This window comes from Rhinoraja longicauda, chromosome 23, assembly GCF_053455715.1.
Source record: "Rhinoraja longicauda isolate Sanriku21f chromosome 23, sRhiLon1.1, whole genome shotgun sequence".
NCBI lineage: Eukaryota > Metazoa > Chordata > Chondrichthyes > Rajiformes > Arhynchobatidae > Rhinoraja > Rhinoraja longicauda.
Window position 1 is genome coordinate 36,987,749 of NC_135975.1, and position 286,472 is coordinate 37,274,220.

Genomic DNA, 286,472 nt, shown 5'->3' on the forward strand with positions numbered 1-286,472 from the left:
ACCTCTGCGCCACCGTGCCGCCGTCTTGAAGAGAGTGGAGTGCGAGGTGGTGCAGGAATGAGGGTAGGGGAAATGGCATGGTTAGTATTAGAGGAGGAGCAGCAGGACCCAGTGCTGTCAGTGTTCAGGGCCCGGTGACCCCAGCCTGCGGGCGTGTGGTGAAGAGGGAGCCGACCTGGCAAAGTCAACCTGCTGCTTGTCGGGAACAAGATGGGCACAGTCAGCAGCTCCTCAATGGGGCCATAGGGCAGGCAGTGAAGACCAGGAGTGGCACTAGCCCCGCCTGTCCTGCAGTTATGCTTTCACTCTGCTTCACCCTAGACAGAACAAGACGAGCTCACCTGGTCCTTACCTATCACCCCACTAACCTCCAACTGTAAGACATCTTTCTCTGACATTTCCATTACCTTCAATGTGCTCCTGTTGCCAACTCTTCCCTCTAAAACTCCTTGGTTCACTCATCCCTTCCAACAAATGCACTCCCTCCCCAGGTACTTTATCTCAGTAAAGAGCATTTTATTTTTGGTTTAGTTCAGAGATAGTGTGGAATCAGGCCCTTCAGCCCTCCGAGTCCGCACCGACCAGCAATCCCCGCACATTAACACTATCGTACACACTAGGGACAATTTACATTCATACCAAGCCAATTAACCTACAAACATGTATGTCTTTGGAGTGTGGGAGGAAACCGAAGATCTTGGAGAAAACCCACAGAGGGAGCATGCTGTCTTCCTACAGACAGTATCTGTAGTCAGGATCAAACCTGGGTCTCAGGTACTGTATGGCAGCAACTCCATCGCTGCGCCACCGTGCCGTCCACAATTGTTGTTATATGTCCCAAACAGAACAATAAAATTCTTACTTGCAGCAGCACAACAGAATATGTAAAGATAGTACCCTGTAAACAATGTAATAAATTGCACACACACTCATATGTATGTACGTATATACATACATACATACTATCACAGGAGATATAACTCCTGTTCTTGCACCTCTTCCTTCACCTCCATCCAAGGACTCCAGTACCCTTTTCAGGTGAGATAGAGGTTCACGTGCACTTCCTCCAACCTTGTCTATTGCCCTTGGGGCTTCCCTTGTGTCCTTTAATCATGAGAGACCAAGCGTAGACGAGGTGACCGTTTTGCTGAACACGGACACTGTCCCCTGAGACCTGCTGGAGTTTCTGGTTGTGAACCATTTTAACTCCCCTTCCCATTCACATGCCAACTGTTCTGTCCTTGGCTTCCTCCATTGCCAGAGTAACTCCCCTTCCCATTCACATGCCAACTGTTCTGTCCTTGGCTTCCTCCATTGCCAGAGTAACTCCCCTTCCCATTCACATGCCAACTGTTCTGTCCTTGGCTTCCTCCATTGCCAGAGTAACTCCCCTTCCCATTCACATGCCAACTGTTCTGTCCTTGGCTTCCTCCATTGCCAGAGTAACTCCCCTTCCCATTCACATGCCAACTGTTCTGTCCTTGGCTTCCTCCATTGCCAGAGTAACTCCCCTTCCCATTCACATGCCAACTGTTCTGTCCTTGGCTTCCTCCATTGCCAGAGTAACTCCCCTTCCCATTCACATGCCAACTGTTCTGTCCTTGGCTTCCTCCATTGCCAGAGTGAGGCCACACACAAACCGGAAGAACTTTGGTAGTTTACAAACCAATTGTAAGAACATTAAATTCTCCAATTTCAAATAATTCCTCACATCTCTTTCTCCTCTCCCTGCTCCCCTCCATTTCTCCCACCATCCCAGTCACTCTGTTCCTTCCCACTCACTCTCCTTTCCTCCAGCTTTCCATTTCACTTCACCTTTTTCCTTCTCTGTTACTATCTCCACCTATCTACCAATCACACCACTACCAATCTGAAACAATTAATCACTTGCCAGGCTATGTACCATTAATACCACCCAGCTTTCACACCCGACTCCACCAGTCTAAAGAAGAGCCCCAGCTCGAAACGTCATCTGTCCATCCCATCCACAGATGCTGCCTGACCCACAGTTCCTCCAGCATATTATGTTTTGCTGAAGATTCCAGCATCTTTAATCCCTTGTTTCTTTTATCTCCATTGGAAAAACTAAAGTCATTTGGATCATAGAACAATGAACAGAACAGCACCAAAAGATGCTTTTTAGTTCACGATGTCTGCACGTATATATCCAAATTAAACTAATCCCTTCTACCTGCACATGTTCCATATCTCTCCATTCTCTGCTCAGTCACATGTCTGTCCAAAAGCTTCAACACCACGATCATACGTCCTTCCACCACAATCCCTGGCAGCACGATCCAGGCACTTTCCACTCTCTGTGATTAAAAGAATTCCCTGCACATTAGTTTAGTTTAGAGATGCAGCATAGCAAAAGCTTCAGCCCATTGAGTCCATTGTTCACACTAGTTGTATGTTATCTCACTTTCTCAACCACTCTCTACACATTAGGGACAAGTTTTGTATAAAGGCCAATTAACCTTCAAAACCTGTACATCTTTGGGATGTAGGAGTAAACCGGAGCGCCAGGAGGAAACCCACACGCTCACAGGGAGAACGAACAAACACGACCCATTTTTGTAACTAATCTATATCCTCCTGGCAACCTTCATATATATATATATATATATATATATATATACATACACACACACACATCACAAACAACACGGATCCCAGTGCTGATCTTTCACCTTTGAGTGGCTCTACCCTGATCACAAAGCTCCAGCTGCATTATTGTACCCCAACTACCCTCCATGGTGAATACTGATGCACATTCTTGTTTGGTACTTTACCTACATCCTCTGGCCTCCTTTAACTTTGAATGATTCTTGTCACTCTTGCTTTCAATGTGTATATAAAATGCCGTGTCAACGGAGTGCACAGATCATAGAAGAATACGAAAAAGGAACAGACCCTTTGGCCCACAATGTTTGTGCTGAACATGATGCCAAGTTAAAATGATCTCATCTGCATGTACATAATCTATGTCCCTCCATTCCCTGCACTTCTATGTGCCCATTCCAAAAGCCTCTTGAACTCCACTATCGTATCTGCCTCCACCATCACCCCCAGCAAAGCGTCCCAGGCCCTCACTACTCTATGTGTAAAAAAAACTTGCTCGACACATCTCCATTAAAGATTCCCTCTCTCGCATTATAGCTGTGCCCTCAGGTGCTGGACATTTCCACCCTGGACAAGAAGGTTCTGACTGTCCACCCTATCAATGCCCTTCATAATTTTATATACTTCTATCAAATCTCCCCTCAACCTCCGACATTCCAAAGACAACAATCCAAGTCTGTCCAACTACTCCCTGTAGTGGAAACCCTCTAATCCAGGCAGCATTCTGGTAAACCTCCTCTGCACCCTCTCCAAAGCCTTCAAGGTTATAAATCCTCTCGGAAAGAGTGGGTGGGGAAGCTCTGTTGGTAAGGAATTAAATTTGGTCCTTCTAGACATAGTGACATAGGATCAGAAGATATTGTCATTGGGGATAGAGCTGAGAAATTGTAAGGATAAAAAGACTCTAATGGAAGTTCTTTACAGGCCCCCAAACAGTAGCCAGGCTTTAGGGTACAAGTTACATCAGGAGATACAATCGGCATCTGGGAAAGGCAATGCTACGGTGGTCATGGGAGATTTCACTGTGCATGTAGACTGGGAAAATCAGGTTGGTACTGGACCCCAAGAAAGGGAAGTGCCTCCGAGATGAATTCTTAGAGCAGCTTGTTGTGGAGCCAACCAGGGAAAAGGAAATCCTGGATTTAGTGTTGTGTAATGAACCGGATTTGATAAGGGAACTCAAGATAAAGGAACCATTAGGAGAAAGCGACCACAATATGATAATATTTAACCTGAAATGTGAGAGGGAGAAGGTGAAATTGGATGTTTCGGTATTACCGTTTGGCAAAGTGGATCACAGAGGCATGAGGAAGGAGCTGGCCAAAGTTGACTGGAAAGGGACCCTAGCAGGAATGATGGTGGAACAGCAATGGCAGGAATTTCTGGGAATAATTTGGAAGATACAGGATCTTTTCATTCCAAAGAGGAAGAAAGATTTTAGGGAGACGGATGAGGCGATCGTGGCTGGCAAGGGAAGTCAAGGACAGCATAAAACTAAAAGATAAGGCGTATTAACATTGCAAGGATTAATGGGGGGCCAGAGGATTGGGAAGCTTTTAAAGAACAACAGAAGGTAACTAAAAAGGCAATACGGGGAGAAAAGATAAAATACGAAGTTCATCTAGCTAATAATATAAAAGAGGAAAGCAAGATTTTCTTCAGTTATATAAAGAGTAAGAAAGAGGCAAGAGTGGACATTGGACCGCTGGAGAATGATGCAGGAGAAGTGATAATGTGGAATAAAGAAATGGCAGAGGAGTTGAATAACTTTTTTGCATCAGTCTTCACAATGGAAGACACCAGCAACGTGCCTGAAATTCAACTGAGTCGGGGTGGAAGTTAGTGGAGTGGCTGTTATTGGCGAGAAGGTGCTTGAGAAGCTGAAAGGGCTGAAGGTGGATAAGTCACCATAAGGTTCTGAAAGAGGTGGCTTAGAGATTGTGGAGGCATTGATAGTGATAGTTCAAGAATCACTAGAGTGAGGAATGGTCCCAGATGATTAGAAAATTGCCAATATTACCCCGCTGCACAAGAAGGGAGTAAAGCAGAATCGTGGGAACTATAGGCCGGTTAGTCTGACTTTGGTGATTGGTAAGATTTTAGACTCCATTGTAAAGATAAAATGTTCGGAAGTCAGCGTGATCTTGTGAAGGGGAGGTCTTGCCTGATGAATTGGCTGGAATTCTCTAAAGAGGTAAATAGCAGGACAGACCACGGAGAGCCAGTGGACATTCTTTACCTTTCAGAAAGCCTTTGAAACGGTGCCACACGTGAGACTGCTAAGGAGAGTGGTCGGCGTGGACTGGTAGGGCCGAACGGGCCTGTTTCCGTGCTGTAGTTGTTATATGGTTATAAGATGAGAGCTCATGGTATCAAAGGGCAGATACTGGCATGGAAAGCAGGTTGGCTGGATGGCAGAAGGCAAAGGGTGGCAATTAAGGGTCTTTTTCTGGTTGGCTGCCAGTGACCAGTGGAGACCTCAGCAAAGGTCAGTGTTGGGCCCTCTTCACGTTGTGTATTAATGATTTGGATGAGGGGATTGAAGGCTTTGTGGCCAAGTTTGCGGAAGATACGAAAATAGATGGGTTGGCAGGTAGTGCAGAGAAAGCAGGAACTCTGCAGAAGGACTTGGACAGGTTGGGAGCATGGGCAGAGAAGTGGCAGATGAAAAAGAGTGTAGCAAAGTGTGGAGGTAGAGCAGCCAGAGGAGGTAGTTGAGGGAGGGACTACCACGTTTAAGAAACAGTTAGACAAGTACATGGATAGGACAGGTTTGGAAGGATATGGATCAAACGCAGGGAGGTGGGACTAGGGTAGGTGGGGCATCTTGGTCGGCGTGGGCAGCTTGGGCCTAAGGGCCTGTTTGCTGTGCTGCATTACTCTATGGCTTTACTCTCCCGTACAAATTTCATTGATAATATTTTACCTGCTGCTTCTAGCAATCTTTGTTTAACATGTTAGACACCTGGTTCAGGTCACGTTCAGGTAACGTGTATTCAGGCAGCACAGTGGTGCAGCGGTAGTGTTGCTGCCTTACATCGCCAGAGGCCCAGGTTCGATCTTGACCACGGGTGCTGTCTGTACGGAGTTTTGTACGTTCTCCCCGTAACCAGCTTGGGTTTTTCCCCAGGATCTTCGGTTTCCTCCCACACTCCAAAGATGTACAGGTTTGTAGGTTAATTGGCTTCAGTAAAATTGTCAATTGTTCCTGGTGTGTGTACGATAGGGTTAGTGTGCGGGGATCGCTGGTCGGTGTGGACGGTGCACCCAAGGGCCTGTTTCTGCACTATCTCTAAACAAAACTAAATGTTTGAGATGTTGTTTCGTTCAAGGATAAGTTCCTTAGGATTGCAATTCTCTGTGTAAAAGTGGACGTTATGTAGTGCTAGGGGAAAAAAAATGTGTAGGGGAAAAAAAACCTGCAGGTGCTGGTTTAAATTGAAGGTAGACACAAAATGCGCAGGTAACTCAGCGGGTCAGGCAGCATCTTGGGAGAGAAGGAATGGATGACGTTTCGGGTTGAGACCCTTCTTCAGACTGATGTCAGGGGAGGGGGCCATTGATGTCAATGTCCCGAGATGCTGCCTGACCCGTTGAGTTACTCCAGCATTTTGTGCCTACCTATTACTTAGTGCTAGCTGTGTGTTTTGTGTGTATTATAGAGTTGAGAGTGATGGTGCTGAAGCTGCCAAGAGTGAGCAGAGTTTGACTGAAGTCCCAGAATCAGCAGAGCCACTCGTAACTCCTGGAACTCCCATACATTTTGACTTGTGTCCAGCAAGTGAAGATAGTGAACAGAAGTCCAGCAGCGGGTATGTGGAAACAGGCACAAAACAATTACAGCTCTTCTTCATCCAAGGACATGTATAGTTTAATTGGTTAACTGTCTTTCAGCCGCACAAACCCGTTTGGAGAATCGTGCCCGGAGAAAGATACTACTTCGGAAGGTAGGGTCTGCATGAGGAAATAACAACACGAAAGCTGGGAGCGGAGTGTTGGTAATCAGAGCTTTGTGTATGCCACTGAAGTATCTGCTTGAGATGTTCAGAGTGAAAGGCTCATTGATATTTCCCCACACAGCTCAGACTGCCTCTCACTACTCCCACCCGTGTACATATGAAACAATAGGCCTTTGACTTGCAATGTGAGAATGTTCGCAGCATGGGAACCGGCCCTTCGGCCCACGATGTTTTGATCAAACATGATGCCAAACAGAGTGGCACGGTGGCGCAGCAGTAGAGTTGCTGCAGGAGACCCGGGTTTGATCCTGACTACGGGTGCTGTCTGTACACAGTTTGTACATTCTGTGACCACGTGGATTTTCTCCGGGAGCTCCGGTTTCCACACACACTACAAAAACATGCAGGTTTTGTAGGTTAATTGGCTTTGGTTAAATTTTGGAATTATCTATAGTGTGTTGGTTAGTACTAGTGTATGGGGATCGCTGGTCAGCGCAGACTCGGTGGGCTGAAGGGCCTGTTTTCATGCTGTATATCTAAAACTATCTCTTCTGATCCTTATCCTTCTTTTTTCTGCCTATTTAAATGCCATATAAACACCACAGAGACACAGCACGGAAACAGGCTCTCTGTGACGACCAGTGATCCCCGTTCATAGAAACATCGGTGCAGGAGTAGGCCATTCGGCCCTTCGAGCCTGCACCGCCATTCAATATGATCATGGCTGATCATCCAGCTCAGTATCCTGTACCTGCCTTCTCTCCATACCCCCTGATCCCTTTAGCCACAAGGGCCACATCTAACTCCCTCTTAAAAAAAGCCAATGAACTGGCCTCAACTACCTTCTGTGGCAGAGAATTTCACAGACTCACTACTCTCTGTGTGAAGAAATGTTTTCTCATCTCGGTCCTAAAAGACTTCCCCCCTTATCCTTAAGCTGTGACCCCTGGTTCTGGACTTCCCCAACATCGGGAACAATCTTCCCGCATCTAGCCTCTCCAACTCCTTAAGAATTTTATATGTTTCTATAAGATCCCCCCTCAGTCTTCTAAATTCCAGCGAGTATAAGCCTAGTCTATCCAGTCTTTCTTCATATGAAAGTCCTGCCATCCCAGGGATCAATCTGGTGAACCTTCTCTGTACTCCCTCTAAGGCTAGAATGTCTTTCCTCAGATTAGGAGACCAAAACTGTACACAATACTCCAGGTGCGGTCTCACCAATGCCCTGTACACCTGCAGCAGAACCTCCCTGCTCCTGTACTCAAATCCTCTTGCTATGAATGCCAACATCGCATTCGCTTTCTTCACTGCCTGCTGCACCTGCACGCTTGCTTTCAATGACTGGTGCACCATGACACCCAGGTCACGTTGCACCTCCCCTTTTCCTAATTGGCCACCATTCAGGTAATACTCTGCTTTCCTGTTCTTGCCGCCAAAGTGGATAACCTCACATTTATCCACATTATATTGCATCTGCCATGCATTTGCCCACTCTCCTAATCTATCCAAGTCACTCTGCAGCCTCCTAGCATCCACCTCACAGCTAACACTGCCACCCAGCTTCGTGTCATCCGCAAACTTAGAGATATTGCATTCAATTCCCTCGTCCAAATCATTAATATACACTGTAAATAACTGGGGTCCCAGCACTGAGCCTTGTGGTACCCCACTAGTCACTGCCTGCCTTTCCGAAAAGGACCCGTTTATTCCTACTCTTTGCTTCCTGTCCGCCAACCAATTCTCTATCCACCTCAACACTGAACCCCCAATACCGTGTGCTTTAAGTTTGTACCCCAATCTCCTATGTGGGACCTTGTCGAAGGCCTTCTGAAAGTCCAGATATAACACATCGACTGGTTCTCCCTTATCCACTCTACTAGTTACATCCTCGAAAAATTCTATAAGATTCGTCAGGCATGATTTGCCTTTCATAAATCCATGCTGACTTTGTCCGATGATTTCACCACTTTCCAAATGTGATGCTATCACATCTTTAATAACTGACTCTAGCATTTTCCCCACTACCGATGTTAGGCTAACTGGTCTATAATTCCCCGTTTTCTCTCTCCCTCCCTTTTTAAAAAGTGGGGTTACATTAGCTACCCTCCAATCCTCAGGAACTACTCCAGAATCTAAAGAGTTTTGAAAAATTATCACTAATGCATCCACTATTTCTGAGGCTACTTCCTTAAGCACTCTGGGATGCAGCCTATCTGGCCCTGGGGATTTATCGGCCTTTAATCCATTTAATTTACCTAACACCACTTCCCGACTAACCTGGATTACCCTCAGTTCCTCCATCTCGTTAGACCCCCGGTCCCCTGCTATTTCCGGCAGATTGTTTATGTCTTCCCTAGTGAAGACAGAACCAAAGTAGTTGTTCAATTGGTCTGCCATCTCCTTGTTCCCCATGATCAATTCACCTGTTTCCGACTGCAAGGGACCTACATTTGTCTTAACTAGTCTTTTTCTCTTCACATATCTATAAAAGCTTTTGCAGTCAGTTTTTATGTTCCCTGCCAGTTTTCTCTCATAATCTATTTTCCCTTTCCTAATTAAGCCCTTTGTACTCCTCTGCTGGACTCTGAATTTCTCCCAGTCCTCTGGTATGATACTTTTTCTGGCTAATTTATATGCTTCATCTTTTGTTTTAATACTATCCATGATTTCCCTTGTTAGCCACGGATGCACTACCTTTCCTGGTTTGTTCTTTTGCCAAACTGGGATGAACAATTGTTGTAGTTCATCCATGCAATCTTTAAATGCCTTCCATTGCATGTCCACCGTCAACCCTTTAAGTATAAATTGCCAGTCTATCTTGGACAATTCACGTCTCATACCCTCAAAGTTACCTTTCTTTAAGTTCAGAACACTTGTTTCTGAATTGACTTTGTCACTCTCCATCCTAATGAAGAACTCCACCATATTATGGTCACTCTTGCCCAAGGGGCCTCGCACAACAAGACTGCTAACTAACCCTTCCTCATTACTCAATACACAGTCTAGAATGGCCTGCTCTCTCGTTGGTTCCTCGACATGTTGGTTTAGAAAACCATCTTGCAAACATTCCAAGAAATCCTCTTCCTCAGCACCCCTGCCAATTTGGTTCACCCAATCTATATGTAGATTGAAGTCACCCATTATAACTGCTGCACCTTTAGTGCACACACTCCTAATTTCCTGTTTGATGCCATCCCCAACCTCACTACTACTGTTAGGTGGCCTGTACACAACTCCCACTAGCGTTTTCTGCCCCTTAGTGTTTCGCAGCTCTACCCATATCGATTCCACATCCTCCGAGCTAATGTCCTTCCTTTCCACTGCGTTAATCTCCTCTCTAACCAGCAACGCTACCCCACCTCCTTTTCCTTTCTGTCTATCCCGCCTGAATATAGAATATCCCTGGATGTTGAGCTCCCAGCCTTGGTCACCCTGGAGCCATGTCTCCGTAATCCCAACTATATCATAATCATTAATAACTATCTCCACATTTAATTCATCCACCTTATTACGTATACTCCTTGCATTGAGACACAAAGCCTTCAGGCTTGTTTTTACAACACTCTTACCCCTTATACAATTATGTTGAAAAGTGGCCCTTTTTGATTTTTGCCCTGGATTTGTCTGCCTGCCACTTTTACTTTTCACCTTGCTACCTATTGTTTCTACCTTCACTTTACACCCCTCTGTCTCTCTGCTCATGCTCCCATCCCCCTGCCACATTAGTTTAAATCCTCCCCGACAGCACTAGCAAACACTCCCCCAAGGACATTGGTTCCATTCCAGCTCAGGTGCAGACCGTCCTGTTTGTACTGGTCCCACCTCTCCCAGAACTGGTTCCAATGTCCTAGAAATTTGAATCCCTCCCCCTTGCACCATTTTTCAAGCCACGTATTCATCTGAAATATCCTCCTATTTCTACTCTGACTAGCACGTAGCACTGGTAATAATCCAGAGATTATTACCTTTGAGGTCCTACTTTTAAGTTTATCTCCTAGTTCCCTAAATTCACCTTGTAGGACCTCATCCTGTTTTTTACCTATATCATTGGTGCCAATGTGCACCACGACAACTGGCTGTTCACCCTCCCCCTCCAGAATGTTCACTAGCACTATCTCGCGCACCCGGGACAATTTACAATCTTTACCAAAACCAATTAACCTACAAACCTGTACGTCTAGGAGTGCGTGAAGAAACCGGAGCACCTGAACGTACAAATTCCACACAGTCCGGGGTGGATGGGAAACATGAACTCATTCGGCTGATGCTGAACTATTGGAATTTACTCTATTGCAGATGCCTGAAATATAAAAGTAAAGCAAAATATGCAGGAAATGTGATCCCGAGAGTAAAGCAGAAAGCTTCTCAGGTGCAGGAAGTAACTGCAAATGCTGGTTGGCACCAAAGATGGGCACAAAATGCTGGAGTAACTCAGCGGGTCAGGCAGCATCTCTGGATAAAAAGGAATAGATGTTTTAGTTCAGACAATCTCAGAAGAAGGTTTTCTGAAGAATGGTCTCGACCAAAATGTCACCTGTTCCTTTTCTCCAGAGATGCTGCCTGTCCCACTGAGTTACTCCAGCATTTTGTGTCTATCGAACCTTCTCAGATACCTGTTGTTGGATTGGAGTATGGTGGAAGATCACAGATTGGCAACATTTCTTCTGCTGGATCTGCTGAGTGTTTCTGGCATTCTCTCATTATAATCCATGTTTGGTTTAGGTATAGGTTTAGTTAAGTACAGTTTGGTTTTGTGTAATGATCCACACAGGTATGTGGGAGTTAGATTGTGGAGCTTGGTAGCAACCACATTCTTTACACTTTTTCCACAGATTCGCTGCTGCACCAAGTGTTTACCGTGAGATTTTTGGGCTCCATAGAAACGAGAACTGACCAGGGGGATGAAGTGATTTACGAGACCATGCAGCAGGTTCTGGCTGCACGGGCCATCCATAACGTCTTCCGTATGACCGAGTACCAAATGGCGGTCAGCTCCAGGAGGCTGAGGTAAGGAGAGGCTGGTGGGCCTGCTTTTCACCCGGTTAGAAATTGGCTGAGAAAATCTGCTAACAGATTTAGACTTTTTAAACTTTACAGATAAAGTGTGGAAACAGTCCTTTGGCCCACTGCATCCTACACAAAGGAACAACATTGGCTTCTCGAGCCATAGAGTCATACAACGTGGAAATAGGCCTTCGGCCCGGCGCCAAAAACCGACCAACATGTCCCAGCTACCCCAGTCCCACCTGCCTGCCTTTGGCCCATGTCCTTCTACACCTATCCTTTTCTTGTATCTGTTTAAATGTTTCCTAAACGTTGTCTAAATGTTTCCTAAACCCTGCCTCATCTACCTCCTCCGGCAGCTCGTTCCAAACACCCACCACCTTTTGTGTGAAAAAGCTACCCCTCAGGTTTCTATTCAATCTTTACCCCCCTCACTTTAAACCTCTGGACGTAGTTGTACTCTCCATAACTACTTTAAATTAAGTACAACTGTGGTTGCTTGTCCTAACGTGCTACCCTAGTGACCCATCAGTCCCCTGCCCTGCCCTAATTTCAGAGATCAGGTCAAGCTTTGCCCTCTCTCTACATTTTGCTGGAGGAAACGTTCCTGAACACATTTGACAAATTCCACCCATCTCCAGACACCCTTCCTATAACAACCCTATATGGTCCAGCAGTTGTCTGCAATCTCCATTGAATGTTTAGGGGCTGACACTGCAATATGAACAAGGTGATCATCCCCTTTTTATTCTTCAGCTCCATTCTAAAGCCTCACCCAATGCTCCTTGGGCAACGTCATCTTGTGCTACTATTGTGATGTTCCCCCTCAAACAGTAAAACAACTCCCCCTCCTCTTTTACCCACCCTGGAACATTAAGCTGCCAACCCTGCCCCTCCCTTAGCCAGATTTCCATAATGACTATCACGGAGGGCACTGTGGCGCAACGGTAGAGTTGCTGCCTCACAGCGCCAGAGACCCGGGTTCCATCCTGACTACGGGTGCTGACTGTACGGAGTTTTACATTCTCCCCGTGACCGCGTGGGTTTTTAACGGGATAATAGACAATAGACAATAGGTGCAGGAGTAGGCCATTCAGCCCTTCGAGCCAGCACCGCCATTCAATGCGATCATGGCTGATCACTCTCAATCATTACCCCGTTCCTGCCTTCTCCCCATACCCCCTCACTCCGCTATCCTTAAGAGCTCTATCCAGCTCTCTCTTGAAAGCATCCAATGAACTGGCCTCCACTGCCTTCTGAGGCAGAGAATTCCACACCTTCACCACTCTCTGACTGAAAAAGTTCTTCCTCATCTCCGTTCTAAATGACCTACCCCTTATTCCCGGATTTCCGGTTTCCTCCCACACTCCAAAGACATAGAAAAATAGGTGCAGGAGTAGGCCATTCAGCCCTTCGAGGTAGCACCGCTATCCGATATGATCATGGCAGATCATCCAAAAGCAGTACCCCGTTCCAACTCTTTCCCCCATATCCCTGATTCCTTTAGTCCTAAAAGCTAAATCTAACTCTCTCTTGAAAACATCCAGTGAATTGGCCTCTGCTGCCTTCTGTGGCAGATAATTCCATAGATTCACAACTCTCTGGGTGAAAACGTTTTTCCTCATCTCAGTCCAGAATGAGGTTATTCTTAATTATTCTTAAATTGTGACCCCTGGTTCTGGACTCCCCCAACATCGGGAACATTTTTACTGCATCTAGCCTGTCTGATCCTTTAAGAATTGTATATGTTTCTATAAGATCCCCTCTCATTCTAAATTCCAGTGAATACAAGCCCAGTTGACCCCTTCTTTCATCATATGACAGTCCCGCCAACCCAGAATTAACCTGGTGAACCTACGCTGCACTCCCTCGATAGCAATAATGTCCTTCCTTAAATTAGGAGACCAAAATTGCACACAATACTCCAGGTGCGGTCTCTCCAGGGCCCTGTACAACTGCAGTTGGACCTCCTTGCTCCTAAACTCAAGTCCTCTTGCAATGAAGGCCAACATGCCATTAGCTTTCTTTACTGCCTGCTGTACCTGCATGCTTACTTTATTATATTATACCTCAACTGCCATGCATCTGCCCACTCACACAACCTGTCCAAGTCACCCTGCAGCCTCATAGCATCCTCCTCGCAGCTCACACTGCCACCCAGCTTTGTGTCATCCACAAACTTTGAGATGTCACATTTAATTCCCTCTAAATCGTTAGTATATATTGTAATTAGCTGGAGTCCCAGCACTGAGTCTTGCGGCACTCCATTAGTCACTGCCTGCCATTCTGAAAAGGACCCGTTAATTCCTACTCTTTGCTTCCTGTCTGCCAACCAGTTCTCTATCCATGTCAATACCTTACCCCCAATACCATGTGCTCTAATTTTGCTCACTAATCTCCTGTGTACAGGTATAGGTAGTACAGACATATAGATGTATAGGTTTGTATGCTAATTTGTTTGGTATAAATGTAAATCGTCCCTAGTGTGTGTAGGATAGTGCAAGTGTGCGGGGATCGCTGGTCAGCACGGACTTGGTGGGCCAAAGGGCCTGTTTCGGCGCTGTATTTCTAAACTAAACTAAACTAAGTAATGTCCTAGTCACATATATCTGTGCACATCCTGAGTTCATTCGCCATACCTGTCAAGCATCCAGCATTGAAATAAATGCAATTTAATCCTCAATGACTTCCACTTTCCGAGCCCCCACTCCCTCATCTTTACTATGGATGTCCAGTCACTCTGCACCTCCATCCCCCACCAGGAAGTCCTTGAAGCCCTCCATTTCTTCCTCGACCGCAGAACCAGCCAATTTCCATCTACTAACACTCTCCTCCGCCTAGCAGAGCTGGTCCTCACCCTCAATAACTTCTCCTTCAACTCCTCCCACGTCCTCCACATCCAAGGTGTAGCTATGGGTACCCGCATGGGCCCTAACTATGCCTGCCTCTTTATAGGGTACGTTGAACGATCCCTGTTCCAGGCGTACACTGGCACTATTCCCGAACTCTATCTCCGTTACATTGATGACTGCATCGGTGCTATCTCCTGCGCCCATGCAGAACTCATGGACTTCATCAACTTCACCACCAATTTTCATCCTGCACTCAAATCCACTTGGACCATCTCCGACACCTCCCACCCCTTTCTTCACCTCACATTCTCCATCACAAGAAATAGACTATTGACTGATGTCTATTACAAACCCACTGACTCCCACAACTATCTCGACTACACTTTTTCCCACCCTGTTTCCTGCAAAAACTCTATCCCCTACTCCCAATTCCTCCATCTACGCTGCATCTGCGCCCACGATCCATACTAGGACATCCGAGATGTCATTCTTTAGGGAACAGGGGTTCCCCTCTCCCATCATAGATGAGGCCCTCACTCGTGTCTCCTCGGTACCCCGCGGCTCCGCCCTTGCTCCCCCTCTCCCAAGTCACAACAGAGACAGGTCACTAGTCGTGACCTTCCCCCTATTAGCCGTCGCATACAACACATAATCCTTCAACATTTCCGCCACCTCCAACTAGCCAAATTTTCCCATCTCCACCATTTCCACTTTCCGCAGAGACCGTTCCCTCGGCAACTCCCTAGTTAACTCATTCCTTCCCACCCAAGCCACACCCTCCCCAGGTACCTTCCCCTGCAACCACAGGAGATGCAACACCTGTCCCTTTACCTCCCCCCTCGACTCCATCCAAGGACCCAAACAGTCTTTCCAGGTGAGGCAGAGGTTCACCTGCACCTCCTCCAACCTCATCTATTGTATCTACTGTTCCAGAGTATCACAAAATGCTGAAGTAACTCAGCAGGTCAGGCAGCATCTAGGAGAGAGGGAATGGGTGATGTTTCGGGTCGAGACCCTTCTTCAGACTGATGCTGTTCCAGATGCCAACTTCTCTACATCGGCGAGACCAGGCGCAGGCTCGGCGATCGTTTCGCTCAACACCTCCACTCAGTCCGCCTTAACCAACCTGATCTCCCAGTTGCTCAGCACTTCAACTCCCCCTCCCATTCCCAATCTGACCTTTCTGTCCTGGGCCACCTCCATTGTCATAGTGAGTGAGGCCCAGCGCAAATTGGAGGAACAGCATCTCATATTTCACTTGGGCAGCTTACACCCCAGCGGTATGAACATTGACTAGTCTTCCTGTCTTTGTCCCACCCCCTCCCCTGACATCAGTCTGAAGAAGGTTCTCGACCCGAAACATCACCTATTCCTTCTCTCCAGAGATGCTGCTGCCTGACCCGCTGAGTTACTCCAGCATTTTGCATCTACCTTCGATTTAAACCAGCATCTGCAGTTTTCTTTCCTTAAACCTATGCTCGATAGTTACAGACGCCTCTGCTCAGCGGCACGTCTCTGACTATCTAATCCCTGCCTCATAACTTGCCTTATTCCTGGCAGCTCTCGTCTACCATGCTCCATGGGAAACAAACCCAGCCTCATAACTCATCACTCATAACCAGGCAACATCCCCGGTGAACATCCTTTGCCCACGTTCCAGAGCAGTCCTGTCCTTTCCAGAGTGATGACCAGAACTAGATGCAGTATTCCAGCTGTAGCCTAGTGATGTTTCACATGGTTGAACCATGAATTTAATTGAATTGAGTAGAATGCTTTATTGTCACATGTGACAAGCACAGTGAAATTCTTTGCTTGCATACCTTGCCAAGGAATGCAAATAGTTGCTCATAAAGGGTGTTTACAAAGTTACAAACCCCCCCCCTCCCTCGGCGCCAGTTTCCCCTTTGTTCTCCCCCCACCCCCCCACGCTGGCTCCCCCTTTGCTCATTGTTCCGCCCATGCCCATTGCTCTGTTCTTGCATTCTTTGCCACAACTAACAAAAGCAAGTATCCTGTCTGCCTTCTTCACCACCTTGTTACTTCTGCAGCTTCCTTCAGGGATCCTTATACCCCAGGGTCCCTCTGTTCCTCACTACCATTCATTGCATGTAACAGCCTCACTATGCACCTGTACCTCTCCCTCTCTCTGTTCCATAACAATTTGCAGGAATGTACCATTTATTGTGCAAGTTCTGACCTGACGTTGATATACCAAAAGTGCAATTTTCCCATTTTATCAACTTCTTGTGAGGCCGAAAAATGCTGCCCTCAATATCAACACCAGCTTGTAACTTTTGAAAGGATGGGTGACTCTTTCAGTGAATGCTCCTGGTTGTTTCGCCTTTTGCACTGAACCCTTCTCCACCTGCTGGTGAAAGCTGCCTTCACGTAACATGGAAGGAAATACAATGGATCATTTCAATCTATTTGAGAAATATATAAATTAAAAACTTCAATTGAACTTTTTTTGTTGGCATTCATTGAGTCCATGTCTGCCAAAACATATGGGATTTGTTCATGCACAAATTGCTGGTTGAAGTTCTCATTAACACACTTCTCAAAGAATAGTTATTGAAAAGGCCTGGATAGAGTGGATGCGGAGAAGATGTTTCCACTAGTGGCAGAGTCTAGGACCAGAGGCCATAGCCTCTGAATTATAAGGACCTACCTTTGGAAAGGAAATGAGGAGGAATTTCTTTAGTCAGAGGGTGGTGAATCTGTGGAATTCTTTGCCACAGACAGCTGTGGAGGCCAAGTCAGTGGATATTTTTAAGGCGGAGATTGATAGATTCTTGATTAGTACGGGTGTCAGAGATTATGGGAAGAAGGCAGGAGAATGTGGTTGAGAGGGAAAGATAAATCAGCCATGATTGAATGGCAGAGTAGACTTAATGGGCCGAATGGCCTCGTTCTGCTAGAACATGAGAATCTGTGGACAATATTTGCTGGATTTAACATTTTTCTTCTGATCTTCAATATTTTTCTCAGATTTGTCATTCGTGAAAGACATGTAGTAGAAAGAAATTAAAATTTGGTATTTTGTGCAGAAGCTAATGTTAATTTTATACAAAAGGTTTCAATTGACAACAGATAAAAACACTTGGTATAATGAATGTCAAATATAATTTCCTGTCACTAAATAAACTGTTCTATTTATTACAGGTTCATTGATCCACAAACTCAGAATACAAAAATAAGTGTGAGTGACAATATTTTAATTTGTTTTCTGTGGTAATTGTGTTTCAACTTGAATGAGTTTGGGATGATTTACGGAGCATCCTGTATAGTTTCCAAATCATGGATTTTTACAGCATTTCAGTGCAAGTCAGACATAATAATTGTTAGTGGAGTTCGATGATACAAAGTTCCATGTCTAGAAAGGATGGTATGGAGTATTTGTATTTGATATTTGCATCTGTGTTTCAGTTTCCCCTCAGTGATGTGCCTCTATCTGCCACCCATCAAGATAACAAGAGGTTGATTGGCTTTGTAGCACGAGCTCCTGACCCTCACAAGGAGAACAGAGCATCACTCAACTGCAGCATCTTTGAAACAAATGATGACGGCAACGAGGTAACGCTGCTTCTCAGACCAAATGACCTGTGAAACCAGCTCATCAGTCAGAGTATAGAAGTTGGGAGATCATGTTGCAGTTGTATAAGACGTTGGTGAGACCGCATTTAGAGTATTGTGTTCAGTTCTGGACACCATATTATAGGAAAGATGTTGTCAAGCTAGAAAGGGCGCAGAGATGTTTTACGAGGATGTTGCCAGGACTAGAGGGCCTGAGCTCTCGGGAGAGGTTGAGTTGGCTGGGACTATTCCTTGGAGCGCAGGAGGATGAGGGATGATCTTATGGAGGTGTACAAAATCACGAGAGGAATAGATCGAGTAGATGCACAGAGTCTCTTGCCCAGAGTAGGTAAATCAAGGACAGAAGTTTAAGGTGAAGGGAGAAAGATTTAATAGGAATCTGAGGGGTACGTTTTTCACACACAGGGTGGTGGGTGTATGGAACAAGCTGCCAGAGGAGGTAGAGAACAAGCTGCCAGAGAACTATCGCAATGTTTAAGAAACATTTAGACAGGTACATGGATAGGACAGGTTTGTGTAGATGGGACATGTCGGTCGGTGTGGGCAAGTTGGGCCAAAGGGCCTGTTTCCACGCTACATCACTCTATGACTCTAAGCACTTCTTCCCACATTCCTCCAAGCCTGCTGTGTCACTCGTGTCCCCTGATTGCTGACCTGCCTAAAGTCTACCAACTTCAGAATTTACTGTCCCCATCCCACGTTTTATAGTCCCGAATGCAATGACATTCCTCTACATCACAGCCCAGCCCCACCTGCTGAATTTCAAGTCACCTTCGCAGTCCGTCCCTCCCCCACCCTAGTTGTCCTGCCAGTTTCACTGTTCATATCCCGTCCATATCACCTCTTCCACAGCCAACATTTTGGGCTTCACCTTTCTTTGGTCATCGCTGCCGGCTGTGATTTGTTCTGTACCTTTTCATACCTCTAGTCTCCCCCTCCCCCTGACTCTCAGTCTGAAGAAGGACCTCGACCCAAAACATCACCCTTTTCTTCAGATACTGTCTAAAGTCATACGATCATAAGTAGAATTAGGCCATTCGGCCCATCAAGTCTACTCCGCCATTCAATCATGGCTGATCTATCTCTCCCTCGCAACCCCATTCTCCTGCCTTCTCCCCATAACCTCTGGCAACCGTACTAATCAAGAATCTATCTCTGCCTTAAAAATATCCACTGACTTGGCCTCCACAGCCTTCTGTGGCAAAGAATTCTACAGATTCACCACCCTCTGACTAAAGAAATTCCTCCTCATCTCTCTCTCCTTTAATTCTGATCTGCGGTCTGACTCGCTGAGTTACTCCAGCTTTTTGGGTCTATCTGTGAATCCATCCTCCTAGTTCATTTCTTCAGTGGAAGAAGCCTCAGCATCTATCCTGCTACTTCCCGTCGATTCATGTGGCCTCAATCAAATCTCCTCTCATTTTTCTGTGCTCTGGTGACGGGACTAATTATCCTCAATATCTGCTCAAAGTCCCAACCCTTCATCTGATAAATCTCTTCTGCAAGGCCACAAAAACATTGAATTCTTCAATTTCAGGTCACCTCCCCCTCTTATTTACCTAGCCTTGACGCCTCTCGCACACACCTTCCTATACTCCCCCCCACCCCTCCTCCATCTCCCCCATACTCCGTGCCTTCTCATTTTCTCTACCCTACCCCATTCACAACGATTCACCGTCCCTCCCTCTGGTTCTACATTTCACTCTCCACCCTTCTTATCAGTTTCCCTATTTGCTGCTTTTTGTTTAGACAACTACTTACCCAATCAATTCCACGGTTGTGATCTTAGCCAACTTACATATCCCTCGGGCCATGGACAGTTTAGTTTAGTTTAGAGATGCAGCGTGGGAACAGGGCCTTTGGCCAACCGAGTCGGCGCCGACCAGCGATCCCCGCACACTAACACTATCCTACACACACTAGGGACAATGTACAATTTTACAGAAGCCAATTAGCCTGTACGTCTTTGGGGTGTGGGAGGAAACTGGAGCACCTGGAGAAAACCCACACAGGTCGTGGGGAGAACGTACAAACTCCATACAGACAGTTCCCGTGGTCAGGATTGAATCTGGGTCTCTGGTGCTGTAAGGCAGCAACTCTACCGCTGCATCACCGCACCACCCTTTTGTCTTCCCCACGTTTCACTTCTGGTCCTGACTTATTTTCCAATCAATACCCCCTTACCACTGACAACTTTCCAGCTCTTGTCGCACTCTTTTTACTGACTATATGCCCTCTTCTCCATGTGTCTGAAGAAGGTTCCCAACTGAAACGTCATTGATTCATCTCCTTCCATTGCTGCCTGACACACTGCTTCCTCCCGCACTTTGTTTTTCTCCTCAAGGCCAGTTGATCCTGCGTTTGACACTGAGACCACAGCTGCATATGGTCCTGCCAGGGGAAACTCACCACAGCCCCGTACCGTTGCTGTCGGATCTCATTCTGCTTTACTCCAGATAACTTTTCTTGTTTCATGTGGTCCCAGCATGTTTACCTCCCAGACACGGGAGCCAGCAGGTACGGGCAAGTACTACAGGCCCACCACCGGTACCCTTCATTCCAGAGCCTTGCCGATCCACAAAGGTCACGGCCTAGGGGGGGTGGGAGATCCCAGCCCGCAGAGACGGCTATGGGAGCCGGCTCTGGCAGCGGATCTGCTGGCTCTGGCTGGGCCGGAGTTCCAGAGCTCCGGCCACAGGCAGCAGATTCGTCCCGCCGATCGGCCACGGAAGTCCCAATGAGATTGAGATCGGTCGCCTCGCCCGGCCTTGGCACCATATTTTCAGGGGGACTTCCGGAGGGGGATATTGAAGATGGGGCCAGACCACCAGTTGATGGAAAATCAGTGGTAGACGTACCTGAGATGGGTCATACCTGCGTTGTACGTGTGTGCCTGCCCACACTCTGCTGCCATCTACCTGCTGCTCTGTTGCTGGCACACGCTACTGAGAGTAGGAGCAGGATAAAGAGGCCCAATGTTGGGGAATTGGGGCCAGTGGCTGAAACAATGAAATACCGTCAATTATATTCATTTCAAGAACCAGTTAAAACCCTTTTCAGATGAGTTGGCCAGCGTTAAGATGTGTGTATATGAGGTGATCTGGTCAGTAATACATCATTTGCCTCTTGTTCTCCAGATATGTTCCGTTATAGACTTCGGAAGGAAGATTACTCAGGCCGAGAAGGTGAGTGTTAAACTGGCTTTCAGAAATATGTAGTAGGTGATAAATGTATGCATGTTTAAAGATGTGAAGTTTATTGTCAAACATTCAATCTGATGGTAGAGTCCGCGCAGACCAGCGATCCCTGTTCTATCCGAGAGACTAGGGACAATTTACAGAAGATAAATAACCTACAAACCAGAACGTCTTTAGAATGTGGGAGGAAACCGGAGCACCCGGAGAAAACCCACAAGGTCACGGGGAGAACGTACAAACTCCGTACAGACAGCACCCGTAGTCAGTATTGAACCCGGGTCTCTGGCGCTGTGAGGCAGCAACTCTACTGCTGCGCCACCGTGCCACCTTGAGATCTTGTGCACTTGTGGTGAACTGCATCGTGTCCAGTACTAATTGTCACATTACAGACTGGATGTGAGCAAGTGTGAGGTGTTGCACTTTGGGAGGTTGAATGTAATGGGAAGGAAAATAGTTAATGGGAAGATCCTGCATTGATGTGCAGAGGAATCTTGGAGTCCAAGGTCATAGCTCACTGTAGATGGCAGCACAAGTGGATAGGGTGGTAAAGAAGGCGTGTAGTGTGCTTGCCTTCATTGCTCAGGGCATTGAGTATAAGTGTCAGGAAGTCATAATGCAGCTCTACAGGACTTTGGTCAGGCTGCATTGGAGTGTTGCGTGCAGTTCTGGTCAACCCATTACAGGAAAGATATGGAGGCTTTGGCTAGGGTGCAGAGGTTTACTACAGCATTCTGTGAAACATCAGCTATCCGTGTTCTCCAGAGATGCTGCCTGACCCACTGAGTTACTCCAGCACTCTGTGAAACATCAGCGATCCATGTTCTCCACAGATGCTGCCTGACCTGCTGAGTTACTCCAGCACTCTGTCCATGTTCTCCAGAGGTGCCTGACCCGCTGAGTTACTCCAGCACTCTGTGTCCATGTTCTCCAGAGGTGCTCTCTGACCCGCTGAGTTACTCCAGCATTTTGTCTACAGTTAGAAAGAAATGAGTGTTACGATGTAGCAGGAAGTGCCACTGTTCCCATCTCCTGGTCATTGGATCAGAGCTGAATCGGACTCGGTGTGGAGAACACCCCCTTGCAGCAAGACAGTAGAGCTGTTCCCCTCCTTGTGAGGGCAGACCTGTATCTTCAGGATATTTATTCACAAAATGCTGGAGTAACTCAGCAGGTCAGGCAGCATCTCAGGAGAGAAGGAATGGGTGACGTTTCGGGTCGAGACCCTTCTTCAGACTGATGTCAGGTGGGCGGGACAAAGGAAGGATATAGGTGGAGACAGGAAGATAGAAGGTATCTTCAGGATAATTGCTTTCAGATTTTTAACAGTGAATTCTGTCGTAGGATCCAGAGGCTTTGGCTGCTCTCATGAAGGCAAGAGAACTGAGTGCCGATGGCAGATTCTTTCTACTGGGTCAAACGGATAAAGATGAAACAGACGCTTGTTTAGAGTCGGAAGCCTAGATCGACGTGAAGTGCTGCAGTCTCGGCTAAAAACATCTGCACTCCCTAACTACCTTTCCTTCTCCGATCTGACTTTGCTTCAACTTTCCAGGAGTGAAGCTGTGGGCAAACTCTGTGGAGGCCTTTCTTTTCAGCAGGGGATAAAGAATCACGTTATCATTGTACCTGTAATTGGGTGAATCAGAGCTGATCTACACATTCAAACTGAAACTAAAAGGCTTCCCTCACGCACTTGCATTAATATTTTAAAAGCCTTAGACCAGTTACACTACAGAACTTTGAGGAACCCCAGTATTTTACAGTAAAATACAAAGATTTGCATTAATGACATCGTTCAAAACCTCATATTCCCATAGTGCTTTTTACTTATTTACATTGCAGTGTTGGCTAGATGTGGTGCTATGATTACAAATCTTGCAGTAGGTAAATTAGCCAAGTTAACCCCAAAAAAGTATATTGCAACCGGCTGCATATTTAACCGTATATTTCACCTGTGTGTGTATAATTGTGTGTGTGTAACAGGTTTTTGCAGGATAGCAGTCTGTGATCAAGCTGGAAGACTAACCCTGGAGTATTATGTTCAGTTAAGTTAAATACATCAATATTTGTGCTTAGATGCATCCTTGAATTTTAAACATTGGCATGTTCTCTTGAGTAAGGAGTGTGATTTTCACATCTGCACAGGACAATGTTCTCATTTACTCACTTATATGCTATGGGTTAGAGACTTTAGTCACACAATGGGGAAGGGTGAGATTTGACTTTGCTGGGACTAGATTCAGAATACTCAGAGCACTGTTAGTCTCCAAGGAGCTGGGAACATTGAAGAAAGGATTTCTCAACTAGGCAGGTGATACAGACCTTGTATCAGTGGGTGCATGAGCGAGAAGAATGAATACTGGCATATTTATTCCATATTTATAATTCTGAGGGGTGTTGAAAATGTGGATGTGGAGGGGTGGCAAGCTAGGACTTTATTCCATGGAGGACAGGAGGTTGAGGAGCAACGTTAGATGTGTGTGTAAAACCATGACAGGAAAAGATAGGGTGAAAGCATAGTCTTTTACCTGGGGTAGGGGAATCAGTGGGTGAGAGGGTAAAGTTTTAATAGGATCATGGGGGGAGCTTTTTCATTCGGAGGGTGTGGGGTATATGGAGCAAACTGCCACATGAAGTAGTTGAGGTAGTGCAATAACAGGCTTTAAAAGACTGTTAATAGTAAGTAGATAGGAAGCCCAGAGACAGGCCAAACGGGACCAGTTTAGGGGGTGTCTTGGTGGGCATGGATGAGTTGATCAGAAGGGCCTGTTTCCACATTGTACGATGCAAGTCCTCATGTCCAGCTGCATCCCTCCTCTAAGAGTAACACCATTTCAATCCTGCCCCAGTCCCTTCACACATGACAGGAATGGAACAGATTGCTTGAATGCACTTACACACAGAAGACTTTTTTTGAATGATGATAAACCAAAAACATGCAGATGAGTTCATGACATGCACATACTCAGAACAAGTGCTCTCCAACTCACAGAACTGCCAGGCTTTGGATATTATTCAAGGACTAATCTTCATAAAACTGGTAGCAACGCTTCCCAACCCAGGAGAACAAGGGCAGGATTACTGCACCCAGACCACAGCAGGGCTCAGAGTCTGCCAGGAAGGTGGAGGAGGCAGAGGTTCTCCCCCTCCCACCTCTATTTAAACTACAGGTGGCTGTGTGGGGGGCAGTAGTCAGAATAGGGCTGATGTTTTCTGAGCTTTCCACAAACATTGCAACTCCAGACAGATGTGACATTGCACAGCAGCTTGAAATAACTGAGCTGCCGGCTGAGGCTCTCCCTCGTATCGCGGCTTCATGTCTTGTAATATCCACCAATGAACCCTCAAATTGCTGCTAATGCAACCTCTGAAACATTGCAAATAAAGTTGATATTTTGCTTTTTGTGGATAATAAACACTATTGTCTAGAAATTAAACAGTAGCACACAAATTATTACTCTAACAATATCAGCTTTGTTTAAATGATATAAAAGCCCTTGTAATTCTAATTAATTCAATCCATGGTCCAATGACATGATGGTGAGCAAACCAGAACAATTGACTGTAAACCATATCAGCAAGACCAAGCGCAGACTGGCCGAACCTGTCACTGAACACCTTCGCTCAGTCTGCCTTGGCCTACGTGATCTCCCAGTTGCCAAACACTTTAACTCCCCCTCCCATTCCCACACTGACCTTTCTGTCCTGGGCCTCCTCCACTGTCAGAGTGAGGCCAAACACAAAAGTCCTCACCATTCTTCCTGTTGGGGTGGTTCAGAAATGGATGCATTTCCACAAGATTGCAGGGCACTCTCTGCACTCCAGAGAACATTGGCATTCTACGTGCTCTCCTTGTACCATCAGCACATTCCAGATGAGAGATGATGGCAGTGTAGCACATGGAGCTGCTGCCTTACTTCAACAACCCAAGTTTGATCCAGACCTCGCTCGGGTGCTGTGGAGTTTTCACATTCTCTCAGACTGGATGGGTTTTCTTACAAGATGCTCCGGTTTCCACCCACATCTCAAAGATATACGAGTTCATAACTTGTAAGAGCGGAATAAGGCCATTCGGCCCATCAGGTCTCCTTCAGACTGTGGGACCAATGTTTTATTAGCGGGTTATCTTGGAAACTAGTATTGTAGGGTTATGGGAAGTGGGACTGGCATGTGTACTACAACAAGGGTGAAATGGCTGAGCAGGTTTTCAGTGTGCAGTGACAGTGGTGGGAAGTATGGTGACGGACCACTGGGTTCATAAGTTCTCGGAGCAGAATTGGCCCATCAGGTCAACTCCACTATTCAATCATAGTTGATCCATCTTTTCCACTCAACCCCATTCTCCTACCTTCACCCCATAACCTCTGACACCCGGACTGATCAATAGCATTGACTGCTGTAAATTGTTACCAGTGTGCAGCCACATGGTAGGAATAGAGTGAGGGAGGGATATTGATGAGAATGGAGGGAATAAATGGGATCACGTTAAAACATGCTTGATTGTTGGCGTAGAATCAGTGGCTTGTTTCTCTACTACACGACCACTGGTCAAAACTCCCAAAGCTGCATCCAGTGTTCTGGCAACTCCTGTGGGCTCATGTACAGGTCTGTACAAAATATAGAGTCATAGAGTGATACAGTGTGGAAACAGGCCTTTCGGCCCAACTTGCCCACACCACCGGCCAACATGTCCCAGCTACACGACTCCAGCTTGCCTGCGCTTGGTCCATATCCCTCCAAACCTGTCCTATCCATGTGCCTGTCTAACTGTTTCTTAAACGATGGGATAGTCCCAGCCTCAACTACCTCCTCTGGCAGCTTGTTCCATACACCCACGGATTGTGAAAAAGTTACCCCTCAGATTCCTATGAAATCATTTTCCCTTCACCTTGAACGAACGTTATCTGGTCCTCGATTCCCCTACTCTGAGCAAGAGACTCTGTGCAACTACCCAATCTATTCCTCTCATGATTTTGTACACCTTGAGAAGATCTTGCGGGGTCTGTTTTACAGCAGCACACCTCTCTACCACTGATCGCGACTCAGCCCATCAGTGAACCCATTAGTACATGAACTAACTTCTGGCGCCTGCCTTTATACAGGAATCAGTTGTTGAAATAACTGCCGGTAAGTCTGGGCCAATAGCGCTGCTCCCAAATTCAAACTATAACCAATGGCAGGGGACGGCATCCGAGCAAGGTCCCCCCCGTCCCCGTCATCCCCCGTCCCCCCTTCCACTTTGGGAACAAAATGCTATCAGCCACTGACTGGTGCGTAAAGCAATACACAGCACTACAGACTTGGCTGCAAATCAATACACAGCGCTACAGACTTGGCGCGTAAACCAATACACAGCGCTACAGACTTGGCACGGTAGCGCAGCGGTAGAGTTGCTGCTTTACAGCGAATGCAGCGCCGGAGACTCAGGTTCGATCCTGACTACGGGTGCTGCACTGTAAGGAGTTTGTACGTTCTCCCCGTGACCTGCGTGGGTTTTCTCCGAGATCTTCGGTTTCCTCCCACACTCCAAAGACGTACAGGTATGTAGGTTAATTGGCTGGGTAAATGTAAAAATTGTCCCTAGTGGGTGTAGGATAGTGTTAATGTACGGGGATCGTTGGGCGGCACGGACTTGGTGGGCCGAAAAGGCCTGTTTCCGCGCTGTATATATATGATATGATATATGGTATGATATGATAAAGCAATACACACAGCACTACAGACTTGGCTCGTAAAGCAATACACAGCGCTGCCGGTTTGGCGCGCAAAGGTTTAAACAGAACTGTCGGCTTAGCGCATGGGAACTTAAACAAAGAGCTGTCAGCTGCAGCGCTATTGGCTTTAAACATACCACGATGGCCACAGCGCTATGGATCACAGACTGTTTGGGCAAAATTCTTGTATAACACCACCCACATTTGTATCATCAGCAATGTAGGAGCCATTTTGCGTTTATTTGTTATTTTTGCTTATTATTATTACCTTGTATCCTGCTGTAGTTTGGACACTATAGAGTTAATGCAATGCTTATGTAGGGGCTGGGCGGAGCTAGAGTGCGGGCAGTTGGGTATGTGCTGATAGAGGTTCGGCCAAAGGCTCCGCCTAAAGATTCATTAGCCAAGATGTAATCGGTTGTAGATCTTATTGACAAGAAGATTAATACAGATTCCGCCAAAGTTATATCGGGCAGTTCGTATCGATCAAATGTGGTAAGATATGGAATTTTATCTAGCAAATTAATAACCAGTCGATATGTCAATATCAATATGTCAATGTCAATAAGCCAATGTGCACCTTCAAAATAAAGACAATTAACTATTCAAACATCGAGGAGGGTCTCTTATTGATTATTTGCTCGAGTCATTAAGCTTATCGTTCCAAGTAGCAAGTAGCAGCTTGGGAGCTAATTGATAGACGAGAAGCTGGCCGCTACATCGCGTAAAATTCCATCTTAAGCTGAAGCGATCAGCTTGAATCCATTCCTTCGGAAAGTTCAGTTACAACTTGCCTTCGCAAGAGACGAAGTGTGAGATCTTATCTGAACTGGAGTGATTCATCGTGAAATCTGCCTAAGCTGGAACCATTTATTGGAATTTACTCTTTGGAAAGTTCAGAAAGCTTGTCTTCGCAAGAGACGAAGGCTACGAAAGTTTACTGACCAGGGAGAGATTTATTACCAAAAGCTGAAGCATTATATCTGTCTCTTAGAGTTATTTGAAGAGAATTGGCTCTTGGATAGAGACTGGGAAAAACAGCAGAAATCATAGTCTGCTTTAATTTGTTTTTTTCTATATGTGAGATGACAAAAGCTGTTTTCGAATGATCGAGCGCTTGGAATGCACACAGCGTAGCAACGACCTTGGGAGTCCCTGGTTACCAAGTCTTGTTTAAAAATACCAGATAAATGAAAAAGAAAGCATATCTGGCTTATGTTAACAAGCTCAGAATGTCTGAAATTAAATCTGATGTTCAGTCACAAGGTGGCGATAGTGGAACACGGCCTAACATGGAAAAAAGAGCCATTAAGCTTACTCAAATTGGCAAAGACATGGCTTATGAAAGTAATGAGAAGCTGAAGAAACGTAAATATAAGATGGCTGTGAAGACCATGGAAAACATCAAAGAGCTAATAAAATCTGGAAAGAAGGCAGAGGTGGAACTCAATCTGGATCAACTTAACCACCTCAAGGACAAAATCTACAGCATCTATGAAACATTGAGTCTGCTACACTTAGCACCAGAAGACCAGGATAAGCAAGAGAAATGGATGCGGCAGGTGGTCAAAAATCTTGATGGATTTAACCAAGATGTTGTTGAATGGCTAAGCCAAGTAGGTCATGAGGCCGCACCCTCCAATGTTGAGGGCACCTTATGCCAGGGTGGCGATGACGCAGACTCCATCGGACCTGAAGATAGTGCTTCAAATATTTCGACCTCTAAGTTGAGCATCAAATCTCGTGCATCTTCGACGCTTTCTGTTCATAAGGAGGCTGAGTTGGAACTGGCTGTTCTCGCAGGGCAAGCTGCGTTCATGGCACAGAAGCACGAGATTGAGAAGCTAGAAGGCCAAGTGGATGAAGAACGGAAAGAAGAAGAAGACAAAGAAGGGAGGAGAAGACAACTGCTAGAAGAAGAACAGAAGAGAAGACAAGTAGATTACAAGAAGAGGAGTGGAAAAGAGAGAAAGAACAATTGGAGCTGGAGTCTAAAAATGGCAGCAGCCAAGACATAACTCAGTGTACTTAGCGCTCCAAGATCAAGAAGCAGCTCGATAGTATCTGATAGGATGAGTTCTTATCCAGGACGAGGAACTGCCCTAAGTCAGATGCCAGTTGGACGGGAACCATCCACGACTGAACCCTGGCATGAATGGGAGCCACAGGTTGTTAGACCAAAGCAAACAACCTGGAGACCATTGGTTAAAGCTAGTGGGTCGGCACACTTTACCCCACATCCTCTTCAAGGACGGACGGCAGGGTTTCATGAACCAAGGGATGAGCAGGGGCGTGCTGGCACCAAATCCCCGGAACGTCATGATGGAGACCAACGTAATAAATGTGAGCTATTACGGAAGCAAAATCAAATGATCGAACTTCTGGCTAAACAAAATCTTTCCTCTACCTATCCGGCAAGAGACATTCCTGTGTATGATGGTGATCCCTTGCAATATCAACCTTTTATCAAGGCATTTGAGAGAGGAGTAGAAAGGAAGACTGACGATAAAAGTAATCGCTATCATTTTCTGGAACAATATACTAAAGGACTAGCCAGAGTTCGTAGCTGTCAACATTTGCATCCCGACCAGAGCTATAAAGAGGCAAGAAGATTGCTTAAAGAGCATTGTGGCCATGAGCAGAAGATTGCCGCTGCTTATCTATCCAGAGCATTCACCTGGCCAACCATCAAGCCAGGTGAGATAAAGGCTTTACAAGCGTTCTCATTATTCCTTAAAGGTTGTTGCAATGTGATGCAGCAGCTTAAATACATGGATGAAATGAACGTTCACTCCAATATGATGACCATTCTTCGAAAGCTGCCTTACAAGCTCAGAGAAAGGTGGAGAGATCGGTCATATGAAATCCGAAAAACCGAGAAACGTTCGCCTGCGTTTCCCGACTTGGAAAACTTCATAAAGATACAAGTGGAGATATTAGATATTATGGGAATATTGATGAGGCCAAAACACCAGCAGCTGCTAAAGGCCCTACCTCCGGTAAGTCAAGAGAGAAGCCGAGGACAACCAAAAGCTGTTTTGCTATGGCTGCTGAACCCATGGAAGAACAGGCCCAAGGGAACCTGACAACTAAAGGAGAGAAAGCTGACTCACCTATCGGCAAGCAGCAAGATCCTTGTCTGTTCTGCAACATGAGGGGTCACACACTGGAGAAGTGTTGGCAGATCAAAAAGAAGGAACTAAACGAGAGGAGAATTTATAAAAGAGAATAGAATTTGTTTTGGATGTCTGAAAGAAGGTCATATGAGCAGAAATTGCAGGAATCGTTTGACGTGCTGTCTGCAAAGGAGAGCATCCTGAGATACTTCATTATGAACAGAAGGACAAAGAAAGGAAACCCGACCAGCCAGCCAAGGAGAAGGCGAGCCAGAGTGATGCCACTCCTCTTTCTCCGATGTGTGGACATATCGGGGCCGGTGAAGAAACTTGCATCTTCTCGATCGTATCAGTGCAAGTGAAGAGCTACAATGGGAGCACGGTGTTGCAAATGTACGCTTTCTTGGATGGTGGAAGTTCAGTTACTTTCTGCACCGAAAGCCTGGTAAGAAGGCTGAAAATCTCCGGACAAAAGAAGACGTTTACCCTACATACCATGAATCAAGAGAAGCCTATAACCAGTTGTGTTATTTCAGGTTTGGAAATATCTGGTCTGGACAGCAATGATTTTGTTCAACTACCAGACGTGCTTACCAGTAAGACCATTCCTGTCTCGCGGTCAAACATTCCTAGACAGGAAGACCTGGAGCAATGGCCTTATTTGAAGAATATCAAGATAACTGAAATAGACTCTGGTATTGACTTACTCATCGGAACTAATGCTTCCAAGGTATTGGAACCCTGGGAAGTGGTCCACAGCAAAGAGGATGGACCATTTGCCATGAAAACCTTGTTGGGATGGGTTGTTTGTGGTCCACTGAGAGAAGACCATGACAACAGCGTTGGAAAAGGCTTTCCTACAGCGGTTGTTAATCGAATATCTGTTGTTAATCCGGAGGAACATCTGATCAAACAATACAACCATGACTTAATGAAGAATCCAGCAAGAACAAGGAAGAAATGTCGAGAGAAGAGGTAAAGTTCATGGATATTATGAATCGTTCGGCAAGGATGACAGATAGACATTATTGGTTGGACTTACCTTTCAAGCAGGAGAATACCAGCATGCCTAACAATCGGTGCATTGCAGAACAGCGTATCCAGAGCTTGAAACGCAAGTTTAATAAGGATGGAAAGTTTTCCAGTGAATACACATCTTTCCTCACGAAATGATCAATAGTGGTTATGCTGAAAGGGTACCAATGGACCAGCTGAACCACAATGATGGGAAACTCTGGTACATCACTCATCACGGGGTGTATCACTCGAAGAAAGGGACCATAAGAGTGGTCTTTGACTGTGCAGCAGTCTTTAAGGGGACATCACTTAACTGCCAGCTGCTACAAGGTCCAAACCTAACTAACTCACTCATTGGAGTTCTCATCAGATTCAGACAAGAGCCGGTTGTTTTGATAGCGGATATTAAAGCAAAGTTTCATCAGGTCAAGGTATCGGAGAAGCATGTTGACTATCCAAGATGGATTCAACAATGGCTGAATGGGAGATACCAGAGGGTAATGGTTGACAACTGTATGTCAGGTTGGAGGCCAGTGTCTAGTGGAGTGCCCCAGGGATCTGTGTTGGGTCCGCTGTTGTTTGTCATTTACATTAATGATCTGGATAAAGGTGTGGCAAATTGGATTAGTAAGTATGCAGATGATACTAAGATAGGTGGTGTAGTTAATAATGAAGTAGATTTTCAAAGTCTGCAGAGAGACTTGGGCCTTTTGGAAGGGTGGGCTGAAAGATGGCAGATGGAGTTTAATGCTGATAAGTGTGAGGTGCTGCATTTTGGTAGGACAAATCAAAATAGGACGTACAGGGTAAATGGTAGGGAATTGAGGAATGCAGTGGAACAGAGGGATCTGGGAATAACTGTGCATTGTTCCCTGAAGGTGGAATCTCATGTGGATAGGGTGGTGAAGAAGGTGTTTGGTATGCTTGCCTTTATAAATCAGAGCATCGAATATAGAAGTTGGGACGTAATGTTAAAATTGTACAAGGCATTGGTGAGGCCGAATCTGGAATATGGTGTGCAGTTCTGGTCGCCAAATTATAGGAAGGATGTCAACAAAATAGAGAGAGTACAGAGGAGATTTACTAGAATGTTGCCTGGGTTTCAGCACTTAAGCTACAGAGAGATTGAACAGGTTGGGTCTTCATTCTTTGGAGCGCAGAAGGTTAAGGGGGGACTTGATAGAGGTTTTTAAAATTTTAAGAGGGACGGACAGAGTTGACGTGGGTAAGCTTTTCCCTTTGAGAGTGGGGAAGATTCAAACAAGGGGACATAACTTCAGAATTAAGGGACAAAAGTTTAGGGGTAACATGAGGGGTAACTTTTTTACTCAGAGGGTGGTGGCTGTATGGAATGAGCTTCCGGTGGAAGTGGTGGAGGCTGGCTCGATTTTATTATTTAAGAGTAAATTAGATAGGTATATGGATAGGAAGGGATTGGAGGGTTATGGTCTGAGAGCAGGTAGATGGGACTAGGTCGGATAAAGTGTTCGGCGTGGACTAGAAGGGCCAAACTGGCCTGTTTCCGTGCTGTAATTGTTATATGGTTATATGGTTATATCTGCGATTTCTGTGGTTGCCCGATGGTGATGTGCAGCAAGATCTTGTGGAATACTGAATGAAGGTACATATTTTCGGAGCCATGTCATCACCAAGTTGTGCAAACCTTGCATTGAGAAAGACTGCTGAGGTCAATGGAGCACACTTTTCGGAAGAGGTGGTAGACACGGTGAAGAGCAACTTCTATGTAGATGACTGTTTGAAGTCCATGCCTTCGGAACTAGAAGTAGTCCGGATGGTAAAAGACCTGACTGACATCTGCCAAATGGGAGGATTTACACCATCGAAGTGGATCAGTAATAGCCGTGCTGTACTAGCATCCATTCCTCAAGCAAGTAGGGCTAAAGAGATCAAGGAGTTGGACTTGGACCAGGACCATCTGCTGATGGAGAGAGCACGAGGATTGTACTGGTGCGTGGAAACCGATGGGTTCAAGTTCAAAATTGCTGTACAGGAAGGACCATGCAACAGACGTGGCATCCTGTCAGTAGTTGGCTCTATTTACGATCCTCTAGGATTTCTGGCACCATTTACTCTGCCTGTTGATTATGCAGGAACTCTGCAAGGAGAAGCTTGGTTGGGATGACGATATACCCCAAACTTTACATCAGAAGTGGACAGGATGGCAAACGGATCTTAACAAGATTGCGGAGTTTGAGGTGGACCGGTGCATGAAGCCTACCGACTTTGGTCAAATCAGAATTGTACAGCTGCACCACTTCTCAGACGCAAGTGAGAATGGTAACGGCACTGTTTCATATCTGAGACTGGAAAATCACAGTAAGAAAGTGCATGTTGCATTTGTAATGGGTAAGGCTAGAATGGCACCATTAAAACAGATGACGATTCCCAGAATGAAGCTTACAGCTGCGGTCTTAGCTGTTAAAGTTAACGTAATGCTGCGAAAAGAATTACAGCTTCAGCTAGACAAATCCGATAGCACAACAGTGCTTAAATACATCAACAATGAAAATAAACGCTAACAGAATCACTTTCGTGAGGAATGTTACTGATGTATTGCAATGGAGATATGTTTGTACAAAAGAAAATCCCGCTGATGCAGCATCAAGAGGATTAACGGCAGACTGATTTTTAAGCTGCGAGAGATGGATTCAAGGGCCAGAATTTCTCCGTAAACTAGAGAGGGAATGGCCAAAGCATCACTTGGAAGCCACAATTTCTGCTGACGATCCAGAAATTAAACCAGACATTATCATGAACGCCATCAAGGAACATGTAACCCCACGAATACTCTAATTACTTATTTTTCTTCATGGATAAAGTTGAAGATTGCAGTAGGTTGGTATCTTAAGGCCAAGACCATACTCTTACAGCGATCCCGGAAGATGGCAGCGCGTGCAGACGCAGCGGCCCCACACTCTCCCGATTTTTCGAGTGTTTTTAATGTTTTATCAAGTTCGTCATGTTTGTCACTTCAACAACTCTGGACAGTCAGCAGTAGACAGTATAGTCGTGAGTTCTTGCTGGACAAGAAAACAACATCATCAACACTGGACGCTATGCTTGCAGAGGAACTTAGCGGCCTCAGAATACTCTGCCTGACCTCGACCTCGGCCTCGAGTGCTGCCCCCCGGCTGGAAAGGAGACACCGCAGGCGGTGTGAGAGGAAGCAGAAGAGGGGTAAGCGCGGAGGCATCCGGGCTAGGCTAGCGGCTAGCCCACACAGACCGGCTATTCCGAGCATGCTAATGGCTAATGTACGCTCACTGGACAATAAAATGGACACTATAAGACTTCTCCGGTCGACCCAGCGTGAGGTGAGGGAATGCTGTGTTTACGTTTTTACAGAAACATGGCTTAATGACAACATCCCGGACTCCGCTGTTCAGCTCGACCGGCTAACATGCTACCGATCGGACAGAGCTACGGTTAGCGGGGGGAAGACTCGCGGCGGCGGCGGTGTGATTGTTTACATCAGTGATGCTTGGTGTCGGGACGCTGTGTTGGTCTACAAACACTGTTCACCGCTGGCGGAGTTTATGGTTGTGAAGTGCCGACCTTTCTACCTCCCGAGGGAGCTAACAGCTATCCTGTTAGTCGCTGTTTACATCCCTCCCAGTTCCAACAACAAGGACAGAGAGGAGGCACTCTGCGAACTGTACCGGGCCATCTCTGAGCAGCAGACAGCACACCCAGATGGCTTTCTCATCGTAGCTGGGGACTTCAACCATGCTAACCTAAAAACTGTCATGCCCAAAGTATACCAGCATGTTGATTTCCCAACACAAGAAAACAACACCTTGGACCTTGTCTACACGACCATCAAAGGAGCATACAAGGCTTCCCCCCTCCCCCACATCGGCCTCTCTGATCACCTCACCGTTCTGCTGAAACCGGCATACAGACCCCGGGTGAAAGTCACCAAACCGGTTTCAAAAGAGGTACGTGTGTGGTCAGAGGACAGCACAGCTGCATTCCAAAACTGCTTTGAGACTACAGACTGGAACATGTTCAAGCAGGCAGCAACATACAACAACACAACCAACATTCAGGAATACACAGAGACAGTTACAGGCTACATCACCAAATGCATTGACGATGTGACCCACACCAGAGCCATCACCATCCGGGCTAACCAGAAGCCATGGCTGACAGGGGAGGTCCATGGGCTGCTGAGGGTCCGCAACGCTGCCTTCAGAGAGGGCAATCCAGCCGGTCTCAGAGCAGCCAGGGCCAACCTTTCCAGTGGCATCAGGAAAGCCAAACAACACTACACCCGGCGCATCACAGCCCACTTCAGTGACAGCAGAGACACACGGAGCCTGTGGAAGGGTATTAGGACTATCACGGACTACAAACCCTTACCACAGACCTGTGACAGTGACACCTCTCTCTTGAACGACCTCAACGGCTTCTTCGCACGCTTTGAAGCACAGAGCAACACACCTGCGCAGAAAACAACTCCCCCCCCCAACGACCAGGCTATTTGTCTGTCTCCAGGCAGTGTGAGGAGCACACTGTTAAGGATTAACACCCGGAAAGCTTCTGGACCTGACAACATTCCTGGTCGTGTGCTAAAAGACTGCGCAGCTGAGCTCACAGATGTCCTCACAGACATCTTCAACATCTCCCTGAGCCAGGCTGTTGTTCCCTTGTGCTTCAAAGAAACCACCATCATACCTGTGCCCAAGAAGTCTTCTCCATCCTGCTTCAACGACTACCGCCCTGTAGCGCTGACTTCAACCATCATGAAGTGCTTCGAGAGGCTGGTCATGAAGCAGATCAGATCCAACCTCCCCCCCTCCCTGGACCCGTTTCAGTTTGCATATCGAGCTAAGCGGTCCACTGAGGATGCCATCTCCTCTGCTCTACACCCAGCCCTCACCCACTTGGACACTAAAAACTCATATGTTAGGATGCTGTTCATAGACTTTAGCTCAGCATTTAACACCATCATCCCCCAGCAGCTGGTTTGTAAACTAACAAATCTGGGCCTCAGCCCCCTTCTCTGCAACTGGCTGCTGGACTTCCTCACTGCCAGACCCCAGTCTGTACGGGTCAGCAGCAACACATCGGACACCATCACGCTGAGTACGGGTGCCCCACAAGGATGTGTGCTAAGCCCCCTGCTCTTCACCTTGCTGACCCACGACTGCACACCCACCTACAGCTCCAACCACTTCGTCAAGTTTGCGGATGACACAACAGTGGTGGGTCTCATCAGCAACAACGACGAGACCCACTACAGGAAGGAGGTGGACCAGCTGGCCGCGTGGTGCACAGACAACAATCTCTTCCTGAATGTGGAGAAAACAAAGGAGATTGTTGTCGACTTCAGGAGAACGCACACCCAACACCCCCACCCACTGACCATCAATGGTGCTGCTGTGGAGCAGGTGAGCAGCACCAAATTTCTGGGGGTGAACATCACCGAGGATCTCTCCTAGAGCAACAACATCACGTCCATCGCCAAGAAAGCCCAGCAGCGCCTCTACTTCCTCCGCAAACTGAAGAGAGCGGGAGCCCCCACACCCATCATGTACACTTTTTACCGAGGTGCCATCGAGAGCATCCTCAGCAGCTGCATCACTGTGTGGTTCGGAAGCTGCACAGCCTCCAGCCGTAAGACCCTGCAGCGCATAGTGAACACTGCTGAGAGGATCACTGGCGCCTCACTCCCAACACTCCTGGTCCTTTACACCACCCGCCTCACCCGCAAAGCATTGAGCATTGTGGGTGACCCCTCCCACCCCTCCAACAGCCTCTTCACCCTCCTGCCTTCAGGGAGAAGGTTTCGCAGCCTGAGGTCAAGCACCACCCGACTAAAGAACAGTTTTTTCCACCAGGCTGTCAGGATGCTGAACTCTCTCCCCTCCCTTCCTCCTCTCTCCCCTGCCCCTATGGGACCTGGACTTTAACACCCCACACACACGCACATCCAGCACCAGACACTTTTTTTAAAAAAAATTTGAAGTGACTATATTTTATATTTTATATTTTATGTTGATTGTTGTTTGCTGTGCCTTTTGTTTTATGCACTTTGTTCCTCGGGATTGTGGGAAACGGTATTTCGATTTTCTGTCTGTGTAAACTGGCTGAGGATTGACAATAAAATTGACTTTGACTTTGACTTGACTTTGAGAAAGGAAATTCAGGCTGCTGTGAGTAGCCTTGAAAAGGATCCTAACAAGTTGAAGGAAAGAGTTGAAAAGGAAATGCAAGCCTTTAAAGCAACACTACCTAGACAATGCTTATCTTTAGAGGATCTTTTTCCATCTGAAAGTACAATTATCTCTTTGTCAAAGACAGAGGTTCGAACCAGAGCTGTTAGCACTGAAAGGTGGTAATCCGGTCAAAAGAAAGCAGTCAATGACTTGCAGCAGGATAGGATTCAGAAGGCCATGCTTGAGAAGGGAATAAAATGGTATTTTAACCCTCCGGCAGGATCTCATCACGGTGATGTTTGGGAACGACTAATCCACATGGTTGGCGATGTGCTGCGTTCTGTTTTTAAACAACAGATTTTGGATGATGAAGGGCTGCAAACTTTAATGTGTGAAATAGAAGCAATCCTAAATGATCGACCCATTACCAAGAGTTCAGATGATGCGATGGACTTGGAAGCACTTACACCAAAGCAACTTCTTCAACTAAAAGGCAAGCCAATATTGTCACCTGGTCTGTTTGTCAAGGAAGATTTGTACATCAGACGTAGATGGAGATAAATACAATACATGGTGGATCTTTTTTGGAAACGGTGGTTACGAGAATAAATGCCTTTGATCCATTACGGCAAAGGTGGTCTAAGGTGAAAAGAAGCTTCGTCGCAGGTGATATTGTTCTGGTGGTAGATAATACTGCTCCACGTAACTCCTGGCTGATGGGCAAAATATTGGAGACCATACCGGACGCACGCGGGCACGTGTGCACCGTTCGGCTGCAGACTAAGAACAATATCTCAGAAAGACCGATAACCAAGATATGTCTGCTACTGGAAGCTGATACTTGATTTAACATGGACTGATGATTTTGTTGATTGAATAAATACTGTCATAGATTAGATGCCAATGTATAGTGCATGCCTTTTGATTATGTATGGAGTTTTTTCTTTGGCTCCTCTAATTTTTTGTATTAGTAATTGTTGCGCTTATAACAATTATACACTTATAAGAATTAGGGGCCGGTGTGGAGGAGCCATTTTGCGTTTATGTTATTTTTGCTTATTATCATTACCTTGTATCCTGCTGTAGTTTAGACACTATAGAGTTAATGCAATGCTTATGTAGGGGCTGGGCGGAGCTAGAGTGCGGGCAGTTGGGTACGTGCTGCCAGAAGGTGCTGACAGAGGTTCAGCCAAAGGCTCCGCCAAAAGATTCATTAGCCAAGATGTAATCGGTTGTAGATCTTATTGACAAGAAGATTAATACAGATTCCGCCAAAGTTATATCTGGCAGTTCGTATCAATCACATAGACTGTGGTAAGATATGGAATTTTATCTAGCAAATCAATAACTAGTCGATGACAAGATATATGCCAATATGTTTATTGCACCTTCTAAATAAAGACGACTAACTCTTCAAACGTCGAGGAGGGTCTCTGTTATTGATTATTTGCTTGAGTCATTAAGCTTATCGTTTCACCTGGTCTATGCAAGTGGCAGCTTGGGAGCTAATTGATAGACGAGAAGCTGGCCGCTACAAGCAAACTTGTTAATCTTGCCCTGTGTGTCCTCATCCAAATCATTATGTAGATGACAAACAGTAACGGGCCCAGCACCGAACCCTGAGGCACACCACTAGTCACAGGCATCCAGTCTGAGAAACAACCTTCCACCATCACCCTGTTTCCTTCCATGGAGCCAATTTGCTATCCATTCAGCTAACTCTCCTTGGATCCCATGCGATCTAACCTTCCAGTGCAGCCTACTATGCGGAACCTTGTCAAATGCCTGACTGAAATCCATGTATACAACATCTACAGCTCTGCCCTCATCGACCCTATTTGGTCACGTCTTCAAAAAACTCAGATTTGTGAGACACGACCTCCCACGTACAAAACCATGCTGACTATCCCATATCAGCCTTTGCCCATCCAAATGCCTGTATAACCTATCCCTCAGAATATTCTCTGGTAACTTTTCAACGACAGATGTTAAGCTCACCAGCCTATAGTTCCCAGCATTTTCCAGCAGCCCTTCTTGAAAAGAGGCACAACATTTGCCATCCTCCAGTCTTCCGACACCTCTCCTGTATTTAAGGACGACTCGTAAATTTCAACCAGGGCTCCCGCAATTTCCTCTCTAGTTTCCCACAATGCTCTCGGATATATCTGATTAGTCCCCAGAGATTTGTCTACCTTCATACACGACAGTACCTTCAGTACTTCTTCGACTGTAACAGTGACTGCTCTCAATTAACTGCCCCAAGTTTCTCAGTCCTATTGTCTTTCTCCTCGGTAAATACAGCGAAGAAATACTCATTGAGGACCTTGCCCATCTCCTGTGGCTCCACACAGAGGTGACCACTTTGATTCCTGAGAGGTCCCCACTTTTCTTCGTTATGTATTTATAAAATCTTTTGGGATTGTCCTTAATGTTACCCGCCAGAGCTATCTCCTGGCCCCGTTTTGCCCTTCTGATCACCTTTTTCAGTTTACTTCTTAGTTCCCAAACTCCTCCAGGGCTGCACTTGATCCCAGCTGCCTTTACCTGTCCCATGCATCCTTCTTGTTTTTAACCAATGCCTCAATTTCCCTCGTCAGCCAAGCTTCCTTACGTTTGCCTGCTTTGCCCTTCACTCTAATGGGGATGTACGTATCCTGAGCTTTAAAAACATCCCACTTGGTCGATGTTCCTTTCCCCTCAAACAACCTGCTCCAGTCAACTTGAGCGAGACCTTATCTCATACCCTCAAAGTTGGCCTTACCCCAGTTGAGCATTTTAACAGGAGGGCCCTCTCTGTCCCGATCCATAATTATCCTAAACCGAATCGAGCAGCGGTCACTGGTCCCAAAAGGCTCCTCCACACACATTTCATTAACTTGCCCTTCCCAATTTCCCAATACTAGATCCAGCGTTGCCCTCTCACGTGTGGGGGCCACTACATACTGCTTGAGAAAATTCTCCTGAACACTTTTGAGGAATTGTAACCCGTTTAAACCCTTCACATTTTACCAGTCAATATTGGGAAGTTAAAATCCCCAACAACAACCTTATTTGACCTGCAGCTGTTTGCATCTCCCGGCATATTTGCTCTTCTAATTCCCATTGATTATTGGGGGGTCTGCAGTACCTCCCCAACAAGGTGATCATCCCTTTCTTGTTCCTCAGCTTCTATATAGCCTCACTAGACAAACCGTCTGTAATGTCACCAGTTTAATTTGGAGATACAGCGCGGAAACAGGCCCTTCAGCCCACCGAGTCCGCACCGACCAGCGATCCCTGCATACTAGCACTATCCTACACACACTCGGGGCAATTTACAATTTCACCAAACAGACCAGGTGAAGGTGATGGGTTGCTATTCTATTGTGCTTTGCACATGTAGGTTCGAATCACAACCTCGCCGATAGCAATTGGTTTAGATAGTGAATGGGGTGTCATCATCGATTGGGGCGGCACAGTAGTGCAGTGGTAGAGCTACTCCATTATAGCGCCAGAGATTTGATCCTGACCACTGGTACTTGTCTGCACAGTTTGTATGTTCACCCCGTGACCTGCGTGGGTTTGCTTTGAGATCTTCGGTTTCCAACCCCCACTCAAGGACGTACAGGTATGTAGGTTAATTGGCTTGGTATAAATGTTAAATTGTCCTTAGTGTGTGGGGATCACTGGTCGGCACGGACTTGGAGGGCCATAGGGCCTGTTTCCAAGCTGTATCTCTAAAGTAAACGAACGTATCCCTCAGGTTCCCAGGAACGGACCCCTCACGTACCTCATGTGGCGTCTCTACTGTTCAAATTATGACAAGTGGGGACAAGTTCTATGGTGCACCATCTGTCAGTGCCAGGGTGTTGGACTGGAGAGTTTCAACCTGTATAAATCATATGCACTTTTACACCAGCATCATGAAACCCCTAAGGACACAATGTTGTGTACACTGAAAAATGCACCAGCGGTCATTTTTAACACTTTATTTTGAAAGGAGCAAAACATGTTTGAAGCTGATCAAAGAGTTTTGTTTGGTCCAGTATTCCTGAGGTTTACATGGTGCTCCCAACTAGCAAGTGGGGAGCTGGGAACTGCGACAGGCTACATTCAGCATGTTTCACGTACGGGGAGACTATCAAAGACCAAGGAACTAATCAAAAGAGAAATCCTTCAACACAAGTTGATTTTGTTCAACTTGCCAGGACTAGAGGGTGTGAGCTTTTGGGAGAGGTTGAGCGGGCTGAGACTATTCCTAGGAGCACAGGAGGATGAGGGGTGATCTCAAAGAGGGGTGATCTGAATGAGATGTATAAAATCATGAGTGGAATAGATTGGGTAGATGCAGAGAATCGAGGACAAGAGGACATAGGTTATGGTGAAGGGGAAAAGATTTAATAGGAATTCAGAGGGGTAACTTTTCCACACAAAGGGTGGTGGGTGTTGGAATGAGCTGCCAAAGGAGGTAGTCGAGGCAGAGACCATCCCAACATCTAAGGAACAGTTATAGACAGGTACATGGACAGGACAGTTTTGGAGGCATATGGGCCAAATGCGGGCAGGTGGGACTAGTGTAGTTGGGACATGTTGGTTGGTGTGGGCAAGTTAGGCTGACGGACTTGTTTCCACGCGATTCGTATTTCTGGAGTCTTCTGCAAAATGTGGTCCCTGTGGGATGAAGTTCACTTCATGGCCAGGACTAGAGGGTGTGAGCTTTTGGGAGAGGTTGAGCGGGCTGAGACTATTCCTAGGAGCACAGGAGGATGAGGGGTGATCTCAAAGAGGGCTGTTGCATCCCTTCAATGGTATAAGATGAAACAGAGCGATTTAAAGCAACTGATTCCACTGACAACTGCACCATTTGTAGCAAAGCAAATTCTGGAGCTTTAATGAACACAAGGTTGAAACAAAACAGTCACTGTTTGATCAGCAGCCAACCCTGCTGACTTGTGCATTCCCAAACTGGACCAAACATTGATGGATAACAAGTGCTCCTTTTAATAAAACAATTTGCTCAAGGTGGCATGATTTGCAGCCTCAACATTCTTTATTTTGTAAGGCACAATTCTACAAAACAATATGCAAACAGGCAAAACCTGGCACAATCCTTGCATGGAGCCACAGCTCAATCTCACCACATGAACACATTGCCACTCTGTTCAATCCTGACCCTGGTATTACTTTCCACAGGACCAGCGTCAGGCAGAACCAAACAGGCTGCACTTGTCAAGGAACAATCCACGAGGGAAGTGGATTGGAGATGAACAATGGTTTTTGTGAGCAATGGTTCCCCTGTCTCACCCTGAATGGAGCCCTTCACACCACATGAGGCACTAGTGACCAGAGTCTAACTGCAGGCAGACACTCTGATGGCAGTAACCCAGGCAAAGTTTCAAGGACAGCAAACCACCCACATGAAAGTGTCAGGTGTGTTACAAAAGCAGCCAAAATAAACAATGTGAGGCACGAAGGGGGTGAAAGGAACACAGGAAGATGCAGTGAGGAGATTGGGTTCACTTTGATCACGGTGCCCAACTTCATTTCATGACGGACTCTGGAGACAAATTATTTGCATTGCCGATGCCTGGTTTCGTTGTTTCGTCTGAAGAAAGCAAATAACAAATTTTGGTGAGGATTAGAAAACAATTTCTATTCCAATATTACACAATAATAATAATAATAATAATGCTTTACATTTATATAGCGCTTTTCAAACACTCAAAGACGCTTTACAGGGATTACTAGAACATAGAGAAGAAAATAAATAGATAAATAAGTAAACGAACAGAAAAAGGAGACAGAAGGTGAGGTGACGGTATCAATGACGGTATCAATACACTGATACTTTCCAATACCCAGTGTGCTTCACTACTAACAGTTATAATCGAGGTCTGGACAGTTTAGTTTGGAGATACAGCACAGAAAATGGCCCTTTGGCCTACCGAGTCCGCAATGACCTGCGATCCCCACACACTGACATTAGCCTACACACACTAGGGACGATGTACAATTTTTCCAAACCAATTAACCTACAAACCAACGTGTATGTCTTTGGAGTGTGGGTGGAAACCGGAGCACCCAGAGAAATGCAAATGTAAACAAAGATGTAAAACCCACGCAGATCATGGGGAGAAGGCACAGACTCTGTACAGATAGCACCTGTAGTCAGGATCTCCTTAATCTGGTCATCTGTTACCTGGAGAGCCCTGTATACTGCAGCTTATCTCTCCTTTGGTGTTGGTTTGCCGACTGAGAAGTATTAAATACCGAACTTTCCTTATTGCTGTGATACTGCCATGACCCACTATCACATCATTTCACGGCACCACACTGTAAGTGTACAAGTTTGACAACCCAGTTCAATACCCACAGGTCATGAGACATTAATGCATTCACGATGAACACTTGCCTTCTTTCTCTTTCTGCTCCTGACTTTCTTCAGCTGCTGTCTGATCTCCTCGGAAGAAAATCCTGGCACTACTTAGTGAGAAATACAGCAGCTCGAACTCCTGGACACAGAAACCAGTGGAATCAACATCATCACCAAGAAGCCTTTCTCGTGACTCCCACTATTCAGACCAGTTCAACCAATTTCACAAACAACAAGGCTTTACCCTAAAGCACGAGGAACCCTTTACCCATCTGCCACGAACAAGCCCACTGTTCTATCACGTTACCACAACTATTTGGAGGTTATGGGAGATTACTTTCATCTTCGTTGTCACCATATCAATGACTTGGATGAGAACATACATGGCAGGGTTAGCAAGTTTGCAGATCACACGAATTGTGGTATTGTAGATAGTGAAGATGGTTGTCAAAAGTTGCAGCAGGTGGGTTGAGGAATGGTTGGGCAGGTGGGCTGGGGAATGGTTGGGCAGGTGGGCTGGGGAATGGTTGGGCAGGTGGGCTGAGGAATGGTTGGGCAGGTGGGCTGGGGAATGGTTGGGCAGGTGGGCTGGGGAATGGTTGGGCAGGTGGGCTGGGGAATGGTTGGGCAGGTGGGCTGGGGAATGGTTGGGCAGGTGGGCTGGGGAATGGTTGGGCAGGTGGGCTGGGGAATGGTTGGGCAGGTGGGCTGGGGAATGGTTGGGCAGGTGGGCTGGGGAATGGTTGGGCAGGTGGGCTGGGGAATGGTTGGGCAGGTGGGCTGGGGAATGGTTGGCGAAATTTAATACAGAGAAATGCGAGGTGCTGCATTTTGGAAAGTCTAACATGGCACATTGGCCTTCATCAGTCAGAGCAAGGAGTATAGAAGTTGAGAGGTCATGTTGCTGTCGTATAAGACGTTGGTGAGGCCACATTGAGAGTATTGTGTTCAGTTCTGGGCACCGTGTTATAGGAAAGATGTTGTCATGCTGGAAAGGGTGCAGAGAGGATTTACGAGAATGTTGCCAGAACACGAGGGCCTGAGCAGGCTAGGACTTTATTCCTTGGAGTGCACAAGGATGAGGGGTGATCTTATAGAGGTGTACAAAATCATGAGAGGAATTGATCGGGTAGACACATAGAGTCCCTTGCCCAGAGTAGGGGACTCAAGAACCAGAGGACATAGGTTTAAGTGAGGGGGGGAAAGGTTTAATAGGAACCCAAGGGGAATTTTTTTTTTTACACAAAGGGTAGCAGATATATGGAACGAGCTGCCAGAGGAGGTAGTTGTGGGAACATTTAAGAAACACTCAGACAGGTACATGGGTAGGACAGGTTTAGAGGGATATGAGGCAAATGCACATAGGTGAAACTCGTATGCAGCTGGCCAGTGTGGGCAAGTTGGGCTAAAGGACCCGTTTCCAAGCTGTATAACTAAATATACTCATACGTTACTTTAAGGGGAGCTGTTCAATACCTGTAAATAGATTTCCAAACGTTTTTGGGTTAGATTCATTGTTTGCATGAGCTTTTCATCCTGATTAGTTGACTGGACATTTTGCTGTTTGACAACTGCATGCTTTTCTTTCAAGTACTTCTCTCTCACAGACTGAAACCAGTGCAACGAGTCAAACTCCTGATACTGATCCAGCAGTTTGAGAATGTAGGCAATACCTGGAACAATGAAAAGAACCATTAGTGATTCACACAGAGAGGGGGCCATGAATACATGACAGCAGGGCAATGATTTCAATGGCCTCAACACGTCATATGATGGGACCTCTGAAGCAATTGAGCGCTGGAGAAGTCTGAACACCCAAGGGGGCCTCACCTGGAAAAACTACTGGTAATGCACACCAGCCCGTGACAAAGAAAATGGTGCCCCTCTCCAATCGGTGCTGCAACTAAACATTTAAATTAACCCCCACAACTTTCCCAACAAATGCAGAAGAAAGCGTTAATGAGATGAGGTGGGCTGTTTAGAGAGTAGCAGTCGGCACTGTAGGTGGTTTAGGGAAGGACAACCGGCTCTGTACAATAGTTGCAGCTTGGAGAGGTTGTGTCACTCTCCATGTAGCTTAAACCTGCCGAAGGTGCAAGTTCATAAAGATTACTGGTAGCATCCTGGGTCCAGTCTAGACTGGAGTAAGGATAGGTCCAATTCCACACAAGACTCATTTAAACCTCCAGTTGCAATCTGTACAGAAGTATGAACACACATTGCCATTTTCATTAATCTAGCACCTTCGAATATCTGGATACAGAGTTTAGAATGGAGACTGAGAGGCATCTTTACTTTAGTTTATTTTAGAAATACAGTGCAGAAACAGACCCTTCGGCCCATCGAGTCCGTGCCGCCAGCAATCCCCGCACATTAGCATGATCCTATACACTGGGGACAATTTACAATTTTTTACTAAAGCCAATTAAGATACAAAATTGTAGGTTCTTGTTCCAGCAGCAAAACTATCTGCAACAATGACTGCGTTAGTTGAATGGGTTTGGTTCCTGAGCTCTAAATTGCTGTTCCTTTTTGTTAATCATGGGTCTTTCTTGTTAATCAATACAACACCCTCGACTTGACCTTGACAATCCTTCAGTCGTTAGCAAAAGGGAGTACCAGGAAAATGTCAATGCGAAATCAGTTATTACAAACAAACGTCAAAGGGTAGATTCTGACCAACCCATTGCAAACCCGTCATCGGTGAATGCAGCTCCAAATTTATTCTTCTTATTCAATTTCTCCTTGCAGCTTATCGAGTGATCGACAAAATTCAAAGTCTGGAAAGAACCAGGTACAATCATTAATGTATAGAGAACTGAAAATAAAATTAACAACTGTTACATTTAATCTATTACCTACAATGACTTGTGTTTTCCAAGAAAGATTTAGGGTCATTATCTTATTAAACTCTTTGCAATTTTTGGGAAAGTCCTCCTCTGCACTGCAACAGTGGCATTTGTCCTTAAGTTACAGAACAAACGTAAATCAGAGACAGCATCTCAAGGCTTGCAAATTTAACTTTAATTAACAAAAGTCTGGATTTCAGTAAAGGTGCTGATCTAGCATGGATGACCAGGCTGCAGTAAAACACCAACTGGTCAACATTCAGCAAGGAAATCTGCTGTTCCCTTTTGATTTGTTCTATTGACATCCCCCGGTGCGGCTCGGCCGCTGGACTTTACATCCCGGTGCGGCTTGGCCGCTGGACTTTACATCCCGGTGCGGCTTGGCCGCTGGACTTACATCGCCCGGTGCAGCTCGGCTGCGGGGCTTAACATCGCCCGGTGCAGCTCGGCTGTGGGGCTTAACACCGCCCGGTGCAACTCGGCTGCGGGGCTTAACACCGCCCGGTGCAGCTCGGCTGCGGGGCTTAACACCGCCCGGTGCAGCTCGGCTGCGGGGCTTAACACCGCCCGGTGCAACTCGGCTGCGGGACTTAACACCGCCCGGTGCGGCTCGGCTGCGGGACTTTTCACTGCTGGTGCGGCTCGGCTGCGGGACTTAACACCGCCCGGTGCGGCTCGGCTGCGGGACTTTTCACCGCTGGTGCGGCTCGGCTGCGGGACTTAGCTGCGCAAGGCTTGGTCGCGGGCCTTTCATCGCCCGGTTCGGCCGCGAGACGTTTCAGCGCCCGGTGCGGGGACTGTGCGGGTCGGTCGGGGACGAGCTGTCTGTCCGTGGGCGTGGGGAAGAGAGTGGAAGTTTTGTTGCCTCCATCACAGTGAGGGGGTGTTTGGAGTCACTGTGATGGACGTTTGTGTTGGGGTCATGTGTCTTGTGTTCTTTTTTTTTTTCTATGACTGCTATGTAGTTTCGTTCGGTACTTCGGTACCGAACGACAAATAAAGCTCTGTTATACCTGTTATACCTGTTATAAGGACAGCATCTCCTGTCCACATGGTATTCACTGTCAGTAGTGGAGGGAATGAATATACAGCAAAGCAGACTTTTTTCTGAATAGCGTTGAGCTACGGGTGTTTAATTTAATTGAGATACAACGCAAAACAGGCCCTTCGGCCCACTGAGTCTGCACCGACCAGCGATCCCTGTTCACTAACACTATCCTATGTACCCACAAGGAACAATTTACAATGATATCAAGCCATTTGATCGACAAACTTGTATGTCTTTGGAGGTGGGAAGAAACAGGAGCACCTGGGAAAACCCACGCTGTCATGGGTAGAACATACAAATCCCATACAGACAGTGCCCATAGCACCCAGGACAGCACCACAGCAGCTAGGATGGAATTCAGGTTTCTGGCGCTGAGGCAGCACTCTACTGTTGTGCCACCGTGCTGCCTTGTTACATAGTAACATAGAAAATAGGTGCAGGAGGAGGCCATTCGGCCCTTTGAGCCAGCATCGCCATTCATTGTGATCATGGCTGATCGTCCACAATCAATAACCCGTGCCTGACTTCTCCCCATATCCCTTGATTCCACTAGCCTCCACTAGCCTCTAGAGCTCTATCTAACTCTCTCTTAAATCCATCCAGTGATTTGGCTTCCACTGCCCTCTGTGGCAGAGAATTCCACAAATTCACAACTCTCTGGGTTGTTGGAACTAAACTCATCCATTCAAATGGAAGGTCCCATGAGCTTGAGTATTTTTTGTCAAGACACCTGGGATCCAAACACCTTTAGGAGAGGAGTGTCTTCTTGCCTGACTGATTGACACAAAGAGCTTGCAGAGATTGTAGACTGATGGATTGAGCCGGCAAGTAGTTGGCATATGGTTATAATAGGGGATAGTGAGGTTTAGAACTAATTTTATTATTATTAACTTGATTGCTATTAGACAATAGACAATAGGTGTAGGAGTAGGCCATTCGGCCCTTCGAGCCAGCACCACATTCAAACAAAGAAAACGAGAAAGGTGGCTCACCACTGCCTGGGCATGGATAACTAATGCTGAGCTTGCCACTGATGCCCACATCCTATAAATGAATAATAATACCTCTTGGTAACTATCTATGTAAAGATCACGTGTACACATCTTGGAACAGATGATCCCCACATTAAGTTTTACTTTAGAGATACGGAAATAGGCCCCTCGGCCCACCGAGTCCGAGCTGACCATCCGTGCACTAATCTTCAGTTATCCCACTTTCGTGTTCTACATCCGAGGGACAATTTACCAAAATAACCTACAAACCTGCACGGGTTTGGGCGGCACGGTGGCGCAGCGGTAGAGTTGCTGCCTTACAGCGAATGCAGCGCCGGAGACTCAGGTTCGATCCTGACTACGGGCGCCGTCTGTATGGAGTTTGTACGTTCTCCCCGTGACCTGCGTGGGTTTTCTCCGAGATCTTCGGTTTCCTCCCACACTCCAAAAACGTGCAGGTTTATAGGTTAATTGACCGGGTAAAATGTAAAAATTGTCCCTGGTATGTGTAGGATAGTGTTAAATGTGCGGGGATCACTGGGCGGCGCGGACTTGGTGGGCCGAAAGGGCCTGTTTCCGCGCTGTAGAATCTAAATCTAAAAAAATCTAAAAATCTTTGGAGTGTGAGAAGAAACTGGAGTACCTGGAGAAAACCCGCATGGTCACAGGGAGAACATAGAAACTTCTTGGACAGCACCCATAATCAATATTAAACCAGAACCTCTGCCACTGTGAGGTAGCAGCTCTATCGCTGCGCTACTGTGACGCATCAAGGCCATTCAGGTTATGGAAATTCACCCTTACAGAATTTACAGATCATTACCCAAAATTTGAGCTATAGTATAAAATTCACACTCTCGCAATTTGTGTGAAAAAGGGTAAATGGATCAACACAAAATTTACTTTTTTTTCCCCCAACTTATTTCTTGATGCATACATGCGACATGGCATTGGCTTATTGAAAATCACAACACAGCCCATTTTCTCGGCACACAACCCCCTTCAACACCCGTCGCCGGTAGCCACCACGTTTTGTGCTCAATGTGGCATTTTGGTCTCACAATTTCCAGTGTCCTTAAAATGCAGAGAAACCCCAGAGTTTCAACCAATTCCTTACTGTGCATTTTGCAAATGAACCGTACATACAATTCAAATGTATCACGAAGTGTGGATGTGACAAGTATACGTCCTGTTCTAATGATCCTTCTGCAGCTTCATGCTATTGCAGATGGAGTTGTATCAGAATGTGCAAAGGTGTAAAAGCAGATGAACAAACACACGTACCAGCGGTGGAACAATGATGTAGAAGTTACGTAGGTGCATATTTTTAGAGCTGCGAAATTCAGGGGAAAATACATCCACCAGCATCTTGAAATATTCAGTGCCTTCTGCAGAGTTTCTGGTGAGATCAGTGAGCACAGAGTCCAGCTGTCTAATATGAAAAAACAAAATGTAAACCCTCACAAAACATTTAATTGTGAGCAATTACAAATTAATCAGGTCTAGAAATTCAAACCAATCACAAAACAAACTATGAGAAAAACAGGTCCAGATCAGCTGAATTATGTACATTAAGAGCAAAAAAAGATAAGAGAGCTTAGTAACAGTGTCAGGACAACAACCTCTCCTTCAAAGTCAACGAGACAAAGTAGTTAGTTATTGACTTGTGGAAGTGGTGGAGTCTACGCCGCAATCAGCTTCAATGGTGCCAGAGTGGAAATGATTGCGAGCTTCCATTTCCTTGACATTAATATGACCAATGATCTAACATTGACCAACCACATTGATGTGACAGCCAAGAAGGTCATCCAATACTTCCTGAGGAGACTGAGGAAATTCGGCATGTCTCCAATGACTCTTACAAACTTCAACCAAAAGTATATTGTCAGGTTGCATCGCAGATTTGTATGGGAACAGCTCTGCCCAAGTCCGTAAGAATTTGCAGAGTTGTAGATGTCGCCCAGTCCATCACACTGACCAGACTCCCCAGTCCATCTACACCTCACACTGCCTCAACAATTAAAGATTTGGCTCACTGCTTCTCCCTTCATTCCTCCTCCTTCCTGCTCCCATCGGACAAGAAATGCAAAGCTTGAAAGCATGCACCTGCAGACTCAGGAAAAGCTTCTTCCCGTTATCAGGCTTCTGAACTTCCATGAGCTCGGATACTGTCGATTCACGTCCACCTCATTGCGGACATTGGACTTTGCCTAAGGAACTCTGCACTTTGTCTTCTTCCCCTTTGCTCTACCTAGAGATCTCCACTTGAGATTGACATGATTATATTTACGTCTGATACATGATCTGATTGATGCAAAACAAGGCTTTTCACTGGTGAACAAAAACCTGAACCTAGGAAGAGAATATGATGGTAATAAAAATTCAAAAATTTACATAGCAGTTTCTGGTTTCTATCGGACAAGGTAGGAATTTAAAAATCACACCCAGAGCCCGTTGACATTACCTGGCAGCTGTCTGAGTTTCCTCAGAAAGTCCTTCTTCTTTCACCAGCTCCTCGAAGTTCACAATATCCTCCAAATCTGGAACAAACCTAAAACATAACTGAGTCATTACAAACTTCTTGCAGCTTCCAGCATGTGTGGGACAATTGTACATTGCTTCCTAATTGAAACTTTCAAATTGTCCCACTTTCAAAATTTGGGGTGGCATGGCGGTGCAGCGGCAGAGATCTTGACTATGGGTGCTGTCTGTACGGAGTTTGTGTGCTTTCCCTGTGACTTGCGTGAGTTTTCTCCGGGTGCTCCAGTTTCCTCTCACACTCCAAAGATGCACAGGTTTGTAAGTTAACTGGCTTCGGTAAAATTGTAAATTGTCCCTTTTGTGTGTAGGATAGTGTTAGTGTGCAGGGATGGTCAGTGCTGACTCGGTGGGCCGAAGGGCCTGTTTCCACGCTGTATCGCTAAACTAAACTAACCTTATAGCATTACTGCAACAATGTAGTCCACCGGATCGTATCATCCGAACGTAGCCCATGGCATTCCCTGGAAAACAATAGATGAACATCCTCGTCATCGTGTGCTCTCACAACCAGGAGGATGAACTTGCACTGGCTGCATTTATCTCAACACTCATTTATAGGGTATAGTGTTTAATTTCCATACATGAATAGTATTGAAAGATCAAATTAACCCTCTGAAAACATGTTACGTGAAATACACTGCACTGAAAGAGACCACTTTCTATCCTTGGTCGACCAGAATTGCTTACAATACAATGTCTCACCAATGACTTGATTGCCGAAAACCCACCAACAGGCCCCAATGCCGCCTCCCATCACTACATTGTTTCTGTAAAACTAGAAAAGTGTAATTTGCATCGACAAACAAGAGAGGAAACCAGAAATAGGATCAGCTCAAACTTTCAGCCTCTTACCTATCTGGCTAATAAGCTGTCTGAACTGATCAAGGTAGCTCTGTCCCTCCGGAGTTAGACCAAGTTTCCTGATGCCACGATTGAATTTGTCTGCACGATCAAAAGGATACTGTGAACAAGAGGAGGTTTGTTTAATGTCACACAGTGGAGAAGTCAGCCATAAAATGAAATCGCACTGATACTTGCACGCAATTTTCAGTGATAGCACTGGAAAATCCATGCAATTTTCCATGGAAATCACAAATTAGATACTGTTCAATAACTCTGCTTATATTTCTTCCTTTGCAACTATTTGCAAACAAGGGCAGGACCTACACAGTAAATGGTAGGCCTCTGGGGAGTGGTGTAGTGCAGAAGGATCTAGGAGTACGGTGCATGGCTCCTTGAAGGTCGAGACACAGGTAGATAAAGTGGTATTGAGTATAGAAATTGGGAGGTCATGTTGCAGGTGTTTCAGATGTTGGTGAGACTGCATTTAGAATTTTGTGCTCAGTTCTGGGCATCATGTTATAGGAAAGATATTGCCAAGCTTGAAAGGGTTCAGAAAAGGTTTACAAGGATGTTGCCAGGACTAGTGAGTGTGAGCTATAGGGAGAGATTGAGTCGGTTGGGTCTCTATTCCATGGAGCTCAGGAGGATGAGGGGAGATCTTATAGAGATGTACAAAATCATGAGTGGAATAGATCAGGTAGATGCACAGAGTCTCTTGCCCAGAGTAGGGGAAATCGAGGACCAGTGGACATAGGTTCAAGGTGAAGGGGAAGATTTAATAGGAATCTGAGGGGTATCTTTGTCACACAAAGATTGGTGGGTGTATGGAACAAGCTGCCAGAGGAGGTAGTTGAGGCTGGGACTATCCCATCGTTTAAGAAACAGTTAGACAGGTACATGAATGGGACAGGTTTGGAGGGATATGGACCAAGTGCAGGCAAGTGGGACTAGTGTAGCTGGGACATTGTTGGCTGGTGTGGTCAAGTTGGGCCGAAGTGCCTGTTTCCACTCCATGACTCTTCTTCCTCCCATAAAAAGATTTGAGTCTTAAAGTACAGAAAAGAGATGGAAAACTTAGCAGCATGTTGTCAAAGCAACAACTCTCCCTCAACATCAGGAAACTAAGGAGCAAGTGATCAACTTCAGCAAGTACAGTACATTGCCCTGATCTGCATCAATCATGCTGATGTGTATGAGTCAAATCTCTAGGTGTAAACATCAACAATTTGTCTTGGATAGTGCTAGTGTACAGGGTGATCGCTGATCGGCGAAGGACCTGTTTCCATGCCGTGTCTAAAAAAGTCTAAAGGAAGTTGAAAGCCAGGCTGGTTAATGTTACTGAGATGCTGCCATGAGGCCAAGAGCTGACATACCCAGCATTAGTGGAGAGATCCAGGAATCCAGCCTCACTATAAACCCACCACCACTCATTAGGGACGGTTCTAGAGCAGTCTGAACTTACAGAATATCTGCCTGTGCTTGCTTTAAGAACGCAGCTCATTCACCTCAGTCCTGAATGGAGACTACATTCCAGACCAGCTTTTGTGGCTTTCATGTCCTGTGGCTGCCTGAATGGAGCAAAGGTCTCCATCTTGGGCAATGAGTCCTATGGCTAGATACTAGCCCACCCCCTAACCAATTGAAACAGTCTCATCACTGTACCTGACACAAACTGCTGAACAGAGATCTAAAATACTATCTTGAAGTTCTGCTGATACCTTCTGATCATTTTGGTCCTTTGTCTCCTTAAAGAACCGAATGTCTTTGATTAGTCGAGACTTGATATGCTCATCGTACATGAATTGGCTGAAAATATAGAACTTTTTCCTCAGAAACTGGTAGGTGAAATTGACCTAGAAAACAAATTGCAATGATAGTTTGAGTAACATTGTAACGTTTACAGCCAAGGTTCAGATCCAGTATCTAATGGAATACATTACACAGTGAAAACCCCAAAATTGTAGATGCTGTAAATCTGTAAAAGCAAAAAGGTGTAAACACACAGCATCTGTGGAGGGAGAAACAGAAGTAACGTTTCAAGTTGCAGTCTGCTCATTAGAATTGGGAAGAGAGTAGAGGCTAGCTTCAAGATCCAGAGGATGCAAGAGTGATGGATAGGGTAAAGAGGATATTCTTTGACCTGCAACATTAACTCAATTTCCCTTTTTACAAATTAGGTCTGACTGACTGACTCTTCCAAGAATATGTTAATTGTGATTGCCACACTTTGGAAGTACGAGGGATTCAGAGAAAACAGAATGGTTCCAAAGATGAGGGTTTTCAGCTTCAAGGTCAGACTGGAGGACCTGTTGCAGCTCTCTGAGTGGAATGCTTAGGAGGTTTCGTCCAGGAGTAGATGGTCATGATTGGTTTAGATAAATAAAGGGAAGCTGCTTAGTTTAGTTTATTGCCACTTGTACCGAGGTACAGTGCCCTTAACTGTCCGCCATTGTCCCTGGATGGCACAGTGGCACAGCAGTAGAGTTGCAGCCGTACAGTGCCAGAGACCTGGGTTGGATCCCAACTATGGGTACTGTCTGTATAGAGTTTGTAATGTCCTCCCTGTGACCGTGTGGGCTGTCTCCAGGTACTCCGGTTTCTTCCCACATACCAAACTTATGCAGGTTTGTAGGTTAATTGACTTCTGTACAGTCTGCAGGATAGAACCAATGTACAGGTGATCAATGGTTGGCGCTAAAGTGCTGGAGTAACTCAGCGGGTCAGGCAGCTTCTTTGGAGAAAATAGATAGGCACCATTTTGGGTCGACTGTCTCAAGGGTCACGACCCAAAACATCACCTACCCATATTCTCCAGAGATGTTGCCTGACCCACTGAATTACTCCAGCACTGTCTTTTAAAATATATAAATTCTTGGATCAATTTTCTCACAGGGAGAACAAGCAACATCTACTGCTTTGAGCAAATGGTTCCAAAGTTTCTTTTTGAAAATCTCATCTCTCTCTCCGCATGAAATTATTAGATTTAAACACACAGTACTAATGAAAGATTGATCTAAAATGTTAACTGTATTTTCCCTCACAGATGCTGCCAGACTTAACTATCTACAGTATTCCTTTGAATGTTTTTGAAGCTTTAACTTTTTGATGGATATATAGAATGAGGTTTTGACAATTCCTCCCGGCTAGTTAGCCAAATGTGCCAGACATGCTCTAAACTCATACTTACAGTTGTGTTCATGATGCCTGTTCCATGGGTACGGATTGAGTTTGCAACATGCCGAATGTTGATTGTATTCAGATGGTTACTATTACTTGTGCGCTCAATGAAGATCTGTAATACGTAATAAAATCATGTTTCAAACTCGGGAGAAACTTCTCAAAATCATCTGACCACAATTTCTTGTTTTAAAAAAACGTACCTGGTTGTTGAGGTTGTAAAGGTACCTCGAAACAAATACATGGATATTTCGCATAATCTCCAGAACATCTAATCCCTGTAAATTAGTAAAGAATGTTACAACTGGTACTGACTTTTCCCCCAAAGAAGGTATGAAAAGGAACAAATTCCCTCAAACCGGTTCTGCTTTCAGCATCATAGTAGAATCTAAAAGCTAGTCTCACCTCCTCTTTCCAGACCTATTCACATAAACCTCCTAGAAATGTCACCTAGTCATGCCATGAAGAAGGGTCCCAACCCAAAACGTTGCCAATCCATCCTCCAAAGATGCTGCCTGACCCACTTAATTACTCCAGCACTGTGTGTTTTACTCTCAGGATTCCAGCATCTGCTGTTCCTTGTCTCACTAATAATTCCTCTCTGGTCCAAAAATCTAACTCTGCATTCCTAATTCTCTGTGTAAAGACATGGAAAGCCTTAGAAGCCTCAAGAAATACAGCTGGTTAGGATTAAATGGGTGATCCTGCACCCCGAGACTGTCACTTGGTTCTAGATAAATTGGTAAAATAAAATAAAAAATTAATGTAGATGAAACAAAAACAAGAATTTAACTCTTGGTTTACCCCAGGAGAATCAGAATGGTTTTGTTCTATGTAAAACTCTCCAATATCACCAAATATCACCAAAATTCCCATCATTGTAAAATAATCATGGTAAATACTGACAACGAGCCCCTCAGTTGTTACCTGCTCCAAGGTCTGGCTTGGAAGGTGTGCTTCAGTCATCGAGAGGCTGTAGCGCTGGGTTGCTAAGTTTCTCATTTCACTGTAGGTGGCCCAGTCATGGATAGCCACTGTTGTCAGGTTATAAAAATTCTTGTCCAGATAGTGAGTTACATATGCTGTTAAATAGTTGCAAATTTGTTTTATTAAATTGTATAAATGACGACAAGATAACAAACAATAAGGCTTACCAAAATCTAATAAAGGAACAAACCTTTGACATCAATGAATCGGTTCAAAAAGCGGATTGGTTTGATTGAAAAGAAATCTGTCAAGTCTTTGATGCCGAATCGGAATGGATTTCGATCGTCTAATTTTAAGTGAGTGTGCACAGACAGTCTCAAGTCGTTTTCAATCTCTTTACACAGCTTATCCAAAAGGTGCTGTTGGGAAAGGAAGAGGGACATAGGGGAGGTTCACAATAAAAGGAAGTAAAAATTAATCTTCGTGTTCACAAACAAAAGTTTTAATCTGGCGTTCGTGAATGAGTTTTAATTCGAGAACATGAGGAAACATGAATTGATCCCTGCCTTTCAAATTATAAAACATCGCAGAACCAGAATTTCAATTGAACAGGTACAACTCTCAACAAGAGCTCTGATCTTGCAATGCTTTATAATTGCAGCTTCAAATCATCTCAAGAACTCCACTACAATGAGAATCATGTCTTGGGTGCCTAGACTCCATATCACCAAGCCTTGCAAGTCATCAGGTCCAATTGGAGATTGAGATCTGCCATGCTTGCCCACCAAAGCCACCCTCCCCCACAAAAACACACACACCCTACTCTACCCCCTCAAAACACACACACCAGGCCCCCACCACCACCAAAACAGACACGCTATTCTGTGCTCCATCATGGGAGATTACCAGGTGGACAGACAAAAAAGGTTTCCTTGTATTGCAACTTCCCCATTAAATCCCAAGATCCTAGTTATTATCACAACGTTCAAGAAACATTTTGACAGGTACATGGATAAGACAGGTTCAGAGGGATATGGGCCACATGTAGGCAGGTGGAACTAGTGTAGATGGGACATGTTAGTTGGTGTTGGGCCGAAGAGCCTGTTTCCACGCTGTATGACTCGATGACTATCCTCAAATCCACTACTATTCAAAAGGGAGAAGAACATTTAGAATGGTTTTCAGAACATGAGACCAGGCATTGGAGCGTTTGAAGAAGCCCCTTGTATACAGTTGACAGATTACCCACCTGCCCTTCTCAGCCATCTCCTGCCCCATCTGCATAAGAACCTGCGTGCTCCCAACACTGCCTTTGTCAGTCACCTCAAAACCCAGGCAGCCAAAGTGAAAACAAGTCAGCTTCAATACAGAGGAAACACTTCTCCAGCATATCCATGAGAAACCGCAAGCAGGATGCTTAATCATCACACTAATAAAAGCATTATGAAATTACAACTAAATCTAATACTTCACCAATGTCACATTGATACCTCGCCAATTTATACCTCATGTAGGGTAGTGTAAATGTGCGGGGATCACTGGGCGGTGCGGACTCAGTGGGCTGTAGGGCCTGTTTCCTCGAAACTAAACTAAATTATGGTACCTAAATGTAGAATTCCTAAGGAGTTGCAGAGATGATACCACCCTTAAGCCCGATAACTCATTTTAATTTCAAAGCCTTCCACTCACTCTGAGGAACCCCGACATGATAATCAAACCCGCCGACAAGGGAGGTGCCGTGGTAGTCTGGCCAGAGGCCTGACCTCTGGCGCGCTGAGGCCAGGCGACAACTCTCAGACACCTCCTCCTACTTATCCTTGGACCATGACCCCACCGACGAGCACCAGACCTTAATAATATATTCCTTTATTCGTCCCACACCGGGGAAATTTACAATCTCACACACCATTACTGATCTCTGCCCTCTAAAGCCTCCAACCTTATCGTTCCCCAGCCCCGCACGGTCCGATTTTATCTTTTCCCCAAAATCCACAAACAGAACTGCCCTGACAGACCCATTGTTTCTGCTTGTTCATGTCCCACTGAATTAATTTCAACATACCTCGACTCCATCCTATCCCCCCGGTCCAATCCCTCCCCACCTATGTCCAAGACACCTCACACGCCCTTCGTCTCCTCAATGACTTCCGTTTTCCAGGCCCGCACTTCCTCATCTTTACTATGGATGTCCAGTCACTCCAGACCTCCATCCCCCACCACGAGGGTCTTAAAGCCCTCTGTTTCTTCCTCGACCGTAGAACCAGTCAATTTCCATCTACTGACACTCTCCTCCGCCTAGCAGAGCTGGGCCTTACCCTTAACAACTCCTCCCACTTCCTCCACATCCAAGGCATTGCTTTGGGCACCTGCATGGGCCCCAGTTATGCCTGCCTCTTTGTAGTGTACGTTGAACAATCACTGGTCGAGGAGTACACTGGCCCTATCCACGAACTCTACACCCGCTACATTGACGACTGCATCGGTGCTACCTCCTGCACCCATGCAGAACTCACTGACTTCATCAACTTCACCACTAATTTCCATCCTGCACTCTAATTCATTTGGACCATCTCTAACATCTCCCTACGGTTTCTAGATCTCACCGTCTCCATCACAGGAGACAGACTATCGACTGACATCTATTACAAACCCACTGACTCCCATAGCTATCTAGACTACACTTCTTCCCACCCTGCTTCCTGTAAAGACTCTATCCCCTATTCCCAATTCCTCCGTCTACGCCGCATCTGTGCCCAGGATGAGGTGTTCCATACCCGGGCATCGGAGATGTCCTCATTCTTTAGGGAACAGGGGGTCCCTTCTTACATTATAGATGAGGTTTGCACTACGGTCTCTTCGATATCCCACAGCTCTGCTCTTGCTCCCCATCCCCCCCTTCGCAACAAGGACAGAGTTCCCCTTGTCCTCACCTTCTACCCCACCAGCCGTCGCATACAACATATAATTCTCCAACATTTTCGCCACCTCCAAAGGGATCCCACTACTGGCCACATCTTCCCATCTCCACCCCTTTCTACAGAGACCATTCCCTCCGCAACTCCCTGGTCCACTCGTCCCTTCCTACCCAAACCACCCCCTCCCCAGGCAGTTTCCCTTGCAACCGCAATTGCTGTCCCTTTACCTCCCCCCTCGACTCTGTCCAAGGACCCCGACAGTCTTTTCACGTGAGGCAGAGGTTCACCTGCACCCGTGCCAACCTGATCTACTGTATCTGCTGTTGCAGGTGTGGACTCCTGTATATCGCCGAGACCAAGCGCAGGCTCAGCGATCGTTTCACTGAACATCTCCGCTCGGTCCGTCTAAACCTACCTGATCTCCCGGTTGCTCAACACGAACTCCCCTTCCCATTTCCACGCTGATCTCTGTCCTGGGCCTCCTCCATTGTCAGATTGAGGTCCAGCGCAAATTGGAGGATCATCACCTAATATTTCGCTTGGATAGCTTACACCCCAGCGGTATGAACATTGACTTCTCTAACTTTAAGTTGCTTTTCCTCACCCCATCCCCTCCTCCTTCCCAGTTCCCCTCCTAGTCTTACTGTCTCCAACTACATTTTATCTCCGTACCGCCCACTCCCGACATCAGTCTGAAGAAGGGTCTTGACCCGAAATGCCACCCGTTCTCTCTCTCCCGAGATGCTGCCAGTCCTGCTGAGTTACTCCAGCCTTTTGTGTCTACCTTTATTTTCAAAGCCATGTTGTTTATGAAAACCTAGCAACTCGCAAGCTGCAAGATTAAAATTGAAGTAACAACTCATGTTATTTTGTTTTAAAACCCAAGTGATTTTAAATATATCCTTTAACGATTAAAAATAACAATGGTGATTTTTGGTTGTTGTCCATTACCTCATTCAGCATAGCCATGATTTCTTTATCGAAAGCTTCCAGCAATATGTGTGTGGTTTCCAGGTGTCTGGCATGCATCATGGGTGGAACACAATCTCTCAAAGCACTAAACATGTACTGTTAAATGAAATATAAAATGACAAAATCAACAGGAACATTTCACCACCAACCACCACTAAACAAATGCTCCAAATTACATGAATGTTTTCACGTTGTATCTCTAAATGTTTCCCTGCTGTATATCTAAACTAAACTAAACAGTCCTTGTTACTCTGGGTGCTCCGGTTTCCTCCCACACTCCAAAGACGTGCAGGTTTGTAGGTTAATTGGCTTCGGTAGAAATTGTCAATTGTCCCTAGTGTGTAGGATCGTGCTAAGTGCGGTGTGATTGCTGGCCAGAACAGTGCACCGAAGAGCCTGTTTCCACACTGCATCTCTAAACTAAAGGTTTGCGACGTATAATCTATTCCACTCAAAATAATTGCACCATTACTTTCTACTTTTTATTGCCCCTTGAGAAAGATCCATTCAGCCAAGGCCACGAGTGAACAACCCAGATATTATCAAACCTTGGGCATCAAATTAGGGTCTTGACTGTTTATCATCTGCCTTTGAGCATAAGTTTAATGCAGAAAATAAAAGACTTTAACCACTTTTCTTCAAAACTAATTTTTCTGCACAAGTATTTAAAATCATATGACTTTAACATTCAGGAGGAAATAAATTAAAGCATTTCAACATAATTCAGTGTTACGGCAAATATGATACCAAAAAGTGGTCAATTACAGGCAGCTTGCATGGTAATATTTACTGATACCAAACTATATTTTTTAATAAAACATAAACTTAAACATAAACTCAAGCCATCCAATTACAAGAAAAAATATGCACTCAGGGTCTGGATTACTAGCTCAGTAACAAACCCAACCTTTTAAACCAAGGTGCCTCTATTTCTCAATAGGGAGGGACAATGAGATCTTGGTGCACGTCCAAGGATCCCTGAAGGTGACAGCACAGGTACGGATGGAACAGTGGCGCAACAGGTGGAGTCATGCCCTCAAAGCTCCAGAGACCCTGGTTCAATCCCAACCTCAGGTGCTGTCTGTATGCAGTTTGCATGTTCTCCCTGTGACTGCATGGGTTTTCTCCTGGTACTTCGGTTTCCTCCCACATCCCAAAGACATGCAGATCAGTGCATTAATCAGCCACTTTAAATTGCTCAGGGTATAGATGGGTGCTACAACCTGGGAGAAGTTAATAGGAATCGGAGGACAAAGCAGGATGCGTGTAAATGGGTGGTTGATGGTCAGTATGGACTTGGTGAACTGGTGTCTGTTGGTGTCTGTGCCAGATGTCTGTGCAAGGAAGACATGATGATGAAAGCAGCATTCAAGATATCTACCAAGAACCATTAACCGAGGCATAGACTATAACAGCAGGGAGGTTATGGTACAACTATATAAGACAATGATTTGGCTGGAGTATTGACACTAACAATATCGGAAGGTCATGATTTCACTGGAAAGAGTGCAGAGGATATTCAGCAGAATGTTGCCAGGGAGAGCGCATTTCAGTTGTGAGGAATTAGATAGGCTGGGTTCAGTTTCCTTCGAGTAGAGGTTGAGAAGGTTCCTGATAGGAGAGGCATAGATAGTACACGTAGCAGGAAAATTCTGCAGAGTCGAGCTATCTAAAACACGAGCCCATAGGTTTAGTGCAAGAGGTTTGGGGAGAGGTTTAAGGGGATTAAAGGAAACACTTTTTCAACCAGAGAATGCTTGAGTGAGTGTTTGAAGCATAACACTTACAATTTTACATGGCCACCCTGCTACAGGAAAGATGCCATTAAATTCGAAATGAAGAGAAGAATTGAATTGAATAAATTTTATTAGTGAAGTACGTGTACATAGAAGGAATTTGCCTTGGTGCTTTGCTCGCGAGGATAACAACACGATATTCAGTTACAAGGATGTTGCCAGGACTCAAGAACCTGAGCTGCTGGGAAGGCTGGGACTTTATTCCTCGGAGAGCAGGAGACTGACAGGGGGATGATTTTAAAGAGATGAATAAAATCATGAAGGGAATCCACATTTTTTTTTCTTCGGTGTAGGGAAATCAAGGCAAGAGGGGAAAGTTTTAATAGTAACCCGAGGGGCAGTTTTTTCACACAGAAGGTGGTGGGTATAAGGAAGTACTTGAGGCAGGTACAATAACATTTAAAAGATATTTGGTCAGTGCACGGATAGGAAAGGTTGGAAGCAAAATGGAGCAGATGTAGGTAAATGGGACTGGCCTGATCGGCATGGGCTTTGCGGGCGGTTTTCATGCCATATGACTATGACTGGGTGGCACGATGGCGCAGCGGTAGAGTTGCTGCCTTACCAGCACCAGAGACCCGGGTACGATCCTGACTACGGATGCTATCTGTACGGAGTTTCTCCCCGTGACCTGCGTGGGTTTTCTCTGAGATCTTCGGTTCCTCCCACACTCCAAAGACGTGCAGGTTTGCAGGTTAATTAGCTTGGTATAAATGTAAATTGTCCCTAGTGTGTGCAGGATAGTGTAAATGTGTGGGGATCGCTGGTCTGTGTGGACTTGGTGGGCTGTTTCTGTGTTGTGTCTCTAAACTAAACTCAAGTCTCTACACAAGTACTTTAATTGCCAAGGCATTGAAGGTCAAGTTCCAACTGCTGGGGAATGGGATTAGTACAATTAATTACCCAATAGTCCACATGGAGCAGATGATGCTGTGTGTTTAATTGTATGTATCACACAAGAAAACAAAAGATAAAATATCTGTCCTGTAATTGCCTAGTCATCAATAAATCTGCAATTCTTACGTGTATTCTTGCAGAATCAACAGCACTGTCATAAATATCGTCCAGGTAGATGGGGAATATGGTGCGATGCCAGTACAAGAAGTTACAATTGCACAAAACTTGAATCCTGCAAAATGCAACAACAAGGTCAAGTCTGCTGCTTGGTCCCACTAGGATCGTAATACAAATGTCTTCTGTGGGCGACTCACCGCTCCTTCAGCTCACTGATCAGGTCCAACTTCTTCAGCACCACAAGCAAAACCAGCAACTCTTCATCTCGGAACGTTTTCTTCACAGGACAAATACATGCAAAAACAGCATGCAACAGGTCAGACACATTTACACAGCAAAACGTGCATGGCTGTGATATTCAGAACTTTAAACATAACCCAGCAACTCTGGCACGTTGAGCATAATGAATACATTTCACAGCAAAATTCAACCGCAAAAGACACCTCACATGCACTTCAGCAGTTCAATACCTTTCACTTCCTAGGTCCCCATTGCCTCATCCTTACCATGGGCATCCAGTCCCTTTCCACGCTCATTCCCCACCAGGAAGGCCTGAACACAGTTGCTGCCTCACAGCAGTAGAGTTGCTGCCTCACAGCGCCAGAGACCCAGGTCCCATCCTGACTCTGGGTGCTTGTCTGTACGGAGTTTGTACGTTCTCCCCGTGACCTGCCTAGGTGTTCTTCAGGTGCTTCATTTTCTTTCCACACTCCAAAGACGTACAGGTTTGTAGGCTAATTTGCTTGGTATAATTGTAAACTGTTCCTAGTCTGCGTACGATAGTGTCTATGTGCGGGGATCGTTGGTCGGCGTGGACTCGGTGGGCCAAAGGGCCTGTTTCCGCACTGTATCTCTAAACTAAACTAATGCTTTTCTTCACCCTGGCAGAACTTGACACCACATTACAACTTGTCTTTGGACTCCACACACTTTCTTCAGATATTCATGGGCACACATCAGCCCCAGCAATGCCCACCTTTTAGCTGGTAACGTTGAACATTCCTTGTTCCAAACATGCCCGAGTACCATTCCCCACCTCTTTTTCTGTTACATTGCCAACTGCATCAGGGCTGCCTCCAGCACACGTGCCCTGCTCCTTGATTTCATCAAATTTCCACTCTGCCCACAAATGCACTCGGACCAACTCTAACACCCCTCATCCTATTCTTAATCTCTGTCTCCATCACAGGAGATAGACTATGTACAGATATCTACTAGAAAACCCATTGACTCCTACAGCTACCTTGACTACAACTCCTCCTTCTCTGCCACTTGCAAGGAAGCCATCCCTTACTCTTTGCCTCTGCCACATTTTCTTTCAAAATGAGGCTTTCCACTCTAGGACATTGAGATGTCCCTTTTTTTCAGTAAATGTAGATTCCCTTCCCCCCTTCCCCCCACTATTGTGGATGGACCCGTCACCCATGTCTCTTCTATGTCTCGCAGTTCTGCTCCTCTTGCTCCCCCTTATCCCAGATTGAGTGAGGATAGAGTTCCCCATTCCTCATCTTTCATCCCACCACATGCAACACATCATCCTCCAGCATTTCCTGCCATCTTCCACGTGATCTCACTTCCAGTCACATCTTCCCACCCCCATCCCTCTCCAGTTTCCATAAAGTCCACTCGCTCCACAACTTCTTGGTGTGCCCATCCCTATCCATCCACTGACCCCTCCCCATACATTCCCCAACAACCGCAGGAGATGTAACAACTGTCCCAACCAACGCCTACCCTCTCACTTCCATCCCAGGACCCGAGCAGCCCATTCAGACGAGACAGAGATTCATTGCATTCTTCCAACTTCATCTATTGCATTTAGTGCTCCCAATGTGGCCTCTCTTACATTGAAGACACCAAGCATTGACCAGGCAACTGTTTCATTCAACACTTGCACTCCGCTCACCAAGGCACGCTGAAGCTTCCGGTCGCTAACCATTTTAACTTCCCTTCTCATCCCTGTACTGAACTCATGTCCTTTTTCTCCTGTGACCCCTTCCGTCCATATCCTTCCCTCCAGCTTTATATTTCATCAGACACCCTTTTGTCTCCCTTTAACCTCGAGTCTTTGACACTGACTCCACCCATCTGCCATTCTCATACACCATTCTCCCTCACTTGTATCTACTTGCCAGGTTCATCCCCACTTCCATACTTCTCCTCCCCCCCCCCCCCCCCAACCGACTCCAATCAATACGAAGGGTCCCGACTCAAAACATTCCTCCAGTACTTCATGGTTTGCTTAAGATTCCGGCAGCTGCAGTTTTGTGTCTCCATTCAACTGCAATATTTGGCATGCAAATTATTACTATTTAAATTAGAAAATTAAGATGTTAATATACAGGACATTATGCTTACCATTTGAGTCCCCACACTTAATGCTAAGGCAACAACCAGTCTACGCTCCTTGGTACTGGGTCCATTGAGAGCATTTTCAGCCAAAACAAGGGCCGAGAGCACATCCAAGCGTCGCTCACTGTACTTCTTGTCAGATATCACTCTTTTCTGAAGAAAAATAATCAGGTTTTAAAAAAAAGATGTTTCAGATGTCTAAATCTACAAGACTCAGAAACTAGTATTGGCAAAAATTAGAGGTGACCAGCTCAATTTATGCGTTTGCACATTGAGGCCAAAGCACAATTTTCAAAACATTATTATATCATCCATTTTCACTCCAATGTTTGTTATGATAACTCAATGCAACTCATTGTTGAAGCCACTATATTAATAAAGTTTACATTGTTTGAAGCTTTTGAGGAATTTTCCTTCAAGTTGCTCCACCATTTCACCTCAAAAATGTAAACTAAGTGATGTCCTTTGCAATGACTATCTCAGACAGAAGTAAACAACTTGCCAAAAAGAACAATTAAGAGTGTCGATAGAGTAACTCAGCAGGACAAGCAGCATCTCTGGAGAGAAGGAAAGGGTCACGTTTCAGGTCGAGACCCTTCTTCTGACTAGTCAGGGGAAAAGGAAATGAGAGATATAGACAATGACGTAGAGAGATATAGAACAAATGAATGAAAGATACGCAAAAAATAATAATAAAGGAAACAGGCCATTGTTAGCTGTTTGCTAAGTGACTTGGGCAGGTTGAGTGTGGGCAGATGCAGTATAATGTGGATAAATGTGAGGTTATCCACTTTGGTGGCAGAAATAAGGAGACAGATTATTATCTGAATGGTGTCAGATTAGGTAAAGGGGAAGCGCAACGAGACCTTGGTGTCCTCGTACACCAGTCACTGAAAGTAAGCGTGCAGGTACAGCACGCAGTGAAAAAAGCTAATGGCATGTTGGCCTTCATAACGAGAGGGTTTGAGTACAGGAGCAAAAAAGTCCTTCTGCAGCCCTGGTGAGACCACATCTGAAGTATTGTGTGCAGTTTTGGTCTCCTAATTTGAGGAAGGACGTCCTTGCTATTGAAGCTGTGCAGCATAGGTTCATGAGGTTAATCCCTGGGATGGAGGGACTGTCATATGAGGAAAGATTGGAATGGCTAGGCTTGTATTCACTGGCGTTTAGAAGGATGAGTGGGGATCTTACAGAGGCATATAAAATCATAAAAAGACAAGCTAGATACAGGAAAAATGTTCCCAATGGTGGGGGAGTTCAGAACCAGGGGACACAGTCTAAGAATAAAGGGGAAGCCATTTAAAATTGAGGTGAAAAGAAACTATTTCACCCAGAGTTGTGAATTTGTGGAATTCTCTGCCACAGAAGGCAGTGGAAGCAAATTCACTGGATGAATTTAAAAGAGAATTAGATCGAGCACTAGGGGCTAGTGGAATCAAGGGATATGGGGAAAAGGCAGGCACAGGTTACTGATTTTTGATGATCAGCCATGATCACAATGAATGGCGGTGCAGGCTCGAAGAACCAAATGGTCTCCTCCAGCACCTATTTTCTATGTTTTTATGTGAGAACGAGCACATGGTGCGACTTGGGTGGGGGAGGGATGGAGAGAGAGGGGTTACTTGAAGTTAGAGTAATCAATATTCATTGTTTGTAAGCTGCCCAAGTGAAATATGAGAAGCTATTCCACCAATTTGCATTTAGCCTCACTCTGACAATGGAGGAGGCCTAGGACAGAAAGGTCAGGGTGGGAATGTGAAGGAGAATTAAAGTGTTTAGCAACCGGGAGATCAGGTAGGTCCATGCACCGTTCCAACCTGCTTCAAGCATGCGGTGGTCCAGCCCCTCCTGAAAAAACCTAACCTAGACCCCACCTTGCCTAACAACCACAGACCTATTTCTAAACTGCCATTCCTGTCAAAAGTCCTTGAAAAGGTAATCCTAAATCAACTACTGCCTTACCTACACCAAAATACCATCCTGGAAAGTTTCCAGTCAGGTTTTAGGGCCCACCTTAGCACAGAGTCTGCCTTGTTGAAGGTACACAACGACCTGCTTCTCGCCATCGACACCGGCGACTGTGCAATCATGCTCCTTCTCGACCTCAGCGCAGCCTTCGATACAGTGGACCACAGCATCCTAATTGACCGTCGCCGGTACGAGGTTGGCGTTGATGGCACTGCCCTGAGCTGGTTCGTTTACTACCTCAAAAATAGGAGTTGCTCCAACAATATAGGCAATTTCTCTTCCCCAGCTAGCCTCTCCTGCGGGGTTCCACAAGGCTCCATCCTAGGCCCCATTCTCTTCTCTCTGCACATGCTCCCCTCAGCCAAATCATTCAAAGGCACAGCATTTCTTTCCACTGCCATGCGGATGACACACAGCTTTATCTCCCCCTAAAACCCAACAACTGGTCAAATTTAATCAGTCTCATGCACTGCCTTGAGGACATACAATGTTGGATGGCACAGAACTTCCTTCAGTTAAACGAGAACAAGTCTGAGGTCATCCTTTTCGCCCCCCACCCCCACCCCGACTCCATCAAAACGATAACAGGCAGCCTTGGAAGCCTATCCCCCCCCTAGTCAAACCGCATGTCAAAAACCTGGGCGTGATATTTGACTCCGCTTTTAAGTTTGACAAGCAAGTCAACTCTGTGGTAAAAGCCAGTTTCTTCCAGCTTCGTACCATAGCTAAAATCAAACCATTCCTCCAATTTGACGACCTAGAAAAAAATCATCCACGCATTCATTTCCTCCCGCCTGAACTACTGCAACTCCCTATACTCTGGGATCAGCCAATCATCCCTGTCCCGCCTGCAATTGGTCCAAAACGCCGCAGCGAGACTCCTGATGGGTACCTGTAAAAGGGACCACATCAACCCGATTCTGGCCTCTCTCCACTGGCTCCCAGTACAGTACAGAATCAACTTCAAGCTCCACCTATTCGCATACAAAGCCCTAAACGGGCTTACCCCCCCCCCCCCCACCATATCAAAGATCTTCTAACCCACCACTCAATCTCCAGGTCCCTCAGGTCGGCTGACTTGGGGCTACTGACTGTCTAGGCCTAAGCTCAGGTGACTGCGCTTTTGCGGTTGCAGCTCCTAGACTGTGGAACAGCATCCCTCTCCCCATCAGAACTGCCCCCTCCATCGACACCTTTAAGTCCAGGCTCAAAACGGACTTCTATTCCCTCACGTTTGAGGCCCTCTGAGGGGGCCCTGTAAACTGTTTATATATGTGTTATTAGGTTTGCGTGCTATTGTATGTTCTTTTTTAGTACCTGCACTGATGTACAGCACTTTGGTCAACGTGGGTTGTGTTTAAATGTGCTATACAAATAAAATTGACTTGACTTGACATGCGAACTGAGCAAAGGTGTTCAGCGAAACGATCGCAGTCTACGTTTGGTCTCGCCGATGTACAAGAGTCCACATCTTGAACAACAGATACAGTAGATTTAGATTTTTAGATTTAGAGATACAGTAGATGAGGTTAGAGGAGGGGCAAATGAACCTCTGCCTAACCTGAAAGGACTGTCGCGGTCCTTGGATAGAATTGAGGTTGGATGTATGGGGACGGGTGTTGCATTAGCTGCGGCTGCAGGGTAAGGAACCTGGGGGTGGTTTGAGTGGGAAGGGATGGGTTAACCTGGGAGTTACGGAGGGAACGGTCTCTGCAGAAGGCGGATAGGGGTGGAGATGGAAAGATGTCTCGTGGTGGGATCTCGTTGGAGGTGTCAAAAATGTCAGAGGATTAAGTACTGACAACACAGAACAATTAAATTCTTACTTGCAGCTGCTCAACAGGTTTATAAAACAAAATACACACAGATAAAACATAATTTAAAAAAATTAAACACATTAATCATCACAATACTAGTACAAAAATAACCCTGAAGTCCTCTGTGCAACCAAAGACAATCCAGAGAAGTTCATAGTTAAGGTTAAGGTGTAGTTCAAGAGCCTAATTATTGTTGGAAAGAAGCTATTCAACCTGATACTCTCAATTTTCAGACTCCCACACCATGTTCTGATCGTAGCACAGAAATGAGTGCTTTGCCAGGGTGATGTACATCTTTGATATATTGGCTGCCGTTTTGCTCTTCAATGGTGGGGGAGGTCAGTAACCGTGGTGGACACGGCAATGTCAACCACTCTCTGCAATCTCCTTTGTTCCTGGGCGTTTGAGATGGCAAACCAGGGCATGGTGTACCTAGCCAGTATTCTCTCTACTGTTCACCTGTAGATGTTCAAGAGACTATTCATTAGCATACCAATCTCCTCAATCTTCCAAGGAAGTATCCAAGAGGCTGATCTACGCCTCTTCCAAGAGGCATAGATCAGCTTTCTTTGTGATTGCATCCATGTGCTGGGCCCAGGACAGATCTCTAGCGATATGCAAGCCCAGGAAGTTGAAACTGTCAACTCTCACTACCACCAACCCCTCAATGAAGACACGTTTGTGAATCCTCTACCTTCCTCTTCCAAAGTCAACAATCAGCTCCTCGGCTTTGCTGGGTTTGAGAACAAGATTCTTGTTCTGGCACCATTCAATCAGATTCAATATATCACACTATTATGTGTTATGAGAGCATAGAACAATACAGCACAAGAACAGGCCCTTCGGCCCACTGAACATCATGCCAAGTTAAATTGATCCCATCTGCCTGTACATGATCCATATCACTCTATTCCTTGTACTTCCATGTGCCTATCTAAAAACCTCCTAAACGCCACAATCATATCTGCCTCCACCACTACCCCTGGCAATGTGCTCCAAGCCCCCACAACACTGAAATCATATCCCAAAGAATATTATCCAACAGGTTCCCATGCACTGTCGCGAGGTTTACTGGTCTATAATTTCCTGGATGATCTTGACTTCCCTTATAGAGCTGCATCATGACTTCCTGACCGAAACATTGAAACATAGAAAATAGGTGCAGGAGGAGGCCATTTGGCCCTTCGAGCCAGCACCACCATTCATTGTGATCATGGCTGATCGTCACCAATCAATAACCTGTGCCTGCCTTCTCCCCATATCCCTCGATTCCACTAGCCCCTAGAGCTCTATCTAATTCTCTCTAAAATCCATCCAGTGATTTGGCTTCCACTGCCCTTTGTGGCAGAGTATTCCACAAATTCACAACTCTCTGGGTGAAAAGTTTTTTCTCACCTCAGTTCCCTCTCATCCTTCCAAACTCCAGTGAATACAAGCCTAGTCTTTTCAATCTTTCCTCATATGACAGTCCCGCCATCCCAGGGATCAATCACGTGAACCTACGCTGCACTGCCTCAATTACAAGAATGTCCTTCCTCAAATTAGGAGACCAAAACTGTACACAATACTCCAGATGTGGTCTTACCAGGGCCCTATACAACTGCAGAAGAACCTCTTTACTCCTATACTGAAATCCTCTTGTTATGAAGGCTACTCTTGTTCTCTTAACATATCTAAAGAAGCTTTTACTGTCCTTCTTTATATTCTTGGCTAGCTTCCCCTCGTACTTCATCTTTTCAGCCCATATTGCCCGTTTTGTTACCTTCTAGATTTAGAGATACAGCGCAGAAACAGGCCCTTCGGCCCACCCGCGCCGCCCAGCGATCCCCGCACATTAACACTATCCACTAGGATAATTGTCCACTAGGGACAATTTTTACATTTGCCCAGCCAATTAACCTACATACCTGTACGTCTTTGGAGTGTGGGAGGAAACCGAAGATCTCGGAGAAAACCCACGCAGATCACGGGGAGAACGTACAAACTCCGTACAGACGGCGCCCGTAGTCAGGATCGATCCTGGGTCTCCGGCGCTGCATTTGCTGTAAGGCAGCAACTCTACCGCTGCGTTACCGTTCTGTTGTCCTATGAAAGTTTCCCAATCCTCTGGCTTCCGGCTACTCTTTGCTGTGTTATACAACTTTTCTTTTGGTTTTATTCCATCCCTAACTTCCCTTGTCAGCCACGGTTGCCTCCTTCTCCCTTTCGAATCTTTTTTCCTTTTTGGAATGAAATGATCCTGCGTCTTCCGGATTATGCCCAGAAATTCCTGCCATTGCTGTTCCAAAGTCATTCCTGCTCGGATCCTTTTCCAGTCTACCTTGGCCAGCTCCTCTCTCATGCCTTCATAGTCCCCTTTGTTCAACTGCAACACTGACACTTCCGATTTAACCTTCTCCTTCTCAAATTGCAGTTTAAAACCAATCATATTATGATCACTACCTCCAAGCGGTTCCTTTACCTTGAGTTCACTTATCAAATCTGGATCATTGGACAACAGTAAATCCAGAATTGCCTTTTCTCTGGTAGGCTCCATTTCAAGCTGCTGTAAGAATCCATCTCGGAGGCACTCTACAAACTCTCTTTCTTGGGGTCCTGAACCAACCTGATTTTCCCAGTCTACCTGCATATTGAAATCCCCCATCACCACAGTGGCATTACCTGTCTTACATGCCAGTTTTAACTCCTGCTGCATCTTACACCCTACATCCGGGCTACTATTTGGGGGTCTGTAGATGACACCAATTAGTGTCTTCTTGCCTTTACAATTCCTCAACTCAATCCACAGTGCCTCTACCTCGTCAGTCCCTATGTCTTCCCTCGCAAGAGACTGAATTTCATCCCTCACCAGCAGAGCTACCCCACCGTCTCTGCCCACCTACCTGTCCTTTCTATAGGATGTCTACAGTCAGAACTTTAACCCCTGGGTGGAAATATCCAACACTAGAGGGTGCAGCTATAAGGTGTGTAGGGTGTTTTTTCCCCCACAGTAGGGGCATGGATGGCATTGCCAGGGGTGGTGGTGGAGGAAGATGTGAAAGCGGCATTGAAGAAACTTTTAGATAAGCACATAGAAATGTGGAGAATAACGAGGTAGGTATCATGTACGGGCAAATGAAATCAGTTTCAATTGGTTTCATGTTCAGCACAAACACTGTGGGTGTTCTGTGTTCTATGTTCCAGTCTCCAGTATTCGTTCAGCAATGGTGGTATCAAAGGAAGGAACTGCAGATGCTGGTTTACATCGAAGATGGACACAAAAAGCTGGAGTAACTCTGCAGGTCATGCAGCATCTTTGGAGAAAAGAAGATACATTTTGGGTGGAGACCCATCTTCAGACTGAGAGTCAGTGGAGAGGGAAAGTAGAAGTATGAAAACGTTCAGAACAAATCAGAGCCAGCACCGATGAGCAAGGAAAGGTACAGCCCACAAAATAGTGCATTGTTGGCTGTTGAAGAGATGATGGCTTACTCCTGCACCTATTTTCTATAACGACGGGATATTTGGATACAAACATTGGAACTAGCAGAATGACTAGCTTGGGGGTAGGGTAGGTCCACGCCGAGAACAACGGATACAGTAGACGAGATTGAGGAGGTGCAAGTGTAAGATTTGAGAAGTTTTCCCTCATTTGGAAAGCAACACAATACCAAAGAGCTGCAGTTTGGACATTTTAAACAAGAGACTGGGGCTGATAGCGGAGAAAGGCTGCGGTCAGATTAACAAAGGATGTCACAATCCGTGGGTCCTAAAATGGCCGCAGGACCTCGTGACCAGCCACAAAAGGTAAAAACCTTACATCCCAGTCTCTAGGTTTTCTGCAAAGCCATGGCCAGAACAAAGGATGGGTATTGGCCATGCAGAAACCTACGAAACCAGGTCGGAGTCCAGACACTGGGGCGCTGACATCAGCATACTCACAATGCCCCAAGCCGACCTAAACAGTTCATCTCAGTGAGGGGGCACAATAGCCCATAGAAAACTACCTGGTAGGTGATGGGAAACCAGTTAACACCCATCACCTCACAATGAAATCCCAATTTACACCGTCTGGCCATCCCCGGTATCCCCGAACATAAGCGCAGATCAGAAGAAAACCTCATACATATCTTTTTGAACAAAGAGATTCCAAGATCTGGCGGGAGATAGGACGGGTCAGAAACAGTATAACTGGCCACTACTTTTGGGTGAAAAAGTTAAGACGGACACAGTCAACTCGTGAAGAAAACCTGCAGGGAACGCAAGCAGGCAAGTCAAGAAGTAAAGTCAACTCGAGAAGAAAACCTGCAGGGAACGCAAGCAGGCAAGTAAAGTGAAGTCGGAGGGGAGTCGGAAGTTAAGTCAACTCGAGAAGAAAACCTGCAGGGAACGCAAGCAGGCAAGTCAAGAAGTTAAGACGGACAGAGGCAAGAAGCGCAGAGAAAACCGGGTTCGAAGTCAACTGAAGTCAAAAAGAAAGTCGGAAAGAAGAACGGATGCAAGAGAGAGGAACAGGCACGCAACTCGAGAAGAAATACTGCAAAACGAACAGCCAGTAACCCCAGTAATAGCCCCATGGTGAGCATGCACTCCAAATCCTACATATCCTGGACATAGTTTAGTGTAGAGGGGAGGGTGGTTGTGAATAAACGTTGGGTGTGTATTAAAATATGTGTTGGTCAAGGTTGCGATGCGTCGTACGTTCCCCATCTTACAGTCGTGTATGTGTCTTGCAGAACTGTGTTTAAGAATTCATAAGTAAAAGGGTATTCGTGTATATGTTTTGTGGAACTGTGTGTTTCAAGAATTCAGCAAAGAAGGTATTCGGATATATGTCTCGTGGAACTGTGTGTTTTTAAGTTTTCAGCGAAAAGGGTATTCGGGTATATGTCTTGTGAACTGTGCGTTTTGTGATTAATAAATCAAAGGTATTCATGCATTCGGTATGTGTATTATAGTTACGTCTTATAGAACTGTATAAATATATTCATGGACAATAGTCCCAAGTGCTGAATAAAAGCCTTTTCATTTAAACCCTGGTTTTGAAATCTGGTCTGGTTGAATTTTTTCTGCACTATAAGAGCTCCTGCATCTAAGCCCAGTGTCTAGAACCGTAAGGGGTGAGTGGGTCGAACCACTCACGGGGAACCAGTGTGCACGGCCTGGTCAAGGGATCAGAGCAAGGCACGGGGACCTTAGGTCGGGCGAAAGCTCGGCGCAGAAACCCCTTACACAAGTGAACCTGTGTTGGAACCATGTCAGGTTACACAATCATGCGTAGAGAGTAGAGCAGGGGACTGATCATACAGGCCTGAGGTGCTCCTGTGTGGATGGTTATCCAGGAGGAAATTTTGTTAACAATTCATACTGATTTTCGCATTCCGACGAGGAAGTCAAGAATCGAGTTGCAGAGGGATGAGTGAAAGCTCAGTTCTGATTTTCATAACAAATTTGGTGGGGATGGTATTGGTCTGTGCAAGCTTTGAGAACACAGCCGGGTACAATATCGGGGCTGGACATTTTCCGAGGGTTAACCCTCATGAAGGATGGTCTGATGTCAGCTTTGGTGACATTACAATGCTGTTGGAGGCTATGGAGGCATATCAGTGCTCACCCTTTCAAAGCAAATGTAAAAAGCATTGATGTGTAGGAAAAGAAACTGCAGATGCTGGTTTAAATCGAAGTAGACACAAAATGCTGGAGTAACTCAGCGGGTCAGGCAACATCTCAGGAGAGAAGTTTCGGTTCGAGACCCTTCTTCAGACTGATGTCATGGGAGGGGGCAGGACAAAGATAGGATGTAGACGGAGACAGGAAGACTAGGAGAACTGGGAAGGGGGAGGGGTTAGAGAAGGGAAGCAGGGAAGTGGGAGAAGACAATGTTCAAACCGTTGGGGTATAAAGTGAAATATGAGGTGCTGTTCCTACAATTTGTGCTGGGCCTCTCTCTGACAATGGAGGAGGCCTAGGACAGAAAAGTCAGGTTGGGAATGGGAGGGGGAATTGAAGTGCTGAGCCACGGGAAGATGAGGTTGGTTGAGACGAACTGAGTGGAGGTGTTCAGCGAAACGATCGCCTAGCCTGCGCTTGGTCTCGCCGATGTAGACAAGTTGACATCTGGAGGAGGAGGTGCAGGTGAACCTCTGCCTCACCAGGAAAGACTGTTTGGGTCCTTGGATGGACTCGAGGGGGGAAGGTAAAGGAACAGGTGTTGCATCTCCTGGAGTTGCAGGGAAAGTGCCCGGGGATGGGGTGGTTTTGGTGGGAAGGGAAGAGTGGACCAGGAAGTTTCAGAGGGAATGGTTCTCTGCGGAAAGTAGAAAGGGGTGGAGATGGGAAGATGTGGCCAGTTGTGGGATCCCATTGGAGGTGCGGAAATGTTGGAGGATAATTTGTCGTATGCGACAGCTGATGGGGACTCTATCCTTGTTACGAGTAGGGGAAGAGGGAGCAAGAGCGGAGCTGTGGGATATTGAGGAGATCCTTGTGAGAGCATCATCTATAATGGAAGAGGGGAACCCCCGTTTCCTAAAGAATGAGGACATATCTCATGCCCTAGTATGGGAAACCTCATCCTGGGTGCAGATGCGGCGTTGACTGAGGAATTGGGAGTAGGGGATAGAGTTTTTGCAGGAAACAACGTGAGAAGAAGCGTAGTCAAGATAGCTATAGGAGTCAGTAGGTTTGTAGTAGATGTTGGTCAATAGTCTGTCTCCTGTGATGGAGATGGTGAGATCCAGAAATGGTAGGGAGATGTCGGAGATGGTCCAAGTATATTTAAGAGCAGGATGGAAATTAGTGGTGAAGTTGATGAAGTCAGTGAATTCTGCATGGGTACAAGAGGTAGCACCAATGCAGTCGTCAATGTAGCGGAGGTAGAGTTCGGGGATGGGGCCAGTGTACGTCTGGAACAGGGATTGTTCAACGTACCCTACAAAGAGGCAGGCATAGTTAGGGCCCATGCGAGTGCCCATAGCTACGCCTCGGGTTTGGAGGAAATGGGAGGAGTCAAACGAGAAGTTAAAAAGCATTGAGTTCCTCCAGCTGTCACTCGAGCTGCCACTTGGTTTTGCCTTGAAGAAAGTGTTGGCATGCAAGCCTAGCCACAGCCACCAGACATCCGTCTCATCCTCCAGTTTACAGTGAAAATGTCTCTGCCTTTCTGATGGAGTTCATAGAAACATAGAAAATAGGTGCAGGAGGAGGCCATTTGGCCCTTCGAGCCAGCACCGCCATTCATTGTGATCATGGCTGATCATCCACAGTCTGTAAACCTGAGCCTACATTCTCCCCAGATCCCATGATTCCACTAGCCCCTAGAGCTCTATCTAACTCTCTTTTAAATTTGTATGAATTGCATAAATCTTTTATGAATTTGCATCGCCAGACTTGAATGCCCGAGATTTGGTCCTCAGAAGATTGTGGACCTCCCAGGTTCACCCAATGCTTCTGGTGAGAGAATATTCAGATGATTTTGGTGGAGACACACTCCGACACACAGCTCCTTATCAAGTCGTTAACTATGTGGTGTATTCGTTCAGGTTTGTTGCCGAGCCCTTGATCATCGCAGTCTACAAACCCCAGGCAATCGTAGAGTCGTTCCTCTGCCTCCCCTGACCAGTTCTGTGCAATTCTCACTGCTGAAGCTGTACTCTTCACTCACTGCCTAAATGCAGGAAAAAGCACAGCCAAGTGGTCTGGTTTCCCCAAAGTGAGGGCATGGGATGGAGCAATGGCCATCTTTGGGAAATGTGTCAGGGTTCAATAGACAATAGACAATAGACAATAGGTGCAGGAGTAGGCCATTCAGCCCTTCGAGCCAGCACCGCCATTCAATGCGATCATGGCTGATCACTATCAATCAGTACCCCGTTCCTGCCTTCTCCCCATACCCCCTCACTCCGCTATCCTTAAGAGCTCTATCCAGCTCTCTCTTGAAAGCATCCAACGAACTGGCCTCCACTGCCTTCTGAGGCAGAGAATTCCACACCTTCACCACCCTCTGACTGAAAAAGTTCTTCCTCATCTCCGTTCTAAATGGCCTACCCCTTATTCTCAAACTGTGGCCCCTTGTTCTGGACTCCCCCAACATTGGGAACATGTTATCTGCCTCTAATGTGTCCAATCCCCTAATTATCTTATATGTTTCAATAAGATCCCCCTCATCCTTCTAAATTCCAGTGTATACAAGCCCAATCGCTCCAGCCTTTCAACATACGACAGTCCCGCCATTCCGGGAATTAATCTAGTGAACCTACGCTGCACGCCCTCCATAGCAAGAATATCCTTCCTCAAATTTGGAGACCAAAACTGCACACAGTACTCCAGGTGCGGTCTCACCAGGGCCCGGTACAACTGCAGAAGGACCTCTTTGCTCCTATACTCAACTCCTCTTGTTACGAAGGCCAACATTCCATTGGCTTTCTTCACTGCCTGCTGAACCTGCATGCTTCCTTTCATTGACTGATGCACTAGGACACCCAGATCTCGTTGAACTCCCCCTCCTCCTAACTTGACACCATTCAGATAATAATCTGCCTTTCTATTCTTACTTCCAAAGTGAATAACCTCACACTTATCTACATTAAACTGCATCTGCCATGTATCCGCCCACTCACACAACCTGTCCAGGTCACCCTGCAGCCTTATTGCATCTTCCTCACAATTCACACTACCCCCCAACTTAGTATCATCTGCAAATTTGCTAATGGTACTTTTAATCCCTTCGTCTAAGTCATTAATGTATATCGTAAATAGCTGGGGTCCCAGCACCGAACCTTGCGGTACCCCACTGGTCACTGCCTGCCATTCCGAAAGGGACCCATTTATCCCCACTCTTTGCTTTCTGTCTGTTAACCAATTTTCTATCCATGTCAGTACCCTACCCCCAATACCATGTGCCCTAATTTTGCCCACTAATCTCCTATGTGGGACCTTGTCGAAGGCTTTCTGAAAGTCGAGGTACACCACATCCACTGACTCTCCCTTGTCAATTTTCCTAGTTACATCCTCAAAAAATTCCAGTAGATTTGTCAAGCATGATTTCCCCTTCGTAAATCCATGCTGACTCGGAACGATCCCGTTACTGCTATCCAAATGCTCAGCAATTTCGTCTTTTATAATTGACTCCAGCATTTTCCCCACCACTGATGTCAGACTAACTGGTCTATAATTACCCGTTTTCTCTCTCCCTCCTTTCTTAAAAAGTGGGATAACATTTGCTATTCTCCAATCCACAGGAACTGATCCTGAATCTATAGAACATTGAAAAATGATCTCCAATGCTTCCACTATTTCTAGAGCCACCTCCTTAAGTACTCTGGGATGCAGACCATCAGGCCCTGGGGATTTATCAGCCTTCAGTCCCATCAGTCTACCCAAAACCATTTCCTGCCTAATGTGGATTTCCTTCAGTTCCTCCATCACCCTAGGTTCTCCAGCCCCTAGAACATTTGGGAGATTGTGTGTATCTTCCTCAGTGAAGACAGATCCAAAGTAACGGTTTAACTCGTCTGCCATTTCTTTGTTCCCCATAATAAATTCCCCTGCTTCTGTCTTCAAGGGACCCACATTTGCCTTGACTATTTTTTTCCTCTTCACGTACCTAAAAAAACTTTTGCTATCCTCCTTTATATTATTGGCTAGTTTACCCTCGTACCTCATCTTTTCTCCTCGTATTGCCTTTTTAGTTAACTTTTGTTGCTCTTTAAAAGAGTCCCAATCCTCTGTCTTCCCACTCTTCTTTGCTATGTTATACTTCCTCTCCTTAATTTTTATGCTGTCCCTGACTTCCCTTGTCAGCCACAGGTGTCTCTTACTCCCCTTAGAGTCTTTCCACCTCTTTGGAATAAATTGATCCTGCAACCTCTGCATTATTCCCAGGAATACCTGCCATTGCTGTTCTACCGTCTTCCCTGCTAGGGCCTCCTTCCAATCAATTTTGGCCAGCTCCCGCCTCATGCCTCTGTAATCCCCTTTGCTATACTGTAATACCGACACTTCCGATTTTCCCTTCTGCCTTTCCATTTGCAGAGTAAAACTTATCATGTTGTGATCACTGCCTCCTAATGGCTCTTTTACCTCTAGTCCCCTTATCAGATCAGGATCATTACACAACACTAAATCCAGAATTGCCTTCTCCCTGGTAGGCTCCAGTACAAGCTGTTCTAAGAATCCATCTCGAAGGCACTCTACAAACTCTCTTTCCTGGGGTCCATTTCCAACCTGATTTTCCCAGTCTACCTGCATGTTGAAATCTCCCATAACCACCGTAGCATTACATTTTTGACACGCCAATTTTATCTCCTGATTTAACTTGCACCCTAAGTCGAGGCTACTGTTTGGGGGCCTATAGATAACTCCCATTAGGGTCTTTTTACCCTTACAATTTCTCATTTCTATCCATACTGATTCAACATCTCCTGATTCTATGTCACCCCTTGCAAGGGAATGAATATCATTCCTTACCATCAGAGCAACCCCACCCCCTCTGCCCACCTGTCTGTCTTTTCTATACGTTGTGTACCCCTGAATATTCGCCAGCATGGAGTGGAAGGAGACCACAGTAATGACGATGGAGGTATTCTCTTGGCAGGACGGCACTTTACTGCTGAATGCCCCAGGTGTGGAAAGCAGGAGTTGGACAGGACCACCAAGTCTGAGCACCATGAGGTAAACACCACTGCCACTCCTTTGCCTGATGCTGCAATCTTATCCACGCGATCGATGGAGAAACCTTTGGGCTGAATGGCTGAGTCTGGAGTGTTGGGGGTGAGTCATGTTTGGTTTAGTTTTAGTTTAGCTTAGAGATACAGCACAGAAACAGGCCCATCGGCCCGCGCCGACCAGCGATCCAGGCATATTAGCACTATCCTACACATCCTAGGGACAATTTGTTTTTACCCAGACACCAAGCCAATTAACCTACATACCTGTACATCTTTGGAGTGTGGGCAGAAACTGAAGATCTCGGAAAAAAAACCTACATGGTCATGGGGAGAACGTACAAACTCCATACAGACACCACCCGTAGTCGGGATCGAACCCTGCTCTCTGGGGCTGCAAGCGCTTTAAGGCAGCAATCTACCACGGCGCCATCATGCCACCCCCTGTGAAACAGCACAACCATTCCCTCATGTCCCTTTGTTAAAGCAGCCTTGTTTATTACAACCAATATGAACCACATTTAAATTTTAAAAAACAGGGCATGTCAGTAAGGAACCCAAACACAGGAGATTTGGAAACCTGATATCATCAGGAAAAGGTATGGAATTTACACAGGCACAACATGGTGCTTTCAGTTTAAGGAAAATATATGCATGCAGCAACTAAATGTACAAACCTTTGCAATTGATATAGAATTAAGCGCCTGATGCTGAAGATATTGAGCAATGTGACAGACAGAATCAGCTATAACCATGGTCCTTCTGTGCACTGTATGTTCAATTGCCTAGGAAAGAAAATAATCTCAGTCATTTATTGTGCTGGGCATAGATCCTATAAAATATGTATTTACAAAAATTGCATTAAGAACAAATGAATTATGGAGCAAGGGTTAAAAAAAGACAATATTCCAAAGGTCAGGACTAACAAGCCAGAGACCAGACTTCAAATCCCACCAATGTAATTGATGGAGTCAGGGCGGTGCAGTGGTGCAGCGGTAGAGTTGCTGCCTTATAGCGCCAGAGACCCGGGTTCAATCCTGACTACAGGTGTTTGTTTGTATGAAGTTTGTACGTTCTCCCCGTGACCTGCCTGGGTTTTCTCCGGGTGCGCCAATTTCCTCCCACACGCAGACCTCCCAACATTTGATTTTAAAAATTCAGAATTTTGATGTCCAAAATTCAGAATTTTACATTAAAATTCATAATATGGCACGTAATGCAACTTTTCAGCAAAAAAAAGTATGCATGCCAAATGTGCGAACGCGTTGCGCTACATTCATGTGTGAAAAATGACTATTATTTCCAACAGTCTAGTTCTTGGACTACATGTACAATGTCAGGCCTATCATGAGTATATTCTGCTATTTATAGAAAGGTTATTGAACAGAAATACTTTTTACAACGAAAAAATTATTTTGTATTGTTTTCTCTATATTGCTTTTTCCTTACCCAAAATGTATGACTAAGTTATGAAGAGTTTAATTTAAAAATGCACATACCTAATTTCATTGAAGACATACTTGCTCCAGTGGTCTTCAACAGCAAATCACAACAGTCCACGTCCCCCCCACTCCTCCCCGCCCCCCTCCCCCCCACTCCAACTCTACCCCCACTCCCGACTCCCCCCCTACTCCCCTCACCCCTTCCCCCCCGACTCCCGCTCCTCCCCACTCCTCCCCTCCCCCCCCACTCCCGCCTACTCCCCACTCCCGCCTACCCTATTCCCCACTCCCGCCTACCCCCGTACTCCTGCCCTCCCCACCTATTCCCCCCACCTCCACTCCCCCTCCCTCCCCACCCCCCTCCCACCACCTCCCTTCCTCCACCCCCCCGACCCCCACTCCCCCCTCCCCCTCCCCCGCACCCCATCCTCACTCAACATTAATGGGCCTCGCCCCGAGTCGGGGCCAGCGGCGAGGCGATGCGAGTCGGGGCTAGCAGCGAGGCGAGGCGAGTCGGGGCCAGCGGCGGGGCCAGCGGCAAAGTGAGGACAAATTCGGAAGGGTTGGGAGGTCTGCATACGTACAGGTTAGTAGGTTAATTGGCCTGGTTTAATTGTAAATTGTTCCGAGTGTGTAGGATAGCTTTAGTGTGTGGGGATTGCTGGTCGGTGCTAACTCTCTCTTAAATCCATCCAGTGATTTGGCTTTCACTGCCCTCTGTGGCAGAGAATTCCACAAATTCACAATTCTCTGGGTGAAAAAGTTCCTTCTCACCTCAGTTTTACATGGCCTCCCCTTTATTCTAAGACTGTGGCCCCTGGTTCTGGCCTCGCCCAACATTTGGGAAAATTCTTCCTGCATCTAGCTTGTCCAGTCCTAATATCATTTTTTATGTTGCTATAAGATCCCCTCTCATCCTTCTAAACTCCAGTGAATACAAGCCTCGTCTTTTCAATCTTTCCTCATATGACAGTCCCGCCATCCCAGAGATCAATCTCGGACAAAAGGAAATAGAATTTGAACTCAACTCCCATAGTTCTCAACAACAGAGAACTCATTTTGAAGGGGCTTACCTTTAGGAGTTCCACAAGCCTGCACAATGCTTTCACAGATGTTTTGGTCATGGGTTTCTGCATTGACACGTATAGATTCATTGTGGTTCGGACAATGTTACTGAGACTGTTTGCATACAGTACACCCTAAAGACAAAAGTACTTCAGTCAAATTAGGTTACCACAAGACAACTGAGCACTTCACTTTTACTTTCAATTGAAGACTACATCAATTGGAACATAGATCACCGCAGCACAAGAACTGGGCCTTCAGCCCATACTGTCTGTGCCAAACATGATGTTTAGCCCATCTCTTATCTTCCTGCACATAACCCACATCCAGGGGAAAGTACCTGGGGAGGGGGTGGTTTGGGTGGGATGGGATGAGGTGAGTTTGCTTTAACACCACTATCCTATCTGCCTCAACAACCACAAGGCAGTTCCAGGCACTCACCACCCTCTTTGTAAAACAAAATTTGCCCGACACATCTCTTTTAAATTGATCAGGACACCTCCATCCTCTGGTGTTCCAGAGAAAACAATTCATCTGTCCAACCTCTCCCTGCAGCTAATTCCCCATAATCCCCCATGGGTGACATAGTTTCTGCCTTACAGCGCCAGAGACCCAGATTCGATCCTGACTAAGGGTGCTGTCTGTACAGAGTTTGTACATTCTCTACGTGACCACGTGGGTTTTCTCCAGTTTCCTCCCACACTCCAAAGACATACGGGTTCGTAGGTTAAGATAGACATAAAAAGCTGGAGTAACTCAGCAGGAGCAGCAGCATCTTTGGTGAGAAGGAATGGGTGACGTTTTGGGTTGAGACCCTTCTTCAGTCTCGACCCGAAACATCACCCATTCTTTCCCTCCAGAGATGCAGCCTGTTACTCCAGCTTTTTGTCTGTCTTCGGTTTAAACCAGCATCTGCAGTTCCTTCTCAAACAGGTTTGTAGGTTAATTGGCTTTGGTAAAATTGTCCTGAATGTGTAAGACAGTGCTAGTGTATCCTACATACTGGTGGGCCTGGACTCTGTGGGCCGAAGGGCCTGTTTCCATGCTGTATCTCTAAAGTCTAATCCAGGCATCATTCTGGCAAATCTGCCCTGCACCCTTTCCGAAGTCTCCACATTCTTCCTGCAATGGGGCAACCAGAACGGCAAGCAATACTACAAAAGTGCCCTACACAAAGTCCTATAAAGCGGCTATAAAGCTGTGTCATGATTTCAAATTCAATAATTAGTGGGATCTTAATCTGTTGGAACAGGGCACCTGACGGTGCCACACAAGTGCAGATGTTGGAATCTTAAGCAAATAAGAAAACTCTGGAGGAACTCAGGCCATGCAGCATAGAAACATAGAAAATAGATGCAGGAGGAGGCCATTCGGCCCTTCGAGCCAGCACCGCCATTTATTGTGATCATGGCTGATCATCTACAATCAGTAACCTGTGCCTGCCTTCTCCCCATATCCCTTGATTCCACTAACCCCTAGAGCTCTATCGAACTCTCTTTTAAATTAATTTGTGGAGGTAATGGACAGGCAAAGTCTTGGTGGGAACATTTCTACAGGCTGAAGGGTTCAGACTCAGAACGCTGTTGGTCCTTTTTCCTCTATAGTTACTAATTGTTCACAATTAGAATTTTCCTTTGGTCCAGAAGAATTTGCTGAGGGTGAGCAAATACCCAAAGAGCTGATAACTGCACAGGACACAGGACAGGACCCAGGATTTTCATCAGCCAATCAAATCCAACAAGGTTTGCCAACTTGCCAGGCTTTGTCCCACAACTTGCCAGGCTTTTCCAGATTTCTCTCCCCCACACACACTATTAGCCGGAAGAACGGTCCCGACGCAAAATGTTGCTTATCCATATTCTCAAAGATGCTGCCTGACCTGCCGAGTTACTCCAGCACTTTTCCCTCAAGATTCCAGCATTTGCAGTTTCTTGTGCCTCCAAGTTGCTGGACAATTTGCACATCATTGGACAAGGTTTTCACCAAATTTTGGACTATTACTTAATTTAAGACAACCAAACTCTTAAGATTGTGACTTATCACATCCATGATCTGTCTTAAGAGCCTTGAAATGAGCAGATTTTAAAATATCACCTGTATAAAAACATTACATCTGCTGGACAGATCTTCAGCAAAGTTCTCCAAATTCTGCTCTTTGGACATGGTGGATTCCATTTTCATCATCCACGAACTGATGAACAAGTAATATGACTGCACATCTCTATGAAATAAGATTGGACATGATTAAAGATCTGTGAACATTAATTTTAGGTAGTGCTTGTATTCCACCTTCTCGGGATAACTCCATCGTACTTTGGGATTACCTGCAGCACGCATGCTGGCTATCAGGCGCATTGATGCCTGCAAAGCCAAGAATGGTCTCGACCTGAAACGTCACTTACTCCTTCTCTCCTGAGATGCAGTTTGACCCACTGAGTTACTCCAGCTTTTTGTGTCTATCTAACCATTTTCCACTGTTCAGTCAGATCACGGTCAATCCACCCACATGGATTCGACGTTCTTTAATATCCTAAGCGAACAAAAATTTACCATCTTGAGCATATTAATTTATCGGCCACCTCATGAGCCTTGAACTCACTCTTTTCTTAATCAAGGTTACTTAACTCGAGGTTTTTAAGGTTACTTAACTCGAGGTGGATGTGGTGTACCTCGACTTTCAGAAAGCCTTCGACAAGGTCCCACATAGGAGATTAGTGGGCAAAATTAGAGCACATGATATTGGGGGTAGGGTACTGACATGGATAGAAAATTGGTTGACAGACAGAAAGCAAAGCGTGGGGATAAATGGGTCCCTTTCAGAATGGCAGGCAGTGACTAGTGGAGTACCGCAGCTATTTACAATATACATTAATGACTTGGATGAAGGGATTAAAAGTAACATTAGCAAATTTGCAGATGATACAAAGCTGGGTGGTAGTGTGAGCTGTGAGGAAGATGCTATGAGGTTGCAGGGTGACTTGGACAGGTTGTGTGAGTGGGCGGATGCAAGGCAGATGCAGTTTAATGTGGATAAGTGTGAGGTTATCCACTTTGGTGGTAAGAATAAGAAGGCAGATTATTATCTGAATGGTGTCAAGTTAGGAAAAGGGGACGTACAACGAGATCTTGGTGTCCTAGTGCATCAGTCACTGAAAGGAAGCATGCAGGTACAGCAGGCAGTGAAGAAAGCCAATGGAATGTTGGCCTTCATAACAAGAGTTGAGTATAGGAGCAAAGAGGTCCTTCTGCAGTTCTGCAGTAGGGCCCTAGTGAGACCGCACCTGGAGTACTGTGTGCAGTTTTGGTTTCCAAATTTGAGGAAGGATATTCTTGCTATTGAGGGCGTGCAGCGTAGGTTTACTAGGTTAATTCCTGGATTGGCGGGACTGTCGTATATTGAAAGACTGGAGCGGCTAGGCTTGTATACACTGGAATTTAGAAGGATGAGAGGGGATCTTATGGAAACATATAAGATTATTAAGGGGTTGGACACGTTAGAGGCAGGAAACATGTTCCCAATGTTGGGGGAGTCCAGAACCAGGGCCCACAGTTTAAGAACAAGGGGTAGGCCATTTAGAACGGAGATGAGGAAAAACTTTTTCAGTCAGAGAGTTGTAAATCTGTGGAATTCACTGCCTCAGATGGCAGTGGAGGCCAAGTCTCTGAATGCATTCAAGAGAGAGCTAGATAGAGCTCTTAAGGATAGAGGAGTATGGGGAGAAGGCAGGAACGGGGTACTGATTGAGAATGATCAGCCATGATCACATTGAATGGTGGTGCTGGCTTGAAGGGCTGAATGACCTACTCCTGCACCTATTGTCTATTGTACTCTCAGATCTAAAACCTTTTTCACTGAGTGATGTTTTATCTGCAAAAAGGTCCATCCAGCCCAGGGTGCTCAATTATTGACTTACCTCCAACCTTAGTTTTACTCAAATTTAAAACTGAGGCTCATTTCTTTCAAAATATTTTCACAATTTAATCACATTTTACCCAACCAAAAATATTTCATGTTAGAGGCAGAATTCGGTCATTTGGCCCATCGAGTGGAGGGCAGCGCAGTGGCAGAGCTGCTGCCTTAAAATCAGTAGTGAGAAGTCCAGCCAACTTCCCTATCCCCCAACGCCCTCCTAGCATAAACACATTCAAAATCATCCGAAGCAAGACCAGTCAAGACTTACAAACTGCTCTGAGAAACCATCTCGTAGGCACTCGACAAATTCCTTCATTTGGGATCCAGTACCAACCTGATTTACCCAGTCTACCTGCATATTCCGCTCAAACCACTGTACTGAAACTGCGCTCCTCAAAATCACAAACGACATTCTCCTCTCCTCCGACGCTGGCAACCTCAACATCCTCATCCTACTTGACCTCAGCGCCGCCTTTGACACCATAAATCACTCCATTCTCCTCACCCGACTTGAAACCTCCCTTAACATCACCGGCACAGCCCTATCCTGGTTCAAATCTTACCTCTCTGACAGACACCAGTTCATCTCCATTAACAACTGTAAATCCCCCACCGCTCCCCTCCCCCAAGGTGTCCCCCAAGGCTCAGTCCTTGGCCCCTCCTCTTCATCCTCTACCTGTTCCCCCTTGGTCAATTAATCCGCCGTCATGGTCTCAACTTCCACTGCTTCGCCGATGATATCCAGCTCCTCATCTCCACCAAGTCAATCTCCCCCACCACACACTCTACACTGACAAACTGCATCACTGAAATAAAATCTTGGCTTCAATCAAATTTCCTCAAACTCAATTGCAACAAATCTGAAATCATCATCATTGGTCCAAAAACGCTCACCAAATCCACCCAAAACTTCATCCTCAACATTGATGGTCTCCCAGTATCCACCTCCCCTCACATCCGGAATCTTGGAATCATCTTTGATCAAACCCTCTCCTTCGACAAACACATCAAACACATCACAGAGACAGCCTTCTTCCACCTCAAAAACATTGCCCGTCTCCGTCCATCCCTCTCCTCCACAGCTGCAGAAACCCTCATCCACGCCTTCATCACCTCCCGTCTGGACTACTGCAACAGCCTCCTTCCTCTATGGCGCACCCTCAAAAATCATCAGTAAACTTCAATACATTCAAAACTCCGCTGCCCGTCTACTCACCCACACCCCGATCCGTGACCATATCACCCCCGTCCTTTACAAACTCCACTGGCTCCCCATCCCCCAGAGAATCCAGTACAAAATCCTCCTCATAACCTACAAAGCACTCCATAACCTGGCCCCATCCTACCTGACCGACCTCCTCCACAGACACACTCCCACCTGCACCCTCCGCTCTGCTGCTGCCAATCTCCTATCCCCCCACATCCGGACCAAACTCAGATCCTGGGGGGACAGGGCTTTCTCCATCGCTGCTCCCACCCTATGGAACTCACTACCCCAAACCGTTAGAGACTCCTCCACACTCACCACATTCAAAACATCGCTGAAGTCTCACCTGTTCAGTACTGCCTTCAACCACTGAAGGTCACCTCACCTTCTGTCTCCTTTCTCTGTTCGTTTACATATTTACTTATTTATCTATTTATTCATTTCCCTATGTTCTCTAAATCTCTGTAAAGCGTCTTTGAGTATATGAAAAGCGCTATATAAATAAAATGCATTATTATTATTATTATTATATTGCAATCCCCCATGACCACTGCCACATTGCCTTTCTTACATGCCGATTGTATCTCCTGATGAACCCTACATCCTGGCTGCTGTTTAGAGTCATAGAGTCCTACAGCACAGAAAGAGGCCCTTCGGCCCATCGTGTCCGCGCCGCCCGTTACCAAACAGAGTCTAATTTTAATCCCATTTTCCCGCATTTGGACCGTAGCCCTGAATGTTGTAGCATTTCAAGTGCCCATCCAAATGCCTTCTAGAGGCCTGTTAATATCTCCCATCAGGATTTTTTACCCATGCAGTTTCTTATCTCTACCCATAAGGATTCTACATCTTCTGATCCTTTGTCATCCCTTGGTAAGGACTGAATTTTATTCCTTACCAGCAGAGCTAACCCACCCCCTCTCCCAGCCTGTCTGTCTTTCAATAGGATGTGTATTGTAGGATATTCAGCTGAGCTCCAATCCTCTTTCAGCCAGGTCGGTGTGATCCCTACAACGTAGTACTTGCCAATTTCTAGCTGCGCTACAAGCTCAACCACTTTGTTGCATATACTGCGTTTCTTTCAAATATAACACCTTTAGTTCAATATTCACCATCCTGCTTTTCAAAATGGTCCTGATTTTGCCTGACCTTAGACTCTTATCCCTTCTTAAAATGTGTCTTCTGGACTATTACATCTGAAGACTTCAGTAACCCCTCCTGCACCCTCCTTCCCATTAATTTCATCCATACATATCCAATTTGTTGACCCCTCCCCCCCCACTATTTAGTCAGGTTCAAGTTGAATCTCTCCCCTCCTTCCCCAATATTGATGCCAATGTACCACAAATTAAAATCCACTTCCCCACACCAATCTTTGAGCCTCGCGTTCAATTATTTAATCTTCTCGACCCAATGCCAATTTGCACATGGCTCAGGTAGCAATCCAGATTACCTTTTTGGTTCTGCTTTCCAATTTATTCTCTAGCTGCTCAAATTCCCTCAGCAGAACCTCTTTCCTCATTCTACCTACGTCATTGTTACCCACATGGACCACGACAACTGGATCTTTTCCCTCCTGTTCCATGTTTGTCTACAGGTCAGACGAGATGTTCCAAACACGGGCACCAAGCAGGCAACAGTCTTCAGGACTCTAGGATTTTGTGACTGAGAATCGTGTCTATTTCCTTGACTATACTATCCCCAATGGCAATTACGTGTCTCTTCTCTCTCTCCTCTTGAATGGCTCCCTGATCTATGGTGCCATGGTTAGGTTGCTCATCTTTCCTACAGCCCCTATACTCATGCACAGGGAGCAGGAACCTCAGACCCAGCTTGACAAGCTCAAGGGCTGAGGCCCCTGCAACACTGCCCTTACCTCCATGCCCCTGCCTGCCTCACTTGCAGTCACACCCTCCTCCTGACCACCAACAAGTTGGAAGCAGTTAATCTGACGGGAATAACTGCCTCCAGAAATGCAGCATCCAGGTAATTCTCTCCATCCCTGATGTGCCAAAGTCAGACTTCAGGTCGTCAACTTTGAGCCCTAGCTCCTCAATCATTTTTTACTTTTGTTATGGGAAAGATGTTGTCAAGCTGGAAAGGGTGCAGAGAAGATTTGCAAGGATGTTGCCAGGGCTAGAGGGCCCAAGCTGTAGGGAGAGGTTGAGCAGGCTAGGACTCTATTCCTTGGAGCTCAGGAGGATGAGGGGTGATCTTATAGAAGTGTACAAAATCATGAGCAGGATAGATCAGGTAAACGCAGAGAGTCTCATGCCCAGAGTAGGTGAATCAAGAACTAGAGGACATAGGTTTAAGGTGGGGGGGAAGTTTTAATAGGAAATTGAGGGGTAACCTTTACACACAAAAAGTGGTGGGTGTATGGAACAAGCTGCCAGAGGAGGTAGTTGTGGCAGGGTCCATCACAACCTTTAAGAAACATTTAGACCGGAACATGGATAGGACAGGTTTAGAGCGATATGGGCCAAATGCAGGCAGGTGGGACTAGTGTAGAGGAGACATGTGGTCAGGGAGGGCACATTGGGCCAAAGGGCCTGTTTCCACACTGTATCATTGACTTCCAGCTCATCTGCACTTCCATCTTTCATTGCATACTTGCACAGCTAGTGGTTATCCATGAGCACAACACTGATGTTAAGCATCCGATTAAGGCGGGCCAATATTTGTAGTTGTGTTTTGTCACAATGAAACACTATGCTTCAGTTTTATCATATTATCCTATTTGGTGAGAGAGTTCCCCAAAACATTAAGTGAGTAATGGTCCCATTCACATCTATGCATCCAGTTCCACCAGGAAGGCTATATCGTAACACCATGGTCAGCCTATGCAAACTGAAGACTACTGATAGCTGTTTCTCGCTCCAACACCATCCCTCTAACTCTAAATATAATGAGCATTTAAAAAAACGACAGCTACAGGAAATCTAAAATAGAAACAGAAAGTTCTAGAAACACAAAATCAGGCAACATCTGACCCAAGACTGGAAACAGTCGTTAAACCTTAGGACTGTTTCCTATGTCCTAAAACCTTAGACGTACAGGTATGTAGGTTAATTGGCTGGGTAAATGTAAAAGAAATTGTCCCTAGTGGGTGTAGGATAGTGTTAATGTACGGGGATCACTGGGCGGCACGGACTTGGAGGGCCGAAAAGGCCTGTTTCCGGCTGTATATATATATGATATGATATATGACTGTTTGGTGCAGCGATAGAGTTGCCAGCTCACAGCGCCAGAGACCCAGGTTCCATCCTGACTACGGGTGCTGTCTGTACAGAGTTTGTACATTCTCCCCGTTACCTGCATGGGTTTTCTCTGGGATCTCTGGTTTCCTCCCATACTCCAAAAACATGCAAGTATGTAGGTTATTTGGCTTGGTATAATTGTAAAATTATCCCTAGTGTGTGTAGAATAGTGTAAATGTGCGGGGATCGTTGGTCGGCATGGGCCGAAGGGCCTGTTTCCGCGCTGTATCACTAAATCTAAAACCTTCTCACTCCACTCTGTCACGCTGGTACATTGTCATTCTACCCTGATGATGTGGAGTATCTGGAACATCTGATGGCCTTGCAGAGCCTACCAGAAGCCAAAACTGCAATCAACTGAGACCTACTTGGACAGATTTTGGGCCTTCTGCTGCAAGAAGTTCTCCCTCTGGATTTTAATAGATTGAAGATTTTTTTTCTCTGTTAGCTTTACAGCTGATGCCATTTTATCCATCAGGAACTGGTCAGCATACCAGATAACGTTGGCAGCAAGAGTGATGGCAGGTACCTGTAATGAGCCAGGCAGAAAGATCAAAGTTCAGAGATAGCAGTTGATTTTAAAGGACAACTTAAATAACCCATGTGAGCATGTTGCTTACCTTCTTGCAAATGTCTAATAATGATTTGTATAATTTTTTATCTAATGTCCTAAAGATCTGGAAGTGCAGTACAAACAGTGCACAGGTGCCAGTATATTTGTCTCGCTGATCAATCTCTGAAGGCTCTCCTGGTGCAATTACAAAAGAGAAAACCTCTGTTAGGAAAAGATAACTTCCAGCACAGAAACAAACAGATGCCAACTATAATTTTAAAAATTAGAATAATGTATCACAGATTCAGGTCCTTTCCCCTACTGTGTGGAATGATACGGTTGAGGCTTTATAAGGTGCGGGTCAGACCGCATTTGGAATATTATGAGCTTTTTGGAGGCCTATATCTGAGGAAGGATGTGCTGGTGCTGGAGAGGGCCCAGAGGAGGTTTATGAGAATGATCCCAGGAAAGTACTCACTGGAGTGAGGATGAGGGGGGATTCTCATTGAAACTTATAGAATAGTGAAAGGCCTGGATAGAGTGGATGTGGAGAGGATGTTTCCACTAGTGGGAGAGTCCAGGACCAGAGGTCATAGCCTCAGAATAAAAGGACGTACCTTTAGGAAGGAGATGAGGAAGAATTTCTTTAGTGAGAGCGTGGTGAATCTGTGGAATGCATTGCAGCGGAAGTCTGTGGAGGCCATCAATGGATATTTTTAAGACAGAAATTGATAGATTCTTGATTAGTACGAGTGTCAGGGGTTATAGGGAGAAGGCAGGAGAATTGGGTTGAAAGGGAAAGATAGATGAGCCATGATTGAATGGCAGAGTAGATTTGATGGGCCGAATGGCCTAATGCTGCTATCACTTATGAACACGAATTAGGATATAGGTTCAGTTTCAGATGACCTTATGAAGAATTTAAGATGCTGGGCCACCCAACAGTAAACTGGAACAGTCAAACTCGGAGGTGATGCATGGATGACTATTTATACAGTAGATAAACAGAAGTAGAAGTTACAGAGGTTCAACTGCTGGAGGATGTGGAATTCAAACATAATCCTCAGGGATAACTGTAACATCACAATGGAGAATAACCTAGTTTGGCTTAAAGCAGCTGCAGTCAGTAATTCCACATTCAAAGATAACCAGCATGTAAAAGTCGAAGCATAAATATCTTACCAATCTTTGACTCCACATTGCTGAAAATAGTGCGAATATTGTAGGCAAATTCTTCTGCAAATGTGCTATTTTTGGAGACAGAGGTTGGTTCATTTACTTTGTCAAAATGCTGTTCAACACAGGCCTACACAATAAATGAATTAATGGAAGAAAATTATCCACCGCATACAAGCTATGACAAGTACCAAGCTTTAAGATTAAGATGAACAGGGTAGCACAGTGGCACAGCTGGTGGAGCTGCTGCCTCACAGAATCCTAACCTCAGGTGTTGTCTGTGTGGAGTTTGCACGTCCTCCCTGAGACAGGATGCTCCAGCTTCCTCCCACATCCCAAAGGCATGTGGGTTTGGAGGTTAATTGGCCATCATAAATTACCCCTAGTGTGCAGGGAGCGGATGAGAAAGTGGGACAACAGAACTAGTGTGCACGGGTGATTGTTGGTCAGCATGGACTTGGTGGGTCGTAGCTCTATCTCATGCTGTATCTCTAACCAAACATACCACAAAAAGCTATTGTGTATATTTAAATATCATTTGCAGTAACTACATTAAATACTTGACTGTTACAGCAGTTTGAGAGCTTTACTACAGATAAGACATTTCAATCGGCATGTATTCAAAAAGGAAAGGATCTGGAGGCAGGGAAGGAAAATTAAGCTGAGGGAGAAATCAGCTCCTGTTCCAAGTAGAAATGAACAAAAATTAAAGTGTAAGATATACAGTGTGTAAAAGGAAATAAGATGAATGCTTACACCAAAGATGGACAAAAAGTGCTAGACAGACAGCATCTCTGGAGAAAAGGAATAGGTGACGTTTCGGGTCGAGACCCTTCCTCCGACAGCGAGTCAGGGAGAGGAGGTCTAGAGATATGGATGGGAAAGGTGTGAAAATGACAGATCAAAGCAGACGGTGAAGAGGAAATGTAGAATGGCGAATTGTTGGCTGAGGGGAAGGTGACAACGGGAAATACAATCAGTAAAATTAATCAGGACATTGAAACTAGTCGAAGAACCAGGGTGGGGGAGGGAGGGAGAGAGAGGGGGAAAGCAAGGGGTACTTGAAGTTAGAGCAATCAATATTCATACTGTTGGGGTGTAAGCTGCCATTTACAAAGTAAGATGTTTTCATTCGCCACATAGGAATATGATTAAACTGATATTGGTATGTTATTGTCATGTGTACTGAGTTTGGTTTAGAGACAGCGCGGAAACAGGCCCGTCGGCCCACTGAGTCTGCACCGACCAGCGATCTCGGCACACTAACACTATCCTACACACACTAGGGACAATTTACAACTATACCAAGCCAGTTAACCAACAAACCTGTACGTCTTTGGTGGAGTGGATACTGAGATACAGTGGAAAAACTTTGTTTGCGTGCTATCCCATCAGATCAAATAAATGTTAACGTTATCAATGAGCTGCATGGCCTGAAACCATTTCATATATTATTATCTGCAATGAAGCAAAGTTTCAGGCAGTTCATTAGTTTTCCGATGACGTACAAAAACACCAACCTGGAAAATCATCCTACTCAGCAACTGACGCTCTAGTTTCAACAGCAATTTCTCAAATGGTTTCAGTTTCTCTTCAGCAATTCCAAATTTAGATGGATTATGGTGGACTGATTTCAGTAACCTAAAAATCAAAAACAGTCGTAAATATTTTTATATGATAGATTGTAATTAATGTAGGATCAAACTCAGGCCTCTGGCACTGTGCAGCAGCAGCTCTGCCGATGAGCCATTGCATTGATAGGCAAGGACTGATTAAGGATGTGTAGGAAAGAACTGCAGATGCTGGTTTAAATCGTAGAGACTGATTAAGGATAGTTAGCACCGTTTTGTGTGTGGAAAGTCATGTCTCACAAATGTGATAAGATTTATTTTGTAAAGGTCATCAAGAGGTTTGACAGCGGGTGTCTATTCAAACCTGTTTTGATGGAAGGAGTCGAACTACAAACTGTTGATTGCACTATGGACTTCGGGCTTCAAATTTACATTAATATTGTTTTTTAAATTTATTTAAGTTTGTTTGCTGTGTTATCTACGAGTATTCTATTTACAAACCTGTTTTGTTGTTCAAAGGGTGGCACGATGGCACAGCTGTAGAGCTGCTGCCTTACAGTGCAAGAGACCCGGGTTCAACCCTGACTTCAGGTGCTGTCTGTAGGAGTTTGTACATTCTCCGTGACCAGCGTGGGTTTTCCCCAGGATCTCCGGATTCCTCCCACACTCCAAAGTTGTACAGGTTTGTAAGTTAATTGGTTTGGTATAATTGTAAATTGTACAGTGTGTAGGATGGTGCTAGTGTGCAGGGATTGCTGGTTGGTGCCGTAGGGCACTGTATCTCTAAATAAACTAAAGTCAGAATGTGGTAGGGGAGGGTTATCATTCTGATTGGAGGCCTGGTAACCAGGAGATGCCACATTGATCTGTTGTGGATCCAGTTTGTCACGGTTACAGGTTGCTCAGTCATAAAGATAGTTGCATCCTATGAAACATCACATTATAAAAATAGTTAATGGAGAAGAGGATTGGGGAAGGGACTAGTTTCAGACTCACAATAAGTCTTTTTTTCAACAGTATTTTCAAAAACAAAAAGGTCTTTTTGATTACTGCAAGTTTATTTTGCAACAGCGAGCAAACAAAATTAAAAGGCCGCACACCTGACTGCACATTGGCCTTCATCAGAGTATTGAGTATAGAAGTTGGGAGGTCATGTTGCAGTTATAATGCATTACATTGCAGCTATATTGTAGTTGCATCAGTGAGACCACAACTAGAGTATTGCATTCAGTTTTGGTCACGATGTTGACAAGATGTTGTCAAGATGGAAAGGATGCAGAGAAGATTTACAAGGATGTTGTCAGGACTCGGGGGGGGGGGGGGGGGCTGAGCGAAATGGAGAGGTTGAGTAAGCTAGAATTTTATTCCTTGGAGCCTAGGAGGATGAGGGGTGATCTTATAGAGGTGTATAAAATCACGAGATAAATAGACAGGGTAAATGCATATACTTTTGTCCAGATTAGTTCCCTCCGTCTCCTTTTCATGTCTATCCTTTGCCACTTACTCCACCCATCTGCGAATCAAAACCGGCGTCGCCTGTATCCATCTATCAGCCCATCCCCACCTCTCTTTGGACAGACACAAAATGCTGGAGTAACTCAGTGGGACAGGCAGCATCTCTGGAGAGAAGGAATCTGTGACGTTTCAGGTCGAGACCCTTCTTCAGTGGGAGCCAGGGGAAAGGGAGTCTAGATATATTAAAATATATTTTGAGAGGGACGGACAGAGTTGACGTGGGTAGGCTTTTCCCTTTGAGAGTGGGGAAGATTCCAACAAGGGGACATAGCTTCAGAATTGAGGGACAAAAGTTTAGGGGTAACATGAGGGGTAACTTCTTTACTCAGAGGGTGGTGGCTGTATAGAATGGGCTTCCGGTGGAAGTGGTGGAGGCTGGCTCGATTTTATTATTTAAGAGTAAATTGGATAGGTATATGGATAAGAGGGGATTAGAGGGTTACGGTCTGAGTGCAGGTAGATGAGACTAGGTCAGGGAGAGTGGTCGGCGTGGACTGGAAGGGCCGAATGGGCCTGTTTCCGTGCTGTAGTTGTTATATATGGTTATATGGTTATATATGGAAGGGTAAGGTGTGAAAATGACAGATCAAAGTAGACGATCATAAGGAAATGTAGAATGGTTCACTGTAGCTGAGGGGAAGGTGACAAGGAGGCACACAATCAGTAAAATATATCAGAAGGACACCTCTCTTTCGCAGACACCAGAAAAGTGTCCATTTCCTTCACTGTTGTCTGACCCGCAAAGTTCCACCAGCGCCGTGTTTTGCTTTAGTGAACTAATGCAATCTGTAAGTGAATTAAATGATACACCACTGAAACAATCTGAATGTTTTACTGCACATTCCAACCTTTTGTATGTGATCCAGTGGTCCTTCAAGGTGACATGAGTCTCGATTATTTCATCCAGAGTGAGGAGGACAGCCAGTAGCTCCCCTAGGTGTTCATACACAGTCTGAAACAATATTGTTTATGCAGTTTTCGGCATTACTTCATGGGGATATCATCTCCACATTTAAACATGTTCGCTAACTTAATGCTTCGACACAGTCTAACAGTAACATACATTAAATTAAGCTAGTCAATTGCTATAGATTAAAAAAGGTTTGCCATAGCTTAAAAAAAAAATCACCACTCACCTGGAAATGAACCCCTGCGGTCTCTACAATTTTTGGTGCAGTCCTATGGGAAAGGAAAACAATTGGAGTACAATTACAATGGACATGTATTATTTCTACTATTAAAAAAGGGTTGTGAGCTACAGGTGGCACGATGTCACAGCACCAGAGATCCGGGTTCAATCCTGACTATGTCGAAGCTTATATATTCTCCCCGTGACCACGCGAGTTTTCTCCGGGTGCTCCAGTTTCCTCCCACACTCCAAAGATGTACAGGTTTGTAAGTTAATTGACTAAATTGTAAAAAATATCCCTAGTGTGTAGGATAGTGTTAGTGTGCGGAGATCGCTGGTTAGCACGGACTAGTTAGGCTGAAGGGCCTTGTTTCTGCACTGTTTCTCTAAGGCAAAGAACTAAAGTAGTAAATAAAAAACAAGAACCTGACATAGATCGGACATACGGTGAGGTGGTCACACTGTTAACGTAGATGTGTAACTACCAGAAAAGGGCGTTTGTGCAGGAATCACATGGCTATTCTCCACTAAGCATACTCTTTTGGACACAATTGGGAGGGGACCAGTCATGAGAGAGCAGAGGCAGTCGGATCAGTGGTACCAGGCCTGACCCTGATGCCCAGCAGGGAAGGGTGAAGGCAGACAGAGTGAGAGTAAAAAGGGACTCATTAGTTAGGGGTAGAAAGAAAATTATGAGGCAGCAAGTGAGACTCTAGGATAGTACGTTGCCTCCTTGATGCCAGAGTACAGGACGTCTCCCAGCAGACATTCTCAAGGTGAACAGCCAGAAGTTGTTGATTTTTGCGCAGATGACAGAGTGTTCAGGAAGTGAATTATCCAGTTGCAGAGGGGAGTGCCGAGTTTGGAGATGAGCTGCAGTGGGTCAAGGTTCCTTGGTAGCCTGGATTTAATGTATGCCACAACCAGCCTCTCGAAGCATTTCATGACAGTGCATGTCAAGGCCACTGGACGGTAGTCATTAAGGCATGTGATCTTGCATTCCTTCAGCACCAAGATGGTGTTGTTTTTAGAGAAACAGCAGGGATACAGGCCTTCGGCTTACCGAATCCGCGCCGACCAGCAATCCCTGCACATTAACACTATCCCACACACACTAGAGACAATTGACACATACCAAGCCAATTAATCTACAAACTTGTACGTCTTTGGAGTGTGGGAGGAAACCGAAGATCTCGGAGAAAACCCACGTGGTCACGGGGAGAACGTACAAACTCCGTACAGACAGCACCCGTATTTGGGACCGAACGCGGGTGTCTGGTGCTGCAAACGCTGTAAGGTAGCAACTCTACCGCTATGCCACCGTGCTGTGTTCTTCTTGAAGCAGGTGGAGACTTCAGAATGGAGTAGGGAGGGATTAATGATGTACGCGAATACTCCCGCTAGTTGGTCCACGCAATTCCTAAGGACACGGCCAGGAGCTCCCTCTGGGCCAGTTTTTTCTGTGGGTTCACCCTCAGGAAGGCCCTGCAACCCGACCCTGGAAAAAGGTACACTCGAGTCTGAAGAGACAGATGTCACTGCTCTGTCGACCTTCTGCTCAAGCATAGAATGCATTATGTTCATCAGGGAGGGCTGCACTATTGTAAAATCAAAAGAATTGCACAATCCAATGGCTCTGCGTTCCTCATCTCCACACTATCAACAGCGATGCTGCACGACTTTGCTTTGCAGCCAGCTATAGTATTCAGGCATTGTCACAATGTGCGGTTGTCCAAATGATTTTACTGGGACCCATTAGCCCCAGTATTGTCTCTTGGGATTCTTGATGGCTTTGCAAACATCACAGCGAGCTTTCTTGCACCACTCGGGTTCGTTTGACTTGTACGCAGTGATCTTGGCCCTCACCTGGGAATTGATCTCACAGTTTATCCATAGTTTGTTTCGGAATATGCAGGGAAATGGGGAAATTAGATTAAGTTGGAATAATATTTGGCATAGACACTGTGGGCCGAAGGACCTGTTTCTGTGCTGAAATAGTCTAACTTAATTACAGGACTCCTTGTTGAAATATATTCAACAACAAAACAAAAATTCTGCTGGTTCTTATTTTTAGAATATTACCGTGTGGAGATACTTTCACTTCTGTTACTTCGAGGTAACATAAAGTTATATCTGGTGCTGCGCATTTCTACTCAGAAGAGACAGGATGGACCGTATAGAACAATGGCGGGGAGCCACCGAGAACAATGGGGAGCCACGAGAACGATGGGGGACCCGAGGGCCGGGGAGGGAAGCTGGTGCTGCAGGCAGCAGAGAGGAATGTTTGGTGAACTTTGGTAAGACAGGTGGCAGCATTTGTGTACTGCCTGCTTGAGGTCTGCTACAAGATTTTACCGGGTTGGTTATATGCAAAACAAAGCCTTTCATTGTACCAGGTAAATGTGATAATACAGTATCATTGAATCATTGCTCAGAGTGGCTGATTTGAGAAATGGAAATGAATGACAGGAGCAGGAATGAAAATATTTTCTAAGCACAACTGTTGGAGTATTATGGTGTTAATCATTGAAATTATTCTATCCTTTTGTTTCAAGATCAACACAGAATATAGATAACTTGTGTTTTTAAACTCCTCACTCAGACTGTTCCTCCAATGGGTTGACAATGGAAATGTACTTACTTACTGCTGGTGTAGAGTGAAGCCAGCTGTTGGACAATATTCATTACCACCTCGTAGCATCTTGTAATAAAACAAGAGAGCTCCTAAAATGGAAAACAATTTATTTTAGTTACTCCTTCACATTCTTCTATTCAATTACTCTTTTAAATGTTCATAAACCATGTGCCTCAGGACCATTTCTGAACACCAATTTAGTTTTCCGCAAAGCTCATCATAAAAGGCTCAAGCTGGACATAGTGGGTGGCAAAGTAGTGGAGTTGCTTCCTTACAGAGACCCGGGTTTGATCCTGACTACGGGTGTGTCTGAATGGAGTTCCTAACATTCTCCCTGTGACCACGTGGGTTTTCTCCGGGTACTCCAGTTTGCAAAGACGTGCAGGTGTGCAGCTCAAATGGCTCCTGTAAATTGCTCCTAGTGTGTAGGATGCAATTGCGAGATAACACAGAATGAGTGTATGGGTGATGAATGGTCGGCTTGGACAAGAAAGATGACTGTGAGGCAGATACCAAACCAACAAGATTTCAAAATAGTCAGATAGTGAATTATTAGAGTTTTAGTGTGATGTGTTTTAATTCCCCACGATCTACCTGCAGGCACACATCCACTTTCCTCATGTCATTGGAACAAACAGTGACCACTGCCTGTTGATGCTATCCTCTCCTTTGGAATATTCTGAAGGCACCAGGGAGCCAATATACCTAGTGTGAGGGAAGAAACTGCAGATGCTAGTTTACACCAAAGATAAGACACGAAATGCTGGAGTTATTCAGCAGCTCTCTGGAGAAAGGGAATAGGTGATGTTTCGGGTCAAGACCCTTCTTCAGAGTGAGAGTCAGGGGAGAGGGAAAATAGAGGTATGAAAAGACACAAAGAACAAATCACAGCTAGCACCAATGACGCAAGGTAGAGCCCACGATGGTCCCTTGTTGGCTGTGGAAGAGGTGATAACAAAGGGATATATGGAAGGTTCAGTCTCAAGAAGGGTCTCGGCCCGAAACGTCACCCATTCCTTCTCTCTTAGATGCTGCCTAACCTGCTGAGTTACTCCAGCATTTTGTGATACCTTTGATTTGTACCAGCATCTGTACCAGCACCAGTAGTTATTTTCCTACACAAGGGATATATGGATGTAAATAGCGGATCTAGCAGAACGACTAGGGTGGGGGATGGATGGAGAGAGAGGGAGTGCAAGGGTTACTTGAAATTAGAGAAATCAATATTCATACCGCTGTTCTAAGCTGTCCAAGCAAAATCTGAGGTGCTGTTCCTTCAATTTGTGTTCGGCCTCACTGTGACAATGAAGGAGGCCCAGGACAGGAAGGTCAGTGTGGGAATGGTAGGGGGAGTTAAGATGTTTGGCAACCAGGAAATCACGTAGGCCAAGGCAGACTGAACGGTGTTCAGCAAAATGATAGCCCAGCCTGTGCTTGGTCTCGCCGTTATATAGGAGTCCACACAGAGAACAGTGTATACAGTAGATGAGGTTGGAAGAGGTGCAAGTGAACCTCTGCCAAACCTGAAAGGACAGTCGTGGTCCCTGGACAGAGTTGAGGGAGGAGGTATAGGGACAGGTGTTACATCTCCTGCGGTTGCAGAGGAACACACCTGGGGAAGGGGCGGCTGGATGGGAAGAGATAGGTGAACGGACGAGTTGCGGAGCATTATGTTTGCTGCTGCAGAACGTCTTGCTGCATCATTGTCACCACCACTATCCTATCCACCACAAACGCTCATCGGCTTTCCCTTTATAAATTAGACTTAAGTGAATCAAAAAGGCAAACCTGCAAGAAAGAAATAAACCTGCCCATCTGGATCTGTGACTCCCCTTCCGCCATACTCAAATCTGTGACTAAAACAAACAGCACGATTGTTAGATCCCTTTGGATTGCCGATTAAGCAGAACTCATTAAAGGAGTTCTCTCCAGACTACATTATGTATTCTACAATAGTTACCAACCAGCTCAAATCAATGCAGCACAATAAATTAAAAAGCATTTAGAATAGCTGTTGATAGATCTCTGGTCATTACAACATAAAAGTATGCATTAGTATCAGTGAATTTTTGGTATAGCTACACACATCCAGAGCTACACAGAGCAAAATATGTATCAGAAAATTAGAGAGTAGCATACAAATAGCAGTGATTTACCACAAAGCAGGTTTCTAAATCAAGCAGATTCAAACAAAATGAGAGACTCCCAAACTGTATGGACAGTTAATCATACAGAGCGCAGAGAGAAGCTCCAAAAAGATGCAATTATGTCAAATAAGCATTTGATGCTATTTGCACCCCAACAGGTTTGATCCTGAGCTCAGGCAAGGTATGTATGGAGATTGCACATTTTCCCTGTAACCACGAGTTTTATCTCGCTTGCAAAGATGTGTTAACTGGTAACATAATCAGCTTCTATAAATTTGGAGCAGCACACTGTCATAGCAGCAGAGTTGCTGCCTTCCAGCGCCAGAGACCCGGGTTTGATCCTGATTACGGCTGCTGTCTGTATGGAGTCTGTACGTTCTCCCTGTGACCGCGTGGATTTTCTCCGCGAGCTCCGGTTTCCACCCACACTCCAAAGATTTACAGGTTTGTAGGCTATTTGTGTTCGGTAAAATTGTAAATTGTCCCTGAGTGTAGGATAGTGTTAGTGTTCGGGTGATCATGGTCAGTGCAGACTTGGTGTGCCGAAGGGCCTGTTTCCACACAATCTCTAAACTACACTAAACAAAAAATTTAGGGCAGCACAGTGGCCTAGCAGTAGAGCTGTTCCTTACAGTGCCAGAGACCAGGGTTCAATCCTAACTACGGGTGCTATCTGTATGCTGTTTGTATGTTCTCCCAGTGACTACATTGGGTTTTCCCCAGCTGTTCCTCCCACACCCAAGACGTACAGGTTTGTAGTTTAATTGGCTTCGGTAAAATTGTAAATTGTCCCTAATGTGTAGGATAACATTAGTGTCGCTGGTCGGTGCGGACTCAGTGGGCTGAAGGGGCAGTTTCAGTGCTATATCTCTGAAGTATAAAGTAAAGTCTAAATTAACCCGAAGTAGGGGAGTGTTGGGAAAATTAGGGTCTGCTGATTGGCATGCAGGAGTGTATAGGAAATAAATGGTTGAATGAGATTGAGAGTTTTGCTATGACATCCAGCAATGATTGATGGACTACCGAGTCACCTATGCTCCATGAGAAGTCAAACCATTTGTTTTTAAAATAAGACCTTATAGAGGTGTATAAGATCATGGGAGGAATAGATCAGGTAGACGTAGTCTCTTGCCCAGTGTAGGGAAATTGTGAACCAGAAGACACAGGTTTAAGATGAGGGGGGGAAAGATTTGTATGAATCTAAGGGGTAACTTTTTCACACAAAGGGTGGTGGATGTATGGAATGAGCTGCCAGACGAGATAGTTGAGGCACGGACTATTGCAACATTTAAGAATCATTTAGACAGGTACATGGATGGGACAGGTTTAGAGGGATATGGGCCATAAGCAGGCAGGTGGGACGAGTGTAGATAGGACATGTTGGCTAGTGTGGGCAAGTTGGGCCGAAGGGCCTGTTTCCATGCTGGAAGACTCAATGACTAAGAATTCTACATCATGTTGAACCAGTTTTTCTGTAATTCGATAATCTAGTAAATCCAAAAGCCACTGGGGCAGAAGGTAATGCTTAAACAACACAAGGCTCAACACATAAATCCAACTAACCTCCTTCTCCATAAAACAGAAGACCATTGTAAAATTTTGTTTCGGCCTGAAAAACAAAAAAGTAATATAATTTGTTTGAAAGCAATATCAAAAAGACATTTATAGGTTTTTCTAAAATAGAGAAAGTTCATCAGGTAACAAACATTACAAGATAAGTATACAGCAAAATAATGTGTTATTTATTGAAGACGTAGAAAATAAATTGTGCTTTCCTCTACCTCATATTTCAATTTTTTTACTTCACAACAAAGAGCAGCGTAAACTGTTATCACTTTATTCAGGACCTACAAAGAAAAATCAACATAATCAACAAACATTTAAATCATAAACACCATTTCCAAGAAGCATAAAACACTACATTTACCATTATCAGTTACCAGTTTTGCTTACCTAAATTTAAGACTAGTTTAAGAACAAGACATTTTACTGTGATTTTGTGCGAAAAACACCAACAAAAACTTCGGACCAACTTACAAAAACTTCGGACCAACTTACTAAAATGGCAGAAACAAGCGACCCACATTTTGTCAAGAGCAATTTGTGACCAAACTTCAATCTTCACATTCACAACCAAACTTCAATCTTCCCAATAATGACCATACCATAGGATCATAAGACATCGGAGCAGAATTAGGCCGTTCAGCCCATCAAGTCACCTCCGCCATTCAATCATGGCAGATCTATATTTATCTCTCAAACCCATTCTCCTCTTCTCCCTGTAACCCTTGGCACCTTTGAGTCATAGAGTGATACAGTGTGGAAAAAGGCCCTTTGGCCCAATTCACCCACACTGACCGACAACGTCCCAGCTACACTAGTCCCACTTGCCTGCACATGGTCCATATCCATCCAAACCTGTCCTATCCATGTATCTGGACGTTTCTTAAACGATGGGATAGTCTCAGCCTCAACTACCTCCTCTGGCAGCTTGTTCCATACATCCACCACCCTTTGTGTGAAAAGGTTACCCCTCGGATTCCTATTAAATCTTTTCCACTTCACCTTGAACCTATGTCCTATGGTCCTCGATTGCCCTACTCTGGGCAAAAGACTGTGCATCTATCCGATCTAATCCTCTCATGATTTTGTATACTATAAGATCTCCCCTCCATGGAATAGACCCAACCTACTCAACCTCTCCCTATAGCTCACACTCTCTAGTCCTGGCAACATCTTCGTAAATCTTTTCTGAACCCTTTCAACCTTGACAATATCTTTCTTATAACATGGTGCCGAGAACTGAACACAATATTCTAAATGCAGTCTCACCAACGTCTTAAGGGCCTGTCCCACTTTAATAATAATAATAATAATCCATTTATTTTATATAGCGCCTTATCACATGCTCAAAGCGCTTTACAAAAACAATTAACATAGAAACAAACAGACAAACTATCCTGACGGAAAAGCGGCGAATACTCAACGCCAGCGTCCTCTCACGTCAGGGTCCGGCAGTAGACATTAAAAAGCACAAGACACACAGATATAATTTTTTACACAAAACAGCCATCACAGTGATTGCTCTAGGCATACCCTCACTGTGATGGAAGGCAAAGTCTTATCTACTCCTCGTTCTTCTCCCGTGGTGCCACGAGGTGATCGAGGCTCCCAACTTTTTGAAGCCCCCACTTTAGGTGATTTTAAGGCGACTGCCGGTAACTAGGCTGTCGCCGACAGTTTGCCGGGTGTCGCGGGCATGATCGTGAGGACTCTTCCAAAAATCGTAGTGGATCTCAGCGCTTCGCTGAGAAATCATCCGGAGTGAAATTTCTCGGCGACAGCTGGCTTGTCGCCAGGTATCGTTGCTTATTGCGGGCGCTGTCGCATGCTGTCCCCAGGTTTGCTAGGTTGTCGCAGATGCATTTAGAAGCACATACTATTAAAATAAGTAAAGTCATTTAAAAATACCATAAAATGCATGTGTTTAACCAATTTATTTACCATCAGGACATTTGACAGGTAGATTGGAGGCGACAGTTTGACAGTCAGGTAAGCGTGGAAATTTTTGCGATGTTTATGGCCATCAGCCTTTACATTTAAAGTGGGCTCCCAACCCAGATATGCAACCCAGAAACCAGATATGCATCTCCCGTACATTTTCAAAGAACGCCCACACACTTTTCACAAAAATCCACTTAACCACTTAAAAAAAAAAAAAATTAATACAGCTATTAGTAAACTGGAAGTAAATCCAGTTTATGCCTTGTTACAGTGAAGCTTGGTTTTTAAGTAACCCATACAAGATGTTATAGTTCAAAACTCTCAAGTACTTCCCGACTTGTCAGTGATTTCAGTGAAAATTAGGACGCCGGAGAAGCATTGACAGCGTGGGAATTTCGCAATGTTTCCGAAGACGGTGTAATCTCGACCTGACTCGGCATTGTCGTGGTCATTGTCGTGGTCATTGTCGTCGGGTAATAGAAAATTTCGGCGATCTGCTACGACTTTGACAGTCGTCGGCAGTTGCCCAAAAAAATCACCTAGAGGGACAGGCCCTTTATACAACTGCAACATGACCTCCCAATACTCAATACTCTGACTGGTGAAGGCCAAAGTGCCAAAAGCCTTTTTGACCACCTTATCTACCTGCGACTCGACCTTCAAGGAACCATGCACCTGCACTCCTAGATCCCTCTGCTCTACAACACTTCCCACACTACCCAGAGGCCTACCATTTACTGTGTAGGTCCTGCCCTTGTTCGAAGTCCCAAAATGCAACACCTTACACTTCTCTGTATTAAATTCCATCAACCATTCCTCCACCCACCTGACCAATCGATCCAGATCCCGCTGCAATCTTTCACAACCATCTTCACTATCTGAAAAACCACAAACTTTTGTATCATCAGCAAACTTGCTAATCTTGCCCTGTATGTTCTCATCCAAACCATTGATGTAGATGACAAACAGTAACGGGCCCAGCACTAATCACAGGCATCCAGTCTGAGAAGTAACCTTCCACTATCACCCTCTGCTTCCTTCCATGCAATCCATTCAGCTATCTCTCCTTGGATCCCATGGATCTAACCTTCCAGAGCAGCCTACCATGCGGAACCTTGTCGAACACCTTACTGAAGTCTATGTACACAACATTTACAGCTCTGCCCTCATCAACCTTTTTGATCGCATCTTCAAAAAGCTCAATCAGATTTGTGAGACACGACCTCCCACATACAAAACCATGCTGACTATCCCTAATCAGCCTTTGCCCATCCAAATGCGTGTGTAACCTATCCCTCAAAATACTCTCCAGTAACTTACCAACTACAGATGTTAAGCTCACCGGCCAATAGTTCCCAGCATTTCCCCTGCAGCCCTTCTTGAAAAGAGGCACAACATTTGCCACCCTCCAATCCTCTGGCACCTCTCCTGTATTTAAGGACAACTCGTAAATTTCAACCAGGGCTCCCGCAATTTCATCTCTAGTTTCCCACAATGTCCTCGGATATATCAGATCAGGCCCTGGAGAATTGTCCACCTTCAAACACGACAGTACCTTCAGTACTTCTTCAACATTAACCCTTACTGCTCTCAAGACACTTCCAGTGACTGCTCCAATTTCCCTTGTCCTGTCTGTCTCCTCGGTAAATATTTGCCTTATTTATTCACATTTTGGCCAAATGCCATTGGCGTTATCCAACCCGCACCACTGTCACAATTTCATAAACATAAGTCTTCATTATTCGTAACGGAAATGTAACTAATGAAATGTTACTTAATGCTCTGATTAATTGTAGATGCAGCCTAATGTTAGCTTACTTTGTTTTCAGTCCTAATGAGCTCCAATAATGAGGATTGTTCATACGGCAGAAGCTAAACAAAACAAAAATAGGTTAAATAGCAGTTTAATCACATTTAACACATCAGTTAAATTACCACCCATGAGACTTGATTTTACATTGAAGGTGGCGGAAATGTCGGAGAACGATGTGTTGGATGTGGAGTCTGATGGGGTGAAAGGAAAGGACCTGGAAAGCTATTCTTATTTTGGCTGGAGAGAGGAGCGAGAGCTGGAGACACAAACAAGCGAGAGATCCATTTATGACAACAAGAAAGAAAGCACCCTTACTAAATACATTGTCGATGTCCTAGGGTGGAAGGAGGTGTTGCCCAGATAACTGTGCGAGTCAGTGGGTTTGTAGCAGGCGTCTGTCAACAGTCTGCGCCTTGTGATGGTGATAGATATACCAAGAAAGGGGAGAGAGGTGTCAGAAATAGTCTGCATATTTGCCACACCCTGGTACCAAGTAGCAACAGACCATCTTGGAGTCCCATTTGTGGCCACACAATCTCTTGTCCATTCTCTACACTAATGAATTTCCTATCACTGTCGCTCTGCCTGACTTCACCCGACCTGACTGTGCCTCGGAACCAGGCCGGTGCCACAGACCTGGCTGCTGCTGCTGCTGCTGCTGCTGTCCTCCGAACGGTCATCCCCCTCAATAGGTATAGCTGGAAATGGCCAAAGGAGATTCCTAAACTGCGGCACGGTGGTGCAGCGGCGGAGTTGCTGCCTTATTGCACCAGAGACCCAGATTCCATCCTGACTACGGGTGCCGTCTGTACGGAGTTTGTACTTTCTCCCCGTGCCCTGCGTGGATTTTCTCCAGATTCCTCCCACACTCCAGGGATATACAGGTTTGTAGGTCAACTGGCTTCTGTAAATTGGCCTTAGCGTGTGTCGGATGGTGTTATTGTGCAGGGATCGCTGGTCGGTGCAGACTCGGTGGGCCGAAGGACCTGTTTCCACGCTGTAGCTCTAAACTAAATTCTCTTCCTGAGAGAGTGTTCAGGAATCGCCTGTGACCTACTCTCTTTCCAGGTGTTCACCCATCTATTCTGTCAGCACCTTAGGCATTATCAAAAGACGGTCGCACTTACCTATGACTTCCCCACTGTCCCAGACTAGCCCAAGGTCATCCAGCTGCTTCTCCAGTTCCCTAATGGAATCTTTAAGGAGCTGCACCCTGAAATGTAGACTTCAGGAACTCTGGACATCTTGCTGAATTCCCACATCCCAAGCACTCCACTGCGCTAGCCTTCATCTCTACTACACCAGGACAACGTTGCACTCCTTTTATCGGCAGCTGTTAATTAGATATGATGCGACACGCCAGCAAATCTCATAAGATGAGCTTAACTAACTTTGAAACGTGCCTTTTTGGGGAAGATAGAAATGGGCAGTACAAGACTGCATCCCGTAGGCGTTCTTCACTATCCTTGTTAATTGTTCAAAGATCTTAGAACTTGTACACAAAGATCCCTTTGTCAATATTCATGGTGTATGTTCACCCTCAATTCACCTCTCAAAATGCATCACTTCCCACTGATCAGGATTAAACTCTCTGCTCCATTGTTCTGCCCATCTCACAAATTATTTGTTTTAGTTTTAGAAATACAGCGCAGAAACAGGCCCTTCGGTCCACCGAGTCCGCGCCAACCAGCGATCCCCGCACACTAACACTAACCTACTCACAATCGGGACAATTTACACCAAGCCAATTAGCCAACAAACCTGTACGTCTTAGGGAAGAATCCGGAGCTCCTGGAGAAAACCTATGCAGTTCACGGGGAGAACGTACAAAATCCCATTATCAATTTGCAAACTCATGTTTTGTAATCAACAATTTAAAAAAAAGATTATCCAGTAAAAATGATACATTTCTCAAAGGTTGAACAGTTGGTTGCCGATTAAAGTACAGGGTGCACACGGAATTACAATCTGCCTATGACTCGAAACTAAGTGGGAATATTAAGAATTAAGTCCTGAAGAAGGATCTCGACCCGAAACGTCACCCATTCCTTCATCCAAAGATGATGCCTGTCCCGCTGAGTTACTCCAGCGTTTTGTGTCTATCTCTGGGAATATTAACAATTATGAAGACGCAGAGGATTGAAGGCGATAGGTCCAAACTAATATGGTAAATGGAACATAGTAAAGAAAAAGAAAAATGGGGTAAGACTAGACCTTTATTATCCAAAGTTTAAAATAATCAGGGGTGACCCCATTGTAATATCAAATCCGTCCAGGGTAGGTACAGGGAGGTTGGTTCCACTGCTCGAGCAGGGCCGTCTTAACGCATGGGCCTGATGGGCACTTGCCCGGGGGCCCCATGCCGATCTGTGTATGTTAAGTGACTTGCAATACATAAATACTACTTTTAAAATGTAGGTTCAATAAGTGCTTTTTTCGCAACATTTTCGGTCACTAAGTGCTTTTCGCAACAATATAGCACCCTAAGTCCATCGCTAAACGCTTTTCGGTAAGTGCTTTTCGCCGGCACGACAGGGGGGGGCTGGTAGGGAAAGGGGGGTGGGGGAGAGTAACGGTGGGGGCCCCAGTACACTGCTTTGCCCGGGGGCCCATAATGCTGTAAAAACGGCCCTGTGCTAAAATTAGGGATTACAAAACAGCCTATAGGTCTGAAACAGACAAATGTCATCATTCAAAATTTTTGGTGGGTTGTGGAGACTCTCGTTGCTTACATTTAAAAGAGATCAAGAAATTTTCAAGTACTAAACAATTCAAAAGGCAAGATCATATGGCAGGTAGGCAGAGTTTGAGGTAAATCAACCATGAATGTTGAATTGAAGAAACAAGGAATTGGGATTGCTGGTTCACAAAATGCTGCATGAACTCAGTAGTTCAGGCAGCATTCTTGGAGAGCATGGATGGGTGACATTTTGCGTCAGGACCCAACTTTACACATTGGGTGGGGGAGAGCTATAAGTGTAGGAGGGGCTGGGCAGAGCGTGGCAGGTAATCGGTGAACACAGGCAAGGGAGGAATTGACAGGCAGACGGTTGGACAAAAGCCAGAGATGGGAAAAAAGGTGTGAGACAAAAGGAACAAGTGTTGCAAATTGTGACGCCAGAGGAAGGAATGGCAGGTTGTTAGAGGTTACCTAAAAATAGAGAGTTCAATGTTCATACTACTGGGTTGCAAGCTACCCAAGTGAAATATGGGGTGCTGTCCCTCCTGTTTGCATGGGCCCTCTCCCTAGTAATGGAAGTGGCCCAGGACAGAAATGTCAGTATCAAAAAGAAAAGGGGAGTTAAAATGGTTAGCAACTGGGATATTTAGACCTCATGTTACAGATACAGTGCAAAAACAGGACAATTTTTACAGAGGCCAATTAACCTACAAACACATATGCCTTTGGAGTGTGGGAGGAAACCAGGGCACCTGGAGAAAACCCAACTGGTCACAGGGAGAATGTACAAACTCCATACAGACATCACCCTTAGTCAGGATTGAACCTGGGTCTCTGGCGCAGCAACATAGCGCCACCATGCCGCACACAGATTCATCAAGCCTTAGCAGACTGAGCATGTATTCGGCGAAAGGGTCGCCGGGTCTACACCTGGGCTCGCCGATGTACTGGAGGCCATATCGGTAGTAGATGAGGTTAGAGGAAGTGAAAAGAGCTTATTCCTTCTTTGTGAATAATACAAAATAGTGTGTATATTTTACAGACACAACAGATTCTCAATCATGAACATAATACAAATTCTGTCATTGTATGTCCAAACCTTCCATTGTATTTTTAATATTTTAAATATCGTAGACCACAAAATCAGGACTATTAAAAATGTTAAGACTTACCTTCAGAGATATAGGATCAAGTGTAAAATCCCAGACATCCCCAATAGAGTCATCCAATGCATCTTCAATTCCTTTCAGCTGATTGGTGTAATCATCAAGAAATTTTTCATAACTCTTCAATTGCACCTCAGCATGGATTCCTGAATAGGAAGACATTCATTTTTTTTTCTGCACATCAACACTTCACCTTAATCACACAAATCCCCAGGGGGGACTTGATAGAGGTTTTTAAAATGTTAAGAGGGACGGACAGAGTTGACGTGGGTAGGCTTTTCCCTTTGAGAGTGGGGAAGATTTCAACAAGGGGACATAACTTCAGAATTAAGGGACAAAAGTTTAGGGGCAACATGAGGGGTAACTTCTTTACTCAGAGGGTGGTGGCTGTGTGGAATGAGCTTCCGGTGGAAGTGGTGGAGGCAGGCTCGATTTTATTATTTAAGAGTAAATTGGATAGGTATATGGATGGGAGGGGATTGGAGGGTTATGGTCTGACAGCAGATAGATGAGACTAGGTCAGAGAAAGTGGTCGGCGTGGACTGGTAGGGCCGAACGGGCCTGTTTCCGTGCTGTAATTGTTATATGGTTATATGTTATATTAGTTACATTTCCACATCAAGCAACAAACAACCCTGCTTATTTTACCAATCAATCAATATTCTATGGCCCAACTATCCTCATTAACAAAAGCAGCCCCAAATTTCATATTATGTGCTGTTACTCATCAAACCGCCTAAATTCATATCCAGGGTCTATACATGGAGAAGGCCGGAGAATGGGGTTGTGAGGGGAATAAGAGATCAGTCATGTAAGAAAATAACTGCAGATGCTGGTACAAATCGAAGGTAATTATTCACAAAGTGCTGGAGTAACTCAGCAGGTCAGGCAGCATCTCAGGAGAGAAGGAATGGGTGACGTTTCGGGTCGAGACCCTACTTCAGACTGATGTCAGGGGGGCGGGACAAATGAAGGATATAGGTGGAGACAGGAAGATAGAGGGAGAACTGGGAAGGGGGAGGGGAAGAGTATAGGAGCAAAGAGGTCCTTCTACAGTTGTACCGGGCCCTGGTGAGACCGCACCTGGAGTACTGTGTGCAGTTTTGGTCTCCAAATTTGAGGAAGGATATTCTTGCTATGGAGGGCGTGCAGCGTAGGTTCACTAGGTTAATTCCCGGAATGGCGGGACTGTCGTATGTTGAAAGGCTGGAGCGATTGGGCTTGTATACACTGGAATTTAGAAGGATGAGGGGGGATCTTATTGAAACATATAAGATAATTAGGGGATTGGACACATTAGAGGCAGATAACATGTTCCCAATGTTGGGGGAGTCCAGAACAAGGGGCCACAGTTTGAGAATAAGGGGTAGGCCATTTAGAACGGAGATGAGGAAGAACTTTTTCAGTCAGAGGGTGGTGAAGGTGTGGAATTCTCTGCCTCAGAAGGCAGTGGAGGCCAGTTCGTTGGATGCTTTCAAGAGAGAGCTGGATAGAGCTCTTAAGGATAGCGGAGTGAGGGGGTATGGGGAGAAGGCAGGAACGGGGTACTGATTGAGAGTGATCAGCCATGATCGCATTGAATGGCGGTGCTGGCTCGAAGGGCTGAATGGCCTACTCCTGCACCTATTGTCTATTGTCTATTGTCTATAAGAGAGGGACAGAGGAACTATCTAAAGTTGGAGAAGTCAATGTTCATACCGCTGGGCTGCAAGCTGCCCAAGCGAAATATGAGATGCTGTTCCTCCAATTTCCGGTGGGCCTCACTATGGCACTGGAGGAGGCCCATGACAGAAAGGTCAGACTGGGAGTGGGAGGGGGAGTTGAAGTGCTCAGCCACCGGGAGATCAGGTTGATTAAGGCGGACTGAGCGAAGGTGTTGAGCGAAACGATCGTCGAGCCTGCGTTTGGTTTCGCCGATGTAAAAAAGTTGACATCTAGAGCAGCGGATGCAATAGATGAGGTTGGAGGAGGTGCAGGTGAACCTCTGTCTCACCTGGAAAGACTGTTTGGGTCCTTGGATGGAGTTGTGGGGGGAGGTAAAGGGACAGGCGTTGCATCTCCTGCGGTTGCAGGGGAAAGTGCCCGGGGATGGGGTGGTTTGGGTAGGAAGGTATGAGTGGACCAGGGAGTTACGGAGGGAGCGGTCTCTGCGGAATGCAGAAATGGGAGGGGATGGGAAGATGTGGCCAGTGGTTGGGTCCCGTTGTAGGTAACGGAAATGTTGGCGGATGATTTGTTGGATACGCTGGCTGGTGGGGTGGAAGGTGAGAACGAGGGGGGATTCTGTTCTTGTTACGAATGGGGGGAGGGGGAGCAAGAGCGGAGCTGCGGGATGTAGAAGAGACCCTAGTGAGAGCCTCATCTATAATGGAAGAGGGGAAGCCCCGTTTCCTGAAGAATGAGGACATCTCTGATGCCCGCGTGTGAAACACCTCATCCTGGGCGCAGATGCGGCATGGCCGGAGGAATTGGGAGTAGGGATAGACTTTTTGCAGGAGACAGGGTGGGAAGAAATGTAGTCCAGATAGCTGTGCGAGTCAGTGGGTTTATAGTAGATGTCAGTCACTAGTCTGTCTCCTGTGATGGACATCAGTCATGATTGAATGGTGGAATAGTATATAGAAGAAATGGCAAGGATCTCAGCAATGATATCCGAGGTACACACAGACATCCAATCTGAAAACCACACCATATTTTGCTTTGGCAGCTTACAACCCAGCAATATGATTATTGATTTCTCCAACTTTCATCCCCCCTCCCCTAGTCATCATACTAGTTTCACTGTCATCCTTTTGAGTTTCACTCTCCGTATAACTGGGGTATGACCTACCCCACAGCCAACAATTGACCATTGTGGGCTCCACCTTTCCTTTATCATCATTGCTTTTTACATATCTTTCATTCATTTGTGTAGGCAGGAACTGCAGATGCTAGTTTAAACCAAAGTAGACAAAATGCTGGAGTAACTCAGCACAGCATCTCTGGAGAGAAGGAATGGGTGATGTTTTGCGTCAAGACCCTGGCCAGTCTGAAGAAGGGTCTGAAACGTCACCCATTCCTTCTCTTCAGTGATGTTGCTTCTCCCTCTGAGTTACTCCAGCTTTTTGTTCAATTCATTTGTCCTATGTACCTTCTATATCTCTTGTTTCCCTATCCCCCGACTCTCAATCTGAAGAAAGGTCTCAACGTGAAAAGTTACCCATTCCTTTTTCACGAGAGATGCTGCCTGACGCTCTGAGTTACTCCAGCACTGTGGCTGTCCGGTGTAAACCAGCATCTGCAGTTCTTTCCTACACATCTATCCTCTGCCTGCTGTTAGCAAGTTGCCAGCTTGATTTTAATGACAGGATGTTTTCACGCTGCCCTGTCCCTTCACTTTCAGCTTATTCCCCACCACACTGTATCTGGATCTCGACGTATAATCACCATCACTGGTTGTCGCACACTGCCTAACTCTGGGAGAGGAAGCTCATCTGCAGCCCGGCGACTGTCAGGGACGGGTGGTGACACAGGTAGTGCCTGAAGAAAGGTCTCGACCCAAAACATCACCTATTGCTTATGTCCAGAGATGCTGCCTGAGTCCTGACCCGTCGAGTTACTCCAGCATTTTGTGTCTCTCCGGTGCGGACCAGGATCGCACTGAGGGAAGGACCGCAGGCCCCGTCCGAACTGCGGCCCTCCACAGGCAGCCGCCGACACCGCACTACACTGCACTGACAGGGCGGCCGCGGGAGCACATTAACGGCTGAGCTCGGCGCGATGACACACACCACAGGCACAGGCACAGACACCTACTCTGTGAACCGTCGTCCAGGGAGTCGAGCCGCCAGCCCGCCGCCTCCGCCGCCCCCAGCGCCATGTTCGGCGCCCGCCCACGTGACGGAGTAGCGCGGCCGCCCTCGTGACCAAAGATACGAGAGGAACAAGATGGACCACTCCGTTAAAATCCCGTGTACTGAAGTGTAAAGGAGCGGAACGTCCGGCATTTTAGAACGCAGAACACGCCGCTCGCTATAATAATAATAATAATAATAATACATTTTATTTATATAGCGCTTTTCATATACTCAAAGACGCTTTACAGAGATTTTGAGAACATAGGGAAATTAATAAATAGATAAATAAGTAAATAAATAAATGAACAGAGAAAGGAGACAGTAGGTGAGGTGACCTTCAGTGGTTATGCCTCCCGCTATGCCTCCCGCAGTGTAATCAGTGTTTTGGGAGAACAGTATGTGTGATGACAACATTAAAATGCAGAATATAACTCATCTATCAATTCACAGATTTTTGTTATCTTTCTTTTTAAATGTTTCTGCAAGTTTTTGCCTACTAAAATGGCGCCATGACATACCACGGTTTTTAGGGTCGAGTGGACTATCTTACTCCTCTAGTATCTTTGCTCGTGACTCCATCGCCGGGGGGGGGGGGGGCACGTGACCCAACTATCTGAAACCACCCACATGACCACGCGCTCACGTCACACAGCCGACTGGGGATTGCCGACGCGAGCGCTCCGGCGAACGGTGCTTGATTGGGCGGGGCCGGGTAAGTGGGGGTGGGGCATGGTGGGCGGGGCCTGGGAGAGGGGGCGAGGCCTGGGAGAGGGGGCGAGGCCGAGGAGCGAGGGGAGGGGCGGGGCAGGTTGGGAGGGGCGGGGCAGGTTGGGAGGGGGCGGGGCAGGTTGGGAGGGGGCGGGGCAGGTTGGGAGGGGGTGGAGCGGGGCGGGACGCGGCTGTCTTGTCCAGGTGCTGCAGTGCAGGAGAGACAGAGTTGGGGGTGACCGGGGAGGGTCGAGACTTGGGTTGAACATTGACTTCTCTAACTTCAGAAAGTTCCTCTGTCCCTCTCTTTTCCCTCCCCCTTCCCAGTTCCCCACTGTCTTCCTGTCACCTACTACATCCTATCTTTGTCCCGCCCCCTCTCCTGACATCTGAAGAAGGGTCTCGACCTGAAACGTCACCCATTCTTTCTCTCCTGAGATGCTGCCTGACCTGCTGAGTTACTCCAGCATTTTGTGATCACCTTGTTGGGAGTGTACTTTAGGCCCCCAAATAGTCAACGGGAATTGGAGGAACAATGCCAGGGGATTGGGGGCAGCTGTAAAGGCCCAGTAAAATAGTCATAGTAGGGGATTTCAACTTTCCCAATGTAGACTGGCACTGTCATAGTGCCAAGGGCTTGGATGGGTGGAATTTGTGAAATATGTTCAGGAACATTTCCTCAGACAATATGTGCCCTTCAGGGGAGAGGGCATATCTGGATCTACTCTTAGGAAACAGGGAAGGGTAAGTGACTGAAGTGTTGGTGGGTGCACCTTTTAGGACCAGCGATGACTGTTCTATTAGGTTTAAGATAGTAATCGATAAAGGTGGGCTTACGAGTTTAAATTGTGAATTGGGGCAAGGCCAATTTTGATGGTATTCGACAGGAACTTGCTCAGGTCAAGTGGAGTAGGTTATTTGCCGGCAAAGGAATGTCGGGAAATTGGGATGTTTTTAAAAGTGTGGTGACAAGAGTTCAGGGCATGCATGTTCCTGTTAGAGTGAAGGGCAAGGCAGGTGGGCGTAAGGAAGCTTGGATAACAAGAGAAATTGAGGCTCTGGTCATGAAAGAAGGAGGCACGGGGCAGGTGGTGGCAGCTGGGATCGAGTGTATCCCTGGAAGAGTTTCAAGAACTGTGGAGCATAGCTTCGTGGGAAGGAAGAAGGCAATCAGAAGGACAAAAAGAGGGCAGGAGAGAACTCTGGCAGATAATATTAAGGGAAATCCAAAGACATTCCATGTACATTAAGGGAAAGAGGGTGACGAGAGTGAATAGAGTCCCTTAGAAAACAAAGTGGCCTTCTCTGTGTGGAGCTGCAGCAGATGGGCAAGGTCCTGAATGAGTATTTCACCTCTGTATTTACTGTGGAGAAAGATGTGAAGACTGGGGAATTTGAGACAGTTAACGGAGGTGTCTTGAGGACAGTCAGTGTTACAGTCGAGGAGGTGCTAAACATCTTAGAGAGCATGAAGGTGGATAAATCTCCTATGCCAGATCAGTTATATCTGAGGACACTGGGAAGCTCGAGAGGAAATTATAGGAGCCCTGGCTGGGATATATGAATCATCATTAGATACGGGAGAGGTGACGGTAGACTAGAGGATGGCAAATGTTGTGCCTCTTTTTAAGAAGGGCTGCAAGGAAAAGTCTGGGAACTAAAGACCATTGAGCCTAACATCTGTGGTAAGCAAGTTACTGGAGAGGATTCTGAGGGATAAGATATATGCAATTGGATACACAGGCTGATTAAATATATCACATGGGTGATCGTGTCTCAAGAATCCGATGGAGTTTTCTGAGGAAGTAACTAAAAAGGTTGAGGGCAAAGCTGTAGACGTTGTCTATATGGATCTCAGCAAGGCATTTGATAAGGTTCTGCATGGTCAGCTACTCTGGAAGGTTAGATCGCATGGGATCCAAGGAGAGATAGCTGAATGGATAAAGAATTGGCTTAATGGAAGGAAGCAGAGGTTATCGGATTCTCACGAGGAGGTGCCAGTGCTGCCCTCGCAGCTGCAGCTTGCCTGCAGTCCGTTGTCTTTTGTGTTTTTTGTTTTTGTCTTAATTGTAGTTTAAATATGATGTAGTGTTTGCGGTTGTGTGCTATGTGGGATGTGGGGGGGGGGGGTGGGAACTGTAAAAGTGTCTCCCCCGAACTGAGACGCGACCTTTGTTTTCTGCATCGTGTCTCCGTTCCCGCTGCGGCCTACCATCGGTCACGCACCTGGAGCTGGCGGGCTCTGGCTGGGACCACCTGGGCTCTGGTTCGCGGCCCGGACTCACTACCTGCGGCGCTGGCTGCCTTCGGAGGCTGGGGGAGCGGCTGCGACCGTCTCCTGAGGTTTCGGCACGGGTCACCTGGACGTCGGAAGCCCGCAGGCCCCTGGGTGGGGGCCGACATCGGGAGCTCCGGCAGCGGCAGTGGCAGCGTCTTCGCCCGCCCCGAATCGCGGGGCTTGGGTCGGCCCGCCGCGGACCTTTCACCGTCCGGCGCGGCGCTTCAATGTCGGGAGCCTCGACCGCCCCGATATGGCAACTCCAACAGCCTGACCGCGGGAGAAGACGGCAGGGGAAGAGAAAAAGACATTCTGGCCTTCCATCACAGTGAGGAGGTGACTGGAAGAGACTCACTGTGATGGATGTTTCTTTTGTTTGGTGTTGGTTTATGATTGTATGTGTTATTGCATTTTTATTGCTTATTTTTATTGGTCTAATTGTTGAACTGCGGGTAATTCTTCATTTCACTGCACATTTATGAGTATGTGACAAATCTATTGACTATTGATTGAAATTGACTATTGGTGGAAGGTTGCTCCTTGGACTGGAGGTCTGTGACTAGTGGTGCATCTCAGGGATCGGTGCTGGGCCCTTTATTGTTTGCAGTTTATATCAATAATTTAGATATGAATGTACAAGGCATGATTAGCAAGTTTGCAGTTGAGATAAAGTGGGAGGCATCACACTGTTAAAACTTTTGTATTTAATATATTTGTATTTATTTGTTTTGCATTTATTGCATATATGTTTTTACGCACCGTCAGGATTGCTATTTTTTAATTTCGTTGTACTCGTTGCAACGACAATAAATGAATATTATTATTATAGCGTTGATGGTTATCAAAAATTGCTGCAGGATCTTAATCAGTTGGGCAAGGGGTTAATAGAGCTTAATTCAGAGAAGTGTGCGGTGTTGAATTTTGGGAAGTCAAACCAGGGCAAGACCTACACAGTGAATGGTGGGGCTCTGGAGAGTGTTGTAGAGCAGAGGGATCTCGGAGTTCAAAAGTTTCACATGTCTTTTATTGACACGTGTACCAATTAAAAGGTACAGTGATATTCGAATATGACATAGTTCCTTGAAAGTGGTGTCACAAGGAGATAGGGCGGTCAAGAAGGCTTCCAGCACATTGGCCTTCATCCACCAGAGTATTGGGATGTTGGGAGGTCATATTACACTTGTGCAAGACATTGGCGACCGATTGCAGCGGCGGGTGGTCGGGGCCGCGCACGGCGGCGGGCGGGGCCGCGCACGGTGGGCAGGGGCGCGCTCAGTCGCTGCGCTGCCGGGGCTGGGAAGCAGACATGCTGCGGGCGGCGGCGCTCACCGTCCGGAGACTCTCCACCGCGGCGGTGAGACTCAGCGACACTCCCCGGGCACCGACACACCGGCCCCGGGCACCGGCCCCGCGCAGTCTCCCCACTGGCTGCCCGGCTCCGTGTCCCCCTCTCCAGCCGTGTCACGTCCCGGCCCCGCGCCCTCCACATACCCCCCCACCCTCCCTCCGCACCCTCCCTCCCCATACCCCCCCACCCTCCCTCCCCATACCCCCCCCACCCTCCCTCCCCATACCCCCCCACCCTCCCTCCCCATACCCCCCCACCCTCCCTCCGCACCCTCCCTCCGCATACCCCCCCACCCTCCCTCCCCATACCCCCCCACCCTCCCTCCCCATACCCCCCCACCCTCCCTCCCCATACCCCCCCCACCCTCCCTCCCCATACCCCCCCACCCTCCCTCCCCATACCCCCCCCACCCTCCCTCCCCATACCCCCCCACCCTCCCTCCCCATACCCCCCCACCCTCCCTCCCCATACCCCCCCACCCTCCCTCCCCATACCCCCCCACCCTCCCTCCACATACCCCCCCACCCTCCCTCCACAAACCCCCCCACCCTCCCTCCACAAACCCCCCCATCCTCCCTCCACATACCCCCCCACCACATACCCCCCACCCTCCCTCCACATACCCCCCCACCCTCCCTCCACATACCCCCCCACCCTCCCTCCACATACCCCCCCACCCTCCCTCCCCATACCCCCCCATACCCCCCCACCCTCCCTCCACAAACCCCCCCATCCTCCCTCCACATACCCCCCCTCCACATACCCCCCCACCCTCCCTCCGCATACCCCCCACCCTCCCTCCGCATATCCCCCCCACCCTCCCTCCCCATACCCCCCCACCCTCCCTCCACAAACCCCCCCATCCTCCCTCCACATACCCCCCCTCCGCATACCCCCCCTCCGCATACCCCCCCACCCTCCCTCCCCATACCCCCCCACCCTCCCTCCACAAACCCCCCCATCCTCCCTCCACATACCCCCCCTCCACATACCCCCCCTCCACATACCCCCCCACCCTCCCTCCGCATACCCCCCCCACCCTCCCTCCGCATACCCCCCCACCCTCCCTCCGCATACCCCCCCACCCTCCCTCCGCATACCCCCCCACCCTCCCTCCGCATACCCCCCACCCTCCCTCCGCATACCCCCCCACCCTCCCTCCCCATATCCCCCCACCCTCCCTCCCCATACCCCCCACCCTCCCTCCCCATACCCCCCCACCCTCCCTCCGCATACCCCCCCACCCTCCCTCCCCATACCCTCCCACGACATACCCTCCCTCCCCACCCTCCCTCCACATACCCTCCCTCCACATACCCTCCCTCCACATACCCTCCCTCCCCATACCCTCCCTCCCCATACCCTCCCTCGACATACCCTCCCTCCCCACCCTCCCTCCACATACCCTCCCTCCCTCCACATACCCTCCCTCCACATACCCTCCCTCCCGCCACAAACCCTCCCCACCCTCCCTCCACAAACCCTCCCCACCCTCCCTCCACAAACCCTCCCCCCACATACCCTCCCCCCCACATACCCTCCCCCCCACATACCCTCCCCCCCACATACCCTCCCCCCCACATACCCTCCCCCCCACATACCCTCCCCCCCACATACCCTCCCCCCCACATACCCTCCCTCCCACATACCCTCCCTCCCACATACCCTCCCTCCCACATACCCTCCCCCCCACATACCCTCCCCCCCACTCTCTCCCCGTCCTCCTCCACATCCTCCTCCACATATCCTCACACCCAGTCTCCTCCCCCCCCATCGCCGCTGCTCAGTGGACACGTTGCACCATACTCGGCGGTGGCCGCGGGAGCCGGGCCAGCTCACAGCAGACCCGCCCCCCCCACACACACACAGCGACCCCTCTCTCCCCCCGGTTAGCCGGCTCTGCCTCTGCACCGGGCAGTCTCCGTCCACCCTGGACAACCCCACTTCACACACCCCCCCCCCCCACTCCCCCACCTCCACCCCCCCCCCCCCACCTCCACCCCCCCACCTCCACCCCCCCCCCCACCTCCACCCCCCCCCCCACTCCCCCACCTCCACCCCCCCCACCTCCACCCCCCCCCCCCACTCCCCCACCTCCACCCCCCCCCCCCACTCCCCCACCTCCACCCCCCCCCCCCACTCCCCCACCTCCACCCCCCCCACCTCCACCCCCCCCCCCACTCCCCCACCTCCACCCCCCCCCCCCACTCCCCCACCTCCACCCCCCCCCCCACTCCCCCACCTCCACCCCCCCCCCCACTCCCCCACCTCCACCCCCCCCCCCACTCCCCACCTCACCCCCCCCCACTCCCCCACCTCCACCCCCCCCCACTCCCCCACCTCCACCTCCACCCCCCCCCCCCCCACTCCCCCACCTCCACCCCCCCCCCACTCCCCCACCTCCACCCCCCCCACTCCCCCACCTCCACCCCCCCCCACTCCCCCACCTCCACCCCCCCCCACTCCCCACCTCCACCCCCCCCCCCCACTCCCCCACCTCCACCCCCCCCCCACTCCCCCACCTCCACCCCCCCCCCCCACTCCCCCACCTCCACCCCCCCCCCCACTCCCCCACCTCCACCCCCCCCCCCACTCCCCCACCTCCACCCCCCCCCCCACTCCCCCACCTCCACCCCCCCCCCACTCCCCCACCTCCACCCCCCCCACTCCCCCACCTCCACCCCCCCCCCACCTCCACCCCCCCCACTCCCCCACCTCCACCCCCACTCCCCCACCCCGCCCCCCCCACTCCCCCACCTCCACCCCCCCCCCCCACTCCCCCACCTCCACCCCACTCCCCCACCTCCACCCCCCCCCACTCCCCCACCTCCACCCCCCCCCCACTCCCCCACCTCCACCCCCCCCCCCCACTCCCCCACCTCCACCCCCACTCCCCCACCTCCACCCCCCCCCCACTCCCCACCTCCACCCCCCTCCCCCACCTCCACCCTCCCCCACCTCCACCCCCCCACTCCCCCACCTCCACCCCCCCCCACTCCCCCACCTCCACCCCCCCCCCCCCACTCCCCCACCTCCACCCCCCCCCCCCACTCCCCCACCTCCACACCCCCCCCCCCCACCTCCACACCCACCCCCCCCCACCTCCACCCCCCCCACCTCCACCCCCCCCACCTCCACCCCCCCCCCACCTCCACCCCCCCCCCACCTCCACCCCCCCCCCCCACCTCCACCCCCCCCCCCTCCACCCCCCCCCCCCACCTCCACCACCCCCCCCCCCACCTCCACACACCCCCACCTCCACACCCCCCCACCCCCACCTCCACACCCCCCCACCCCCACCTCCACACCCCCCCACCCCCACCTCCACACCCCCCCACCCCCACCTCCACCCCCCCCCACCCCCACCTCCACCCCCCCCCACCCCCACCTCCACCCCCCCCCACCCCCACCTCCACCACCACCCCCCCCCCCCACCTCCACCCCCCCCACCTCCACCCCCCCCACCTCCACCCCCCCCCACCTCCACCCCCCCCCCCACCTCCACCCCCACCTCCACCCCCCCCCACCTCCACCCCCCCCCACCTCCACCCCCCCCCCCACCTCCACCCACCCCCCCCACCTCCACCCCCACCCCCACCTCCACCCCCCCCCCCCCACCTCCACCCCCCCCCCCACCTCCACCCCCCCCCCCCACCTCCACCCCCCCCCCCACACCTCCACCCCCCCCCCACACCTCCACCCCCCCCCCCACCTCCACCCCCCCCCCCACCTCCACCCCCCCCCCCACCTCCACCCCCCCACCTCCACCCCCCCCCCCACCTCCACCCCCCCCCCCCCACCTCCACCCCCCCCCCCACCTCCACCCCCCCCCCACCTCCACCCCCCCCCCCACCTCCACCCCCCCCCCCACCTCCACCCCCCCCCCCCACCTCCACCCCCCCCCCCCACCTCCACCCCCCCCCCCACCTCCACCCCCCCCCCCACCTCCACCCCCCCCCCACCTCACCCCACTCGCCCCCCTCCCGCTCGCCCTTGCCCCCCCACCGCTCGTCCCTTCCCTCCCACCGCTCGCCCCTTCCCTCCCACCGCTCGCCCCTTCCCTGCTCGCTTCCTCCCCCCCGCTCGCTCCCCCCCCCCCGCTCGCTCCCCCCCCCTCGCTCCCCATGCCACTCCTTCCCCCCCCCCCTCGCTCCCCCAACTCGCTTGCTTCCCCCCCACTCACTCACTTCCCCCCCACCCCCTGCTGTGGGGCAGTGTTTTGAATTGGATTTGTTTGTTTTGCAGACCCTTTACCAGAATAAGCTAAAAGTAGCGTTGATCGGCCAGAGTTTGTTTGGGCAGGAGGTTTACAGTGGTCTGCGGAAGAAAGGGCATGAAGTCGTCGGTGTGTTCACAGTCCCCGACCGGGATGGGAAAGCCGACCCTTTGGGTGAGTATGTGTTAGTGTGTGTGTTGGCTTGCTTCACTGTTTGAGGGCAATCTTTGTATAGGAAGGAACTACAGAAGCTGGTTTACAGTAAAGATAGACATAATGCTGGAGTCAGACAGTATCTCTGGAGAGAAGAAAATGGGTGACGTTTCGGGTCGAGACCCTTCTTCGAGGCACCCATTCCTGCTCTCCAGAGATGCTGCCTGTCCTGTTGATTTACACCGGTATTTTGTGGCTACTTTTATTAGGATCTGTGAGCGTTGTATTCGATGCTAAAGTGTCTTCAATACAAAAATTGTAAATTGTCCGGAGTGTGTAGGATAGCGTTAGTGTGCTGGGTGATCGCTGGTCACCCTGCACATGGGAGGTTGGTGAGCAAAATTAGAGCACATGGTATTGGGGGGATATCATGGATAGAGAATTGGTTGGCAGACGGGAAGCTAAGAGTAGGAATAAATGGGTCCTTTTCAGAATGTCAGGCAGTGGCGAGTGGAGTGCCGCAAGGCTCAGTGTTGGGGCCGCAACTATATCTATATACTAAAACTCTCGTTTGTTATCTTGTTTGTGACTGAGCTTCAGCCAAAACGGTACACGATAGCGCCACAATTTTAGGCCCACCTTACTCACCATTGTCACTTTAGTGATAATGCAAGTAGTTTTATTGAAATCGGTCTTATATTTTTAAAGTAATTTACATTTTAAAGTTTAAAAGGAGGGGAGGAGGGAGGAAGGGGGGAGACGGGAGGGGGGGGGGGGGTTGAGGGGAGTGGGGGAGGACAGGGTGCTGCACCAATGCAGGAGAGGTTTGGGCCCAACTTGGTCTAGTACAATATATATTTATGATTTGGATGATGGAGTTAGAAGTAACACTAGTAAGTTTGCAGATGCACAAAGCTGGGTGGCAGTGTGAGCTGGGTGGCAGTGTGAGCTGGGTGGCAGTGTGAACTGCGAAGAGGATGTTAGGAGGTTGCAGGGTGACCTGGACAGGGTGAGTGAGTGGGCAGATGCAGTATAATAATGTAGATAAATGTGAGGTTATCCACTTTGGTGGCAAAAACAAGGAGGCAGATTATCCCAATAGGTGCAGGAGGAGTCAGATTGTGTCAGATTAGGTAAAGGGGAAGTGCAATGAGACCTGTGTGGAAGGTAACTTTGGGGAAACCATTTTGTGGCCCCTTTGGAGGACATTTTGTGCTGGGAAGTTCGAAACCTTAGCAGCCTGCGAGAAAGCACCTGCACTCACTCCTTAATCCCTCTGCTCTACAACACTCCCCAGAGCCCTTCCATTCACTGTGTAGGCCATGCCCATGTCAGGCTCCCCAATATGCAACTCCTCACATTTCTCTGTGTTAAATTCCATCAACCATTCCTCGGCCCACCTGCCCAACCGATTATGATCCTGCTGCAATTTTTGACAAACATCTTCACTGTCTGCAATACCACCCATTTGTGTGTCATTTATAAACCACTCAGGTTGCCGCTTGGCCTCTGACACCCCACAGAAAACAATCCAAGGTTGCCCAGATATTCCTTATTGCTAATACTATCTAATTCAGGAGATGTTGCAGTTCCTTGTGTCCACATCCTGATGAACCTCTTTTACATTAATGGACGGCTCAATTCTAATCATGTATTGTCTTTCTGCTGACTGGTTAGCACGCAACAAAAGCTTCTCACTGTACCTCGGTACACGTGACAATAAACTAAACTTAACTATCCCCTCCAAGGCCTCTACATTCTTCCTGCAATGCAGTGACCAGAACTGTAAAGAATATTCCAAATGTAGCCTAACCAAAATTTTAAACAGCTGCAGCATGGCAGGCCAATGTTTATCCTCCGTGCCCTGACTGATGAAAGCCACACTCCAAAGACAACAGGTTTGTAGGTTAATTGGCTTTGGAAAAATTGTAAATTGTCCATACTATGTGTAGGAGTGTTAGTGTGCGGGGATCGCTGGTCGGCACGGACTCATTGGGTCAAAGGGCCTGTTCCCCGGCTGTATCTCAAAACGAAACTAAACGTCATATGCTGCCTTCACCACTCTGTCAACCAGTGCTGCCTTCACCACTCTGTCAACCAGTGCTGCCTTCACCACTCTGTCAACCAGTGCTGCCTTCACCACTCTGTCAACCAGTGCTGCCTTCACCACTCTGTCAACCAGTGCTGCCACTTTCAGGGAGCCTTGTGTCTGTATCCATATTCCTCTATGTGCAGGAATCTCAGGCCTCATTCATTGTGTATGTCTTGCCCTGGTTTAACATCCTTGTGCATCATTTTGCATTTGTCTGAGTTAAACTCCATCTGCCACTCCTTTGCCCACGTTCTCAGTTAGTCCTGTTGTAATCTGAGACAACCTTCTTCCCTGACCATTACCACTTCCAATTTTGGAGTCGTCCACTGTATCAGCAAAGTATCTCTGACATTGCCGTAATTGTGTTATCTTGCTTTATTCAATATTAAGATGTTACAAAACATGTCATTTTGGGTTTACATAGTTTTGTTTTATTCCTGTAGGCAGCATGATCAAAATCACCAAATTAAAATGAAGATAGACACAAAATGCTGGAGTAATTCAACGGGTCAGGCAGCATCTCTGGAGAAAAGGAATAGGTGACGTTTTGGGTCGAGACGCTGAGTTTATTTTAAATGAAAAGGTCTAAAGAGGGTAGAAGGCCATCCGGGGAGTCCAAGAGGAATCGACCCGAAACATCACCTATTCCTTTTCTCCAGAGATGCTGACTGACCTGCTGAGTTACTCCAGCATTTTGTGTGTCTTTCTTTGGTATAAAGCCAGCACCTGCAGTTCTTTCCAACACAGATTACTTTGTTGAATGGATACAGTGGAGTTGTTCCTTGTCAGTCTTGCTTTGTGAATTAATTATTTAGGGATGAGACTTAGATGAGGAATTGCAATGACTGAAGTTAACTAAGTTGAAGAAGTGGTTTTGGCATGGCATGATCCAGTACAGGGGAGCTGGCCACTCATCCTGTGGTTGGGGGAGAGGAGCGGTGCTGTCCAGGGACTCTGACAGTCCTTTCAGGTGAGGCCTTCACTTGCACTCCAACCCCATCTACTATATCTGCTGTTCAAGGTGTGGACTCCTGTATATTGGCGAGACCAAGCGCAGACTGGGTGATTGTTTCACTGAACACCTCCACTCAGTCCATTTTGTCCTACATGATCTCCTGGTTGCTAAACATTTTAACACCCCCTCCCACTGACCTTTCTGTCCTGGGCCTCCCCCACTGTCAGAGTGAGGCCAAACGCAAATTGGAGGAACAGCATCTCATATTTCGCTTGGGCAGCTTACAACCCAGTGGTATGAATTTGATTTCTCTAAGTTCAAGTAACCCTTGCAACCCCTCTTTGTCTCTCCCCCACCCTAGTCAGCGTACTAGTTTCACTGTCGTCCTGTTGAGTTTCACTGTTTATAACTCGTTATCACCTCGCCCTCTGCCAACAATGAATCATTGTGGACTTCACCGTTCCTTGATCATTGTTACTTTTGTATATGTTTCATTCATTTGTTCTATCTCTCAATGTCACAGTCTTTATCTCTCGTTTCCCTCTCCCCTGACTCTCAGACTGATGAAGGGTCTCGACCCGAAACGTCACATTATGTTATTCGAAGGCAGACACAAAATGCTGGAGTAACTTTCAGATGAACCTTTTTCAGACTGGTTCAGAATGGAGAACAGACTGTGGGACAGAAGCAGAAACAGGCTCTTCAACCAACCATGTCCATGCCATGTCTATGCCAAATATAAAGTACCTCTTTTAGTTTAGTTTAGCATTGAAGCGCGAAAAGAGGCCCTTCAGCCCACCGAGCATGCCGACCAACGATCTCCGTATGTGCAAGATACATCTTCTGGATGCACTGGGCCGCATCCTCAGTGATGTGACCTGGGGTCATCGGGTGTTTCAGGTCTCACAACATCAGACACCCTCGCCCAGGCGGCCCAGCCGGGGTTGATCAGGTCCCGACTTGCGTCCCAGCAGCAACTGCCCACGGATCAGCCCTCTTAATCCAAAGCCATCTAGTGGCTTTCTCTGCGGCTTTGCGGATTGAATGGCCCTCTTCTTTGCCAGCCCCGTAATGCCCAACTGGTTGAGGACTTTGCAGAGTGAGTGTCCTGCAAAGCTTCCACAGCCCACCTCTATGGGTTCATAAGCATGTCTTCCAGCCTCAGTCCTGGCACATCTCCACCAGCTCCTGGTACTTTGCGCGTTATCCTACACACTAGGGACAATTTACGATTTTATTCCTAAGCCAATTACCCTATAAACCTGCACGTCTTTGGAGTGTGGGAGGAAACTGTGGCACCTGGGGAAAACCCACGTGGTCACAGGGAGAACGTACAAGCTCCACACAGACAGCAGCCATAGTCGGGATCCAACCCGAGTCTCTGGCGCTGTGAGGAAGCAGCTCTGCCCGCTGCGCCACCGTGCCCTTTTCAACACTTTGCAGCCTTCTGTGATTTGGCAATTCAATGCATCATCAGCTATCTATTAAATGTTGTGAGTATCTGCCTCCACCTGGAGTTTGTATGTTCTCCCATGACCGCGTGGGTTTTTCATTCGGGTGCTCTGATTCCCTCCCACACTCCAAAGACGTGTTTTTAGGTTAATTGGCCTCTAAAATTGCCCTACTGCAGTATTCTGATGAAAGTGGGATTACACAGAATAGTGTGAACGGGTCGACGTGGGCTCGCTGGGCCTGTTTCTATGCTTTACCTCTAAATCTCTTTTTAAATCTTACCACCTCACCACCACCAGTTCCTGATTTCAGTTACTCTCTGAGTGGGAAAAAAAAAATCCTCCTTGGATCCCCCTCTGCCTCTTACCCTTTGGTTTTAGAAAGCTCTACTATGGGGGGAAGTTTCTTCCCATCTACCTGTGCCCCATGTAATTTTGTACATCTCTTATCCTCTGTCCAAGTCCTTCCTATAATGTGGTGATCAGAACTGTACAGGATACTCCAGCTATGGTCCAACTAATGCTTTGTTAAGGAAGGAACTGCAAATGCTGGTTCTGCAGAGTCTGAAGAAGGGTCTCGACCATTCCTTCTCTCCAGAGATGCTGTCTGTCCCGCTGAGTAACTCCAGCATTTTGTGTCTACCTAACGTTTTGTAAAGTTGTATTATAGCCTCCTTGCTCTTATTTTGTATGCTCAGAGTAGTTTCGTTTATTATTGCCACGTGCACTGCGGTACAGAGAAAAAGTTTTGTTTGCATGCTATCCAGTCAAATAAAATACTATGCACGCTTACAATCAAGCTGTCCAAAATGCTCAGATAAAGGGTACTATATTTAATGCAAGATATATAACATTAAAGTCTGATGAAGTCCGATTAAAGATAGTTCAAAGGTCTCCTTTGAGGTAGATGGGAGGTCAGTTGCCTGATATCAGCTCGGAAGAAACTGTCCTTGAGTAGACTGCCCTCGATGGGCCGAATGGTCTAATTCTGCTTCTATCACTTAAGAGAGGAGAAGAGGGAGTGGCCGGGGTACGACTCGTCCTTGATTCTGCTGCTGGCCTTGCCGAGGCAGCGTGAGGTGTAGATGGAGTCAATGGAAGGAAGGTTGGTTTGTATGATGGTCTGGGCTGCTGGTCTTGCCGACGCAGCGTGAGGTGTAGATGGAGTCAATGGAAGGGAGGTTGGTTTGTGTGATGGTCTGGGCTGCGCCCACAACTCTGCAATTCCTTGCAGCCTTGGACAGAGCTGTTCCCAAACCAGGCTGTGATGCATTGCGCTAAAATGCTTTTTACAGCTAACCTGGTAAGTATCCTGCAGTTAACATGCCGGTTCTCAACCTGACATGTTTGTCTCCACACATGCTGCCTGACCCACTGAGTTCTTGTAACAGATGATATTTTGCCCCAGATTCTTGCCTCTGCTGTCTTTTATGTCACCACTGTCCTGTTTACCATCTTCACCACTTTGTTTACCCTTCGCTGCCTTCAGGGATCCTTGGTCTTGTGCTCCGAGAATCCTTTGTTTCGCAACAGTCCCTTGGGGTCTGTGTACATTCCAGTCCTCTCCAAATGAATTGCTACATGTTTCCATCTACGGTTGCTCTGCCTTCTTGCCAATTCATTCATATTGTGTTGAAACCTATGCCTTCTCAAATTCAACAACCGCAGTTGAGTTTAGTTTATTGTCAGGTGTACAGAGATACAGTGAAAAGCTTTTGTCGCGTGCTAACCAGTCAGCGGAAAGACAATACATGATCACAATGTACAGATAGAGGGAATAACATGTGTACAGTGTACAGATAGAGGGAATAACATGAATAACATTTAGTGTAAGATGAAGTCCAATCAAAGATAATCCGAGGATCTTCAATGAGGCAGATTGTAGCTCAAGACTGCTTTTAGTTGTTGATGGCATGGTTCGGTTGCCTGATAAAAGCTGGGAAGAATTTAGTTTAGTTTAGAGATACAGCACAGAAACGGGCCCTTTCGGTCCACTGGGTCCGCGCCGACCAGCGATCCCCGCACATTAACACAATCCTATACCCACTAGGGACAATTTTTACATTTACCAAATCAATTAACCTACAAACCTGTACGTCTTTGGAGTGTGGGAGGAAACCGAAGATCTCGGAGAAAACCCGCGCAGGTCACGGGAAGAACATACAAACTCCATACAGACAGCACCCGTAGTTGGGATTGAACCCAGGTCTCCGGCGCTGCATTCGCTGCAAGGCAGCAACTCTACCACCACGCCACTGTGCCGCCCTAAATTTGTGTGTTATCTGTGAACTTACTAATTTTACATCTCGGACATTCACTTCCAAATCGTTAATTGGTATTGGTTTATTATTGTCCTGTCTACTGAAATACAATGGAAAGCTTTGTTGTGTGCTATATAGTCACGTCATGGTATACAGGAGTACAATCAAGCCCTATGCAGGCAGTTTCCTCTCCCCGACTATCAGTCTGAAGAAGGATCTCGACCCAAAACGTTAACTGTTCCTTTTCTTTAGAGATGCTGCCTGACCCGCTGAGTTAGTGTCATAGTCATACAGTGTGGAAACAGGCCCTTCGATCCAACTTGTCCACATCGACCAACATGTCCCAGCTCCACTGGTCCCATCTGCCTGCGTTTGCCCCACATCCCTCTAAATGTCCTATCCATAAATCTGTCAAAATGTTTCTTAAACATTTTGTTTAAGATAGACTTTGTGTCTATCTTCAGTTTAAACCAGCATCTGCAGTTCCTTCCTACCTATCCAGGGACAATAGGTAGTACAAAGACAAAAACACCAGAATGCCATGTATAATGTTACAGCGATAGAGAAAAACACTCCAGAAGGCCCACAATGAGGTAGGATGGAAGATGGGGGCAACAGTGCAGCTAATGAAAGCACTGTTGCACAGTCTGATAGCAGCCGGGAACATGTTGTGCCTGAACCTAGTGGTTCATGTGTTCAAGATTTTGTATCTTCTGCCCAAAGGGAGAGGAGAGAAGAGGGAACACCAGGGTGAAAGTAGTCCTTGATTATGTTGGCTGCTTTCCCAGGGCAGATGGAGTTGAAGTGGTCTGTGTCATGGACAGGGCTACATTCACATTTCTGCATTTGTTGCAATCCAAAGTATTGTTTTCTGGAGGCAGTTGGCACCGACTAACAGTTTAGTTTGGTATTAGTTTGGGTTTTAGTTTAGTTTAGAGATACAGTGTGGAAACAGGCCCTTCAGCCCACCAAGTCCAAGCCGAACAGAGATCCCCTCACACTAACGCTATCGTACACACACGAGGGACAATTTACAATTTTATCGAAGCCAATTAACCAACAAACCTGTACTCCTTTGGAGTGTGGAAGGAAAACGGAACACCCGGAGAACACTCACGCAGGTCACAGGGAGAACGTAAACCTCCATACAGACGGCACCTGTAGTCAGGATCAAACCCGGGTCTCTGGCGCTGCAAGGGAGCAACTCTACCACTGAGGCAGCAACTATACTGCTGTGCCACTGTGCCCCCCTGACTGCTTCTGCCAGCTTCCAAGCGACCTGTCTTTAATAGATGGGCTCACATTGCAGAATGTCCTTGGGTGGAAAGGTTCACAGCTAAGGCTGGAGGTTAGAGCAGCTTCTGACACAAGCACTCTGCTTCAAGCTGACCACGTCTCAGCTGCCTGAATGATGCAAGAACTTGCTATTCGATCTTGAAATTCGATCCCGTGGGTGGAGCAGTGGAAGTTTGGAAGAATCTGACAGGATCTGACAGGAGTGTGTTTCCTGAGGCTATGTTTAGTTTAGTTTAGAGATAGTGTGGAAACAGGCCCTTCAGCCCACTGGGTCAGGACCGACTAGCGATCCCCGCACAGTAACACTATCCTACACACACTAGGGACAATTTTTACATTCAACAAACCAATTAACCTACAAACGTGTACGTCTGGAGTGTGGGAGGAAGCGAAGATCTCGGAGAAAACCCACGCAGGTCACGAGGAGAACGTACAAACTCCGTACAGACAGCACCTGTAGACAGGATGGAACCCGGGTCTCCGGCGCTGCATTCGCTGTAAGGCAGCAACTCTACCGCTGCCGCCTCTGAGGTTAGACAGAAACCTACGTTCACTAATCCTGGCAGTCCCCCTGCTCCTGCACCTTCCTCCTCTCAACACTACAGACTCATTGAAGCAGTTCTGAAGCAGCATGTTTAAAGTGTTCAGGCTCCTGGGCTGCTGCTTCTCTTCCTCTTGCAGCTCAGCTGCTTGATTGTTTTTATGCCTTCACCCACCTACTCTCCCTCCATTCACCCCCCTCCCTTCCCCCACAACACACCCTCCAGCAGCACCACCTCTCTCACACACACACACCCTCCCAGATAACTCTGCCCTGTTGCTGCATAAAACACAGAACAGTACAGCACAACAACAGGCCCTTCAGCTGAACATTTAAAATATATATATATTTTGGAGCACAATTAGGCCATTCGGTCCATCAAGTCTACTCCGCCATTCAATCACGGCTGATCTATCTCTCCCTCCTAACCCCATTCTCCTGCCTTCTCCCCATAACACTTGACACCCGTACTAATCAAGAATCTATCTAACTCTGCCTTAAAAAATCCATTGACTGCCTCCACAGCTATCTGGCAATGAATTCCACAGATTCACCACCCTCTGACTAAAGAAACTCCTCCTCATCTCCTTCCTCAAGGAACATCCTTTAACTTTAAAGGTTTAAAGGTCTTTTATTGTCACGTGTACCAATTAAGGTACAGTGATATGCGAATTACCATACAGCCATACTAAAAAAAAAAGCAACAAGACACACGACTACATTAAATTTAACATGAACATCTACCACAGCGGATTCCCCACATTCCTCACTGTGATGGAAGGTGGAAAAGTCCAAACTTCTTCCTCTTTATTCTCTCGCGGTCGGGGGGCGGTCTAATCCCCCGCGTCGGGGCGGTCTAATCCCCCGCGTCGGGGCGGTCTAATCCCCCGCGTCGGGGCGGTCCAATCCCCCACGTCGGGGCGGTCTAATCCCCCCACGTCGGGGCGGTCCAATCCCCCGCGTCGGGGCGGTCTAATCCCCCACGTCGGGGCGGTCGATGCCCCCCGCGTCGGGGCGGTCTAATCCCCCGCGTCGGGGCGGTCGATGCCCCCGCGTCGGGGCGGTCTAATCCCCCGCGTCGGGGCGATCTAATCCCTCGCGTCAGGGCGGTCGAAGCCCCCGCGTCGGGGCGATCGATGCCCCCGTGTCGGGGCGATCGATGCTCCTACGGCTTGGAGTTTTCTCGAAGTCAGTCTCTGACCAGACACTGCGGGCTCCATGATGATAAGTCCGCAAGCACCCACGGTTGGAGCTCCAAGGTCGATCCCTGGCAAAAGGATGGCGGGCGCCGCAATGGTAAAAGTCCCGTAGGCTCCCTGCGGTGGAGCTCTCAAAGGGCGGTCTCCAGCAAAGGCCACCAACTCCTCAATGTTAGGCCGATATGGAAAAAAATCGCATCTCCGTCGAGGTAAGAGATTAGAAAAAGTTTCCTCCAACCCCCCCCCCCCCCCCCCCCACACATAAAACTAGCTAAAGAACACTAAAAACATACACCGATGAGCCAAAATATTATGACCACCTGCCTAATATGCTGTTGGTCCTCCGTGTGCCGCCAAAACAGCGCCAACCCGCCGAGGCATGGACTCTACAAGACCCCTGAAGGTGTCCTGTGGTATCTGGCACCAAATCATTAGCAGCAGATCCTTCAAGTCCTGTAAGTTGCGAGATGGAGCCGCCGTGGATCGGACTTGTCGATCCAGCACATCCCACAGATGCTCAATCGGATTGAGATCTGGAGAATTTGGAGCCCAGGGCAACTTTGATAAGGTACCACACGGGGGTTGGTGAGCAAAATTAGAGCACATGGTATTGGGGGTACGGTATTGACATGGAAAAAGAGTTGGTTGGCAGACAGGAAGAAAGAGTAGGAATAAACGGGTCCTTTTCAGAATGGCAGGCAGTGGTGAGTGGAGTGCCGCAAGGTTCGGTGTTGGGGCCGCAACTATTTACAATATATATTAATGATTTGGATGATGGAATTAAAAGTAACACTAGCAAGATTGCGGATGACACAAAGCTGGGTGGCAGTGTGAACTGCGAAGAGGATGTTAGGAAGTTTTAGAGTGACTTGGACAGGTTGAGTGAGTGGGCAGATGCATGGCAGTATAATGTAGATAAATAAATGTGAGGTTATCCACTTTGGCGGCAAAAATAAGGAGGCAGATTATTATCTCAATGGTGACAGATTAGGTAAAGGGGAAGAGCAACGTGGCCTTAGTGTCCTTGTACACCAGTCACTGAAAGTGAGTGGGCAGTGAAGAAAACTAATGGCATGTTGGCCTTCATAATGAGAGGATTTGAGTACAGGAGCGAAGAAGTCCTGCAGTTGTATGGGGCCTTGGTGAGACCACATCTGGAGTATTGTGTGCAGTTTTAGTCTCCTAATTTGTGGAAGGTCATCCTTGCTATTGAGCCAGTGCAGTGTAGGTTCACGAGGTTAATCCCTGGGATGGTGGGACTGTCATATGAGGAAAGATTGGAAAGACTAGGCTTGTATTCACTGGAGTTTAGAAGGATGAGAGAGGATCTTATGGAGACGTATAAAATTATAAAAGGACTAGACAAGCTAGATGTAGGGAAAATGTTCCCAATGTTGGGCGAGTCCAGAACCAGGGGCCACGGTCTTAGAATAAAGGGGAGGACATTTAAAACTGAGGTGAGAAGAAATTTTTCACCCAGAGAGTTGTGAGTTTGTAGAATTCTTTGCCACAGGAGACAGTGGAGGCCAATTCACTGGATGAATTTAAAAGAGTTAGATAGAGCTCTGGAGCTAGTGGAATCAAGGGATATGGGGAGAAGGGAGCCACGGGTTACTGATTGTAGATGATCAGCCATGATCACAATGAATGTTGGTGCTGGTTCGAAGGGCCGAATGGTCTCTTCCTGCACCTATTTTCTTTGTTTCTATGTAACACCGTGAAACTTCATCATGTTCCTCCAACCATTCCCGATCAATGTGTGCAGTGTGACAGGGCGCATTATCCTGCTGAAAGAGGCCACAGCCATCAGGGAATACCATTGCCATAAAGGGGTGTACCTGGTCCGCAACGATATTTAGGTAGGTGACGTGTCTACATGAATGGCCGGACCCAGGGTTTCCCAGCAAAACATTGCCCAGAGCAACACACTCCCTCCACCGACTTATTGTCTTCCCACGGTGCATCCTGGTGCCATCACTGCCCTCGTGCATCGATGAGCCTTGGGAGCCCAAGACCCTGTTTGTGGTTTGTCCCTCCTCGGACCACTGTCAGTCGGTACTCACCACTGCTGAACGGGAGCACCCCACAAGCCTTGCCGTTTCAGAGATGCTCTGACCCAGTCATCTGGCCATAACAATTTGGCCCTTGTCAGAGTCGCTCAGGTCTTTGCTCCTGCCCATTTCTCCAGCATCCAACACATCAACTTCAAGAACTGACTGTTCACTTGCTGCCTAATATATCCCACCCCTTGACAGGTGCCATTGTAACAAGGTAATCAATGTTATTCACTTCACCTGTCAGTGGTCATAATGTTTTGGCTCATCGGTGTACATTTAATACATGCTATTAAAACACAAAGAAGGCAGGGGCAGACAGATTGTTGGCGAGGCAGCCATTGCTGGCGCCACCCGGTGAATCCTCAGGCTATGGCCTCTGGTCCTCGACTCTCCCACTAGTGAAAACATCTTCTCTACATCCACTCTATCCTAGCCTTTCACTATTTGGTAAGTTTCAATGAGGTGCCGCCTCATTCTTCTAAACTCCAGTGAGTAGAGCTAGTGCCGTCAAACGCTCATCTTATGTTAACCCACTCATTCCTGGGATAATTCTCGTAAACCTCCTCTGGACCCTCTCCAACGCCATTATCATCAGCCATGATCACAATGATCAGCCATAATGACATTGAATGGCGGTGCTGGCTCGAATGGCCAAATGGCCTCCCCTGCACCTATATTCGATGTTTCTATCCTTCCTCAGATATGGTGCCCATAATTGCTCACAATACTTCAAATGCTGCCTGACCAGCGCCGTATAGAGCCTCAGCATTACATTCCTATTTTTGTATTTTAGCCCTCTTGAAATAAACGCTAGCATTGTGTTTGCCCAGCATTGAGTTTGCCCGGCATTGTGTTTGCCCGGCATTGATTGAGTTTGCCCGGCATTGATTGAGTTTCCCCGGCATTGATTGAGTTTGTCAGGCATTGATTGAGTTTGCCAGGCATTGATTGAATTTGCCCGGCATTGTGTTTGCCCAGCATTGTGTTTGCCCAGCATTGAGTTTGCCCGGCATTGTGTTTGCCCGGCATTGATTGAGTTTGCCCGGCATTGATTGAGTTTCCCCGGCATTGATTGAGTTTGCCAGGCATTGATTGAGTTTGCCAGGCATTGATTGAATTTGCCCGGCATTGTGTTTGCCCGGCATTGAATTTGTCCGGCATTGCGTTTGCCCGGCATTGAGTTTACCCGGCATTGAGTTTGTCCGGCATTGAGTTTGCCCGGCATTGGGTTTGCCCGGCATTGAGTTTACCCGGCATTGATTGCGATTGCCCGGCATTGTGTTTGTCCGGCATTTGTTGAGTTTGCCCGGCATTGTGTTTGCCTGGCATTGTGTTTGTCCGGCATTTGTTGAGTTTGCCCGGCATTGTGTTTGCCTGGCATTGAGTTTGCCCGGCATTGATTGAGTTTGCCCAGCATTGAGTTTGCCCGGCATTGATTGAGTTTGCCCAGCATTGAGTTTGCCCGGCATTGATTGAGTTTGCCCGGCATCGTGTTTGCCCGGCATCGTGTTTGCCCGGCATCACATTTGCCCGGCATTGATTGAGTTTGCCCGGCATTGAGATTGCCCAGCATTGAGTTTGCCCGGCATTGATTGAGTTTGCCCAGCATTGTGTTTGCCCGGCATCGTGTTTGCCCGGCATCACATTTGCCCGGCATTGATTGAGTTTGCCCGGCATTGAGATTGCCCAGCATTGAGTTTGCCTTCGTTATGACATGATGCCAGACCATCACTTATCTACCTGCACACAACCCATATCCCTCCATTTCCTGCATATCCATTGGCCTACCCAAAGTCTTTTCAATGCCACTAACGTATCTGCTTCCACCACTGCCCCCAGCAGCGTGTTGCAGGCACTCACCACCCTCTGTAAAAGTAAACTTGCCTCACACATCTCTTTGAACTTTACCCTTCTTACTTTAGAGCGATGTCCTGTAGTATTTGATTTTTTCACCCTGGAAAAAAGTCTCTGACTGTCTACCCTATCTATGCCTCCCTTAATCTTCTTCCGCAGCTTTCAGCGTACCAGAGAAAACAATCCATGCCTGTCCAACATTAATTGTATATTTTGTCCTTGCATTTGAGCTCCCAAATTGCAACATCTCACACTTGCTCAGATTAAACTCCATCTGCCGTTTCCCCGCCCATTTCTGTAGCTGATTTACATCCTGCTGTATACTTTGATACCCTTCCTCACATTCCACGACCCCAGCAATATTGGTGTCATCTGCAAACTTACTAACCACTGTACACTGTGGTTGGCTCAATTGTAATCATCTACTGTCTTTCCGGCGACTGGTTAGCACGCAACAAAAATGTGTCCTGAGGGGGATATTGACACGTGCAAATCTCTTCAGTTTCAAATCGCTGTAGAGATACAGCGTGGAAACAGACCCTTCGGCCTACTGAGTCCACAACGACCAGCGATCCCCGCACGCTAACATTATCCTACACACACTCGGGCTATCTACATTTATACCAAGCCAATTAGCCTACAAACCTGTACGTCTTTGGAGTGTGGGAGGAAACTGGAGCACCCGGAGAAAACCCACACAGGTTACAGGGAGAAGGTACAAACTATATACAGACAGCACCTGTAGCCATGGCTGGAACCCGGGTCTCTGGCGCTGTAAGGTAGCAACTCTACCACTGTGCCACCGTGCTGATTGGTTTCCATTGATCCTTCCACTCACTTGGTCAGAGTACCAGGAGTGGGGCCACTCAGGCTGTCATGAACATGTTGCCAGGCAGGGGCTTGAACTGCATTGTATCATCCTGCTTACTATTTGTGTGCTAGTCACTGAGTGGATCTGCAATCACACATTACGCTCGCTGCACACTTTGAAATCTCTACCCCGACTGCAACATTTCTTACTTCAACTATGTCATTCCCTTTATCATGTATCTGCACACTGTGAATGATTCGATTGTAACTGTGTATTGTCTTTCCGCTGACTGGTTAGCATGCAACAAAAGCTTTTCACTGTACACATGACAATAAACTAAACTAAACTTTGTTTATTCAGATACCATTATCATGTGAAAGGCAGGTTGTTCTGTACCATGGGGGGAGGAACCAGAGCTGGAAGTAAATGTTACAGAAACTGACTGTAAATTAATTGTCTCCTCAGCGGTGGCCGCGGACAAGGATGGAACACCAGTCTTTAAGTTCCCCAGATGGCGGCTGAAGGGAAAGCCCATTGCGGATGTTGTTGAAGCCTACAAATCTGTCGGAGCAGAGCTCAACGTGCTCCCATTCTGCAGCCAGTTCATCCCCATGGATGTTATTAACCACCCGAGGCATGGATCAATAATTTACCACCCGTCCTTGCTCCCCCGTCACAGGGGGGCAGCTGCTATAAACTGGTAAGAACATCACGCCACAAGGCCGTTAGCCACTGTGTGCTCCAAGTTTAGTTTAGAGATACAGCGCGGAAACTGGTCCTTCGGCCCACCGAGTTTGCGCCGACCAGCGATCCCTGCACATCACACACTGGGGACAATTTACAATTTTACCAAAGCCAATTAACCTACAAGCCTGTACGTCTTTGGAGTGATGGAGGAAACCAGAGCTCCCAGAGAAAAACCCACGCAGGTCACAGGGAGAATGTACAAATTCCGTACAGACAGCACTCATAGTCAGGATGAACCTGGGTGTCTGCCACTATAAGGCTGCAACTCTACCACTGTGCCTCCCTCCCGGGTCATAGCTTAGAAGGCAGCTATGCTCACCACTACAGTTCCAGTTCCCACCACATCTCAAAGATGTGTGGGTTTGTACATTCAATTGCCCTTGCTTTGTTTGCAAGAGATAAAACCTGGGGGAGAGGGGGTTAATGGAAAATGTTATTGGGGAAAATCATTGGAGGAATGGGGTTACTTTCATAACTTCATAATTTATCAGAGCAGAATTAAGCCATTCAGTCCATCAAGTCCACTCCGCCATTCAATCATGACTGATCTATCTTTCCCTCTCAACCCCATTCTCCTGCCTTCTCCCCATGACCCCTGGCACCCGTACTAATCAAGAATCTATCTATCTCTGCCTTCAAAATATCCATTGACGGCCTCCACAGCCGTCTGTGGCATAGGATTCCACAGATTCACCACCCTCTGACTAAAGAAATTCCTTCTCGTCTCCTTTCTGAAGGTACGTCCTTTTGTTCTGAGGCTGTGGCCTCTAGTCCTCGACTCTCCCACTGGTGGAAACATCCTCTCCACATCTACTTTAAGAACCATCTGGATTCTTGAATCCATGTGGAATGGCCTCCTCACATGGAAATATGAAATGGAGGGTTATAGAAAGATAGGCCAGTGAATGTTGGGTCTCATCTCAACATGATGATTGGTTGTTCATTTTGAATTATATTTACTTTTTGTATCCAAGAATAAAAGGAAATCAAATGTAGCACCAACAAGTAGAATGATGAAGTCGTTCAATTCTGGTCACAATCATACTGTTTGTGCTGGGGAACAATGTCAGCCACTCCACACCAGTGGCAAGCACCTATTAGCTGTTCTTAACGGCTTAAACTGCCTGCGTGTCTCAACTCTCAAGAGTGTTTGATTGTCATATGTCCCAGATAGAACAATGAAATTCCTACTTGTAGCAGCGCAATATGTAAACTGTACACTGTAAACAATGTAATAACCAGAAGGTGTGTTTGTGTGTGTGTCCCCTCACTAGTGTCCCCTCGGTACCCTGCACCCCCCCTCCCCTAAATTGAGACAGAGTCCCCCTATCAGCCGTCCCATACAACACATAGAGAACGACTGTTGGCTGGATGGTGAGTCACAGGTAGAACAGGTATAAAAAGGGTGCAAACGGTAGCAGTCTGAGTGCAGAAAGCACATACCTTCAAGCTCATCAGAGACAGGAAGGTTAGGAGTGAGTGTGGGGATTGGCTGAACAATTAGAATTGAATGCAAAGGTCCCTGGGCGTTGTACCTCTTGAGAACAGGTTCACCCACTTGGAAGCTGTCGGGGAAGAAGACGTTGCCACACTGAGCGGCAGACTGGCTTGCGAAGCAAAACGTGCTGTTGAGCCAAAACCAAAGAGGCCGAAAGAGGGAACAGGCGGGATTTGAGGATGGTTTGCTGCCTCCCTGGTGCCAGGATCCAGAATATTAGAGGCAGGAAACATGTTCCCAATGTTGGGGGAGTCCAGAACAAGGGGCCACAGTTTAAGAATAAGGGGTAGGCCATTTAGAACGGAGATGAGGAAGAACTTTTTCAGTCAGAGAGTGGTGAAGGTGTGGAATTCTCTGCCTCAGAAGGCAGTGGAGGCCAGTTCGTTGGATGCTTTCAAGAGAGAGCTGGATAGAGCTCTTAAGGATAGCGGAGTGAGGGGGTATGGGGAGAAGGCAGGAACGGGGTACTGATTGAGAGTGATCAGCCATGATCGCATTGAATGGCGGTGCTGGCTCGAAGGGCTGAATGGCCTACTCCTGCACCTATTGTCTATTGTCTATGTCGGAAAGAAGGGGATGAATATTCTGCAGCGTAACTTTAGAGAGCTCGGAAAAATGCTGAGAAGCAGGACCTCCAGGGTGGTTATCTCCGGTTTGCTTCCAGTTCCTCGTGCTGGTGAGAGCAGGAACAGGGAGATACAGGACCTGAATGTGTGGCTGAGAAACTGGTGCAGGGGGCAGGGATTTAGATTCTTAGATCACTGGGATCTGTTTTGGGGGTAAGGGGGAATTGTACAAAAGGGACGGAATGCACCTTAACAGGTGGGGGACCAGCATTCTGGCGGGCAGGTTTGCCACTGCTACACGGGTGGTTTTAAACTAAATGGGAGGGGGGGTCAAATGGGATAGTCAAAGCGGCACGGTAGCGCAGCGGTAGAGTTGCTGCTTTACAGCGAATGCAGCGCCGGAGACTCAGGTTCGATCCTGACTACGGGTGCTGACCTGTAAGGAGTTTGTACGTTCTCCCCGTGACATGCGTGGGTTTTCTCCGAGATCTTCGGTTTCCTCCCACACTCCAAAGACGTACAGGTATGTAGGTTAATTGGCTGGGTAAATGTAAAAATTGTCCCTAGTGGGTGTAGGATAGTGTTAATGTACGGGGATCGTTGGGCGGCACGGACTTGGTGGGCCGAAAAGGCCTGTTTCCGGCTGTATATATATGATATGATATGATGATATGATGGAGTTAAAAGGAAATAGAGTAAAGGGATAGTTAATGACCCCAGAATTAACGGGAAAGAATGCTCACAAAGGGATAGGAGAGTATGGCCAAGTGTAATAGGGATCGATGTGAAGGGTGAGATGAGTAAGGAATTAAAGGTATTGTATATGAATGCGCGAAGTATAAGAAGTAATGCTTGAGGCTCAGTTAGAGGTTGGTAGATATGACATTGTGGGGATTACAGAGACGTGCAGGAGATTGCAGGAGGATCGGGCTTGGGAACTTAATATTCAGGGTTATACATCCTTTAGAAAGGACAGGCAGGTGGGCAGAGGCGGTGGGGTAGCTGCTGGTGAGGGATGAAATTCAGTCCCTTGCGAGGGAAGACATAGGGACTGATAAGGTAGAGTCACTGGATTGAGTTGAGGAATTGTAAAGGCAAGAAGACACTAATTGGTGTTATCTACAGACCCCTAAATAGTAGCCCGGATGTAGGATGTAAGATGCAGCAGGAGTTAAAACTGGCATGTAAGACAGGTAATGCCACTGTGGTGATGGGGGATTTCAATACAATACAATACAATACAATATATCTTTATTGTCATTGTACCCAGGGGTACAACGAGATTGGGAATGCGCCTCCCATACGATGCAATAATTTAAGTAATTAACAGCAACCCAACAAAACGAAACAATTGTAACAGTTTTTAGACAGAGTAAAGTGCAAGTTGATCTATGCGTTGTGGCCATCCGGCTCAGCAGGACCGGTTCATAGCAGCTATGGCCCTGGGGATGAAGCTGTTCCTGAGTCTGGAGGTGCGGGCGTAGAAGGCCTTGTATCGTCTGCCCGATGGAAGGAGTTCGAACAGACTGTTGCAGGGGTGTGAAGAGTCTTTGTGGATGCTGGTGGCTTTTCTGAGGCATCGTGTGTTGTAGATGCCCTCCAAGTCTGGTAGCTGTGTTCCGATGGCCCTCTGAGCTCTATGGACTACCAGCTGTAGAGCTTTCCTTTCTGTCTCCGTGCAGCTGAGGTACCACACAGGGATGCCATGTGTTAGGATGCTCTCTATGGTGCAGCGGTAGAAGGTCGTCAGCAACTGTTGGGGTAGACCAGACTTTTTCAGTGTTCTTAAGTAGAACAGTCTTTGTTGTGCCTTCTTGACCAGCGCAGCAGTGTTATTGGACCATGTTAGGTCCTCCGAAATGTGAGTGCCCAGAAACTTGAAGCTGGACACTCTCTCCACACTGACCCCGTTGATAGAGATCGGGGCATATTCCCCGTTATGTGACCTACGGAAGTTGATGATCAGCTCCTTGGTCTTGGTGGTATTTAGGGACAGGTTGTTATCAGAGCACCAATCCGCCAGGTTCTGCACCTCCGCTCTATAGTTTGTTTCATCCCCGTTGGTGATAAGCCCGATCACTGTTGTGTCGTCTGCAAACTTGACAATGGTGTTGGTGTCGAATGCAGGAACACAGTCGTGTGTGAAGAGGGAGTAGAGCATGGGGCTCAGAACACAGCCCTGTGGTGTGCCGGTACTGAGGGTGATAGTGGAGGACAGGTGCGGGCCCATTCTCACTGCCTGCGATCGTTCCAGCAGGAAGTCCAGGATCCAGTCGCATAACGACGAGCTGAGGCCTAGCTGGTGGAGTTTGGTGATGAGCTTGGTGGGGATGACCGTGTTGAAGGCGGAGCTATAGTCTATGAATAGCATCCTCACGTACGTGCCCTGTCTCTCTAGGTGAGTCAGGACAGTGTGAAGAGCCAGAGAGATGGCGTCCTCTGTGGATCTATTTGCCCTGTATGCAAATTGATGTGGGTCCAGTGAGTCAGGGATGCTGGATTTGATGTGTGAGAGGACCAGCCTCTCAAAGCACTTCATGACTATCGGCGTTAGGGCAACCGGGCGGTAGTCGTTCAGGTTGGAGATCTGGGATATGCAGGACTGGGAAAATCAGGTTGGTTCTGGACCCCAAGAAAGATAGTTTGTAGAGTGCCTCCGAGATGGATTCTTAGAGCAGCTTATAATGGAGCCTTCCAGAGAAAAGGCAATTCTGGATTTAGTGTTGTCCAATGAAATAGATTTGCTAAGAGAACTCGAGGTAAAGGAACCGCTTGGAGGTAGTGACCATAATATGATTAGTTTTAAACTGCAATTTGAGAAGGAGAAGGTTAAATCGGAAGAGTCAGCGTTGCAGGTGAACAAAGGGGACTATGAAGGCATGAGAGAGGAGCTGACCAAGGTCGACTGGAAAGGGATCCTAGCAGGAATGACGGTGGAACAGCAATGGCAGGAATTTCTGGGCATAATCCGGAAGATGCAGGATTGGAGGATAGTTAATGTTATCCCACTTTTCAAGAAAGGAGCGAGAGAGAAAATGGGGAATTACAGACCAGTTAGCCTGACTTTGGTGGTGGGAAAAATGCTGGAGTCAATTATGAAAGATGTAATAACGGTGCATTTGGATAGCAGTAAAAGGATAAGTCCAAGTCAGCATGGATTTATGAAAGGGAAATCATGCTTGACTAATCTTCTGGAATTTTTTGAGGATGTGACAAGTAAAATGGATGAAGGGGAGCCAGTGGATGTAGTGTATCTAGACTTCCAGAAAGCCTTTGATAAGGTCCCCCACGGGAGATTGGTGACTAAAATTAGAGCACATGGTATTGGGGGTAGGGTGTTGACATGGATAGAAAATTGGTTGGCAGACAAGAAGCAAAGAGTAGGAGTAAACGGGTCCTTTTCAGAATGGCAGGCAGTGGCGAGTGGAGTGCCGCAAGGCTCGGTGTTGGGGCTGCAACTGTTTACCATATATATTAATGATTTGGAAGAGGGAATTAGAAGCAACACGAAGAGGATGTTAGGAGGTTGCAGGGTGACCTGGACAGGTTGAGTGAGTGGGCAGATGCGTGGGGGACGCAGTATAATATAGATAAATGTGAGGTTATCCACTTTGGCGGCAAAAACAAGGAGGCAGATTATTTTCTCAATGGAGTTAGGTTAGGTGAGGGGGAGGTGCAGCGAGACCTGGGTGTCCTTGTACACCAGTCACTGAAAGTTGGCGAGCAGGTACAGCAGGCAGTGAAGAAAGCTAATGGAATATTGGCCTTCAGAAGAAGAGAATTTCAGTACAGGAGTAAAGAGGTTCTACTGCAGATGTATAGGGCCCTGGTAAGACCACATCTGGAGAATGTGTGTACTGTTTTGATCTCCTAATTTGAGGAAGGACATCCTTGTAATTGAGGCAGTGCAGCGTAAGTTCACGAGATTGATCCATGGGATGGCGGGACTGTCATATGAGGAAACATTGAAAAGACTAGGCTTGTATTCACTGGAGTTTAGATGGATGAGAGGGGATCTTATAGAAACATATAAAATTATAAAAGGACTGGACAAGCTAGATGCAGGAAAAATGTTCCCAATGTTGGGCGAGTCCAGAACCAGGGGCCACGGTCTTAGAATAAAGGGGAGACCATTTAAAACTGAGGTGAGAAGAAACTTTTTCACCCAGAGAGTTGTGAATTTGTGGAATTCTCTGCCACCGAGGGTAGTGGAAGCCAAAACACTGGATGGATTTAAGAGAGAGTTAGATAGAGCTCTGGGGGCTAGTGGAATCGAGGTATATGGGGAGAAGACAGGCATGGCTTTTTGTTTGGGGACGATCAGCCATGAATGGCGGTGCTGGCTCGAAGGGCTGAATGGCCTCCTCCTGCGCCTATTTTCTATGTTTCTATAATCCTCCGAGATTTTCACCTCCAACAGGATCCCACCTCGTCAACCCTTCCCATCTCCACCCCTTTCCGCCTTCCGCAGAGACCATTCCCTCCGCAACTCCCTGGTTAACTCACCTCTTCCCACCCAAACCACCCCCTCCCCTGATACTTTCCCCAGCAACTGCGGAAGATGCAACACCTGTCCCTATGCATCCTCTCTCGACTCTGTCCAGGGAACCCACAGTCCTTTCAGGTTAGGCAGAGGTTCACTTGGACCTCCTCCAACCACATCTACTGTATCCGTTGTTCAAGATGTGGACTCTTGTACATCAGCGAGACCAAACTTAGACTGGGCGATAGTTACGCTAAACACCTTCGCTCAGTCCGCCTGAACCTACCTGATCTCCCGGTTGCTAAACACTTTAATTCTCCTGCCCATTCCCACACAGACCTTTCTGGGACCTTTTGGTCCCTTGCAGTCAGAAACAGGTGAATTGATCATGGGGAACAAGGACATGGCAGACCAATTGAATAACTACTTTGGTTCTGTCTTCACTAAGGAAGACATAAATAATCTGCCGCAAATAGCAGGGGACCGGGGGTCAAATGAGATGGAGGAACTGAGTGAAATCCAGGTTAGTCGGGAAGTGGTGTTAGGTAAATTGAATGGATTAAAGGCCGATAAATCCCCAGGGCCAGATAGGCTGCATCCCAGAGTGCTTAAGGAGGTAGCCCCAGAAATAGTGGATGCATTAGTGATAATTTTTCAAAACTCTTTAGATTCTGGAGTAGTTCCTGAGGATTGGTGGGTAGCTAATGTAACCCCACTTTTCTAAAAGGGAGGGAGAGAGAAAACGGGGAATTACAGACCAGTTAGTCTAACATCGGTAGTGGGGAAAATGCTAGAGTCAGTTATTAAAGATGGGATAGCAGCACATTTGGAAAGTGGCGAAATCATTGGACAAAGTCAGCATGGATTTATAATAATAATAATAATAATGCATTTTATTTATATAGCGCTTTTCATATACTCAAAGTCGCTTTACAGAGATTTAGAGAACATAGGGAAATGAATAAATAGATAAATAAGTAAATATGTAAACGAACAGAGAAAGGAGACAGAAGGTGAGGTGACGTTCAGTGGTTGAAGGCAGTACTGAACAGGTGAGACTTCAGCGATGTTTTGAATGTGAGTGTGGAGGAGTCTCTAACGGTTTGGGGTAGTGAGTTCCATAGGGTGGGAGCAGCGATGGAGAAAGCCCTGTCCCCCCAGGATCTGAGGTATGAAAGGTAAATCATGTCTGACGAATCTTATAGAATTTTTCGAGGATGTAACTAGTAGAGTGGATAAGGGAGAACCAGTGGATGTGTTATATCTGGACTTCCAGAAGGCTTTCGACAAGGTCCCACATAAGAGATTAGTATGCAAACTTAAAGCACACGGTATTGTGGATTCAGTATTGATGTGGATAGAGAACTGGCTGGCAGACAGGAAGCAAAGAGTAGGAATAAACGAGTCCTTTTCAGAATGGCAGGCAGTGACTAGTGGGGTACCGCAAGGCTCAGTGCTGGGACCCCAGCTATTTACAATGTATATTAATGATTTGGACGAGGGAATTGAATGCAACATCTCCAAGTTTGCGGATGACACGAAGCTGGGGGGCAGTGTTAGTTGTGAGGAGGATGCTAGGAGGCTGCAACGTGACTTGGATAGGTTAGGTGAGTGGGCAAATGCATGGAAGATGCAGTATAATGTGGATAAATGTGAGGTTATCCACTTTGGTGGCAAGAACAGGAAATCAGACTATTACCTGAATGGTGGCCGATTAGGAGAAGGGGAGATGCAACGAGGAAAGACATTCTTGCCATAGAGGGAGTACAGAGAAGGTTCACCAGATTGATTCCTGGGATGTCAGGACTTTCATATGAAGAAAGACTGGATAGACTCGGCTTGTACTCGCTGGAATTTAGAAGATTGAGGGGGGATCTTATAGAAACTTACAAAATTCTTAAGGGGTTGGACAGGCTAAATGCAGGAAGATTGTTCCCGATGTTGGGGAAGTCCAGAACAAGGGGTCACAGTTTAAGGATAAGGGGGAAGTCTTTTAGGACCGAGATGAGAAAGTTTTTTTTCACACAGAGTGGTGAATCTGTGGAATTCTCAGCCACAGAAGGTAGTTGAGGCCAGTTCATTGGCTATATTTAAGAGGGAGTTAGATGTGGCCCTTGTGGCTAAAGGGATCAGGGGGTATGGAGAGAAGGCAGGTACGGGATACTGAGTTGGATGATCAGCCATGATCATATTGAATGGCGGTGCTGGCTCGAAGGGCCGAATGGCCTACTCCTGCACCTATTTTCTATGTTTCTGTCCTAGGTCTCCTCCATTGTCAGAGTGAGGCTAAATGCAAATTGGAGGAACAGCATCTCATATTTCGCTTGGGCAGCTTACAGCCCATTGGTATGAATATTGAGTTTTCTAACTTCAAGTAACCCCAGTATTCCTTCTATCTCTTTCCCTCCCCCACCCAAGTTGCACCAACTTCTCGTTTTCACCCAACAAACAGCTAACTATGGCCTGTTTCCTTTATCATCATTACTTTTTTGCATATCTTTCATTCATTGTTCTCCATCTCTCCACATCACCGTCTATATCTCTTGTTTCCCTTAACCCTAACTCGTCTGAAGAAGGGTCTCGACCCGAATTGTCACCTATTCCTTCTCTCCAGCGATGCTGCCTGTCCCACTGAGTTACTCCAGCATTTCGTGCCTATCTTTATTTGTGCGTGTGTGTGTGTGTGTGTGTGTGTGTCTATGTATATACACGCACACGTGCAAACAAAAAATAATAGCGCAACAAGACAAAACCAATGCCCTCAAGTCTATGTGGTTCAGAGGTTATTTGGTGGTTGTGGTGTTTAATAGCCTGACGGCTGTTCCTGAACCTGGACATTACAGTTTTTAGGCTCCTACATCGTATGCCTGATGGCAGGAGTGAGATGAGTGTGTGGCCAGAGTGGTGTGGGTCTCTGATAATGCTGCCTGCCTGTGAGAATGAATATAAGGAGCAATATGGGCAATAAATGCTGGCGTCTGGCAGCGCCCAACTTCTGAGAAATAATATCTAAAAAAGGGTGGAGACTCCAAATGGAAAGCAAGATTAATAACACAGCAGTATTGCAAGTAGTTCATTTAAATAGGTCCAGAAGAAGGCCATTTGGCCCTTCGAGCCAGCACCGCCATTCATCGTGATCATGGCTGATAGACAAAACAAAATCTTTAAAACAATATTATGGAGAATAGTCATGTTCATAGGTTTAACACGTGGGTTTAAGGGTGATACAGCGGCAGAGTTGCTGCCTCACAGCGCCAGGGACCCGTGTTCCATCCTGACTAAGGGTCTGTACTCTCACAGGCAGGCAGCATTATCAGAGACCCACACCACTCTGGCCACACACTCATCTCACTCCTGCCATCAGGTATACGATGTAGGAGCCTAAAAACTGTAATGTCCAGGTTCAGGAACAGCCGTCAGGCTATTAAACACCACAACCTCCAAATAAGCTCTGAACCACATAGACTTGAGGGCATTGGTTTTGTCTTGTTGTGCTATTATTTTTTGTTTGCACGTGTGCGTGTATATACATAAACACGCACACATATACACACACACACACACACACGCACAAATAAAGATAGGCACGAAATGCTGGAGTAACTCAGTGGGACAGGCAGCATCGCTGGAGAGAAGGAATAGGTGAGAATTCGGGTCGAGACCCTTCTTCAGACGAGTTAGGGTTAAGGGAAACAAGAGATATAGACGTGATATGGAGAGATAAAGAACAATGAATGAAAGATATGCAAAAAAGTAATGATGATAAAGGAAACAGGCCATAGTTAGCTGTTTGTTGGGTGAAAACGAGAAGTTGGTGCAACTTGGGTGGGGGAGGGAAAGAGATAGAAGGAATACTGGGATTACTTGAAGTTAGAAAATTCAATATTCATACCAATGGGCTGTAAGCTGCCCAAGCGAAATATGAGATGCTGTTCCTCCAATTTGCATTTAGCCTCACTCTGACAATGGAGGAGACCTAGGACAGAAAGGTCTGTGTGGGAATGGGCAGGAGAATTAAAGTGTTTAGCAACCGGGAGATCAGGTTGGTTCAGGCATACTGAGCGAAGGTGTTTAGCGTAACTATCGCCCAGTCTAAGTTTGGTCTCGCTGATGTACAAGAGTCCACATCTTGAACAACGGATACAGTAGATGTGGTTGGAGGAGGCCCAAGTGAACCTATGCCTAACCGGAAAGGACTGTGGGGGTCCCTGGACAGAGTCGAGAGAGGAAGTATAGGGACAGGTGTTGCATCTTCCGCAGTTGCAGGGGAAAGTGCCTGGGGAGGGGGTGGTTTGGGTGGGAAGAGGTGAGTTAACCAGGGAGTTGCGGAGGGAATGGTCTCTGCGGAAGGCGGAAAGGGGTGGAGATGGGAAGGTGTGACGAGGTGGGATCCCGTTGGAGGAGGTGAAAATCTCGGAGGATTATAGAAACATAGAAAATAGGTGCAGGAGGAGGCCATGCGGCCCTTCGAGCCAGCACCGCCATTCATTGTGATCATGGCTGATCATCCCCAATCAATAAGCCGTGCCTGCCTTCTCCCCAAATCCCTCGATTCCACTAGCCCCCCATAGCTCTATCTACCTCTCTCTTAAATCCATCCAGTGATTTGGCTTCCACTGCCCTCTGTGGCAGAGAATTCCACAAATTCACAACTCTGCGTGAAAAGTTTTTTCTCACCTCAGTTTTAAATGGCCTGTAGCGGCCCCTGGTGGTGGGCCACACACAGTACATAACCTTCGGCTTGTGAGAGGTCACGAGGAGTCCAAGAGCAGGAGATAAGAGAGTTGGGAAGGAGGGTGCGACACACATGGAATAAAGTGGTGTTGGATAACTCAGTGTTCTGCCTCATTCTTGGACGGACAGCTCCGTGTCCACCACATCTGGTGACCCCGACGTCCAAAATAGACATTTTGGAAGTTCAGCATGTACGAATACACAGACAGCGACAAGCCCGCCACCACCGCCGAGCAGGCCCGACTGGACGCTGTCTCACTGAGACTACCTACCTTCTGGAGCGCCCAGCCTCGGGTATGGTTTCAACAGGCCGAAGCGCAGTTTTACATCCGCAAAATCAAAGCTGAAGGGGCCCGTTACTATTACGTAGTCGATTCACTTGACCAAGACACGGCCGGGCGTATAATTCCCTACCTGCAGAATCCACCGAAAGCCGAGAAATACAAGGGCCTCAAGGCACTGCTAATCCGCACCTTCGGGCTCAGTCGGATGGAACGAGCGGCCCGTATTTTCAACATGGGCGGGCTGGGTGACCGGAAGCCCTCGGCCCTAATGAGTGAGATGCTCTCGCTCATGGACGGCCACCAGCCCTGCATGTTATTTGAATATGCCTTTTTGCAGCAGCTTCCAGAAGATATGTGCCCGCTCCTGGCAGTTTCGAAGACCCTCAGGCTTTTGGGGAGCGTGCCGACGAGCTGTGGGTGTCCGCGCGACAGAGAATTGGGGTGCTAGGCCAAGTGTCCACAATGCCCGGGAAAACGCGGCGGTCTCGACCCACACCGGCCAGGGACTCCACGGAGCCGTCCGAGCCTGCCAGAGAAACCCGTGACGGGGCATGGTGTTTCTACCATCAACGCTGGGGCTCGGCAGCCCGCCAATGCCGTCCGCCCTGTACGTTTCCAGGAAACGCTGGGGCCGGCCGCCTGTAATCACCGCGGCAGCCGGCAAGTTCCATCGCCTATATGCCTGGGATCGGTGGTCAGGCCACAGATTTCTGGTGGATATAGGGGCCGAAATCAGCGTGGTGCCTCCGTCCGGGATGGACTCATGTGCTGGCAATCAGGGTCCTTTATTGACCGCCGCTAATGGGAGCCCCATACGGACATATGGTATAAGAAAATAACTGCAGATGCTGGTACAAATCGATTTATTCACAAAATGCTGGAGTAACTCAGCAGGTCAGGCAGCATCTCGGGAGAGAAGGAATGGGTGACGTTTCGGGTCGAGACCCTTCTTCAGACTGACGGACATATGGTGTCTGTACCATTCCCCTGATATTTGGTGCTTGCCACTTTTCCTGGACATTTACCGTGGCAGATGTACACCAGCCACTGTTGGGCGTGGATTTCCTCCGGGCGCAATCTCTGCTGGTGGATGTGCGAGGTCAACGCCTGGTCCATGCATCTACACTAGAATCAATTCCCTTACATCCTCCTGCGTCCGCTGTGCCAGTCCGCGACCCGGTGGCAGCGGTGGATAACATCTACGCCCAAATTTTGGCCGATTTCCCAGAAATTCTGACCTCTAAATTCAGCGCAACCGACCCCAAGCACGGGGTTCAACACCATATCCTCACTTCGGGACCACCGCTTCATGCCCGCGCCCGCAGACTGGCCCCCGACAAACTGCAGATGGCGAAAGCAGAGTTTCAGAAGATGGAAGCCATGGGAATTGTCCGACGCTCGGTCAGCCTATGGGCTTCTCCACTGCACACGGTGCCCAAGGTGTCCGGCGGTTGGAGGTCTTGCGGTGACTACCGCCGCCTAAATGACGCCACAATTGCAGATCGGTATCCCATCCCACACATTCAAGATTTCTCTGCCCATCTGGCCGGGGCCAAGTTCTTTTCTAAAATCGACTTAGTCAGGGGTTACCATCAGATCCCCGTGCGACCGGAGGATATGCCGAAAACCGCCATCATCACCCCTTTCGGGTTATTTGAATTCCTGCGTATGCCTTTTGGCCTTAAAAACAAAAACGCCGCGCAGGCATTCCAACGCCTGATGGACACTGTTGGGCGGGGACTCGATTTCGCTTTCATCTATATGGATGACATCCTGGTGGCAAGTTGTTCACGGCAGGAGCATTGCACCCACCTCCGGCTGTTGTGTCATCGCCACAATGAATTTGGGCTGGTGATCAACCCGGCTAAATGCCAGTTTGGCCTCCGAGCAATCAATTTCCTGGGCCACCGGGTGACGCGGCATGGCGCGGTACCCTTACCAGACAAGGTGGAGGCCATTCGCCGGTTTCCACGACCATCCACAGTGCAGGGCCTGCAGGAGTTTGTGGGCATGGTTCTATTCTACCACCAATTTGTGCCGGCGGCGGCGAGAATACTGCGGCCCTTATTCCATCTGTTGTCAGGCAAGCAGCGGGACGTGCAGTGGTCCGACGTCATAGTTCACGTCGGAACTGTGGTCTGCAATGGCTCGCCTATTGGGAGCGCAGCTTCACCACTCTACGGCTTACCACCCCCAGTCCAATGGGTTGTTGGAACGTTTCCACCGCCGTCTTAAGGATGCTTTAAAAACACGCCTCACCGGTCCCGGCTGGATGGACGAGTTGCAGTGGGTCCTTTTGGGAATTCGCACTGCCCCTAAAGAAGACCTGCAGTCTTCATCGGCGGAATTGGTTTACGGTTTTCCGCTCACCGTGCCCGGAGAATTTATTCCGAACACCGGTGACCCCCAGGAGTCATCATCCGCCATGTTGGTCCGTCTGCGGGAAAGGATTGGCGCCCTGGCTCCTGTCCCAACATCCCGGCATGGGATCACCCCATCGTATGTGCCTCCGGCTCTTGCCAACAGCTCGTACGTTTTTCTTTGGCGCGACGCACACAGGTCGCCCTTGAAGGTCCTTTTCGGGTGCTGAAGCATGGGCCCACGACTTTTGTATTGGACATGGGGGGTCGGCAAGAGACGGTATCGGTGGCCCGTTTAAAACCGGCCCATTTGGACCTGAGCGAGCCAGTACGGGAGGCCCAGCCCCGTCGTCGGGGGCGTCCTCCATCTCGGGCCCAACCTAATATGCCCTTACAGGGCAGGACTCCTTTGCACGGGAACGTGCGTACAAGGTCTGGCCGCCTCGTCCGGCTGCCCGACCGTTTCTGCGCCTCTGGTTCTGGGGGAGGTCATGTAGCGGCCCCTGGTGGTGGGCCACACACAGTACATAACCTGAGGCTCGTGAGAGGTCACAAGGAGTCCAAGAGCAGGAGATAAGAGAGTTGGGAAGGAGGGTGCGACACACGGAATAAAGTGGTGTTGGATAACTCAGTGTGCTGCCTCATTCTTGGACGGACAGCTCCGTGTCCGCCACAGGCCTCCCCTTTATTCTAAGACTGTGTTCCCTGGTTCTGGACTCGCCCAACATTGGGAACATTTTTCCTGCATCTAGCTTGTCCAGTCCTTTTATAATTTTATATGTTTCTATAAGATCCCCTCTCATCCTTCTAAACTCCAGTGAATACAAGCCTAGTCTTTTCAATCTTTCCTCGTATGACAGTCCCGCCATCCCAGTGATCAGTCTCGTGAACCAACGCTGCACTGCACAAGGATGTCCTTCCTCAAATTAGGATACCAAAACTGTACACAATACTCCAGATGTGGTCTTACCAGGGCCCTATACAACTGCAGTAGAACCTCTTTACTCCTGTACTAATAATGCATGGTCTTTCCGCTGACTGGTTAGCAGGCAACAAAAGCTTTCCACTGCACCTCGGCACACGTGACAATGAACTGTAACTGGCTCCCTGGGGTGTGCCATGAAGCCGGAGTGCAGAGGAACCGCTAAATATGTGTTCTTTGTGTGTAGGACCCTTATTCATGGAGATAAGACTGGAGGTTTCACCATTTTCTGGGCAGATGATGGACTGGACACGGGTCCCATTCTACTGCAGAGGCAATGTGACGTTGAGCTGAACGACACTGTGGACTCGCTGTACAACCGCTTCCTGTATCCCGAAGGAATAGCTGCAATGGTAAGCAATGCTCGCATCCCCCTGTTTAGTGTAGTTTAGAGAGACAGCATGCAAACAGGCACTTCGGCCCAACAAGTCCATGCTGACCAACAATCACCCGTACACTAGTTCTATACACTAGGGAGAATTTGCAGAAGCCAATCAACCTACAAACCTGCACGTCTTTGGAATGTAGGAGGAAACCAGAGCACCCGGAGTCACAGGGAGAATGTACAAACTCCGTGGAGGAAGGAACTGCAGATGCTGGCTTATACCGAAGATAGAAGCAAAATGCAGGAGTAACTCAATGGGTCAGGCAGCATCACTGAAGAAAAGGAATACGTGATGTTTCGGGTCAGTCTGAAGAAGGATCTCGACCCAAAATGTCACCTATTTATTTTCTCCACAGAAGCTGCCTGACTTACTGAGTTACTCCAACATTTTGTATCTGTCCATGTACAAACTCCATACAGACAGCACCCGTGATCAGGATCGAACCTGGGTCTCTGGTGCTGAAAGATAGTAACTCTACCGCTGCACCGCCCTGCTGGCCTGTTCTGCTCTATACGCTTCTCACGGTAAGATTCAAGGCTGAGGGGCAATCTGCTTTGAGGGTTGTCTGAAGAAAGGTCTTGACCTGAAATGTCACCTATTCCTTTTCTCCAGAGATGGTGCCTGACCCACTGTATCTGTCTGTCTCCAGCACTCTGTGTCTGTCATTGGTTTAAAGCAGCATCTGCAGTCATTTCCTTGCTCCACTATTTTGAGACTTGTTGAGTCAGCGTTCACTTGCACAAGGATATGAAAGTGTGTCTGGATGTTATCAGCCTCACCCACACCTGCAGTTCGCTACAATGCATGGCATGCAGCTACATGCAGGATGAGCACTGTTCCTTCTGTACAGGGCATTCTGAGGCATTCCGTCCACCCTGCAGGCTGAGGTACACAAACTAATCGATTTCCCAAGGTAAATGTCGGCAGTGTTAATGAGGTGATGTGCACGTCTGGGATTTTTGGGTATTGCTGGAGCATTAATTTGTGTTTAGTTTCGAGATACAGGGCAGAAACGAGCCCTTCAGCCCACCGTCTGTGCCGACCAGCCATCCCCATACACAAACTATCCTACGCATGAGAAACAATTTACAAGTTTACCAAAGCCAATTAACCTACAAACCTGTATGTCTTTGGAGTGTGGGAGGAAACCGGTGCACCCAGAGAAAACCCACGGGGAGAACGTACAAACTCCATACAGACAGCACCCGCAGTCAGGATGGAACCCGAGTCTCTGGCGCTGTGAGGCAGCAACTCTACTGCTGAGCTACTGTGCTGCCCTTTACTGTGTTGCCTGCTCTTCCTCTTTACTTCAGACTCCATTCACAATGCAACTTTGAGAAAAATTAAAAGCTGTCCTTTAGAGCAGTAGGTGAAAGCATCCAAAGTGATGTAGTGGTCCATTGAATGGGGAAAGGAGGAAGCCAAGCAAGTGGAGTCAGATCACCCCATTGTTCGGTTAGTCGGTCAGAAAGGAAACGATTCATCCTGTCGCAAGGTGCCAGTCATTAGTTCATAAGTGATAGGAGCAGAATTAGGCCATTCGGCCCATCGAGTCTAATCCGCCATTCAAACATGGTTGATCTATCTTTCCCTCTCAACCCCATTCTCCTGCCTTCAGCACATAATCCCTGACACCGGCACTAATCAAGAATCTATCTCTGCATTATAAATCCCCAGTGACTTGGCCTGCACTGATGCCAGACTGGGTGTTTGCTGTGTATCAGGTGGCAGGGAGTTAGTGCCCCTGGCCTGACCGCCCTGACCCCTTTGATCTGTGGCCTCCTGTTTCCTCCCCATCACTACATGCCAGTTCCTGACCCCCCCCCCCCCATCTCCTTCCTCTGGCCCCCTTTCTCTCAGAGGTGGCACAGCGGTAGAGCTGCTGCCTCACAGCACCAGGGACCTGGGTTTAATCCTGACTAAGGGTGCTGTCTGTATGGAGTTTGTACGTTCTCCCCGTGACCGCTTGGGTTTTTCCGATATCTCCGGTTTCCTCCCACACTCCAAAGACGTGCAGGTTTGTAGTTTCATTGGCTTGGTATAAATATATGAAATTGTCCCTTCGTGTGTGGGGATCGCTGGTCAGCGCGGACTCGGTGGGCCAAAGGGCCTGTTTCCGCGCTGTATAACTAAACTAAACTAAGGTAATCTGTGGACTCCTGATTCCTCCTACCCCTACAAGCCAGTCCGTGAGCCCCTCCTTTCCTCACCTGCCGGACAAGACCCTTTCCTCCTCACCCCCATTGTTCAAAGCTCAGAGAGCCTTGGTCCTGTCGAGCTTTGCAGCAGAACTGACCCTGCTGCGACCCTTGTGGTGACCTTGCGGCGACCCTTGTGGTGACACTGTGGCCCTGCTGTGGCCTTGTGGTGACCCTGCTGTGGCCTTGTGGTGACCCTGCTGTGGCCTTGTGGTGACCATGCTGTGGCCATGTTGTGACCATGCTGTGGCCATGTTGTGACTATGCTGCGGCCCTGTGGTGACCCTGCTGTGGCCATGTTGTGACCCTGCTGTGGCCTTGTGGTGACCCTGCTGTGGCCATGTTGTGACCCTGCTGTGGTCTTGTGGTGACCATGCTGTGGCCATGTTGTGACCCTGCTGAGGCCATGTAGCGACCCTGCTGAGGCCATGTAGCGACCCTGCTGCGGCCATGTTATGACCAAGCTGCGGCCATGTAGTGACCCTGCTGTGGCTATGTTATGACCCTGCTGCGGCCTTGTTCTCTGCTGTGGTCATGTTATGACCCTGCTGTGGCCATGTTGTGACCCTGCTGCGGCCATGTTGTGACCCTGCTGAGGCCATGTTGTGACCCTGCATGAGGCCATGTTGTGACCCTGCTGCGGCCATGTTGTGACCCTGCTGCGGCCATGTTGTGACCCTGCTGTGGCCATGTTGTGACCCTGCTGCGGCCATGTTGTGACCCCTGCCTGCGGACCATGTTCCCTGCTGCAACCATGTTCCCTGCTGTGGCCATGTTCCCTGCTGTGGCCATGTTGTGACCCTGCTGCGGCCATGTTGTGACCCTGCTGTGGCCTTGTTCCCCGCTGCGGCCCTGCCGTGACCCTGCTGTGCCATGTGACCCTGCTGCGGCCATGTTTCCTGCTGTGGCCATTTGTGACCCTGCTGTGGCCATGTTGTGACCCTGTTGTGGCCATGTTGTGACCCTGCTGCGACCATGTCCCCTGCTGTGGCCATGTTGTGACCCTGCTGCGGCCATGTTCCCTGCTGCGACCATGTAGTGACCCTGCTGTGGCAATGTAGTGACCCTGCTGTGGCCATGTTCCCTGCTGTGGCCATGTAGTGACCCTGCTGCAGCCCTGTTCCCTGCTGTGGCCATGTTGTGACCCTGCTGCGGCCATGTTGTGACCATGCTGTGGCCCTGTTCCCTGCTGCGGCCATGTTGTGACCCTGCTGCAGCCATATTGTGAACCTGCTGCGGCCATGTTGTGAACCTGCTGTGGCCATGTTCCCTGCTGTGGCCATGTTGTAACCCTGCTGTGGCCATGTAGTGACCCTGCTGCGGCCCTGTTGTGACCCTGCTGCGGCCATGTTGTGAACCTGCTGCGGCCACGTTGTGAACCTGCTGCGGCCATGTTGTGAACCTCCAGCGGCCATGTTGTGACCATGCTGTGGCCCTGTTCCCTGCTGTGGCCATGTTGTGACCCTGCTGTGGCCATGTAGTGACCCTGCTGTGGCCATGTTGTGACCGAGCTGTGGCCATATTGTGACCCTGCCGTGACCCTGCTGCATCCATGTTGTGACCCTGCTGTGGCCATGTTGTGAACCTGCTGTGGCCCTGTTCCCTGCTGCGGCCATGTTGTGACCATGCTGCGGCCATGTTGTGACCATGCTGCGGCCATGTTGTGACCATGCTGCGGCCATGTTGTGACCCTGCTGTGGCCATGTTGTGACCCTGCCGTGACCCTATTTCTACTCCCTAGCGTTTGAGGCTCATTGAGGAGGCGCTGTGAACTGTTTGCGTGCTACTGTATGTTTCTTTTTTTTTTCCTTGGTACCTAATCAGATGTACAGCACTTTGGTTAACGTGGGTTGTTTTTAAATGTGCTATACAAATAAAATTGACTTGACTTGACCATGCTGCGGCCCTGTTGTGACCCTGCTGCGGCCCTGTTGTGACCCTGCTGCGGCCATGTTGTGACCCTGCTGCGGCCCTGTTCCCTGCTGCGGCCATGTTGTGACCCATATTGTGCACTGGGTTGAATGGAGGCTGCAGTGGCCATCTCTTGCAGTCAGTCTGATCCAGATCCTGTTGTAGTTTAATGCCAAGTTTTGATGATTTGATTGTGGACATCTCGGATGGTTAGGTGTACAGTGACAAAGCCCGTCTTATTTTGTTTCAGGTGGAATCAGTACAGCTGATAGCTGATCACCAGGCACCTCGCCTAACCCAGCCAGAAGAAGGAGCAACATATGAAGGAATCCAGAGGAAAGACAATTCCAAGGTAGTGTTCTCGGCTGTAGAGATCATATTCCCTCAGCACAATATCTATGGTACTTTATTTGTCCCATGTTCCGGAGTACAGTGAAATTAATTTCTGTTTCCATTTCAGTTCAAGTATCACGATACATATGCACTTAGATACATCTTAGATAAGCATTTCAGATACAGTACAAGTGTATAGTAGTAGTACGCTGAGACAGTGTACAGAGTCGCCAGTTTGGCACCATTTTCAAGGCCCCATTGTTGTAAGTGCACGGATCTTGATCTGACCATGAGGCTGAGATGAGGAAAAACTTTTTCACCCAGAGCGTTGTGAATCTGTGGAATTCCCTGCCACAGAAGACAGTGGAGGCCAATTCACTGGATGTTTTCAAGAGAGAGTTAGATTTAGCTCTTAGGGCTAATGAAATCAAGGGATATGGGGAAAAAGCAGGAATGGCGTATTGACTTTGGATGATCAGCCATGATCATATTGAATGGCGGTGCTGGCTTGAAGGGCCAAATGGCCTACCTGCACTTATTTTCTCTGTTTCTATCTCTGGAGAAAAGGAATAGATGACGTTTTTAGGTCGAGATCCATCTTCAGACAGCTTCACCATTTACCAGTTAAAAGATATTCAAGGGTGTGGTCAATGCCGCCTTGAAGAAATGCACTTAATCAACGTTTAGGCATTCCTAGCTCACAACTGCCTGGCATGGAGAAGAAGCATTCAAAAAGACACCTGGGATCTAGGCACACGGAGGCCCTAAATGCTTGAAGGAGCATATCACATCACCATCTCCCCACCCACCGGGCAGGCACTGAGGGATGGTGAAGGTTGTTTTTCACACTGTAGGCCTGTCACTAGTAGAATGCCTCAGGCATCAGTGTTTAGTTTTTAGTTTTGTGTGGAGATACAGTGCGGAAAAAGGCCCACCAAGTACACACCGACCAGCGATCCCCGCACACTAGCACTATTTTACACACTAGGGTCAATTTATAATTTTTACCTATTACCATATTAACCTACAAACCTGTAAGTCTTTGGAGTATGAGAGGAAACAGAAACAAACCCACACAGGTCACGGGGAGATTGTACAATAGACAGAAACTGTAGTCAGGATCAAACCTTGCTGGGTCCATTGCTGTTTGTGGCTTATGGTTTATATCTATGGTTTATATCTTGTGGTTTGTGGTTTATATCTATGGTTTGGATTAGAAAGTACAAGGCATGATTAGTAAATTTGCAGATGGTGATAAAGTGGGTGGTCTTGCAGATAGTGAAGATGGTTATTAGGAATAACAGCAGGATCTTGATCAGCTGGGCAAGTGGGCAGAGAAATGGTTCATGGAGTTTAATACAGATGAAGGGGTGGTGTCGCATTTTGGCAAGGCAGGACTTTCGCAGTGAATGGCAGGGCTCTGGGGAGTGTTGAAGAGCAGAATGATCTAAGAGTGCAGGTACATAGTTCCTTGAAAGCGGCATCATTAGTAGATAGGGTGGTCAAGATGGGTTTTGGTACATTGGCCTTCATCAGTTAGGATATTTAGTATAAAGATTGACACAAAATGCCAGAGTAACCCTACAGAACAGGCAGCATCTCTGGATAGAAAGAATGGGTGATGTTTCGGGTCAAGACCCTTCTTCAGACTGAAGAAATCTGAAGGGTCTGAAGAAGGGTCTCAACTCGAAACGTCACCCATTTCTTCTATCCAGAGATGCTGCCTGACCCGCTGAGTTACTCCAGCAATTTACCTATCTTCGGTGTAAACCAGCATCTGCAGTTCCTTCCTACACAGGGTATTTGGTAAAGAAGTTGGGATGTTATGGTGCAGTTGTACAAGACGTTGGTGAGGCTGTATTTGGAGTTTCGTGTGCCATTCAGCTCCTGACATCTCAAACTTCAGGACGCTAATATACCATGATGAAATACTCTCCACTTGTACAGAAGAGTGCATGAATGAGAAATTGAAACTCGATACCATGTAGGTCAAAGCGGCCCCTTGACTGGCTAGCCATTCACCACAGCGTACAGTGCATTACACCCAGTCAGTGCACTGCAGTTAGTCCAACCTCCCAAACCCCCAGTCACGCTGACACAAGGTCCAGCAAGAGCAGTGAATACATGAGAATGCCAGCAACTGCAGGTCCCCTTCTGTGTCAAGCATCATCCTTAGTTACTGAAGGATTTCAATAATTCACAAAAGCATCTCACCATCACGACATCAAATACGGATTGTTAATTAGTGTTGCTTTTGCCAACACTTCTGAGATTTTTTTTTAAAGTAAAATTTTAGTTTAGTTTAGGAGTTACAGCACAGAAACAGGTCCTTTGACCCACCGAGTCTGTGTGGGCCAGCGATCACCCCATACACTAGCACTATCCTACACACACTAGGGACAAATTACAATTTTACCGAAGCCGACAAACTTGTATGTCTTTGGAGTGTGGGAGGAAATCGGAGCATCCGGAGAAAACCCATGCAGGTCACGGGGAGAACGTACAAACTCTGTACAGACAGCACTCATAGTCAGGATCAAACCTGGGTCTCTGGCTCTGTAAGGCAGCAAGTCTACCGCTGCGCCACCATGACGCATTGTTGACTGTTAATTGGCTTGGAATGCCCTACGGTGGCGAGAAGGCTGTGGATGTGCAAAATGTTCAGTCTTTGGGCAGCAAGAATTTGGAGTGAATTTTATACCAAACCTCCCGCAGAATATTTTGGGGAAATATTTTCCTTGTCTCGTTATCGTTAGTTTTTTCAGGCCATCAATGTTTTGATATGTGTGACTTCAAACTAGTGCAGTTTATTGAATCTGGAATGAATGCTAGGTTATGCAAACAGTCATATGTTGGACTCCTGTTTCCATCAGATAAACTTTGTGTTTACACAATGAAATGGAACGGGTTCTTTCAGTCCTGGAACCACTGACTGGGTGACTGCCCTGGCTTCATGCAAAAAGTCCTGACACCAACTGTAGTCACCTGCATTAGAGTGAGGCCTGGATAGAGTGGATGTGGAGAGGATGTTTCCACTAGGGTTGCCAACTGTCCCGTATTAGCCAGGACATCCCGTATTTTGGACTAAATTAGTTTGTCCTGTATTAGTAGGGTTGCCAACTTCCTCACTCCCAAATAAGTGACAAAGGGTGATGTCAACGCCCCGCGCCCCACATGACCTCAGCCAGCCAGCAGCCACGTGCTCCCGCTCCAGCAATGGCGGCCTCCCGGCCCGGGCGGTGACGTCACCTTGTCCCATATTTGGGAGTGAGGAAGTTGGCAACCCTACATGGAAGAGTCTAATGAATGAATGAATGAATAAGTTTATTGGCCAAGTATGTGCATATACAAAGAATGTGCCTTGGTGCTCCGCTCACAAATGACAACACAAATATACAGTTAGCAATTAAGAAAAAGGCATAAACACATCAAAACAATAAGGATACAACATTACGGTGTAAATAAGTGCCTATTAATATTTGTGCCCAGTAATACCAAGCACTCCGTTCAGAAAGTTTAACCCGTGGGAGCCCCATTGAGCAGAAATGCAACTGGGCAGCCAAACAAACGCAGGGCGGTCATTCCTTCCCACCAGCTACAGGGTAGGAGTGTGCCGTGAGAAACCTGTAATAGCATGGATTAGAACAGCCGACTGGAGTTTAGTATGAGGGGGGCCTCATTGAAACTTACCGAATCGTGAAAGACCTGAATAGAGTGGATGTGGAGAGGATGTTTCCACTAGTGGGAGACTCCAGGACCAGAGGTCATTGCCTCAGAATAAAAGGACGCACCTTTAGGAAGGAGATGAGGAGAAATTACTTTAGTGAATCTGTGGAATTCATTGCCACAGATGGCTGTGGAGGCTGTCAATAGATCATTTCTAAGGCGGAGATTGACAGATTCTTGATTTGTGCGGGTGTCAAGGGTTATAGGGAGAAGGCAGGGGAATGGGGTTGAGAGGGAAAGATGATGGGCTGAATGGCCTAATTCTGCTCCAAGAACTTATGAAATTTAAGAACTAATTACAAAATATTTATTGAGCAGCATTTTATTAATATTAGCACAGTCCATTTGATTGAGGAAAGCAGGTGGCACTGAATATCATCTTCCCAGTGCGCCTGTTAGTGTTATGTTTAAATTACACCTAGTCTCATTCCCACTTTAAATGCTACTTCAGCATATTCCAGACCAGAGACACCAAACAGCTCAGCACTGACTGCCTTCATTACCACCCCCTGCAAGTGAAACGAGTGAGGATGGTGCTTCTGGATGTCTCTTTTTGCAGCTAATTCAACGTGTCATTAAACCTGGTGCAAATGATAGCAATAATGTTCCTTTTGACATTGTACACAGTTAGTCTGAAGAAGGGTCTCGAACCGAAAAGTCACCCATTCCTTCTCTCCAGAGATGCTGCCTGTCTTGCTGAGTTACTCCAGCTTTCTGTGTCTATCTGGTGTTTTTAAACAGTGTTTAACTGCAGATTGTGAGGAGTGAGTTCTCTGTGTAGTGCAACATATAAACTGAGCCCATTTAGAGTGATATACCGTGGAAACAGGCCCCATTGTCCCAACTTGCCCATACCGACCCACATATCCCATCTACACTAGTCCCACTTGCCTGCATTTGGCCCATATAATATATTCCTCTATTCATCCCCCACTGGGGAAATTTACAGTGTTACAGCAGCAAAGTGGATAGCAAGAGATCATTCATTATAAATAAAAGTAAAAGTAAAGACAAGGATAAATTGTCATCAGTTTACTGTGTATTCCTTAACTGTTACTGTTGACTCGTCTGCTGGGAGCAGTGCTGGTTGTGCAGTCTCACAGCAGCGGGAAGGAAGGACCTCCTATATCTCTCCTTCACGCACTTGGGGTGAAGGAGTCTGTCACCGAAGGAGCTACTCAGTGCAGTGATAGTGTCCTGCATGGGGTGGGAGTCGTTGTCCAGCAGCGATGTTAGCTTTGCCATCATCCTTCTCTCTCCCACCGCTTGCACTGAGTCGAGGGGGCAACCCAGGACAGAGCTGACTTTCCTGACCAGCTTGTCGAGTCTCTTCCCTTCCGCCGCTGAGATGCTGCTGCTCCAGCAGACCACTCCATAGAAAATGACTGATGCAACCACCGTGTTGTAGAAGGTCCTTAGGAGTGCCCCCTGCACGCCAAAGGACCTGAGTCTCCTCAGCAGATAAAGTCTGCCCTGGCCCTTTTTGTATAGCACATTGGTGTTTTCGGTCCAGTCCAATTTATTATTGAGATAAACACCCAGGTACTTGTAAGAGTCCACCCTCCCGATGTCCATTCCCTGGATGTTCACCGGTGTTGGGGGGACGTGGCTGCGCCTGCGGAAATCTACCACCATCTCCCTGGTTTTCCCCGCCTTGATCCGGATCCGGGCAGTTCCGCTGGCACCAGTCCACAAACTCCTTGATCAGTTCTCTGTACGCCCTGTCCTCGTCGCCCGTGATGAGGCCGACGATGGCAAAGTCGTCAGAGAACTTCTGTAGATAGCAGTTTGCAGAGCTGTGCCTGAAGTCCACAGTGTACAGGGTGAACAAGAATGGCGCTGGCACTGTTCCCTGCGGAACCCCTGTCCGAGACCAGGTCCTTTGTCCTCACATACTGTAGTGGGTTGGTGAGGTAGTCCAGAATCCAGGATGTGAGGTGGTGATCCACTCCTGTGCGCTCCAGCTTGTCCCCCAGAAGCCCCAGGCTGGATGGTGTTGAATGCACTGGAGAAATCAAAGAACATGATTCTCACAGTGCTATCCAACTTCTCCAGGTGTGAGAGAGCTCTGTTCCGCAGGTAGATGATGGCGTCCTCCACCCCGATGCGAGTCTGGTAGGCGAACTGCAGCGGATCCATTGATGGTCTCACCAGGGGGCGGAGATGGGCGAGGACCAGACGCTCCAGTGTCTTCATCAGGTGTGATGTCAGTGCCACCGACCAGCCTGTAGCTGTTGAGTTCCTTCGGGTGCGGCGTCTTTGGTACCGGTACCACGCAGGATGTTTTCCACAGCTGTGGAACTCTCCCCAGTTTCAGGCTCAGATTGAAGACATGCTCCCCTATTCCGCACAGCTGGTCTGCACAGGACTTGAGGAGCCTCGAGCTGATGCCGTCCGGACCAGCCTCCTTCCTCGCATTGATCTTCCTGAGCTCATTTCTCACCTGGTCTGTGGAGAGAGACAGTTTGGAACACAGGGGCTGGGTGCTCAAGGGTGTGAGAGGAGGAGGGGGTGTGGGGGGGGGATGGTTTGGGAGGAGGAGGTGGGGGTGGTGGGGTTGGGGCAGGAGAAGCAGAAGTGGGTTTATATCCCTCTAAACCTGTGCTATCCATGTACCTGTCTAATTGCTTCTTAAACATTGTGATAGTATCCGCCCCACTACCTCCTCTGGCAACTCATTCTATAATCCCATCACCTTTTGCGTGAAAAAGTTAACCCACAGAGTCCTATAAAATCTCCCCCCCCCCCCCACCTTAAACCTTTGCCCTCTGGTTCTCAAGTCCCCTATTATGTGCGTCTACCTGATCTATTCCTCTCATGATTTTGTACACCTCTCACCCCTCATCCTATGATCCAGGAAATAGAGTCCCAACCTGCACAACCTCTCCCTATAGCTCACACCCTCTAGTCCTGGCAGCATTCTTGTAAATCTTCTCTGTGTGCACAGTTACCAACATTACCAACATTCCAAGTTACCAACATCTTTCCTATAAAATGATGCCCAGAGATGAACACAATACTCTAAATGCGGCCTCACCATCGTCTTATACAAATGCAACATGACCTCCTAACCTCTGTACTCAATACGCTGACTGATGAAGGCCAATGTACCAAAAGCCTTTTTGACCACTTCTCACAAAGATCGTGCCAATCAGCTCATCTCCACTTCAGTGGGCAGCACGGTGGTGCAGCGGTAGAGTTGCTGTCTTACAGCGCCAGAGACCCGGGTTCAATTCTGACTGCAGGTCCTGTCTGTACAATGTGTCTACATTCTCTCTGTGATTGCGTGGGTTTTCTCCGCCTTATACCAGCCTTCTGTTGTTGAGCCCAAGTCGGTACTCTGCATTGTGATGTTTGTAACCGAACCACTCACCAAGTTTAGACACAAAATGCTGGAGCAACTCAGTGGGACAGGTAGTATCTCTGGAGAAAAGGAATGGGTGATGTTTTGGGTCGAGACCTTCTTCACCAAGTTTACCACCTTTGGCTAACTTGGAATGCCTTCCTCACTTTCTCGCTGTTCTCAACTGAATCATCTTACCAACAACTAGAGAGCAGCCCCAGGCTACCATCTCCCTCATTGAAGATCCTCAGACGATCTTTGATCGGACTTTACTGGACTTGCGTTATTCCATTTATCGTGTATCTGTAAACTGTGACAGCTCGATTGTAATCATGTATTGTCTTTCTGGTGACTGGATAGCACGCAACAAAAGCTTTTCACTGTAGACAATAAACTAAACTAAATTAACTAAACTAAAGCTTTTGTTTTTGAAGGTAATGCTGCTTAAAAGTGGCAAATCAAGAAAAAATGTTCTGCCATTTTCTTGTTCCCTTTTAGCTGACGGGAGTGTCACCAAATTAAGTCATACACAGCGTCCTGGTGTGGTAGACTGGGCCCAAAGGATGTTACAGGAAGTGATTGCACAGGGTTGGGTAGAATTCAAGAGGGAACTGCAGATTTTCATGTGTAAGAAGGAACTGCGGATACCTGTATATACCAAAGATAGACACAAAAAGCAGGAGTAACTCAGCAGGTCAGGCAGCATCTCTGGAGAACATGGATAGGTGACGTTTCACAGAGTGCTGGAGTAACTCAGCGGGTCAGGCAGCATCTGTGGAGAACATGGATAGGTGACGTTTCACAGAGTGCTGGAGTAACTCAGCGGGTCAGGCAGCATCACTGGAGAGAAGGAATAAGTGACGTTTCGGACCTTTTCTTACCTCCAGTTTCCTCCCCTATATTTTTGTCTGAAGAAGGGTTTCGACCAGAAATGTCACCTATTCCTTTTCTGCAGAGATAGACAATAGAAAATAGACAATAGGTGCTCCCTGACCATCCCTGGTCAGATGCTCCCTGACCAGCTAAGTTACTCCAGCATTTTGTGTCTATCTCCAGATTTTCATGCTGGGTATTGTAGGAATAGCAAGTAGAGGGTGGGGAGGTATTTTTAAGAGATCCGGCATGGAAACAGGCACTTTGTTCCACCAAGTCCATGCCGATCATCAATCACACATTCCAATTATTTCAATGTTATCCCATTTTCTCATCCACTCACTGCACATTAAGGGCATTGTTTTACAGAGGCCAATTGACCTGTAAACTCGCACGTCGTTGGGTTGTGGGAGGAATCCAGAGCACCTGGATGAAACCCATGCAGTCACAGGGAGAACGTGCAAATTCCACACAGACAGCACAGGGTTAGGATATTACCGGGTCTCTGGCACTGTGAGGCTGCTGCTCTATAAGCTGTACCTGTGTGTCACTCTTCCCATGGTCACAGTGTCATACAGCCTTCAGCCCAACTCGTCCAAGATGCCCCATCTAAGCCGTTTGGCCGCATTTTGCCCATATCCGTCTAAACTTTTTGTGGTCACTGGCTGGGTGAGGTCACGAGGGGCAAGGGGCGGTAACGTCACCTTGTCCCTTATTTGGGAGTGAGATAGTTGGCAACCCTACCCCTCACACACTCAAAGGATAAAGTCCTAACTTGTGCAATTGGTCTCTAAAGCTCAGGCCCACAAGTTCTGACAACATCCTTGTAAATCGTCTTTGCACTCTTTCCAGCTTAATGACATGCTTCCAACAGCAGGGTGAACAAAACTGAAAACAATCCTCCAAATGCAACCTCACCAACGTCTTATACAAGTGTAACATGATGGTTTCTTTAAAAAGCCTTCTTTACCACCCTATCTCATGTGATGCCACTTTCAGGGATCTGTGTACCTGTACTCCTACATCGCTCTGCTTTACAACACTCCCCAGGGCCCTACCGTTCCCAGTCCAGGTCCTGCACTAGTTTGGCTTCCTAAAATGCAACATCACACTCTTATCTGCATTAAACTCCATTAGCCATTCTTTAACCCACTTGCCCAGCTGATCAAGACCCTGGTGTATTTTTTGATGACCATCTTGATGATACTTTAATGTCATCTGAAAACATACTAATCATGCCTTTTACATTCCCATCTAATCATTGTTATAAACCACAAACAGCAATGGGCACTGATCCCCGTGATACAATGTTAGTCAAGTCTGAGAAACACCCTTCCACCAACACATAGAAAATAGGTGCAGGTGGAGGCCATTTGGCCCTTTGAGCCAGCACCACCATTCATTGAAATCATTGCTGATCATCCACAATCAGTAACCAGTGCCTGCCTTCTCCCCATATCCCTTGATTGCGCTAGCCCCTAGAGGTCTATCTAACTCTCTTTTAAATTCATACATTAAATTGGCCTCCACTGCCTTCTGTGGCGGAGAATTCCACAAATTCACAACTCTCTGGGTGAAAAAGTTTCTTCTCACCTCAGTTTTAAATGGCCTCCCCTATATTCTTAGACTGTGGCCCCTGGTTCTGGACTCCCCCAACATTGGGACCATTTTTCCTGCATCTAGCTTGTCCAGTCCTTTTATAATTTTATACGTCTCTATAAGATCCCCTCTCATCCTTCTAAACTCCAGTGAATCCAAGCCCAGTCTTTCCATTCTTTCCTCATATGACAGTCCCTCCCACCATCCCAGGGACTAACCTCCCTTTGTTTCCCTTCATGGAGCCAATTCTCTATCAGTTGACTATCTCTCCCTGGATACCATGTGTTCTCAGCTTCCAGAGCAGCCTATTATTCAGAACCTGTACAAGGGTACAAGAGTTGCTGCCTTACAGCACCAGACACCCGGGTTTGATCCTGACTATGGGTGCTGTCTGTACGGAGTTTATACGTTCTCCTCGTGATCTGCGTGAGTTTTCTCCGAGTGCTCCGATTTCCTCCCACACTACAAAGACTTACAGGTTTGTAGGTTAATTCGTTTGGTTAAATTGCCCATTGGCTGTAGTATAGTGTTAATGTGTCTGGTTTGGCTCAGCCACCAAGCACGACATCCGGAGGCTGCAACGGATCATTCGCACAGCTGAGAAGGTTGTTGGCTGCAACCTTCTCCCCCATTGACGAATGGGGGCCAGGAATGCAAGGGCCAGGAAGCGAGTGGGCAAGATCATCTCTGACCCCTCTCACCCTGGCCACAAACTCTTCGTAGCACTTCCCTCTGGAAGGCGACTCCAGACTGTCAAAGCAGCCACAGCCAGACATAAAAACAGCTTTTTTTACCATGAGTGATTGTTCTACTCAATAACCAAAGTCTGTAGTCTCTTTTTTGCACTGGTTTATTTTCACCCACATGTTTAGACCGTAATGTTGTATCCTTATTGTTTTGATGTGTTTATGCTTTATTCTTAATTGTTAACTGTATGTTTGTGTTGTCATTTGTGAGCAGAGCACCAAGGCACATTCCAATATCTGCATACTTGGCCAATAAACTTATTCATTCATTCATGTGCGGGGATCGCTGGTCAACGCAAACTCGGTGGGCGCTGTATCTCTAAGACTGATTTTTAAAACTTTTTTTTAAACTTCAAAAGCCCTGCTGAAGTCACATAGACAATCTCTTGAGCCATGCACTTATTAGCTTGGTTATAATCAAATTCGTGAGACATGAATTCCCACGTCAAAAACCATGTTGACTATTCTAATCAGTCTCTTTCTATCCAGATATCTTCTCCCTAAGAATCCTCTCCAGTAACGTACCTACTACAGAAGTTGGGCTCACTGGTCTGTAGTTCCCAAGCTTTTCCATGCAGCCCTTCTTAAACAGAGGCACAACATTTGCCACCCTCCATTTATCTCGCTCCTGACTGTTATTGTTAATAGAGCTGAACTTGAATCATTTAAAGCACCAGTGTGTGTATATTGACAAAGCAGTCCTAACTGGTGAAAAATTAGGAATAATGTTGTTCCAGGTCAGGTGCCGATGAGAGACCTCCTTATTTTGGTTGTATCTCATTAGGCACGGATATGGTGTTAAGTGGATTCATGAACTTAGGTTCCATCTGTTATTTTTTCTTCAGATTAGCTGGGATCAGTCGGCAGAGTCGATCCATAACTGGATTCGTGGTCATGACAAAGTACCAGGAGCGTGGACAGTCATCGATAGCCAGGTACCTTCACACCGACCTCTCTGTATTCCTGTGTTGTGTTGGGTTCTACCATTGTCAAGCAATGTACCTTAAAAGTCATTGTGGGTCAAAACATCTCCATTCATCTGGGATATGATGTAGTGTGGTCAGAATGTGGGTGTGTTATTGGAATACAATTGCCTCAAGTGCTTGAGTGAATGACCTCTAGTGGTTCGTGTGTTAAGCAGTTTCCTGAGTATGCTGAGGATGCTGGATGTAGTATTGATCTGGGGACTAACACAAAATGCTGGAGTAACTCAGCGGGGCAGAAAAGGGATAGGTGACGTTTCGGGTCCAGACCCTTCTTCAGACTCTGAAGAGTCTCTTTGAATGTGAAGATGGGCGACCTGAAACATCACTTATCCCTTCTCTCTAGAGATGCTGACTGACCCACTGAGTTTCTTCAGCATTTTGTGTCTTGTCTTCGTTTTAAATGAACATCTGCAGTTCCTCCCCACACATGTGATCTGGGGACTAACTGGCATGTAATTATATCCATTGGGATACCTTTATCTTTGAGATAGAGTTGGTTACATTTAGGACTCTAGCACGTGTTGTATAACAATACTCTCAGTAAAGGCAGACAAGGTAAGTAGTTGGAGACGTATAAGGATACAAGGAAAACGGAGAGCTGCAGTGCAACTAGGCCGAAACCTTGTGCAAGTTAACAAACATGGTGCAACTCGTGATGTGTTCAGTATTGACACACAAACATAGAAGCAGGATTCGGAAAATGTGCAGATGTTGGACTCTACATAATCATAACTTTGCAGCTTAAAACATTGGCGATAAGCTGCTGAAGGGGTTTACACAGATCACCGTGTGAGTTAAGAAGTACAGTGCCTGATAACCAGAAGTACATGAGAAATATATTTTAATCCCTGCCAATTACCTTTTTGGACCAAAATGTGAACTTCATTAATCTGCACTGATGTGGGCAAAGTCTACCGCAAAACCTTGCGGGCGGCACGGTGGCGCAGCGGTAGAGTTGCTGCCTTACAGCGAATGCAGCGCCGGAGACTCAGGATCGATTCTGACTACGGGCGCCGTCTGTACGGAGTTTGTACGTTCTCCCCGTGACCTGCGTGGATTTTCTCCGAGATCTTCGGTTTCCTCCCACACTCCAAAGACGTACAGGTTTGTAGGTTAATTGACTGGGTAAATGTAAAAAAATATTGTCCCTAGTGTGTGTAGGATAGTGTTAATGTGCGGGGATCGCTGGGCGGCGCGGACTCGGTGGGCCGAAGGGCCTGTTTCCGCGCTGTATCTCTAAATCTTAAAAAAATCTAAATCTAAAAAAATGTACATAGAAACATAGAAAATACGTGCAGGATGAGGCCATTCGTCCCTTCGAACCTGCACCACCATTCATTGTGATCATGGCTGATCGTCTCCAATCAATAACCCGTGCCTGCCTTCTCCCCATATCCCTCGATTCCACTAGCCCCTAGAGCTCCATCTAACTCTCTCTTAAATCCATCCAGTGATTTGGCCTCCACTGCCCTCTGTGGCAGAGAATTCCACAAATTCACAACTCTCTGGGTGAAAAAGTTTTTTCTCACCTCAGTTTTAAATGGCCTCCCTTTTATTCTAAGACTGTGGCCCCTGGTTCTGGACTTGCCCAACATTGGGAACATTTTTCCTGAATTTCTAGCTTGTCCATATAATTTTATATATTTCTATAAGATCCTTCCAAACTCCAGTGAATACAAGCCTAGTCTTTTCAATCTTTCCTCATATGACAGTCCCGCCACCCCAGGGATCAATCTCGTGAACCTACGCTGCACTGCCTCAATTACAAGGATGTCCTTCTTCAAATTAGGAGACCAAAACTGTACACAATACTCCAGATGTGGTCTTACCAGGGCCCTATACAACTGCAGAAGAACCTCTTTACTCCTATACTGAAATCCTCTTGTTATGAAGGCCAACATTCCATTAGGTTTCTTCACTGCCTGCTGTACTTGCACGCCAACTTTTAGTGACTGGTATACAAGGTTTGCGTGCTATTGTATGTTCTTTATTAGTACCTGCACTGATGTACAGCACTTTGGCCAATGTGGGTTGTGTTTAAATGTGCTATACAAGTAAAATTGACTTGACTTGACATGCGAACTGAGCAAAGGTGTTCAGCGAAACGATCGCCCAGTCTACGTTTGGTCTCGCCGATGTACAAGAGTTCACATCTTGAACAACGGATACAGTAGATGAGGTTAGAGGAGGGGCAAATGAACCTCTGCCTAACCTGAAAGGACTGTCGGGGTCCTTGGATAGAATTGAGGTTGGATGTATGGGGACGGGTGTTGCATTAGCTGCGGCTGCAGGGTAAGGAACCTGGGGGTGGTTTGAGTGGGAAGGGATGGGTTAACCTGGGAGTTACGGAGGGAACGGTCTGCAGAAGGCGGATAGGGGTGGAGATGGAAAGATGTCTCGTGGTGGGATCTCGTTGGAGGTGTCAAAAATGTCAGAGGATTAAGTACTGACAACACAGAACAATTAAATTCTTACTTGCAGCTGCTCAACAGGTTTATAAAACAAAATACACACAGATTAAACATAATTTAAAAAAATTAAACACATTAATCATCACAATACTAGTACAAAAATAACCCTGAAGTCCTCTGTGCAACCAAAGACAATCCAGAGAAGTTCATAGTTAAGGTTAAGGTGTAGTTCAAGAGCCTAATTATTGTTGGAAAGAAGCTATTCAACCTGATACTCTCAATTTTCAGACTCCCACACCATGTTCTGATCGTAGCACAGAAATGAATGCGTTGCCAGGGTGATGTACATCTTTGATATATTGGCTGCCGTTTTGCTCTTCAATGGTGGGGAGGTCAGTAACCGTGGTGGACACGGCAATGTCAACCACTCTCTGCAATCTCCTTTGTTCCTGGGCGTTTGAGATGGCAAACCAGGGCATGGTGTACCTAGCCAGTATTCTCTCTACTGTTCACCTGTAGATGTTCAAGAGACTATTCATTAGCATACCAATCTCCTCAATCTTCCAAGGAAGTATCCAAGAGGCTGATCTACACCTCTTCCAAGAGGCATAGATCAGCTTTCTTTGTGATTGCATCCATGTGCTGGGCCCAGGACAGATCTCTAGCGATATGCAAGCCCAGGAAGTTGAAACTGTCAACTCTCACTACCACCAACCCCTCAATGAAGACACGTTTGTGAATCCTCTACCTTCCTCTTCCAAAGTCAACAATCAGCTCCTCGGCTTTGCTGGGTTTGAGAACAAGATTCTTGTTCTGGCACCATTCAATCAGATTCAATATATCACACTATTATGTGTTATGAGAGCATAGAACAATACAGCACAAGAACAGGCCCTTCGGCCCACTGAACATCATGCCAAGTTAAATTGATCCCATCTGCCTGTACATGATCCATATCACTCTATTCCTTGTACTTCCATGTGCCTATCTAAAAACCTCCTAAACGCCACAATCATATCTGCCTCCACCACCACCCCTGGCAATGTGCTCCAAGCCCCCACAACACTGAAATCATATCCCAAAGAATATTATCCAACAGGTTCCCATGCACTGTCGCGAGGTTTACTGGTCTATAATTTCCTGGATGATCTTGACTTCCCTTATAGAGCTGCATCATGACTTCCTGACCGAAACATTGAAACATAGAAAATAGGTGCAGGAGGAGGCCATTTGGCCCTTCGAGCCAGCACCACCATTCATTGTGATCATGGCTGATCGTCACCAATCAATAACCTGTGCCTGCCTTCTCCCCATATCCCTCGATTCCACTAGCCCCTAGAGCTCTATCTAACTCTCTCTTAAATCCATCCAGTGATTTGGCTTCCACTGCCCTTTATGCCAGAGAATTCCACACATTCACAACTCTCTGCGTGAAAAGGTTTTTTCTCACCTCAGTTTTAAATGGCCTCCCCTTTATTCTCAGCCCTTGTCCCCTGGTTCTGGACTTGCCCAACATTGGGAACATTTTTCCTGCGTCTAGCTTGTCCAGTCCTTTTATACTTTTATGTGTTTCTATAAGATCCCCTCTCATCCTTCAAAACACCAGTGAATACAAGCCTAGTCTTTTCAATCTTTCCTGATATGGCAGTCCCGCCATCCCAGGGATCAATCTCGTGAACCTACGCTGCACTGCCTCAATTACAAGGATGTCCTTCCTCAAATTAGAGACCAAAACTGTACACAATACTCCAGATGTGGTCTCACCAGGGCCCTATACAACTGCAGAAGAACCTCTTTACTCCTATACTGAAATCCTCTTGTTATGAAGGCCAACATTCCATTCCAGTTTGTACATTCTCCTCATGACCTATGTGGATTTTCTCCAGGTGCTCTGGTTTCTTCCCACACCTCAAAAACATCCAGATTTGTAGATTAATTGGCTTCGTAAAATTGTAAATTGTCCCTAAAGTGTGTAGGATAGTGTTAGTAGTGTACGGGTGATCGCTGGTCAATATGGACTTGGTAGGCCGATGGACTTGGTAGGGATCGCTGGTCGGCGCGGACTCGATGGGCCGAAGGGTCTGTTTCCGCGCTGTTACTGAAACGAGTTTCAGCGAGCTTTGCACTTGCTCTGTCTCCTTCTGTTCTATACTTCTCGGTATCCCTGCAATAATAACGTGTTCCCATGCCTTTACTCTCCCCATTCCCAGCTGACCCGTAGTCTTCATCTTATTATCAGCAGGGCACAGCATTGTGTGGGCATTACTGAGCCCGGCTCAACTAATGGAGTGCACCATAATAGACCATCTTTGACCCTGTGTTAGACTGTGTTGAAATCTTTGGACTTCCTACTGGATGGTGAAGTCATCGTCATCCATTCCCCTTAGAACATAGAACAGTCCAGCACAGGAACGAGCCCTTCGACCCACAATGTTTGGGCTGAAAATGATGCCTAGCTGAACTGAGCTCATGTGTCTGCACGTAATCCATATCCCTCTATTCCCTGCACTTCCATGTGCCTATTCAAAATTCTCTTGATCATCACAACTGTATCTGCCCCCACCACCACCCCTGGCAATGCATTCCAGGCCCCCAACACCCTCGGTTAAAAAAAACTTGCCCCGCATATCTCTATTAAACCTTTCCCCTCTCATCTTCTAGCCCTGCCCTCTAGTCCTAGAGTCATAGAGTGACACAGTGTGGAAACAGGCCCCTCAGCCCAACGCCCACACTGGCCAACATGTTCCAGCTACACTAGTCCCACCTGCCCACATTTGGACAATATCCCTCCAAACCTGTCCTATCCATGTACCTGTCTAACTTTTTCTTAAATGCTGGGATAATCCCTGCCTCAACTACCTCGTCTGGCAGCCTGTTCCAAATACCCACCACCCTTTGTGTGAAAAAGTTACCCCTCAGATTCCTATTAAATCTTTTCCCCTTCACCTTAAACCTATGTCCTCTGGTCCTCGATTCACCTACTCTGGGCAAGAGACTCTGTGCATCTACCCAATCTATTCCTCTCATGAGATCACTCCTCATCTTCCTGCGCTCCATGGAATAATGTCCCAGCCTACTCAACCTCTCCCTATAGCTCAGGCCCTCTAGTCCTGGCAACATCCTCGTAAATCTTCTCTGTACCCTTTCCAGCTTGACAACATCTTTCCTATAACATGGTGCCCAGAACTGAGCACAATACTCTAAATGTGGCCTCACCAATGTCTTGTACAACTGCAACATGACCTTCCAACTTCTATACTAATCCTCTGGCTGATGAAGGCCAATGTGCCAAATCCTTTTTGACCACCTGATCTACCTGCGACTTCACTTTTAAGGAACCATGCACCTGTACTCCTAGATCCCTCTGCTCTACAACACTACCCAGATCCCGACCATTCACTGTGTGGGTCCTCCTAGATCCCTCTGCTCTACATCACTACCCAGATCCCGACCATTCACTGTGTGGGTCCTGCCCATGTTAGCATTCCCAGAAATGCAACACCTCACATTTCTTGCATTAAATTCCATCAACCATTCCTCAGCCCACCTGGCCAATCGATCCAGATCCTACTGCAATCGTTCACAACTATCTTCATTGTCTGTAAAACCACCTTCTTTTGTATCATCTGTAAACTTGCTAACCTTGCTCTGTACGTTCTTATCCAAATCATTATGTAGTTGACAAATAGTAACGGGCCCAGCACCGAACCCTGAGGCACACCACCAGACACAGGCATCCAGTCCGAGAAGCAACCTTCCACCACCACCCTCTGCTTCCTTCCATGAAACCAATTTTTTATCCATTCAGCTATCTCTCCTTGGATCCCATGTGGTCTAATCTTCAGGAGCAGCCTACCATGTGGAACCTTGTCAAGTGTTGGACATTTCCACCCTGAGGAAAAATATTCTGACTGTCTACCCAATCTATACTTCTATCTCCCCTCCAACGTGACAAAAAAAACAATCCAAGTCTCTCCCTGTAGCTGAAACATTCTAATCCAGGCAGCATTCTGGTAAGCCTCCTCTGCACCCTCTCCAAAGCCTTCACATCCTTCCTGTTATGGGCGACCACAACTGCACGCAATATTCCAAATATGGCCGAACTAAAGTCCTGCATCATGATATCCTTACTGTTATATTCAATGCTCCTAATAATGAAGGCAAGCATACCATATGCCGCTTTTACCACTCTATCTACTTACATTGCCGTATTTAATGAGCTATGAACTTGGACTCCCAATGTCCCTCTGCACATCAATGCTGTGAAGGGTCTTGCCATTGACTGTATACTCTCTTTACATTCAACCTGCCACAGTGCAACACCTCACAGTTTGCTCGGGTTAAACTGCATCTGCCATTTCTCTGCCCATTTTTGCAGCTGATCTATATCCCACTGTGTCTTCTGAAAGACATCCTCACTGTCTGAAACCCCTCTAAATTTGTGGCCATCAGCAAACTTACTCACCAACCCATCTACATTTACATCTAGGTCTTTTGTATACATGACAAACAGCAGCGGTTCCTGCACAGTTCTCTGGGGAACTCCACTCGTGACAGACCTCCAACTGGAAAAAACACCTTCCACCACAACCCTCTGTCTAGGATGAATAAGCCAGTGATGAATTCGTATGACCAAGTCATTGTGAATCCTGTACATCTTAACCTTCTGGAGCAGCCCACCATGACGGACCTTATCAAAAACCGTACTCAAGTCCATGTACACAACTTCCACTGCCCAACCTTCATCAATCTGCTTCATCACCTCCTCAAAAAAAATCAATTAAGTTAGTGAGACACGACCTGCCTGCTCTCCCTAATTCTCTTCCAAATGGGAAAATCATCGAAACATAGAAAACAGGTGCTGGAGTAGGCCATTCACCCATTCGAGCCAGCACCTCCATTCAATGTGATCATAACTGATCATCCGAAATTAGTACCCCGTTCCTGCTTTCTCTCCAAATCCCTTGATTCCGTTAGCCCTAAGAGCTAAATCTAACTCTCTCTTGAAAACATCCAGTGAATTGGCCACTGCCTTTCTAAGTATCACTTGTGTTTGATAACATGAACCAACCTTTGTCATTCGAGAGCCTGGGGTTTGGCATCTGCTTTCCATTCATGGCCGGTACCTGTATTTTCCCAATGCTAACGACAAAGTGTGCAAGTGAAAGGATATTATGATGAAGAAGGGATCAATACGGATCGGTGCCCGTTGGTTGGCATTGACCTGATGGGCCGAGTGGCCTATTTGCAAACTGAATAACTCCATGGATAGATGCAATATGCTGGACCTCTAGCATGCTGGACTGCCTTCTGTGACAGAGAATTCCACAGATTCACAATTCTGGGTGAAAAGGTTTTCTCTCATCTCAGTCCTAAATGGCCTTTCCCTTATTCTTGAACAGTGGCCCCTGGTTCTGGACTCCCCCAACATCGTGAACATTTTTCCTGCATCTAGCCTGTCCAATCCTTTAAGAACGTTATATGTTTCTATAAGATCCCCTCTCATCCTTCTAAATTCCATTCCAGTCGACCCATTCTATCCTCATATGCCAGTCCCGCCATCCCGGGAATTAATCTGGGAAGAGAAAATCCTATCTCGAAGAATTCTCTCCAATCGTTTTCTTACCACTGATGTGAGGCTCACTGTCCAATAATCCCCTGGATGCTCTCTACCTCCTTACTTAAACAAAGGACCACTACTTCATCCTTGAATATTGATTGAATATTTTTAATCTGTGTGAATAAAGTTACAGCACTTTCACATTGCTGATTTTGAGATAATTCAAACACTACAGTATTTAATTGATCTTGACTCTATGTATAATTCATTAATTGCTGAGATCTTGCAGTTGAGAGCTTAGCAAAGACACTAAATATTGATACAAAGTAGCTCAGGCAAACTCACCCAAAAAGGATGGGTGACGTTTTGGGCCACAACTTTTCCTCAGACTGTTCAGCAGTCTGTAGAAGGGTTCCGACCCGAAAGGTCACCCATCCCTTTTCCCCAGAGATGCTGCCTGACCCGTTGAGTTACTCCAGCAATTTGTGTCTTTGGGATAAACCAGCATCAGCAGTTCCTTTCTGCACAAGCAAAGACACCATTTGGCTTTTGAGTCTGTTGAACTCCTCTGAAGTTCAGTTCTGTTGGCCACACTTCAGATATACTGTTCTTTTCCCCATATTTCTGCAATTCCTTGTTCCCTTAAGGTATTTATTCAGTTCCCTTTGAAGGTGATCATCGAAGATTTAAGTATCCTTTTGACGTCCTTCCTGGTTTTTGTTGGCCAGTGTTGATTCTTTGTCCATCTACACTTCAGCTGGAGTGTATTATTGTCAGTATTGTTTCTGAAAGTTCCTTGGAAGGTCTGTAATTGGGTCTTGTTCTCCTTTGAACATTGAGCATCGTGTTGTCACTGCCTTGGCTATGACCGTCAGATCCAAGGACATCAGAGCACTTTCATGGCGACTTGTCTTTCCTCCATAACTGCAGTAACTACCTACAAATGGCTGACCTTGTCATGGAGTTCTTCAGTTTGCAAGAAGGAACTGCAGATACTGGTTTACACCGAAGATGGACACAAGAATCTGGAGTAACTCAGCGGGTCAGACGGCATCTCTGGAGAGAGGAATAGGTGACGTTTCGGGTCGTGACATCTGCTCAAGTGAGAAGTCTGATGAAGGGTCTCGACCTGAATCGTCACCTATTCCTTTTCTCCAGAGATGCTGCCTGATCTGCTCAGTTACTCCAGCATTTTGCATCTATCCATGGAGTTATTCAGTTTGCAAATAGGCCACTCGGCCCATCACGTCAATGCCAACCAACGGGCACCGATCCGTATTGATCCCTTCTTCATCATAATATCCTTTCACTTGCACACTTTATCGTTAGCATTGGGAAAATACAGGTACCGGCCATGAATGGCAAACCCCAGGCTCTCGAATGACAAAGGTTGGTTCATGTTATCAAGCACAAGTGATACTTAGAAAGAGCAAAATGACAAAATATTTATTTTTTACTGTCATCGTGTTAGAAGAGATGTCATTCACTCTCTGTGTGTAAACAAAAAAAGTCACCCCTCGGATCACCTTGAAAACTCGTTCCATTCACCTTTAACCTACCTGTTGTTTTTACAATTGGGAAATTCCATTTTCAGAATGGCAGGCAGTGGTGAGTGGAGTGCCGCAAGGCTCAGTGTTGGGGCCGCTGCTATTTACAATGGGGTTGCTCTGATGGTAAGGAATGATATTCATTCCCTTGCAAGGGGTGACATAGAATCAGGAAATGTTGAATCAGTATGGATAGAAATGAGAAATTGTAAGGGTAAAAAGACCCTAATGGGAGTTATCTATAGGCCCCCAAACAGTAGCCTCGACATAGGGTGCAAGTTGAATCAGGAGATAAAATTGGCGTGTCAAAAATGTAATGCTACGGTGGTTATGGGAGATTTCAACATGCAGGTAGACTGGGAAAATCAGGTTGGAAATGGACCCCAGGAAAGAGAGTTTGTAGAGTGCCTTCGAGATGGATTCTTAGAACAGCTTGTACTGGAGCCTACCAGGGAGAAGGCAATTCTGGATTTAGTGTTGTGTAATGATCCTGATCTGATAAGGGGACTAGAGGTAAAAGAGCCATTAGGAGGCAGTGATCACAACATGATAAGTTTTACTCTGCAAATGGAAAGGCAGAAGGGAAAATCGGAAGTGTCGGTATTACAGTATAGCAAAGGGGATTACAGAGGCATGAGGCAGGAGCTGGCCAAAATTGACTGGAAGGAGGCCCTAGCAGGGAAGACGGTAGAACAGCAATGGCAGGTATTCCTGGGAATAATGCAGAGGTTGCAGGATCAATTTATTCCAAAGAGGTGGAAAGACTCTAAGGGGAGTAAGAGACACCTGTGGCTGACGAGGGAAGTCAGGGACAGCATAAAAATTAAGGAGAGGAAGTATAACATAGCAAAGAAGAGTGGGAAGACAGAGGATTGGGACTCTTTTAAAGAGCAACAAAAGTTAACTAAAAAGGCAATACGGGGAGAAAAGATGAGGTACGAGGGTAAACTAGCCAATAATATAAAGGAGGATAGCAAAAGTTGTTTTAGGTACGTGAAGAGGAAAAAAATAGTCAAGGCAAATGTGGGTCCCTTGAAGACAGAAGCAGGGGAATTTATTATGGGGAACAAAGAAATGGCAGACGAGTTAAACCGTTACTTTGGATCTGTCTTCACTGAGGAAGATACACACAATCTCCCAAATGTTCTAGGGGCCGGAGAACCTAGGGTGATGGAGGAACTGAAGGAAATCCACTTTAGGCAGGAAATGGTTTTGGGTAGACTGATGGGACTGAAGGCTGATAAATCCCCAGGGCCTGATGGTCTGCATCCCAGAGTACTTAAGGAGGTGGCTCTAGAAATAGTGGAAGCATTGGAGATCATTTTTCAATGTTCTATAGATTCAGGATCAGTTCCTGTGGATTGGAGGATAGCAAATGTTATCCCACTTTTTAAGAAAGGAGGGAGAGAGAAAACGGGTAATTATAGACCAGTTAGTCTGACATCAGTGGTGGGGAAGATGCTGGAGTCAATTACAAAAGACGAAATTGCTGAGCATTTGGATAGCAGTAACGGGATCATTCCGAGTCAGCATGGATTTACGAAGGGGAAATCATGCTTGACAAACCTACTGGAATTTTTTGAGGATGTAACTAGGAAAATTGACAAGGGAGAGTCAGTGGATGTGGTGTACCTCGACTTTCAGAAAGCCTTCGACAAGGTCCCTCATAGGAGATTAGTGGGCAAAATTAGGGCACATGGTATTGGGGGTAGGGTACTGACATGGATAGAAAATTGGTTGACAGACAGAAAGCAAAGAGTGGGGATAAATGGGTCCCTTTCGGAATGGCAGGCAGTGACCAGTGAGGTACCGCAAGGTACCCCAGCTATTTACGATATACATTAATGACTTAGACGAAGGGATTAAAAGTACCATTAGCAAATTTGCAGATGATACTAAGTTGGGGGGTAGTGTGAATTGTGAGGAAGATGCAATAAGGCTGCAGGGTGACTTGGACAGGTTGTGTGAGTGGGCGGATACATGGCAGATGCAGTTTAATGTAGATAAGTGTGAGGTTATTCACTTTGGAAGTAAGAATAGAAAGGCAGATTATTATCTGAATGGTGTCAAGTTAGGAGGAGGGGGAGTTCAACGAGATCTGGGTGTCCTAGTGCATCAGTCAATGAAAGGAAGCATGCAGGTACAGCAGGCAGTGAAGAAAGCCAATGGAATGTTGGCGTTCGTAACAGGAGTTGAGTATAGGAGCAAAGAGGTCCTTCTACAGTTGTACCGGGCCCTGGTGAGACCGCACCTGGAGTACTGTGTGCAGTTTTGGTCTCCAAATTTGAGGAAGGATATTCTTGCTATGGAGGGCGTACAGCGTAGGTTCACTAGGTTAATTCCCGGAATGGCGGGACTGTCGTATGTTGAAAGGCTGGAGCGATTGGGCTTGTATACACTGGAATTTAGAAGGATGAGGGGGGATCTTATTGAAACATATAAGATAATTAGGGGATTGGACACATTAGAGGCAGATAACATGTTCCCAATGTTGGGGGAGTCCAGAACAAGGGGCCACAGTTTAAGAATAAGGGGTAGGCCATTTAGAACGGAGATGAGGAAGAACTTTTTCAGTCAGAGGGTGGTGAAGGTGTGGAATTCTCTGCCTCAGAAGGCAGTGGAGGCCAGTTCGTTGGATGCTTTCAAGAGAGAGCTGGATAGAGCTCTTAAGGATAGCGGAGTGAGGGGGTATGGGGAGAAGGCAGGAACGGGGTACTGATTGAGAGTGATCAGCCATGATCGCATTGAATGGCGGTGCTGGCTCGAAGGGCTGAATGGCCTACTCCTGCACCTATTGTCTATTATCTATTGTCTATATTAATGATTTGGATGAAGGAATTAGAAGTAAAACACTAGCAAGTTTGCAGATGACACAAAGCTGGGTGGCAGTGTGAACTGTGAAGAGAATGTTAGGAGGTTGCAGGGTGACCTGGACAGGTTGAGTGAGTGGGCAGATATATGGCAGATGCAGTATAATGTAGATAAATGTGAGGTTATCCACTTTGGCGGCAAAAACAAGGAGGCAGATTATTATCTCAATGGTGTCAGGTTAGGTATGGGGTAAGTGCAGCGAGACCTGGGTGTCCTTGTACACCAGTCACTGAAAGTTGGCATGCAGGCAGTGAAGAAAGCTAATGGCATGTTGGCCTTCATAACAAGAGGTTTTCAATATAGGAGTAAAGAGGTTCTTCTGCAGTTGTATAGGGCCCTGGTAAGACCACATCTGGAGTATTGTGTACAGTTTTGGTCTCCTAATTTGAGGAAGGACATCCTTGTAATTGAGGCAGTGCAGCGTAGGTTCACGAGATTGGCGGGACTGTCATATGAGGAAAGATTGAAAAGACTAGGTTTGTATTCAATGAAGTTTAGAAGGATGAGAGGGGATCTTATAGAAGCATTTAAAATTATAAGGGCACTGGACAAGCTTTTTGCAGGAAAAGTGTTCCCAATGTTGGGGGAGTCCAGACCAAGGGCCACAGTCTTAGAATAAAGGGGAGGCCATTTAAAAATGAGATGAGAAGGAGCTTTTTCACCCAGAGAGTTGTGAATTTGTGGAATTCTCTGCCACAGAAGGCAGTGGAGGCCAAATCACTGGATGAATTTAAGAGAGAGTTAGATAGAGCTCTTGGGGCTAGTGGAATAAGGGATATGGTGAGAAGTTGGGCACAGGTTACATGATTGTGGATGATCAGCCATGATCACAATGAATGGCGGTGCTGGCCCGAAGGGCCTAATGGCCTCCTGCACCTAGTTTCTATGTTTCTATGAAATATTCTAACTCCCTGCACCATGTATGCTCTTTATAATTTTACATCCCCATCAGGCCAGAATCAGTTCATCCAGCAGCCTCCTTTGCTCCAGGAGAAATAATCCAAACCTCTCCAGTCTCATCCTGGCCATTCCCTCTTCTCCCTTCTCCCATCGGACAAAAACTACAGAAGTGTGAAAACGCAAACCTCCAGACTCAGGGATACTTTCTTCCCATCTGTTATCAGGCAACTGAACCATCCTACCACAACTAGAGAGCGGTCCTGAGCTATTATCTACCTCATTGGAGACCATCGGAGTATCTTTAATCGGACTTTACTGGACTTTATCCTGCACTAAACGTTATTCCCATTATCATGCATGTTGGAATCTGGAGCAAACTAAGTTGTTGGAGGAACTCAGTGGGCCGAGCAGCATTTGTGGGGCGAGGTTTTCTCCAAAACTGCAAGTGTTGAAAGAAGATGGCCAACAGGTAGACGTGAGAGGAAAAGGTGAGATAGTGGCTGGTTGTGGGTAAGAAGGAACAGTTGAAAGAGGGGACAAACCAGACGTACAGGTTTGCATGTTACTTGGCTGTGGTCAAAATTATAATTGTTCGTGGAGTGATGGGCAGGTGGAGCAGGGTGAGGGAGAGGGGAGACGGAGGTAAGCAAGTGATAGGTGGAACCAGATAATGGAGGGACGATGGGCAGATGGAACAAGGAACGATGAATCATAGAGTGATACAGTGTGGAAACAGGCCCAACCTGCCCACCCGGCCAACATGTCCCAGCTACACTAGTCCCACCTGACCGCCTTTGGCCCATATCCTTCCAGACCTGCCCTGTCCATGTACCTGTCTAACTGCTTCTTAAATGTTGGGATAGTTCCAGCCTCAAGTACCTCCTCTCTCAGCTTGTTCCACACACCCACCAGCCTATGTGAGAAATTGTTACCCCCTCAGATTTCGATTAAGTCTTTCCACCTTCACCTTAAACCTATGTCCTCTGATTCGCGATTCCACACCGACCATCATGCCCCATGTACACTAGTCCCACCTGCCTGCCTTTGATCCATATCCCTCCAGACATGCCCTGTCCATGTACCTGTCTAATTTGGGCTAGTCTCAGCCTCAACTACCACCTCCGGCAGCTCATTCCATACACCACCACCCTTTGTAAGAAGGTCTGAGAAGAGGATAGGATAAATGACCCAAGGCAACCCAAGGAGAGATATGTGTGGGTGATGGGCTGATGGAACAAGGTGTGGGACTGTGAAGATGGGGCTGGGATGGATAGAAGAGAATCAGACCATGGTGGACTGGTGGGAGTGGGAAAAGAACACAGGATTGGAAAGTTTACTATTCATACCAATTCCCCTTCCCATTCTCATTGAGCTGTACGTCCTTGGCCTTCTCCACTGCCATGCTGAGGCTAACCACAAACTAGACTCTGTAGTCTACAGCTGATGGTATGAACATTGAATTTTCCAAATTCAGGTATCCCATTCCCCCTGTGTTCCTTTCCCACTTCTACTGGTCCATCCAAGGTCCCTCTCCCTTAGTTCACACTTGAATAAATGAAAACTTTATTGTCACATGTGATTAGTCACAGTGAAATTCTTTGCTTACATACCTTGCCAAGGTATGCAATAGTCGCCCATCAAGGGCACTTCCCAAGTTACAGATCCGCCCCCACCCCCCCCTCCCCACAGCAGCTCCCCCTTTGCTCCCACAGAGCTGGGCCCTTCAATCTCTACGCTCAATATACATCCTAGAAGGGTCTCGACCTGAAACATCACCCATCCTATTTCCCCAGAGATTCTGCCTGCCCCAGTGAGTTACTCAGCATTTAGTGTCTATCTTGGGTTTAAAGCAGCATCTAAAGTAGGAAGTTCCTTCCTACACATACATCCTACTCCGTTTGACTTTCCAAAGTGCATCATCTCATACTTGTCCCAATTTAAATTCCACCTCAAACTCTCTGCACAACTTTACACAGATCTGTATCGACTGTAATCTCCAACCACCTATCTCGCTCTCCACTATACCACTAATTGTTTGTGCCATCAACAAATTTACCAATCTTACCCCCTACTAGGGCGACACACTGGCACAGCCGGTAGAGTTGCAATCTCACTGAGACCTGGGTTTAATCCTGACCTCAGAATTTATGTGTGAAATTTGTATGTTTTTTCTGTGACTGTATGGGCTTCCTCTGGGTGCTCCAGTTTCCTCCCACACTCCAAAGTCGCGTCAGTACGTAGGTTACTTGACCTCTGTACATTACCCCTCGTGTGTAGAATAGATGAGAAAGTAGGATAACATAGAGCTAGTGTGAACTAGTGATCAATGGTTGCATGGAATTGGTGGGCTGAAGGGCCTGTTTCCATGCTTCATCTCTAAATTGCTCTCCCATCTAAGTCATTAATGTGACCCACTGTCATAGAGTGTTGCAGCGTGGAAACAGGACCTTCAGCCCAAATTGCCCGCATGACCAAACATGTCCCATCTACACTAGTCCCACCCGCCTGCTTATAGCCCATATCCCTCCAAACCTATCCTATCCATGTACCTGTCTAAATATTTCTTCAACATTGGGATAGTACCTGCCTCAACTACCTCCTCCAGCAGCTTGTTCCATACACCCACCACCCTTGGTGTGAAGGCTCTCGACCCGAAACATCGCCCATTCCTTCTCTCCAGAGATGCTCCTGTCCCGCCGAGTTACTCCAGCTTTTTGTGTCTATCTTCAGAGAAGCAGAGTTTGGAATTGCAAGAGCCTTGTGCTGTGGGGGTGGGATAGGGTGCAGGTTCCTCTTGGGTTCCACCATTAGCAAGGCTCTGCAGGTCTTGAGAGCCTGGTACCTCCACTCCAGTGCAGTGATCGTCCCAGTTTATTCCATGCAGTTTTTACACTGTGATTTGGTTACCCCCAGAAACAAGTAATCATACAAGATCTGGAATTTGGGGAGTGGAATCATTTACAATGCATACATAACAATTCACTAATGATGTAATGGATACGAAAATAGGTGGAGGGGCAGGAGAAAGCAGGGACTGCAAAGGACTTGGACAGGTTGGGAGAGTGGGCAGAGAAGTGGCAGATGGAATACAGTGTAGCAAAGTGTGGAGTCATGCATTTTGGTAGTAGGAATAAAGGCCAAGACTATTTTCTCAATGGGGAGAGAATTCAGAAATCGGAGGTGCAAAGGGACATGGGAGTACGGGTGCAGGATTCCCAAAAAGTTGAATCGGTAGTATGGAAGGCAAATGCAATGCTAGCATTTATTTCGAAAGGGCTAGAATACAAAAACAGGGATGTAATGCTGAGGCTCTATAAGGCACTGGTCAGACTGCATTTGGAATATTATGAGCAGTTTTTTTGTCCCATTGAATTGAATTGAAAAAGTTTATTGGCCAAGTATGTACACGTACAAGGAATTTGCCTTGGTGCTCCGCTCACAAGTAACAACACGAATATACAGTAAACAATTAAGAATAAAACATTAAGAATACAACATTACAGTTTAAACATGTGGGTGAAAATAAACCAGAGCAAAAAGAGACGACAGACTTTGGTTATTGAGTAGAGCTGCTACTCGTGGGGAAAAAAACTGTTTTTATGTCTGGCTGTGGCTGCTTTGACAGTCCGGAGTCGCTTTCCAGAGGGAAGTGCTTCGAAGAGTTTGTGGCCAGGGTGAGAGGGGTCAGAGATGATCTTGCCCGCTCGCTTCCTGGCCCTTGCAGTGTACAGTTCGTCAATGGGGGGAAGGTTGCAGCCAACAACCTTCTCAGCTGTGCGAACGATCCGTTGCAGCCTCCGGACGTCGTGCTTGGTGGCTGAGCCAAACCAGACCATGATGGAGAAGGTGAGGACGAACTCAATGATAGCAGTATAGAATTGGACCATCATTGCCTGTGGCAGATTGTGTTTCCTCAGCTGCCGTAGGAAGTACATCCTCTCTTGGGCTGAGGAAGGATGTGCTGGCTCTGGAGAGGGTTCAGAGGAGGTTTACGAGAGTGATTCTGGAATGATTTGGTTAACATATGATGAGCATTTGACGGCACTGGGCCTATACTCGCTGGCGTTTAGAAGGATACAGGAGAACCTCATTGAAACTTACCGAATAGTAAAAGCCTGGATAGAGTGAACGTGGAGAAGATGTTTCCACTGGTGGGAGAGTCTAGGATCAGAGGGCATAGCCTCAGAATAAAAGGATGTACCTTTAGGAAGGAGATGAGGAGGAATTTCTTTAGTCAGAGGGTGGGGAATCTGTGGAATTCATTGTCACAGACGGCTGTGGAGGCTGTCAATAAATATTTTTAAGGCGAAGATTGACAGATTCTTGATTAGTAAGGGTGTCAGGGGTTGTGGGAGGCAGGAGAATGGGGTTGAGAGGGAAAGATAAATCAGCCATGATTGAATGGCGGAGTAGATTTGATGGGCCGAATGGCATAATTGTGCGAGATCCTTTGAATCCATGACAGTGCCAGCTACTGAGTTGGCTCTGAACAGTGCCAAGTGTTAATTTGTGTCAACGCCATTAACAGGTGTATGCTATTTCTCCTCCCTTTCAGGCCATCACTCTGTATGGATCATCCATGTACAAAGGTGCCATACCTTCAGGTCAGCCGCTGGAGATCAGTGGAGCCAGTAAACCCGGCCTGGTAACCAGCAATGGCTTGGTGCTCTTCGGCAGCGATGGAAACATGGTAGGGTTCAGCTCTCAAGTTCACGGTGTTGAAGTTTCCCCCCCAGTTGCCCAGGTGTGTGAAATCCAGCTGGGTCCTGAGCAATGTCTGACTGCAACTCTGCTGTGGTGGTTGCAGTCAGTCATCGTCAAAATAAACTAACGATAGTGCTGGGCCTCGGCTGATGGATTTATCTTGAAAGGTTTTTCTAAAGTTATATGTAGAAATATAAGGAATAAAACAATGTGATCTGCAACTTACTAGAGATTTTGGTCACTGACTAAGCAACTCCACATCCAAGCTCATGGCTCTGTATTTTCTGCGTTTTCCCTGTTAATCAGCACTGTAGGTGCCTCTGCCAAATATACTGCCCATCTGTACCCTGGAAACCAAGGGCGCAGCGGTGGAGTTGCTGCCTCACAGCTCCAGAGGCCCGGGTTCCATCCTGACTACGGGTGCTGTCTGTATGGAGTTTGTATGTTCTCCCTGTGACCACCTGGGTTTTCGCTCGTCGGTACGGACTCGTTGGGCCAAAGAGTTTCCTGTTTCTGCGCTCTATCTCTAAACTAATCTAAACCAATGGTATTGTTTTTTTATTGTCTTGTGTATCGCAATACAGATGCTCCTTGACGTACGATGCTTCGACCTTACGATGGTGCAAAAGCGATACACATTCAGTAGAAACCGTACTTCGAATTTTGAATTTTGAATTTTGATCTATGCGGGAATGCGATATGCATTTTCGACTTACGATATTTTTGATTTCCAATGGGTTTATCGGAACGTAACCCCATCATAAGTCGAAGAGCACCTGTACAGTGAAACATTTGCTTTGCATTCTTTCCAGGCAAAAACATTCATTCATGAGTACCTAAAAAGAGAAAATAAATGGAGTGCACAGAACACAGAACAGTACAGCATTGGAAAGGTCACTTTGTCCCACGGTGTTTGCGTCAAACATCATGCCAAGTTAAACTGATCTCATCTGCCTGTACATGATCCATATCTCTCTATTCCCTTGTCCATGTGCCTAACAAAAAACCTTTTAATGCCACTATTGTATCTGCCTCCACCACTGCCCCTGGCAAGCATTCCAAGCCCCACACGTCTCCATTAAACTTTATAGATGTGCCCTCTGGTATTGGATATCTCCATGCTGGGGAAAAAGGTTCTGCCGGTCTACCCTAACTGTGCCTCTCATAATTATATTATACTTCTATCATCTCCCCTCAACCTCCAACATTGCAAGTTTATCTAACTTGTAGTTGAAACCCTCTGATCGAGGCAGCATTCTGATAAACCTCCTCTGCACCCTCTCCAAAGCATCAACATCTTTTGTGTAATGGGCAAGCAATACTCTAAATGCGGCCTAACTAAAGTCGTATAGAGCTGCATCATGACATCCTGACTGTTATACTCAATGAAGCAATGAAGGTAATGTACCATACACCCTATGCTGCCACCTTCAGTGAGCGATGAACTTGGACTCCAAGATCCCTCTGCACATCAATGTTAAGGGTCTTGCCATTAACTGTATGCATTCAACCTCCCAAAGTGCAACACCTCACACTTGCTCGGGTTAAACTCATTCTGCCATTTCTGCAGCTGATCTATATCCCGCTGTATATAAGGACAGCATTCCTCACTGTCTGCAACTCCTCCAATTCAGCAAACTCTCCAAATTTATGTCCACGTAATTTATAACATCACAAACAGTAGAGGTCCCAGACAGTTCCTTGCAGAACTCCACTGGTCACAGACCTCCACAGAATATCTACCTTTCACCACAACCCTGTGTCTTCTATGAATAAGCCAGTTCTAAATCCAGATGATTGTCATCGTGAGACCTGTACATCTTAATCGTCCCCTGATTACCCCCGCAATCTCATCTCTTGCCTCTCTCATCTTCTCTGCCTTAAAAATATCCATTAACTTTGCCTCCACAGCCTTCTGTGGCAAAGAATTCCACAGATTCACCATCCTCTGACGAAAGAAATTCCTTCTCATCTCCTTCCTAAAAGAACGTCCTTTAATTCTGAGGCTATGACCTCTGAGGTCCTAGACTCTCTCACTAGTGGAAACATCCTCTCCACATCCCCCCTTTCACTATTCACTATGTTTCAATGAGGTCCCCCCACATTCTTCTAAACTCTAGTGAGTACAGTGCCGACAAACGCTCCAGTATGTCCTGATGGGTTAGATGGTAGATGGGTTGGTGATGGGTTTGAATGTAGGGAATGAAAAGGCAGTGTCAGTAATCACTGTAAGTGCCCACTCTGCAGATGTGGGCTGCCAATGATTATTTGTCTCTACAAGCCACTCAGTCTGAATGCGGTGAGACACTGCTTTGTGGGCAGAGGGCAGTGGAAGCCAAATCACTGAATGGATTTAATAGAGAGATAGAGCTCTAGGGGCTAGTGGAATCAAGGGATATGAGGAGAAGGTAGGCACGGGTTATTGATTGTGGATGATCAGCCATGATCTCAATGAATGGCGGTGCTGGCTGGAAGGGCCGAATGGCCTCCTCCTGCACCCTATTTTCTATGTTTCTATTCATTGTTGGGAGCAGATTGGTCTGGTGTTTGGGTCTGGATGCGGTGAGACACGGCTTTGTGTTCGTCGTTGGAAGCAGATTGGTCTGGTGTTTGGTTTTCGTGTGCTGGATGGGAGGCAGCTCTTTGATTGTTTTCTTTGTGACAATTGCAGCTGATGGTTCGAAACCTTCAGTTTGAAGATGGGAAAATGATCCCCGCCTCCAAATATTTCTCCACTGGAGATACAGTCGTCATAGAACTGACTGATGAAGAGAAAAAAATTGCTGAAGATATAAAGGTAAGCTGTGGTTCTTCTTTTGTTCGTACAAACTCTTGCTGCAATGTCGGGCAGTCTTGTGTGTTCAGTTTCCTGGCACCTTGTTTTTAGGACGATTTGTTCAAGCTGCCAAATCATCACAATGGAGGAGGAGGAGGCGAGACCTTGGGCTCCCACTGAGCCAAGTGCAGTGAACTAAGGAAGAGTTTAGGGTGGCACGGTGATGCAGCGGTAGAGCTGCTGCCTTACAGTGCCAGAGTTCCAGGTTCAATCCTGACTACGGGTGCTGTCTGTACGGAGATTGTACGTTCTCCCCGAATCTTTCGTAGGTTTTCTCCGAGATCTTTGTAGGCTAATTGTTTGGTGTAACGGTAAAATTATCCCGAGTGTGTGCAGGGTCGTGTTAGGATGCGGACTCGGAGGGCCGAAAGGCCTGTTTCTGTGCTGTATCTTTAAACTAAAAAATTAAGTTAAGGGAACTAAGGTAGCTGGGCATCCTCGCTGGCTAACTTAATTCTGTGTCCATGGTCCACTTCAGAATGTGCAATAATCCTTGCTCTTCACCCAAGTATTTCACAACGTATTGTTTGACTGTTTGAAATAATTTTGTCGAGGTTAGCAATTGATACCAAAATATTTGGGTTTCCAGAAATCATTTGAATAAACAAAGTAATTCAGATTGATGCACTTGAGAGTCATACTGCGTGGAAACAGGCCGTTTGGCCCAACTTGCCCACGCCAGCCAACATGTCCCAGCTACACTAGTCATAGAGTGATACAGCGTGGAAACAGGCCCTTCAGCCCAACTTGCCCATGCCAGCCAACATGTCCCAGCTACACTAGTCATAGAGTGATACAGCGTGGAAACAGGCCCTTCAGCCCAACTTGCCCATGCCGGCCAACATGTCCCAGCTACACTAGTCATAGAGTGATACAGAGTGGAAACAGGCCCTTCAGCCCAACTTGCCCACGCTGGCCAACATGTCCCAGCTACACTAGTCATAGAGTGATACAGCGTGGAAACAGGCCCTTCAGCCCAACTTGCCCACGCTGGCCAACATGTCCCAGCTACACTAGTCATAGAGTGATACAGCGTGGAAACAGGCCCTTCAGCCCAACTTGCCCACGCTGGCCAACATGTCCCAGCTACACTAGTCATAGAGTGATACAGCATGGAAACAGGCCCTTCAGCCCAACTTGCCCACGCTGGCCAACATGTCCCAGCTACACTAGTCATAGAGTGATACAGCGTGGAAACAGGCCCTTCAGCCCAACTTGCCCACGCCGACCAGTTGTGAATTTGTGGAATTCTCTGCCACAGTGGAGGCCAATTCACTGGATGAATTTAAAAGAGAGTTAGATAGAGCTCTAGGGGCTAGCAGAATCGAGGGATATGGAGAGAAGGCAGGCACGGGTTACTGATTGTGGATGATCAGCCATGATCACAATGAATGTATCATTGGCAAATTTGCAGATGATACAAAGCTGGGTGGTAGTGTGAACTGTGAGGAAGATGCTATGAGGTTGCAGGGTGACTTGGACAGGTTGTGTGAGTGGGCGGATGCATGGCAGATGCAGTTTAATGTGGATAAGTGTGAGGTTATCCACTTTGGTGGTAAGAATAGGAAGGCAGAGTATTATCTGAATGGTGTCAAGTTAGGAACAGGGGACGTACAACGAGATCTGGGTGTCCTAGTGCATCAGTCACTGAAAGGAAGCATGCAGGTACAGCAGGCAGTGAAGAAAGCCAATGGAATGATGGCCTTCATAACAAGAGGAGTTGAGTATAGGAGCAAAGAGGTCCTTCTGCAGTTGTACAGGGCCCTAGTGAGACCGCACCTGGAGTACTGTGTGCAGTTTTGGTCTCCAAATTTGAGGAAGGATATTCTTGCTATTGAGGGCGTGCAGCGTAGGTTTACTAGGTTAATTCCCGGAATGGCGGGACTATCATATGTTGAAAGACTGGAGTGACTAGGCTTGCATACACTGGAATTTAGAAGGATGAGAGGAGATCTTATCGAAACGTATAAGATTATTAAGGGGTTGGACACGTTAGAGGCAGGAAACATCATATCATATCATATATATACAGCCGGAAACAGGCCTTTTCGGCCCACCAAGTCCGTGCCGCCCAGCGATCCCCGTACATTAACACTATCCTACACCCACTAGGGACAATTTTTACATTTACCCAGCCAATTAACCTACATACCTGTACGTCTTTGGAGTGTGGGAGGAAACCGAAGATCTCGGAGAAAACCCACGCAGGTCACGGGGAGAACGTACAAACTCCTTACAGTACAGCACCCGTAGTCAGGATCGAACCTGAGTCTCCGGCGCTGCATTCGCTGTAAAGCAGCAACTCTACCGCTGCGCTACCGTGCCAAATGTTCCCAATTTTGGGGGGGGTCCAGAACAAGGGGCCACAGTTTAAGAATAAGGGGTAGGCCATTTAGAACTGAGATGAGGAAAACCTTTTTCAGTCAGAGAGTTGTGAATCTGTGGAATTCTCTGCCTCAGAAGGCAGTGGAGGCCAATTCTCTGAATGCATTCAAGAGAGAGCTAGATAGAGCTCTTAAGGGTAGCGGAGTCAGGGGGTATGGGGAGAAGGCAGGAACGGGGTACTGATTGAGAATGATCAGCCATGATCACATTGAATGGCGGTGCTGGCTCGAAGGGCCGAATGGCCTCCTCCTGCACCTATTGTCTATTGTCTATTGAATGGCGGTGCTGGCTCAAAGAGCCAAATGGCCGCCTCCTGCACCTTTTTTCTATGTTTCTGTGAGGAGCAAAATGTTCCCTAAAGACATTCCTGAAAGACAAACTGTATTCCTGTGATTCATTGCTTCAGAATGGAAGTTTATTTTCTTAAATGTTCACATGGTTTTATTTAATGTGCTCCAGGCGACCTGGAAATCAATTCTGAGCAACATTTCTGCCATTGAGGACTCGACAGACTTTTTCAAATCAGGAGCAGCTTCCATGGATGTGGTGAGGTAATTTCCTTCTCCAGTTAATATATGTCTTTGAGTGGATATGGGCTCCAGCCAAAGAGCCTCGCTAACCATGGAAACGTATCTCTATTTACAAACGTCAAGCTGGAAAGGCAGCAGAGAAGATTTACGAGGATGTTGCCAGGACTCAGTGGGCCTGAGCCAAAGGGAGAGGTTGAGCAGGCTGGGACTCTATTCCTCGAAGTGCAGGAGGATAAGGGGTGATCTTCTTGAGGTGTATAAAATTGTGAGAGGAATAGCTCGGGTCAGGAAGCGGAGGACATAGGTTTATGGTGAGGGAGGAAAGATCTTTAGGAACCTGAGGGGTAACTCTTTCCCACAAAGGGTGTATGGGACGAGCTGCCAGAGGAGGTAGTTGAAGCTGGGGCTATTGCAACGTTTAAGAAACATGGATAGAACAGGTTTAGAAGGAAATGGACCAAATACAGGCAGGTGGGACTAATGTAGATGGGACATGTTGGTCGGCGTGGGCAGGTTGGGCTGAAAGGCCTCATTGTGTGCTGTATCATTCCATTTCATACATTAAGCAGGAATTGCCGATTATGAGTTTTTGCCTGTTTCATGCTGTGATTTCTGCAACCAGCAGATTTTCAAATTTAAAATCCTAATGATCAACATCGGTTTTAGCCAGTTAGCAGGCCACTTTAGTCATCAGTTTTTGACCCAAAACGTCGCCTATGAGTCTGAAGAAGGGTCCTGACCCGAAATGTCACCTATCCATGTCCTGCTGAGGTACTAAAGACAGACACAATATGCTGGAGTAACTCAGTGGCCAGGCAGCATCTGTGGAGAAAAGGAATAGGTGGTGTTTTTGGTAGAAACCCTTCTTCAGACTCTCCAACCCAAAACATCACCAATTCCTTTTCTCCAGTGATGCAGCCTGACCCGATGAATTACTCCAGCACTTGGTGTCTATCTTCGGTATAAACCAGCATCTGCAGTTCTCTCCTGCACACCCTGCTGAGATACTGCCTGACCTCCAGCACTTTGTGTTTTAGCCAAACTTGTATCTGGGAATCATTGTGAATTACAGCAAATGTGGTTAAATGTGGTAGAAGTAATCATTTATTTTATCCACAAAATAAACTCAAGACTTTAGAGAATCACCATGGAAGCAGGCCCTTTGGTGAACGGAGTCCACGCCGACCACCATGTACTGTTACACTATGCTACACACTAGGGTCAATTTACACAAGCCAATTAATCTACAAACCTGTACATCTTTGGAGTGTGGGAGGAAACCTGAGCTCCCGGAGAAAACCCACGTGGTCACGGGGAGAACATACAAACTCCGTACAGACAGCACCTGTGGTCAGGTTGGAACCCGGGTCTCTGGTGCTGTAATCATAATCATAATAATATTTTAGTAGCCAAATATGTTTTGCCACATACGAGGAATTTGATTTGCTATACAGTCATACCAATAAAGAGCAACAAGACACCCAAATAAAATTTTAACATGAACATCCACCACAGCGATTCCCATATTCCTCACTGTGATGGAAGGCAAAACAAGTTCAATCTCTTCCGCTCTACCACTGCACCACTGTGCACCTATTGGACCATTCATTTTTAACCAGCAGTTAGCCTCTGTATTGTTGAAGAGCAGAGATGAATGAGGAAACATAGAAACATAGAACATAGAAGCCTGCACCGCCATTCAATATGATCATGGCTGATCATCCAACTCAGTATCCCGTACCTGCCTTCTCTCCATACCCCCTGATCCCTTTAGCCACAAGGGCCACATCTAACTCCCTCTTAAATATAGCCAATGAACTGGCCTCAACTACCTTCTGTGGCAGAGAATTCCACAGATTCACCATTTCTGTGTGAAAAAAAACGTTCTCATCTCGGTCCTAAAAGACTGCCCCCTTATCCTTAAACTGTGACCCCTTGTTCTGAACTTCCCCAGCATCGGGAACAATCTTTCTGCATCTAGCCTGTCCAACCCCTTAAGAATTTTGTAAGTTTCTATAAGATCCCCCCTCAATCTTCTAAATTCCAGCGAGTACAAGCCGAGTCTATCCAGTCTTTTTTCATATGAAAGTCCTGCCATCCCAGGAATCAATCTGGTGAACCTTCTCTGTACTCCCTCTATGGCAAGAATGTCTTTCCTCAGATTAGGAGACCAAAACTGTACGCAATACTCCAGGTGTGGTCTCACCAATGCCCTGTACAACTGCAGCAAAACCTCCCTGCTCCTATACTCAAATCCCTTCGCTATGAATGCCAACATACCATTCGCTTTCTTCACTGCCTGCTGCACCTGCATGCCTACTTTCAATGACTGGTGTACCACGACACCCAGGTCTCGTTGCATCTCCCCTTCTCCTAATCGGCCACCATTCAGATAATAGTCTGCTTTCCTGTTCTTGCCACCAAAGTGGATAACCTTACATTTATCCACATTATACTGCATCTGCCATGCCTTTGCCCACTCACCTAACCTATCCGTCACGTTGCAGCCTCCTAGCATCCTCCTCACAGCTAACACTGCCCCCCAGCTTCGTGTCATCCACAAACTTGGAGATGTTGCATTCAATTCCCTCGTCCAAATCATTAATATATATTGTAAATAGCTGGGGTCCCAGCACTGAGCATTGCGGTACCCCACTAGTCACTGCCTGCCATTCTGAAAAGGACCCGTTTATTCCTACTCTTTGCTTCCTGTCTGCCAGCCAGTTCTCTATCCACATCAATACTGAACCCACAATACCGTGTGCTTTCAGTTTGCATACTAATCTCTTATGTGGGACCTTGTCGAAAGCCTTCTGAAAGTCCAGATATAACACATCCACTGGTTCTCCCTTATCCACTCTACTAGTTACATCCTCGAAAAATTCTATAAGATTTGTCAGACATGATTTACCTTTCATAAATCCATGCTGACTTTGTCCAATGATTTCACCACTTTCCAAATGTGCTGCTATCCCATCTTTAATAACTGACTCTAGCATTTTCCCCACTACCGATGTTAGGCTAACTGGTCTATAATTCCCCGTTTTCTCTCTCCCTCCCTTTTTGAAAAGTGGGGTTACATTAGCTACCCTCCAATCCTCAGGAACTACTCCAGAATCTAAAGAGTTTTGAAAAATTATCACTAATGCATCCACTATTTCTGGGGCTACCTCCTTAAGCACTCTGGGATGCAGCCTATCTGGCCCTGGGGATTTATTGGCCTTTAATCCATTCAATTTACCTAACACCACTTCCCGACTAACCTGGATTTCACTCAGTTCCTCCATCTCATTTGACCCCCGGTCCCCTGCTATTTCCGGCAGATTATTTATGTCTTCCTTAGTGAAGACAGAACCAAAGTAGTTATTCAATTGGTCTGCCATGTCCTTGTTCCCCATGATCAATTCACCTGTTTCTGACTGTAAGGGACCTACATTTGTTTTGACTAATCTTTTTCTCTTCACATATCTATAAAAGCTTTTGCAGTCAGCTTTTATGTTCCCTGCCAGTTTTTTTTCATAATCTATTTTCCCTTTCCTAATTAAGCCGTTTGTCCTCCTCTGCTGGACTTTGAATTTCTCCCAGTCCTCTGGTAGGCTGCTTTTTCTTGCCAATTTGTATGCTTCATCTTTTGTTTTGATACTATCCCTAATTTCCCTTGTTAGCCACGGATGCACTACCTTCCCTGATTTATTCTTTTGCCAAACTGGGATGAACAATTGTTGTAGTTCATCCATGCAATCTTTAAATGCCTTCCATTGCATGTCCACCGTCAACCCTTTAAGAATCAATTGCCAGTCTATCTTGGCCAATTCACGTCTCAATCAATTGCCAGTCTATCTTGGCCAATTCACGTCTCAATCAATTGCCAGTCTATCTTGGCCAATTCACGTCTCAATCAATTGCCAGTCTATCTTGGCCAATTCACGAGTCTATCTTGGCCTATTCACCTGACGATTAATTGGAAGTGTGCTGATGAGGATAGTTGCATTTTGGTCACCGTGAAGACCTGTAGTTGTCAGAGATCATCTTTCCAAGTGGGCTTTCCAATGAGCCGTGTCATTGTCATCTGTCCAGGTTGGTCGAGGGAATCAAGCAGAAATGCAGCAGCCTGCAGCTGCAAAACGAAGACGTTTACATGGCACCAAAGTTTGAAGATTTCATTCAGATGGTTGTGCGGAAGCTGAGAGGTGGGGAAGAAGAGGAAGAGTTGGAGGTGGATTATGTAAGTAGCAATATGTTATCGTTGATCTTTTGACTCCAGAATATATGATATAAGGATGGGTGAAGTTCTGGGAGAGATCGGTCTCTTGGTATTCAGCATGGAGACCTGAGGATCATCTTTCTGTGGTGGAAGACGAATTTTGAGATAGTGATCGCAACTCCATAGGTTTTAAGATTGTTTTGAATAGGGTCAGATCTGGATGTTGCGGCAAAGCAGATTACAAAGTCAGGGGGCAGGAGCTCGGGAGGGTAGATTGGGAGCAGTTGTTATTGGGTAAGCGCACATGTGGGAGTGGTTTAAAGGCCAGCTGATCACAGTGCAGCATCAGCATGTTCCAGTGAGGTGGCAAGGTAAGGGAACCATGGATCACCAAGGAGGTTGGCAACCTGGTCAGGAAGATCAAGGCAGCGTATGTCAGCACTAATATGAGGAAAAACTTTTTCACCCAGAGAGTTGTGAATCTGTGGAATTCTCTGCCGCAGAAGGCAGTGGAGGCCAATTCACTGGATGTTTTCAAGAGAGAGTTAGATTTAGCTCTTGGGGCTCAGGGAATCAAGGGATATGGGGGGAAAAGCCAGACCGGAGTATGGTTTTTGGGCGATCAGCCATGATCATATTGAATGGCAGTGCTGGCTCGAGGGGCCGAATGGCCTACTCCTGCACCTATTTTCTATGTTTAAGAAGGTGGTATGAGACCACTTATATATGAGGAATATATTCCTCTTATATATGAGGAATATAAAGTGAGTAGGAAAGAACTCTAGCGGGCGATTGGAAGGACCAGATGGGGCCGTGCAATGTCATTGGCAAGACGGATTAAGGAAAATTCCAAGGTTTTCCATAGGTATGTTAAGAGGGTGACCAGGGAGAAGGTAGGAGCAAATCTTTGCTCGGAGTCGGAGGATGCAGGTAAGGCACTAAACGAGTCGGTATTCACCGAGCAGAAGGATGGAGAACATTGAGATCAGTGCGGAGAATACAAATATGCTGGGACAGTTGAGAGATTGAGAAAAAGTTGGTGCTGAGACACTTGAAGAACATCAAGTCCCCAGGCCCTGATGGGATCTATCCCAGGTTATTGAGAGAGGCAAGAGAGGAAATTGTGGGGGCCTTGACGAGGATCTTTGTTTCTTCTCTTGCTACAGACAGAGGCCAATGTTATTCTTTTGATTATGAAGGGAAGTAGAGAGAATCCAGGCAACTCTTGGCTGGTGAGCCTCACATCAGTGGTGGGGAAACTATTGGAGGGAATTCATTGAGATAGGATTTACTCCCATTTGGAAGAGAATGGGCTAATTAGGGATGGCTCGATTGAGTTTTTTGAAGCGTTGACAAAGGGGATTGATGAAGGTAGGGCAGTGGACGCTGTATACATGGATTTTAGTCAGGCTTTTGATTAGGTCCCTCATGGTAGACTGATCCAGAAGATTAAGGTGTGCGGGATTCACAATTACTTGATCGTATGGATTCAGGACTGGCTTATTCATAGAGGACAGAGGGTTGTGGTGGAAGGTAGTTATTCAGACTGGTCTGTGACCAATAGAGTTCCACAGGAATCTGTGCTGGGACCTCTGCTGTTTGTGATATATATAAATGACCCAGACTACACGATCTCCCGGTTGCTAAACATTTTAACTCCCCTCCCATTCCCACATTGACCTTTTTGGCCTGGGCCTCCTCCACTGTCAGAGTGAGGCCCATTGCACATTGGGGCAACAGCACCTCATATTTCACCTGGGCAGCTTATTCCCAGTGGAATGAGGATTGATTTCTCTAACTTCAAGTAATCTTTGCTTTCTCTCTTTCTTGGTTGAGGGGAGACAATGCATGTTTATAAAATTATGACAAGCATAGATAAGATAGACGCTCAGAACCTTTTTCCCAGGGTGGGAATGTCCATCATTAGAGGACATAGCCATCAGGTGAGAGGGAGGAAGTTTAATGGAGATGTGTGGGGGAAGTTCTTTATACAGATGGTGGTGGAGGCCTAGCATCACATTGCCAAGGTTGATGATGGAGACAGATACGATTGTGGCATTTAACAGCTTTTCGATAGGCACATGGAACTGCAGGGAATAGAGGGATATGGATCATGTGGAGGCAGGTGTGATCAGTTCAGCAAGGCATCATGTTTGGCACAAACTGTGCTGCGTTCCATGTGCTAGCTGTTCCAATAAAGATTTTTGAACATTTTGAAAGGTTATAATATACTTCCAATCGTTCCCCTTATTCATATTATTCATGTTATTAATATTTTTAGTATTATTTATGTTATTCGTATATCCCATGGTATAGGATCTGGATATTCGGCCCATCGAGTCTCTGGTGGCTCATGGAACAATCCCATCCATCCCATTCCCTGTAATCTACACAACCCCATCCCATTCTCCTGCTACTCACCTACACTAATAGGTGATGGTGGCAAATCAACCCACCTAGCGGCACGTTATTGGGATGTGAAGGTAAACTGGGTAAATACCCAGAGGCACCCGCATGGTCACAGGGAGAATGTGCAAACTCCACACAGACAGTAAACAAGGTCCAGGACAAACCTGGAACAGTGGAGCTGTGGGGCTTTCCACTAAACATAAAAACATAGAAAATAGGTGCAGGAGGAGGCCATTCGGCTCTTCAAGCCAGCACCGCCATTCATTGTGATCATGGCTGGTCGTCCACAATTAATAACTTGTGCCTGCCTTCTCCCCATATCCCTTGATTACGCAGTTGACATTACAGAAAAGTCAGTAAAACTAATGTGCTGTTTTTTCCCGGGTTCTTCCCTTCTAAACCTGACTCAAGAAGTTTAATTCAATTTAGAGATACAGCGCGGAAAAAGGCCCTTCGGCCATCGAGTCCGTGCCGACCAGCACACTTGCACTATCCCACACACTAGGGACTATTAACATTTTTTTGCCAAGCCAATTAGTCTACAAATCTGTACGTCTTTGGAGTGTGGGAGGAATCCGAACGTACAAACTCTTTATAGACAGCACCCGTTGGCAGGATCGAACCCGGGTCTCTTGCGCTGTAAGGCAGCAACTCTACCTAGTGAGGAAGAAACATTTGGGGTTTGAACCAGTAATCTCATGCGTGCTCTTTGGTTACTCAAGGCTTGGCAATTGTGAACCAGATTCCCTTCTGACCACGAGAGGTTAAATGTTTTTGTCCTGTTCTTCCACTCTGCACTCCCTATCTCAAAACCACTGTGGCTAATCGATTTCACCTTGTAAATCAAATCCCACACATCCTTTCAGCAAACATTTAACATGGGCAGACCATTAATCAATAGCTCACTGTCACCTGTGGACGGAATGTAAATTCAATTAAATCGGCAAGCTTAAACGCAGCTGACCTTGTGAACGGTGACCGTGAAAGGAGAGGGTTGTTATTTACACTCTGATCACTAATGACCTTCAGGGGAAGCAACCTGTTCCTGACTGCTTTGACCTGTTTTTGAGAGTGATACAGTGTGGAAACGGGCCCACGCCAACCAACATGTCCCAGCTACACTAGTCCTGCGTTTTGCCCATATCCCTCCAAACCTGTCCTATCCATGTGCCTGTCTCAATGTTTCTTAAACGTTGGGATCGACCCTGCCTCAACTACCTCCTCCGGCAGCTTGTTCCATGCATCCACCACCTTTTATGTAAAAAAATTACTCCTCGGGTTCCTCACCTTACATTAAAACTATGTCCTCTGGTTCTCGACTCTAGCACTATGGCCAGGAGACTGTGCATCTACCCGTTCTATTCCTGTCATGATTTTGTACACCTGTATATGATCACCCCCCATCCTCCAAGGAAGAGTCCCAGCCTGCTCAGCCTCTCCCTGTAGCTCGGACACTTCAGTCCTGGCAGGATCCTGGTATATTTTCTCTGAACCCTTTCCAGCTTGACAACAACTTTCCTTTAACATGGTGCCCAGAACATGTTCAAAGAACAAAATGTGTGACCCACCTCGGGTTGCCAACTGTCCCGTATTAGCCGGGACATCCCGTACTTTGGGCTAAATTGGTTTGTCCCATATGGGACCGTTCTTGTCCCGTATTAGGTCATTCATATTGGAGCTGTTCCCGACCCACACGACCTCTCAGTCAAGGAGTAATTAGGGATGGATAGTTTAGTTTAGTTTAGAGATACAGCGCAGAAACAGGTCCTTCAGCCCACCGAGTCTGCACCGACCGGCGATCACCCCGTACGCTCTCACTATCCTACACACACTAGGAACAATTTATAATTTTTCCCAAAGCCAATTAACTTACAAGCCAGTATGACTTTAGAGTGTGAGAGAAAACCCACATGGTCACGGGGAGAACGTACAAACTCCGCACAGATGGCACCGGTAGTCAGGATTGAACCCGGCAGCAACTCTAGCGCTGTTCCACCGTGCCACTCATTAACGTTAGTCAACGTTGGCTTTGTCAAATCTTGTCAGTGATCAAATAAACAAAACAAAATGTCAGTCCTAACATCCTTAAGAAATTCCAAAAACTATCTAGGATTAAAACAATTCTAATTGCAAGCATTATTCATCCAGTGAATCTTTATTGTGCAATACGACTGGAAAGTTGAAAGGTCTGGAGTTTTCAGACTTGGTCAGTTTTGGATAGTTTCAGAAATTCTGTAAACTCGGGAGTTTGTCCCAATGCTGCTGGGTGGTACTGAGGTGTTTGGTTCTCATTGCTTCAAGGTTACAATGGATGTGAATGACATGACTGTGAAGATGCCCCACCAGTGCTTCATTGACGGCAGGTTTAACAATTCAGAGGATGGAAAGACCTACAAGACCATCAATCCCACCGATGGTTCAGTGAGTAACAGCTCATCCAGGTGGCCACATCAATGGGTATTTCATAGCGGGTGTTGTGGGACCTTGATCCCCCTATTCCCTCCTTCTCTCCTTCATCCCAATAATTTGTCAGGTGTTGTGTTTTTGTTGTGGTGTTTGAGCATACCTGGTGTATTCACCGAGATGGCGATCCAGCATGACTTAACATTATTGGGTATTGTAGTCTAACCTTTCATTTAGAGATACAGCGTAAAAACGGGCCTTTCGGCCCAAAAAATCCGCGCCTACCAGCAGCTCCGCATACTAACACTATCCTACGCACACACTAGGGACAATTTACCAAACCAATTGGCCAACCGACCTGTAGGTCTTTGGAGTGTGGAAGGAACCTGGAGCTCCCGGAGAAAACTCACTCAGATCACGGGGAGAACATACAAACTCTGTTCAGACAGCACCCATGGTCAGGATTGAACCCGGGTCTCTGGTGCTGTGAGGCAGCAACTCTACCGCTGTGCCACCGTATGACCAGCATCATCCCTTTCAGAGAGTCTTCTTTATAAACACAATTATTTCTTGACCGACCCCAGGTCAGACCCTATCCATGTTCATAAGGGAACTTCCTTTTGATGAACCAATCGACGATCGGCACATCCCTTTCCAGATCGTTAGTACGTTATGGCTTCTTATTTTTAATACCCGGATTTCCTCTATACTGACAGCATGTTTGAGAAGCAATCACCTCTTCCCACCTTCCCGCACAGATAAATAGTTTTGAGATCAAACATGTGGCCCCATCTCTCTCACTGCCCTCTCTGACGTTTACCAAGTTAATACTACATGGTATTTGTCCAGTTAAACCAGGTTTACCAGCTGCAACAATACTCCCCAGTATACATCAACGAGATTACACAAATATAGTCCTGAAATAGAGAAGCAATCTACACGCTCCAGCGCACTAAAATGGAAACAGAAAATGCTGGAATTTCTGTGCAGACTGGGCAGCACTTGTGGAGCAAGAGATGGTTAACTTTTCAGGTCAGAAGATCACTGATGAAAAGGTCAATGAGTACAGTTTATTCCTCTCTCCACAGATGCTGCCTGATCTGCTGTGTGTTTCCAGCATTCTTGGTGTTGATTTCACTTTCATGAATTACTGATTCTGTTATGGTTCTTGTGCTTTATTTGTCACCTGTACTGTGGTACAGTGAAATTCATTGTTGTATTCAGATCAGTACAAGTATCACTATACATAATGACTTAGATACCTGTCAGATCAGCATTTCAGGTACAGTACAAGTGTATAGCAGTAGTACACTGAGACAGTGTACAGAGTCATCAGTTTGGCACCATTTCCAAGTCCCCGTTGTTGTAAGTGCGGGTTCTTGATCTGACCATGAAGGTCTGTTGTCCTGGCGGTGTTGCAAAGTCGGCCTGGCCAAGCGTAGCCACGGTGCCCTCCGCCACTGCTCCACCGCAGTAGGCCGCGTGCGGTCCACGTGCCGGGCCTCTAACGGTGGTACTATGTTGGTCTGATGAGTTGGTAACTTCATTGTTCCACGCACCAGGTGATCTGCGAAGTGTCCTATTCATCAGTGGCTGATGTTGACAAAGCTGTGGCCGCAGCCAAAGAAGCATTTGAGAACGGACAGTGGGGGAGGATCAACGCAAGAGACAGAGGGAGACTGTTGTACAAGTAAGCGCTTCCTCATCCTTTTCCAGCTATAAAGCTGCTCATCATACCAATGGAAGATAGATACGAAAAACTGGAGTAACTCAGCGGGTCAGGCAGCATCTCTGGAGAAAAGGATTAGGTGACATTTCGGATCGAGGCCCTTCCTCATACAGAGTCCGGGGAAAGGGAAACGAGAGATATAGACGGTGATGTAGAGAGATGTAAAACAAATGAATGAAAGACATGCAAAAAGCAACGATGATCAAGAAAAGGTGGAGCCCACAATGGTCCATTGTTGGCTGTGGGGAAGGTGGTAACGAGTTATACAGACAGTGAACTTCAACTGTGGAACTAGTACGATGACTAGGGTGGGGGAGGGACGGAGAGAGAGGGGATGCAAGGGTTATGTGTAGTTAGAGATATCAATGTTCATGCCGCTGGGTTGATCATAAGCTACCTAGTTCTCGTTCATTTGAAAGTTGGTGTTGAATGAAACAGCAGGAAATGGGATTGACTGGGTGGTTTTGTAAACAGAAAGGTGCATCAGTGTCCTCTACAGACCCTCTATCTCACAATTGATCAATAACACCTTGCTTCCTTCTGTTGCCTGGTCTTTATAACCCTCCCATTTCCCTTTAATCTGAAAGTCTCATGTGCTCACTGGTGCCATCTTGAAAATTAATGCGAATTTGGCTTTACAAAACTGGTTCTTAGACAGGTGGAATATAACAATGTTTAAAAACCTCGGTACATGAATAAGAAAGTGTTAGAGGGGTATGGGCCAAACGTAGGGGAATAGAACAAGCTTAAATGTTGCATCTTGGTCAGTATGGCAACATCTTGGTCAGTATGGCCAGCAGGGCTGAAGGGCCTGTTTCTGCTCTGTGACACTATGTTGCATACATGATGTATTCTGGTGGCAGTATCATGGTCAGACAGCATCCAACGCACCCCTCAGCCCCACTGCGTCTGTGCCCACCACCAAGCACCCATTTGCAGTTTCCCCCAAACAACCACCCCCAAGACCTTACACACCAGAACATATTACACTGGCCAATTAACCCACCAATCACGCATGTCTTCGGGACACGGGAGAAATGGGAAGACGTGGGGAATGGCGCGTGGAGAACTTGCAAACACAACGCAACGTTCAAGGGTCAGGATTGAACCTTAATCGCTGGAGCTGTGAGGCAGTGGCTCCACACATGGGTAGGAATCCTGGTCTCTGATGAAATCTGCCAAATGGGAAAACTGAGGGGGGACCTGATTGAAATTTACCAAATGGTGAAAGGCCTGGATAGAGTGGATGTGGAGAGGATGTTTCCACTAGTGGGAGAGTCTAGGACCAGAGGCCACACGCCGCCAGAGCAGCATCATGGGATATCGAATGCTGGTTCACTGTAAGAGCGCTTGACAGCAAAGTGGTGAATGGGAGGCTCCACACATCATCCTACCACAACCAGAGAGCAGTGCTCAACTGCTAGTTACCTCACTGGTGCCCCTCGGACTATCCTTGGTCAGACTTTACTGGCTTTACCTTGCACTAAATGTTATTCCCTTTTCATGTATCTGCGCACTGTAAATGGCTTGATTGTAATCATGTATTGTCTTTCCACTGACTGGTTAGCACGCAACAAAAGCATTTCACTGTACAATAAACTGAACTGAACCACAGTTGTAATGGTCCAATGTTGAATGTGTTTAACTCCAGACTGGCAGATCTGATGGAAGAGCACCAGGAGGAACTTGCCACGATAGAAGCCATTGATTCTGGCGCTGTTTACACACTTGCCCTGAAGACCCACGTCGGAATGTCCATCCAAACATTCAGATACTTTGCAGGATGGTGCGACAAGATACAGGTAGAGTGAACACACCGCCCTGACCCTCCGACACGTGAAGAATCGATTCACACACGACAATGATCCCAGGAATGAGTGTTTGATGGCGCTGGGCCTGTACTCGCTGGATGAGGGGGGACCTGATTGAAATTTACCAAATAGTGAAAGGCCTGGATAGAGTGGATGTGGAGAGGATGTTTCCACTAATGGGAGAGTCTAGGACAAGAGGCCACAGCCTCAGAATTAAAGGACGTACCTTTCGGAAGGAAATGAGGAGGAATTTCCTTTGTCTGAGGATGGTAATTCAAATTGCACTGTACGTTAATTGGCACATGTGACAATAAATTGATCTTGATCTTGAAATCTTAACTCTGTGGAATTCATTGCCACAGACAGCTGTGGAGGCCAAGTCAATGGGTATTTTTAAAGCGGAGATTGACAGATTCTTGATTAGTACGGGTGTCAGGGGTTAAGGGGAGAAGGCAGAAGAATGGGGTTGAGAGATAGATTAGCCATGATTGAATGGTGTAGACAATGGGCCGAATGGCCTAATTCTAATGCTCCTAGAACTTATGAGCTGCACCCTCTCCAATAACTACAGCATATTCCACACCATCTCAGTTTTCAAATATGACACGCAGTGTTTGAGGAGATCGACGTGTGGTTTCTCCTGCTTTTGATTGGTTCTCAGCTGAAAGTTTGTTTTCATTAACAGTAGGTTTTAGTTTAGAGATGCAGCATGGAAACAGGCCCTTCAGCCCAACGAGTCCGCACACTAACCCTATCCTACACAACGGAGACAATTTACAAGCCAAAATTAACCTGCAAACCTGCATGCCTTTGGAGTGTGGGAGGAAACGGGAGCACCCGGAGAAAACCCACGCAGGTCACGGGGAGAACGTACAAACTCCATACAGACAATACCCGTGGTCAGGATGGGACCCGGGTCTCTGGCGCTAAGAGGCAGCAACTCTCCCGCTGCGCCACCGTGCATGTTTGTTTTGTGTTAATTGGAGGTGTGCAATAGTCCAGGAGCAACATCCCAGTCTGATTATGAGTGTGTTCTCAGTCATGAGTGATAGGAGAGGAATTTGACCCTCTCAACCCCATTCTCCTGCCTTCTCCCCATAACCCCTGACATCTGTACTAATCTAGAATCTATCAATCTCCACCTTAAAAATATCCACTGACTTAGCGTCCACAGGCGTCTGTGGCAATGAATTCCACAGATTCACCACCCTCTGACTAAAGAAATTCCTCCTCATCTTCCTAAAGGTATGTCCTTTAATTCTGAGGCTGTGACCTCTGGTCCTAGACGCTCCCACTTGTGGAAACATCCTCTCCACATCCACTCAATCCAGGCCTTATTTCCAGGTTCTTATTTTTCAATTACTCCCCAGTAAGAGTTTAGCTTAGTTTACTTTAGAGATACGGCATGGAAACAGGCCTATTACTCCCCAGCACGAGAGAACAAAGAGGGCCTATTGGGGACAGTGTGGAGCACTTTGTAACTGTGTCGGTGCCCTTTAACTGGTGCCTCTTTGCACACCTTACACAGAAACATAGAAAATAGGTGCAGGAGGAGGCCATTTGGCCCTTCGAGCCAGCACCGCCATTCATTGTGATCATGGCTGATCGTCCACAATCAATAACCCGTGCCTGTCTTCTCCCCATATCCCTTGATTCCACTAGCCCCTAGAGCTCTATCTAACTCTCTCTTAAATCCATTCAGTGATTTGGCTTCCACTGCCCTCTGGCAGAGAATTCCACAAATTCACAACTCTCTGGGTGAAAAAGTTCCTTCTCACCTCAGTTTTAAATGGCCTCCCCTTTATTCTAAGACTGTGTCCCCTGGTTCTGGACTCGCCCAACATTGGGAACATTTTTCCTGCATCTGGTCCTTTTATGATCTTATATGTTTCTATTAGATAGAACCTTGTGTATGGTACACAAAACAAAGAGTTTACATGTGACCTCACATGTGATAATAAAATATCATTCAATCAATCTCTCTCATTTTAACACCTCCCTCATTTCACTTCGACTTCGACTTGAATCTGAATTGACTACTGAAGAGTAAATTAAATTGGAATTAAAAACTGACAATCTTTTCATTTTGTTTTTAGGGTTCTACAATCCCCATTAACCAAGCACGTCCCAACTATAATTTGACGTACACTAAGAAGGAGCCTCTGGGGTAAGATAACACATCAAGTGTGAGTTGCTTCAGTCAATGTTGTGCCAGGTGATTATGTTGGATGTGACTGGTCATTAGTTTAGTTCAGAGATACAGCGCGGAAACGGGCCCTTTGGCCCACCGAGTCCGCACCAACCAGCGATCCCCGCGCACTAACACTATCCTACACACACTAGGGACAATTTACATTTATACCAAGCCAATTAGCCCACAAGCCTGTACGTGTTTGGAGTGTGGGAGGAAACCGGAGCAGCCGGGGAACTGGGAGAACGTACAAATTCCGTAGACGGCACCCGTAGTCAGGATGGAACCCGGGTCTCTGGCGCTGTGAGGCAGCAGCTCTACCGCTGCTCCACCGTGCTGCCCACTACTCTTCTGCACATCCCACTACTCTCCTGCACCACCCACTACTCTCCTGCTTGCCTCTCGTGTTTTGCAGGGTCTGTGCGATCATCATTCCGTGGAACTACCCCCTCATGATGCTGGCGTGGAAGAGTGCAGCGTGCCTGGCGGCCGGCAACACCTTAGTACTGAAGCCAGCACAGGTACCTTGCCACTGACTTGCACTAACCCCCTTTGTAAACAGGGCATGGCAGCGCACAGAGCAGGTCGGTGTCCTGCTACACAGGGTGTGTCTGTGACACCAAAGGACAGACACAAAAAGCTGCAGTAACTCAGCATCTCTCGAGAAAAGGAATAGGTGACATTTTGGGTGAAAGCTTATGGCCTTCATAATGAGAGGATTTCAGTATAGGAGTAAAGAGGTTCTTTTGCAGTTGTATAGGTGCCCTGGTAAGACCACATCTGGAGTATTGTGTGCAGTTTTGGTCTCCTAATTTGAGGAAGGACATCCTTGTAATTGAGGCAGTGCAGCGTAGGTTCACGAGATTGATCCCTGGGATGGCGGGACTGTCATATGAGAAAAGAGTGAAAAGACGAGGCTTGTATTCACGAGTTTAGAAGGATGAGAGGGGATCTTGTAGAAACATATAAAATTATAAAAGGACAGGACAAGCTAGATGCAGGAAAAATGTTCCCATTGTTGGGCAAGTCCAGAACCAAGGGCCACAGTCTTAGAATAAAGGGGAGGCCATTTAAAACTGAGGTGAGAAGGAACTTTTTCACCCAGAGAGTTGGGAATTTGTGGAATTCCCTGCCACAGAGGGCAGTGGAAACCAAATCACTGGATGGATTTAAGAGAGAATTAGATAGAGCTCTAGGGGCTAGTGGAATCAAGGGATATGGGGAGAAGGCAGGCACGGGTGATCAGCCATGATCACAATGAATGGCGGTGCTGGCACGAAGGGCCGAATGGCCTCCTCCTGCACCTATGTTTCTATGTTTCTAAGACCCTTCTTCAGACCAAGAGTCAGGGGAGAGGGAAATGTGAGATGTAGACGGAGACGTAGAAAAATATAGAACAAATGAATGCAAGATATGCAAAAAAGCAGCGATGATCAAGGGAAGGTGGGGCTCACAATGGTCCTTTGTTGGCTGTGGGGAAGGTGATAACGAGTGATACAAACTGAAACGCAGCAGGACGACTGTGAAACTAGTACGGCGACTAGGGTGGGGGAGGGGCAGAGGGTTACTTGGTTAGAGAAATGAGAGAAGTTAGCATGTCTAACTTTGGTTTAATCCAACATCTGCAGTTGCTTCCTACACATGTGTGGCACTGCCTGACCAACTCGCACACAGCACCAGCACAGCTGTAAATGATCCCCAGGATGTGGATAGCACCCTCTGGCACCCTCTGGCACCCTCTGGCACTGTGAGGCAGTAACTCTACCGCAAAACATTTGTGAAATTGGTGCAAAACAATTAAAATATGGTAGTGCAAGCTGTGCTCTGTTCTGTTCAGTTATCAAGACAGGATTAGGGTTGTACAGATTGGTTCAAGAACCTGGTGGCTATAGGCTGTAGAACCACCAGTTCAGATGGAGTGAGACCAGGTTCCTGTACTGTCTGCCCCATGATAGCAGTGAGAGAGGGGGATGGTGGCGATCCCTGATGATAGAGGTCAGCTTTGTGAAACAGCCCCTCGTGCTTTTGCGTTGAGTGTGGGGAGAGGGCTGTGCCCGTGATGGTCCAGTCTCAGACCAACACTCCCTCCAGCCTCACGCTGTAGCAGATCATGATGACCAGCTGTCACACCTGGCCTCACTCATTTACATCGCAATATGTCTTCCTCATTAACAGTTTTGATTACATGAGGGGAAACCTAATTCTTGGGGAAGAACTGTAGGAACTGTGGCTAACTCAGCGGGACAGGCAGCTTAAGTAGTATAAGAAAATAACTGCAGATGCTGGTACAAATCGATTTATTCACAAAATGCTGGAGTAACTCAGCAGGTCAGGCAGCATCTCGGGAGAGAAGGACAGGCAGGCAGCTTTCCTCCTCTCCAGAGATGCGGGCTGAGTTACTCCTGCATTTTGTGTCTGTCTTGGGGAATGAAGGAGGGTGGTGAATATGGCAGCTCCTGTGCCGAACTGTCGGTACTAAAGTAGTCAAGGGCCAGCATGCTGTGCTGCTTGGTCAGAACAGTCACTGCCTCCATAGTGTCATTGGTCATTACCTCATTACTGTTTAAATAAACACACAGCAAGCCACCCACCTAGGTCGCACCAGCTTCTCGTTTTCACCCAACAAACAGCTAACAATGGCCTTTTTCCTTTATCATCGTCACTTTTTTGCATATCTTTTATTCATTGTTCATTATCTCAACATCTCTCATCCATATCTCTCGTTTCCTTTATCCCTAACCAGTCTGAAGAAGGGTCTCGACCTGAAACGTCACACATTCCTTCTCTCCAGAGATGCTGCCTGACCCGCTGAGTTAATCCGGCATTTTGTATCTAAGCATCTTCCCAGCTTTGTCAGGGGTGTTGCTGGAGAAGATGTTGCGATGCCTCTCACTGTTATTCCCCATGGCCATGGCAACACATCATCCATCATGGTGGTGGAGTGGTCCAACCCCCACACCCAGAACGGGCCCACTCACTCAACCCGCTCCCCACGCCCAGACCAGCCCCACTCACCCCCCTCCCCATGCCCAGACCAGCCCCACTCACTCACCCACCTCCCCACCTCCACGCACAGACCAGCCCCACTCACCCCCCTCCCCATGCCCAGACCAGCCCCACTCACTCACCCACCTCCACGCACAGACCAGCCCCTCTCCACCCCCCTCCACGCCCAGACCACCCCCACTCACTCACCCCCCCATCCCCAGCTCATGGTACCCCCATCGCCCACTGGCCCCACCCCTGCTCACCACACAGCCCCTGCCAAGTGCTCCCCCCTTCCCCCACTCACCCCAGTCCCGCTCAACCCCACCTGCCTTGCTCCCCCACTTTCCTTGTGTTTTCCTCCCCCCCCTTGCCTCGCTCATCCCACTCCCATACCCCAGATGGCCGGTGCTCCCCATCTTGCACCCCTGCTCTGCTCCCCCCCCCCACCCCGCTCATCCCACCCCCATTCCCCAGCTGGCCGGTGCTCCCCATCTTGCACCCCTGCTCTGCTCCCCCCCCACCCCGCTCATCCCACCCCCATTCCCCAGCTGGCCGGTGCTCCCCATCTTGCCCCCTTGCTTTGCTCCCCCCCTGCCCCGCTCTTCCCACCCCCATTCCCCAGCTGGCCGGTGCTCCCCGTCTTTGCCCCCTTGCTCTGCTCCCCCCTTCTCCGCTCATCCCACCCCCATTCCCCAGCTGGCCCGGTGCTCCCCGTCTTTGCCCCCTTGCTCTGCTCCCCCCCCTGCCCCGCTCATCCCACCCCCATTCCCCAGCTGGCCGGTGCTCCCCTTCTTTGCCCCCTTGCTTTGCTCCCCCCCCTGCCCCGCTCATCCCACCCCCATTCCCCAGCTGGCCTGGTGCTCCCCGTCTTGCCCCCTTGCTTTACTCCCCCCCTGCCCCGCTCATCCCACCCCCATTCCCCAGCTGGCCGGTGCTCCCCGTCTTTGCCCCCTTGCTCTGCTCTCCCCCCGCCCCGCTCATTCCACCCCCATTCCCCAGCTGGCCTGGTGCTCCCTGTCTTGCCCCCTTGCTTTGTGCTCCACACTGCCGCCCACCCTGTGCCCTGCCCTCCCACATCCGTGCCGTGCGGTGCCCGCCACACTGAATGTTTGCCGTATCCTGTCTCTGACCAGGTGACGCCGCTCACCGCGCTGAAGTTTGCCGAGCTGACAGCCCGTGCCGGCATTCCCAGAGGAGTCGTCAACATCCTCCCCGGCTCAGGTAACCCGCACCGGAACTGTCCATCTGAACGGTGGTGTTGCCCCAATCACCCCTCGTGCTCAATGCCTCCCATGGAAACAGCTGGATATCGCTAACGCACCACCTCAATCAGTCCAGTCCAGTCTAGTTTATTGTCACGTGTACTGAGGTACAGTGAAAAACTTTTGTTACCAGTCAGCGGAAAGCCAATACATGATTGCAATCGAGCCGTCCACAGATACATGCTAAGGGAATAACATTTAGTGCAAGATAAAGCCAGTAAAGTCCGATCATGGATAGTCCGGTGGTCTCCAATGAGGTAGTTCAGGACTGCTCTCTGGTTGTGGTAGGATGGTTCAGTTGCCTGATAACAGCTGGGAAGAAACTGTCCCTGAATCTGGAGGTGTGCGTTTCCACTCTTCCCATGTCATGTTTCCTCCCCCTGGTGTATGTGTTACAAAGCTGTTGGGTCGCCATTGGCAACATCTGCCCCTGTACAGGACAAGGCCAGGCTCCAGGCGCCAGTCTCCTGTGTCGGCACTGACTGGGCGAAGCCTCATAGCGCCAGAGACCCAGGTTCCATCCCGACCACGGGTGCTGTCTGTACGGAGTTTGCACGTTCTCCCCGTGACCTGCGTGGGTTTTCTCCGGGTGCACCGGGTTCCTCCCACACTCCAAAGACATACAGGTTTGTAGGCTAATTGGCTTCTGTAAATTGTAGGATAGAACCAGGATATGGGTGAAGGAACTGTATCTGTGCTGTATCTCTAAACTAAACTAAATTAAAGGACATGTAGGTTTGTAGGTTAATTGGCCTCTGTAAATTGCGCCTAGTGGGAGTGAATGCTAACATGGGATAAGGTAGACACAAAATGCTGGAGTAGCTGGGTCAGGCAGCATCTCGGGAGAGAAGGAATGGATGACGTTTCACAGTGCTGGAGTAACTCAGCGGGTCAGGCAGCATCTCGGGAGAGAAGGAATGGGTGACGTTTCACAGAGTGCTGGAGTAACTCAGCGGGTCAGGCGACATCTCGGGAGAGAAGGAATGGGTGACGTTTTGGGTCGAGACCTTCTTCAGACTGATTTCAGGGGAGGGGGCGGGACAAAGTTTCCTCGATCATGGTGGCACAGCGGTAGATTTGCTGCCTTGCAGCGAATGCAGTGCCAGAGACCCTGTTCCATCCTGACTACGGGTGCTGTCTGATCCGAGTTTGTACGTTCTCCCCATGACCTGCGTGGGTTTTCTCCAAGATCTTCGGTTTCCTCCCACAGTCCAAAGACGAACAGGTTTGTAGGTTAATTGGTTTGGTAATCGTAAAAATTGTTCCTAGTGGGTGTAGGATAGTGTTAATGTGCGGGGATCGGTGGTCGGTGCGGACCCGGTGGGCCGAAGGGGCCTGTTTCTGCGCTGTATCTCTAAACTAAACTAAAAGTCCCACGATGTTGCCTGACCCGCTGAGTTACTCTAGCATTTTGTGTCTACCTTCGAGTTTTTTTCCGACACTAACATGGGATAACGTAGAGCTAGTGTGAATGGTGGATGGATGGTTTGTGTGAACACGGTGGGCAGGAGGGCCTGTTTGGGTGCAGTATCTCTAAACTATATTCTGGTGGGGCCCACAGGGGGCCTGGTAGGCCAGCGACTGTCAGAACACCCGGATATCCGCAAGCTGGGCTTCACTGGATCCACTCCCATTGGAAAACAAATCATGAAAAGGTGGGTGACCTGGCCCGGCACAGCACAGCCGCCTGCTGTGGGGAGCCTGGCCCTGCACAGCACAGCCGCCTGCTGTGGGGAGCCCGGCACAGCCGCCTGCTGTGGGTGACCTGGCCCGGCACAGCACAGCCGCCTGCTGTGGGAAGCCCGGCACAGCCGCCTGCTGTGGGTGACCTGGCCCGGCACAGCACAGCCGCCTGCTGTGGGTGACCCGGCCCAGCACAGCCGCCTGCTGTGGGTGACCCGGCACAGTACAGCCGCCTGCTGTGGGAAGCCCGGCACAGCCGCCTGCTGTGGGTGACCCGGCACAGCACAGCCGCCTGCTGTGGGTGACCTGGCCCGGCACAGCACAGCCGCCTGCTGTGGGAAGCCCGGCACAGCACAGCCGCCTGCTGTGGGAAGCCCGGCACAGCCGCCTGCTGTGGGTGACCCGGCACAGCACAGCCGCCTGCTGTGGGTGACCCAGCCCGGTACAGCCGCCTGCTGTGGGGAGCCCGGCCCAGCACAGCCGCCTGCTGTGGGTGACCCAGCCCGGTACAGCCGCCTGCTGTGGGTGACCTGGCACAGCACAGCCGCCTGCTGTGGGTGACCCGGCCCAGCACAGCACAGCCGCCTGCTGTGGGAAGCCCGGCACAGCCGCCTGCTGTGGGTGACCCGGCCCGGCACAGCCGCCTGCTGTGGGGAGCCCGGCACAGGCTGTGCTGTGCTGTGGGTGACCCGGCACAGCACAGCCGCCTGCTGTGGGTGACCAGGCCCGGCACAGCCGCCTGCTGTGGGTGGGACAGAGGGTGGTGTGTACGGAACGAGCTGCCAGAGGAGAAAGTTGAGGCTGGGACTATCCCAATGTTTAAGAAACAGTTAGACAGGTACATGGATAGGACAGGTTTGGAGGGATATGGACCAAGCGCAGGCAGGTGGGACGAGTGTAGATGGGACGTGTTGGCCGGTGTGGGCAAGTTGGGTCGAAGGGCCTGTTTCCGGACTGTATCACTCTATGACTCCATGGGAGGGCTGGACAGGATCCAAGGGGTGGATTGGGTGGTGTTTCATAGGTTCTAGGAGCAGAATTAGGCCTTTCGGCCCATGAACTCTATGCCGCCATTCAATCATGGCTGATCTATCTCTCCCTTCTAACCCCATTCTCCTGCATTCTACCCATAACCCCTGACGCCTGTACTAATTCAGAATCTATCAATGTCTGCCTTCAAAATATCCATTGATGGCCTCCACAGCTGCCTGTGGCAAAGAAATATACAGATTCACCACTTGTGTGAGAGGGATGGATCTCAGTGAGGGTGGAGAAGGGGGGAGGAGGAGGGAAGAGGGGGGCGGAGGGGGGAAGGTGTTCCAGTGTAATGTGAAAGTGTCCTGGGGCAGATTGGGTGGTGTTTGTGCGAGAGGGCTGGGCCTCGGTAGGGGGATGGGGGGAGGAGGAGAAGTACGTGGAGGTGGGGGAGAGCGAGGGGGGGTGGGGGGAGGGAGAGAGGGAGGGAAAGGGGCTGGGGGAGGGGGTTCCTGTGTTGTGGGACCTGACCCCCCCCCCCCCCCCCCCCCGTCATTCCTCTCAACCCCTCATTGCTCAGGTGTTGGGGGAGCTGCAGGTTCATTGGAGAGAGAGGGGGGTGATGTTTGGTTGCTGGAGGGACAGGGTGAGCAGGTGCTTTGGGTCAGTGCCTAGGGTCAGGGGTCGGTGCCTGGGGTCAGGAGTTGGTGCCTGGGTCTGGGGTCAGGGGTCGGTGCTGTGGTTAGAGGTCAGTGCCTGGGGTCAGTGCTGGGGTCAGGGGTCGGTGCTGGGGTAAGGGGTCGGAGCCAGAGTCTCTGGCCTCTTTATTGGGTGCAGGCAATCGGACAGAACAATATTACCCATCTCATAGAAACATAGAAAATAGGTGCAGGAGGAGGCCATTTGGCCCTTCAAGCCAGCACCGCCATTCATTGTGATCATGGATGATCATCTACAATCAGTAACCCGTGCCTGCCTTCTCCCCATATCCCTTGATTCTACTAGCCCCTAGAGCTCTATCTAACTCTCTTTTAAATTCATCCAGTGAATTGGCCTCTACTGCCTTCTGTGGCAGAGAATTCCACAAATTCACAACTCTGGGTGAAAAAGTTTTTTCTCACCTCAGTTTTAAATGGCCTCCCCTTTATTCTTAGTCTGTGGCCCCTGGTTCTGGACTCCCCCAACATTGGGAACATTTTTCCTGTATCTAGCTTGTCTGGTCAATAGGGTGGTTGAGGTGTGTAATGGGGTGGTTGAGGTGTGTAATGGGGTGGTTGAGGTGTGTAATGGGGTGGTTGAGGTGTGTACCTGTTTACCCCCATTGCTGCAGTTGCCACAAACAACGCCACAAAAGGATTGGCACGGCGACACAGCGGTAGAGTTGCTGCCTCACAGCGCCAGAGACCCGGGTTCCATCCTGACCTATGGGTGCTGTCGGGACAGAGTTTGTACGTTCTACCCGTAGCCTGCGTGGGTTTTCTCCGGGTGCTCCAGTTTCCTCCCACACTCCAAAGACGTGCAAGTTTGCAGGTTAATTGACTTCAGTAAAATTGTAAATTGTCTCTAGTGTGTACGATAGTGCTAATGTGCGGGGATCGCTGGTCGGCACGGATTGATGGGCCAAAGGGCCTGTTTTCGCACTGTATCTCTAAAGTAAACTAAACGAGATGAATAAGAACAGTTCAGTAAATCTGAATGATGCTGAGTGATCTTTCATGTCTCCTCTCCAGCTGTGCATTGAGTAATCTGAAGAAGGTCTCGCTGGAGCTGGGTGGGAAGTCACCACTTATCATCTTCAACGACTGTGATCTGGACAAAGCCGTGAGAATGGTGAGTGGGGCAGGGGGAGATGGGGAGTGGGGGGAGGCAGGGAGTGGCAGACAGACTGGCAGTGTGGATACAGGCTGGCAGTGTGGATACAGGCTGCAGTGTGGATACTGGCTGGCAGTGTGGATACCGGCTGGCAGTGTGGATAGGGGCTGCCAGTGTGGATAGGGGCTGCCAGTGTGGATAGGGGCTGCCAGTGTGGATAGGGGCTGCCAGTGTGGATAGGGGCTGCCAGTGTGGATAGGGGCTGCCAGTGTGGATACAGGCTGGGAGTGTGGATACAGGCTGGGAGTGTGGATACTGGCTGGGAGTGTGGATACAGGCTGGGAGTGTGGATACAGGCTGGGAGTGTGGATACAGGCTGGGCGTGGGGATACAAGCTGGGAGTGTGGATACAATTGACAATAGGTGCAGGAGTAGGCCATTCGGCCCTTCGAGCCAGCACCTGCCATTCAATGTGATCATGGCTGATCATTCTCAATCTGTACCCCGTTCCTGCCTTCTCCCCATACCCCCTGACTCCGCTATCCTTAAGAGCTCTATCTAGCTCTCTCTTGAATGCATTCAGAGAATTGGCCTCCACTGCCTTCTGAGGCAGAGAATTCCACAGATTCACAACTCTCTGACCGAAAAAGGTTTTCCTCATCTCAATTCTAAATGGCCTACCCCTTATTCTTAAACTGTGGCCCCTTGCTCTGGACTCCCCCAAAATTGGGAACATGTTTACTGCCTCTAACGTGTCCAACCCCTTAATAATCTTATACGTTTCGATAAGATCCCCTCTCATCCTTCTAAATTCCAGTGTATACAAACCTAGTCGCTCCAGTCTTTCAACATATGATAGTCCTGCCATTCCGGGAATTAACCTAGTAAACCTACGCTGCACGCCCTCAATAGCAAGAATATCCTTCCTCAAATTTGGAGACCAAAACTGCACACAGTACTCCAGGTGTGGTCTCACTAGGGCCCTGTACAACTGCAGAAGGACCTCTTTGCTCCTATACTCAACTCCTCTTGTTATGAAGGCCAACATTCCATTGGCTTTCTTCACTGCCTGCTGTACCTGCATGCTTCCTTTCAGTGACTGATGCACTCGGACACCCAGATCTCGTTGTACGTCCCCTTTTCCCAACTTGACACCATTCAGATAATAATCTGCCTTCCTATTCTTACCACCAAAGTGGATAACCTCACACTTATCCACATTAAACTGCATCTGCCATGCATCCGCCCACTCACACAACCTGTCCAAGTCACCCTGCAACCTCATAACATCTTCCTCACAGTTCACACTGCCACCCAGCTTAGTATCATCTGCAAATTTGCTAATGGTACTTTTAATCCCTTCATCCAAGTCATTGATGTATATTGTAAATAGCTGCGGTCCCAGCAACGAGCCGTGCGGTACCCCACTAGTCACTGCCTGCCATTCTGAAAGGGACCCATTTATCCCCACTCTTTGCTTTCTGTCTGTCAACCAATTTTCTATCCATGTCAGTACCCTACCTCCAATACCATGTGCTCTAATTTTGCCCACTAATCTCCTATGTGGGACCTCGTCGAAGGCTTTCTGAAAGTCGAGGTACACCACATCCACCGTCTCTCCCCTGTCCATTTTCCTAGTTACATCCTCAAAAAATTCCAATAGATTAGTCAAGCACGATTTCCCCTTCGTAAATCCATGCTGACTCCAGGCTGGGAGTGTGGATACAGGTTGGGTGTGGGGGATACAGGCTGGGAGTGTGGATACAGGCTGGGCGTGGGGATACAGGCTGGGATTGTGGATACAGGCTCTGGGAGAAATGTCTACTTCTAGCGGACAACATGTCAGAATCTATCATCACCTCATCTACAAGCAGAAGGAAGAGGACAGCACGGTGGTGCAGCGGTAGTGTTGTTGCCTTGCAGCGCAAAAGACCCGGGTTCAATCCTGATTAAGGCTGTTGTCTGTACGGAGTTTGTATGTTCTCCCCGTGACCTGCGTGGGCTTTCTCCCACACTCCAAAGACGTACAGGTTTGCAGGTTAATTGGCTTCAGTAAAAATTGTAAATTGTCCCTAATGTTTGGGCTAGTGCTAATGACAGGGATTACTGGTCGGCGCGGACTCAGTGGGACGAAGGGCCTGTTTCCGCGCTATATCTCTAAAGTCTAAAAGTCCTCATCTACAAGCAGAAAGGGAAGAGGAAGGGCATCAAGAATTGGCAAACCATCCCAATATTGAATGAGGATTACAAGGTCCTGTCCATGTCATTGGCAATTGGGTTGATCTGCTCTGGGAGGTGATGTACCTGGACCTGGACCAAGCCCGTGCTGTACTTGGCAGCCCACTCTATGACACCTTGTCACCCATGTACAGGACAGAGGGTGGACACCTGCCTGTCAGCCGGGGCAAGGAGAAGGATTCTGACAGGGTCTTGCACATATTCCAGTGGGACTGGGTGGGTGTCTGCTGCAGTGATCTTAATCAGGGTGGGAGAGATGAAGCCAAAGGTTAATGCAATGGGGCTGAAACCCGTGCACAGGACACGTAATAAACAAAACTAAACTCCATTTTATTATTGTTTAGTTTAGAGATGCTGCGTGGAAACAGGCCCTTCAGCCCAGCGAGTCCGTGTCGACCAACGATCCTAACTAACACTATCCACTAACACTATCCAACACACACTAGGGACAGTTTACAAACAAAGCCAATGAACCCACAAACCACTTTGGAACCTGTACTTCTTTGGAATGTGGGAGGAAACCGGAGCACCCGGAGAAAACCCACGCAAGTCACAGAAAGAATGTACAAACTCCGCACAGACAGCACCACAGTTAGGCAGGATGGAACTCGGGTCTCTGGCGCTGAGAGGCAGCAACTCTACCGCTGCGCCACTGCACATGGAACGCTGTGCTGACGTGTGTGAATGGAAGTGTGCATCTTCCACTGGGATAGCAATGTGCAATAGAGGGAAACATTGCTGCTGGTACTTGTTAGCGGTGAAACATGTTAACCTCTCTCTCTGCTGCAGGGTATGGGAGCGGTTTACTTCAACAAGGGGGAGAACTGCATCGCAGCAGGCCGCTTGTTTGTGGAGGAGTCCATCCACGATGTATTTGTTGGTCGAGTGGTAAGGAAGGCATCATGCCCGTGGCATTACCACCCGGAGCTGGCCGCGTGCGTGTCTGACCCTGCCCGACTGCGAGTACTACACCCACCGTACTGTTTTACAGATTGAGGAGATCAAGAAGATGAAGATCGGAGACCCTTTGGACAGGTCCACGGACCACGGGCCACAGAACCACAAGGCCCATCTGGAGAAGCTGCTGGAGTATTGTGAGGCGGGCGTGAAGGATGGAGCCACGCTCGTGTACGGGGGCAGATCTGTCCCTCGGCCAGGTACGCAGCCAACACCCATCTGCCCAGTCAGCACTGGTTCATGTCCGTGTGTGTCAGCGCAGCAGCCATGCTTTCACCCACGTGGGAGTGTTCCAATCTTCATACCTTCACAAGTGATAGGAGCAGAATGAGGCCACTCGGCCCATCAAGTCAACTCCGCCATTCAATCATGGCTGATCTATCTTTCCCTCTCAACCACACTCTCCCCATAACCCCTGACACCCGCACTAATGAAAGTTCAGTTGCGGGGTCAGGCTGATGGAGGGGCAAAGGCTGCCACATATCACTGAGTGGAGGCTGCAGGGTCTGAAGCCAAGCACAAGGAGCTACCTGTTGGTGTTTTAGCTAATATAAAATGGATGCTTATTTTCAGTAGAAAGCAGTAAGATGAATGCTTGTGGCAGAAATGTTATCCTTGGGAATGGAATGTGTTTGTCCCTTTATGAATGATAAGGAGTAGACAGAGGAGTAGCGGTTTCTTGTTCTTAAATTACTCCCCTACTCCCTTGTCTGACTGTGTGAGCCCTGTGTATTAAAACAGTAAAGCATCCATCTTACTGCTTTCTACTGAAAATAAGCATTCATTTTATAATAGCTAAAACACCATCTCAACTACAACAAAATATCAATATCTCTAATTAACTATATCAGCTAATATCATAGATTCTCAAAGGCAGGAGAGTGGGGTTGAGAGGGAAAGATAGATCGGCCATGATTGAATGGTGGAGTTGACTTGATGGGCCGAATAGCCTCATTCTGCTCCTATCACGTGATCTGATGACCCTGTAGAAGGCACAGTGTCACTGCTCCTGGCTGATGGGCTCTGGGCATCAGCACCTCCTCCTGGTTCCCGCACCTTGCTGGTATAAAGTGCTGGCACGACACTGTTTCGTCTTTCCACTGCAGGTTAGTACCTGCAATTTGATCTTCATGCTGTTGGGTTGTAAGTAAGGTGCTGTTCCTCTAGTTTGCACAGAGTCTCACTCTGGCAATGGAGGAGGCCCAGGACAGAAGGGGAAGTGAAGTTAAATGGAATGAGGAGGAGGGTTAAAGTGATTGGCGACCGGAAGATCCAGTAAGCCTTGGCGGACAGAGTGCAAGCGTTCGGCAAAATGGTTGCCAAGTCTATGCTTGGTCATCTCCGATGGAAAGGAGCTCGCATCAGACACAGGATGCAGTAGATGAAGTGAGAGGAGGTGCCTCACCTGGAGGGAGTGTTGGGGTATCCGGATGGATGTGACGGAGGAGGTATAGGGACAGGTGTTTACATTTCTTGCAGTTACAGGGGAAAGTATTTTAAGATAGTATTGAATAGGGAGGGAAAAAACTGCAGATGCTGGTTAAAACCAAAGGTAGACGCAAAACGCTGGAGTAACTCAGTGGGTCAGGCAGCTTCTCGGGAGAGAAAGAATGGTTGACGTTTCGCATCGAGACCCTTCTTCAGACTGATGAGGAAGCACTTTGTCCCGCCCCCTCCCCTGACTAGTCTGAAGGAGGGTCTCAACCCGAAACAGCACCTATTCCTTCTCTCCCGAGATGCTGCCTGACCCCCTGAGTTACTCCAGCATTTTGTGTCTGACTTGTTTTGAGTAGGTATAGGTAGGGCTGGATGTTGGGGGAAGGTACTTAATTGGGGCAAGGCAGATCACAACATCATTAGGCAGGAGCTAGAGAGGGTGAATTGGGATCACTTGTTATTGGGCAGTCGATAGAAGACATGTGGGAGTAATTTAAAGGTCAGCTGATCACGTTATAGTAGAATTAGGCCATTCGGCCCATCGAGTCCACTCCGTCATTCAATCATGGCTGATCTCTGCCTCCTAATCCCATTTTCCTGCCTTCTCCCCATAACGACAGACACCAATTCTAATCAAGAATTTGTCTATCTCGGCCTTAAAAATATCCACTGATGGCCTCCACAGCCCTCTGTGGCAATGAGTTCCACAGATTGACTAAAGAGGTTCCTCCTCACCTCCTTTGCTAAAAGAGCGCCCATTAATTCTAAGGCTATGTTCTAGAACAGTACTTCTTAAACTACTTCAGTGTCATTCACCCTTGGGTCTTTATCACAAAATGTCATTCACCCTCGACTAAATTTTCTTATGTTTTTTGGTAATTTGCGTCTTATTCCCCCTTATGTATGATTTTATATATATTGTCATTCACCCTTCATTCACCAGTTTAAGAAGTACTGTTCTAGACTCTCCCACCAGTGGAAACATCCTTTCCACATCCACTCTATAGATGCCTTTCATTATTCTGTAAGTTTCAATGATCACAGTGCAGCATCAGCATGTTCCAGTGACGAGGAAGGACAAGGATGGTAAGGTAAGGGAACCGTGGATCACCAAGGAGGTTGGAAACCTGGTCAAGAAAAAGGAAGCCTATGTCAGGTTTAAAAAGGTGGCATCAGACGAGGCTTATGGGGAATATAACGTGAGTAGGAAAGAACTCAAGCAGGCGATTATAAGGGGCCATGAAATGTCATTGGCAAGTTGGAGTAAGGAAAATTCCAAGGCTTTTTATGCACAAGTTAAAAACAAGAGGGTGACCAGGGAGAAGGTCAAAGATAAAGGAGGGAATCTATGCTTGGAGTTGGAGGATGTAGGTGAGGCACTAACCAAGTACTTTGCACCTGTATTCACCAAGGATTAGGATTTGGGGGACAGCAAAGTCAGTGTGGAGAATGCAAATATGTGAAGCCAGTTTGATATGGAGAAGGAGGTGGTGCTGAGGCCCTTGAAGAACATTAAGGTGGATAAGTCCCCAGGCGCTGATGGGATCTGTCCCAGGTTACTGAGAGAGGCAAGAGATGAGATTGCGGGGCCTTGACGAGGATCTTTGTTTCTTTACTCGCTAAAGGCAAGGTCCGGACAGTGGCCAATGTTGTTCATAGAAACACAGAAAATAGGTGCAGGAGGAGGTCCTTCGGCCCTTCAAGCCAGTGATTCATTGTGATCATGGTTGATCATCCCAAGGGCGGCACGGTGGCGCAGTGGTAGAGTTGCTGCCTTACAGCGAATGCAGCGCCGGAGATAGTGTTAATGTGCGAGGATCGCTGGGCGGCGCGGACCCGGTGGGTCGGAGGGCCTGTTTCCGCGCTGTATCTCTAAATCTAAAATCTAAAAAAATCAGTGATCTGTGCCCAACTTCTCCCCATATCCCTTGATTCCACTAACCCCCAGAGCTCTATCTAACTCTCTCATAAATCCATCCAGTGATTTGGCCTCCATTGCCCTCTGTGGCAGAGAATTCCACAAATTCACAACTCTGGGTGAAAAAATTCCTTCTCATCTATGTTTTAATGACCTCCCCTTTATTCTAAGACTGTGACCCCTGGTTCTGGACTCCCCCAACATTGGGAACATGTTTCCTGCATCTAGCTTGTCCAGTCCTTTTATAACTTTATATGTCTCTATAAGATCCCCTTTCATCCTTCTCAACTCCAATGAATACAAGCCTAGTCTTTTCAATCTTTCCTCATATGATAGTCCCGCCATCCCAGGGATCAATCTCATGAACCTACGCTGCACTGCCTCAATTACAAGGATGTCCTTCCTCAAATTAGGAGACCAAAACTGTACACAATACTCCAGATGTGGTCTTACCAGGGCCCACATAGGAGATTAGTGGGCAAGATTAGAGCACATGGTATTGGGGGTAGGGTGCTGACATGCATAGAAAATTGGTTGGCAGACAGGAAACAAAGAGTAGGGATTAACGGGTCCCTTTCAGAATGGCAGGCAGTGACTAGTGGGGTACCGCAAGGCTCGGTGCTGGGACCGCAGCTATTTACAATATACATTAATGACTTAGATGAAGGGATTAAAAGTATCATTAGCAAATTTGCGGATGACACAAAGCTGGGTGGCAGTGTGAACTGTGAGGAGGATGCTATGAGGATGCAGGGTGACTTGGACAGGTTGTGTGGGTGGGCAGATGCATAGCAGATGCAGTTTAATGTGGATAAATGTGAGGTTATCCACTTTGGTGGTAAAAACAGGAAGGTAGATTATTATCTGAATGGTGTCAAGTTAGGAAATGGGGAAGTACAAAGAGATCTGGGTGTCCTTGTTCATCAGTCACTTAAAGTTAGCATGCAGGTACAGCAGGCAGTGAAGAAAGCTAATGGCATGTTGGCCTTTATGACAAGAGGAGTTGAGTATAGGAGCAAAGAGGTCCTTCTGCAGTTGGACAGGGCCCTAGTGAGACCTGGAGTACTGTGTGCAGTTTTGGTCTCCAAATTTGAGGAAGGATATTCTTGCTATTGAGGGTGTACAGCGTAGGTTCACTAGGTTAATTCCCGGAATGGCGGGACTGTCGTATGTTGAAAGACTGGAGCGACTAGGCATGTATACACTGGAATTTAGAACAGAGATGAAGAAAAACATTTTCAGTCAGAGAGTTGTAAATCTGTGGAATTCTCTGCCTCAGAAGGCAGTGGAGGCCAATTCTCTGGATGCTTTCAAGAGAGAGCTAGATAGAGCTCTTAAAGATAGCGGAGTCAGGGGGTATGGGGAGAAGGTAGGAATGGGGTACTGATTGTGAATGATCAGTCATGACCACATTGAATGGCGGTGCTGGCTCGAAGGGCCAGATGGCCTACTCCTGCACCTATTGTCTATTGCCTATTGTCTAAACAACTGCAGAAGAACCTCTTTACTCCTATACTGGAATCTCTTGTTATGATGGCCAACATGCCATTAACTTTCTTCACTGCCTGCTGTAGCTGCACGCCAACTTTCAGTGACTGGTGTACAAGGACACCCAGGTCTAGCTGCACTTCCACCTTACCTAACCTGACACAATTGAGATAATAATCTGCCCCCTTGTTTTTGCTGCCAAAGTGGATAACCTCACATTTATCTACATTATACTGCATCTGCCATGCATCTGCCCACTTACTCAACCTGTCCAGGTCACCCTGCAACCTCCTAACATCCTCTTTGCAGTTCACACTGCCACCCAGCTTTGTGTCATCTGCAAACTTACTAGTGTTACTTCTAATTCCTTCATCCAAATCATTAATATATATGGTGAATAGTTGCGGCCCCAACACCGAGCCTTGCGGCACTCCACTCGCCATTGCCTGCCATTCTGAAAAGGACCCGTTTACTCCTACTCTTTGCTTCCTGTCTGCCAAACAATTCTCTATCCATGACAACACCCTACCCCCAATACCATGTGCTCTAATTTTGCTTACCAAACTCCCGTGTGGGACCTTATCAAAGGCTTTCTGAAAGTCTAGATACACTACATCCACTGGCTCCCCTTCATCCATTTTCTCACATCCTCAAATAATTCCAGAAGATTAGTCAAGAATGATTTCCCTTTCATAAATCCATGCTGACTTGGACTTATCCTTTTACTGCTATCCAAATGCACCGTTATTACCTCTTTAATAATTGACTCCAGCATCTTCCCCACCACTGATTCCTTTGTTTATGAAGGGAAGTAGAGAGAGTCCAGGCAACTAAAGGGCAGTGAGCCTCTCGTCAGTGGTGGGGAAACTATTGGAGACAATGATGTAGGTCTGGACAGTGGCCAATGTTCTTCCTTTGTTTATGAAGGGAAGTACAGGTTCTCCTCAGCTTCCGATGGGGTTCCGTTCCGAGAAGCCCATCGGAAACCGAAAGTATTGTAAGTCGGAATGCATTGTAATACACGCGATCACGTGGCTGGAAACGAGCGGCTCACTATGGGTCTCTGCCGTCTGCACCATCACAAAGTGGAACTATCGTAAGTGGAAACATCGTAAGCCGGGGAGCACCTGTATAGGGAATCCAGGCAACTAAAGGCCAGGGAGCCTCACGCCAGTGGTGGGGAAACTTGTAGACATTCTTTGCTATAGGATTTACTCCCATTTGGAAGAGAATGGGCTAATTAGGGATAGCCAGCATGGCGGTGTACTTGGTCGTTGTGACTCACTAACGAGGTTGTTTGAGAGATTCATGAAGTGTATGGTGGTGTATACATGGATTTTAGTTATGCTTTTGATAAGGTCCCTCGTGGTAGACTGATCCAGAAGATGAATATGTATGGGATTCATGCGCGGCTATATGGGGCAAGATAGATATTCTGGCTGTAGGTCTGTGACCAGTGGAGTTCCACAGAGATCTTTGCTGGCACCTCTGCTGTTTGTGATATATATAAATGACCGGATGTAAGATGGGATGGTGAGTACGTTTGCTGATGACACCAACATTGGAGGAGCTGCAGACAGTGAGGAAGGCTGTCAGAAGATACAACGGGATGGAGATCAGCTGCAGAAATGGGTGGAGAAATGGCACATGCAGTTTAACCCAAGCAAGTGTGAGGTGTTGCACTTTGGGAGGTTGAAGGTAAGGAGAGTATTGACAGACCCTTCACAGCATTGATGTAGAGGGATCTTGGGTTCCAAGTTCATAGCTCACTGAATGTGGACAGCGCAAGTGGATAGGGTGGGAAAGAAGGCGTATGGTATGCTTGCCTTCATTGCTAGGGGCATTGAGTGTAAGAGTCAGGACGTCCTGTGCAGCTCTATAGGATTTTGGTCAGGCTGCATTTGCAGCATTGCGTGCAGTTCTGGTCACTCCATTACAGGAAGGACGTGGAGGCTTTGGAGAGGGTGGAGTGGGAGTTTACCAGGATGCTGCCTGGATGAGAGGGTTTCAGTACAGGGAGAGGTTGTGTAAACTTGGATTGTTTTTCCTGGAATGTCAGAGGTTGAGGGGAGACTTGATAGAAGTGTATAAAACTATGAGGAGCAGAGATAGGGTGGACAGTCAGATCTCTGCTTCCCAGGGTGGAAATGCCCAACACTAGAGGGCACAGCTCTAAGGTGAGAGGGGGAATTTACTGGAGATGTGCAGGACAAGTTTGTACAAGAGAGTGGTGAGGGCCTACAACACATTGCCAGTGGTGGTGGTGGAGGAGGAGGCCGATATGATAGTGGAGTTTGAGGCTATTCGATAGGCACATGGAAGTGCCAGGAATAGAGGGATATGAATCATGTACAGACAGTCATGTGAGATCAGTCTAACTCGACATCATGTTTGGTGCACACACTGTGAGCCGCTGGGCCTGTTCCTGTGCTACTTTGTCCTGTGTTCAGTCTTGGTTCCTGCCCGTCGCTCTGACCTCTGACTATCATGCCTCTAGGCTTCTTCATGGAACCAACGGTCTTCACCAACGTCGAGGACCACATGTTCATCGCCAAGGAGGAATCCTTTGGACCAGTGATGGTCATTTCCAAGTTCAAAGACGGGTGAGTTAGCCACTGAAGTGAATCTACTGCCCAAAGAGTTAGAATAGTTATGCACAGCACTGTGCAGTTACTCTGCTTTCTCCTTCATGTGGCAGCCACAATGTATAATTCACTCCAGTGTACCTTGTGTTATCCAGGGCACGACATGACAGAGAGCTCTGTGTGTAGGAAGCAACTGCGGATGCTGGTTACACCAAAGATAGACACAAAAACCTGGACTAACTCAGCGGGTCACACCTCATCTCTGGAGAAAGGGAATAGATGATGTTTTGGGTCAAGACCCTTCATCAGACTGAGAGTTGGGGGAGAGGGAAACTATAGATGTGAAAGGATACAAAGAACAAATGAATGAAAAGTATGCAAAGAATAAATCAAAGTCATCACCCTTGATCATTGTTGATGGCTTTGATTTGACCTATGGCATACCATTCATTCATTTGTTCTTCATATCTTCATGTCTCTCGTTTCCCTCTCCCCTGACTCTCAGCCTGAAGAAGGGTCTCGACCCTAAACGTCACCCATTCCTTCTCTCCAGATATGCTGCCTGACCCGCTGAGTTACTCCAGCATTGTGTGTATCTGACAGAGTACACTGCTGGGGGAGTCAATAGTCAATTTATTTGTCATATACACATAAATGTGCAGTGAAATGAAAGATTACCCACAGTCCAACAATAAGCAATAAAAATAAGCAATAAAAATGAGCAAGAAACATCCATCACAGTGAGTCTCCTCCAGTCACCACCTCACTGTGATGGAAGGCCAGAATGTCTTTTCTCTTCCCCTGCCGTCTTCTCCCGCGGTCAGGCTGTTGAACTTGCCACGTCAGTGTGACCGTGACTCTATACTGTGGGCAGTGTGACCGTGACTCTATACTGTGGGCAGTGTGACCGTGACTCTATACTGTGGGCAGTGTGACCGTGACTCTATACTGTGGGCAGTGTGACCGTGACTCTATACTGTGGGCAGTGTGACTCTATACTGTGGGCAGTGTGACCGTGACTCTATACTGAAGGCAGCGTGACCGTTACTCCATACTGTGGGCAGTGTGACCGTGACTCTATACTGAAGGCAGCGTGACTGTGACTATAGGGAAAGCAACATGACTTCCTGAATCTTGTATTCGAATACACAGATTTTCCGTGGACCTAATACTATTGTAAACTTCTCTTGGTACCCAAAGTTCGAGCACTTTCCCCGTGCTTTAAAGTAAACAATCTACTGTAAATCAGCCATAGGCATACTGTAGGTCAAAGGAGAGCCCTTCAGTCATCGCATCCATGCACGCTGTCAAATACTAAACCCATTTACTAGCAGTTGGTCTGCAGCTTTCTATCCTTTGGTTTAGTTCAGTTTAGAGATACAGCGCAGAAACAGGCCCTTCTTCCCACCGATTCCATGCCGACCAGCGATCCCCGCACGCTAACACTATCCTACACACACCAGGGACAATTTTACACTTATACCAAGGCAATTAACTTACAAACCTCTACGTCTTTGGTCAGGATTGAACCCGGGTCTCTGGTGCTGTGAGGTAGCAACTCTACTGCTGCGCCACAGTACCACCCTGGGTGGTTTTTTAATATTGTCGGAATCTCTGCCTTCACAATGCCATCAGGCAGAGCTCCATCAGGAGCACCATCAGGCTCCAACTACTCTCGATAAAAAAAATCTTCCTTAAGATTGAACCATCCATCAAGCAGTACTCTATTTTTAATCCCCTGGTTTTGGGAGAGCCCATTTGATATTCACTCTATCTGTAGCCCCCATAAGTCTGTGTACCTCAATCAGGTCACATCTTAACTTCAAGGAAAAGCAACTGTCCTCTCACAACTGAAACACTCCATCCCAGGCAACATCCTTGTCAACATCCTCTGTACCCACCCCAGTACAATCATAATAATCTAGACCAAACCCACTCTCGTCAACTCCCAGTATAGTCCCTGGTGGACTCTTCGGAGGCGATGAGTACAAGATACAAGATGTATAAACTCTTTGTTACACATTGTGGGAACATTGTGGTGTGGTTGTCGAATCTACCGTGGACACAGGTATCATTGTTTACATGTAAAGCGCTGGGCTCAGGTTCATCCAAATGTAACATTCATCCATGCGGGTGGCACGGTGGTGCAGCGGTAGAGTTGCTGCCTCACAGCGCCAGAGACCCGGGTTCCACCCTGACCAAATTGTAAATTGTCCCTAGTGTGTGTAGGATGGTGCTAGTGTGTGGGGATCGCTGGTCGGTGTGGACTCGGTGGGCCGAAGGGCCTGCATCTCTAAACTAAGCTAAACTGTTATTTTCTCTTCTTCAAAAGATCCTGAGCTCCGAACAATAATGAACCCTTTCTCACTGCACAAGATTATAATGATCCGATCTCTAGGTTTCTCCACAATTCAGTTCTTTCACCGTGCACGATTTAATGGATTTGCACGTCTCACTTTAATCGAGTCATAGTCCTTCTCTTTACTGAGAGAGCATGTGTGTAAAACAAAACCTATCTTTAATCCCTGCCCAAGTCCAACCTTTAATCTCGCACCCACTCCCTCTGCTGTCTTGTGTATCCCACTGCTCCCCATCAGTGAGAAGGTGAGTTTAGTTTAGAAATACAGCGCTGAAACAGGCCCTGATCAGCGATCCCCGCACACTAAACTATCAACTGACCTTGGAACCCATAGTCAGGATGGAACCTGGGTCTTGGCGCTGTAAGGCCACAACTCTACCGCTGCACCTCCATGCAGAATTTAATTTATCGGCCCTAAAAAGGAGCAGGTGGAAGAAGGAATGTGTTGAACTGGAAGTACTGATTGTGATGTGTGTGCACTGATTGCAGGGATGTGGATGGAGTACTGCACCGTGCCAATGATACGGAGTTTGGTCTGGCGTCGGGCGTTTTCACACAGGACATTGGGAAAGCGATGTATGTGAGTGACAGGCTTGATGCCGGCACTGTGTTCATCAACACCTACAACAAAACAGACGTGGCGGCTCCATTTGGAGGTTTCAAACAGTCTGGATTTGGGAAGGACCTTGGTAAGTTCACACTCGATGTGCATCCCACCTTGAGATGAGGATGGCCTTTGTGGCCATAGCAGTGTTTCTGGTTGAATTTGCCTGGGGAGGGTGGCTGGGCTGATTATGGCCTCCTGCAGCTCTGGGCAGATGCAAAATACTGGAATAACTCAGTGAGTCAGGCAGCATCTATGGAGAAAAATTATAGATCGGGTAGATGCACAGAGTCTCTTACCCAGAGTAGGTGAATCGAGGACCAGGTTCAAGGTGAAAGGGAAAAGATTTAATAGGAATCTGCGGGGTAACTTTTTCACACAAAGGGTGGTGGGTGTATGGAACGAGCTGCCAGAGGAGGTAGTTGAGGCTGGGACTATCCCAACATTTAAGAAACAATTAGACAGATATATGGATAGGACAGGTTTGGAGGGATATGGACCAAATGCTGGCAGGTGGGACTAGTGTAGCTGGGACATGTTGGCTGGTGTGGGCAAATTGGGCCGAAGGGCCTGTTTCCACACTGTATCATTGTATGACTCGAGGTGACGTTTCGGGTCAGGACTCTTCTTCAGACTGACAGTTAGGGGAGAGGGAAACGAGAGATATGGACGGTAATACAGAGAAATGTAGAACAAACTAGACCAAGTGGACCCTTTTGGCCCAAACCTCTCCTGCATTGGTGCAGCACCCTGTCCTCCCTCTCTCCTCAACTCCCCTCTCCCTTCTCCACCACTCCCCCCTCCCTCCCCCTCCCCTCCTTTTAAACTTAAAACTGTGAATAACTTTAAATATATAAGACCGATTTCAATAAAACTACTTGCATTATCACTAAAGTGACAATGGTGAGTAAGGTGGGCCTAAAATTGTTGTGCTGTCGTGTACCGTTTTGGCTGAGGTTCAGTCACAAACAAGATAACAAATGAGAGTTTTAGTATATAGATGAATGAAAGATATGCCAAAAGTAATGATAATCAATGAAGATAGAGCCCACATTAGTCCATTGTTGACTGTGGGCTAGGTGATAATTAGTTATTCAGACTGTGAAACTCGGAAGGATGACAGTGCAATTAGTACGATCACTAGTGTGGGGGAGGGGTGGAGCGAGGGGATGCAGGGGATGAGTAGATGTTAGAGAAATCTACATTCATGCCACTGGGTTCACTGGAGTTTAGAAGGATGAGAGGGGATCTTATAGAGACATATAAAATTATAAAAGGTCTGGACAAGCGAGATACAGGAAATATGTTCCCAATGTTGGGCGAGTCCAGAACCAGGGGCCACAGTCTTAGAATAAAGGGGAGGCCATTTAAAATGAGGTGAGAAGAAACTTTTTCACCCAGAGAGTTGTGAATTTGTGGAATTCTCTGCCACAGAGGGCAGTGGAAGCCAAATCACTGGATGGATTTAAGAGAGAGTTAGATAGAGCTCTAGGGGCTAGTGGAATCAAGGGATATGGGGAGAAGGCAGGCACGGGTTATTGATTGGGGACGATCAGCCATGATCACAATGAATGGCGGTGCTGGCTCGAAGGGCTGAATGGCCTCCTCCTGCACCTATTTTCTATGTTCCTATGGGTTGTAAGCTGCAAAGGTGCTGTTCTTCCAAATTTGCGCTGGGCCTCACTCTGACAGTGGAGGAGGCCCAGGACAGAAAGGTCAGTGTGGGAATGGGAGGGGGAGTTAAAGTGTTTGGCAACTGGGAGATCACGTAGGCCAAGGCGGACTGAACAAAGATGTTCAGAGAAACAATTGCCAGGTCTGTGCTTAGTCCTGCCGACTAGGAGTCCACACCTAGAACAGCGGATACAGTAGATGAGATGGACATATTGACAGAGTCTGGGGCTTTGCACGTTAGTCTGGTACTGGGTCACCCAGGTTTGTGGAGCTGGCACTGAGAGAGTTCACCTTCCCCAGCACAGGGGCTGTGGCTTAGAACTAAACAAGACTTGTATGGAGCAATGGTGAGTAGGCAGGGGAGAGAGGCAGCGGTGGCAAAGGTGTGAAGATCTCCCCGTGCCTGGGGGTGACCCCCTGAGGTCCTCAGTAACAGATGGGCCCGAGACCCACAGGGACTGAGTCAATGATGCTGCTTCAATGATACTTTATGTCACATGTACCGAGGTACAGTGAAATGCTTTGTGCTGGTAAAAACTGACAGCAGAGTCCTGACTCTGGGAGCTGCCTCAGTGAAGGTTGCTCTGACGATTACGTTGTGTGTGGCTTGTGGCTGGGGTTCCTGAGGGAGCTGTTTGTCCTGGGAAACCAATATAATTCCTGTCCAGGGGAACTGTCTGTGAGCTGTCTTCACGGGCGTGATCCCAACGGAGTTTCCAGACCTATGTAAGTTCTTGGTGCCGAAGTAGAAATGTTTGAAAGCTTCAAATTCCAAGGAGTCATATCACCAGCAACTTCCTCTGGACCACCCATATTGAAGCAACAACCAAGAAAATACACCAATGCCGAGGAAAAGCAGAGGAAATTCGCATGTCCCCAACAACTCTTACCGACTTCTGCAGGTGCACCTCAGAAAGCATTTTATCAGGATGCATCACAGCACGGTTTGGGATCAGCTCATGAAACAGCTCACGGTTTGGGAACAGCTCACCAAGACCTCATCAAATTGCAGCAAATTGTGGATGCAGCCTAGACCATGATACAAACCAACCTCCCTTCCATTGACTCCATCTACACCTCACGCTGCCTCGGCAAGGCCAGCAGCATAATCAAGGACCAGTCGCACCCTGGCCACTCCCTCTTCTCCCCTCTCCCATCGGGCAAGAGGTACAGAAGTGTGAAAACGCACACCTCCTGAATTAAGTGACAGTTTCTTTCCAGCTGTTATCAGGCAACTGAATCATTCTACCACAACCAGAGAGCAGTGCTGAACTACTATCTACCGCATTGGAGACCCTTGGACCTCGACTTTCAGAAAGCCTTCGACAAGGTCCCACATAGGAGATTAGTGGGCAAAATTAGAGCACATGGTATTGGGGGTAGGGCACTGACATGGATAGAAAATTGGTTGACAGACAGAAAGCAAAGAGTGGGGATAAATGGGTCTCTTTCGGAATGGCAGGCAGTGACCAGTGGGGTACCGCAAGGTTCGGTGCTGGGACCCCAGCTATTTACGATATACATTAATGACTTAGACGAAGGGATTAAAAGTACCATTAGCAAATTTGCAGATGATACTAAGCTGGGGGGTAGTGTGAATTGTGAGGAAGATGCAATAAGGCTGCAGGGTGACTTGGACAGGTTGTGTGAGTGGGCGGATACATGGCAGATGCAGTTTAATGTAGATAAGTGTGAGGTTATTCACTTTGGAAGTAAGAATAGAAAGGCAGATTACTATCTGAATGGTGTCAAGTTAGGAAGAGGGGATGTTCAACGAGATCTGGGTGTCCTAGTGCATCAGTCACTGAAAGGAAGCATGCAGGTACAGCAGGCAGTGAAGAAAGCCAATGGAATGTTGGCCTTCGTAACAAGAGGAGTTGAGTATAGGAGCAAAGAGGTCCTTCTGCAGTTGTACCGGGCCCTGGTGAGACCGCACCTGGAGTACTGTGTGCAGTTTTGGTCTCCAAATTTGAGGAAGGATATTCTTGCTATTGAGGGCGTGCAGCGTAGGTTCACTAGGTTAATTCCCGGAATGGCGGGACTGTCGTATGTTGAAAGGCTGGAGCAATTAGGCTTGTATACACTGGAATTTAGAAGGATGAGGGGGGATCTTATTGAAACATATAAGATAATTAGGGGATTGGACACATTAGAGGCAGGAAACATGTTCCCAATGTCGGGGGAGTCCAGAACAAGGGGCCACATTTAAGAATAAGGGGTAGGCCATTTAGAACGGAGATGAGGATAGAACTTTTCCAGTCAGAGAATGGTGAAGGTGTGGAATTCTCTGCCTCAGAAGGCAGTGGAGGCCAGTTCGTTGGATGCTTTCAAGAGAGAGCTGGATAGAGCTCTTAAGGATAGCGGAGTGAGGGGGTATGGGGAGAAGGCAGGAACGGGGTACTGATTGAGAGTGATCAGCCATGATCGCATTGAATGGCGGTGCTGGCTCGAAGGGCTGAATGGCCTACTCCTGCACCTATTGTCTATTGTCTATCTTGGATCGGACTTTACTGGCTTTGCCTTGCACTAAACGTTATTCCCTTATCATGTACACTATGAATGGCTCGATTCTAATCATGTATTGTCTTTCTGCTGACTGGATAGCACGCAACAAAAGCTTTTCACTGTACCTCGCTCGGTACACATGACAATACACATGTACATGTGAAAATAAACTAAACTAAACCCCTCTCCACCCTTAGTATCTGCATTGCTTTCATTAATCTGAGCAAGTTGCCCCTCCAAGCCACAACCTCAGTCTCACCATTACTGACGGCTCCTTCAGCTAGCAGATCGCTTGCTATACTTGGAGTTGGCGCCTCGGCCCAACTTATCCATTCCAACCAGCTATTAAAATTGAGCAAGTCCTGTTTGCCTATAGTGTCCAATATTTCTCTCTTTAGACTTTAGACTTTACAGATACAGTGCGGAAACAAGCCCTTCAGCCCATCCAGTCTGCTAACCAGTGATCACCTAATCTTCCCACACTAGGGACAATTTTACAAGTTACTGAAGCCAAATAACCTTCAAACATGTATGTCTTGGGAATATGAGGGGAAACCGGAGAAAACCCACGCAAGTCACGGGGAGAACGTGCAAACTCCGTACAGACAGCACCCGAGGCCAGCATTGAACCCGGGTCTCTGGCGCTGTGAGGCAGCAACTCTACATGTACATGTGCCTCCCCTTTCCTATCCAACTACCTGTCCAAGTGTTGTAATTGTACTAGCCTCCACCACTTTCTGGCAACTCATCCACATGCCCACCACCCTGTGTGTGAAAATGTTTCGTATCTCACCTTAGAACATGGAACAGTATAGCTTAGGACCAAAATACTTGTGCTGGACATGATGCCATGTTTGCCAACTTCCTCACTCCATTGGTGAGCGGGAGCACGTGGCCGCTGGCTGGGTGAGGTCACGTGGGCCGTTGACGTCACCCTTTGTCCCTTATTTGGGAGTGAGGAAGTTGGCAACCCTACTAATACGGGACAAGGGCCGTCCCGTACAGGACAAACTAATGTAGCCCAAAATACGGGATGTCCCCGCTAATACGGACAGTTGGCAACCCTAAACTGATCTCATCTGCCTTCACACAATTCGCTCTATTCCCTGCACTTCTATGTGCCTATCCAAACACTTCTCACACGCCATTATTATATCTGCCTCTACCACCACCCCTGGCAATGTGTTCCAGGCACCCACTACTCTCTGTGTAACAAGAAATTCCCCCTCTCAACGTATAATGACGCCATTTAGTGTTGGCCATTTCCACCCATGGAAAACAGTCCTGTCTGTCCACCCTATCTATGCCTCTCATCATTTTATATACTTCTATCAAGTCTCCCCTCAAGCTCTGACATTCCAGAGACAACAATCCAAGTCTGTCCAACCTCCCTGTAGCTGAAACTGCTATTGCAGGCAGCATTCTGGTAAACCCCTTCTGCACCCGCTCCAAAGCCGTCCCATTGTGCCTGTATTGGGGTGACCAGAACTACACGCAATACTCCAAATGTGGCCGAACCAAAGTACAATAGAACTGGGGTTGCCAACTGTCCCGTATTAGACAATAGACAATAGACAATAGGTGCAGGAGTAGGCCATTCAGCCCTTCGAGCCAGCACCGCCATTCAATGCGATCATGGCTGATCACTCTCAATCAGTACCCCGTTCCTGCCTTCTCCCCATTCCCCCTCACTCCGCTATCCTTAAGAGCTCTATCCAGCTCTCTCTTGAAAGCATCCAACGAACTGGCCTCCACTGCCTTCTGAGGCAGAGAATTCCACACCTTCACCACTCTCTGACTGAAAAAGTTCTTCCTCATCTCTGTTCTAAATGGCCTACCCCTTATTCTTAAACTGTGGCCCCTTGTTCTGGACTCCCCCAACATTGGGAACATGTTTCCTGCCTCTAATGTGTCCAATCCCCTAATTATCTTATATGTTTCAATAAGATCCCCCCTCATCCTTCTAAATTCCAGTGTATACAAGCCCAATCGCTCCAGCCTTTCAACATACGACAGTCCCGCCATTCCGGGAATTAACCTAGTGAACCTACGCTGCACGACCTCCATAGCAAGAATATCCTTCCTCAAATTTGGAGACCAAAACTGCACACAGTACTCCAGGTGCGGTCTCACCAGGGCCCGGTACAACTGTAGAAGGACCTCTTTGCTCCTATACTCAACTCCTCTTGTTACGAAGGCCAACATTCCATTGGCTTTCTTCACTGCCTGCTGTACCTGCATGCTTCCTTTCATTGACTGATGCACTAGGACACCCAGATCTCGTTGAACCCCTCCTCCTAACTTGACACCATTCAGATAATAATCTGCCTTTCTATTCTTACTTCCAAAGTGAATAACCTCACACTTATCTACATTAAACTGCATCTGCCATGTATCCGCCCACTCACACAACCTGTCCAGGTCACCCTGCAGCCTTATTGCATCTTCCTCACAATTCACACTACCCCCCAGCTTAGTATCATCTGCAAATTTGCTAATGGTACTTTTAATCCCTTCGTCTAAGTCATTAATGTATATCGTAAATAGCTGGGGTCCCAGCACCGAACCTTGCGGTACCCCACTGGTCACTGCCTGCCATTCCGAAAGGGACCCATTTATCCCCACTCTTTGCTTTCTGTCTGTCAACCAATTTTCTATCCATGTCAGTACCCTACCCCCAATACCATGTGCCCTAATTTTGCCCACTAATCTCCTATGTGGGACCTTGTCGAAGGCTTTCTGAAAGTCGAGGCACACCACATCCACTGACTCTCCCCTGTCAATTTTCCTAGTTATATCCTCAAAAAATTCCAGTAGATTTGTCAAGCATGATTTCCCCTTTGTAAATCCATGCTGACTCGAAATGATCCCGTTACTGCTATCCAAATGCTCAGCAATTTCGTCTTTTATAATTGACTCCAGCATCTTCCCCACCACTGATGTCAGACTAACTGGTCTATAATTACCCGTTTTCTCTCTCCCTCCTTTCTTAAAAAGTGGGATAACATTTGCTATCCTCCAATCCACAGGAACTGATCCTGAATCTATAGAACATTGAAAAATGATCTCCAATGCTTCCACTATTTCTAGAGCCACCTCCTTAAGTACCCTGGGATGCAGACCATCAGGCCCTGGGGATTTATCAGCCTTCAGTCCCATCAGTCTACCCAAAACCATTTCCTGCCTAATGTGGATTTCCTTCAGTTCCTCCATCACCCTAGGTTCTCCGGCCCCTAGAACATTTGGGAGATTGTGTGTATCTTCCTCAGTGAAGACAGATCCAAAGTAACGGTTTAACTCGTCTGCCATTTCTTTGTTCCCCATAATAAATTCCCCTGCTTCTGTCTTCAAGGGACCCACAATTGCCTTGACTATTTTTTTCCTCTTCACGTACCTAAAACAACTTTTGCTATCCTCCTTTATATTATTGGCTAGTTTACCCTCGTACCTCATCTTTTCTCCCCGTATTGCCTTTTTAGTTAACTTTTGTTGCTCTTTAAAAGAGTCCCAATCCTCTGTCTTCCCACTCTTCTTTGCTATGTTATACTTCCTCTCCTTAATTTTTATGCTGTCCCTGACTTCCCTTGTCAGCCACAGGTGTCTCTTACTCCCCTTAGAGTCTTTCCACCTCTTTGGAATAAATTGATCCTGCAACCTCTGCATTATTCCCAGGAATACCTGCCATTGCTGTTCTACCGTCTTCCCTGCTAGGGCCTCCTTCCAGTCAATTTTGGCCAGCTCCCGCCTCATGCCTCTGTAATCCCCTTTGCTATACTGTAATACCGACACTTCCGATTTTCCCTTCTGCCTTTCCATTTGCAGAGTAAAACTTATCATGTTGTGATCACTGCCTCCTAATGGCTCTTTTACCTCTAGTCCCCTTATCAGATCAGGATCATTACACAACACTAAATCCAGAATTGCCTTCTCCCTGGTAGGCTCCAGTACAAGCTGTTCTAAGAATCCATCTCGAAGGCACTCTACAAACTCTCTTTCCTGGGGTCCATTTCCAACCTGATTTTCCCAGTCTACCTGCATGTTGAAATCTCCCATAACCACCGTAGCATTACATTTTTGACGCCAATTTTATCTCCTGATTCAACTTGCACCCTATGTCGAGGCTACTGTTTGGGGGCCTATAGATAACTCCCATTAGGGTCTTTTTACCCTTACAATTTCTCATTTCTATCCATACTGATTCAACATCTCCTGATTCTATGTCACCCCTTGCAAGGGAATGAATATCATTCCTTACCATCAGAGCAACCCCACCCCCTCTGCCCACCTGTCTGACTTTTCTATACGTTGTGTACCCCTGAATATTCAGTTCCCAGCCCTGGTCCTCTTGTAGCCATGTCTCAGTGATCCCTACAACATCATACTTGCCCATGACTAACTGAGCCTCAAGCTCATCCACTTTATTTTTTATACTACGCGCATTTAAGTACAACACTTTAACTTCTGTATTTACCTCCCCTCTCACATCGGTCACAATTGGCCCTGCCCTTAATTTCTTTTCCCCTCTAGAACTTCTGTTCCCATTCTTCCGAGAGTCTTTTGCAATATCTCCTGTATTCCCTTTTACCTCATCTTCATATTCACAATTTGTTAACCCCTCCCCCCCACTACTTAGTTTAAAGCCACAGGTGTCGCACTAGCAAACCTGCCTGCCAGAATGTCTGTCCCCCTGCTGTTAAGATGTAACCCGTCCCTTTTGTACAAGTCACCCCTAGCCCAGAAGAGATCCCAGTGGTCCAGAAATCTAAATCCCTGCTCTCTGCACCAGTCCCTCAGCCATAAATTCATACCCTCTATCTCTCTGTTCCTGGCCTCACCAGCACGAGGTACCGGTAGCAGTCCAGAGATAACCACCTTCAACGTCCTACTTCTCAGTGTTTTTCCCAACTCTCTAAACTCCCGCTGTAGCACCTCCTTCCTCTTCCGCCCGACGTCATTCGTGCCCACGTGCACAACGACTTCAGGTTGATCGCCTTCCCTCACTAGGATTTTCTGAAGCCGGTCCGTGATGTGTTGAACCCTGGCACCAGGGAGGCAACAGACCATCCTCAAGTCCCTCCTGCTGCCACAGAATCTTCTGTCCGTCCCTCGGACTATGGAGTCACCGACCACTACGGCTCTTCCTGACTTCGGTCTCCCCTGTCGAGTATCCTTGCCAACAGGTCCGCCACTTGGACTGGAAACGTCTTCTGCCCCGACAGTTCCCAAGAGGGTATACCTATTTGCAATAGGCACAGCCACTGAGGTCTCCTGTAGTCCACGTCCACTCCCCCCTGAAACAGTCTCCCACCTTCGCTCGACCTGGACCATTGGCGTGACAGCCTCACAATAGGTCCTGTCGAGGAAACTCTCGCATTCCCGGATGGCCCTGAGGTCATCCAACTGCCTCTCCAACTCCGCCACACATCCCTTCAGGAGCTGCACCTGGACACAGTTCTTGCAGGTGTAGCTCCCAGAAGCTCCAGCGACGTCCCTGTCTTCCCACATCCTGCAGGAAACACACTGCACCAACTTTTCCGCCATTACCTTGTGTCTATAACCAGTTCTGGCTTAAAACAATTGTATCCTCCTCACCTCAGCCTCCTCGCCAAAGACTCGCACTTCCCTCACTGGGCACTTCCCTCACTGGGCACTTCCCTCACTGGGCACTTCCCTCACTGGGCACTTCCCTCACTGGGCACTTCCCTCACTGGGCACTTCCCTCACTGGGCACTTCCCTCACTGGGCACTTCCCTCACTGGGCACTTCCCTCACTGGGCACTTCCCTCACTGGGCACTTCCCTCACTGGGCACTTCCCTCACTGGGCACTTCCCTCACTGGGCACTTCCCTCACTGGGCACTTCCCTCACTGGGCACTTCCCTCACTGGGCACTTCCCTCACTGGGCACTTCCCTCACTGGGCTGCACCCTTTTGCAAGTCTTGCTTATATCACCAATTAAATTGCCTGATTGTCCAATTTACCTGACTTCTCACTTAAATTAGCACTTACTTTTCTGCTCAGCCAACGGGCGTCCTTGCTCTGCTCCCGGACTTTTCAAACTGACCCGGGACATCCCATATTTTGGGCTAAATTGGTTTGTCCCGTACGGGACCGCCCTTGTCCTGCATTAGGCCCGGGGGGGGGGGGGCGCTTTAGGCCCCGACGCTGTAGGTCCCGACAGTTTAGGTTCCGACACTCTAGGTTTCCAACATTTTAGCTCCAGACAGTCTAGGTCCGGAGGCTTGGGCGCCGCCTTACGAAGGTTGCGTAGCAACCCGCCTCCCGGCCCGGGCAACCGTCATTGGTGGAGCGGGAGCACATGGCCGCTGGCTGGGTGAGGTCACGTGGGGTGTGGGGCAGTGACATCACCTTGTCCCGTATTTGGGAGTGAGATAGTTGGCACCCCTAAATAGAACTGCATTGTTACTTCCTGACTCTTATATTCAATGCTCTGAGCAATGATGGCAAGCACACCACACGCCTTCTTTACCAGCCTATCTACGTGTGCTGTGTAGGAAGGAACTGCCGATAAGTCTCACATTCCTTCTCTCCAAGGATGCTGCCTGTTCTGCTGTGTACTTGAGCTGTCACTTATGAAGTCCAAGATCCTTCTGTACAGCAGTGCTGTTCAAGGTCTTACTCTGTTTACATTGTCTTCCCCACGCATGCATGCACACATAAAGCAATGAGTGCACATCAAAATCACTTTAGAGATACAGCGTGGAAACAGACCCTTCAGCACACCAAGTCCGCGCTGCCCAGTGATCCCCACACACTAGCACTATCTTACACACTAGGGACAATTTACAATTTTTACCAAAGCCAATTAACCTACAAACCTTCAACATCATGGAACTTGCGGTCTCTGGTTAGAAACCGATGATGTTTATATTAACTTTTATGTAGTTGTGTGTCTTGTTGCTTTTTTTAGCATGGTCATACGAATATCACTGTACCTTAATTGGTACACGTGACAATAAAAGACCTTTGAAACTTTTGTCTTTGTAGTGTGGGAGGAAATCGGAGCACCCGGGGAAAACCCAGGCTGGACACGGGGAGAACGTACAAATTTCATGTAGACAGCACCCATAGTCAGGATCTAACCCGGCAGGCAGTGACTAGTGGGGTACCGCAAGGCTCGGTGTTGGGACCGCAGCTATTTACAATATACATCAATGACTTGGATGAAGGGATTAAAAGTACCATTAGCAAATTTGCAGATGATACAAAGCTGGGTGGTAGTGTGAACTGTGAGGAAGATGTGATGAGGTTGCAGGGTGACTTGGACAGGTTGTGTGAGTGGGCGGATGCATGGCAGATGCAGTTTAATGTGGATAAGTGTGAGGTTATCCACTTTGGTGGTAAGAATAGAAAGGCAGATTATTATCTGAATGGTGTCAAGTTAGGAAAAGGGGACGTACAACGTGATCTGGGTGTCCTAGTGCATCAGTCACTGAAAGGAAGCATGCAGGTACAGCAGGCAGTGAAGAAAGCCAATGGAATGTTGGCCTTCATAACAAGAGGAGTTGAGTATAGGAGGAAAGAGGTCAGTCAGAGAGTTGTGAATCTGTGGAATTCTCTGCCTCAGAGGGCAGTGGAGGCCAATTCTCTGAATACATTCAAGAGAGAGCTAGATAGAGCTCTTAAGGATAGCGGAGTCAGGGGGTATGGGGAGAAAGCAGGAACGGGGTACTGATTGAGAATGATCAGTCATGATCACATTGAATGATGGTGCTGGCTCGAAGGGCCGAATGGCCTACTCCTACGTCTATTGTCTATTGTCTCTGGCGCTGTAAGGCAGCAACTCTACTGCTGTAGCACCACGCCACCCCTCTTCTAGCAGAAAGGGTTTATTGGGGCACTGAGTAGCATGTACTGTATATTTACACACAAACTCCATATAGACAGCGCCTGTGGTCAGGATGATTTGTGGACTGGGTGACTAGCATACTTGCATTATGAACACTGAACTATGCACCCTCGGGAACTGTGCAAAGGTATACACATACTAGCCCGTCTCATCTGAATAAACCTTTTCCTTCTGTTTTCAGGTGAGGAGGCTCTCCATGAATATCTGCGAACGAAAGCTGTGACAGTGGAGTATTAACTCCTCATTCCACCGCCGTCTTCACTTGCACTGACCCTTGGGCCAGACTCCGCAGAAGACTATGACTGAACACGTCCATTCAGCATGTTCCAGCATGCAGCAAGAACATCACTTGAGTGCAACTGTAACGCATTGTTCAGTGTTTACAAATGTACCAGCGTTTTTTCGTTTCAGCATTGGCTGTACCTAAACTTTGCACATTGAACACTGGGGTACAATTGTAAATCGACGATGAACTCAATGGAGAAGCTTCTTCCACACCCAACTCAGAGTTTATGTTTTCATTTCCAATCTGGCCACTAATTGTCCCGCAAATTGTTGAAGTTTTCTGGGGATTTTTTTGTTTCAGCTGGAGATTATCTTCATATCACTTCAATCATATTGGCAATATTTAACAAAATTTCTTGATGTCACGGAGTCATATAGCGTGGAAAGAGGGGCTACAGTCTGACATTGAGCAGCACGGTGGTGCAGCGGTAGAGTTGCCAGAGACCCGGGTTCAATCCTGACTACGGGTGCTGTCTGTACGGAGTTTGTACGTTCTCTCCGTGACCTGCGCGTGTTTTCTCTGGGTGCTCCGGTTTCCTCCCATATTCCAAAGATGTACAGATTTGTAGGTTAATTGGCTTGGTATAATTGTAAATTATTCATGTTGGTGTGCGGGGATCGCTGGTCGGTGCAGACTCGATGGGCCGAAGGGCCTGTTTCTGTGTTAAACTAAACTATGTACAAAAGTGGTAATATGATACAACTGCACCAGTGCAGTAGCGAATATGTATGTTCAACAAGTGAAAAAATTTGTAGATATGCACATGAACCATCTTTGTGGAGGGAAGAAACTGAAACAACATTCAATGCAGCGAAAGACCCATTGCTAGTTACTGGAGATTAACTAGTATACACCTATGAAACAGAAATTATAGAAAGTGTAATTTCGTAAATTATGGAAAAGTGTAATTACTTAAACATTTCAGGAAGAGTATTTACTTAATTTTACTTTAGAAAAAAAATCACTTGGTACAGTTAAAATGACAGAAGTTTACATGAAACGATGATCTTGAATCAGAAGTGCAGGGAATTGTTTGCTGGTGTATCATGTTTGTCTGAAGTTGCCGTTCGGTTCATTGGACGATCACAATGAAGTGCCCTTAATTTGGATTTTTGTTACGCAAGTCTCTATCTAAGTGTAGGAGTCACGACGATCTGTGCATCTTTGATCGATGCACATAAGCTTTGATTCAGAATAATGTCCACGTTTATGTATCTCCATGACATGGACTGCTCTGGGAGCAGTGCTCTGGGAGTAACTCAGCAGATCAGACAGCATCTCAGGAGAGAAGAAATGGGTGAATTTTCGAGTCAAGACCCTTCTTCAGACTGATGTCAGGGGGGAGGGACAAAGGAAGGATATAGGTGGAGACAGGAAGATAGAGGGAGAACTGGGAAAGGGGGAGGGGAAGGGAGGGACAGAGGAACTATCTAAAGTTGGAGAAGTCAATTTTCATATCGCTGGGCTGCAAGCTGCCCAGGCGAAATATGAGGTGCTGTTCCTCCAATTTCCGGTGGGCCTCACTATGGCACTGGAGGAGGCCCATGACAGAAAGGTCAGACTGGGAGTGGGAGGGGGAGTTGAAGTGCTCAGCCACCGGGAGATCAGGTTGGTTAAGGTGGACTGATCGAAGGTGTTGAGGTGTTCCATAAACAGAACTGTCCCGGCAGACCCATTCATGCTCATGCCTGCTCATGTCCCACCAAACTTATTTCCACCTACCTCGACTCCATCCTATCCCCCTGGTCAAATCCCTCCCCACCTACGTCCAAGACACCTCACACACACTCCATCTCCTCGATAACTTCCGGTTTCCAGGCCCCCACTCCCTCATCTTTACCATGGATGTCCAGTCACTCTACACTTCCAACCCCCACAAGGATGGTCTTGAATCCCTCCGTTTCTTCCTCGACCGTAGAACCAGCCAATCCCCATCTACTAACACTCTCCTCTGCCTAGCAGAGCTGGTTCTTACCCTTAACAACTTCTCCTTTGACTCCTCCCACTTCCTCCAAACCAGAGGCGTAGCTATGGGCACTCGCATGGGCCCTAGCTATGCCCGCCTCTTTGTCGGGTACGTCGAACAATCCCTGTTCCGGGCCTACACTGGCCCCATCCCCGAACTCTATCTCGATGACTACATTGGTGCTACCTCTTGCACCCATGCAGAACTCACTGACTTCATACACTTCACTTCCAATTTCCATCCTGCCCTTAAATATACCTGGACTATCTCCGACATCTCCCTCCCGTTTCTGGACCTCACCATCTCCATCACAGGAGACAGACTAGTGACGGACATTTACTATAAACCCACTGACTCACTCAGCTATCTGGACTACACTTCTTCCCACCCTGTCTCCTGCAAAAAGTCTCCCCTACTCCCAATTCCTCCGTCTACGCCGCATCTGCGCCCGGGATGAGGTGTTTCACACTAGGGCATCAGAGATGTCCTCATTCTTCAGGAAACGGGGCTTCCCCTCTTCCATTGTAGATGAGGCTCTCACTAGGGTCTCTTCTACATCCCGCAGCTCCGCTCTTGCTCCCCCTCCCCCCATTCGCGTAACAAGGACAGAATCCCCCTCGTTCTCACCTTCCACCCCACCAGCCAGCGTATCCAACAAATCATCCACCAACATTTCAGTTACCTACTACGGGACCCCACTACTGGCCATATCTTCCCATCCCCTCCCCTTTCTGCGTTCCGCAGAGACCGTTCCCTCCGTAACTCCCTGGTCCATTCGTCCCTTCCTACCCAAACCACCCCATCCCCGGGCACTTTCCCCTGCAACCGCAGGAGATGCAACACCTGTCCCTTTACCTCCCCCCTCAACTCCATCCAAGGACCCAAACAGCCTTTCCAGATGAGACAGAGGTTCACCTGCACCTCCTCCAACCTCATCTATTGCATCCGCTGCTTGAGATGTCAACTTCTTTACATCAGCGAAACCAAACGCAGGCTCAGCGATCGCTTCGCTCAACACCTTCGCTCAGTCCGCCTTAACCAACCTGATCTCCCGGTGGCCGAGCACTTCACTCCCCCTCCCACTCCCAGTCTGACCCTTCTGTCATGGGCCTCCTCCAGTGCCATAGTGAGGCCCACCGGAAATTGGAGGAACAACACCTCAGCACCGGCAGCTTGCAGCCCAGCGGTATGAACATTGACCTCTCCAACTTTAGATAGTTCCTCTGTCCCTCTCTTCCCCTTCCCAGATCTCCCTCTATCTTCCTGTCTCCACCTATATCCTTCCTTTGTCCCGCCCCCCTGACATCAGTCTGAAGAAGGGTCTCGATCCGAAACGTCACCCATTCCTTCTCTCCTGAGATGCTGCCTGACCTGCTGAGTTACTCCAGCATTTTGTGAATAAATACCTTCCAAATGTTTTGTTGATCGCCCAGTTACATTTGTATGTTCAATCCTGTGCCAGTATATTCTTCATACATCAGGTCGACTTCGCCATTCAATCACGGTTGATCTATCTCTCCCTCCTAACCCCATTCTCCTGCCTTCTCCCTTCATTAATGGTCTGAATATCCATTGAAAAGGAGCAAAAAACTGCAGATGCTGGAAATCTGGAATTTAAAAAGAAACAGATAATACTGAAAACCTCCGGTCAGTGTCTGAGCAGAGGGAAATGGATTGACATGACCGTCCGATGGTCGTTCATCAATAACTGTTGCACAGTGGGGAGGGTGGAGGCTGTCAGAATCCGAGTTAACAAACTGGTGCCATCTCTGAGAGACCACAGTTGTAGTGGCCACTCTCAACAAAAGCTTTTCACTGTACCACGGTAAACATAACAATAAACTAAACTCCATCTCTCTCCATCACTGCCGCCTGTATGTGTCTCCTCTGTAACAGTAGCCAGGGCAGTGTGACCAAGCACCACTCATCTAGGGGTGCCAACTATCATTCCTAAATAAGAGACAAGGTAACGTCCCTGCCCCACGTGACCTCACCCAGCCAGCGGCCCTGTGCTCCCGCTCCACCAATGGCGGCCGCCCGGGCCAAGAGGCGTTTTGCTAAGCAACCTCCATTAAGCGGCGCCTGGACCTGAGGGCCTACACTGCCCGGGCCTACAGCGTCTGGACCTACAGTGCCTAATACGGGACAAGGGCGGTCCCTTATGGGACAAACCAATTTAGCCCAAAATACGGGATGCCCCGGCTAATACGGGACAGTTGGCAACCCTACCTCTCCTCCATTGCACACTGGGGTACTGATAGTAAAAGATCAGGCTGCAGAGAACAAAGGTCTCCAAGCAAGGAATCGTGCTTTGGAAAACTCTGCCCTTGGGTAACTGAGACTCATGCAAGAAACTGGCCAAACAAATGTCAACCATAAAGAGTAGGAAGGAACTGCAGATGCTGGTTCACACTGAAGATAGACACAAAATGCTGGAGTAACTCAGCGGGACAGGCAACAACTGTGGATAGAAGGAATGGGTAAGGTTTCAGGTCGAGACTAGGTCTGAAGAACCATCACCCATTCCTTCTCTCCAGAGATGCTGCCTGTCCCACTGAGTTACACCAGCATTGTGTGTCTCTCCAGAGATGCTGCCTGTCCCACTGAGTTACTCCAGCTTTTTGTGTCTCATCAACTGTAAAGACATGGTGCTCATTCATGTGGCAGGCAGTAAGTGGTGTTAGCATCAACAGAGACATACAGCAACTGCTCAGCAGCCAACTGTGTATTCCAGCCGCTCACTCTGAGTGAGACCCCTCAACATCCTGCAAATCCCATGTACGTTTCAAATTCAATCGTGAGAAGTCATGCATCCATGTAAAACATTTAGTCTTGAACTTAAATGCGTTGTGATTTTATTTTACAAGTAAAGCTTTGCTCTGCATTCCAGCTCGTAAGAGATCTGTTTTCTGTTGGGTGTTTGATCCACTTAACGTTATGTATTTGGTGCCCATTGTTCTGTCACATTGTTGCTCGACAAACCCAGAGTGCGGTGCTGTGTGTCTGTCTGTGTGTCCGTGTGTGTGTCTGCGTGCCTGTCCCTGCAGGCGTGTGTCTGAGCCTGTGTCTGTGTGTGTGTGTGTGTGTGTGTGCATGCCTGCCTCTGCGTGTATGTGTCTGTGTCTGTGTAAACTCAGCTACTACCATCCCTGCTATGGAGGCGTTGCTGCCTCATTGCTGTCCTGTGCTCTTTGGGCAGACTGTGACTTTTCATTGTAAAATGTCTGCACCTACAGCACAGCTAGTGAGACACAATGTGATGTACAGAAGCTGAGATGTATGACGGAGCTGGTGTAAATTTGGTGAAGGGACATTGTCCTGTAAATGGAATCTCCAGTCATGCAGCTCCATAATCATTGTGTTTAAACAGACTGGGATTAGCCTGGGGCTGTGGACTTCTGCGTTGGCGCCAACACGTGGCCAAACTTGCGTACTGCCGAGGTTGTATGCAATGCAAAGCTTGTCACTGTACCTGGTACCCGGGTACATGTGACAATAAAGTAACATTCATTCATTCCAAGCAGTTGTTGGAAATGCCTGTGGCAGTGTTCTCAATGCCCCTGTGCTGAGAACCAGGGAATACTGGCACAGCTGTCATTCCCACCACTGAATATTCGTCCGTTACCTTGTGTGGAGGTCTACAGTACATCTAAGCTGCTTGAAAACGCATGACCTGGGTTGTAGGATCTTTGCAGCAAGATTGACATTTAGCCTGACAATGTGGACAATTACCCAGAGGAGTCCTGTCCATTAATGCAGAACAAATCCATTGATACACCAGGGTTCTGCTATATCCTGAGTTACATTCGTAAAAAAAACTAATATCATAGGTAGGGTCTTGACCCGAAATGTCACCCATTCCTTCTCTCCAGAGATGCTCCAGCATTTTGTGTCTACTGCATTATAACAAAACAGGCGGCAACCTTCAAAGCAGATTTCCAATGGTTGCTATCATGCCATAACCAATGCTGTCCATGCAATGGAAATAAGGTTCCATAACCCATTGAATGGCATTACATAATTAATACATGTGTATATACCTTAACCATACAACTCGCCTTCCAATCACAGTGAGGAAAGGGGAGAGAGGAAACCAGTCTGAAGAAGGGTCTCCACCCAAAACGTCACCCATTCCATATCTCCAGAGATGCTGCCTGTCCCGCTGAGTTACTCCAGCATTTTGTGTCTCCCTCTTCAGTTTAAACCAGCATCTGTAGTTCTTTCCTGCACAGAATGAGGGAGGATGCTAGTCAGTGATACTAGGAGGCACTTGCTGTCCAAGTACCCATTTTCTCAGCTGCACCAAGACCAAGGATTAGAGGAGGATGGTATGGTACTTTATTTAAAATTGCAGCAGGATCTTGATCCATTGGCCAGGTGGGCTGAGGCATGGTACTTTATTCATTTTTGTTTCAAGTACCACTAGACATAAGGACTTAGATGCACCTTAGGTAAGCATCTCAGATAAGGTAGGTGAACTGTAGCAGTGGTACACTGAGACAGTATAAGTTTGCAGTTTGGAGCCATTTCCAAGTCCCAGTTTTGTAGGTGCAGGATCTTGATCTGACCGTGAACGTCTTGTCCTGGTGGCGTTGCAGAGACGGCCTGGCTAAGCATAGCCGTGGTGTCCGCCGCTGCTCCACCACTGTAGGCCGCGTGCGGTCCACGCGCTCGGCTTCTTGGAGCGGCCAAACGCAGGTAGGACTATTGTAGATGAGGCACCTTGGACGGCATGGGCAAACTGGGCCGAAGGGCCTGTTCCGTGCTGTATGACTGACCATTTGATTCCAGACTTCGCCATCCTTGGGCCCCAGAGGGGAGGTAAGCGCAGCTACCAAAGGCAACGTAACGTCAGTGGCTTCAGAGAAAAAATGCTCAGGAGGATGGTTGTGATCGTCAGGTCAATCAGCCCAACCTCGGGGAGTTGCTGAAGGCAGTCCAAACCCCAACTATCTTTAGTGTTTACACCAATACCCTCCATCAGAGAGGATGGGTGCAGATGGTTGTGCAATGTTCACAGCCTACTCACAGTCTAATGAGTGCCTATTAACATCTGTGCCAAGCACTGAAACCATCTCCTTTCAGAAAGTCTAACCAGTGGGAGCCCCATTGAACAGAAATGCAGCTGGGCAGCCAGACAGGGTGGCCACTCCTTCCCACCAGCTATAGGGCAGGAGCGTGCCGTGAGAAACCTGCATGGATTACAACAGCCGACTGAAGTTTAGAAGGATGAGGGGATTCTCATTGAAACGTACAGAATAGTGAAAGGCCTGGATAGAGTGGATGTGGAGAGGATGTTTCCATTAGTGGGAGAGTCTAGGACCAGAGGGCACAGCCTCAGAATACAAGGACGTACATTTAGAAAGGAGATGAGGAGGGATTTCTTTAGTCAGAGGGTGGTGAATCTGTGGAATTCATTGCCACAGACGGGGGTGGAGGTCGTTACTGTGTATTTTTAAACACGGAGATTGACAAATTCTTGATTATGCATATACAAGGAATGTGCCTTGGTGCTCCGCTCACAAATGACAACACAAACACACAGTTAACAATTATGAATAAAGCATAACCACATCAAAACAATAAGGATACAACATTACGGTCTAAACATGTGGGTGAAAATAAACCAGAGCAAAAAAGAGACTACAGACTTTGGTTATTGAGTAGAGCTGCTACTCGTGGGAAAAAAAGCTGTTTTTATGTCTGGCTGTGGCTGCTTTGACAGTCCCGAGTCGCCTTCCAGAGGGAAGTGCTTCGAAGAGTTTGTGGCCAGGGTGAGAGGGGTCAGAGATGATCTTGCCCGCTCACTTCCTGGCCCTTGCAATGTACAGTTCGTCAATGGGGGGAAGGTTGCAGCCAACAACCTTCTCAGCTGTGCGAACGATCCGTTGCAGCCTCCGGATGTCGTACTTGGTGGCTGAGCCAAACTAGACCATGATGGAGAAGGTGAGGACGGAATCAATGATAGCAGTATAGAATTGGACCATCGTTGCCTGTGGCAGATTGTATTTCTTCAGTTGCCGCAGGAAGTACATCCTCTCTTGGGCCTTTTTGACTGTGGAGTCGATGGTGGCCCCCCATTTAAGCTCCCTGGAGATGATGGTTTCAAAGAACTTAAATGACTCCACAGATGTGACTGTGGTGTTGTTGATGGTGAGTGGGGGGACGGGAGGGGGATCTCTTCGAAAGTCTACAATTAGTTCCACTGTCTTGAGAGCATTGAGCTCCAGATTGTTGCGATGGCACCAGGACGCCAGCTGTGTCACTTCCCCTCTGTAGGCAGATTCCTCCCCATCCTGGATCAGTCCAATCAGGGTAGTGTCATCCGCAAACTTGAGGAGCTTGACAGAGGAGTCTGTGGAGGTGCAGTCATTGGTGTAGAGAGAGTAAAGGAGAGGGGAGAGTACGCAGCCTTGCGGTGCTCCTATGCTGAGGGTCTGGGGGTCCGCGATGTGCTTTCCCAGCCTCACATGCTGCTTCCTGTCCGTCAGGAAGTTGATGATCCACTGACAGAGGGGTTCAGGCACAGTCAGCTGGGAGAGTTTGTAGTGTAGTAGCTCTGGCACAATGGTGTTAAAAGCAGAGCTAAAGTCCACAAACAGAATCCTGGCATAGGTCCCCTTGTGGTCTAGGTGCTGGAGGATGATGTGCAGGCCTAGATTGACTGCGTCATCCACCGATCTATTGGCCCTGTATGCAAACTGCAGGGGGTTTGTGATGTGGATAACCTCACATTTATCCACATTAAACTGCATCTGCCACGCATCTGCCCACTCACACAACCTGTCCAAGTCATCCTGCATCCTCATAGCATCCTCCTCACAGTTCACATTGCCACCCAGCTTTGTGTCATCTGCAAATTTGCTAATGTTACTTTTAACTCCTTCATCTAAATCATTAATGTAATTGTAAATAGTTGCAGTCCCAGCACCGAGCCTTGCGGTACCCCACTAGTCACTGCCTGCCATTCTGAAAGGGACCCGTTAATCCCTACTCTTTGTTTCCTGTCTGCCAACCAATTTTCTATCCATGTCAGTACCCTACCCCCAATACCATTTGCTCTAATTTTGCCCACTAATCTCCTATGTGGGACCTTATGCAAGGCTTTTTGAAAGTCCAGATACACTACATCCACTGGTTCTCCCTTGTCCATTTCCCAGTTACATCCTCAAAAATTTCCAGAAGATTAGTCAAGCATGATTTCCCCTTTGTAAATCCATGCTGACTCGGAACGATCCTGTTACTACTATCCAAATGTTCCGCTATTTCATCTTTTATAATTGACTCCAGCATCTTCCCCACCACCGATGTTAGGCTAACTGGTCTATAATTCCCTGTTTTCTCTCTCCCTCCTTTCTTAAAAAGTGGGATAATATTAGCTACCCTCCAATCCACAGGAACTGACTCTGAATCTATAGAATATTGGAAAATGTTGAGACCCTTCTTCAGACTGAGAGTTAAGGGAAATGAGAGATATAGAAAGTACATAGAACCAATGAAAGATCAAGGAAAGGTGGAGCTCACAATGGTCCATTGTTGGCTGTGGGGTAGGTAAGACTTTGCTTTTTGAATTTTGTTCATTCAGAACCAGGTCCTTCGGCCCAACATCATGACCAAGAAGCCCCATCTCTACTAGTTAATGTTAATAATAATAATAATAATAATAATAATATTCATTTATTGTCATTGCAACGAGTACAACGAAATTAAAAAATAGCCAATCCTGACGGTGCGTACAAACATATATGCAATAAATGCAAAAACAAATAAATACAATTATATTAAGTACAAAAGATTTTTTAACAGTGTTGCCTATTGCAGAAGGTAGTGTTCAGTTCTCGTATGGCCCTGGGGTAAAAACTGTTCTTAAGTCTGTTTGTTCGGGATTTGATCGACCTGAAACGTCGACCAGAGGGCAGATGAACAAACAGACGGTGGCCGGGGTGGGATGGATCTTTTATTATTTTGCCTGCTCTACTGAGGCAGCGTAGGCTGAACAGGTGCTCCAGGGAGGGCAGTGAGCAGCCGATGATCTTCTGGGCCGTCGTGATGACCCTCTGAAGGGCCTTCCTGTCCTTTTCTGAGCAGCTGGACTTTTATTGAGTCTTACAGCGTGGAAACAGGCCCTTCAGCACAACTTGCTCACACCAGCCAACATGTCCCAGCTACACCTGCCTGCATTCGGCCCATATCCCCCTAAACCTTTCCAATCCATGTACCCATCCAAATGCCTTTTAAATGTTGTCATAGTACTGCTTCGACTACCTCCTCTGGCAGCTGGTTCCATACACCCACCACCCTCTGTGTGAAAATGTTGCCCCTTCGATCTTTCCCCTCTCACCTTAAAGCTGTGTTCCCTGGTTCTCAATTCCCCATACTCTGGGTAAAAGACTCTGCATTCATACTATCTATTGCCTCATCATCTTATGCACCTCTATAAGATCACCCTCAGCCTCTTTTGCTCCAAGGAATAAAGTGCCAGCCTGACCAGCCTCCCCCTTTTGGCTCAGACCCTCAAGACCGAGCACCATCCTTGTGAACTTTCTCTGTATTCTTCCCAGCTTCCTACAATAGCGTGAATAAAACTGAACGCAATACTCCAGGTGTGGTTTTACACAGAGGATCTCTCTCACTGCACAGTAAACAAACTGAAGGTCAGAGCTGTGGACAGGAGAGATTTATTTGTAAAAAGACAACTTTTGCGAGTCGCCAATCCCAGAGATTTATTTTATAAGATTGTGACCGTTCTTTTCTAATGGAAGGAAGAGGGGGGAATCTCATTGAAACTTACCAAATAGTGTAAGGCCTGGATGGAATGGATGTGGAGAGGATTCCACAGTGGGAGAGTCTAAGACCAAGAGGACAGAGCCTCAAAATAAAAGGATAGAAACATAGAAACATAGAAAGTAGGTGCAGGAGGAGGCTATTTGGCCCTTCGAGCCAGCACTGCCATTCATTGTGATCATAGCTGATCATCTACAATCAGTAACCCGTGCCTGCCTTCTCCCCGTACCCCTTGATTGCACTAGCCTCTAGAGCTCTATCTAACTCTCTTTTAAATTCATCCAGTGAATTGGCCTCTGCGACGTTCCTTTACGAAGATGAGGAGGAATTTCTTTTTTCAGAGGGTGGTGAATCTGTGGAATTCTTTGCCACAGACGGCTGTGAATATTTTTAAGACATAGATAGATTATTGATTAATTTGGGTGTCAGGGTTTGAGAGGGTGAGATAGATCAGCCATGATTGAATGGTGGAGAGGACTTGATGGGCTGAATGGCCTAATTCTGCTCCTATAACCAACGAACATGAGGTATGGGAAGGTTCTACAGAGCTGGTGATGGCTGGAAGATCACGGGGGTGAGGCAGCGAGTCAAAAGGAGCTGAAGCAATGGATTTATTTGTAGTTACCAGGGGTGAACATCCCCACTTGTGGGGTCGTTTCACCAAGGTCAGTCAGGAGCTGAGAGGAATAGAGGCATCTCAGATTTGGGACCAGGCTGGTGTTACTGCATCGGCCTCTGTGGAGCAGCGGGGTCGTGGTCAAAACACCATGAATGAGGCACGTTCCTGGACTACATCCACTGTTCTAATCTGCAGAAAAGTACGTGTTTGTGTTTGTATGGTCTTATAATAATTATAATTATAAATCCTTTATTCGTCCCACATGGGGGAAATTTGCTGGGTTACAGCACCAAAGTGGGGAGCAAAAATAAATAAGAATTCATTAAAAAATAAAATAACGGTAATTCTCTTTATTTACTGGTCTGCTGGGAGCAGTGCTGGTTGTGTAGTCTGACTGCAGCAGGAAGGAAGGACCTTCGATATCTCTCCTTCACACACTTGGGGTGAAGAAGTCACCCTTGTGACAAACAAATGGCTAAGCAATGTTGTGCGGGTGCTGAGTCAAGCTACACGGGTGTGCCTGCCTTCACCCAGTCTCCATTTAAACTGTTCACCTTCAGAAGTGGAGTTATAAGCTATGCGCACCCTGGCATAAGTATTGATGACAGACAGAAAAGGCTGGAGTAACTCAGCGGGTCAGGCAGCATCTCTGGAGAACATGGACAGGTGACGTTTCACAGAGTGCTGGAATAACTCAGTAGGTCAGGCAGCATCTCTGGAGAGAAGGAATGGGTGACGTTTCGGATCGAGACTTTCTTCAGACAGAGTCAGGGACGAGGGAAATTAAAGATATGGAAGGACAAATGACAAATGAATGAAAGATATGCAAAACGTAATGATTGAAGGTATCACAAAATGCTGGAGTAACTCAGCAGGTCAGGCAGCATCTCAGGAGAGGGAACGGGTGACGTTTCGGGTCGAGACCGTTCTTCAGACTGATGTCAGGGGGGCGGGACAGAGGAAGGATATAGGTGGAGACTGGAAGATAGAGGGAGAAATGGGAAGGGGGAGGGGAAGAGAGGGACAGAGGAACTATCTAAAGTTGGAGGTCAATGTTCGTACCACTGGGCCGCAAGCTGCCCAAGCGAAATATGAGGTGCTGTTCCTCCAAATTTCCAGTGGGCCTCACTATGGCACTGGAGGAGGCCCATGACAGAAAGGTCAGACTGGGAGTGGGAGGGGGAGTTGAAGTGCTCAGCCACCGGGAGATCAGGTTGGTTAAGGCGGACTGAGCGAAGGTGTTGAGCGAAACGATCGCCGAGCCTGCATTTGGTCTCACGATGTAGAGAAGTTGACATCTAGAGCAGTGGAAAATGTAATGATGATCAAGGAAAGGTGGAGCCCACAATGGTCCATTGTTGGCTTGCGGTTGGTGATAATGAGTTATCTTCCATATTAATATACAATTCGTCGTAACAAGTCCGATTATATTTCTTTCTGTTTTCAGAGTGTAAGTTGTTAAACTGCTCCTTTTGGAGGATCAGAACATTTCCTGCCTCTAACGTGTCCAACAGTCTAATTGAGGTCCTGCAGAATGGGTGGGTGGGTGGGTGGGTGGGAGGGATGTGCGCGCTCAGCTGCACAGGGATTTTTCAATGTCTCATTTGGGGAGATATCTTTGTTTTGTTCTGTTTGTTCTTTTGTTTTAAAGGCACACTCCTTATATTACCACAAGGCACGGTTAAAAGGACGGCTGCAAATAAAGTAGTTTACTGATTATATCATGAGTGGTGATATTAAAATAAATATGATTTCATGGAACATTAGAGGTCTTAGGAAGATAGTGAAATTAAAGCAAATAATGTCTAGGCTGAAGCAGCTACAAACAAAGCGAGCTTTCATTCAAGAAACTCATTTACTTTCTGGTGAATTCATCCCTTTAAGAAGGAGATGGCCAGGTCAAGTCATATCCGCTTCATATTCCTCTTACACAAGAGACAATAGACAATAGACAGTAGACAATAGACAATAGACAATAGGTGCAGGAGGAGGCCATTCTGCCCTTCGAGCCAGCACCGCCATTCAATGTGATCATGGCTGATCATTCTCAATCAGTACCCCGTTCCTGCCTTCTCCCCATACCCCCTGACTCCGCTATCCTTAAGAGCTCTATCTAGCTCTCTCTTGAATGCATTCAGAGAATTGGCCTCCACTGCCTTCTGAGGCAGAGAATTCCACAGATTCACAACTCTCTGACTGAATTTTTTTCCCTCATATCCGTTCTAAATGGCCTACCCCTTATTCTTAAACTGTGGCCCCTGGTTCTGGACTACCCCCAACATTGGGAACATGTTTTCTGCCTCTAACGTGTCCAACCCCTTAATTATCTTATACGTTTCGATAAGATCCCCTCTCATCCTTCTAAATTCCAGTGTATACAAGCCTAGTCGCTTCTGTCTTTCAACATATGACAGTCCCGCCATTCCGGGAATTAACCTAGTAAACCTACGCTGCACGCCCTCAATAGCAAGAATATCCTTCCTCAAATTTGGAGACCAAAACTGCACACAGTACTCCAGGTGCGGTCTCACTAGGTCCCTGTACAACTGTAGAAGGACCTCTTTGCTCCTATACTCAACTCCTCTTGTTATGAAGGCCAACATTCCATTGGCTTTCTTCACTGCCTGCTGCATGCTTCCTTTCAGTGACTGATGGACTAGGACACCCAGATCTCGTTGTACGTCCCCTTTTCCTAACTTGACACCATTCGGATAATAATCTGCCTTCCTATTCTTACCACCAAAGTGGATAACCTCACACTTATCCACACTTATCTACGCAAGAGGAGTTGCAATACTTGTGCACAAATCTGTTCCAAATCTGTTCGGATTTATAAAACCATACAGGATCCAGCAGGCAGATTTGTAAATCATCCAGGGCTCATTACTAAATCAAGAAATAAATTTAGTAAGTGTAAATGGCCCTAATAGCGACGATACAAATTTTTATAATAATCTGTTTCTTACTTTATCAACATTTCATTGTTTAAATCTGTATAGCAGGAGACTTTAACTGTACTCTTAATCCAAAATTGGATAAATCCTCAGGCATGGATACTTCTCATATACAGTGTCGGAAAATAATACAACAGTTTATGTGTGGGTTGGACCTTTGTGATATTTGGAGATATAAAAATCCTTCAAGGTGGGAATATTCATGTCACTCTGCTACTCATAATTCCTATTCACGCATAGATAATTTTCTCATTTCTAAACCAATGATAACCAGTGTGAATGATTCAATGTATAAAAGTATTGTCATTTCAGATCATGCTTTACTACTAGTTAATTATACCGTTAGGACAGCTAGTAGAGGCCTTGCTGTGTGGCGATTAAGCCCACGATGGTTACATGATAAAAAAATCCTCGAATTTGTTGGAAAAAATATTGATACTTATTTCCAACTGAATACAACTCAAACTTCAGCATCAACTGGATGGGAGGCATTTAAAGCCCATATCCGAGGGCAAATGATCAGTTATACGAGTCGCAGTTCAAATAAACAACATCTGAAATTGATAGAGTTAGAAAAAGATATTAAAGAACTTGAGATAGAAATTAATCTTTACGATATAAAAGAGACCAGACAGAAATTGGCAATTCTCAGAGCACAGTACAACGAATTGTCCACAAATAAAGCAGCATCCAGCCTAATGAAACCGAAACAGACATTTTATGATCAAGGAGAGAAGGCAGGGAAGCTATTGGCCTGGCGTATAAAATCATTGCAAAATGAAAGATCAATTTTGGAAATTGAATCTGAGGGACAACAATAATAAATCCACAAGAAATGAACTATATTTTTTTTTTTAATAAGATGGGAGATCTCTATAGGGAAAAAATTTTCCTTTCATTTCAAGAATTACAACAAATTTATGGATTACATTCAAAAGATTACTTTAGATATTTACAAATTAGAGATTATGTAAAAGCAAATACACATGAAATTAGAAATAGAAAGACAGAGATTTTAGATGAATGTCTAAATAAACACCCAAATACAGAAAAATTGATATCATATATTTATAATATTTTACTGGAAAACGACGCTCCAAGGACAGAAATATATAGACAATCATGGGAAAATGAATTAGGTCAAATTATTAGACCTGATATATGGGATGAAAGTTTACAACACATACATCACTGTTCGCTAAATGCTAGACACTCTCTTATACAATTTAAAATATTACATAGACTACATTATTCAAAAGTTAAATTACATAGTATTTTTCCAAATATATCTGCCATTTGTGACAAATGTCAGCAATTGGAAGCTAACTTAACGCACATATTCACAAACTGTGAAAAAATCACTAAATTCTGGACAGAAATATTTAAAATAATTTCGAATGTTGTTAATATGAAGCTGATCCCTGACTCAAACTTAATAATACTGGGAATATTAGAAACAGATCAATTAATAACAATGAATCAAAGAATTTTTATTGATTATAGTTTAATAATTGGGAAAAAATTAATATTGAAATTCTGGAAAGGTCCTACATCCCCCACAATTAAAATGTGGATTACAGGAATGTCGGAGACACTTCATCTGGAAAGATTGAGACTTGTACTAATGGACAGGTTGAATCTTTTCAGAGGAATATGGTCTCCATTTATTGCATATTTAAAGGGTCAAAATGGCTTGGTGCGAGGACCTGACTATGGCCTGAATAATGGAATGGAGGAAGAATTATGTATAATAAATCATGGATATATCTCCAATGATAGATAACTTTTTTAATACTCCATTCATTTCTCCAATTTGGATTTCTTATTTTTATTTTATTTTTCTCTATCTTTCCCTCTCTGGGAAAAAAAGTATAGAAATATATAAGACATAATTGTTAATATTAATAATATTACGAATGTATGTGATAAGTATATTTTATTAATATGTACTTATGTTTAATAAAAATATTTATCAAAAAAAAAAGAAATGAACTATATTTTTCAATCATACTACTCAAAACTCTATACATCAGATGGTCCAGCCATCTCACAGACCCTCCACAACTTCCTAGACCAGTTAGAGATACCTGTTCTAGAAGAAGGAGCTAAAGATGAGCTTAATTGTCCAGTTGTACTATCAGAACTGTCTGAGGCCATTGTCAGTATGAAAGGAGGAAAGGCATCAGGGCCAGACGGTATACCTATTGATATTTATAAAAAGTTTAAGGACAAGTTACTCATCCCATTATTAGACATGTCTGAAGAATCGGTTGGAAAGGGTGAGCTGACACCTTCACTATGGAATACACTTATAACTTTAATATTAAAGCCAGGAAAGCCCTCCACAAAGTGTCAATCCTTTCGCCCTATCTCTTTGATTAACTCCGATGTGAAAATAATAGCAAAAGTTCTTGCACGGAGACTTGAAAAATACCTGCCATCTATTGTTGCTCTACATCAAAATGGTTTTATTAAAGGAAGACAGGGCTTCCATAATATACGTAGAGTCATAGGGTCATAGAGTCCTACAGCACAGAAAGAGGCCCTTCGGCCCATCGTGTCCGTGCCGCCCGTTACCAAACACAGTTTAATTTTAATCCCATTTTCCCGCATTTGGACCGTAGCCCTGAATGTTGTAACAGTTCAAGTGCCCATCCAAATGCCTCTTAAACGTTGTGAGTGTTCCCGCCTCCACCACCACCCCAGGCAGTGAGTTCCAGACTCCAACCATTCTCTGGGTGAAAAAGTTCCTTCTCACATCCCCCCGAAACCTCCCTCCCCTTACCCTGTATCTATGTCCCCTCGTTGTTGAACCTTCCACCAGTGGAAGAAGTTCCCCGCCATCTACCTTATCTATGCCCCTCATGATCTTGTACATCTCGATCATGTCTCCTCTCAGCCTTCTCTGCTCCAGGGAAAACAACCCCGGTCTGCCCAGTCTCTCCTCATAGCCGAGGCCCTTCATCCCTGGCAGCATCCTGGTGAATCTCCTCTGCACCCTCTCCAAAGCTATCACATCCTTTCTATAATGTGGTGACCAGAACTGTACACAATACTCCAGCTGTGGCCTCACCAGTGTTCTGTACAATTCCATCATTACCCCCCTACTTTTATATTCGATGCCCCGGCTAATGAAGGCCAGTAACCCATATGCCTTTTTAACCACCCTGTCCACCTGTCTTGCTGCCTTCAAGGACTTGTGTACCTGTACTCCAAGGTCCCTCTGTACCCCTGTCTTCCCTAGGGTCCTTCCATTCATGGTGTACTCCCTCTCCGTTATTTCTGCCAAAGTGCATCACCTCGCACTTTTCAGGATTAAATTCCATCTGCCACTGCTCCGCCCATCTGACCATCTCATCTATATCTTCCTGCAGCTTGCAGATCCCTTCCTCGCTATTCACCACCCCCTCCTACCATGCAAAGAAAGAGGCACCAGATGCAGCTGTGTAGGACTTGATGCTGAAAAAGCCTTTGATAGGGTTGAACATGAATACCTATTTGAAGTGCTTAATCATTTTGGAATTGGCAGTTACATCCTCAATTGGATCAAAATCTTATATTATGATTCAAGGACTTCAGTAATGACCAATTATATGGTATCAGAACAGTTTTCTCTCTTCAGAGCCACATGGCAAGGGTGCCTCCTATCACCTCTACTTTTTGTTCTGGCCATTGAGCCTTTAGCTATTGGAATTAGAAGCAACAGCAGGATAGCTGGTATTAAAATGAATGATATTGAGAATAAAATAGGAATGTACGCGGATGACATTGTACTTTTTTTTAACGGATCTGAAACAATCTCTACCCAATTTATTAGATTTAATTGAAACATCTGGAAGTTTTTCAGGTTATAAAGTTAATACATCTAAATCTACAATCCTATTTCTTAAAAGTTCTGAAAGACTACCCCTCCACTACATACTCCTTTCAGAAATGTTTTGGAAAGTTTTACATATCTTGGAGTAAAAATCACTCCAACAATAGAATCCCTTGTGCCCACTAACTATAATCCGGTGGTTGACTCAGTGGTAGAATCTATTAACAGATGGAAATTCTTACCATTATCCATGATTGGACGTATTAATGTTCTCAAAATGAACATTCTTCCTAAGTTCCTTTACCTCTTTCAGACCATCCCGCTGGCTCCCCCTTTTAATTTTTTAACTAGAATGAAAAAGCTTTTTCGTAACTATATTTGGAACAGTAGACGTTCAAGGCTTCGCTTAACCCTGTTGTACTTACCACAGAGGTGGGTTAAAACTCCCTAACCTCCAGGGATACTATTGGGCGGCCCAGCTGAGGGCAGCCTCTGTTTGGTTTGAGCTTGAGTCACCCCTACATTGGATAAGGATGGAGGAGGCCACAACTTCTAATATTCCTTTAAATCTTTATCTATATTCAGCAAATATATCCACACTGAAAAAATACACTTCAAATCCTTTTGTAAAAAACACACTGATAGTGTGGCATGAAGTGTTAAATTATCTGAGGCAAAATCCTCCTCTATCCCAATTTTCACCAATCTGGGGAAATAGAAACTTTACGCCAGGCACTAATGACTTGGGTTTTAAGACATGAGCGGACAAGGATATCAGTAAAATCTCAGATTTATATAATAATGATATTCTTTTAAGTTTCAATGAAATATAACAAAAATTCGGACTTGACTCAAAACATTTTTTTAAGTATCTCCAGATTAGAAACTTCATAACAAAGACGCAAAGCTTTGGGTCTGCCAACTCAAAACTCTTTAGAAAAGGCGGCTTTAAACCATCATGAGGCAAGTGGCCAAATCTCACGGTTTTACCAAATTATTAAAGCTACAGCAAAGGAATCTTCAGAAGATAAAAGGCTTGAGTGATGTTCAGATCTTGATGAAGAAATTACTGTAGAAGAATGGCAGGATATATGTTTACAATCTCAAGTCCAATCAATAAATACGTGGTTCAAATTACTCCAGTACAAATGGATAATGAGACTATATATTACTCCTGTTTTACTGCATCGCATTAACCCTAATACACCTGATCTATGTATCAAATGTGGTGTACATGAGAGTAGCTTGTTTCATTGCCTTTGGGAATGCTCAACCATCCAAGAGTACTGGAAGGAGATAATAACAACTTTATCTATTGCCACAAAAGAGAAGCTTCCACTCTGTCCTAAACTTTGTATTTTCGGGTGTTTTCCAGCAAGCTGTAAACTTAACACTACAGATAAGAAGCTGGTTATATTTTGTCTGCCTGAATGTAAACATAAAATTGCTTTGTCATGGAAATCAGTTTATAGACCAAACAAGCAAAGTTGGGTTGATGGATTACTGCAGTCTTGCTTTGGAGAAACTTACATATATAGTTAAGGGGAAATACGACACTTTTGAAAAGATTTGGGGCTCATTTATGAAATTTCTGGAGGGGAAAGATTTTACTGAGGCCTTGTTGTGAACTGCTGACTGTCTTTATTTTCATTGTGATTATTGTCTGGTTAGGTTATTAAAGGTGGGAGCAATATATAAACATGTACTATGCAGAAACGTGCCTTATTTCCTTTATATTTAAAGTGCCTTTAGGTGCCTAAAAGTGACCTTGCTGTTGATGTGCCTTGTTATGTTGTTATTTTATGTTATGTTAAATGCTTTTGTATACTATTTGAAAAAGCAATAAAAATAATATTTTAAAAAAACCAACAAAACAATAATAATAATAATTAATAAATAAATACACATTTTAAAAAACTTTTTTTAAAAAGTTTAAAAACAGGCAGCATCTCTCGAGAACATGGATAGGTGACGTTTCACAGAGTGCTGGAGTAACTCAGCGGGTCAGGCAGCATCTGTGGAGAACATGGACAGGTGACGTTTCACAGAGTGCTGGAGTAACTCAGCGGGTCAGGCAGCATCTCTGGAGAGAAGGAATGGGTGACGTTTCAGATCGAGACTTTCTTCAGACTGAGAGTCAGGGACGAGGGAAACTAAAGATATGGAAGGAGAAATGACAAATGAATGAAAGATATGCAAAACGTAATGATCGAAGGTATCACAAAATGCTGGAGTAACTCAGCAGGTCAGGCAGCATCTCAGGAGAGGGAACGGGTGACGTTTCGGGTCGAGACCCTTCTTCAGACTGATGTCGGGGGCGGGACAAAGGAAGGATATAGGTGGAGACAGGAAGATAGAGGGAGAACTGGGAAGGGGGAGGGGAAGAGAGGGACAGAGGAACTATCTAAAGTTGGAGAAGTCAATGTTCATACCGCTGGGCTGCAAGCTGCCCAAGCGAAATATGAGGTGCTGCTCCTCCAATTTCCAGTGGGCCTCACTATAGCACTGGAGGAGGCCCATGACAGAAAGGTCAGACTGGGAGTGGGAGGGGGAGTTGAAGTGCTCAGCCACCGGGAGATCAGATTGGTTAAGGCGGACTGAGCGAAGGTGTTGAGCGAAACAATCGCCGAGCCTGCGTTTGGTCTCGCCGATGTAGAGAAGTTGACATCTAGAGCAGTGGAAAATGTAATGATGATCAAGGAAAGGTGGAGCCCACAATGGTCCATTGTTGGCTGTGGGGTTGGTGATAATGAGTTATACAGACAGTGAAACTCAGCAGGACGACAGTGAAACTAAGACGACGGGTGGGGGAGGTATGGAGAGCCTCCCCATCCAGCCGTGCCATCCCCATCCAGCTGTGCCATCCCGTCCAGCTGTGGCCACACTATCCAGCTGTGCCATCCAGCCCCATCCCTATCCCCAGGCAGGCACTGCTGTAAGCTTGTGTCTGCACTACCCCCCTCCCACCAGAGACCTGTGACATGGACACACCGCTACAGGTTCACAAACCTACAGGAGTGGGTGAAGCAGCAGCTACACTCAGTGGCACTGAGCACCCACACATCACATTGAGCAGCTGTGTTATAGACAGCAACACTGTTCCATGGCAGTGTAAACAGCTCCAAGCACGTTCCTGCAAAGCAGAGCACAAGAGAGGTGGCAGAGCAGGGGGAATGTAGACCAGGAGAGGTGGCAGAGCAGGGGGAATGTAGATCAGGAATGCACCTTGTTCACGGGGCCTCTGCAGCTGAGGAGAGGCTGACGCAGCAAGTCCAGCCGGGACCCTGTGAATGTCAGAGATGCCGACAAACCCACCAGCATTTCGACATTGGGTCAGAACTTTGAACGGAGTCAGGCGGAAGACAGAGCCGGGGTGGAGATGGGCTGAGAACAGGGGTGGCCACCTAGCGTGGGGGGGGGGGGGGGTTACCGAGAAGAAATGGAGACGCGGTGAGGGAACGGAGAAGGATGAGTGCTTTTTGTAACTTTGTCGTCTTTTGGAGGGTTAGGAGGGAGAGATTCAGCCATGATTGAATGGCAGAGTAGACCTGATGGGCCGAATGGCCTATTAGACAATAGACAATAGGTGCAGGAGTAGGCCATTCGGCCCTTCGTGCCAGCACCACCATTCAATGTGATTATGGCTGATCATTGTCAATCAGTACCCCGTTCCTGCCTTCTCCCCATACCCCCTGATTCCGCTATCCTTAAGAGCTCTATCTAGCTCTCTCTTGAATGTATTCAGAGAATTGGCCTCCACTGCCTTCTGAGGCAGAGAATTCCACAGATTCACAACTCTCTGACTGAAAAAGTTTGACTGACTGAAAAAGTTTTTCCTCATCTCCGTTCTAAATGGCCTACCCCTTATTCTTAAACTGTGGCCCCTGGTTCTGGACTCCCCCAACATTGGGAACATGTTTCCTGCCTCTAACGTGTCCAACCCCTTAATAATCGTATATGTTTCGATAAGATCCCCTCTCATCCTTCTACTCCTATCACTTATGATCTTTGTGGCGACTCTTTTGTGTGGTTTGTTTGCAATAACAAAGAGTTTCGCTGCACCCAGCTAGCTACAAGTGACAATAAAGTATCATCATCGCCAGACTGGCCGTGGCAGAATGGAATGCAATAGCAAGTGTGCCAAATGTTAGAATGAAAATCAATTCCGTCAGTACCCAACCAACCCAGTCTCAGCCCTGATATCTTGCAGCCATCAATGCCTCATTGAAACCTTCACAAAACTCCTCCTAAGTCATAATCCTTGCAATACAAATCTCCTGAAGAGATAGGTATGATACTACACATGTCTTTTTGCAATAAATCTCCCCAACCTCCCTGCCATTGACTCCATTTACACCTCGCGCTGCCTTGACAAGGCTGTTGGAGGATCGGTGTTTCCAGGAGTCATTCAAACGGGGTTGGATGAAGTGGAGAGAGAGGCAGGGGAGTTTTTCTTCACTTAGGCAGTGGTGGGATGTGGGGAAAGCTCACATCCGTCTCTTTTGCAAGGAATATACGTGGGGGTCGACCGGAAGGCGGGACTCAGCGGTTGAGAGGCTCGAGAGGGAGCTACTAGAGGCGGAGTCTGGCCTGGGTCGGATTGGTGAGGACTCCTGTGAATGGGGAGAGTTTCAGGGGAAGAAGGAAGCCTTGAGGAACCTGCTGCTTGAGCGGTCCCGAGGTGCTTACGTGAGGTCGCGGGTCCAAATGCTGCACGATTTGGACCGAGCGTCACCTTTCTTTTTCTCTCTGGAGAAAGGGCGAGGAGCCCTCAAATAGCTCGTCGAGCTGCTCGCGGACGATGGCTCCTCTGTCACAGATCCAGAGGGGATCAGTGCTTTAGTCCGGTCCTTTTATGGGACCCTGTTCTCCGCAGATGGTTGCAGCGGGGAGGCTCAGCGGGTTCTGTGGGAGGGTCTAACCACTGTAGGTAGGGAAGTGTCCGATCTTCTGGATGACTCCTTATCATTGGAGGAGTTGACACGTGCCCTGCACCAGCTCAGGAGGGGCAAGGCCCCTGGGCTGACGGTTGAGTTTGTTAGAGCCTTCTGGGATGTCCTGGGGGGTGATTACATGAAGGTTCTGGGGGAGAGCCTGGCGACCGGGGAGATGCCCCTCTCGTGGCGCAGGGCAGTCGTTGTCTTGCTGCCCAAGAAGGGCGAACTCCGCCGGTTGAAGAACTGGCGCCCGGTCTCCCTCCTATGTACAGAGTACAAAGTCTTTGCACAGGCGATGGCAAATCGCCTGGGCTCTGTGCTGTCTCAACTGATTCACCCTGACCAGTCCTATACAGTCCCTGGCCGGTCCATTCAGGATAACATCCACCTGGTTAGGCACCTGATTCATCTATCTCAGGACACTGGTCAGTCAGCTGCCTTTCTGTCTCTTGATCAGGAGAAGGCTTTTGACAGGGTAGATCACGACTACCTACTCGGGACGCTGCAAGCGTTCGGATTTGGACTGCATTTTGTAGCCAGGGTCCGGCTCTTGTACGCTGCAGTGGAGTGCCTTGTGAAGGTTAATGGTGTGTTGTTGGCTCCCATTCATTTTGGGAGGGGGGTTGGTCAGGGGTGCCCCATGTCTGGTCAGTTGTACTCGGTCTGTGTGGAGCCGTTCCTGTGTCTTCGGAGGAGGTTGACAGGCCAGGCTCTACCAGGTCCGGGGGTGGAGGTGGTTCTTTCAGCTTATGCCGATGATGTGCTCCTTACGTTCACTGACCCTGGTGACCTGCGGAGGATGCGTGACTGCCAGAAGATTTTCTCGGCTGCATCATCTGCCAGGATTAACTGGAGTAAATGTTCTGGACTATTAGTGGGTCAGTGGCGGGTAGACTCCCTGCCGGAGGAGATGGCGATGTATGCGTGGAGCACCACGCACCTCCTCTATCTGGCGGTGTACCTGAGTCCCACTGGGGATGCTTGGCCGGCGAACTGGCAGGAGCTGGAGATGAAAGTCGTGGCCCGGCTGGGGCGCTGGTCAGGCCTGCTTGGAGTCCTTTCTTTTCAGGGGAGGGTGCTGGTCATAAACCAGCTGGTGGCCTCCATGTTGTGGTACCGGCTGGCTACTCTTGTCCTGCCCTCTATCTTTGCAACTACTTTACAGAAGAAGCTGGTGGACTTCTTCTGGGGAAATAGGAAGCATTGGGTTTCCGCAGCGGTCCTGGGTCTCCCGTTAGAGGAGGGTGGCCAGTCCTTGGTATGCGTGCGTACCCAGGTGGCGGCTCTCCGTCTCAGGACTGTGCGGAGGTACATGTATATGGAGAACCCCCCCAGGTGGTAAGCTCTGGCCACGTATTTTTTCTGCCGGGGTTGTTGCCTACGGGGGGCTTCGCGGCTCCCGGTGGCGGGCATCAGTCGACCCGCCTTACGGGGTCTGCCTAGTTTCTATCGTGACGTGCTTAGAGTGAGGAATTTGGTTGTTTTCAGCCGAGGTGTGGCTCCACAAGGGGAGGGGGGTGGTGTGGCTGTAGGAGTGGCCGGTCCTCACCCTGTCATGGCGGGTGTCGAGGAGAGGCGTGCGCCTAGAGTGGTTCTGACTGAGCTTACCCCCGCTCCGTCAGATTTGCTCATCGGGCCTAGGCTCCGCACAACTTGAGCCGCCTTTCCAAGATGCCCAGCATGCCGTTTCGTGATGCGAAGAGACGCACATTCTGCACCTCCTTGTCTTCGTCTACCATCCTGCCACATATTGGCGGTCTGTGCTACCACCTGAAAGCGGGGGCGGACCTCAGTGGGGGTCTCTCTACAAGGGAGTCGTCCCCCTTTACATCGGGGACCTGGTGTGGAGAGTGTTGCACAGAGCGGTGGCGTGTAAAAAACTTTTGAGTCGGTTCATGGGCTCGTCGGCCGCCTGTACTTTCTGCGGTGAGGAAGAGACCGTGTTCCACGTGTATATGGAGTGTGAGAGGTTACTGCCCCTGTACCAATATCTGAAGGGGTTGCTCCTCAAGTTTTGGTTACACTTTAGTCCTACGATTCAAGTGTTTGGACACAAGGCAGGGAGTGGGGAGGGCTGTTCGCGGGGGGGGGGGGAGGGGGGGGAACGGACACCTCCCTATCGGTTTGCTCCTGGGCCTGGCCAAGATGGCCATTCGCGGGTCCAGGCAGCGGGCGGTCGATGGTCTTGCCAGTGTCGGCTGCCTGCCCCTCATCCGGGCCTACGTCCGTGCGCGCATGTCGCTGGAGAGGGAACACGCGGTGTTCACAGGGACTCTGGAGGCTTTCTGCGGGCACTGGTGGGGTTGAGAGCATTGTAAATAATGAAGGCAACATTGTACTATAATGATTACTTGATGTATTGTAACCTCTGAATGTGGTTTTTGATGTGATGTATCATGCGTTTGTGCTGAATAAAGTCTTTGTAAAAAAAAGAGAGAGGGGGGGGGAAGAGTCGAGGTAGAGGGAGCAGCAGGTGAGAGCGGGAGCGTGGGGAGGGTCCAGTGAAGGAGCACCGCCACTGCTCTCTCCCCCCTCTCTCTCTCCCAGTGCCAGCGAGATCTGCGCCGCTCCTCCATCTCTTCCCCGGCCCCATCTCCCTCTAACGCAGCACAATAAGAACAAACACAAGTGAAACTTCCCTCCGCGCCACCACCGCTCACCCCGGGGATGTGGGGCTTCTGAACAACTACTACATTTGTGTTTGTTCTTATTTATATAGCGCAGATCTCGCTGGCTCTGGGAGAGAGAGAGGGGGGGGGGGGGGGGGAGAGAGAGGGGGGGGGGAGAGAGAGGGAGAAAGAGAGGGGAGAGGGAAGGAGCAGCACCTGCAAGTGGCGGTGCTCCTTCACCGGACCCCTCCCCGCGCTCACCAGCTGCTCCCTCTACCCCGACTCTCTACCCCCACTCTCTCTTCCCCTCCCCCCACTCTCTCTCCCCCCGTCACCCCCCCCACTCTCTCTCCCCCGTCTCCCCCCTCTCTCTCTCCCCCCCACTCTCTCTCCTCCCCCCCCACTCTCTTCCCCCCCCCCCTCACTACCTCTCGTCTCTTTCCTCTCTCCCCATGATGTATTTTTTCTGTTTTATAAATAATTGTATACCTACTGTAGATCAATCCCTAATGCGGCGGAATTGATTCATGCCTGACTTTCACATTGCTGACCTGATCTGTAATCCTTGCCTGGTTTTCATTATGTTATCTGCACTATGCAACTGATTAAATTCCTCACTTTGCAACCGTGATGCGTACTTTGCAGAGGATTTCTCAATTGCTCTCTGCATGAATTTGTAATAAAGTACTTATAAAAGTTAGACGATTTGTGGACATCTATACTTCTTACATGGTGTCAGAAGGTAAAACTTCGGATCGATTTCAGCATCTACTTTGAGCATTTTGCCTGAAATTTTTATGAAAACCGGACCCTCTCATATTCGACAGTCAGATCGGAGAGCGTTGGGGCCTCTTTGAGAAGCAGTATCATGTTTTCATTGTTGCCGCCCATTTTGACAAACCGGCGAGGAGTCGAGCCTACATGCTCCTCAGTCTAGCAGGAGATGAAGCGTACGAGCAGGTGCAACAGTTTGTCTATGCGGAGGCAATCGTACATCCACCTGTTGGCGGTGCACCCTCGGTCGTGACCCCCGCAGAATCGCCGGTCGACCCGGAGTGCCTGATATGAAAGTTTCAACAGCTATGTGAGCCTCTAGAAAACCCAATTGTTGAGCGTGTGAAATTCTACTCCCGGCAACAGAATGACGTTGAGACTATTGAATCTTTCCGTTGCGCTATCAGGAAGGCAGCCACGGGCTGCAGGTTTGGCCAACTCCATGATGAGTTTGTTAGGGATAGACTGGTGTGTGGGCTCGCCTGCGATAAGTTAAGGAGAAAGCTTATCCGCGACCCTGCATTGACTCTGGACAAAGCTGTCTCGATTTGTGACACCAGAACGCTGACCGAGCGAGGCACAGCATTCCATGCATGTGGGGGTTGACATCGTCCAGGCTGCATTTCCAAGATAACGGAGGCCTGAGACAGCAAGGTGTGCACAGCCTGATAAGTGAAGAGTTATTGCGGAGTGCTCTAATTGCGGGGGCACTCATGTTGCAGACAGGGAGAAATGTCCCGCCTTTGGCCAAGTTTGCCAGGAGGCAAAACCATTTCCTGAGATGTTGCAGGTCCTGGGCTCGCGTTCGCACAGGGGAGAAGCCATGCACCTGGTACTGCCAGAGCTCTTATCTGACTGTTCTGATAACAGCTCAGACAAAAGGCCCAATGTCGACGATATCAAGCTGCAAGCACGTCCCATTATGGGAGGTGGTGCTCGGGACAGCAAACACCATTATGGTGGTGGTGAACGGTAACACTGTGGAGATGAAGATTGACACTGGGGCCAAGTGTAATGTTTTGTCCGAGGCTGACTTCCTTCGCATTCAGAATCCCAGGGATGTGGAGCATCTGAGTGCGATACCACCCTTGTAGCTTATGGTGGCAGTCAAGTGCACCCCATCGGGATGGTCAGACTGCGATGCCACCCTTGTAGCGTACGGTTGCAATCAAGTGCACCCCACCGGGATGGTCAGACTGCGATGCCACCCTTGTAGCGTACGGTTGCAATCAAGTGCACCCCATCGGGATGGTCAGACTGCGATGCCACCCTTGTGGCTTATGGTGGCAGTCAAGTGCACCCCATCGGGATGGTCAGACTGCGATGCCACCCTTGTGGCTTATGGTGGCAGTCAAGTGCACCCCATCGGGATGGTCAAGCTGCAGTGCCGTCTCGGGGAGCAATTGCACAAGTTGCACTTTTACGTTGTCAGGGGCAATGTGGAGCCGTTGTTGGGGTCTGCTGCCTGTACAGACATGGGACTGGTCACATTTAGCAAAGCCGTTCATCAGCTGTCTCCAAGCCCTGACTCCACGCAGCGCATCCTCTCGGAATACTGAGGAGCTGGGCAAGCTGCCGGTCACATACTCCATGGCTTTAGTCCCAGACGCGCGCCCCGTGGTACGTCCTGCCCACCGCATTCCAGTCACGATGTGGGACAGGATCAAGGCTGAATTGGACAAGATGGCGGCACTGGGAGTTATCGCGCCCGTTGCAGAACCCACGGACTGGATGTCCTCAATGGAGTTGCAACTAAGAACAAGCAGGAGCTCCGCATCTGCATTAACCCCAGGGACCTGAACGCTGCTCTGAGGAGACCACATCACCCCATGCGCACAGTGGAGGAGGTAGCTGCATGCATGGGAAAAGCCAGTGTTTTCCGTGCTGGAGGCCAAGAACTCATTTTGGCAAATCCCACTGGACCACAGCAGCACTTCATTTGGATGCTACCCGTTCCTCTGTTTGGCATCAGCTCGGCCAGCGAGTTGTTCCAGCGGACCATGGAGCAAATCTTTGATGGCATCCCCTGCTCGATCATTGTGGACCACATTATCATCACGGGCAGAGACGTGAAGGAGCTCGGACTTGCTAGGGAGGTAAACCTAAAGCTCAATCCCCGCAAGTGTCGGTTCCGCCTCAACAATGTGAGTTATGTGGGACACATTTTTACCAGCGAGGGCCTCAAGGCTGACCCCTCGAAGACGGCGGCCATCGGCGAGAAGGCGGCGCCGACTGAGGTTACCAGTTTACAGTGGTGTGGGACAGTGTTAGGCATGGTGAGCTACCTCGGGAAGTGCATTCCAAACTTCTGCGAGCTCTCGGCTCCTCTGCGTCAGCTCACGCACAAGGACACTGCCTGGTTGTGGGACGAGCAGCAGCAACATGCCTTCAATACACTCAAACAGCAGATGTCGTGCCCTCCTACCCTGGCTTCTTTTGACATTGACAAGCCTGTTACACTCACCTGCGACACTTCCCAGTACAGCCTCGGCCCGTTGCCTACGCATCTAGAACGATGACGGACACAGAGACGAGGTATGAGAAGGAACTTCTAGCGGTGGTCTTCGCGTGTGTCAAGTTTAACGACTATATCTTCGGCAGGCCAGTGACCGTTGAAACAGACCACCAGCCATTGGTGACGATTATTAACAAACCCATACACGCAGCTGATCCGAGGCTCCAGAAATATGACATTGGGGCAAACACATGTACCTGGCTGACATGCTGTCTCATGTCCCCCTGAAGTCCCGTGCTCAACATGCTGCTCCCTGGAGTTGCCGATCGACCACGTACATCCATGCGGATCCATGCCTGACTTTCATATTGCTGACCTGATCTGTAATCCATGCCTGGTTATCGTTAGGTTATCTGTACTATGCTACTGATTAAATTCCTCACTTTGTAACCGTGATGCATGCCTTGGGCAGAGGTTTTCTCAATTGTTCTCTGCATGAATTTGTAATAAAGTACTTAGACGATTTGTGGACATCTATACTTCTTACACCTACGGTATATATATATTCCAATATTTCAAGCTCTTTTAAAAAATTGTGGGTAGGGTTGCCAACTTCCTCACTCCTAAATATGGGACAAGGTGACGTCACCACCCGGCCGCCATTGGTGGAGCAGGGGCATGTGGTCGCTGGCAGGGCGAGATCACATGGGCGGTGACGTCACCTTGTTCCTTATTTGGGAGTGTGGAACTTGCCAATCCTACTAATATGGGATAAGGGCGGTCCCGTATGGGACTAACTAATTTAGCTCAAAATACGGGATGTCCCGGCTAATACTGGTCAGTTGGCAACCCCAAGTGTGTGCCACCTGACTGCAGTTGTGGCAGTCTTTGGAGTGTGGGAAGAAACCGGAGTGCCCAAAAAACCCCACGTAGGTCATGGGGAGAACGTACAAACTCCACACAGACAGCACCTGTAGTCAGGATGGAACCCGGGTCAGTTGAAGTGTACTAGGTTTGCATATTCTGTTGCACTGCTGTGTAGGAATTTCATTGTTCTATCTGAGACATATCTAAAAACTAAAACTCTTGTTTGTTCCTGAACTACAGCCAAACGGTACATGATAGCGCGACAATTTTAGGCCCACCTTACTCACCGTCGTCCCTTTGGTGCTAATGGAAGAAGTTTCATTGAAATCATGTTATATTTTAAAAGTTATTCACATTTTAAAGTTTAAATCTATCTCTTAGGGAGGGAGGGAAGAAAAGGGGGATGGAGTGGAAGGAGGAGAGGGGAAGGAGAGGTTTGTGCCCATCGGGTCCACTTGGTCTAGTATATGACAATAAACCTCTCTTCACTCGCTCATCACAATTGACAATCCAAGATTCACCGTAGCAAAACAACCCGTGGTCCCAGTGATCCTCCCCCGTCCCCACAATGTGATCCTCCCCCGTCCCCACAATGTGATCCTCCCCCGTCCCCACAATGTGATCCTCCCCCGTCCCCACAATGTGATCCTCCCTCGTCCCCACAGTGGGACCCCTCCCCCGTCCCCACAATGTGATCCTCCCTCGTCCCCACAGTGGGACCCCTCCCCCGTCCCCACAATGTGATCCTCCCCCGTCCCCACAGTGGGACCCCTCCCCCGTCCCCACAATGTGATCCTCCCCCGTCCCCACAGTGGGACCCCTCCCCCGTCCCCACAATGTGATCCTACCCCGTCCCCACAATGTGATCCTCCCCTGTCCCCACAGTGGGACCCCTCCCCCGTCCCCACAATGTGATCCTCCCCCGTCCCCACAATGTGATCCTCCCCCGTCCCCACAGTGGGACCCCTCCCCCGTCCCCACAATGTGATCCTCTCCCGTCCCCACAATGTGATCCTCCCCCGTCCCCACAGTGGGACCCCTCCCCCGTCCCCACAATGTGATCCTCTCCCCACAATGTGATCCTCCCCCGTCCCCACAGTGGGACCCCTCCCCCGTCCCCACAGTGGGACCCCTCCCCCGTCCCCACAATGTGATCCTCTCCCGTCCCCACACTGGGGTCCTCTCCAGTCCCCACACTGGGGTCCTCTCCAGTCCCACAGTGATCCTCTCCCGTCCCCACAATGTGATCCTCTCCCGTCCCCACACTGGGGTCCTCTCCAGTCCCACAGTGATCCTCCCCCGTCCCCACAATGTGATCCTCCCCCGTCCCCACAATGAGATCCTCTCCCGTCCCCACACTGGGGTCCTCTCCAGTCCCAGTGATCCTCCCCCGTCCCCACAATGTGATCCTCGGCAGTCCCGACAGTGTGATCCTCCCCCGTCCCCACAGCCGGGATCGTCATATGATATATATACAGCCAGAAACAGGCCTTTTTTTTCGGCCCTCCAAGTCTGTGCCGCCCAGTGATCCCCGTACATTAACACTATCCTACACCCACTAGGGACAATTTTTACATTTACCCAGCCAATTAACCTACATACCTGTACGTCTTTGGAGTGTGGGAGGAAACCGAAGATCTCGGAGAAAACCCACGCAGGTCACGGGGAGAACGTACAAACTCATTACAGTGCAGCACCCGTAGTCAGGATCGAACCTGAGTCTCCGGCGCTGCCGTCATGGTTGAGTAGATGCTGGTTCTTTCCTCTCTGGCTGTCACCACCGATCACCAGGCAGTCTGCAGGTCCATTTACTGTTTCAATGCACACAGCAGCACACTCACAACACAGGAAATCGAGAACCTTGTGTCGAGACAAAAACCTTTCCTTCAATGTCAGTAAAGACAAAGGAGATAGTGAAATCAAGGACAGTATAAAAATAAAAGAGAAGTATAACATAGCAAAGATGAGTGGGAAGCCAGAGGACTGGGAAACTTTTAAAGAGCAAAAGAAGATAACTAAAATGGCAATACGGGGAGAAAAAATGAGGTAGAAAGGTAAGCTAGCCAAGAATTTAAAGGAGGATGGTAAAAGATTCTTCAGGTATGTGTAGAGAAAAAAAATTCAGTAAAGACAAATGTGGGTCCCTTGACGACAGAAACAGGTGACGTTATTATGGGGAACAAGGAAATGGCACACGAGTTGGACAGGTTCTTTGGATCTGTCTTCACTAAGGAAGACACAAACATTCTCCCAGATGTACTAGTGGACAGAGGAACTGAAGGAAATGCACATTCGGCAGGAAATGGTGTTGGGTAGACTGATGGGACTGAAGGCTGATAAATCCCCAGGGCCTGATGGTCTGCATACCAGGGTACAAGGAGGTAGCTCTAGAAATCGTGGACGCATTGGTGATCATTTTCCAATGTTCTATAGATTCAGGATCAGTTCCTGTGGATTGGAGGGTAGCTAATGTTATCCCACTTTTTAAAAAAGGAGGGAGAGAGAAAACGGGAAATTATAGACCAGTTAGACTGACATCAGTGGTGGGGAAGATTATAAAAGATGAAATAGCGGCACGTTTGGATAGCAGTAACAGGGATCGTTCCGAGTCAGCATGGATTTACAAAGGGGAAATCATGCTTGACTAATGTTCTGGAATTTTTTGAGGATGTAACTAGGAAAATGGGCAAGGGAGAACCAGTGGATGTAGTGTACCTGGACTTTCAGAAAGTCCCACATAGATTAGAGGGCAAAATTAGAGCACATGATATTGGGGGTAGGGTATTGACATGGATAGAAATTAGTTGGCAGACAGGAAACAACGAGTAGGGATTAACAGGTCCCTTTCAGAATGGCAGGCAGTGACTAGTGGGGTGCCGCAAGGCTCGGTGCTGGGACTGCAGCCATTTACAATGTACATTAATGTTTTAGATGAAGGGATTAAGAGTAACATTAGCAAATTTGCAGATGACACAAAGCTGGGTGGCAGTGTGAACTGTGAGGATGCTATGCAGTGCAGGGTGACTTGGACAGGTTGTGTGAGTAGGCGGATGCATGGCAGATGCAGTTTAATGTGGATAAATGTGAGGTTATCCACTCACCCAACCTGAAACCGGGTGGTGCCATCATCGATGGCAGCCTCGCCAACGGTCTGTCTGTCTTTTTTGTTATTTTTAGTACGTTTCAAAAGTATTTATTAATGTTCTCTGGTTTGTTTTATTTGGGGGGGGGGGGGGTCGGGGGAAACTATTTGCCCCGGAGATGCAATTGTTTTCCCGTCGCTCTGCGGTCTAACATCATGGAACTGGAGGCTTTGCTGGAGACTCACTTTGAGCCCCACCGCGGGGCCGTGGATTTACCATCGGAGCCTGCGATCCCTTGCCAATTTTGATCTCCAAATTTTGCAGATTTCATCATGGAGCTCGCAGTCTGGGGTTGAGACCGATGTCGGGAAGCTCCAAAGTGACAAAAGGTTTGACTAGCCCCGACTTGGGGTCCGATTGGCCGGCGCGGGAGAGCTGAGATTTCCCCCCTGATGCAGGAGCTTGATGTAGAGGGCCCGACGGCCAGCAACTGAAACCACGATTGTCCCGTCAACGGAAAGTTAGAGGCCCCCGACCGCTCGAGGACAAAGAAGGGAAGATATTGAACTTTTTTTTCACCTTCCATCAGTGAGGAATGTGGAGGATTCGCTGTGGTGAATGTTCATGTTAAAATGTATTTTGTGTGTTTTGTTGCTTTTTATTGGTATGACTGTATGGCAAATCAAATTCCTCGTATGTTGCAAAACATACTTGGCTAATAAAGTATGATGATGATTTGGTGGCAAGAACAGGAAGGCAGATTAATATATGAATGGTGTCAAGTTAGAAAAAGGGGAAGTACAACGAGATCTGGGTGTCTTTGTACATCAGTCACTGAGAGTAAGCTTGCAGGTACAGCAGGCAATGTAGAAAGCCAATGGCACGTTGGCCTTCATAACAAGAGGAGTTGAGTGTAGGAGCAAAGAGGTCCTTCTGTAGTTGTACAGGGCCCTAATGAGACTACACCTGGAGTACTGTGTGCAGTTTTGGTCTCCAAATTTGAGGAAGAACATTCTTGCTATTGAGGGAGTGCAGCATAGGTTCACTAGATTAATTCCAGGGATGATGGGACTGTTGTATGTTGAACAACTGGAGCGACTGGGCTTGTATACACTGGAATTTCGAAGGATGAGAGATCTTATTGAAACATATAAGATTATTAAGGGATTTAACACGCAAGAGGCAGGAAACTTGTTCCCGATGTTGGGGGACTGCAGGAGCCACAGTTTAAGAATAAGGGGTCGGCCATTTAGAACAGAGATGAGGGAAAGCTTTTTCACCCAGAGTTGTGAATCTGTGGAATTCTCTGCCTCAGAAAGCAATGGAGGGCGATTCGCTGGATGCTTTCAAGAGAGAATTAGATAAAGATAGCGGAGTAAAGGGATAAGGGGAGAAGGCAGGAATGGGGTACTGATTGTGGATGATCAGCCATGATCACAGTGAATGGCGGTGCTGGCTCGAAGGGCCAAATGGCCTACTCCTGCACCTATTGTCTATCGTCTATTGACTTCAGGAAGCCATTTGTATTGACGGTGCCAAACTAGAGATGGTTGAAAGCTTCAAGTTCCTAGGAGTCAATATCACCAACAACTTCTCCTGGACCATCCTTATTGAAGCAACGACCAAGAAGGCACCAATGCCTCTAGTTCCTTAGAAGGCTTAAAAAGTTCGGCATGTCCCCAACAACTCTCGCCAACTTCTACAGAAATACCGTAGAAAGTATTTTATCAGGATGCATCACAGCTTGGTTTGGGAACAGCTCCATCCAAGACCGCAAGAAATTGCAGAGAATTGTGGACGCAGCCCAGACCATGACACAATCCAACCTCCCTTCCATCGACTCCATCCACACCTCACGCTGCCTCGGCAAGGCCAGCAGCATCATCAAGGACCAGTCGCACTCCCTCTTCTCCCCTCTCCCATCAAGCAAAAGGTACAGAAGTGTGAAGACGCACACCTTCAGATTTAGGGACAGTTTCTTCCCAGCTGTTATCAAGCAACAGAACCACAACCAGAGAACAGTCCTGAGCTACTATCTACCTCATTGGAGACCCTCAGGCTATCTTTGATCAGACTTTATCTTGCACTAAACATTAATCACATTATTCCCTTTATCGTGTATCTGCACACTGTAAATGGCTTGATTGTAATGTCTTTAGGCTGACTAGTTAGCACGTAACAAAAGGTTTTCATTGTACCTCAGTACACGTGACAATAAGCTAAACTCAAACAGAGTCGAATAATTCCATCTACGTGGACAAAACTACCCCGGCCAGGTTGCCAGCCCTCCACACAGTGGGAAATGTCCGTCCGAGACCCAGGCTCTCAGTCACTCTCACTGCTGCTGTCCACAGACACCACCTCTATCCGGCCTTTCCGCTGCGGGTGGATTGTAGGTAGTTTGAGGTTTTCTGCCGTCACCTCTCCATAGGACTCCGTGTCAGACTGGGAATCGTCCAGTTGATCCTCTGCTCCACTTTCACCGTCCATTTCAAACAGAGACACGTTCTGAGGGGGAACACCAGGAAGAGGAAGAAATACAGCAAGAATTCAATGATCAACAGAGCAGAAGACAGCAGGGGGTGTAGGGGAGAAAGGAAGATGTGGTGCTGCAGGAGGCACAATGGCGCAGCGGTAGAGTTGCTGACTTCCAGCACCAGAGACAAGGGTTTCATCCTGACTACAGGTGCTGACTGTGTGGAGTTTGTACATTCTCCCCGTGACCTGCGTGGGTATTCTCCGGTTTCCTCCCGTGCTCCAAAGACGTAGGTTAATTGGCTTCGGTAAAATTGTCAATTGTCCCTAATGTGTGTGGGATAGTGTTAGTGTGCGGGGATTGCTGGTTGGCATGGACTTGGTGGGCCGAAGGGCTTGTTTCCACGCTGTATCTGAAATATGAAATAATAAATATGTATCTGTTTCTCTAAAAGCAAAGGGAATGTTGTTTCGAGGGTGGTGCAGCAATGGCAGTGTCAATGATCAGTCATGGAAAAGGGTGGAGAAATGGCAGATGGAGTTTAATTGGAGCATGGGAGGTCGAATATTGGAGGAAATGTATAGTTAATGGAAAGGCCGATAACAGCTTAAATATAGAGGGATCTTAGGGTCCAAATCTATTTATCCCCAAAAGTAGCAACACTAGTAGACAGACGGGTAAAGCGCATGGTATGCTTGCCTACGGGTCAGGCATTGAGTATAAGGGTCAGAAAGCCACAATAGGACTTTATAGGATAAGAAAATAACTGCAGATGCTGGTACAAATCGATTTATTCACAAAATGCTGGAGTAACTCAGCAGGTCAGGCAGCATCTCGGGAGAGAAGGAGTGGGTGACGTTTCGGGTCGAGACCCTTCTTCAGACTTTATAGGACTTTGGTTAGGTTGCATTTGCAGTATTGTGAGCAGTTTAATTTATTTTACAGCGTGGAAACAGGCCCTTTGGCCTAACAAGTCCGCACCGCCCAGTAATCCCCGCACATTAACACTACTCTACGCACAGTAGGGACAATTTTACATTTATACCAAGCCAATTAACCTCTTTGGAGTTCTGGTCGCCCCCATTACAGGAACGAGGCGGAGGCTTTGGAGAGGGTGCAGAGGAGGTTTATCAGAATGCTGCCTGGATGAGAGGGTATTTGCTATCAGGGTGGTGGGACAAACGTGGATTGTTTTCTCTGGAAAGGCAGAGGCTGATGGGACAGCTGATAGAAGTATATAAAATTATGAGCATGAACGGGGTAATAGTCAAAACTGTTTTCCCATGGTGAAAATATCAAAGATGAGAGCGCGTAGCTTTATGGCAAATGTGGGAAAGTTTAAAGGAAATGTGAGGGACAAGTTTTTCCTTTACTACTAGAGGGTGGTGGATTCCTGAAAAGTGTTGCTGAGGGTTATAGTGGAGTCAGATAAGAGGCTTTTAGATAGGCACATCATTATGCTGGACATGGATAGAGCTAAGACAAGTACACCAAAGCACACAGAGTGCTGGATTAACTCAAAGATAGACACAAAATGCTGGAGTAACTCAGCGGGACAGGCAGCAATAAGTGACGTTTTGGGTAGAGACCCTTCATAAGACTGAGAGTCAGAGGGGGAAACTAGAGGTATGGGAAGGTACAGAACAAATCAGAGCCCTCATTGATGACTCGGGAAAGGTGGACCCGACAATGGTCCATTGTTCGCTGGGGATGAGGTGATAACGAAAGAATACAAACAGTGAAATTAGCAGGTTTGGGGTGGGGAGGGGCGGAGAGAAAGGGAATGCAAGGGTTACTTGAAGTTAGAGAAATCCGATATTCATGCCGCTGGGCTGTAAACTGCCCAAGCGAAATATGAGGTGCTGTTCCTCCAATTTGCGTGTGGCCTCACTGACAGTGGAGGAGGCCCAGGACAGAAAGGTCGGTGTGGGAATGGGAGGGGGAGTTAAAGTATTTGGCAACCGGGAGATTGCTTAGGCCAAGGCAAACTGAACGATGGTGTTCAGCGAAACGATCGCCGAGCCTGCACTTGGTCACACCTGGAGTAGCAGATACAGCAGATGAGGTTATGTGGGTCAGGGGTTATGGGTCAAAGGCAGGAGAATGGAGTTGAAAGGGAATGATAGATCAGCCATGATTGAACTGTTTGAAGAAGGGTCTCGAGCCGAAACGTCACCCATTCCTTCTCTCCAGAGATGCTGCCTGTCCCGCTGAGTTACTCCAGCATTTTGTGTCTAGCCACGATTGAATGGGTCAAATGGCCTAATTCTGCTCCTAGAAATAATGAACACGTATGTAGGTGTGTCCATAAGTTGGGCGTTCATAACCCTGGGGCAGTCTGTATTCCGTCTGCACGCGTTTGGCCCCATGACAAGCAGCAACACAAGCTCCTGACTTACCATTTCAATAATCTTGTCAGGACAATGTTCCACGTTCTCAATGTCGAATTTGCTGGCATCAGCCGTCTCCATTTGTTTTCTGAGCTTCATGTTTGCAGACGCCATCTGGGGCAGGAAGCTCTGTAATCGGTCTAGTACTGTGGAACAAAGAAATGCAGCTGCTGAAAACACAGGCAGAATAGAGTTGCTGCCTCACAGCGCCAGAGACCCCGGGTTCAATCCTGTTCAATGCTGTCTTGCACGTTCTCCCCGTGACCTGCATGTGTTTTCTCCGAGAGCACCGGTTTCCTCCCACACTCCAAAGACATGCAGGTTTGTAGGTTAATTGGCTTGCTATAATTGTAAATTGTCGCTGGCGTGTGTAGGAGTGTTAGTGTACGGTTCGGGGATCGCTGGTCGGCACGACTGGTGGGTTGAATGAAGGGCTTGTTTCCGCACCGTATCTCTAAACAGTAGATCGCACGCATCAGGCCGGTCCAGTACAAGCAGAGTCCAGCGGTCCAGCAGCCAGAGGCAGGAGGTGACCAGTGAGTCCACTGGAGCCTCACCACCAATGCTGCAAATGCCCATGGACACACGCAAGGCAAGCATTTGTCAAGAGGACCAGAAAAACAGGGATATAATGCTGAGGCTTTCATTATAGGGTGCTGGTCAGGCCGCTGATGGAGCAGAGTGAGCAGTTTTGGGCCCCATTTCTGAGGAAGGATGTGCTGGCATTGGAGAGGGTCCAGAGGAGGTTTGCAAGAATGATCCCAGGAATACTTGGGTTAACATATGATGAGCGTTTGACAGCACTGGGCCTGTACTCACTGGAGTTTAGAAGGATGAGGGGGGAACTCATTGAAACTTACCGAATGGTAATAGGCCTGGATAGAGTGGATGCAGTGAGGATGTTTCCACTAGTGGGAGAGTCTAGGACCAGAGGGCACAGCCTCAGAATTAAAGGACGTACCTTTAGAAAGGAGATGGAGGAGGAATTTCTTTAGTCAGAGGGTGGTGAATCTATGGAATTCATTCCCTTAGAAGGCTGTGGAGGCCAAGTTAGTGGATATTTTTAGACAATAGTGTAGGAGTAGGCCTTGCGGCCCATCGAGCCAGCACCACCATTCAATGTGATCATGGCTGATCATTCTCAATCAGTACCCCGTTCCTGCCTTCTCCCCATACCCCCTGACTCCGCTATCCTTAAGAGCTCTATCAAGCTCTCTCTTGAAAACATTCAGAGAATTGGCCTCCACTGCCTTCTGATGCAGAGAATCCCACAGATTTACAACTCTCTGACTGAAAAGGTTTTTCCTCATCTCCGTTCTAAATGGCCTACCCCTTATTCTTTAACTGTGGCCCCTGGTTCTGGACTCCCCCAACATTGGGAACATGTTTCCTGCCTCTAACGTGTCCAATCACTTAATAATCTTATATGTTTCAATAAGATCCCCTCTCATCCTTTGAAATTCCAGTGTATACAAGCCTAGTCGCACCAGTCTTTCAACATACGACAGTCCCGCCATTCCGGGAATTAACCTAGTGAACCTATACTGAACACCTCTTGTTATGAAGGCCAACATTCCATTGGCTTTCTTCACTGCCTGCTGTACCTGCATGCTACCTTTCAGTGACTGATGCACTAGGATACCCAGATCTCATTGTATGTCCCCTTTCCTAACTTGACACCATTCAGATAATAATCTGCCTTCCTATTCTTACCACCAAAGTGGATAACCTCATATTTATCCACATTAAACTGCATCTGCCCACTCGCACAACCTGTCCAAGTCACCCTGCAACCTCATAGCATCTTCCTCACAGTTCACACTGCCACCCAGCTTTGTGTCATCTGCAAATTTGCTAATGTTACTTTTAATCCCTTCATCCAAGTCATTAATGTATATTGTAAATAGCTGCGGTCCCAGCACCGAGCTTTGCGGTACCCCACTAGTTACTGCCTGCCATTCTGAAAGGAACCCATTTATCCCCACTCTTTGCTTTCTGTCTGCCAAGTAATTTTCTGTCCATGTCAGTAGCCTAACCCCAATACCATGTGCTCTAACTTTGCACACTAATCTCCTATGTGGGACCTTGTTGAAGGCTTTCTGAAAGTCGAGATACACCACATCCACCGGCTCTCCCCTGTCCATTTTCCTAGTTACATCCTCATAAAATTCCAGTAGATTAGTCAAGCATGATTTCCCCATCGTAAATCCATGCTGATCCATGCACGATCCTGTTACTACTAACCAAATGCTCCGCAATTTCGTCTTTTATAATTGACTCCAGCATCTTCCCCACCACTGATGTCAGACTAACTGGTCTATAATTTCCCGTTTTCTCTCTCCCTCCTTTCTTAAAAAGTGGGGCAACATTAGCTACCCTCCAATCCACAGGAAGTGATCCTGGATCAATAGAACATTGGAAAATTATCACCAATACGTCCATGATTTCTAGAGCCACTTCCTTAAGTACCCTGGGCTGCAGACCATCAGGCCATGGGGATTTATCAGCCTTCAATCCCATCAGTCTACCCAACACCATTTCCTGCCGAATGTGAATTTCCTTCAGTTCCTCCGTCACCCTAGGATCTCTGGCCACTAGAACATCTGGGAGATTGTTTGTATCTTCCTTAGTGAAGACAGATCCAAAGTACTGGTTCAACTCGTCTGCCATTTCCTTGTTCCCCATAATAAATTCCCCAGCTTCTGTCTTCAAGGGACCCACATTTGCCTTAACTATTTTTTTCCTCTTCACATACCAAAGAAGCTTTTACTATCCTCCTTTATATTATTGGCTAGCTTACCTTCATACCTCATCTTTTCTCCCCGTATTGCCGTTTTAGTTATCTTCTGTTGCTCTTTAAAAGAGTCCCAATCCTCTGGCTTCCCACTCTTCTTTGCTATGTTATTCTTCTTCTCTTTTATTTTTATGCTGTCCTTGACTTCCCTTGTCAGCCACGGGTGCCTCTTACTCCCCTTAGAATCTTTCCTCCTCTTTAGGATGAATTGATCCTGCAACTTCTGCATTATTGCCAGGAATACCTGCCATTGCTGTTCCACCGTCTTCCCTGCTAGGGTCTCCTTCCAGTCAAATCTGGCCAGCTCCCGCCTCATGCCTCTGTAATCCCTTTTGCTATACTGTAGTACTGACACCTCCGATTTTCCCTTCTCCCTCTCAATTTGTAGATTAAAACTTATCATATTATGATCACTGCCTCCTAATGGCTCTTTTACCTTGAGTTCCCTTATCAAATCAGGTTCATTACACAACACTAAATCTAGAATTGCCTTCTCCCTGGTAGGCTCCAGTACAAACTGTTCTAAGAATCCATCTCGGAGGCACTCCACAAACTCCCTTTCTTGGGGTCCAGTACCAACTTGATTTTCCCAGTCTACCTGCATGTTGAAATCTCCCATAACCACCGTAGCATTACAATCTCTTTTAAGGCAGAGATTGATAGTTTCTTGATTTGTACGGGTGTCAGGGGTTGTGGGGCGAAGGCAGGAGAATGGGGTTGGGTGGAAAAGATGGATCAGCCATGATAGAATGGTGTAGACATGATGGGCCAATACATCTCCTGGAACTTATGAACCCAGTGATCCATCACCATACTTCCCACCACAGAACTGTCCCGGCAGACCCATTGTCTCTGCCTGCTCATGTCCCACCGAACTTATTTCCACCTACCTCGACTCCATCCTATCCCCCCTGGTTAAATCCCTCCCCACCTACGTCCAAGACACCTCACACGCTCTCCATCTCCTCGATAATGTCCGGTTCCCAGGCCCCCACTCCCTCATCTTTACCATGGATGTCCAGTCACTCTACACTTCCATCCCCCACAACGATGGTCTCGAAGCCCTCTGTTTCTTCCTCGACCGTAGAACCAGCCAATCCCCATCTACTAACACTCTCCTCCGCCTAGCAGAGCTGGTTCTTACCCATAACAACTTCTTCTTTGACTCCTCCCACTTCCTCCAAACCAGAGGCGTAGCTATGGGCACTCGCATGGGCCCTAGCTATGCCCGCCTCTTTGTCGGGTACGTCGAACAATCCCTGTTCCGGATGTACACCAGCCCCATCCCCGAACTCTACCTCCGCTACATCAATGACTGCATTGGTGCTACCCCTTGTGCCCATGCAGAACTCATTGACTTCATACACTTCACTTCCAATTTCCATCCTGCCCTTAAATATACCTGGACTATCTCCGACATCTCCCCCCGTTTCTGGACCTCACCATCTCCATCACAGGAGACAGACTAGTGACGGACATTTACTATAAACCCACTGAATCACACAGCTATCTGGACTACACTTCTTCCCACCCGGTCCCCCTGCAAAAAGTCTATCCCCTACTCCCAATTTCTCCGTCTACGCCTCATCTGCGCCCGGGATGAGGTGTTTCACAGCAGGGCATCAGAGATGTCCTCATTCTTCAGGAAACGGGGCTTCCCCTCCTCCATTATAGATGAGGCTCTCACTAGGGTCTCTTCTACATCCCGCAGCTCCGCTCTTTCTCCCCCTCCCCCCATCCGCAACAAGGACAGAATCCCCCTCGTTCTCACCTTCCACCCCACCAGCCAGCAGATCCAACAAATCATCCGCCAATATTTCCGTTACCTACAACGGGACCCCACCACTGGCCATATCTTCCCATCCCCTCCCCTCTCTGCGTTCCGCAGAGACCGTTCCCTCCGTAACTCCCTGGTCCACTCGTCCCTTCCTAACCAAACCACCCCATCCCCGGGCACTTTCCCCTGCAACAGATGCAACACCTGTCCCTTTACCTCCCCCCTCAACTCCATCCAAGGACCCAAACAGTCTTTCCAGGTGAGACAGAGGTTCACCTGCACCTCCTCCAACCTCATCTATTGCACCCGCTGCTCTAGATGTCAACTTATTTACATCAGCGAAACCAAGCACAGGCTCGGCGATCGGTTCGCTCAATACCTGCGCTCGGTCCGCGTTGGCCAAACTGATCTCCCGGTAGCCGAGCACTTCAACTCCCCCTCCCATTCCCAGTCTGACCTTTCTGTCATGGGCCTCCTCCAGTGCCATAGTGAGGCCCACCGGAAATTGGAGGAACAGCACCTCATATTTCGCCTGGGCAGCTTGCAGCCCAGTGGTATGAACATTGACTTCTCCAACTTTAGATAGTTCCTCTTCCCCTCCTCCTTCCCAGATCTCCCTCTATCTTCCTGTCTCCACCTATATCCTTCCTTTGTCCCGCCCCCCTGACATCAGTCTGAAGAAGGGTCTCGACCTGAAAAGTCACCCATTCCTTCTCTCCTGAGCTGCTGCCTGACCTGCTGAGTTACTCCAGCATTTTGTGAATAACTACCTTCGATTTGTACCAGCATCTGCAGTTATTTTCTTACACTTCCCACCACTGTCACTGCCACTGCAAACCTGCTGAACCATTTCACCCTTGTTGCAGTACACTTGCCAGTCCCAATTTCCACAACTCACGACAATACTAGTTTCCAAGATAACCCGCCATCAGGGAACCGAACACCAGGGTCATCCATGCAAGTGCGTGACAACATAATTATGATCTGCAGATGCTGGTTTACAAAAAAAGACAAAATTGCTGGATTAATTCAGCAGGCCAGGCAACATCCCACGAGAACATGGATAGGTGATGTTTCGGGTTGAGACCCTTCTGTGTCACCTTCGTTCTGCAGAGATGCTGCCTGACTGCTGAGATACTCCAGCACTTTTGAGTCCCACATTGGCAAAGCAGTTGAGGATGCACATCAGAGCCTGGGAGATTGACGGCAGCCGTCCACGCCAGTTGCCAGGCTGGGCACTCACCCTGACTTCTGGGAAGTCGGACGATCTTGGGAGGGGCTGGGCTCCTGGGATGCTGCACACTGATCAGCAGCGTCTGTTCAATCCCTGCAGGCAATCACAGTGAGGTGGCATTACTGCACAGCAGGCAGCTGGGTGTCAGGGAGGAGGGGATCAGGGAAAAGGTGTGCGAAGGAACTGCAGATAGATGCTGATTTAAACCAAAGGTAGACACAGAGTGCTGGAGTAACGGTGGCGGCACAGCGGTAGAGTTGCTGCCTGACTACGGGTGCTGTACTGTAAGGAGTTTGTACGTTCTCCCCGTGACCTGTGTGGGTTTTCTCCGAGATCTTCGGTTTCCTCCCACACTCCAAAGACGTGCAGGTATGTAGTTAATTTGACTGGGTAAATGTAAAAATTGTCCCTAGTGGGTGTAGGATAGTGTTAATGTGCGGGGATCGCTGGGCGGTGCGGACTTGGAGGGGCGAAAAGGCCTGTTTCCGCGCTGTATCTGAAATATGAAAATAAAAAAATAAAAAATGAACTCAGCGGATCAGGAGAAGGAATGGAGACGTTTCGGGTCGAGACCCTTCTTCTAGAAAACGTCACCCATTCCTTCTCTCAGAGATGCTGCCTGTCCCACTGAGTTACTCCAGCGCTCTGTGTCTAAAGAGGGGAAAGGGGCAGTGAGGAGGGGAGGCGAGGGTTTGGGGAAGAGGAATGGTCGAAGGGGGGAAATGAGACGAGGAGGGAGTGAGAGTCCATGGTG

General features: G+C 47.4%; 4 protein-coding genes across 7 annotated transcripts in view; 2 read left to right on the forward strand and 2 right to left on the reverse strand.

Annotated features, from left to right (window-relative positions):
- Positions 1-27,543, forward strand: part of appl2 (adaptor protein, phosphotyrosine interaction, PH domain and leucine zipper containing 2) — a 93,218-nt gene extending 65,675 nt beyond the window's left edge. For both annotated transcript variants that reach the window (XM_078420065.1, XM_078420066.1), the window contains 7 exons: positions 6,285-6,434; positions 6,517-6,569; positions 11,414-11,588; positions 17,600-17,636; positions 17,864-18,010; positions 21,169-21,216; positions 22,570-27,543. In XM_078420065.1, the coding sequence (XP_078276191.1) occupies positions 6,285-6,434; positions 6,517-6,569; positions 11,414-11,588; positions 17,600-17,636; positions 17,864-18,010; positions 21,169-21,216; positions 22,570-22,689 (730 nt within the window). In that variant the 3' untranslated portion in view covers positions 22,690-27,543. The remainder of the gene's footprint in view (positions 1-6,284; positions 6,435-6,516; positions 6,570-11,413; positions 11,589-17,599; positions 17,637-17,863; positions 18,011-21,168; positions 21,217-22,569) is intronic.
- Positions 27,544-42,264: 14,721 nt separating this feature from the next.
- On the reverse strand, positions 42,265-117,176 carry washc4 (WASH complex subunit 4). Of its 3 annotated transcripts, XM_078420060.1 has the most exons (33): positions 114,035-114,150; positions 110,246-110,385; positions 106,399-106,452; positions 102,858-102,923; positions 102,640-102,685; positions 100,718-100,785; positions 98,936-99,018; positions 96,302-96,344; positions 96,014-96,117; positions 93,600-93,720; positions 92,086-92,209; positions 90,971-91,098; positions 90,719-90,879; positions 84,065-84,191; positions 81,979-82,104; positions 80,141-80,248; positions 65,042-65,188; positions 62,881-62,960; positions 62,693-62,798; positions 59,853-59,969; positions 56,237-56,405; positions 55,987-56,141; positions 55,263-55,337; positions 55,070-55,174; positions 53,601-53,735; positions 51,892-52,000; positions 51,434-51,500; positions 50,963-51,049; positions 49,783-49,930; positions 46,293-46,389; positions 45,086-45,282; positions 43,649-43,748; positions 42,265-42,841 (listed from the first exon to the last, which is right to left on the reverse strand). In XM_078420060.1, the coding sequence occupies exons 1-33, from the start codon at positions 114,096-114,098 to the stop codon at positions 42,777-42,779; spliced, it is 3,522 nt and encodes a 1,173-aa protein (XP_078276186.1). In that variant the 5' UTR covers positions 114,099-114,150; the 3' UTR covers positions 42,265-42,776. The 3 variants fall into 3 exon arrangements, with proteins under 3 accessions (XP_078276186.1, XP_078276187.1, XP_078276188.1); XM_078420061.1 differs by lacking the exons at positions 100,718-100,785; positions 102,858-102,923; positions 114,035-114,150 and adding an exon at positions 117,010-117,176; XM_078420062.1 differs by lacking the exons at positions 100,718-100,785; positions 110,246-110,385; positions 114,035-114,150.
- A 1,119-nt stretch (positions 117,177-118,295) lies between these two features.
- LOC144605022 (mitochondrial 10-formyltetrahydrofolate dehydrogenase-like) lies at positions 118,296-243,494 on the forward strand. Its single transcript, XM_078420063.1, has 23 exons — positions 118,296-118,415; positions 122,655-122,799; positions 137,761-137,995; positions 153,137-153,302; positions 157,695-157,796; positions 168,910-168,999; positions 186,895-187,029; positions 189,715-189,840; positions 192,724-192,815; positions 196,872-197,019; positions 201,709-201,828; positions 203,373-203,500; positions 205,191-205,341; positions 207,447-207,517; positions 207,957-208,062; positions 211,663-211,750; positions 213,353-213,446; positions 216,180-216,279; positions 219,289-219,387; positions 219,491-219,656; positions 226,797-226,902; positions 229,733-229,932; positions 242,078-243,494. The coding sequence occupies exons 1-23, from the start codon at positions 118,368-118,370 to the stop codon at positions 242,131-242,133; spliced, it is 2,772 nt and encodes a 923-aa protein (XP_078276189.1). The 5' UTR covers positions 118,296-118,367; the 3' UTR covers positions 242,134-243,494.
- Positions 243,495-273,483: 29,989 nt separating this feature from the next.
- Positions 273,484-285,891, reverse strand: nopchap1 (NOP protein chaperone 1). Its single transcript, XM_078420073.1, has 3 exons — positions 285,728-285,891; positions 279,923-280,059; positions 273,484-277,555 (listed from the first exon to the last, which is right to left on the reverse strand). Exons 2-3 carry the CDS (start codon positions 280,025-280,027, stop codon positions 277,373-277,375), a joined length of 288 nt encoding a protein of 95 aa, XP_078276199.1. The 5' UTR covers positions 280,028-280,059; positions 285,728-285,891; the 3' UTR covers positions 273,484-277,372.
- Between the last annotated feature and the right edge of the window lie 581 nt (positions 285,892-286,472).

What these genes read in the sequence shown, in the direction of transcription:
- washc4 (XM_078420060.1), bottom strand. Translation starts at nt 114,098, where the DNA reads ATGGCGCTGGGGGCGGCGGAGGCGGCGGGCTGGCGGCTCGACTCCCTG. An exon ending in TTGATTCTGCAAGAATACAC is followed by an intron (nt 59,970 to 62,692) that starts GTAAGAATTGCA and finishes TTCATTTAACAG; the next exon opens with TACATGTTTAGTGCTTTGAG. An exon ending in GAAACTCAGACAGCTGCCAG is followed by an intron (nt 49,931 to 50,962) that starts GTAATGTCAACG and finishes TTTTCATATTAG; the next exon opens with ACAGCTGGACTCTGTGCTCA.
- LOC144605022 (XM_078420063.1), top strand. Translation starts at nt 118,368, where the DNA reads ATGCTGCGGGCGGCGGCGCTCACCGTCCGGAGACTCTCCACCGCGGCG. An exon ending in TCGGCAGCGATGGAAACATG is followed by an intron (nt 187,030 to 189,714) that starts GTAGGGTTCAGC and finishes TGACAATTGCAG; the next exon opens with CTGATGGTTCGAAACCTTCA. An exon ending in TGGATTTGGGAAGGACCTTG is followed by an intron (nt 229,933 to 242,077) that starts GTAAGTTCACAC and finishes TTCTGTTTTCAG; the next exon opens with GTGAGGAGGCTCTCCATGAA.
- nopchap1 (XM_078420073.1), bottom strand. Translation starts at nt 280,027, where the DNA reads ATGGCGTCTGCAAACATGAAGCTCAGAAAACAAATGGAGACGGCTGAT. An exon ending in CTGACAAGATTATTGAAATG is followed by an intron (nt 277,556 to 279,922) that starts GTAAGTCAGGAG and finishes GTTCCCCCTCAG; the next exon opens with AACGTGTCTCTGTTTGAAAT.